A 268,985-nucleotide genomic window follows, 5' to 3' on the forward strand; every position below is an offset into this window, starting at 1 on the left:
TTGTTCATGAAAGAAGGAAAAGTTGATGTAGTAAGTCCTCATGTCCTCCGCAGAAGATACTGGAAAATGTGTTGCTTAAACTGAAGTTGTTACTAAAACTTAGAACATTTAATTCACATGTTTAAAATACTGGAGACAAACGTAGTAAGTTAACATTTCTTGTGCACATACAGTAAGACATGTTGGTTTTCTTAGCACACATTTTGGGATGACATGTTTTCTATTTAATTGGACAAACATCACTGGACAGCCCAGGATGTCCTCTGTTTTATTCTAGTAGTGTTTGAAATAAGGCTGAAATGTTGTTCGTATGGAAGGCAAAAGTGCATTACCGGGCCTCAGGAGGTTATGACATAAAATATCAAAGTTTACAGCTCATATCCAGTCTGTTACGCCAGTCTGTATTAGAAGTGAAAAAGTTTTTTTTTTAACTCCACGACAGGGCGTTTTCTTTAGTCGCCATTACAGCACCGACTAGCCCTTTAAATCTCTGACGTATACTTTTCCTCCACGTTGGCCGCACATGCGCAGAAGGCCCGATCACCTGCGTGAATAAGGAAGTCTAACAGCGAACACTTGATGTGAAAACAAAATACTTCATTCCGAGCGATCGTCCTCGTCTTCTCGTCCACTTTTAGCAACGACGACGAGACAAAATGTTCAAAAAGCTCAAACAGAAGATAAACGAGGAGCAATCACCGCAGAGGAACGCGCAGACTCCCCCACAGGCCCAGGTTAGTTGTTGTGTGCCTAGAGCAATCTAGCTAGGCTAACATCTGTTTACTAAACTGACTGGACGAACGCTAAAGTGTATTTGTGTATTTCCTTTCACTCCGTCGCTAAGCTCATTTGAATGAGCTCCCCATGTTGGCCTATTACTTACTTGTAAACGTTAGCAACATGCTAACTCTGAAGCTCATCTGACTTAGCAGTTCTGTAAGTTTGCTCTGCGCTTGCAGTAAAAACACTAACTGCACAGTCTAGTTGTTTTAAACAACTTGCAGTGAACAATAGGGGATAGGGGACTACAGTTGCAACCGGCGGTTCTGTGGGCGTGACTATACCGCTGCTATATTGCGACCTGCAAGTGGATTTCACATGGCAGCTTTATTTGACACACGCAAATCCCGTCGGTGCACGACAGCTGCCTACAGGTCAGAAGCAGACACGAAGACTAGTGAAGTGACTCTTATTGACACAACCAACAAGGCAGTAGACGGATGCTCAGGCACATATTGTCTGTATGCAGTGGGACTGTCGGAGCTCATTTCCTGTCTAGTCACTGTTGTAGACCTCACAATGGAACGTCGTGCCCTACAACCTGTGTTACAACCTCAAGTATATAATAATAATAATACATTTTATTTGTATAGCGCTTTTCAGAGTACTCAGACACTTTACAGTAGAGGAAAAAAAGAAATTAAAAAATAGAGTTGAGTAAAAACAGAGTAAACCATGCATTAAAATACAATATCCATACATTAATTATTTACATATTATGATTATACACCTGATAATACACCTATTAATCCACTTTTGTTGACAGGTACTTGGCAAATTCATTTAGTGCCATCGTGGGCTATTTGTTATAACTGAAAATGTAATTGTTTCTCATGAATGGAGGGGAAAATGTTCTCATTCAGGGGAAAAAAAGGGTCTCGTTATCATCTTGACTGAGACGATAATTAATCAATTAATAATTAATTAATTCTATAGAACAATGGCATGAACGGAGTGAACCCCTTTGTTAGTCACACAGTAATGAAAAGTCATGTAGTAGAAATAATTTAGTAGATTGCAATATATTGTTATACATTAAAAAAATATTGTCCTTGTACTTATTAAAAAAAAGTATTGTTAAAATCTTGTTCTTGTAGATCTCATGTAGCATCTCATAACATCACCTGCTAAACAGCAAAGAGCAATTGGAAGTGGGACAGGAGAGGCTGTTATTTCTGAAATTTACTCACTTACTTACAACAAATGTATTGCAACTTTAATAACAATATGAATGATAGGGATATGGAACATGGAGTTTTTCTAACACTTGTGGTTGTTTTTGAAATCAATGAAAAAGATAAAGCACACTTAATTTCATAAGGTGTTTATCCATTGAATGAGAAGGTTTAATATCTAGCATTAACAAGGTAATGCTTCTGCCTGTTACTTTTTAGTAAAGTGCAAAAAAAAACTAATTATTTTTAATTATAATTAATTCTATATTATAAACTCTTCTTTTGTCACCCCCCCCCCCCCCCCCCCAGTCGGGCTCTGTAGATCGACGGAGCAGCCAAACCCACCCATTCTCCCATGATGGTACTCCAACTCCCAGCGATAGAGAGGTGAGCCCTGACCACCTTTGTATAGTAAAGTGCAATCATTTTGTGAGAGCCCAATCTGTGGGCTCTCAATCTTGTTTTGCGCTGAGCTTACTCAATAACAACTGCCTACTCCCTACCCCCAAGCTACCCCCCAGCTAGTAAATGCACCCCTTTAGTCCTCAATATTTCAAGGATGATGCCATTGAGTTCTTTTACTTTTTCACCCAAATCATCAGATTTGATTTGTAATTTCTCCACTGTATGTTCCAAATCTATTACAAAACTAGTCTTAATATTTGTCATTATTTTCTGTCTAATACAACGCCCTCTGGGATTTTGCAAAGTTGCAGTCATGCCAATTCACACCATTTCCACCAATCCCTGCTTGGTCCAATCTACGCAACAAAATTGTCAAAGAGCAGTGCTCAAACACGCTCGTGTACTGTATAACTCATCAAATGTGTCACTGCATGCATCCACATCCTCGTTTCCTTGTTTACATTGACGGATATTCTGATGCGTGATTATCATTTCTCCCTGTCTTTCATTTACCAGCAAAAATCATAGCTATGTATCTCACTCAGCAGTTCCCCACTCTTGTCAATGAAAGTGGGGTCGAGTAAACTACAGTCATGCCCAAAATTATGCTATTATGCTACAATCATGCTATTTTTTTTGGCCATGCCTGTATGAAATACAGCAGGTGCAATGTGTTGGAACCTAAAATAAATATTGACAAGCACTTTGCAACTGCAAATGATTGCAATTTGTGGATGACAGAGTGGTTAATAAGGGAGTCTTTGGTGGTCTTTGTTTATATAATACAGTAAAATAATAATTGCTTCAAAGAATGTGCTTTTACTGCCATTTAGTTAAGTTGTGTTACTCTGTATGGCAATAAAACGAATGGAACATCACATGTTGTTTTCCACACTATGCCCACGTCTGTATGCAAATGGGGTATTTTAGTTGAAATACCATTTTTTGGGGTTAAGGTTCCATAGAACACTTACAATGTTGCTTAAACAAATGGATAATACCACAAGCAGATGCAATGTAATTGAAAAAATAAGCCTGCAACCAACTTTTCTGAAAAAGCTGCCGCATAATGAGACATTTTAGGTCGCAACAATCACAAAGAAAGCCTGCAAAATCCTGGAGGTACGGATAACACTTTCACTCCAACCATCATAATGATTTTCCACTACAACAGACCATGAATTAGAATGAAAAGCCAACACATCTAATAGAGATGGCCAAACATAATCAAATATGATTTAACCAAGCTTGCTAATATAAGTGAAATATGAGTATTTTTTCATTATACTACCAGATGAGAAGGTTTCTAATTTGGAAGCACGGGAACGGGCATCACAACAGATCATCTATAATGTGTAATATATGTATAATATGTGTATAAGAAGCAACCTCAAATGTTTTCTTTTCTTCCTAGCAGTCTCTTATTGCGGATGCGGAGAAGTCTGAGGTAGATGGATGAGGGATGTTGCTGCATCCTACCATAGGACTTTAGATGTTTAGAAGTATGTTACGTGCATTAGTACACAAACACTAGATTAGTGATGGTGCCCCTTAGAGTTGTGTTCCTCCTGCATTCACACATCTTTGGGAAGTGGCCGAGAGTGGCTGTATAATTTGGGTCCTCAAGCCTCCTACTTTGAGGTTTTTCATTATGGTGCTAGTCATTTTTCACCTCACAAATCTTTAAACACTTTGACATCTTTGGAAGTGTATTCTTATATTGATTGCTGAAGGAGAAATTGGGTTTTCTTTTACACCTCAAGTCCAATGTTATTATTAAATGTCATTTTTTTCCTGTCCAAGTCTCTGTTTCCTGCCTGGACAACTTAAATGACAAAACCCGCTCATGTTCAAGAACACACACTGGGACGTCAAACTGTTATTCGTGACATTAATGTTACTAAGTGTTTCACATTCCCATTATTCATGTTTTACTTGCGCTTTCATTCTTGGACACACGGTGGAACCTTTAAGGTCAAACACATTATCTTGTCCAAGCTGCTGGTTGACCTAAAATTTGTTCAGTTTTCTTGCTGGAGGGTGCTGGAGCCTATTCCAGCTGTCTTCGGGTGGGAGGCGGGGTACACCCTGGACCAGCCAATCCCAGGGCACACATCAAACAACCATTCACACTCACATTCATACCTATGGACAATTTGGAGTGGCTAATTAACCTAGCATGTTTTTGGAATGTGGGAGGAAACCGGAGTACCCGGAGAAAAGCCACGAATGCACGGGGAGAACATGCAAACTCCACACAGAGGTGGCCAAGGGTGGAGTTTGAACTCGGGTCTCCTAGTTGTGAGGTCTGCACGCTAACCGCTCGAGTGCCGTGCAGCCCTTCATTTATTAATTAATGTATGAAAAGCCACGGTAGAGTGAGCGGGAGATGTTTGAACTGGGATTGTAGCGAGATGACTGTAATCTGTTTTAAGGTCAAACTGTTGCCAAACTTTTATTAATAGCCATACAACTACAGTTAATATTAGTACATTTCTGTTGCAAATGTACATTGTACATTTCCCTTTTTCAAGTGTTAAAAGAAGTTAACCTCAGTAAAAAAAAAAATAACTTGAGGCTTGTCCCTCTTTTGTGTAAAGACAACACAACATTAATGAACTGAGGTCACATGAGGCACACTGGAAACTTGTGTGACATTATGCATGATGGCGGTTTTAGAAACATATTTTATCAGATTATCATCAAATTACACAACGTCAGGGGCATTTGACTTTAGAGGTTCCGCTGTAATTCCTCCCTCCATCCTAAACTTTCTTCTCTTTCTTGTCACACTCCCCACAGCGCTGTTCCACTCTCATTGTGTTTTGTTCTCATTGCTGTCTGTGTTCCTCTCCTCTCCCACCACCTTTCGGCCCGTTACTGCACTGACGGGGGTCAGGTGCTGGCCGGGATGATAGCAGAGCCCGCTTTTCTCTCTGAATATACTATCTTTGCTCTGGACCACTCAAAACGACCCAAAACGGCCCAGGTAGCCAGTGTGGTGAGTTTGTCCTCACGTCCTGCCTCTTCCTCCTCCGCATCTCTACTGCTCCTTCTCCTCCTCCTGCCCTGGTCCTTCCTCCTTACTCCTCCTTTGGGGAACCAGTAGCGGACTGTGGCCCACGTAGGGACAGCTTGTTCCCTGCTCTCCTGTCGCCCGTTTCCTTTTGGATGTAGCAACAAGAAGGCATCTCCTGTCAAGGCTAACTGCGTCTGATGGGAGTTATTGTTTACTTTGTGGTTTAGTAGCCTGTCTGCTTTCTGATGTATGTTTTACGCCCCTCTGTTATTACAACCTGTCACAAAATGTGCCCCCCTGTCTTTTCCCCTTATAGTTGCTTGCCTCTTCGACCCCCAACAACATCCTCTTTGGTTGCCTGTTGGTCCCCTCTTTTTAAAAGTCTCTTTATTTAGCCTGTGGAGTGAATACACAGTACATCACAGGCTTTGTTTTTGTTGGTCTGTTTATGCAGTTTGATTTTGTGCCAATTGTCAAAGTAAACAAATAGATAAGAGCACTTTTGTAAATGTGTTTGTGGCTTTAGTGGAAGCAACACTCACCAAACAGGTTAAATACACTTGTAAAGTCTTAATGAAGTGGTGTCCAGTACAGATTTCATCAGTATCATCAATTCTGCCTTTTACAGAGTCCCTCTCATGCAGCGAGGCAAAATAACAGAGTAGTGGTTCTGGGACTTCTTGGAGTCCGAGACGCCTTTAAGAACCTGATGAAAGCTCTCCAGAAATGTTCACATATACACACTTTACACATCCAATGTGTGTAATGTACGGTGTTTATCAAATGTTGTAGTCTCTTACATACGCTAAGTTTGAATAAACTAAAAAAGAAATGACATGTCATTTCATGGAAAAAGTTAGGGCATAATTATGAATCATGAAATTATCTTGGACCTCATAGGAAACCCAGGTTAAGAACCGTGGAACTGACTAGAGGGTCACTTTTTGTTCTTTCAAAATGAATTTTGCTGTTTGCAGTTATTTTATTTTACAGCTAATATAATTAGCTTATTACAAGCTTATTAGGGCTGTTTAGACATTGTCATGTTTAATTACCAATTTGACATTTGAGATTCAGTTTGCTGATAAAAATATGGTTATATTGTTGTTTGAAAGACTTTTTGGCTGATAGCAGGTTTGGTATATGTGTGGCAGGTTGTTTTTTACAGAACCGAGAAAAGCATGATATTGCTGCGCCGATGTGTGCTTTCACACAGTGACGCAGCATTTTAAAATCGGATAATTACAATATATAATAGTATGATGTGTAGAACACACCAAGAGTGAGTGTGAAACACGCCTGTCCCAGTATTACGCCACTCCCTTGTATAAAGGCAACACCTCTGCCATACTGTCAGTGATACTACCCCCAAAGGCGAAGTGTCCTCCAACAGACGACCAACAGACAAAAAGTGAAAAAAGGCCAGCTTTTCCAAAGAATGTTAAAGGGACTGCAGTCTCCTACGCTAATGACTTCCTGTGACAAGTTCCTCCACAAATTCATAACGCCGCTATCATGTTCCATTTCCATCATGTCACTAGGCTCACCCAAAGTCTTAATTTGCCAACTTGTGTTTTGAAATAAAGTGACAGCTATTTGCAGTAAATTCAGCACCAACTATTGAGAGTTCTGAATGCATTCATCATCGTATATTGTGTGAGGCGTGGAGAGGAGAGCGACACAAAGATGGGCTTTCCTGTCTAGACGTGACATGTTTTTTGAATACATGCAATGAACTAGTGAGTGAAATAAAAACATGAGCTTCATCAAAGTACTACTACTAAATTAGCTTCTGATGTTGCATTCATTTTGTAAAATAAAGTTGAGAGCAGATTTTGTCACAGCATTGGCACAAAAATCTATCATTTTTGGACACCTTAGTGTCTAATTAGAAAATAACCTAAAATGGTGTGGATGCCACCAGGATAAGGACTCTTGGAGCTGGACAAGTCAGGAGAGAATAATTTGCCTAACTCTTAAATCTGCTTTTAACCCGTTGACCAGCTGACCAGCTAAGCTGCTGATGTTCTACTTGGCCCAGTTATAACGCTCTTGTGCTCTCTTAATACAACAGCACTCAACACTACCAAGCATCTTTAATTCAAAAGCTGACTCTCCTACTTAATGAAACTGTTTGTCCATTCTGACCTCATGGCTGCTCAGTGGAGTTTTAACCCTTTTTGTTTGTGTTTTGTATAGATGCCTTCTTTTTATGTATTTAACCCCTCCAGTTTTTTCCACCCCGAGTTGCATGTGGGTGCCAATTGCCCCTGCATTGCTCCCAGCAATACTAATATTGCTCCCTCCGGAGTAATCAGGGAGTGCCATGCTGGGTGTGGATGGACTAATTGGCCCAGGACAGCAGTTCACCTGTCATAACCGCCCTCTCTAATAACAATTTATCTCTGCAGAGTACCTCTAAAGGGCCAAACAGGTCGCCCAGAGGAAGCATCAATGGGGATGGGAGCGCATCTCCACATGTGCGTGAACACCCACTCTGATCCATGTTGTTTATATTTTGTCATTTGAATACAATTATCAAGTTCCGTTTGTGTGTCATTTTGTCTGACTTTTCAACAGAGAGAAGAACCACAGTCTTTTGCTCAAAAACTACAACTCAAAGTTCCCTCAGTGGAGTCCTTAATCCGTGGTGGCGCCAGCCGCGCTGAACACCTCTTTCGCTCTCCTTCTAAAGAAAGCCTGGTTCGGAGTGCTTCTCGTGAGTCCTTGACACATTTGGGTGAAAACGAAGCGGCTGGCGCCCCCACATATGACCCACCTTCGGATATCGAGAGCGAGGCTGAGGAGTCACCAGGAAGTGCAGAGGCTCTCTCCAAAGAGCAGCTGCTGCATCGTTTGGTCCGAGTGGAGGCCAGCTTGGGAAAGTATCGCGGGAAGTACTCAGAGGTTAGTCAACTCTAGAATGATTGCATTGTCAACCTGTTGACTGGTTCATTTACCTAACCGTGCTTTTTTTTTTTTTTTAACCCTGTAGCTGGTCACGGCATACCGAACAGTGCAACGAGATAAAGAAAAAACACAGGTAACAAATATTAGATCTCATCTGTACATTCTCTCAGATGATGGAAGAGGTACCTGAACGTAATTATAAGTGCATGCCTACTTTCTTTGCCCAAGGCCATCCTCAGTCAAAGTCAAGATAAAGCTCTCCGCAGAATAGGAGAACTACGGGAGGTTAGGCCACAATGAGAACATAATTGCATTTGACGATCAATAGTTCATTTTTATTTTTTCGTGATTTCTGTCTGCCTTCATGAAGTTAAACCCTTGAATGTTTTTTTCAGGAGTTGCAAATGGACCAGCAGGCAAAGAAACACCTTCAGGATGAGTTTGATGCTGCACTGGAAGAGAAAGATCAGATGATTACCGTCCTCCAAACTCAGGTGATTGTCTCAACATGTGGAATGTAGTCTAGTACATTAGTCAGCAGCAGGACAGTGTTATCTTTTGTAAACCTCAGTTACAGTAGTTTCACCTTTTCCTTTTATTTTTTTTAAAACAAACAAGTTTTGAAGGTATGTTGGTAATGTATTCCAAAATGACCATACTTAATTTGCATACTTTGCAGTTTTAACAGTTATTGGTCACAGTTAAAATAAGTCTTCAAGAATTAAGCATTTTTTCACAGGTTGCTCTGCTGAAGAAACGAGTTACAGGAGTCTCTGACGGCACTGTGGCCCATGAGAGTGAGCAACCTGGTACTGAAGATGCTGACTCTGCATCATCCAGCCCGTTGAGGGACCAAGAAGTAGAGTCTGAAGTGCACGAAGGTGGACAAACGTTTCATCTTCCTAAAATACACGTTTTCAGTACATTTAAACCGTTTTTTATGGCGCAGTATTATTTTTGTACAGAAGAGGGCGTCAGTGATCCAACTAAAGTCACCGAGGCTCTGCAGAAGAGAGTGAAGAGGCAGGAAAACCTACTGCACAAGTACAAAGAAGTTATGCGCACATACAAGGAACGGAGCTCTCAGCTTGGTAGTGAGAATGAAACTCTGCAAGAGCAGCTGCAGGAGAGACTGCAAGACCTGGAAAGGATGAAGGTGGATTATGTGTTATTTTATATGCAGTATAACACTGACACTGTACTGTTTACCATAATATATATTTTATTATACTTGTATATAACACACACATCTAAACAGTGAATAATCCCCTTGTCAAGGATCTACTTGCGTCACTGCAAATAACACACTGAAACTTGTGGTTGTCCGTCAGTTACAAGCAAATTACTTCTTTCCCAGAATTTTTGGACATCTAGTGCAGGGATTTCCCGGGGGCAAAAAGAAAAAAAAAACAAAAAAAGGAATATCACGATGTCAGTGAATGCGCTTGCTTTCTTTTTTTCAGTGGTAAAATTTCTGCAATTTGAGTCACTGATAGTCATTGAGGGTGATGTTGGGTTCTGCAGCCAAAGCAGTTGAGAACCACTGATCGAGTGTATCTGATGAGATAATGCCAGTCATTGGAAATTGTGTTTAGAGTCATTAATCTTTTCTTTTAAAATATTGCCTGAGTCAATAAAAGCACTATGAGTCCATGTGACCCCATTATCTCGTTGACACGGTGCACTGCTGTATCACTCAGTCCGAACATCCTCAGTGTCTGGCTAAGTGCCAGCATGTTTTCAAATGGCATGTCAGTGTGACACATCTGCACCATTGTTTTCCTAATTTTCGTAACATTTAGCTTCAGTGGCATGATAGGATTCCCCGGCACGTCTCGAATGTTCCCATTTTCTGATAACAAACAGCAGATGGTCTGAAAACTGTGGCAAAGGGCAGGTTGACTGCACATTTTTAGTAATTTTAGATTTGTCTTGCACTTAAAACTTCAGGCTGGGAGTAAGTCTTCCTTCCGTGTGTGTAGTAGCCGCAGGTTACCCATCAGTGGTACAGCCGTACTGCTTCTGTTGCCACTAACACCAAACTGGGCTGTAATTTGGGTCGACTGTGTTGGTTTAACTGGGCCGGTGTGGAGGTTTGCCTTGTGCGTAAGGTTTTGTGAGTGGTGGAACTGAGGACACCTATGAAAACAACTTATGATTTATAGTCCGATATATTTCTTTTATTTGTAGGAATTGCACACAACAGAGAAGACAAAGCTGATCAATCAATTGCGAGATGTTAAGAACCAAAACGAGCAGCTGGAGCAGGACAAGGTTAGTTTGAAGTTGGTTACGCTTCAGTCACGTTTTCATTCATATGCAGATGATCCCGCACATTGTTTGTGAACGCGTCTCATTGGCCAAAAAGCAACCAATGTGTCAATATGTGATAGTACACACGATAAACTTTTATGTTATTTTCAATCATTGGGATTTCACACTTTTTGGTGTTCCATGAATGCACTATAGTTGTGTGCTGTGACTCCCATTGCATCTGTTCGTTGATCAATGTCTATTATCATTTATGAGTGGTGAGTCCTTGTGCATTTTATACTTTTAAATCGGTTTTAGCAAGTGTTTAAAGCTAACCTGGGTTGTATCATGAATGAACAATGGCGAGAGAGAAGGGGGGGTTATAGTAAACGGTAAACAATAATAATAATATCATTGCAAATGTTGATCCAAATTCTGAGGAGAACATCAATGTTAAGCTGGCAGGAGGGTTTGGGGAGGCGAGCCACATCATAAATAGACAATTTTATGGTCCCTGGTGGTACCGGATGATAACCCCCACGGACAGCGAGGATCTGCTGTATCTTGAATGTCTTTGATGAGATGTCTTCAACTCTGACTACAACGCTCATTGAAGGAGTACTAACTTGAATGGTTTATAGGGCATGGTGATTGCAGAAACAAAGCGCCAGATGCACGAGACCCTGGAAATGAAAGAGGAGGAGGTAGCACAGCTTCGATCCAGGCTCCAGTTGGCTAATTCCCAGAATGAAGAGCTGCAGGAACAGAAAGAAAAGGCTGAGAAATCAGGTGAGCGAAACAAGTTGCCGTGGGAAGTATTTTCTTATTTTTTGGTTCATGTATAATGTATTATTTATTGTAGCATTTGAAGAGCTTGAAAAGGCACTGAGTTCAGCGCAGAAGACAGAGGAAGCCCGAAAACAGCTGCAGGTCCAAATGGAGGACCAAATGAGGGAAGCGGAAAGAGTTAATGAAGAAGAGAGGAAGAGTTTGCAGCAGGAACTCACACGGGTCAAACAGGAGGTTGTCACAATCATGAAGGTCAGGATATAACATCTGCCCAATAGTCTATCTGTCTTTCTATCTAGCGAGCTGATTTCATGTATTTTGCAAATGAACTCCTTTTGCACATTGTCAATTCATAACATTAGAAATCATCAGAAGAGAGAATGGCCAACATGGAAAAAGCCCATAGTGAAGCTCTCAGTGCTAAAGAAGAGGAGCTAAGGGCCAGAATCAGTGCAGCTGTGGTAGGTCCTAATGATATTTTTCCACAATAAATCCAATGATTAACTGGCAATTGAAGCCAACACACCATGGCATTTCTGTTTTCAATATGTAGGAGCAGTGCAAAGCAGAGTTTGCTCAGCTCACCAAGGAGCGAGAGCAACAGGCTTCTTTGGCTCTGGAGGATGCAGAATTACAGAAGACAGCTCTAATAACTGAGGCTGACAATAACGTTAAAGAGCTGCAACAAGAGCTGGAAGCTGCAAGAACTGTGAGTTTTGCGTTTCCCAATTTTAGAGTAGTCACATGTTTGGGCTATGTTCACACTGCAGCGTATGATGCTCAATTGGGATTTTTTTTTTTAAATTAAAATCAGATTGCTGCAGTGTGTGTTTTCTTGGGGTACTGGGTAAAGTAAAATTCAGGCTGGAATTGGCGATACTGAGCCAATACTTTGTGCAAATCACCTAATGTGTCTGGTAGTAGTGTAGAGCATGTCAAATCATCGCATAAATAATCATAGTAATTTATTGTACCGGAAATGTACCGGAAACCTTGAAGTATATTAAAGTAGCAGGGTGGTTTACAATATAGAAAAAACAAAGGGCAAACTCATATGTGAAGTATCAAAAGTATTGATATTTTGATTTGACAATTATCTGAAGTATCGATATTTCAGTATCCATTCTCTGTTCCGAAGAGTGTGTGGGTGGCAGAAGTGGTGGGACATTGCTGTGAGCCACTTACTGACACTTTAGAAATCATTTTTGGAAGACAACGAGTCTTGCACGGTAACCACGCCTTTCGATGAGGACTTTTTGTGTAGGTCGGATATACTAGACGACCTGCTGCAGTAGATCGGACACATCGTGTTTATGTATATAAATAAGTCTGAGTCGCATTGGACAAAATTGAATTGTGCTGTTCACAATGACATGAAAAAAATCTGATCCAAGTCACATCCGAGCAAAAAATTTGAAATAGACCGAGCCCGGGTTGGCCCACAGAAACCCTGACCTTAACCATCTCAAACACGTCAGAGTTTCAGCTAGAACAGAGATCATGAGCCAGGCCCTGTTGTATCTGTATAGTAGTCTGAGAGTATATATATATATATATATATATACTGTAGAATGTCTTGAAAATAACAAGAAAATACCGTCTAATAGACAGATCACACACATAAAGCACATTCATTGTAAAATTGATTCTGCTTCTAATGTAACATCCACATGTTTGCAGAGAATAATGGAGCTGGAGAGTTCCTTAGAGAAGATCTCCCAAGATGGATCATCACTGTCCCACGAACACTCCACTCAGCTCGACCAGCTGGAGGATAAACACAATGAGCAAATGTCTGCTCTAAAGGAAGAGCACCAGGCACAGCTGGAAAAGCACAAGGACACCCTAACCCAGCAGCACATGGCTGCTCTGGAAGAGCTCAAGGAAAAACAGAGGGTTGAATTGGAGACATTTATGAAAGATAAAGACCTGCAGATTCAAATTCACACAGAGAAGGTGAACCAGAAGTTGGATGCAAAGCAAGCCGAGCAGGAAGCACTTTCAGCTGAGCTTTCTGAAGTTTTGAAGATGAAAGAGCTTCTGGAAGTGAAGTTGGTGGAAGTCCAAAATGAGCATTGTTTAGCTCTGCAGGATCAGGTGGCGAAGCACAGTGCAGAGATTGTAAATATAAAGCAGGAGTATGAGCAGTCTCTTGGAGGAATTGAGAAAACTCTGAAGGAGGAACTAAACGCTTTGAAAATCATTTTAAGAGAAAAGGAAAAGGAAATTGAAGCGCTCACTGAAGCAGAGAAAAGCCTAAAAGCGGAATCCCATTCCAATCTTCATGACCTAAATGACAAAGCAAAGCAACTGGAGGATTTGCAACAGTCTTTATCACAACTCCAGCTCGAAAATTCAAGCTTTAAGGAAGCGTCAAATAAAATCTCAGATGATCTTGTTCAGTCTGAGAAAGACTTGACAGATTTGCAGCATCAGTTGGAAGCAGCAAAGAATGACCTTCAACAGAAAGAATTATTGCTGCAAGAATTAGAGCAGCAGTTACAGCAGAGCAAAAAGGAACTCGCTGAGCAGGCGAAATCACACGCTACAGAACTCAACACCAAGCATGAAGAGCATACCCGCCTTCAGAAACAGTTGGAGGATGAAAAGCTTGCTCATGAGAAGAAGCTGAAAAACACGACAACGGACATGGAGGCTAAGCTGAAAACGCAGGAGACAAAGATGGACAAGTTTAGACAAAAGACCAAAGAAATGCAAGATAACTTTAAGAAAAAGCTTCAGCAGAAAGAAGAATCCATGAAAAAGGAGCTAGCAAAGAAGGATACAGAGCTTCAACAAAAAGAGCAACAAGTTCAAGAGAAAATATTAGAGATGGCCCAAACAAATTCCCAAGGCTTGAGCAATGCTGTATCAGAGCTGCAAGCCAACCATTTGGCAGAAGTGGAGAAACTACGTGATACCCATAGACGTGAAATCCTGGACCTGGAGTGTCGTTTCCAAGAGAAATTAGGACAGCAGGAAGAGGAATTGATGGAAAAACACTCTCAAACACTGCAAGAAAAGATACAAGAACTTGAAGAATGTTCCTTGAAACTTAGCAGGAGCACAGAGGAGAATGAGCACGTACTCGCTACAATGAAAAACCTGAAGGAGGAGCTTGTGCTTCAAGAAACCACAGCGCAAAAGCTGAAAGAAGAACTTGACAAAGCAGTGGTCAAGATTGAGAGTTTGTCAACGTGTGAAGTGGTGCTGAGAGAGCAAATGCAGTCCGTGGAGAGGAACCTCGGTCAGGCTATGAATGAGCGAGATTCCCTGCAGGACAAACTCAACCTGACAGAGGAAGAGAGCAGCGAGAAGTTAAAGACTCTATCAGACAAGATGAAGGAAACAGAGGAGCAGCTCCAAGCCCTTGAAGGTTCCAGGCGGGAGGATATGCAAAATAAGTCTGAGGAAGCTGCCATTCAGATAAAGGCCATGGAAGCTCAGTTCCAGCAGCAATTAAATATGATTAGCAACCAAATGCAGCATTACTGTAGGGACGTCCAAGCCAAAGTGGTGGACAGGACCTCTGAACTCTGTCAGACAGTTGAATCAAGAGTCTCTGAGCTAGCAGAAAGACTTCTTTGTAGTCAGAAAAAGATTTTGCACCTTAAAAATATTGTCTTTAGCAAAACAGATCAAGTTTGCACTTTAGAGGAGAATCTCCGCCAAAAGACTGAGGAGAATAACAATCTATGCATTTTGGTAGAACAGGTGACTGCTCAGGTAAATGCTCACATGGAGCAAATCAAAGCCTTAACACACGAGAATGAGAAGAATTCTCTGTCAATCAGTGAAAAAGCTCAGAAGATTGAGGAGTTGAGTGACTTGAATGGAGTCATATCCATAGGTTTGAAAGAAAACGAGTTGCAAGTGAATAACTTGGAAAGCATCATCAGTGACTTGAAACATCAACTAGAAGGTCATCTAAAAGACAAGGAGGAAGCCATACTTGGGCTGAAGCAGCAGCATGAAGAGGAGAGACAAAAGGCCTTAGCTCAAACAGGAGAGACCATTCAGAGGTTAAAGCAGGAGCGAGCAGCAGCTTCTGAGCAAGCAGATGCTCTTAGAGCCAGTCTGTCGGAGAATGTCAACATTGTAGCATCTCTGAAGACCAGACTGGCAGAGCTGGAGCGAGTTATCTCAGAGAAGAATGAAGCTTTGCAAAAGCTGACAACGAGTTTTGACAATCAGTCCATCAGCAAGTCTGAAATGGACCAAGTTTTGAGCGAGAAGGAGCAGAAGGTGAGCGGGTTGACCATGGAGCTTGAGGACTGCAACCGTCGGCTTGGTGAACTTCAAGAACAGTTGGACTGTAAGATTGAAGAGTGTGAACAACTTGCTCGTGACCTCAAGCAGCAGCACAGCATCCGAGAGAACGAGAGGAAGGAGTTGATTGAAAAGCTGCAGCAGAACGGCAACTCGGAGCAAGAGATGGTGAAAAGACTCCACCACCTTGAGGAGGACAACCAAAAGTGTAACATGCAACTTCAGAGTCGGCAAGAAGAATTTGTAAAGCTGAAAGATGAGATGATGAAGAGCAGAGAGGAGAGTTTGAAGGAAACAGAGAGGTTGACAGCAGAGAGTGCTCGGAAAGTCTCGGAGCTGAAGAAGAAAGCTGAACAGAAAATTGCTCAAATTAAGAAGCAACTGACATCACAGCTCGAGGAAAAAGACGAGATTATTACGACTCTAGAGGCTAACCAAGAGGAGCTCAAGAGGAATGAAACCTCCAGCAAAGAATGCATCCACACATTAGAGGAGAAAACTAACTCTCTCGAGGAGCTTCTTGTCAAGCTCAAAGGAGACCAGGCGAGCCAGCTGGAGAAGTCTTTAGATGAACTGAGGAGCACGTATGAAGAGAAGCTGGCTGAAATGTCGACAGATTCATTGCACCAAACAGAACTCAGACAAGCAGAAGCCTTTAAAGAGATTGAATCAAAGCTCAAAGAAGCGGAGAGGAAAAACGGGGAGCTTTTGGAAGAAATAAATACTCTAAAAGAAGAAATTAGACAGAAAGATGACCAGCGTAATCAACATCAAGCCGCCTTGATGCAGGTCCAAACGTCATTTGAGTCCGACAGGAAGATAGAGTGCAGCAGTCTTCAGCAGGCAAACAGCATGTTGGAAAATGAGGTGAAAAACCACTCGGCCGACCCGGATTCAGATACTTTTGATTCTCTCAAAAGCAAACTAAATCAGATGAAAAATGAGAAGGAGAAAATCCACAAAGATTTCACCAGGTTACAGAAGGACATCAGGTCAATGAGGAAAGAACACGAACAGGACCTTGTGTATGTGAAGAAACAGTTGTTGGAGGAGAGTGAGGAGAAACTCAGGTAAGTTTCATTAACATTGGATGTGTTTGCCATTATTCATAGCTGAATGGCGCTACAATGAACTGTACAATCGTGTCCATTCTCCTTTTTCATCCAACAGATTAGAATTGGAAGACATCGAAATGAAGCACAACTCGGCAATCAAGCAGTTAATGAGGGAGTTCAACACACAGCTGGCCGTGAAAGAGAGGGAGATTGACACGGCCGTGAAAGAAGCCATTGGTGAGATTATTCACCTGACAGCATGTCAGGGTCATGCAGGTCACGGCTCAAATGTGCATAACATGATCATTCCTGAATTTCATGTCTGGAATAATAGTGTACAGTAGTTAGCCTTTTACAGCAGGGGGAACTATTCATTCATTCATTTTCTACCGCCTATCCTCACGAGGGTCGCGGGGGTGCTGGAGCCTATCCCAGCTGTCTTTTGGGCGAGAGGCGGGGTCCACCCTGGAGTGGCTAATTAACCGAGCATGTCTTTGGAATGTGGGAGGAAACCGGAGTACCTGGAGAAAACCCACGCATGCACGGGGAGAACATGCAAACTCCGCACAGAGATGGCTGAGGGTGGGATCGAACTCGGTTCTCCTAGCTGTGTGGCCTGCGCGCTAACCGCTCTAAACTAAATGAACTGATTGATAACTGAGGATTATGAATGTGTTGTTAAATGTGCCATCTCTCTTACTTGGTGCAGCTAAGGCCCAAATTGTGGAGGCGGAGCTTATCAGTAGCCATCAAGAGGAAACCATCCAGCTGCAGAAGGCCGTTTCCCAAAGGGAGGAAGACTTGAACAAAACAGTTCAGAAATATGAGCATGTCATACAGGTACTCTTTGTCATTCACAACATCTGTTACCACCCTCGTGGTTCCAAATGTTTTCATTTGAAGTGATTGTCTCCAGAGGATGTGAGTTTTGAAATAAGGCGGTGAAGCGATGGACATATTTGAGTTGTGATGCTCTATTGATACATAGGAAATGACTCAGCCGTTGTCTTTCTGCAGAGTCGTGAGGAGGAGATGGGAACCCGAGTGTGGCAGGTCCAAAAGGAACTAGAGGAGCTGAAAGCGAGGAGCCACGGAACTTCAGAGGTACTTGACTTTGTGATCGACCGAGGTTTATGTGTTCAACCCTCTTGGATACCTTTCATAGTTAGGGTAACATAGTTATCAACATCTCGGGGACAATTGGCTCACATATTCAATCTGATCAGTCTCTCTGGCTTCAGTTGCATGGCTGCTCGCCAAGGCCTGCCGGAAGCTGCGGAGTTCATTTGAATTGCTCAGGAATGTTTTTTTTTCTCATTGCAAAGCCACCCTCTGTCCCTGCTCTTAATTATTAGTCTGTGAGGTGACTCAAGGCCTGGGCCTCATTCAGGAACACACTCATAGAAGAAAATGCACACTGGACGGCGGCCAGGTAGGACAAAGGCACCTCAGGGAGATGTTTGACCCAGGTGATGTCGTACTATGAGAGCCAAGTTTCGATTCTTCTATCTTTACTCATAATTTTTTTCTCTCTGTGGCATATTTCCCCAGTGAGGTAATAACTTATGGGTAGATTATATGGTTTCATGCTCAGGGAGGCCTTCCCCTGCAAAGGGCCTCACAAACCATTCGTCATTGAAACAGTGGGTCAGTGTGTCTTTCTACGGAAAAGCACAGCAGCACTCCAAAGTTACTTTTGAACAGGGTTCAGACAATGTGCCAGAGTGAGTGGAGAATGGTTCAGCCTTCATCACATACTCCAAGCCCACTGTCTTCTAAAGATGATCATCTTGAAAATTGATTATGACAGGAGGCGTGTAAAAACCTGCATATACTGTATCAAACCCAATGGCTTTTATGTGTGGCCTTGTCTGCAGTGGTGGTACTCGAGCAAGCACCATGGTGCATTTGGGAATGATTTCATTTGTAGGTTCGTATGCGTTCATGTATCATATCTGCCATAGCTAATGAAGAAGCCCATATTTCCAGAATTTTTGGAGATCTGTAAGTAACAAAAACTTCCGTTATGAATACACATATATGCATTATCATTGTATCTCAAACTAAAATGCTGAATTATACCCATCCAGACAAAATATCCAACATTTGAGTTCTATTAAACGAATCACCCTGTTGAAGCGGAGGAAAGTTTCTTGTTTTTTTTTTAATCTATATGTACGGTATAAGTGGAGCTTCCTGGCTAATAAGCAGAAACTTTAGACAATTTGCTGTTATTACTGATTTCCATTCCTTTCTAATTACCGAATCTTTCTTTCCCCTCCTCTCACTGGCACAGATGACCACCGAGGAACTGCAGGTATGTGTGTTTCACTGTACATAGTATATTTGTAGATCCCATTTACTCACTTGTTGAATCATCAAACTATACAAGGTGGTCATGCCTTTTATTAGACCACCTTCTCCAACCTACGACACACATTCTCTATGACTTTATAGCTGTCAGTATGTCACAAATGTGAGTACACGCCTCATTTCAGCGACCATTTGACCATCTTCCCAAGACACAATAATACATATATGAAATTAATAACAACCGAACACAACCGGACTGTTCAGGTTGTCTTAGAAAATGTTTCGCCTCTCATCCAAGCAGGTGCCATGTTCTTAAGACTAGATTGAACATCTCTAGTAATGAAGCCTGATCGGATGAGAGGCAAATCGTCTTCTCAAACAACCTGAACAGCCCATGTGTGATCGATTTAACTCCCTGAGAGCACAAAGAGATGGATCAATGGGAATATTCACAGCTGGAATAAACACTGGTGTACTCATTTTTGTAAGATGCTGCTTTGCATGTTTTCTAACCCGTTTCTATTTTGCCATAAAAGCATATTTTGTCCTGTCATCAGTGAACAACCAAGCTTGTAAGAACACACATAGTGGTGATTCCTGTTCCACAGTCATACTCACATCTTCTGCTCATCCATCTGCACGACAGGTTCAGCTTGCCGAGAAGACCACTCTGCTGAGTGAAGCTCGACTGAAGGAGCAGGGCTTTGTTGAGAGGGTGAGCAACTGGTCTGGCAATATGAACTTTTTGCAGGGACAGGTGAAGCACAAAGTGTGTTTCCCATATTTCTTTGGCCTCCTGCGGTATCATCTTAATTACACTGCACTTCTGTTTACATTTGATTTTAGTCCTATAAACAATCGGATGGTAACAACCTCCCGCAGTTTCTTTCCTATACATCACTTTTCCCACAAACTTCCGTTCAACAAAATGCTACTTGCTTGTCTCTCATTTATTAATAAGGCTCATGCAGTATAGCATATATCAACCTGCTGGGGTCGCGTAGTTTATTTAAATTAGGATTCTCTGCTTGTTTTTTTGTTTGTTTTTTTTAGATTCACTCGCTTGAGGACAAGATTAAATGCTTCCACCGGAACGCAGTCGTAACTCATCTCGGGAGCACACACAGAGGTAACTCTTTGAATCACTTAGTTCTGCTTCTGGACCCCATTTCCTTTTTTTTTCCTTGGCAACACAATTGGGTCTAAAATCCACCACAGCACCTAGAGCATGTGCTAATGAACTTAACTGCCACTATCCATGTATCCTCCACACATCAGAGGGGGCACAGGATGTGCAGAGGGGGTATGTGGGGGTGTTGTGGCATGTGGCCGTGTGTTCTGGTTTAGCAATGCTTTGGAGAACAATACGGCTGAGTGTGGTTTAGGCCTAGGATGAGCTCTGTGGTTTGTACTGGGCTTTGGTCAAGGAGAATGTAAGGTTTAAGGTTTGACATGTAAGAGCTGTGGCTTAACCCCGCGGGATTGTACGTCAGCGTCATATCTTCATGTATAAAGTATTATAAACCCATCATGGGATAAAGTGAATTATCCCCCCCTTTAAACTTTCCCTGCTGCTGCAGTAAAGTCAAGCTGCTGTCAGAAGGGAGGGGGTTGTCCGTGAAGCAGCCGTCCTTGGATCTAATGGCTTTTGCAGGTTTGGGGAGCTTAATGTGTGTCCCACACAGCACTCTTTAGTTCTCACATCCCCTATTTCATCATTATACATTACACTCACCAACCAATTTATTAGGTACACCGCCGTAATCTAATGTTTGTAATTGTAGCACTCTACAGGGATCGATATACTGTATGTCCTTCCACTGCCACAGCTGTGGTTTTTTTTTTTCAATGCAGAAGGGAGGTCAGATTGTTCACATTTTTTTGTACCATAGGTATCTCATATCATGGGCTGAAAAATTGTATCCGTATTGGTATGGTAAATACCATTAATACCGTAATAGTATTTACTTTTATGGCACATGTACACGGTGTCCTGAAAACAGCTGGTGGATGTCCGCTGGTCTGATGTGGTTATCTGTAATCAGATATTTGTGTAGACCTGCCCTCCATCTTACTAAGGTGTTTCTTGGATTTTGTTACTCAATGGGTAAGTACAATATTAGAAACTGTATAATACAACACAGGTAATCGTAACCTTTCATTCGATTCTACAGGTGTATCTAACACGACATGATGCTCCACACATTAGTCAGTGGTGTTTTCAGGTAGAAGATAACGGGGTTTATTGGTCAGCCATTACTGCGTGCCAGAGGAGCAAAGATTTGTTTGCTCTTGTCTGTCACCTTTTCCCTGTCCTTTAACCCAACTCTGTCTTTTGGGAACATTTGTAGCTGTCCCAGTGATTATTCCAAACAGGCACAGGGCTGTACTGATGGGCTAGCAAAATATACAAGTCTTAAGTGGATAGTAAAAAGTGTTGGTAGTCGTTGACATGTTATTACACTTTGTGTTCATTGATTTCCAAAGGTGTAATGCCCTTATACCTTTACGCTCATTCTGCCTGTTCACGCTGAGCTTGGACTTGCTAACCTGCACTTTTATTTAGTGTTTAATTGCAACTGCGCCTCTGTGCAAGGTGCCCCCATTAGGTCGTTAGTAGTGGAGGTGGAGTGGATATATTAACAAGCCAAATTTGTAACAGCTTCAGCCATGTCATTGGCTTATGAGCTCCAATCACGAACTGTTCACACTTCTAGATAGAGATATCTGGTTTCTTTTCACAGACGCTGTACTGAACAAACCTGATCCCCTCTCAGAGGCCACTGAGATGGAGTACTTGAGGAAGGTGCTGTTTGAGTACATGATGGGACGGGAAACAAAAGTATGTTTGTTTGGCTTTTTTGGGAATATCTCCACAGAACGGCAATACATGCAATACAGTGTTGAATGGCTTTTTCTGTTTGCCAGTTGCTGCTGTTTTTCCTTGTGGTGTGGTTTGTTATATTTTATGGCGCTATTAAAATATTTCAAATAATCCAAACCATTCATAACTATGGAAGTTTTAAAATGCCCTGCTGGGCCCATTTCATGCAAACCAAGTCTTCTGTTCGTTTTTTTTGTTTGTTTTTGCTGTGGTATGGAAAATCCACATCATGAGGAAAACTCTTATTTCCATTACTTATCCTAGGATATTGAAATAAAAGGGAATTTGACTGAATTAGAAACACTAATGCTATTTCTACATTTTGTTGATTTTGTTGCTTTAAAGCTGCTATCCTCATTGACTGGCTTAAAAAATCACTCTAATGAAATTCAATACAAATATGTATCAAATACATTTACATTACAGTATAGGCAGAATACACGATGTTCAACATGTGTACCTAATGTTGTCGACATTGACTGCCCAAACTACTTCATTGAACTCTACATCATGACCCCAGGGTGTCTAATGATGGCTGCCTGCTGCACAAAATATGTGGCCAATCCAAATGAACATGGATTTCCCTAATTTAACAGTGCTGTTGACATGCTCCTAAAGTCAGCAGGATTTTCCCAGCAGCTTCCCAACAGTCGATGTTAACAGCAACATGGCAGCCTTCCTCCATGAGCAGGACGTCCTGCAGGCAGACTGTGGAGCACATATGTGTTGCATGACGCACACATTTAAAGACATGCTGGCGTTGTTTATTGTTAGTTAAGCGGTGGGGTTTCTCTGTGTAGCAGCCCTGTTCCTGATTATCCCTGAGTTTATGGCTTAGTGCATGCACCCTGGCACATAGGCCTGCTGTTGATTATGCACATAATGGTTTTTCGCTTAATACTCTCATAGTGTCTCTTTTTGGTTGTGTGTGTGTGTGTGTGTGTGTGTGCATGCAGCATTTTTCTACACTACAAACTACCTTACAATAATAATAATAATAATGTATTTGTTGATTTCACTCACAGACAATGGCCAAAGTGATTACCTCCATGCTCAAGTTTCCTGCAGACCAAGCTCAAAAGGTTTTGGACAAAGAGGAGTCAAAAGTAATGGTAAAACCTTTCTGTTTTTACTTAATGAGCTCCATTGCTTGAAATTTGCATATAATATCAAATAAGTCAACTAGATGGTAAGCAATAGAGCACAAGGGTTCTACAAAAGAGTTTGATCATCCTGGTTTAAATTGCTGTTGCCATCATAAAACATGTATTAGCTGCATAGGCAATGTAACGCAACATCTTAACTTACTACTTGTCGTAACAAGTCAAAAGAGACGCTAACCACGCTAACCAATGATACAACTAAAATAAATGAAAGCAAAAACCCCTCACCTTTTGAGGATGCACAGGCAATGTGGTTTTTTTTAAAGTCAACCACTGTACAAACAAACTAACAAAAAGTAAAACGATTCACCCGCTGAAGATGTAAAATCCTCTGAATACGTACAGGCGATATTTTAAGTAACACTATAACTACCTGTTATGATTATAAAGCGCCGCTAACCTAATAATAAAACTAAAATAAAGTAGAAGTGCTCACTTCCTGTCCTAAGATAAGTGAACCAAATCATGTGATATTTAATTGGATTGCACTTATTGCACTGAGTACCCTTTCCTATGTCACGTTAGGATCTATTTCTGATTCTAAGGGTGCCATCACACTTTTTCCTGTGCCACCACAGATACCTTCATGCAACACTTGGGGCTGTACTGTAGACTATAAAACAAATTACGGTGAAGAATATAAAACTATTGAGCCTTTACCGTGTTCATGTTTGTCTCATTCAGCATTGGTTGAGTGTCTGAGCGAGTATTTGAGATGAAAACTACACTACTGCTGCTGCTGAAGGAGAAGACTGCCAAGGATTTAATCGAACCCTTCTCGCTGCATTACTTATGTTATATATATATATGTGTGTGATTGAAGGAACGTATGCATGTGTGGATTGCTACACTTGAAGTGTGCCGTGTGTATAGTGCGGAATGTGTGAATAAAGCTAAAAAGTATGAGGGACATATACCAGAAACGCATATCTTCCATGAGTCCGCATTTTACTTTAAGATGAACTTCTAATGTTTTAGCCCCCCGTGTCCTCCTTATTCTTGAATGTGTTCATACGGATTGGCGTGTGCAATAAATGATTCTGTTATCACATATCAGTGCTGATGGTTGCTTTATAGGTTTTCTTGTGTTGTGCTGTCATCTGGCCCCATTCCTTTGCAAAAACTGTAAATGACCCTTTAACTGTGTATTCACCACATATTAAGGTAGCGCCCCTTTTTCCTCCCCATGCATTATATTGTATTTCCAAAACCCACTGTAATTTGTATTAAAAATTGTACTATAGGGCTCTATATGACTTGCTATACGTTTTCGGTATAACAGATTAAATCTTATTTACAGAACATCTGCTGGCTGTCATTCTCTATCTTGTTTGTCTTTCGCAGGTTAAAGTATGATAGCAGTCTATCTGGAAATAGATACAGAACACCCATGTTGTCATGTGACTGAAAGGGCACATTTTCTACCTTAGTACACATGAGGAACGCATTTCATTATGCTGAATTAAGGACCGTCTTTGTTGCTCAATTTTGTCATTCAGAGAATTTGGCTCTGGTTCTTGGTTGCCTCTCTCTCTCTCTCTCTCGCTCACACACACACACACACACACACACATCGCAGGGAGCAAAATTACAGGTTATAAATATACACAAAGCTCTTATTGCAAGTGTGTTCTGTAAAGAATGAAACCCCAAACACCTGTATTCAATTAAACTGTACATGTTTCCAATGTTTATGCATGCATTTCATTAGAATACAGTGTTCAAGACTCTTAATATTAGTATCTGTTTATCACATTTAATCCTTAAGTGTTTGTAATCCTATAATTACTTTACCTTTTTTCATTTCATTGTTAGGCTGAAAAGAAAAAGGAGAGAAACGGTGGTTTCATCTAAATACCCCCTGAATATATTTTGTACGGGATTTTAAAATGTAATATGTATTGTAGAAAAATGTATAAGTAGAAAATTGTATTGTATTCATTTATTACATTTAATGTACGTATATGTTGTTAATGTTCAGTATTAGTGGGCCACCGTTAGAGGGCAGCAGTACTCCCTCAATTCATTAGACAACGATTAGCTTATTGCGTGAAATGTAACAAGTCCAAAATCCTATCATAGTAAAAGTCATACCTCAAACCCTGCTGCTTTCACGATCACCACCAACATGGGCTTTTATTTTGTCGTGCACTTAAGCGACTTCCCGTCCCGTCTCAGCGACATCCTGTGAGCTTGGCGTTGTCGACAACTGCACAGTTATCTCGGCGGCAAGCGGCAAGCGGCCAGAGTGCAAGCTAGCAGCTTTGACAGATGGACACACAGAATGGAGACGAGCTGACGGATTGTTAACTTTCTTCCTTCAGTGCTATCTACATACGACGATAGAGCGTGGGAGTTAGTTGTGGAACTTTTTGACCCAGTGACTTAGCACGTTGTTTTTTTCAGCAAGTTTGGACGTTGTTACTGCGTAATTACGCACGATGCGCAAAGTGATGGCTCCTCGTCGAAGACAAGAAACAGGAGTACAAGCGGTTTTATATGTGTGCCTTTTTATTTCAGTTTGTTTCTCTTACAATATAGACATAGAACACCCTGTAGTGTTCCGTGGACCTAATTCTAGTTTTTTTGGCTACTCCGTGCTGGAGCATTATCACGACAACACACGCTGGTGAGTCCCTGCTTGTCACTATACTCCATCCACTTTACATTCACGTTTCATGCATGTATTTGATGGCTTCACGGGGTCTCCCCTTTCCTGATGTGCGCAGGGTCATAGTAGGGGCACCCAGGGCCAACTCTACCTACAGTAGTTCTGTACACTCTCCTGGTGCTGTGTTCAAGTGTCGGCTTCACAGCAACCCTGAGCGTCGCTGCACAGAGATGGACATGGGACGAGGTCAGTTGGTCCTCCCCCAAACATCATTTTTTTTCATCTAAATAATAGAAACCTTCCCATTGTTTTTATTGGAGAACATGCAGCATTCGCATGAAAAAAGTGACTTCTGTGTGCAAAACTTACATTTTGATACATTTTATGTTTTCTGGCTGATATTTTTATGAAGAAGAGCCAAAAACTTGATGGATGAATGGTTTTAATATCAGACATGTGACGCCAAAAACATGTGAGACACGCTCTTTGATGATTTCCATCCTGCACAATCAACACCTTTTACTGTAGTCTAATCATCACTGCAGACGCTATGCCCATCCGCCTATCGACCTCAAGCCAACGTTTACCGGTAGCTGTACTGGGCCGGACGCCTCCCTGATGAGGTGTTCTGGGCATGCCCAACTGGGGGCAGAACCCGGGGCAGACCTAGGACATGCTGGAGGGATTATGTCTCACAGCTGACCTGGGAATGCCTTGGTGTCCCCCATGGACCGGCCCGTGTTCCCTCAAATCTCAGATGAACCAGGGAGGTGGGGGAGTTAGTCTATTATAGCGATATAATATGATATAACATGCTCTTTCATATAGAGGATCTTTGAGCAGGAAAAAAAACATTTTTTGTAGACAGGATCTTTTTGGCAGTACAATTTTTCTAGGTAGCAGAATGATCCTGTCATATAGAGGATCTTTGCCTCGAGTTTTTTTTGCAATAAGTCATTTCGAGCGCTGCTGCTGCACATACCGTATCTTTAAAAAGAAGTCTTCCAAAGTCTTTTCTTTGTATCAAGGTCCGAATAGCATTAGGTTCTTGTCATCTTTGACGATTGTAAACATGTTGCTTGTGTTTGAATTTATGACTACAGTATGTTTGCCATCTGGTGAGGTAAAAATATGAACGTATGACATGAAGACCTGTCATAATGCTTGAAGAAACATGTCAGAATCATTCATGCCCCTTGTCACCATAAAAGTGTGGTGCAGCTGTTTTGAAAGTGTCAGGAACCAAATAGTTGGACAATAGAAGACACCCCCCCCCCCCCCCCCCCCCCAAGGCGTCCTCTGTCTTGCAACTATGACATCTACAAACTGCTTTTATTGTCCATCAGGAAACAAGCCCAGAGAGTCCTGTGGGAAGACGTGCCAAGGGGACAGAGACGACGAGTGGATGGGAGTCAGCCTGGCCCGCCAGAACAGAGCCGACGGCAGAATACTGGTGAGCTGATTAATGAGAACTGGGTATGATTATAACATCATTGTTCCAAAAATACTACCATCATGTATCTCAACATCCCATCTGCGTCCTACACTGGCTGATTAGACGCCCGAGGCGCCTTCAGTTGTCTTCTATTTTATTTATACACCACCAATTTATGACTGAAGTTCTTTCAAGGCACTTCTCGTATGGAGCAGAAGAAGGACCACGGTCCTTATACGGTAAAAGGACAGAACAGTACTTCAATCCATCAGCACCGTGGAACTATGGATCATTATGTGGCAAAAAATATGGCAATATATATAATATAATATGGCCTTTATGTGCCTCAGAAATTTTTGAGCTCTTAGAACGTTCATGCTTGTCACATAAGTGTAAAAAGAAGTTAACCATTTCACTCTGGTATGCATCATGTATAAGAATATAAGAAGATAAGAAGATGAATCCATCGTAATGCAATCACAAGACTCTCCAGATCTCTGTCTATGGAAATGGCCTTGTATTGATCTTGTCACTTAGGGTTCGGGTTCGGGTTAGGGGTACAAGGCAAATTGTGCAATCATCCATGCATACATATACAACATACTATACAGTGAGACAAGGGATGGACAGGACAGGATGGTTGGGGGAGGAAGTGTGTTATGAAGTTAGTTACGCAATAACATCATCAAATCTTATCTTTATGCATTCTCTCATAGTGTCAGCATTTGGGACAAAACATGAGGTTATATTAAAACATAAGTCCAATATAATACCACCACCAATATATTCCTACAATGCATTATAAACTATTTTCATATTTCATCATTATTGTACTGTGCCTGGTACAAATCCGAAAGTTGTACTTCCTCATACTGAGATGTATGAGGTCTATTTCCACCCAAGGGTTTCCTGCTGAATAGAGAGCCTGAAACCGATTTGGAAACTGTTGTGTGTTTACATAATGGTGTGAAACGCTTCCAGTTTTTTTGCATGAATGGAGCGAGGACTGTCAAAAACCGATGCAAAAGAACTTCCTGTAATCTAGGTAAGCAGGTTTTTTGGTGTCCCTACCCTATCCCAACCACCGAACATCTTATAGTGGGGAGGTGGGCAAGGAAATGGAAGTTTCAAAATCTTTGTCAGTCACTCGGATTTACAGTAAACAGTCTGACTAACTTCCTGGAATTTCAGGAATTTCTTTCTGGAGATTTCCAGGTCCATTCGGGAGGCTGTTAAACCTGTATGATGTTTTTTATACACACTTGTGGAATCTATTGGCACTACTTTCAAACTATTAGCCCTGGCTCGAGCGAGCGACCACGGTTGTCAGGAATGTGAGTGAGAACTTGCACAACCTTTGGCTGCAACATGTCGCCGCTGTCTTAAAGGTATACCATGAAAAATAGGTGATGCTGCTTTTTTCAACGATTATTTTTTTCCTCATCATCAGGATGGGTTCACGTTACAGCACAACAGGGGGAAGAGTAGTGACTGCTTGGCAGATGTTCCTTCACTGAACACAAACATGACATTTGCAATGCTGTCTTTTTTATATCAGCTTCAGCTCATTTTATACTAGAGTATTGGCCTAGTTGTTCCCTTCAACCGCCTATCTCTCCCTCACAGGCGTCGGGTTTACACTCAGTTTGACCTGTTTCAGTCTAGTGAGCGTGAGGATGGTCAAATTCTTACACGCTGTTGCTTTAGGCTTTTCTATTTCTTAAATTGGACACAAGTCTCTTCACAACGCCGTCAGGGCTGCATTCGAGACATGCGCCCTGCAGAGTGTAGCCGTCCGCTCCTTAAAGATGGTCCCACATCCGCTGAGACGCACTGACTCCAGCCCAGTGAGGGAGCAGCCTTAAACAAATACGGTGCAGCCGAGGTCAGTCTGTATTGTGTGTACAGACTGAACAGAAGTTGTGCTTTTATTTCCCACAGGCATGCGCTCATCGCTGGAAAAACGTCTACTACGACTCGGAGCATATTCTCCCGCATGGGTACTGCTCCATCATCCAGCCAAATCTCCAGGGCAGGACGCGGCCCCTCATTCCTTGTTATGAAGGTACAGTGGAACCCTCTAGCCTTCATATGGGTGAATGGTGGTTTGTCTATATGTGCCCTGTGATTGGCTGGCCACCAGTCCAGGGTGGACCCCGCCTCTCGCCCCAAGACGGCGGTAAAGAATGAATGAATGTTTCTCATCTCTTAGCATAGAGAGCCCACAAGATCACATCATTATTCTACATTTTTTAAAGGCAAAAGCCAATGGGAGTTAAATAATATACCATGTTTTCATCTCCTCGTGCGTATATTGTTGTCATGTGATTTGGGTGTACGCAGCCATCATCTAACCACACGTTTTTTTCCAGCGCCTTTGAAAACAAGTAGAGTGAAGTGTGATCTCTCCTTCTCAAGTCCAACACAAGTACACGTACAAGGAGTATGTGTCAGTTTGGTCAGCCTAGGAGATTTGCCAACTACTTTAAAAAGATAAACACGTGATTTTTAGAAAGATCTGTGCTTTTTGCAAATCCACTGGGTTTATTTGACTTTTAAATGCAGCCTCATTTAGAAGGAGCATGTGATTGTGCAGTTGGGATGAGGATGCGTGTTACACCCATGTGACATGTGCCAAATATCTTAGTTTGCTGTTGCTATTGACTCTTGTTTGGTTTTCTTTGGTGGACGGGATGATTCAAGTCTCAGCAGAAAGAAAGCAGATATGATGTCACTTTTAACAACCAGGAGAGTCCTGTGGAAGAACCATACGCACCACCATCACCACCACCATCACCACCACCACCACCATCACCACCACCACCACCACCATCACCACCACCATCACCACCACCATCACCATCACCATCACCATCACCATCACCACCACCACCACCATCACCACCACCACCACCACCACCACCATCACCATCACCATCACCATCACCACCACCACCACCATCACCACCACCACCACCACCACCACCACCACCATCACCACCACCATCACCACCACCACCACCACCACCACCTGATGCTCATGTCTCAACCAGATGTTGTCACAAGTATGCCTAAATGGTTGTGCTGGTCACTCACAAATTCAGTTGGGTTGAGGGCAGGAATATTCCAAATCCTGGAAGTAGTGTCACCACTTGACACACCACTATGTGAGGTGAGCGTTCCCATGCGGGCATATGGGATTGCCACCCGGGATGCACTCATCCGCATAGCTGATACAATTCCCATACCAGAATGCCAAAAGAGTATCACCGAATGTTTATTGAAAATATTTATTGAATAATGGCTTTATATTGAATCATTTTAGGTCATTTGTTTAGGGCTGCATTTGCATTTGTAAGGTTGCTGGTTCAATTCTCTCTGTCTTCACCCGTCTTGCCCTCTGTGCTGCCCACACCGGTGTATGAATGTAAATAAATGTTTGGTGGTGGTCCGGGAGTGAATTGGCAGCCATGTTTACGTTAGTCTGCCCCAGTGACGTCACTGTGAAGTGCTTTGAGTATCTGGAAAGGCCATATATACAATCTATCCATCCATCCTTTTTCTATGCCGCTTATCCTCACTAGGGTCGCGGGTATGCTGGAGCCTATCCCAGCTGACTTTGGGCGAGAGGCGGGTCCACCCAGGACTGGTTGATGTAAAATCTAACCCATTATTATTGAGAGGACGGGGAATCCTGCTATACAATCTGTACATGGACTACTCTAAAGTGAAGTTGTATTTCTAGGTTATTGCCCTTTTGTAGATCAATTGTCCTGAATGGCTGCTGATGTGAGTTACCATTCATCAAATGTATTTGTACATCAAATGATGTTCATGTGTTCCATCCTTCCCTATCTGACAATACGTTGCCGGCAGTCAAGGAGTTGGGATCCATGATGCAAATTCATATCTGCTGTAACCTTTCCGCTTCTGCTCCCCCAGACTGGTCTTGGATGCGACGAGCTCTTTGACTATCTCCATATGGAATCAAAAGAGCGAAAAGTGCAGTAAATGCTGGATCAAGCACAGAGTGAAATAATTTGTGGTTTGTTTGGGTTTTTTGTGTCCAGATTATAAGCAGAAGTATGGGGAAGAGCACGGCTCCTGCCAAGCTGGGATTGCGGGAGTTTTTATGGAGGTCAGTAACAGGACTTGTTCATCTTCTTAATCTCTGAAATGATGTGTATTTCATTTTTCATTTATATACTTAATGTGAGTTACATTACCTCACATGATTGCTTAAACGTGTTTTATTTGAACGCTGCTGAATCCGTGTTTACTGTCCGACTGACTGTGGATTCATGGGAATATTTGGATTTTTAAGATATGGGAAAATGAACTTGCAACTGATAAAAGCTTGCTTATGTTTCCTTTGGCTGTAGCGGCCTCACTTCACCTCTGGGGTGGCTCCACCAGATAAAGCGATTAAGAAAACACACGTTTCCCTTTTCTCAATATAGCGGAGATGCACTTCTGACAGATGACATCATCTGCTGCAGCACAATAGCTTTTTGTGCAAATCTAGCCTTAAACAGCCTGAGTGAGGCTGAAGTGAGCAAAACAAATGGCACAGTTTTCTAGAAGATTCTAACTATTAATAATATCATTCTTTACCCATGGTGCTAAGGTAAGGAGCTCCCGAGGGGACATGGAGATAAAAAATAATTACACAGGTTCTCAGTTAACAGTTACACTCAATCCAGGATGATGATCTTATACAAAAGTATAATCTTAAATGACACTTTGTTTGTTATTCCCATGAGGAACAGAAACCATTCCATTTGTTGACATAACACCTTGCACATGTACAATTGTTCCATGTACAATTTGATTTTGTTACTTATTGTTAAAACCAAGCTGAAATGTGCAAAAACTCCATACATTTTTTCCATAAGGAGAGCCATAAGCCATGGGGACGCTGTTTTATTCTAACTTTGTTACAAACCTAACCTTACGCGGTGGATGGTTGGAGATGTATACTTGTGAACTTCAGGAGTGTTTTTTTTATCATACTTGAGGCACTTGCTACATTTTTTGGCCCCATGGTGCATTATATCGCAGCTGTACTCAATTTAAAAAAAAGGCACAGGTTGTCTACTCGCCTAATACTCAGAAATACGGATACAGGGGGGGGGGGGTGCTTGTGAATGCCTCATCTTCGCAGATGCTTTGTAGGGGGAAGAAAGGAGACAGAGTTGTTAATTGTTCTGTGTTCGTTGGATGAACAAATAAACCACACACACGCACATAATAAAGATGATTAAAGGATTCCCTGTCTGTAGTTTTCCAACTCCAAAAGAACCACAATCCATTCTTCCCAGAGACTGAGTCACCATGTGCTTTGTTTGGGCACTCGGTTCCGTGGAATGATACATGAGCAAACTGACCAATTTGTTAGGTGCACAGTTTGGCTGTATTATAACAAATATTTTTGGTGATCATTTTAATGAAAAAAATGGGGCGTATGAAATTGAGGTACCACGGTATGGTTGCATAGGAAGCAAACAACCATCCACACTCATTCATCAATTTACCCAACACAAATGTTTTTGGAATGTGGGAGGAAGCCAGAGTACCTGGAGAAAACCCACGCAGGCTTGGAGAGAACCCAGATCTTCAAGATTTCCTGCCCGTATGCTACACACCTGGCAGCCAAAACTGAAATATATTTCCTATACAGTATATTTTCTAATTAGTAAGCTTCCCATAACTCTTAAAATAATCTTTTGTTTGCAGGTTATGTTATTTATTTTAAATTATATAGCTCAGACATGACATTATTTCAAGTAAGCAAGTTGGTCTAAATAGTAAAAAAATATCTCTTGTTGGTCAAAAATATGTTGTCCTTGATTTGTGTTGGGGGCTGCACGCTGGATTAGTGGTTAGCACCCTCACAGCTAGGAGACCCGAGTTCAATCCCACCCTTGATCATCTCTGTGTGGAGTTTGCATGTTCTCCCTGTGCATGCGTGGCCACTCCAAATTGTCCATAGGTATGAATGTGAGTGTGAATGGTTGTTTGTCTATATGTGCCCTGGGATTGGCTGGCCACCAGTCCAGGGTGGACCCCGCCTCTCGCCTGAAGACAGCTGGGATAGGCTCCAGCACCCCCCGCAACCCTCGTGAGGATAAGCGGTAGAAAATGAATGAATGATTTGTGTTGTGTTCTAATTTTGTGTTCTAATTGCTACGTGAAGAGATACATAAATAACGATAAACTCATTATTTATTTTCCAAACAAAGACTCAAACCTTTTGAGTACATCGCAGGAGCATCTAAAAAAGGAGTCCGAAAAGATTCCACTAAATATAGTCAAGCTGTAGGTACATGTTATTTTAAAGAAAAGTGCATCAAACACTTCTACTGACAAAAGAATCACTGTTGATCTCTTGAACGCCCCCGCCCCCGCTTCTGCCCCCGCCCCCTCAAACAACCCCTCACCCCTAAAAGAATGTAAAGAATCTGTGGAAAAGATGTCCAACTGTTAAATCTTGATCCATGGGCTCACTGGCAGCCAGATGTTTGGCATCTGTGATGGATTGCCATGACGGACAAGTGGGCATGTGTTTGTGCAACCGGGCTACCATAACCATGCAAATCTGGTGTTGTAGGTGACGCCATAGGTCAGGATGCTTGCATGATTCTGCTGCAAATGACAGATCGGAGGTGAAATATATGCGACCTGTCGTAACTGCCGCTGGTCCCTGCCTTAATAGCATGAAAGCGTCCCAGAGAAAAGCCATGACAAAGTGAGTCATTCTACAGCTGTCAATTTTGGTTTTGCATTCCTCGCCACACTTCTTGGCATACGTCTGGGTGGTTTAGCGGTAGATAGCGCACAACCGTCTGTGGCCTTTGGTTAACCCAAATTTCACCCTGCAGCACGCCTGTGTTCAACTTCGGCAGCGCGGATGAAAGCTATGCAGTGAGAAATATAAGACTGAACTTGTGTATGCGATGGCGGGGTCATTTTCAGGAGCTGGTGGTGATGGGGGCTCCGGGGTCCTACTACTGGACAGGCACAATTAAGGTCTACAACCTGACATCTGACACCTTCTACAGTCCAAACCAAGATGACGTGAACTCCCACAGATACAGCTACCTTGGTGAGAGACTGTTCGGAAGAACGAGTGTGGAATATAAACGTCCAACAAATAAAAAGACATGCGACTATCTGTGTGTGCAGGCTATGCTGTGACGGCAGGACATTTCTCCTCTCCCAATGTAATCGACATCGCCGCAGGGGCCCCTCAGCACAACGGCAGCGGGAAGGTAGGCACCTCATCTTTTGTTCTGATCGCCCATGCACTGATCAACTTTTTCCTGTTCCACACAGGTTTATATTTTCAAAATAGACGGTGTGTCTTTGGTGAAGAGTTTTCAAGCCTCAGGGAAAATGGTATGACTTTTAAATACATTCACTCGCAGACCTGTTTCCAATTATTATAGGCTATACGTATAAGAGGCTACTGTCCCTTCTATAGTAACAGTAGAGGCCATGGATTTATGTGATGCTTGTTTAGATAATCTAATTTGAGTATAACCAATGCTTTCCATATAGGGAAACTAAAAGTCCGTTTTTTTATGTTTTATGTCTTGGGACCTTTTAGCTGGAAATCACACAATAAACTGATGAAATGATCAAATAAAAAAAATCTTGTTAATCATCATCTTATTGTACAATCTTGAGGAAATTCTATCTCTTTCACCATTCTAAAGTATCCACATAATGTGCAGGCCTTGAAGGGAAGTGCAGCAGCTTAAGAAAAACCAAGAAAGATACATTTTCCAAGGCAAAATGCATTGATTTGTAGCTTTTACAGTGAGCAAGTAAACAGAAAGCACTACACAATACGCTCCGCAAAATCCACTTTTCAGTGAGTATGGGGAGGCCCCGTCTGTATTATATTCTGTGTAGGCTCACTGTGCCACAGTTTGAAAACCCCTGAATAGATCGTCCTGATGGACTCTACATTGGATATTTCAACAATCATTTTGTACTAAATCTAAATTTCTTGTGTTTCCAGCTAAAATATACAGACTTCAAAATTTGTAGTTTGGGTATGAATCATTTCTGGATTGAGCTGAATTAAATCCAGAATTGTGTGGAGTTACATCAGACTTGAAGCAAATATTAGCTTTCTTGGCTTTGGTGAAAATGTCATCAGTCAGACTGTCTACATATGTCGGTGATATAAACAAGTGTCTGTGATCTGACCCAATGCTCTGTGTGGCTCGGCTTGGTTCCAGATGGGCTCTTACTTTGGCTCCTCATTGTGTGCAGTTGATCTGAACCAGGACGGCCTGTCAGACCTGCTGGTGGGGGCACCCATGCACAGCCAGCTGCGGGATGAGGGCCGGGTGTCTGTGTACCTCAGCAAGGGCAATGTAAGTGGGCATTTGTCGACACAGTCATACCGTCAGCTGCAGATTTTGTGTTTATTGGTTCTATGCATTTGAATTCAATAATAATCGAAATTTGTAAGACTAAGCCTAATATTAAAGCATTTGTGAAAAAAAGTCAAATATGTTTCATGGTATCATTGCTATGATATGCTGTAATGTACAGTGTTCTGATCTTTTGTTCCGACGGCTGCATAAAACTTGCAATTTTTTTCCAGGGCGTGATGGAGGAGCAGGCCATGTTAACGGGGGACAATGCTTACAATGCTCACTTTGGAGAGTCCATCTCCTCAATTGGAGACATCGATGACGATGGCTATCAAGGTCAGTGTAATGTAATAGCGTCCCGGTCCACTTACTGAGTGGCTCTCGTAAGGCCACAAGGGGCAGTCTGGCTCAGGTGGTAGAGTGGACATATGGTAATTGGTAGACTGCAGGTTTCATCTTCATCTCCTACAATGTTTCTTCGTGTGTTCCTGGTACACGTTTTAGAGTCGTGTTTTTCAAATTTGGTGAAAATTACTCAAACGTATAATATATTTCCAAAAAAGTCAGTATATAGTGAAAATAACAAAATAGTTAAAATAATTTGTTATAGCACATTCAATGTGGTTGGATTGATATTCAAAAATGAATATGAATTTTCGGATCATATCTGTATAGTTTTTGTTGCCTATAATGAAATCATGTGATTGAAATGCTCAGTATGTCTACGGTGTTTAGTTTCAACTTTGGAATGTTTTTATGCAATTTTCAATGACCGTAAAGTGTTTTGTTTGCCTTTTTGTGGTAGTGCTAACTACTAGAGAAGAATAGCTGTGAAACAATGTCAACATCAGAGTATTTTGTGGGGTTTTTTCCGTTTTTTTTTTTCAATATTTGAGACACTAATGAAATTGACACTCTTGACATTCCAATTCCAAAGTTAAATACTCTTGGGACAAGTTTATGGCTTTTGATATGGTGTGCTCACATTATCATGCCATATATATCATTACATTAATTAAAAATGGTCTCAAAATAATGCAGACAATAATATCATCTATAATATCGGCAATCATTTGTAGGACAATTATCATCCAGAAGATGGCTACTGGCTGTTATAAATCATTATTATCATTCTTGAATGGCAAAAAGAGCCAGACTGAGTCTATTATTTACAAATGAAGGGTTAAGGGTGAAGAAGTGTCACGATGTGGACGTCACCCTCTCGTACCAGCTCCTTTAGTTTCCTTCCTCTGTTCGTGCCCTTATTTTGGTACTACTTCCTTTCTGGTTCCCTTCTGCTCTCTCTGACTCATTTCACACACCTGTCTCTAATTTCCACTCTCCCTATTTAGTTCAGGTGTGTGCTCTTTCGTTTGTGGCTTCATTGTGTTTGTGTTGGGTTTGCCTGTAGTTGCTATCAACATTGCTTAAACGCCATTAAATCCCTTGTACCTACGTTTTTGGTCCTGCTCTCTGCATCCTGGGGTCGCATCGCTAAGCTCGCAACCCTGCTCGTGACAGAAGTGTTGTAAAAAGCAGAGTTTTTATTAAAAATAAATGCCATGTTCCGTCATAATTACTGATTTCTGCTTTGGTATGTGCTTGACCGCATTTAAACTTAAATGTAACTCTTTCTGAGGGAAGTGGATATGCTAATGTTGTTTCACAGCTCTTTCCAACACTTTATAGTCCTGTTTCCACTCGCTCTGGGGGCAACGTTTTATAGCCACTAACAACATTTCATTGTCTGTTAAGAGTCTTACTGTAGCTGCTTGTGTCTCAAATACTGTCCAGCAGAAAGTCAACACGCACTCAAGTCTCACATGTACTTCCCAAAAACACAGTGGGTCATCGTTATGCTGCATTTCATGGATGTGCTGTTGTTCTCCGTATTCCCTTGCAGACATAGCCATCGGAGCGCCCAAAGAGGATGACTATGGAGGAGCTGTTTATATCTACCACGGGGATGCCACAGGAATCATCAGCAAATACTCCATGGTAAAGCGTCATCATCGTGTGTATGATAAACGTATACAGTTGGAAGACATGGAAATCAAAACCATGTGGTCACCATTCATGCATGAGTGCTGAATAGCAAATCTTGGGGTGATGGAGAATTGCAAGTCCCCCAAAGTGCAATGCACTTCCACGCTCAAAATGGCGTGACCATTAATAGTTGAACTTTAATAATAATTAGTGGTGCATGAGAAATTGGAAAGGAAAATTGAGTCTTTGACCTCATGGTTACTTATTTACAAGAACAGTAATCCCTCGTGGTCAGTTGGTTCCAGACCCAACTGTGAATGTCTGCCAAGTATGATTCTTTTCATAGTTGGAGCATACATTTTAACATCATTAGATCTATACACTGTATCACACAAGATAGTACATAATAAGAGAAAATAAGACATTAATAAGACTCATGCTGCTCATGTATTGCTGTAATGTGGATGTGGAGGACAGGAAGTGATGTTGTGGGTTCAGAGTTGAGTTTTAGCTTGGTGTAAACCAGGGATTATTCTGCCTTTTGTGAGATAATTCATGCCTGCAATATAAAACTGTGTTTTCTGCAATCAAGTCTTGTGCGTCTCACCAAGTATTGCAGTATCATTACAGACTCCTTATGACCACCGTAGAATACTGCATATCATTCACTGCATCTTTGAATGCATCTTCTTAATGCCTCATATTTGTATTTTTTTTGCTGAAATGTGAATATATTTAACTATACTAAACAAGCAGCAGGATTTTTTAATTAATCTATTTTTGAAAAACTGTGGTTTTTTGTAGGACCCCCCCCCCTCCAAAAAAAAAAAAATGGCAAGAATAGTCACATTTTTCTACTAAATGGGTTTTTGTTTTACATCCTGTACTGAATTTGATCTGCCACCATTTTCTGGAAGAGTTACATTTACATAAAAGGCCACTTTAGGGACACTTCATTCCATATTTTGACATGTTTTGCTAATGATTCTTTATTCATGACTGCTCTTTGACTCGACCCCTAAATGGTTTTAAATCTGTCACAGTGGAAAAACAAACACAAAGCAAAGTGGAAGAGTCTCACACAGTGTTCTCTTTCGTTTTCATGTTAGCTTGAACTGTGCTTTCTACCGCGTGGTATCTTGTGTTACAGAAAATAACTGGGCGCGGTGTCAATCCTGGTCTCCAGATGTTTGGCCAGTCCATATCTGGCAGCGTGGACATGGACGGCAATGGATACACAGGTAGGGTTATATCAGATGGGATTGAGGCTTCATCAATTTTCCCAACCACATCATAAAATTACGGAAACAAAAAAACCCTCAACAAGGAAAACGGAAAAACTTTCAATATTTGTCTTCCGAAGTCATGAATTTTGACCCTCTTTGTCCGGCAATCGCAGCACTAAAGGCTCGTGACAGAGGCAGCTTGTTTACAACATTCCTGAGATGACATTCAATCTCAACTAGATTGACTCATAAGGATATTTAACAATTGCAGGTGCATAGAATAATGTCATATTTGATGAAGACATATTTCTATATGGCATGTTTTTCTGGCAGATGTCACAATTGGAGCTTTCATGGCAGACAGTGTGGTGCTACTGAGGTGAGTAACTGTGACTCTGCAAATTCTTCTACTGAATGACTAGGACTGTGTTCCCTGATCCACATTTTATTTCTATGCAATGTGGTGGAAGATCCCGGCCTGTCGTCACCGTGGATGTCTCCATCTTCTTGCCTGTGTCCATCAACATCTCTGTACCTCAGTGCCACGAGAACCTCCCGAACATAAACTGCTTCCATGTCACGGTCTGCATGCGCTTCCGTGGACGACAACTTCCTGGACAAATAGGTGAGCGTGACAAAAGCTGTGGATTCGTGATATATTATTATTTCTGCATTATTTATACAGTATCTCACGAAAGTGACTACACTTCTCATATCTCGGCAGACATTTTGTTATATCTTCTCAAGGGACAATACCACTATATAAAGTAAAGTTGGTAATGATATCACTGATGGAGCTGCTGGATGTTAGAAACCTTGTGGTTCTCCTCAATCAATTTGAGGTACTTCCATCATGTTCACCTTCAGCTTCCTTTGCAAGGTGTGCAATGTTGGAAAAACTGACATTCGGCGAGGGGATCATGCTCTGCTACAGAATGTCACAGTACATGTTGGAATTCATGTTTCCCTTGATGAACCGCAGCTCCTCAGTGCGGACAGCACTCGTGCAGTCCTACACCATGAGTCCTACACTCATGCAATCCTACACTCCGCTTCATAATGTCACAGTACATGTTGGATTTCATGTTTCCCTTGATGAACCGCAGCTCCTCAGTGCTGACAGCACTCATGCAGTCCTACACCATGAGTCCTACACTCATGCAATCCTACACTCCGCTTCATAATGTCACAGTACATGTTGGAATTCATGTTTCCCTTGATGAACCGCAGCTCCTCAGTGCCGACAGCACTCGTGCAGTCCTACACTCATGCAATCCTACACTCCGCTTCACAATGTCACATTACATGTTGGAATTCATGTTTCCCTTGATGAACCGCAGCTCCTCAGTGCCGACAGCACTCATGCAGTCCTACACCATGAGTCCTACACTCATGCAATCCTACACTCCGCTTCATAATGTCACAGTACATGTTGGAATTCATGTTTCCCTTGATGAACCGCAGCTCCTCAGTACGGACAGCCCTCATGCAGTCCTACACCATGAGTCCTACACTCATGCAATCCTACACTCCGCTTCATAATGTCACAGTACATGTTGGAATTCATGTTTCCCTTGATGAACCGCAACTCCTCAGTACGGACAGCACTCATGCAGTCCTACACCATGAGTCCTACACTCATGCAATCCTACACTCCGCTTCATAATGTCACAGTACATGTTGGAATTCATGTTTCCCTTGATGAACCGCAGCTCCTCAGTGCCGACAGCACTCATGCAGTCCTACACCATGAGTCCTACACTCATGCAATCCTACACTCCGCTTCATAATGTCACAGTACATGTTGGATTTCATGTTTCCCTTGATGAACCGCAGCTCCTCAGTACGGACAGCCCTCATGCAGTCCTACACCATGACGCTACCCCCAGCAGACACATTGACACTTGAGAAGATACACTGTAATAAAATTGGTTAAAATGTGAGGAGTTTATTCACTTTTGTGACACACGGTATGAAATTGGATGTTGCAGCGAGCGGTCACTACCACTGTGTTCTTCAATACAAGCCCAAAATGTCATTTGGCAATTGCGGGTGTTGTTGCTCAAGTGAAATTCTTACTTCCCAACCCTTTGCTACTCATTTGAACAAGGGGAATGTCTAAAACAGGAGTCACACTGAGCAATTCTGCCTGGACATAGAGACACACTGTGTGGTTAGCCTTTGGCCTGACCACAACACCGGCGGTGTTGAGCGCAGAGGTGTTGTCCTGTTCCTGTGTTTGGGTGTGGTCATCCTGCAACCCCCAGGGGAGCAAAGGCACGGTTACATAATGACTGCATCCCAGCTCTCAGGCATAAAGCTTCTTTATTTGACTGTCTGGAAAACCATGTGGAAAGTGGAGCACCATGTGCTTTGGTGACGTCCACAATGAAACCTTCCCTTGCCTCCTCCGTAATGATCTCATGCTCTGCGCTCTGCCTCTACAGTATGGAGGAAACAGTAGGGTTTGGTCTTTCAGGGGGTGTGTTCGCCACCCCTCCCCATGTTTTACCAGTGTAACACCCTCTTGAAGCAATTACTACAGACTGAGGCTGATTCATTCATGGTTCTGGAGTTTGAACGACAAGGAGTTTGTGTATAGTTTTCTCAGAAACACCGCTAACTTGACCTCACACTTATGATGATTTCTCTTCAAAATACTTGCTCATTTTCTCCATCACTAATGCCAAGGGTGGAACCAACAAGGCTGTTATGAAAACATGCTCTGCTTTACCAGCTGGAGGATTGGTTTCCTTTTACAAGGTTTTTCATCATCTTCTCACCTTAGGTTCCATTATTATTCCATGCTGTGTCGGTCATCTCTCACTCAAAATAGCTCCTGTTTATTAACCACCTAGGATTTCAGTCTATGGAGATGAGTAAGAGTCTCAAATCCCTTCTTGGGTTTTTTTTGCAGTTCGGTTATTGAACTTTCCGGAGGGGTGTGGTATAGACCAGGGAACATCTCATTTATGCTTTAAATTTTTTTCCCCAAAATGTGTTACCAGCAAGAGTACAATTGTGTATTTTTCTTAATTTTTGAGTACCATAATTTTTGAGTACCATAATTATTTGGACAGAATTTACGCAGCAGGTCTCCGTTTTACATGCTGCATGCATAAAAACTATGAATAAAGTAAAAATGCACTAAATAAGATGACAAAATGACATGTTTCACTTAGGTCTGGGCAAGGCAGATGTCTATCAAATATGATTATTTTTAAGTCAAACATTGGCTATACAGTAGAACCTGGATTAACATCACTAATTGGCTCCAGAAGGTCAGACTCTCACTGAATAAGTTTTCCCATAAGAAATAATATAAATCCAATATAGCCATTCCAGAAAGACAAAAATCTTAAAACACGTGTTTTTATAGATTTATAATTATACTTTTACCTGAAGTAAACAATTCTGAATACCTATAAATATATGTAGACAAATATATATAGACATGATTCTTGATGTGAGTGTTCCCAAAGACACCATGTAGCACCAAGACACCACACGGACACCACCTTCTTGTTTTGCCGTGAGTTATTTCTTGACTTGAATAGTGTTCCTCACTTCAATAGCCCAAAACGGAGCCAAGGAAAGTTTCAAGAGCCAGAATTGAATTCTCAGCTTGTTGCTGTGTGACGCACGGCATCATCACTGATAGGATTATACGATTATCGGCAGTAAAAATGATACCAACATGAACTTATTGTTATGTCAGTATTGGCCAATAACACTGGAGATAGGCCGATATTGGACAGCCCTACATTTAATGTCGCTTTTGACACAATGGTCCATGGCCTTCAGTTGACTCAGCGTGTATGTGTCTTTTTCAGAGCTGATGTACAACCTTACAGCTGATGTGGATAAAAGACAAAAGAGCCTTCCTTCCCGCGTCTACTTCATTCAGAGCGGCTCTCAGGTCAGCCAGAAGAGCCAACAGCTCAGCCTGGACATCAACAAGGAGGCGTGCCAGCGCTACACGGCCTACGTCAAAGTAAGTCTGGACTGTCTTGCTCCCTCCAATCGGCCCAAACCGGAAACACTCTCATTATGCAATGTCACATTAAGAAATATTTATCTTGGAAGTTTGTTTCTATTTTCTTTTGTTTATTTGGACTCTGGTCAGAGAGGCCAAGTGCATATTTTTCTAGTCGAGATGTTTATATTGTATCATCCAAACATCAAGGACGCAACATCATCTGCTGGACGGAAGCTATTGTGCCCCCCTCCCACCTCCAGTCAAGGAGGTTAACGTAACAGTCATGCGCTTGAAGGCTGGTGAAGTCATGCTGTACTAGGGGTGGGTGCTACGAGCCTCTAGTGTACATGTCTCAGAAAAAGACACAAACAAATTCCCCTTTGTCATCACATAGTCCCACTATTGTGTTCGCTGTGATCAAGCAGTGCATCCACAGGGAGGGTCCACGTCCTTAGGGCACCATGCATGCTTGCCTTTACTCTAACACAGAAGCCCACTGTGCAGGCTTGTAAAATTTCACTACCATTTTTTTTTTTTTTACTGAGCACTCCTGGCGCTTTCTCTGTGGGAGGCTGAACTACCTACTGGGGAGGAGGAGGGGTACCGAGGGTTCTCATTTCAACGGCATGCCTCTCCCCCGTCACCCACTTTTACAATAATGTATGCCTCATGCGTACACGTTAAAGCAACTGGCGCCCTCAGCAACTCAAATGAATGTACATTTGCTGGCTTAGCTTAGTAAGTCTGAATCATTGTTTTTCTTTATTTTTCTCAAGCTGCCTCACATTTTCTCATCTCAACAGCACAGCGTTGTCATCACACTTACAGCTTTGTATTTACAACACTGGCGATAATTTCCCCACTGAGGGACGAATAAAGGCATATCTTACTGGCGATACTGTACATTAGTGGTGTCACAAGATGGCAACATCTGTCTTGGTGACACTCGACCTGGGACGGTGATAAATCAATTCATCACACCAGAAGTGAAAATGAAGTCGACAATGTGTCCGGCCATGTGCATTCTAAAATGGTATTGGGCAATAGATAGTTGGACAGTTTAGTATATATGAACATGCACCCTCCTATTATAGCTAAGAAACAAACAAACAAACAATGGGCTTGTTTTTGCGATAGCTATGAGCTGCAGTCCCTTTAACAGAAAGAACTCAGAGTCGTTTGCCCGGTTAAGATTCACTTTAATCTTAATGTTGGACTGTTTAACCATACACTTCATTTCATGTTTTTTACTATTATTTTCTTTTTTCTTTTTTTCCCCCAAATCCAATCATCCACTCATCCATTCCGTCCATCATTTATTCAGTCGGTTTGTCCTACACAAGGCCATACCTCTCCCAGCTGACGATGGGCAGACCACCTCCATAATAACATGATTGAGTGCTAACATTGACGGATAATGTAGTGTGAAAAGAGAATTCTCATTGGTCATCATGAGCAACAGGCGTAGGGGAGGGATTCAACTGACTAAAATGTGTCCAATTTGAATTGGCACAGCCATAGCAGGAGCAATTCCTTTTTGGGTGGTGTCCAGTGTTGGTTGCTAGTACAGTATAGCAAGGTGAAACATATCACCAGAATCAGCATTATCAGAGGTGATCTATCTATTTGTTGCCCATTCTAAGAGTCTTCCTGACCAGGGGCGTCATTCATCTTTCTTGTGTGTCTTCCCACATCAACCAACCATGTCCTCCCGTTCCCCAGAAACAGTATCCTAATGGAAACCAGCCGGTTCCCCAGTTTTATCCTCATGTGTGGGTAGTTAGCCCCGCTTGGGAGTCCAAACATACTAGAAAGGCAGGAGCGAGGTGAGCATCTCAGCAGGGTGTCAACTCTTGTGTAAGCTGGTGGAATATCGGCACGTCATGGATGATTTTCCGAGCTGTGATGTGTGACAGCTATAGGGGATGTTCGCCTCAAGGTATCAAATTCAAAAAATGTATTATTTGCAGGTACTCTGATAAACTGTCAACTGTATTTGGTAACTGAATATATTGGGAGTAAAAAGTAATGATGACACAGTTTAAGTTGAATTCGTTCAGCATAATGCACAGGCCTGGAGCAGACATCATCAGTTTCTACCATCTGAGTTCCAAGTGAAGTCTAGACGTGCTGCTCAGTAAATCATCAGTTTTTTTTAAATATATAGCATATAACAGCAGGTATGCCGCATATAGACACTCTGAAATGATGCAAACCTTTCATGTTGACCATTTTCAACATGTTTTTATTGGCACTAACTTGTAGCATACCTGCCGTCCAGATGGATTGTGTTTGGCTATTTTGAAGAACATTAACCACACACTTGCCACAGATGACACTATAATGTGATGTGAACATTTAGGAAAAATGAGCAGAGGTGCTGTGCCAATTTGCATCATTTTGTCAGCAGTACCAGCAACTTAACACGGAAATTCTTCAGTGTGATTTGGAACAATTGACATACTTTTCTCATGTGTTGGGCTTTCAATGTGTTTTTCCAGAATAAACATTGGATGTGAAGTTGCTTGAGAGCTTGGCAGAAGAGGTCAGAAAATGTAGAGTGAAAATATTTTTAGGAAATGTATCGGACATGCAAAATGTTTTTCATCCGGTTTTCCTGGTTAGGATCACAAGAACCTGGAGCCTATTCCACTTGACTTTGGGTCAACTATTCCACTTGACTTTGGGTCAACTATTCCACTTGACTTTGAGAGTCAATACCCTGTCGTGGTCGCCAGTCACTCACAGTACATACAGACAAACATTTACAGTCACATTCACTCCTATGGACAATTTGGAGTCTGGATGGTATTCTAACATCCATGCTTTTGGGATGTGGGGTAGACAACCGTTAGCCACTGAGTAAGCATCGTGGCATACAGGGTGCACGCTGTCATGACAATGGTAGTGACATAGCTGACCACTGTAGGATGTTCTGTGCACCTAAACATGAAAAAATGGTATTGGGCAATAGATAGTTGGACAGTTTAGTATATATGAACATGCACCCTCCTATTATAGCTAAGAAACAAACAAACAAACAATGGGCTTGTTTTTGCGATAGCTATGAGCTGCATATTCAGTGGAGCAACAGGTGCAGTCTTATCATAACACAGTGATAAAGAGCCTGCCTCGGTGTAGCATAGTTACTATGTCAGCATGCACACGTACGTGCATAGCTTTGATACATTTCATTCATTGCTTGTCTCTGTAAACACACCCTTTTAGCTAATCCCTTATTCGGTGCGCTGCACTCCTCGCGAACTCTGATCGCATGTGTACATCCTTGGCAAATTGTCCGTCGTCATATGTGTGTTTGTATTCCAGCGCACGCATGTGTGCTTTGAAATCATGCCAGGAGCTATAAGAGTCCATTTGTGGGCATTGATGAGTGTTTTAGAGCTCAGTTGACGCATCCCGGTCTCCAAGGAGGAGCTAAAATAGGAAGCGAAAGCCGTGTGTGTAACAGTTGTCCGATTAATTTAGCTTGTCAAGTACACTGTATGCTACACCCCCAACACGTGCACTGTGCTCTGGCCCATATTCCACTCGCAATGTGGCCTATATCTCTTGTCCCACTCACATTTGCTTTGCAACACAGCAGTCCAGCAACATTGGCATGTTTGCAGAAGGGGGCGTGTCGGGAATATTTCATTCACTCTCATTGTTTTGCTTTACTATCAGCTTGTGAGCAAAACACAATTAGCCAATTGTGTGTAAATGTAAGCACAAGCGGTACAAGAACGGTATTCAGTTACTGGTTGTCGTTAGTCTTTGTAAAAGTCAGGGGTCTTGACCACTTTTTGGGGGAAAGCTGCAATATTAACTTCCTTTCCCCCCCAATTTGCTAGTAGATTATATTCCAACAGTCTCATGAGATGGCTGATAAGTGAGTTTTCTCTGTAGGGTGCCTGGTCTGGTTTGCTTCCCCATCACGCTGGCATCTATGGTATGTGACACACTGGGACATGCGTATTGTTCCATTTTTATTGTTCCAACAGCCGTATAACAAACTTGATTAATACCACAGCAGCCACTGCTTCTTGTCACTGCTCTGGCCTGCTGTTCCTTTTGGATAAACGATATCGATTGGTAACTTTAGGTTACCAATCATGGTAACTTTAGGTTACCAATCATGGTAACTTTAGGTTACCAATCATGGTAACTTTAGGTTACCAATCATGGTAACTTTAGGTTACCAATCATGGTAACTTTAGGTTACCAATCATGGTAACTTTAGGTTACCAATCATGGTAACTTTAGGTTACCAATCATGGTAACTTTAGGTTACCAATCATGGTAACTTTAGGTTACCAATCATGGTAACTTTAGGTTACCAATCATGGTAACTTAAGGTTACCAATCATGGTAACTTTAGGTTACCAATCATGGTAACTTTAGGTTACCAATCATGGTAACTTTAGGTTACCAATCATGGTAACTTTAGGTTACCAATCATGGTAACTTTAGGTTACCAATCATGGTAACTTTAGGTTATCAATCATGGTAACTTTAGGTTGAGATCCGTTGACTAATCCACGTACATCACTCAGCATATGTTGAATGATATCTGTAATACATTTGCAGCACAACCCCTAGGGGGCACCCCAAAGGGCATTCACAGTCATGTATATGTTTGGATTTTGAAACAAATTTCCCCATCGGAAATTAAAATGGAAATAATCTGTTCAAGAGTTTAGCATTTGTTATGGTCTTACAAGTGTAAAAATAAGAGAACCCCTGTCAGCAGTGTACCAGAGTTAATCCTCATTTCCCAAACTGAAGTCGGATTAGTGGTTAGTGCGTAGGCCAGCAACAGCTAGGAGACCTGGGTTCAATTCCACCCTCAGCCATCTCTGTGCAGAGTTTGCATGTTCTCCCCGTGCATGCGTGGGTTTTCTCCGGGTACTCCGGTTTCCTCCCACATTCCAAAAACATGCTAGGTTAATTAGCCACTCCAAATTGTCCATAGGTATGAATGTGAGTGTGAATGGTTGTTTGTCTATATGTGCCCTGTGATTGGCTGGCCACCAGTCCAGGGTGTACCCTGCCTCTCGCCCCAAGACAGGGCTGGGATAGGCTCCAGCATACCTGCGACCCTTGTGAGGATAAGCGGTAGAAAATGAATGGGAACAAAAGTCTCCAGCGGTTTGAACTCTCACTCCTGAACATTGTGGTTCAATTCTGAATTCTATGACTTCAAGGGTGTTTTCATTCATTCATTCATTCATTCATTTTCTACCGCTTATCCTCACGAGGGTCGCGGTGTATGATTTCTTTCTTTATTTTTTTTACATGATTTTAAAATGTTTTGCATTCTTTTACAATAGTATCCTTTTCGGTTTCGGTCGTTTGGGATTTGAAGAAACGCTCCATATCCACACAAATCACTAACCTGGATATATGCATTGTATATGCACTGGCATCGCCTTGATTAGTTTAATACGCACATTTCCAACCCAGTCCTTAAAGTGAGTTAAAACAAATGTTCCATGTCATTGGCACCTGGCAGCTTTCTTCTAACAGACAAACAGGAAACCCTGGCGAGAGAAAAGCAAACCAGGAGTTCTTCTAACAACCTCCCAAAGAGTCCCCACGCGGATAGAATCCCAGAAAGGGAATTGTGTGGCACGTGGAAGCCCAGAGCCAGGCCGGCTGTCACACAGCCTGCTTTGTTGGCCGCTTTATAGACAAAATACAGACTTGCCCCGAAACGTGCAGTTCCTCCTGATGCCGCCCCCTTGGTTTCACTTACCAAGAGAGCTGATACAGTCAAAGCTCATAGCGGGAAGGTAATCATATCCAGCTGTCTCCTGTCACACATGGCTGCACGTCAAGCATGGTTTCTAAAGAATATAATTAAAATGTCCTCTAACAATATCTAGAGTGGGGAATGGCAAAGGCAATCTCTAATAGTCGGTGCTTTGTCCTGAAATGTCGGCTGTTTACATCCCAAAGTAGTAAAGATGAATTATTCCAGTTAAATTTAGAACAGACTAATATTTTGGTCAGGATTTCCCTACATGGTCCTGCCAGAGGGAACGTGAGACAGGCTAGTTTTGGGAGTGCACAACAAGCAGACATCTTGACAGTAAAAAAGTTTGAAGTCGTTCTCATAAAAGTGCAATCAAGACATTAGTGAGGTGTTGTTTCTCGCCGTGGATCATTATTGTTGCTGTTGTCAATCCATCATCATACCACGACTGACCAAAGATTGTGCTGATTGGAGGATTTGTTGACTTTGGCAGCTTGGGATGCTGGGCAAAATGGTTCTGCTGGATTTTGGCAGTGTCGCTACAACATGATGCCACCGCAGGGAAACATGATGGGTGGCCAAGTCTGACCACAAAGAAGGGGATTCTCTAGCCATGCTTCCCTAACTTCCAGGGAGCAGAATGTTGTTATCCCATGGAAGGGGGAAGACAAAAGGCTGCCATTACTTCATCACTTGGCGTCTCCACAGCACTTCCCTGAGAGACATGGCCGTCATTGCCATGCTGTCATTTCCCACTTCTCTTTTCTTAATGCCTGTTGTTTTTTATGTCAACATGATCCTCTGCTTCCTGCATTAACAGTCAACGTCTCTCGTAAAGCAAAGGTGAAAATGTACACACTGCATATCTGTTTATGTCCAGCAGAGAGGTCTCTTCAAGGATGAATTCAGCACAATTGCGTTTGTGTGCTGCAGCTTCATCAGGGTGGGGCCTATAAACAATGTCTCCGATGACAATAGTGAGGCAGAAGTTGTTTCACGTTGAGTGACGAAATCAGCTGCAGGAAGCATCTGGACACTTCTTCCATCACCGGGATGGAACAGTCTCAAACACAAACACTGCACTTTTTAGCTGGCCCTCGCTCGCCATTTCGAAACATTTCAATTACATACTCATGAGACACATGCGGCAAGACATCTTAAAACGTCTTGTCAAGACATGTCTATTAAACGTGGTTATCGACACGGGTCTTAAGGTGTCTTGGGATGTCGTTGAAGTATTAAGATGACTTGAGTTATCTGAAGATGTCAAGATGTTTTAAGGTATCACTATTCCGTATTCCTCTCCTTATCAATAAACTGTCAAAATTAGGGTGACCAAACATCCTGTTTTCCCAGCACGTGTCCTGTTTTCAAGTGTAGCCTTGGCCGTGCTAGGTCAGTTTTAGAAAGTGATGAAAATTCAATGTTCTGAAGATATAAAAACAGATACAACGCGGCATCTAATTAATGCATGTAATGGGAAAAACCTCTCACGATTTTGTATAGGCACATTCATGATAACATACTTACTGTATTTTGGTCATTTGAAGCATCACCGGAACTTCCTTCAAGGGCGCATTGATTTCACAAAGGCAGCATACTGGAAGGCTACACTTAGCATTCACTTTTCCTAACTGTGTAATGTTACATTTCGGTAGTGGCCTGACGAGTTGGGAGGAAGTTTCTCTGACCAACTATTGGTGAAGCTGGTCGCTGGAGACCTGGAGACCTGGAGACCAGCATACCAGCACGAAAACACAACATATGGTGGTTGGGATATGCTTAAAATGCATATGTTTTGACTAAAAATGGCCGGTATTTAACCATGAACCAGCATCATTTATTCATATATTTGACGCCGCCAAATTGGAACCAGTAAGTGCAAATACAACAATTGAAGTCTGCATCTGGGTAGCTTTAACTGTTTGCACAAGTATGGAGATAATGAGCTTCCTGTTTATGGATGTCGAACGTTTATCACGGTGTTGGAGGAAGTTAATCTCTCAAAGCGAGGAAGTCTTCCAAGGGTTGTTTTTCTAAACAACAACATCGTTTTGGCTCACTCATTAATTATTTTACAATTAAACTGCCTGCTTGCATGCAAAAAAACCCAAATGAAAGTATTTATTTGGATAGAATTATTTAATTTCCTTTCTTTACGAGCTTTATGGGATACTTGTTGCAGTGGCTCTGTTTGATTACCCCGTTGTTACGAGCCCCATACTGCTTCCTTAAAAGGATCTCATCTGGATCCTGCTCCTTTTTTTGTTCAGCATGGGGATTTGTTTAGTTCATGCAGCAGTGCACGTGACTCCAGCTTCATCAGCCATGTAACTGTAGACATGAATGAAGGGTTTAAGGTGGGCTGCTGCTGCTGAAGATGGGTAGGATGGGTCAAAGATGTAGGGAATGTAGAGGCGCTGAGGGGGATCTTTTTGCTTCTGCTACTGTGCTGCAAAGGGGTCATTTCCACAATTAAATCCTGTGATCCTGAGAATAGAACAGAAGCAAATACCTCCTGGAAAATAAAACAATGTGGGAGGGTTGAGTGAGAAAGCTTTGAGGGACCACATCTGTGTATTTATAGGCAATTGGCAGGCTTTCACATTCAGATACTACATAACACAACTGTGGTCAGCACTGGCGTAGAATCAAGTAGTTGTTGATAGAATGTAGTAAAAATAACAACTCTGATGATTTTGGTATGTTTGAGGAGTAAACCTATTCCAGCAGCGAAGTGAGGTACCTTTCTCTCCTCTTTTATGAATCCCAGCTGTGCTTTTCACTGTCCAGGGGTCAAATGTTGAATGCCTTCTTCATGATGCATGCAAGGCTATAAAAGTTGAGGGTAGTTTGTGTTTACGTGAGCTGCATATTTGATACAGAAAATGTAGCTGTGTGTCTTGGGACCTCCCGCAACCTGGGGGTCTGTGCTGCGGGTCAGTTTTGTTCGAAATTTCATGCTGGGTGGAAGCTTATAAAATGAAACATTGATTTTTAATAGCACTAATAGTTAGCATGTTGCATGAAGAGAACCTTGCTGTTTATTAGACTCAAACAAACTCGTCAAACAGCTTTATGTGTGACGGTACAGAGCTCTGTCAGTCTCTGTTTCCTGCCCGTTAGGTGATGTTCATATGCTCTGCTTGCAAGGAGGAAATATACATTTGCTCATGGGACGCATTGGAACACACACAGCTTGCTAGGCTCGCTTTTGCAGAAGAGGTTAGGATTGGATTAGCGATGTATTTGTTTTACAGAACTCCAAAACATGCATCAAATTAAATTCAGATTTGTGTCAAATATTGCCGTTTTACGCAAATAAAGGCAAAAAAAGTCAACCAGCCAAAAAGATGATTAAAAAAAAAAAAAACTATTTGCCAAGGGACCGATACCACATAAATATAAAATGACTTTATTTGCTCGATATCACCTTAAATCACTTGTTTTTTGTCCGTTCAACAAACCCTTGGTTGCATTGTTTGTTCATAAATTAAACCCATAAAAAACAAATGACCTTGATTTGTTTCAAATATTCCATCTAAATCACAGAAGCTCCTCTTGCAACTAACAAATTGACATTATGCAAGGGGGCCAATGTGCAATAACCTCTGAAACACGCTGTTTGTTTGCTCTGTGTCAGGTTCACTGGTGTTTTGATGGACAACAGTTTGTGGAGGTTATCAGGTTAATGCCCAAAGCTGGACAAACATCTCTCTCCACCACGGCCACTAACATCAGACAGAACCGATGTTTGATCGCGTGTTGGATGTTTGTTGAAGTTTTTCAGAACACTCTACAGCCTACAATAGCCTACATCTGGCGTGAGCTGCTTCTTTCAATAACTAAATCCGAGTGCATACTTCTTGTCAAGCTTTTTTTTACATGTATGTACTTGAAGAATATAGGCGGTTCAGGCAGCAGGTGGCTAATAAACAGTCCTTTTACACAGCCAGGGATGAAAAGGCAAAGTTCTGGTGCCAGTTTGATAACTGGGACTGAAACTGATCAGACAGTCAATGAGAAAACCAAAAAGAACAAATACTGTACGAATTCATCCTTTCTACAAAATCCAAACACACACTACTAAGACAAACATACGTTTTAAGACAATTTAGTAGGATTTGTCACAAAATAATGTCATTTGGAGACCTGACCTTGGATACCTGAACTTTTTGGGGGTTGCTTTAAATGGTAACATGGATTTCTTTTGCCTTTTTTCCCCCTGTCCAGAGAGATAATCGACAAAAGCCGGTATCGTCTATGGTAAAAGGCTGGTCGTCCAGCACCATCATTTCCATGATGGAATCTTTCAAATGTTGCTGTGATAGGAACAAGCCCCAGACATCGTAGTGCTGCTGGCGTTTCAGCTGGCTCTTGAGAGAAGGATACACACCTAGAAAACTTTCCTAAGATGAGGAGTACAGTAAAGTCTCGTTATATCGATATCGGTTATAACGAATTACTACTTATTACTATACTAGTAATACTATTTTCATTTCCCGGCAAATTTCTAGTCTTTTATGATATAATTAGCTCCGTTAGTACGATACCCGGTTATTATGATAATCCGGTTACTAGGATGCCCTTTTCATCTCCCGCCAGCCAATTTGGTCTGCTTATATCGATACAAAAGCAGCTTAAATCAATCTTTGCTTAAGGATTTCAATACCAAAAAAGAACACGGCCAACGGCTGCTTCCAGTCAACTTTATTTTTCACACTTCCACCACCAGAGTGCAGCACACACACCGATTCCCGCACTTCCTGGTTCACAGGTCATGCTCAACCCGCCCCACATAGCTGGCCAAACACATGCCTGCAACAGAAGAACCAACTGACATAGCATACACACCTATTCCAACGAAGACACAAGCGTACAAATACATGTATTTAATTGTGTTGTATTCAGATATCTTTTTATCGCTTGCAATAATCACTGTTTTTCATATGTACATGCTGGCGTTCGTGGTTTCTCTCGTGTGTATAGATTCTATACACACGAGAGAAACCACGAACGCAGTTGGTTCTTCTGTTGGAGGCATGTGAAAAATAAAGTTGACTGGAAGCAGCCGTTCGCCGTGTTCTTTTTTGGTATTGAAATCCTTAAGCAAAGATTGATTTAAGCTGCTCGACATTGTTCTATACTATAGAACAATGTCGAGTTCTATGCACTCGACATTGTTCTATACTATAGAACAATGTCGAGTGCATTATTGCCCACTTTTAATGCAGTTCGGCGCAGGATCGGATATATGGATAGTCCGGTTATATCGGTATTTTTTCCGACTCCCGAGAATATCGATATAACGAGACTTTACTGTATTTCCATAGCTTCGTAAAAAAACTATATGATGACTGTTTCCTACTCCTACACATCAGTCCAGCCAAGACTTCTCACATCTTTAAATTGCATTCTGGTTCAGTTAGTGCAACTTCTATTTAGTTTGAGATCCTGGAAGCACCGGTCCGTCATCCAGTGTATGTACGTATATGCTGGAAGCATTCTTGCAAGTAATGCGCATCTCATTATACACGCTAACCTTCAACCGGCTGGATTCATTCATCACTTAATTCAAAAGGTTTTTCCATTCTGGCTAAGATTCCCTGGCGTTCAGCCCTCCAATGAAAGGGCCTCAAGCTGCAAGTCATCAAAACGTCTATTGTCCAAATAAGGAGTAGTGTGTGTGTGTTTCCCTTGCTAGTTAATAAAGACTTCCCATGAGCAGGCTCCAACCATATGCTTTTGAGGGTTTGGCTGAGAGAGAGGCGCTCTTGTGCATTTCAGGCAAGCATGAGGCGTTTAAAGATCAGAGCCCCTCGCAGTCTGACGTCACTCCTCCCATAGACCCACTGTGGTGGAACTGCACGGAGGAGTTGGTCGCTTGTTTTGTTGCCATTATGTTGATCTGATTAACATGTGAGCTTCTAGAGAAATAGGAAAGTGGAGTTGCAGAAGGATCCTGTCTAGTTTGATTGCAAACATACATGTTATGTATGTAATGCATGTAAGAACGAGCACATAAACAAAACACGTTGGCCCTGAGTGTGAACATAAACACCAAGAGTTGGCTCAAAGTTTGTACCCTGGCTGTTTTCTCTCATAACATGCTGAATGGCGAGCATGCTGTGACCTCATGAATAAATAGGAACGATCTGTATGGAGCGAGTCTTACAAAAAAAATACAACTGTGGTAACATGTAAATTTGTCATGTTATATTCGAGAATTTACAGTAGAGCAATAGCAGAGCGGAAAAGAAAATACTTCCTGCTGGGCTAAAAGTGCAACTTGATGCATTAATAAGTGAGGTGAGATGTTGAGAGGGGATTAGAGTGGCCATACATTTTTAATGTGCGATGTTTTGATCTGTGTAGATACAAGGCTGTCCATTTTTCATGCCACTTATCCTCCTTAGGGCTGGAGCCTATCCCAGCTGTCTTTGGGCGAGAGGCGGGGTACACCCTGGACTGGTGGCCAGCCAATCACAGGGCACATATAGACAAACAACCATTCACACTCACATTCATACCTATGGACAATTTGGAGTGGCTAATTAACCTAGCATGTTTTTGGAATGTGGGAGGAAACCGGAGTACCCGGAGAAAACCCACGCATGCACGGGGAGAACATGCAAACTCCACACAGAGATGCCCGAGTGGAGATTTGGAGCGAAGCGGATGTTGGCCTGTTGAAGACATTTTCAAAGTGGACTTTTTAATGGCGGTTCAACGGTGCCAGTGAAAAGCTAAAATGCTAAATTCCTGCATGAAGTTTAATTTTTGGCCATAGACTTACATAATTTACATATCCATAATGTTGAGTACATATTCACAATTACAACAATGAATCGATGACATTGATTTTGCCATCGAGCTTGGCGGGCCGGGTGTGGCCCTATATGTGGTTCTATAGCCGAACCGATTACTCCATGATCGCTTGTTGCAGCCCTAGTTGTGCCACTCATCAATGTTGCAGCTTCTGCTCAACAAGCCGTTCTGCCTGAAGCAATGGAAGCATCTTACTTCCTCGCTTGTCATGTTTACATGCTGCTGTGTCAGGTAGGGAGTAAATTGTCATCCTATTGGCCAAGGTCAAGAACCATGTCAGAGGCGACGGTAACAATAAAAGCCTAAAAAGTCTGACATTACGCTTCCTGACCTAAGATCCTTGTGAATATATCACCTAGCGTGTTGCTGCCAATACCAAGTATTACAAAGATGAACAATCAAACAAGTAGCATGGTTGGTTGTAACTTCCAGAATGTCGATATCTAATCCTGATGCCTGAGGTTGAATGAGGATTAACACAGCGGAAGCCTTTGAGGTAAGAATGGTGCGAGCAATCTGGTGTCAACTGTCCATAAACTGGTAGGGTGTCAGCAGTCAACGCTGGTGGGTATGCCTTTCAGTTGTTGCTCAGGAATTCTTCTGTTCCGTTGGGTGCAGGCCCAGGATCGGAGGGTGTGGTGGCAATTGGCAGCATTGATGGTTTGCTGAATGTTGGTGAACAGCCTCCAACACATATGGGAGTTAGCAGTCTCCCGTCTTGTGTTTCTGATGTCAAACCCTCTCTTCATCTGTAAAATAATGTTCTGTTGGAAATCCCTCCACGGTACAGTTTCATCAAATGATTACGCCATTTAGTGGTGCAAAAAGTCACTCAACATTTCAAGCTATTATGCCCCCCCCCCCCTAAACCCTCACTTCTCATGTGGCTTGAGAAAATGTGAGATAAGCACAAGGAGTTTAGGGGCTGCAGAAGCAAGCAGTGAACTCTCAGGGGGGTCAGTTCACTCAGGGGACAGCGGACAGGGGCCATTTGAAGCATTCTGCTTTAATGGCTACTGGGGTGGAGGCTTTTGCCGCCAAGTTTAACGCTGCGTCTCATGTGCTGAATCCCAGCACCGGTCATGTTACCATGTTACCATCCTCCAGCTGAGCAACAGCACAGACGGAACAACACACCCTCTGTAGGTCCAGTGAGACATGGATCACAGCCCGGTGATTGATGGCAGGCTGACCTCTGGTGTCTCTGGCCAGACCGCTTTACTACAGAGTGGTTGGTGTGTGGTTATTCCACTTGACGTAGAAATTAGTCAGGTTTTTATCAGTGGCTTTAATGTGGTAGCAATCCATCTATTGCTGGAGTAACCAAAGGGAACAGATCTGCACAGAAGCTGGGATTCAAACCCTCAACCTTCTTGTGGGGCAACCTTGATAACCACTCTGCAACCTTAATAATGCAATAGCATAAAGATTAAGGATAAAACTGGTCAAACTAACTAAAATACAAATGTAAGGCATTCAGAAGATGCATTCAAAGACCTTGTGACGACATGTAATGTTCTACACTGGTCATAAGGTGTCAGTAATGTTACTGTAATGTTCAGTGGGTCTTGATTATTGCAGATTTCAATAAGTGTATCTCACAACAGGCAACCCCCGACGTCGCTTCCTGCCCACCCCCTACTCAGCTCCACCAGCACCAGAACACATTTAACACACTCGAGCATAAATCTTATTTATGTCTTAAATGGCTTCTTTTCTTTTATGTCCACCGTTTTGGGTAATGAGAGAGTGAAGGGGACTATAGCAGCGTACAAATAATAATTCATATGAATTCATACTTGATAATGATGGAATATGGATGGAAGTATACGTATGCTATTTCTTCCTGAAAATTTAGATTGAACACCAAATTGGCTTTGGGGGGGTTCTATATATGTATTTATTAATCCTAACTATATGTGACGCTTTTTGTCACAATTAAGTGCTGCAGAGGCTGCATGGCGGGGCGAAGTGGTTAGCGCACAGTCCACACAGTTCGATTCCACTCTTGGCCATCTCTGTGTGGAGTTTGCATGTTCTCCCCGTGCATGCGTGGGTTTTCTCCGGGTACTCCGGTTTCCTCCTACATTCCAAAAACATGCTAGGTTAATTAGCCACTCCAAATTGTCCATAGGTATGAATGTGAGTGTGAATGGTTGTTTGTCTATATGTGCCCTGTGGTTCCAGTCCAGGGTGGACCCCGCCTCACCCAAAGACAGCTGAGATAGGCCACGGCACCCCCGCGACGGTAGAAAATGAATGAATAAGTGCTGCAGGCATCCATGCAATAAATTCACATCATCACTAGATTCAGTTTTTCTGTCTACGTGTTCCACGATTTCCCAAACCAGACTCAAATCTTCATTTTTTTTCACGTCATGTCCTGCACTAATGAGTGCTGCTTCCTGTTATAACTCCCTGGTGATGAGCTGGGTGGCTTCTCCACTCGTGATATATTAAAAGGGCCTGTCTGAGCCAAGAGGATGGGTGGTGTGTGGCCAATGGAAAATGTTGTGAAAATGGTTAAAAGTGAGCGTACGTGATGCCCGGAAACAAGGGGTGTCTTCATTGTGGTTTTTGGCTTCCATGTCATTAGATTACAGATGACGCTTGTGCGTGTTTATACTGTTGATTTTGAGACAGTGTGCTTTATATGTAACGGGCAGAAGAGATGAAAGAGCTTTTTTTGTGTTATTCTGTCGTCTCGTGAAGATATGAGGAGGATTTCATCTCATTTAGCTCTATTTTCCTTCTCCTTTCGTGTTTCCAAAGCCCATGCCAAATCAAACTGTTCTTTTTGTGGTCTCTGATTAAGCTGCCAGATACTTCTCAGAGGTTCCACCATCAGGTTAAAAAAATGCTGCGTGTGATCAGGTACTATCTAATTAAATGACTTGATGCTTGTGTAAATCATACTATAAAATCAGTAGGGATGGTCGTGTTTTGAGGGAATTTATTGCAATCACTGATGTGGATCGAGCTCTGTGATTAGAATGCAAAGAAGTAGACCGGATTCCATGATGTGATGTGCTTCAGATAAGTATGCTTGATTACAATTATCGCATTGTGTGTGCTTGTCTTATGTCCGGCGGAGTTGTGTGCAGAGCTTGTGTAAACCTTGAAATGTTACTATTACTATTAATTAGGGGTGTCAAAAACATGGTGGTGTTTTTTGTTTGGAGAAATGTTGTCTCACGGGAAGAGGCTCCAGCTTATTCCCGCGCCCCTAATGAGGATGGATGGATGGATGAATGGTAATTGTACACTTAATCAAAGTTACTTAAGATTTGTCAGATCAAAACACAATAGCTACATATGACTTCTATCAAAACAGGTGTTGGTGGAGTCTATTTTGGAAATGTACTACTCCCAATATCATGTATGCCTCATCTTGTGAGTCGAGTGTATTATTATTATTAGTAGTAGTAGTAGAAATAGTAGTACTAACATTAGTGGTTAAAATTACACTTACTCTGCAACAAATCAAAACAAATACATATCGGTCAAAGGTGACAGAATTTACAGCAACAGCCATTTATTCTCCCTACAGAAAGACGCAAAGGATGTGTTCAAAGCCATCACGTTCGAGGTGGCATACAGCTTAGGGAAGCATGTACTAACCGGACACCAGGAGCGAGACCTGCCCGCCCTCACCCCGGTGCTACGATGGAGGAAAGGACAGAAGATTGCCGTGAGAAATGAGGTAAAATGCACAGGAACTAACTGCTCCATTCTGTACTATATTTGCTGTGGTCAAACATATTTTTTTCTGGCTTCCATCAAGCTTTGGATGTGTGAATACATTTCCAGTTAAAGCATTTATAGATGATATCTGCAAATGTTGACACACTGATGCACGTTATTATTACATTTCCTTTCACTTTTGAACACACACACACAATAAAATTGAATTCCACCCACCAGCTGATAAATCACAGACAGGATTAAACGAAGGAGCACAAAATGAGGTTGAAATGATGTGGTGGTTACCAGCTTATTATTGTCTGTGTTAGCTTTTCTTGAGTGGAATCCAATAGACGGATTCATTTATTTTCATGTAACCACCTCTAACCTTGCCCACATGTGTACAAGGAAGGCTGCACTTCTTGAAAACGAAGGCATTTACATCTTTTAAGCACCTACAGAAGCCATGATTCTGAAATCCATCAATGGCATCAAACTTTGATCTACTTGACCAAATAAAGACTGTGAAGACAGAGAATAATGTTGACAGTTCTACATCAGCACCACACTGCCCCCTAGGTTGAGTAAGAGGCATTGTGCAATGAGTTGGGGGGCTCACATAAACCTTGTGTTTCCTCCGCAGACCTGGTTTGAGAAGAACTGCCTGTCAGACGACTGTGCTGCGGACTTGAGGCTCCATGGGAAGCTGTTACTCTCCGGGTAAAAAAAAAAAGTTCCTTCCTCATTGTTTGGGTCATTCTCTGTATTTGGACCTTTACAAAAAGAAGCCATCAGCCATGTGGGTGTGGGGCCATGACGCATGCTTGGAGGGTATCCATATGTTTTTCCATGCAGTGGGAGTTCCCGCTCTTTTCATGGCGTATTACTCAGAACACTCACTGATGGTCTTCTGGGTGAAAAAATAGTCATCTTTTTTGTTGATAAAGCTGCATCAAAAAGACTCTTTCTTTCTTTAAAACCACTAGGAGCATCAGTTGATTTTTGTAGACGGCTAAATTGTATTACAGATCGTTTTTTGTCACTTTTACTCCACCCTTTTCTGTAAAAACGAGTGGAAACCACCTGTTGGAATGGAAGAAAAATAATTCAACACCTCCATAACCTGCAGCATCCTGAATATACATTAAAAATAAACCCTGCTTGCTCTGACTTCAGTGATGCTAGTCTTAGTTTATGCAAAGTGTACTTTAGAGTATGAAATATATGCTCGATGCTTACTAGCTTCAAGATTAGTTACACAATGTCGCAGCTGCTCTGATTATAGCCTGGGGCCCTTTATGTACCTAAACCACAGAGGAAGAGGCGTTAATTGCAAGCAGGTTATAATTGGCGAGAGCATCTTATGTAACTTTCATAATGACTGAGTGAGGAGAAAGTGCAAAAGAAAACATACAACCACTTGGTCATTTATAATTATATTGCACAACACAGCAACAACAGGACCAATGTTGCAATACCGGTAAAACTGCTGAGCCAGCATTAACACCGGTGTTGAGTTCACTGTAGTAAGGCAAGTGTAACACTTTGACTTGAAATCCACACCAACAACCAGAGATCGATAAAGCTGCTGGATGCTATTCATGATCGTTCAAATGGAGCTAACGCCATCTTACCCAGCAACTACAGGAGAATTGGCAGTCCAATCTCGTCCATGACTCTTGTATTGGATGTCGTGAGAATGTGCAGGTCATCCTGATATACAGTAGAAGCCCATTATTTAAAAAGGAATTCTTCTTCCCGCTGACATTGCACAGATGTGTTAGGACAATTGTTTATTCACCGAGATACATTGTTGACATTTTATTCCCATCAGGGTGCATAGCAAGCCCCATTTGGCCCTGGGCGGGATAAGGAACGTCTCATTGAACCTGACCATCTCTAACGCTGGAGACGATGCCTACGACACCAACATCTATCTCAACTTCTCCAGAGAGGTTTTCTACATCAACTTCTGGCAGAAGGTCAGTTCCATGCCTGGCAGTTGTCCATATCGGTCATATCCTCTGTGACCCCCTTCCATTGTACTCAAAGGTTAAAAGACAGGCTCGGCAGTAAAACTCAGAGGGCGAGAGACTATATGCAGGTTTGCCATCAAATACTGATTACAGCTATATTCTTCATTGTGGAAAGTCCTTGTGATGTCTCTTCTAATATAAAACAACCCACTGCCATCTCCTGTGAAAGCTGGAGGAAAGATTTTCTCCACTGGAAATGGTTTTCACAGTAGCAATCTCTGCCTCCGCTCACGTCAGTTGGAAGAGGAAGCCATCATGCCCGAGAGAGACAGCCCATCACTTTGCTTTTCAGATACCAGACAGGACAACGTCCAGTTGGAAAGCTCACGTCAGCTGATGGATGAGACCTTCCCTACAAACCTAACAGCCTATAAAATAACTTCCTCCCATAAATGTGACATTTAATTCAAATAGAACCTGAGCGATGGGTTACTATTAGAAAAGCAGATCTTGAGCGCCACAGTTAATTTAATATCCCTTGTTGACGTCATTGATCAGGTTGCCAGCATCCACAGACCCTCTTTGGCCTCAAGAACCGGATTGTCAAGGTGGCCTGTCGACTGCATTCGTTATTTTACTATATAATCTATAGTAATATAAGCTATATATATATATATATATATATATATATATATATAATCTGTGCTCTGTGTCTGTACAAATGACACAAAGTTGAAAACAAACATGCCATTAAATGCACAGTATGTAAGATTACACCTACAAATCAGGTCTGTAGTTTCACAACTCTTCATGAAAGAACTTGCCAAATGCCTTCTAAAGAACATCAGATGAACCGCATCAAGCCAAATGTATACTAAGTGAGTTTAATTTGTTGAATAAGGGACAATACTTTTACATTTGCGTACACTTTAGAGCAGCCAATGTAGTCAATGAGTGTTTAGCAGTATGACAACACAAATGAGTACACCTGATAGTGAACATGTCTGAATGGAATAACAACTATACTCATATATATATATATATATATACATTTCATTTCTTTAGTATTGGTCCTTGAGAAGATTGAGAGGTGCACTACTTTTGGGGGATAGTGTTTACACATACTGTGAGACAACCAACCTTCCATCATTAGAAGTTTTGGATGACACTAAACAGGAGTAAACAGTTCCAGTGATGCTTAACTTGCCCTGATGTGTGTGTGTGTGTGTGTGTGTGTGTGTGTTAATGTGTGTGCGTGTTTTCATGGCAGACCAAAGTAAGCAAGCGACACAAAGTGAAGAAGTGCTGAACAAACAGACTGTCGCCGTTGTTCTCCCCGTGGAGGCACCCCACGCCATGTGGCCGCGCTCTGCTGTCGCTCACGCGCTGCCAGGTGGATGATGGGTAAACAGGCCGCCTTCCCCACTGTGCACTCTGCACAGCCCCACGGGATGGGCGGTGTCTGCTCACAGGAATACAGGAAATAGAGGAAATTCCATCATTGCCAGTTGTGCTTTGGTGCCTTCTCACCCCCACCATCCACTCTGGGGCATTAAAAAGGGGAAACGGGACTTGTTTAAATGGAGTTAATGAAAATGAGGCACATAGCCACACCCTGCTGAATCAGCAGAACCAAAGAAAGGACTGATAGAAAGGATAGTTGTCTTCTTGTTGAATATGTCACCAGAATTCTCTCTTGTAGTATTTCTGCAGGCTTGTTAAAACTTGGCAGCCACCCATGCATTTAGACATCCTCCATCGCTGACCCCCCTGCAGAATGTCTTTTTGCCCTCGTCCATGCTCCCACAACACAGCCTCCCAGTGAACTTTTGCTAAAAGAATCTTTACCGCTCGCAGGGTCGGGTTTGAATGTTTACACAGTGCAGCCGGTGGAGCTCCATATTGTTTAGACAAGCTTCCAAACACACAGCCTGGAGCTCGGCCAACTATGTGTGTGTGTGTGTGTGTGTGTGTGTGTGTGCCATCTCTGCTTCGTACAGCGCATAGGCAGGTATTGAACTCATCTCTGAATCAATCATCCAATTCCAGCACTACACAATTGTATGTGTCGTGGGAAGTGCCTTTTCGCTCCTCTGCCCCAGTGAACAACGCAGGTTTGAAGAGCCCTGAACTAAACCAGAGTGTGTCCCAATACTTCTGTATATTGTGTCACCAACATATTTCACCTGTACACTTACCATAGTCAGCATTTGGTCTGCAGCGTCTTCGCTTCTTTCACAACTTCCATGTCACCTCACCGACTCCTGTCCGTCTGTCTGTCCACCCTGATTAATCAGCTATCTCTCTTTTTGCAGGAAGAGAAGGGTATTTCCTGTGAACTTGTCGACTTGGACTTCCTCAAGTGCAGCGTGGGATTTCCTTTCATGAGAGCACAGACTAAGGTATACCTACACGCAAGCTGACTACCGCAGTACAAGGGTCTAATTTGCAGTAATCGTGTCTTTTCTAGTACCATTTTGCGGTCCTGTTTGACACCAGTCAACTTTCTGGGGAAAATGACACATTGCAGTTCTTGGTGCAAGCAAAGAGGTATGTTGTGGGGGGGGGGGGGGGGGGATGCCTTGCTGGCTAAGCTTTGCATTGACACCAGTCAACTTTCTGGGGAAAATGACACATTGCAGTTCTTGGTGCAAGCAAAGAGGTATGTTGTGGGGGGGGGGGGGGATGCCTTGCTGGCTAAGCTTTGCATTGACACCAGTCAACTTTCTGGGGAAAATGACACATTGCAGTTCTTGGTGCAAGCAAAGAGGTATGTTGTGGGGGGGGGGGGGGGGGGGGATGCCTTGCTGGCTAAGCTTTGCATTGACACCAGTCAACTTTCTGGGGAAAATGACACATTGCAGTTCTTGGTGCAAGCAAAGAGGTATGTTGTAGGGGGGGGGTGCCTTGCTGGCTAAGCTTTGCAGGGAATTCTTTACGTACGGAGAGACCAGATTGTCGGGTACAGAATAATTGAAGTATGCAGGGTTTTTTTTTTTTTACCCTTGGCCCTTTAAAACGAAGTTACATTTCATGTGGTATTACACCTAATTTTGAAGGTGTTCAGATGCAGACCATATTTAAATATTTGTTTTAGAATATCCCACTGGCCAATAATAACAAACCCACAGACCACAAAATGACCTCAGGCGACACGTTGGATACCCTTGGTTTACACCATGTAATCCAATACAAGAGCTGCCTTTACGAAGACGATAACGTGAAGTTTGGATTCATGTTTATTGTTTTAGGTCAGTGGTGTCCAAAATGCAGCTCAGGGGCCTTTTTGGGACTGAACTTTTTTTATTGGCTGATATTTATGAGATATTCATTCATTCATTTTCTACCGCTTATCCTCACAAGGGTGCTGGAGCCTATCCCAGCAGTCTTCTGGCAAGAGGCGGAATATTGGATATTTTGTCTTGTTTTTTTGCTTTGTCACCCATGAAAAACAAAACTAACAATAACGAATGCACAAAACGTATACAAGTGTATCCTTTAGAGTGTGTGTATGCTGACATGTATGACATGGCTGGATGTAAATATCAGAAACCCCTTTCATTACCACTCGGAAGTACAGATTACATGTGTGCCCCCGACGTGTCGACTTGTTGGTATGTTGACAGGAAGAATCAGCTTGAAGTTATTTAATGGAACGACTTCTTTATTTGTTGCAGCGCCAATCCTGAACACAAACTCTCTGACAACACTTTGGATGTCTCCATCCCTCTTGTTCACGAGACAGACACAACTATTACTGGGTAAGAACTTTAAAAACACACACGCACACACACATTCCAAGATACAGAAGTAGCCTAGAATGACCATGCGTGCGCATTGAGGGCCTGTCTGCTGGCTCTCGGGAGAGTCGTCACGCTGGAGGAGCGCATCAACATGAAAGGCCTTATCTCGGAATGGTTTATTGCAAAGCCAAAGGGAGAGAGATGTAAAACAGTCCAAATCCGCCAGAACCTTGACATGTGATAAGTCTGCTGTGTCTGTTGTCTGTAAATGGAAGGGAGGCATCACAGCACATCTGGCAACTACTGCAGGGGTGCTCATTTTGTCACTTTGGGTTAATAAATCACTAAATTGTTAAAAAAGTAACATCATTTGTGGTGTTCTCTGCAGTGTGGTGACACCGAGTTCATTTGTGTATGGAAACTCCATCGACTCCTCACGCTTCATCCAGATAGAAGACATGGAGTGCGACTTTCAGCCGCTCAATCTCACCTTCCAGGTAAAATCATCAGTGGCAACACACACACAGTTGTCAGTGTTAATTTGGCTCTTTCTGTACGTTCATACGTCTTCCTGCATCCGTGTTCCAGGTGATAAACAACGGGCCCAGTCGCCTGCCAGGGTCCACTGTGGACATCAGGATTCCAAACCAGCTGGCTGGCAATGGAGCCGACATGTTCCACATTGTGGAGACACAGGTGGAAGCCGACTGTGGGCTTTTCATTTGCAGGCATTTGTTTATTAAGTCACATCTTTAGTAGGCTGCATGGTGTCTGAGTGGTTAGCACACAGGCCACACAGCTAGGAGACCCAGGTTCGATTCCCTGCTTGTGTATGGAGAGCATGTTTTTTCCGGGTACTCCGGTTTCCAAAAACATGCTAGGTTAATTAGCCACTCCAAATTGTCCATCGGTATGAATGTGAGTGTGAATGGTTGTTTGTCTATATGTGCCCTGGGATTGGCTGGCCACCAGTCCAGCGTGCACCCCGCCCCTGCCAGAAGACACCTGGGATAGGCTCCAACATGCCCGCTAGCGAGGATAAGCGGCATAGAAAATGGATGGATCTGTAGTTGTCGAGCATCAGGCTTCTCGTGACGCATGAAGCAAAGCGTCCAAGTGTTGATGTTACTTCTGAATCCAGCCAACCATTTTATTTCACAACATTTTGCATTTAGATAAAGAAACACAATATTCCCAGTGGGTTTGGCTGTTTTCTTAACCCTTGAGTTGGCCCTTTCATTGAGGAAGATCATGGGGGAGCTCAAGCTGTTAATTGTATTTACTATGAATGGGCGGACGGGGTTGACTACATCCCACCCTCCTTGAGCCATCTGGAATCACTTTTAAGGGATCAGACAGTTTGCACGGAATGGGAAGGGGACACCTGTGGAGCAGGCTACTGCGCCACACCATCCCCAGCCTGGGAGCACATACGTATCTAAATGCCATGAAGTGCGCCAGACATTATTTTATGGTCATATCATTCCTATACATTCATTTGTTTACGTGTTCCAAACTCCTGCTCCATATGTTCCTAGTTGACTCGAGAAAAATCCCTCAATCTTGCTTATTTGACATGTGAATACTGTTTTCCTGGGGGGAATACACCAGGTTTAGGGTCCATGAATCATCAGAGCAGCAATGGCAGGATAAAGCCATGTAGTAAAAGTGTGTGGGCGGGCCGTCTGGGTGGCAACAGGAGGTTTGGAAAATGGACCAAAATTCATAGATGCGCCATTATTAGCATGATATTGCGCATCACATTCTACATAAAGTGGAAATCGACATTATGTTCAATATCTTTTGACACAAGCAGGCAATTTTCATGTTCTGTTGGCAGATTTATCCATTTTCTATGCTGCTTATCCTCATTAGGGTCGCAGGGGTGTGCTGGAGTCTATCCCAGCAGTCGGGGTCCACCCTGGACTGGTGGCCAGCCAATCCCAGGGCACATATAGACAAACAACCATTCACACTCACATTCATACCTATGGACAATTTGGAGTGGCTAATTAACCTAGCATGTTTTTGGAATGTGGGAGGAAACTCACACAAGCACGGGGAGGACTCAAACTATCTCTCCTAGCTGTGTGGCCTGTGCGCTAACCACTCGTCCACCGTGCTGCCTTGGCTAAATATTGTTAAGTGTAATTTGATTTTGTATATAGCTAATAACTGACATTATTTATTGATAAAGCGATATTGGTATCGGCAGTACCAAGCTCTGCTTTGTTTGGTGTAACATTGTTTTGCAAATGTAGCGTACCTCCCATCACGACTGGGAGTCTGGTACATTTATAAAAGTGCTTTCATTTCAAATGTACCCTATGACCCCCTGACCGGGACAGACTTCCACCTCCAGAGTTTCGGGTCAGACAGAAAAGAGGGGAAAGGAAAAGTATTCCCTTGAGCATGCTGAGCTGTAAACCGGCTACCGCTAAATCAATCCATATGAGAAATCTGTTGAGGAGGGGGGTGCAGAACCACCCAGAGCAATAATTGGGTTGGATCATTTAAGGTCACACAAACCATTGTTTCCATATTCCATGCATTAAAGCAATGGTTTGTGCACGTTACACACATAACGCTTCCACGTGATGTCCATTGAACACTCCTAACTTTCTTTGTGACTGTCTTGTTTCAGGTGGCAGACGGCCGAGGAAACTGCACCTCACACAGGAACCCAACACCGTGCACTGTCCCCCAGGACCGAGAGAGCATCTTCCACTCTATATTTGCCTTCTTCACCAAGTCTGGCCGCAAAGTCTTGGTAGTTATGCATCGAGCTCACATTGCGCTCATCACAACAACCCAAAGCTCACACTGACAGTCGTCTCTGTGAATGCTTCTCCTCACGTTCTCTCTCTACGACAGGACTGTGAAAGGCCGGGGAGAGCGTGTATGAGCATCTCCTGCAGCTTGGGACCGCAGCTCAAAGAAGAAGCTTTGAGTGTAGACACCAAACTTCTCATCAATACGGAAATTCTGAAAAGGGTAAGTGGCCGCGTTGAGAGTTTGCCCATCACATGTTGTTTTGAACTCCTGACTGAATCCAGTCGCAATTCTGCAGGACACCTCCTCCGTGATTCAGTTTGTGGCGCGAGGCCACGTACAGGTGAACGACAGGACTGTGGAGGTGCCGAAAGGCCTGCCAGAAGACATCTCTGTGAGTGCATCGTCTGTAGTAACCATGCAACTAGCTATCATTAGCATACAATCATCAATACACACTGGCTGTTATGTGTCTCCGTTAAACCATTCCCCCGGCAACCTGTGTTCTTTGCTTTGCTATTTTTTTTTTTTAAACACACCATATATTCATTAGCACTCGGAATTACACAGTGCAGTTGAAGGCCTCATCAGTGCAGGGTGTACGGTGCTTTTCATCATTCACTGTGTTGTCCATGAACAAATAAACCAGCCAGATGATTAAAGGAATCTGTTTATAGTGTCCCAACTCTAAAATAACCACTCCACTAGTTAGTTAGGTGCACTTTTTTGCCCTTACGATAACCAACATATATTTAGCAACAATTTTTGTAGAAAACCGAGGTTCTACTCTTTTGCTAAATCATCTAATCCTGTCCTAAAACTTTTGCACAGTACTATGTCAGAACATTTGAACGATGTGTTTAATGTTGAGTGTGTTTGTTCCAACTCCAATAAGATGTGCTCACAGTGAGGTAAGTGGCGTGAGTCTGTGGGGTGCACTGATCAAATTCAGTTTTTCTGCATGTTTAGATTTCTGTTACCCAAAACGTCCCTGAAATGGAAGTCTGCTGATAGATATACAGTATGGGGAGTCCTCTGCTCCTCTGTACCTCTGCTGCGTTCAAGGACAGACCCTCCCCCTCACACTGTTGGTTGCCGACTGATTGGATGGCTCAGCAGATCAGTTGTGATGATTAAATTGAGCATCCTCTAGGTAGCATCTCTCATGTGATTGACTTAGTGACGAAAAAGGTAGCCTTTCTGACCCTGCGTGTGACACACACATTCCTAAAGTCTGAGTTGTGGTCCCAGTTTGAGTATCAAGCTGTGTTTCTCATCATTCCGCCCATGTAAACACACCAACACAAATCCACTACGTCTGGGCTTTGCATTTCTCCAATGAACAGAGCGAAGAATGACCAGAGGAGCGTTCATCTCGCCGTACTCAGCAGCTGTTAAATTCCGGCGCTGCGAGCTGGTGAAGGTGTTAATGTGGGAAACTATTCAGCAGGGCGATTATCTTTATTTTGTGTTCGCCCACCGTCTCACGCCACATTTGTCATCAAAGCCCAGACAACGCCGTGTGCTATGACGCCATTCCTCTCGTATTTACACGTACTAATTGTGGAACATTTGCATTTGTCCAAGACCGTACCTTTCCCAAAGCCAATGAATGTTCTTGACTATATTGGAGGTCTGCTTTTTGACATAAACACATGGCTAGTATTACTGCACCTTTCAGTCAAGTGAGGCTAATTTCGTGTAAATCTGTTAAAGCAATCAGTGTTACAAAAGTATCAAATGGCTTGAGTTCGGAAGTCATTGCTAGATAATCCAGTGAAAATCAGAGCATATAGTATATTACATGCTAATGGGAGCCTTTGTGGTGCAACTGGACTTGACAGTGATGGACAACCAGTAGGTCAATAATGTGCTGGGAAGCAGACAAAAGAGAGGTTTCATATGTGTAGCCTCTAAATTTAAAAGGGGAGTAGATGATGAAGGATTCAGAGGCACCTCGTAAGATAAACGCTCGCTGCTAAGCACGTGATGCAAAACAATGATAAAAATATGAGGTCACTTTGAGGGAACTTACCAGAATTATATTTACATTTATCAGCAAAAGTGACATTCAGAGCAACACAGGTTCCTTTAGATCCTATTATCTTCTTGGTGCATTTTGACGCATTTTTATCACATTATTATTATTATTATTGTTTACATTTTATTACATGGGTTTGTATGAGGGTGAGCTGGAATGATAGACAACACAAGACGGGTCCTTGGCATGTTTGAAGAAATATATATTATTAGAAAGAGGAAAAACGTTATACCACATGATTGAAATAAAACAATCGTGGACAGTTTAGAAATGAAAATGATCAAAATAATGTCATCAAAATGAATGAAAAAATGACTGCAAATGACAGACCTCGAGGTGGCTATCCGGCTGTCTCTCATTGTCCAAAGAACACACACAGTCTCACTCTAATAATGGGAACATCCGGCAGCAACACAACAAATGTAGTGAACCAAGTCGACGCTCTACATCAAATAAGTGTTTGTTTACTCTATGTTGACCTGCACCATATTACCCTCATTACTACACAACACGGTGCCATTTGACCCCACAATCACGGTATTCTGTTTCCACATACCCCCTGCGGTTTGCTTGTGTACCACTAGGTGTATGCATACCCATGGTTGGGAAACAAATGGAAAAACAAGCCCAACAAAGTATAAGGAAGGGGTTTATACTAATACTACACTTTCTTTACTGTACAGTGCATTGTACAGCGTATCACTTCTTAGCATATCTACACGGCTCTACAAATGCTTAGCAGAACCTAATGTGTGTGTTTGTGTGTGTGTGTGTGTTGTATTCCAGCTGATCTTTGAGGCCCTCCACAGTCAGGAGCCCAGAGGTTACGTGGTGGGCTGGATCATCGCCATCAGTCTGCTGGTGGGGATCCTCATCTTTTTGCTCCTAGCTGTGCTGCTATGGAAGGTACAAATACGACCTTTTCTATGTTGTCAGTAGAAGTGGAGCGTAGCGATAGCTGGCTGCTGGGGAAGAGGACGAGTTCTCTCTGGGATCTTTAAGAGATGGAAAAAAACAGATTAGGAGGAGTTTACGCCTCACATAGAAATGACATTTATCAGAAATCATACTTGTGTTCTTTATAAGGGACGACTTCTAACTTTTGTCATTTTTGGCAGATGGGTTTCTTCCGTCGGCGGTACCGTGAGATCATCGAGGCTGAGCGGAACAGGAAGGACAGTGGGGAAAGCTGGGACTGGATGGAAAAGAACCACTGAGGCTGGTAGTGGTGATGGTGGGGATCCCCGTGGAGCCAGTGACATTTAGGGATTGGGTCAGGGGTGGACCCAATAGCTCAGGGCTCCTTTGCAGCCCCGGTGGCACCAGGCCCGCCAAGCCTTCCATATGTGGAAGAAGAAGAATATTCTCCATATTTTCTGGAGATTTGTTGTTTTTGTGGGATGCGGGGGTCCAGGAACTTATGAGGCGGCCTGCCACAGGACGTAGAACTCCGCTACCCTCCAGCTGGCAGCATGGAGCTCTCGCCTGAAGAATGTAGATACCGGTGGACGACAAAAACCTCAGGGCTGTTTATTTTTTTTATACACTTTAAGCCATATTGTTCAAAAGCGGGCTATGGAGGGTGAAGTCCACAGTAGGTTTTCCTAAAAGCACTGATGTCTGATGCTCCTCAATGCCTCATACACGGATCACAATGTTCTCACAAAATGAGTACATAACCTGACACAAATATTAGGTACACCTGCACATTCTAATGAGAGCTGTGTAGCATATAGTAAATATAATACGTGCGAAAATACATTTTTGACCCTACCCTAGTATATGGCAACAGGTTTAATTTCTGGTTCTATAGTTATATTCACAGTGATTTATCATCAAAATGCCAAAGAAAAAGCACAACACATTTGTGGAGTCAAGTTTTTAGTTGGTCACAACGCTTTTGTTTGATTGTCAGACATATTTTTTTCTCCCCTTTACATTTTACCTAAGAAAGACACAAGCATGCTACAACTGGGTCTTCTTAGATTGTGCAGGTCTCCCTAGTATTGTGTCTTGGTGGATGTAAATTCTCAATGAAATGTTTCTCTGAGATTCTAATTTACGTGTGAGCTGAGACTGAATGGCGGACAGCTGAGCGTATTCAGTTTTACTATGATGTTATTAGATGTTCAGTATGAAACCTGAGCTCAGCCAGATGTGTGTGTGTGTGTGTGTGTGTGTGTGTGTGTTAGAGAGAGACTGGATTCCCTCACAGCGGGGGGTTCTTTAGTGTGAGTAATACCCTAAAAATAGGCATACAGTACACATTAACAAGCTGTTTGGGGCTCGTTTTCAGTGCAACATGAGCAAACCTTACCAAGCTGAAAATGATTCGCCTGCATTAAAAGTGTTTAATGCCCCTTCCAACGTGTTGTGACTGGCGGGCTATTGACTTTATGTTGATCACAGTGAAAAGAAATGTATATAAACTCTCCCCTCAAAATGTAACTCAAAGTATTCCTTGCAAAATGACATTTTTGTTGTAACCCCATATTAATCTAATCCCGCCCCACCCACCCTTAAAGAATATACAGTGTGTTTGCATCAAATGGTTTAGGGAACTGAAATGTGCAATGCCAAAGAGCTATTTCTCGTAGACTGCAGCGTCCGGGCTCACGATGATTGTCAAACTTCCTGTTGTGTTTTATTGTTTATTGCCTATGGATTCCACTGGCATGACGGCATATACTGTATACCTTCACAGTCCATCATGCAATGCAGAGACAAGAGACACTTCATTTTGTATGGTGGAGTCAGTTTGAACTGTGATGGATGTATTTTTGGTGGTTTGCTGTCACCGTTAAGTCACGCTCTTTGGGTTTTTTTTTTTTTTGTTCTGAATATACTACTGTCACTGAATATCATACACATTATAGAGTGGATTTTTTTTAAGAAATGGAGTAAAGTTGTGTATTTATCTGATGATAAATTTTAGAGTGAAACCCATGATGATGCATGTTGCTGTTGTGGTGTTTGGCGCCCTCTGCTGGTTACTATGTTTGTACTTCCTGTATAGCCACCACTTACACAGAACATACACCAGAGCCATCCCTTTTTAAGTCAAAGGTTTATTAGTTTATTGTTTCTCCTCTGCAAGGCGACACTATAAAAATATTGTAGTTACTCACTAAGGACATTCAACAATAATCCAACTACAATAGTGCCACAATCACAAATTCAAAAGGAAAGTGTTGATAAGAATGATAATTTATTTCAACCTGCTCACTCTAAGCCCACTGATGTTGCAGCTGAGTGGTCATGTGATCTGTTGCTAAGAAACACTGTCATCAAACACGTTCTGTTTGCTGTCTTTGAATTTTGAAACGCACTATGCACGCTGCCGAGAACAGAGCCCACATACCGTAGTACATTCTGGCTTTTGTTGGGGCAGCTATAGAAGCTGTCTGAATTCTCTGAAATGTCTTCATTACTGGACCACGGCCTGATTAGGACAGTGGCAGTGGACCAGGTGGTCGCCCCGTTCGCGTGCCGCCTGTGTCACCTGGTACTGCTATGTGACAGCTTGGAGGACCCTAAGCACTTTAGCCAGCTGGAGGAGGCGGCTCGGTCTGTGGCTAAAACTACTGCCAATATGGCGGCAGTGGCCTCCAGGTATGTGTATGTGTAGGACTGTATTTGCACCATTTAACATACCCCACCGCAGTGGAACCTTGGTTAGCGTTATTAATTCAATACAAAAGGTCTGCCTCAGGCTAGCTAGCCCTATGTTTCCCATAAGAAAGCACGTACCATGCTAAAAACATCTGTTTAGACTTTTACACGCAGAAAACAAATTGAAATGCATATAAATACGTATAAATGATGAATGAAACAACTCGTGACAAAACAGGAAGACGGCATCTGTGGCGTCACATCCTATCTTTAGGAACAGTCAACATCTTCAATGAAGACAAAAGTAACCTTATATGTTCACTTAACCCATTCCTTCCTTATTTATATGCATTGAGAATTGTTTTATCCATTGAAAACTATTTTTAAAAACGTGTTTTATGTTAATATTTTTGACGTAACTGACTTCGGTTCTGGTTGCCATTATGTCAGCAAGATGAGCTGTTTTGTTACAGTCTAAAAAAATATATACTCAGACTCACGCAACATATGCAGAGGCAACATTTGGGCAGACTAAAAAACATGCTAATCAGGGCTGTATAATAACCAAAATACGGTATAATGAACACCTCGGTATGATGCAGTGCAGTTTTGCACCATCGCTAACAATGTCAATCAAAATGAATCCTTATTACATTTGTGTACCACTAAATGTTCCCCATTCTGTCTTATCTCCAGACAAGTTGCAGAGACTGACGACGATGTGCTACGTAAGGAAATGTCCTCTCTGCTGGAACCCGTCACAGTGTCGGGCCAACATGTGCTGCTGGCGGCCCAGAAGCTCAGCATCCAACCCGACTTGACTGAGCACAAAGAGGAACTCATCACTGCTGCACAAACGGTTTTCCTGGGAGTGGTCAAAGTAAGACTAGAAGAGTACACCCTGGACTAGTACATATCACAGTGGACAATTCAGAGTCTCTAACTAACCTAATATACATGTTTTGGGATGTGGGAGTCCAACATGTTGGTTCATGAATAGGATCCTACACGGTGAAGTGACCATGTCTGTTTTTCCTCCTCCAGGTTCTCTTAGTGGATGACAACTCCACAGTAAGAGAAGTCCTAGCAGCTGCAGATCAAGTGTCAGAGCATCTCTCTGACCTCGGCTCCAGCTCGGACATCCATTCCCTGCTCAAAGCCTTTCAAGTGTTTTCTGACTCCTTGCTTCATCTCAGCAGTCTAACCGCTGACAGAGCTGACTCCTTAAAGGATCCCCGACAGGCCAAAGAGCTTAGAAACTCCTTGGAGATCCTAAGAAGATGTATCCCTATGCTTCACACCGCTACCTGCACCACCATCAGGCACCCGACAAGCAAGGAGGCTCAAGCAGCTAAGAAGTTCATACTGGACAAGGTGCAGAGCACTGTGGACAACATGGTCAGCACTTTGAAAAGTGAATGTCAAAGAGGATCTCTGGGAACGTGTGGTTTTTACACCGAGAGGAGGATCCGTTTGTTGCAGCTGCTTGAGGGTTGGTCCAACATGTCAGGTCATGACTTGGACAGCCTGGTTCGAGATCTTGTCTTTCACTGCATGGCTGTGGCCAACTCTTCTCCAAGAGAGCTTCAGCAAAAACTGGTGCTGCACTGTCGACATGTTCTTCACTTGTGGTCCGATATGAAATACCTTTTGAGGTCCTCTGAGGATCATCAGCAGCATTTTCGGAACATCTTTGCTTCATTAGAGGAACTCCTTGAAGGTCTCGACAAAGCAATGATGGCTGCCGTTCTTCATCAACTCTTGGACACGTTTCCGGTGGCGTCTTCTGTCTTTGAGGAACTTTCCAATGTGGTGAGGGAAGCTCTGGTTGTGGGTTCCTCCACAGAGACTGATCTAAGCTTTCTTCAACCACCAGTTGAAGAGTTCATATCGTACTCTGATAGAATGATAGAAGTTGCTTGCTTTTTCTCCGCAGTAACCAAGGATGCAAAGAGCCTAGAGAACGTTGAGAACTCCAGAGTGTGTCTGACGAGACTGAGAGCCCAGATTTCTCCTCTGTCTCTGGAATTGACTGATAACTCGGTCCAAACTCTTGAGAAGCTTAATGAATGTTGTCAGAACTGGCAAGAAGGATGGAGACAGCTCCACGATGCTGTCAGCGACGTGATGGACATCAGAGCGTTTACAAATTTGGCTCTTACAGAGATGGCAAATGAGAGCAGTCGCTGCGATGATGCGTACAGGCAACAAAGCCACGAGCTGTTCCGTGTGCATGCGGCCAAGCTAATGTGTCATATGAAGCTGGTGATGCGGTCTGTCAGGAGGCATTTAGACCGGAGTGAAGACCCCATCTACAGGAATGGCCTCCTGGTCCTGCTCAAACAGGCTCACATTTGTCAAAGCAACGTGAGCCAGTCGGTCAGTGACATGCTTGCAGGACACAGCGTCAATGTGGACGCGTCTTCACCCTTTTCTGACAATGTCTCTGCTGCTATTCACCATTTTAAAGTCCTCAGGGAGGGACTGGATGGCCACCAGCATCCACATCTCCTTAGTCCTCTACGGGAGAGTGCCCGTCAGCCCCACGTCTCCGAACACAACTCCTGTGACTTAAGTGAGGATCATGGGCTGACAAGTTTGGATTCGTCGCTCCTGAGGATGATTGACACGGAACATGAGGAGGAGGTGTCAGATAGAGAAATCGTGGAAGTGGACTTGTCTCGTAAATTTGACGATGATTTAAGGATAGACGATAACTCAGAGGAGCCTAAACTGATCCAGATGCCTGTTGAATTTGACCTTTTACCCCTCCTACAAGAAGTCGTGAGCGTGACTAAAGGCAAAGACATTGCAGCCCTCAACCAGGTGTGTACCGGCGTTCTTGAGCTGTCCAACTGCTACTCCCAAGCGACAAGGGAAGCTTTAGCCATCATGGATGGCATCGACTGTAAGACTCTGGAAAGCTTCCGGGCTGAACTGGTGTCCCTGACACCTCTGCTGGTCCAGACTGCTCAAGAGTCGGCCATGAGCTCCTCACTGAGTACTGAGAGTGTCTTTCGACTCAGCACACAGTTTTCCGACCTCATCAACAACATCCGGAAGACTCTACTGCCGGGAACCGGACCCTGGTTTCACGTCGTTTATGCTGAGATGCGTCTCGCTCGACTGACGACGGCAGATGTGAAAAAACAGCTAAATGAAGTGATGACCTCGTGTGCCGACACCGTGCAGCTGCTGACGTTGTCACATGTAACTCCTCAAACGGATGAGACTTTGACTCTTCTGCACAACAAACTCAACAAAGCCCAGAACAGTACGAGGAATCTAATGGAGTTTAGGGGCTCACCTGAAGGGCAGGTTGATCAACTGGAGGGGCTCTGCATCCTCTGGGGTCTGTCTGTTCACATTTTCTTCAATTCTCTGGACAGGATTTTGGGAACGTCAAGAAACATCAACCAACACGGCCCTCAAAAGCTGCTCTCAGTCTTATCGGAGAGCTCACTGAGAATCCAGGAGGCTTTGAACCTCACCAGTCTAACCTGTAAAAGTGTTTTTAAGTCCAAAGAGTTAACAGTACTCCAGGATGAGTTGAAAACTCTGACTGAGCGGTACCTTCAAGCTGCGGGGGACCTCTGTGTGACCCCAAGTGTCATGCAACTCGCTCAGCCAGAGCTCCTTCAGAGAAATGTTATCATTAAGATGAAAGAGCTCTCTGGGCTTCTGAGCAAAGAAAATAACAGCTATGACACCGTGCTCCACAACCTGCTCAAAATGGCTTTTGTGGCGGAAGAAGCACAGCAAAGATTTGAACAATCAGCTTGTTTGCTTTTTGAAAACGTAAAAGCCGCCACCAAAAAAGTGGAAGAGAGCTTCAGCTACATGCGGGACAGCCGTACTCGTTCCACCCTGCGGTCCATCAACGACCATCTCTGTTTTCTGATGTCTGATATCATCAGTGAGATGTGCCTCGTCGTCCAGACTGGCTCTTTCTGCGACACATTTAACCTGGAGGTTAAGATTCAGTGCTGGTCAGCCAAAGCTCACTATGTGGTGGAGGAGATCAGTAAGCAGGATGGGATTCACCAAGAGGCAAAGGAGAAGATCAGAGCAGGTCTACAAGGCATGTTGCCAGATGGACATGTCCAGGCTGTTCCCATTGCATCTAACGTCAAAAGGCCTGAGATTCTCCCAAGAAGGAATAAAGATGCTGCAGAATCAAAGACGATAGCTACTATCAAACACAGAACCCCAAACACAGTAAGAAATCCAAGTATTTAGTTCAGGGGTGGGCAAACTACGGCCCGGGGGCCACGTCCGGCCCGCCAAGTGTTTGAATACGGCCCGCCCAATCTTTCCAAAGCATTTCATTTAAACTCAACATACAACCTGGCATCATGGCCTGAGCCAACCTTTTGATGGTTTTATCAATTTCCTTTTTTGACATGGTCTGTTGTTTACAAAGTGCTCCTGAAAAAAGGGACACAAGCACATAATAATAATAATTATTATTATTATTATTATTAGATTATTATAATTATTATTAGAACTTTTATGATGATTATAATTATTATATTAATGCTAATTATTATATTAATTACAGTGAAGAAAATAAGTATTTGAACACCCTGCTATTTTGCTATTTCTCCCACTTAGAAATCATGGAGGGGTCTGAAATTTTCATCGTAGGTGCATGTCCACTGTGAGAGAGATAAACTAAAAAGAAAAATCCAGAAATCACAATGCATGATTTTTTAACAATTTATTTGTGTGATACAGCTGCAAATAAGTATTTGAACACCTGTGTATCATCTAGAATTCTGACCCTGAAAGACCTGTTAGTCTGCCCATTAGAAGTCCACCTGCACTCCATGTATCATCCTGAATCAGATGCACCTGTTTGAGGTCGTTAGCTGCATAAAGACACCTGTCCACCCCATACAATCAGTAAGACTTTAACTTGTAACATGGCGAAGACCAAAGAGCTGTCCAAAGACACCAGAGACAAAATTGTACACCTCCACAAGGCTGGAAAGGGCTACGGAGCAATTACCAAGCAGCTTGGTGAAAAAAGGTCCACTGTTGGAGCTATCATTAGAAAATGGAAGAAGCTAAACATGACGGTCAATCTCAATCGGAGTGGAGCCCCATGCAAGATATCACCTCGTGGGGTCTCAATGATTCTAAGAAAGGTGAGGAATCAGCCCAGAACTACACGACAGGACTTGGTCAATGACCTGAAAAGAGCTGGGACCACCGTTTCCAAGGTTACTGTAGGTAATACACTAAGACGTCATGATGTGAAATCATGCATGGCACGAAAGGTTCCCCTGCTTAAACCAGCACATGTCAAGGCCCGTCTTAAGTTTGCATATGACCATTTGGATGATACAGAGGAGTCATGGGAGAAAGTTTTATGGTCAGATGAGACCAAAATAGAACTTTTTGGTCATAATTCCAATAAGCGTGTTTGGAGGAAGAAGAATGAAGAGTACAATCCGAAGAACACCATCCCTACTGTGAAGCATGGGGGTGGTAGCATCATGCTTTGGGGGTGTTTTTCTGCACATGGGACAGGACGAGTGCACTGCATTAAAGAGAGGATGACTGGGGCCGTGTATTGTGAGATTTTGGGGAACAACCTCCTTCCCTCTGTCAGAGCATTGAAGATGGGTCGTGGCTGGGTCTTCCAACACGACAACGACCCGAAGCACACAGCCAGGAAAACCAAGGAGTGGCTCCGTAAGAAGCATATCAAGGTTCTAGCATGGCCCAGCCAGTCTCCAGACCTGAACCCAATCGAAAATCTTTGGAGGGAGCTCAAACTCCGTGTTTCTCAGCGACAGCCCAGAAACCTGACTGATCTAGAGAAGATCTGTGTGGAGGAGTGGGCCAAGATCCCTCCTGCAGTGTGTGCAAACCTGGTGAAAAACTACAGGAAACGTTTGACCTCTGTAATAGCAAACAAAGGCTACTGTACCAAATATTAACATTCATTTTCTCAGGTGTTCAAATACTTATTTGCAGCCGTATCACACAAATAAATTGTTAAAAAATCATGCATTGTGATTTCTGGATTTTTCTTTTTAGTTTATCTCTCTCACAGTGGACATGCACCTACGATGAAAATTTCAGACCCCTCCATGATTTCTAAGTGGGAGAAATAGCAAAATAGCAGGGTGTTCAAATACTTATTTTCTTCACTGTATATATAATATTATTGTTATATTTGCATATTTTACATAATAATATAATAACTATATTTTAATTTAATTATTATAATATTTTATTTTAAAAAATATTTAAATATAAATATAAAATAATAAATAATAATAGCAGATTGCATGACAATTTTACAGATACAATAATACCAGGTGGACTGTTACGTGTAAAATATATAGTCTGCCCCCCCCCCCCCCCCCCCGTAAATTTTGTCATATCAATGCGGCCCGCGAGTCAAAAAGTTTGCCTACCCCTGATTTAGTTGTTTTAGTGGACGTTTCAAAATGTGACGGAAATTTACCACTCCCACAATCCACACTCCCCTGAAAGCAACGGGGAAAAGATATGTTTTTTTTTACACACACGAAAATTCTTCCTCAAGTGAGTCAGTTTTTCTTCCTGTCACTCGTATAAGAAGTTAACATTGATGCTCTTTTTGGAGTTCGACTCTATTGCAAAACGGTGCCACTATGTTGTAAATATTTTTGTGTTCTCACACAATATTATAATATACACAATATTTGTCCATATTTCTTTGTAGGTTGCTTCTCATTCCAAAGACGCTTTTTCACTGACCTCCACCTCCTTTTTTCTGAAGCAAGAGAGTGACAGCTGGGATCCCAAAGATAACAGAATAGTCCAGCAGACCAGAAAGATGGCGGAAACGTTGTACCACATGACTCAGTTTCTGAGGAACAGAGGTCCATTACTGGTAATGACCAGTAGAGAGCGCCTTGAGTTTTTCTGCTTTGTGCCTTGTCTTTGTGCTTTAGTGTTTATTTTTTCTTCAGAACAAAGAGGCGTTTGTCTGTGCAGCCAAAGATGTGATGTCAAACTGCCAATCAGTGACTGACTTCATTCAAGTCATAGCCAATCACTGCCTGGATGAACAGTGTGCACAGGAACTATCCCTCGTAGTGGAGCAGATTCTCACCATCACAAACCAGCTCAGCATCCTCTCCAGGTTAGAAGCAAAACACAAGCCGCAACAACACAAAAGGTAACTTCATGTATTGTAGTGTCAATGCTGTAACACCTGGCTGCAAATCATCTGATGAGATCCTGGTGAAGAACACGCAGAACCTTCTCCATACAGTCCTGCGAGGGGTTCACGCTGCAGAAACAGCCTGCATCACAGTAAATATACCAACGTACTCGGCTCTTTTTAGTATGACGCTACTTTAAAGGTTGAGGTAATGTTTCTGTGTTAGGGTTTAAAGCAGCCTGACCCAAACTCCGCTGAAGCCGAGGCCATGGCCTTGTGTTTCCAATGGAAGAGAAACCTGGAGATCCATCGAGCCCAGGAGACGTCCAACCCACAAACTGACGAGCTGGGTTTGAGGAAGATCTCATCGCACTCTCTCGCACCGAGTCTGGTGTCTCCGGTGCGAGATGGCTTCAAGTTATCGCTTCAAAAGAAAGGTGTTCTTTTTGTCTCCAAAAACTACTGATAAGTACACAATATACACAATATACTCACAGCTAGTGTAGTTGCAGCAACTTTTATTGACAATATAAGAGATAAGAATACTACTGTATATGGCTATTATTGTGGTTATAGTTTTCAATAGTGTAGTGGTTCATAGCTAACTGTAATGCAGCTGGTGCGATATCAATACCAACACATTGCTTACTTTGGTAGGATTGTGGTATAACATTTATTAACTGTTGTGATAAGTACAGTAAAGTCTCGTTATATCGATATTCTCGGGAGTCGGAAAAAATACCGATATAACCGGACTATCCATATATCCGATCCTGCGCCGAACTGCATTAAAAGGGGGCGGATCTTTGATATGGCATGTAATTTTCTCCTTGAGTTCATGGATTGCGTATCTAGCATGCTTTTGTACTACAATACATTTAGCACTACAGTAAATAAAAATAAACTTACGCTGTAGTGATTACCGGTTACCGGGACATAATTCACCCCGGAACTATCGATAGGGAAGGTGTTGCCACCCGGAGGGGTAGGCGCGAGGGACGGGTGTTTTCCGCTGTGTGTGCTGCACTCTGGTGGTGGAAGTGTGAAAAATAAAGTTGACTGGAAGCAGCCGTTCGCCGTGTTCTTTTTTGGTATTGAAATCCTTAAGCAAAGATTGATTTAAGCTGCTTTTGTATCGATATAAGCAGACCAAATTGGCTGGCGGGAGATGAAAAGGGCATCGTAGTAACCGGATTATCATAATAACCGTGTATCGTACTACTGGAACTAATTATATCATAAAAGACTAGAAATTTGCCGGGAAATGAAAATAGTATCGTAATAAGTAGTAATTCGTTTTAACCGATATCGATATAACGAGACTTTACTGTATATTGTTTTAAAAAATGTTGAAATGCAGAGAAATATCGTGATTATCAATGAACACACTTAAAAAACAATGTATTGGATGTACTTTTAAAAAATGCATTTTGATTTATAAGTCATGAAAACAAAACATCCACCAAAAAGCACGAATGGCTTAAATATCAATTACTCACTCATCACTCTTGCAATTTCTCAGAATTATTTCCAGGCCTAAAATATGAAAGTGAAAACATGTAAAACAATTTATTTTAAATTCGGTACGAGGTGCATTATTAAAAAAAAACAAAAAAAACTTTAAACTGTATTATAGAAAGCAGGAAGTGAACAAATGTTACAGTTAGTGATTGTAAAAGTACCAGATGGAGGGGTAGGATTTAATAAGCTTTGCTTCTTCCTACTCCTTTTGGACATGTGGAACTGGGAACTGATTATGGGATGCACTCAATTGGAATCTGATGCATGTTCAAATGAAATAAAACCATTACCACTGCCAAAATTGGATGCACGTGTTATTTATATTTATAGTGCCACTTACAAGCTATAAAATATCCCCCAGCTTCATGTCGACCCTATTCAACTGAAGATTCAATTCTATACACATTTTAAAATGAGACACTACAAGTAAAAGGTTGTTCCCACATTGTAAATTTCCCCACTGAGGGACGAATAAAGGCATATCTTAATCTTAATCTTAATCTTAAGCACAAGTTTTAAAAAAAACAACTATTTTGCACAATCAGATGAAATCATGTTTCTCTGTCATGTGGCAGAACAGGACATTAAAATCACAAAAATAGAAGAAATCCATCCAAGTGAACAGAAGTCTTAGCACTTTGTAGTAAAGAAATTGATGAAGCGTGAAAGTAAAAAGAGCCCAGTCCTGCTAATTTGGCTTGCCTAGGGTCACTGTACTGGGGTCGGATCAGCTCCGCCAGGGCCTGGACGGGCAAGTTATGCACTGCAGGGGGTGTAACAGCCGAGTCCAATGAAACTGTGGGTGGACTGACATGTGGGGACTGATCAGATGCTGAGTCTGTGTTTTTTTGTCCCTTCCAAAGAGACACGGCATTGACTTGAGGAGGTAGGTTGCGGTGGAGGAGTGTCATTCTTAACTGGATTTTTCCAAATACCCACTTTCTTGGGAGGATCTACCTGATCCTTCTGGACAGGCTCAGTTTGACTACGGAAGTCGTACAGACTAATGCCACCCAGGATTGTTGTGGGGCTTTCCAGGAGGCCTCCAGAAGAAGCCGGCCGAGGCGCATATGGTGGCAGCCTCTCAGACAGGATCCATCTGGACTATTTTGACCAGGCGTGGGGAGCAAGCCCACACTTGGGGGAGGCTTGGGAAGTGGGGAAATGCTTTGTTTCCTCAGGTCCTCCAGCTCCAACTCATCCTCACGGGCATTTTCGTCTTCAGTATTAATGATCTGATGATCTATACCGGAATATATATCCGGTATATTAGATGTGGTTTTGTTAGCTTTAGTAGAGTGCGTTTTGACTATGTCTCACATTATCAAGCACCTTTTTGGTCACATCAGTCAGAGCATCATGGGAAAATTTACAGTTGTCGCCTTGATAGCACACTGTAAAAAAATCCAAGTTGACTCAACTTAAAATAATTTGTAACCTCGCTGCCTTAAAATTTTGATTAAATCTAGCAAATGATTTTAGGTAATTTCAACTCACAACAAAGTTTCTCCAACTTAAAAGATCAAATTCAAGTACTTATTGCTTTGTTTCGGGAACTTTCTTTATTAGGTCAAATAAACAAATATTTTTGTTGTATCAACACTAGAACTCAAGTAATCTCACCTCACGTTTAATTTAGTCTAACTAATTAGCTCAAGTAAATTCAACTCACAATTAAATTGAAATTAATTGAAATAATTTGTTAACCTGATTTGAAAATGTGTTGAGATTACTGATTGTTGAGATTGTGGATACATCCAAAATATTTGGTTATTTGACCTAAAAAATGAAGTTCCCACAACAAATTAATAAGTCAGGTGAACTTGGTCTTTTAAGTTGGAGAAACTTAGTTGTGTATTGAAATTACCTGAAATAATTTGCTAGACTTAATCGAGATTTTAAGGCAGCGAGGTTACAAATGTTTTAAGTTGAGTCAACTTGGAATTTTTTACAGAATGTATCAGCTTCTTAAATGCAGTAGTCAGGTATGAGTCGCGGATGGTCTCATTTGAAAGCTCGGGGTGGAATTAGTATAGATGGAAGCGAGTTCTGTCTCGATACGAGCTTCCCTTGTGGAGTAATTGGCAAAAAACGCCTCCTCCATTGACTTTGCATGGTGGGAGCGGCAGAGCTGCAGTACATGCATCTGACCACCAGATAGCGATATAGTAATAGGGTTATGGTTAGGGGTTAGGGTTCGGGCTCGGGGTTAGGTTTGGGTTAGGGGATTAGAGTTAGGGCTAGTTAGGGTTAGGGTTAGGATTAGGATTAGGGTTAGGGTTAGGGTTAGGGCTAGGGTTAGAGGGCCAGCTTAAAGGGCCAGCTTAAAGGGCCATACTTAGAGGGCCATACTTAGAGGGCCAGCCTTAGAGGGTCAGCCTTAGAGGGTCAGCCTTAGAGGGTCAGCCTTAAAGCTCCAGCCTTAAAGGGCCAGCCTTAAAGGGCCAGCCTTAAAGGGCCAGCCTTAGAGGGCCATCTTAAAGGGCCAGCCTTAGAGGGCCAGCCTTAGAGGGCCAGCCTTAGAGGGCCAGCCTTAAAGGGCCAGCCTTAAAGGGCCAGCCTTAAAGGGCCAGCCTTAAAGGGCCAGCCTTAAAGGGCCAGCCTTAAAGGGCCATCCTTAAAGGGCCATCCTTAAAGGGCCAGCTTAAAGGGCCAGCCTTAAAGGGCCAGCTTAAAGGGCCAGCCTTAGACGGCCATCGTTAAAGGGCCATCCTTAAAGGGCCAGCTTAAAGGGCCAGCCTTAAAGGGCCAGCCTTAAAGGGCCATCCTTAAAGGGCCATCCTTAAAGGGCCATCCTTAAAGGGCCAGCTTAAAGGGCCAGCCTTAGAGGGCCAGCCTTAGAGTGCCAGCCTTAAAGGATGGCCCTTTAAGGCCAGCCCTTTAGGGTTTTGTATCTTTTGTCCCCTTTTAGTTCTCACGTCGGTTTTGTAATAAATCCATCAGTAAAAGACGAGAACTAGTAGCTGTCTGATCGTTGCACATCCGAGGGAGTTACACCTTCCTTTACATTTGCAGGAAATGATTCCAAATGTGGGAAAGTCCAAATCTGTAAATGTAATACCTTCCCACAAATGGAATATGAGACAAAATACTGATCTTTGTGGTTGTTGTTGTTGTCTATTTGTTTACTTATAAACCTGCCAATAGTGACTGAATGTTGACAAGCAACCCGCAGGTCAGAAAGTGACAGAGCAGTGTCCCAAGTTATTAATAACACACACACACACAGATCATGCTCATCATTTTAAGGGCTATGGCTACAAGCCTATGCTGGTGGCTTATGAGAGCCAATGTTTGAACCATTTCATGTCTGCATATCAAAAGCCAAAAACTTGAATAGATAGACAGTCCATTCTTTGAAGTAGGCCTAATGAAAACATTAGTCAAGATTTAAGACTGGCCTATGCTCTTTTTGATAGTCACATGGACCAAGACTGTCTGTGACAATTCAAGTATGACTGACAAATAAATCATGACTGTAACTTCAATGAATCTACCATTGTGAATGCAGGACAATGAGAATTGCCATGTAGGCTACCGTAAGTAACAGAACATTTCCCAGTGTTACTTTATGTTACATTATATTTCATCAACGGCCTTTCAATGAAGTGTGATGTCATTGTTGATGATTTGTTGCAGCAAATAAATGAATGTATGGGTATGCTCCACCACTCTGCCAATCAGAACAAAGAAGACGCACTGACAGGCTACAACTTTGGAAGAACTTTTCACTCATTTCCCGGTAAGTCAGCATGATGTATTTTGTATGGATGAATTCATTGAAATCTCAAGATATATGATGGTTTGGCAGTAGTTTTAAAGCTCAGTCCGCTATATTGTCAAAAGTGTCACTCTTGTATTTTTTTCCTCTTATACAGCATGATACTCCAAAACAATTAGCTGCACCACATACAGTTGAAATAAAAGTCTATGGTCACGTCGCGGTAAAACAGTTCAACTTTGCAACAACTTTTCACTCCTTTCCCGGTCAGCAAGCATGATGTATTTGGTGTCAATGGATTGGTTGAAATCTCAAGATTCATATAATACCACTGGTTTGGTGCTACCTTTGAGTCCGCTAGATTGTCAAACATGTCCATGTTGCATTTTTCTCTCTTATGCAGTACGCTAGGAGCCTCCAGCACGCTAGGCCTAATGTTTGTAAACATTGCCAATCATGAATTGTTATTAGTAAGGATCATTTGAGATGGTTATGTTTTAATGTGATGTTTTGCTTAATGTCTATAGCCTGTACTATTTACAGCATCATTTAGTTTGTTTTCACAAAATGCAATTTGATATTGTAATACTTTACATTACAGTTGTGGTGTACTGGCCACCGGTCCAGGGTGTACCCCGCCTCTCGCCCCCAAGTCAGCCGTACTATGTACTATGTACTATGACTGTTGTGGTCAGAGGTGTAAATGTTCAGAAATCCTATGTGTTTGATTGTAGGACCTTCTGGGCTGTGACCTGTCTGAGACTTCAGGACCATAGACAGCGATGGTCACAGACTGAGTGCTGTCAGTCTTAAAGGTACTATATGTAAGAAATGTGTAGATTGATTGATTTTTGAAAAAATGGGACATGGGAGATGATAGCCGTATGGCTAATTTGCACTTCCCATTGGCAGCTTGGTTTTGAACATATAAATCACATTATTCATAAAACATGCAAGGTTATGTGTTTCATGCGTATTATATTGCAACTTGCCCAAGTGCACACTAGATATAAAGTGCTATTTTCATTTCACAATTCTCAAAACATTTTACAATCATGAAATACCAACAATGGTCATTTTATAATACTGAGAGAACTAGAACAGAAATATAAAGTGCTTGTTGAATTGCACGTTGCTCTCCTGCCTAAGAATAAAAGATAAGTGATGACAGAATTACAGACTTATGACATACTACAATAATGAATTAGCAGTTATAATTTGTGGCTACCCAACTATGTAAAAATGCAACATTATAACATACAATAGATAATAACACACAACAAATCAGCAGCAGTGGACAAGTTAAAAATGATCACAATCAGTGGCAACGGGTTTGATTTTCCAAAGTTGAAGATGCTTGGAAAATGAAGCAATAGTGGGTAGATCAGGCACTTGGTGCGGAGTTCCAAGAATTTGTCGCTCCGTAGGAAAAAGTTGCTTGACCAAAAGTCCTTCTCCTTAAAAGAACAGTGGGTTAGCAAAGCAAATCAGAGACCTTTTCTCCAAAAATAACAGGTGGACGAGAGCTTGGATGACTCTGACCTATCTCGCTTATGGGCGGTACAAAGTCAAAGTCTTCTTTTGGAAGCCTCAGTCCTCCTGTGGGCGTCTCTTTCCCGAGTGAATGGTCTTATATGGTAGAAGCACATGCATGCAGAAGCCAACTTTTAACATACACTTGCATACTTGCACTTAAGTGCGTTCACACTGTGTACAAGCAAATACACACAAATGTCAGTACCCGGCTGGATGTGTGTAGTGAGTGTGCATAATATACAGTAATATACAGTATTACAGTATTGTAAGTTTTTTATGTACACTTAGTGGCTTTTAGCCGTTGTTGCCCCCTAGAGGCCTTTTGACTTACTTACACACTTATAATGTACTACTATTAGTTACTTTCCCCCCAATATAGTAGTCATGGAATTACTCCCTTATAAATACAATTAGTTCTTCCCCTCTTATTTTCTAACCGCACTACAGAGGCTCAACAAGCATTTTATGACAAAAACGTTATTGGCCCCAAACATAACGATGCGAGAGGGTACGGCCCCACTGCAAGCGCTGCATGCAGAACAGAGACACCTGGTGCCAAAAACGCAGAACTACAGCACACATCTTTCTTAAAGGGCCACGCTTGGCCTGAAACATGACGCACTTTCCGGAAACAGATGAAGCACGGACGGCCGGAAGCCCCGCCCGGCACGCTATCGAGAGGTTTCAAATAAAAGAGGGACGGCCTGAGGGCAACCTGCTTCTTACGCACCTGCACTCACACGCAATAAAGTGTGAGTAGTAAGTATGCAAACTCTCTGTACTCTTTGTACACGCTATTAAAACATTATAATTGTGAAAAGGCTTTAAGTGACCTTTAAACGGCATACATTGAGCTAGCTTAAGTAGCACATGGCCTTCAACGTCAGAGGCTCATATTCAAAAAACTAAAGCAGACAGCAGGCTGAATTCTATATAGTTTGAAAGCATATTGACTGCGCTTTCCCTCCTTTTTTTGTTTTACAGAACTCCCTTCTCTGGCAGGAGGCTGGTCTACCGGTCACACCTGTAATTGATTGCAGCAGCTACTAACAGTGGCCATTCTGCGCATGCGTCAGAGGATCGTTTGAGCTCAGACTTCCCAAGACGAAGTTCGAGGGCGCCATGTTTTCACGGGAAGACGATGGAAGACGACGTGGACAGTCGTTTAACAAGGAAATTCATCGATGTGGAGCCATATGGGTAGGTCATATGCTTATCTGACTTGTTTTCTGTCACCTTTCCTGTTCCTGTTCAATGTTTACGTCAGTGTCATAATGTGACATACGCGACGTTAGCATTAGCTTACCTTTAGCCTGCTAGCTAGCTAAGCTGTTAGCCAGCTAGCTGCCAGCTGTTCTGCCAGCCAGCTAGCCGGTTGCAGAACAGGAGATTTTTATGTTTATTAAATGTGTAAGGATTCGTCCCTTTTATATATGTTATGTTATTATTTTGGCAGCAGCAGTGTCCTCTAAGCCATGGGAACCGCGTGTAGCGCAAACATTTGTTGAAGTATGCTAGCGACCTGAGTCTTGTGGATACCGTCGGGGAGCGGGAGTTTTTGTTTGTGACAAGTATTCCATGGAAGTGAATTTTGGAACTTTAATTTCACCTATACACATACACCATCTCTAGACACCTGGGGTGAAGGACGCGCCACAGAGAGGCCGCCGCCGGGGTCAAGGTGGCCAACCCCTACAGAAGGTAACGTTACAATATGTATGTATATGGTTATTTGAATCTGGAAATGGCAGTTTAGCCTTTTAAGTTTTATTGATTTAATGAGTTGGATAATGGAGTTCCTCAACGATATCCCGTTGTGAGGAAACAAAGAGTTTTGTTTAGGTTAGGTTTCAAGACACAGATGAAAAATTTGTATTAACCCATAGATGCATAAGTGGGTCAAAAATGACCCAGTCAGGTTGTTTTCTTGAAATATCTTCATAATGATTTTTTTTATCATTTCATATTCCAGTTATTCCGAAAAAAACATGTTTTTAATATAATACCATTCAAATTTTTAACTTACCTTTTATACATTTCAAGAAAGATGGACTCTTATGGAAGAGTGTCGGGTCCAGTCACTCATGCATCTTAGGGTTAAGAACTAAGTTGATTTTGAGTGTTTTGTTTAAAAAAACAAAACAAAAAAAAACCCAACAAATATTGTCAAGCAGCTTTGTCGTTTGGACTACTAACCATTGTGATGATTTTAGATTTTGTAGTTGCCATAATTGAAATGATTTCTCCATCCATTTAACAGAATACTGAAGGATGTTGACGCTCAAGAATTTGGTCCCAACAGCTTAGACAAGGTAAGATTACAGTACAGCTGTTGAATGACACCAACATGGTTTAGTTATTCATTCATTTTCTATGTCTCTTATCCTCACTAGGGTGGGGGTATGCTGGAGCCTGATTTGGGGCGAGAGGCGGGGTACACCCTGGACCGGGGGCCAGCCAATCCCAGGGCACATACAGTGCATCCGGAAAGTATTCACAGCGCTTCACTTTTTCCACATTTTGTCATGTTACAGCCTCATTCCAAATTGTATTAATTTAATCTCTTACCTCAAAATACTCCATTATGACAATGTGAAAAAGTTTTTTTTTGAATTTATTAAAAATAGAAAACAAAAAAATCACATTTACATAAGTATTCACAGCCTTTGCCATGAAGCTCAAAATTGAGCTCAGGAGAACTGTCTGTAGACCTGCGAGACAGGATTGTCTTGAGGCACAAATCTGGGGAAGGATACAGAAACATTTCTGCTGCTTTGAAGGTCTCAATGAGCACAGTGGCCTCCATCCCTACAGTGAAGCATGGTGGTGGCAGCATCATGCTGTGGGGATGTTTTTCAGCAGCAGGAACTGGCAGACTAGTCAGGATAGAAGGAAAAATGAATGCAACAATATATAGAGATATCCTGGATGAAAATATTGCTGCATTCATTTTTCCTTCTATCCTGACTAGTCGAATAATGGGGGCCACTGTGCTCATTGGGACCTTCAAAGCAGCAGAAATGTTTCTGTATCCTTCCCCAGATTTGTGCCTCAAGACAATCCTGTCTCGCAGGTCTACAGACAGTTCTTTTGACTTCATGCTTGGTGTTTGTGCTCTGACATGCACAGTCAACTGTGGGACCTTATATAGACAGTTATTGTATTTCCAAATCATGTCCAATCAACAGAATTTACTGCAGGTGGACTCCAATTGAGTGTATAGTAGACACCAAACGTCCAGAAGGAGGCGACTGGCACACTAGTGTGGGAAGTCCATACCTGCATGAGGAAAGTGGAAGTCAAAAAATAATCATTCTAACAATACGATTCCCAATTAAGGGAATAAAATCCCAGGTCTTTGGTTTAGTTATGAAATGTTGAATTAATTTCACAGGTGCCTCAACCTGTGGCTGTGTTGTGTTTTTGTGCACCGTCATCTGGAAGTAAATACAGCTTTAGTACAAATGCAGTGAAGCTGTTCTGGTTTGAAATAATGTTTTGTAGAAGATGTGTTAAGATCATTTCATTCAAAGAAGGCCATCTTAAAAAAATACTACACAATCATATTAGAAAAGTGGTGTAGGTGGTAGCTTAAATCATGTAATTACTTATAAATTGCTCCAAATAAAGTCAGGGAAAACTAGTTAAACAATCCTGAAAAGCGAGTACATTTATATGGATTTTGAAGTAGATTCAAAGGTAGTTTGGGGTCAAATTTACTAGCAAAGAGTACCTTTTTCATTCAAAAAAAGTAAATTTGACCAGAGTATTTCCCAAGGAAAAGTTGCTTGGGAATTGTGCGTGCAAATTGTTACCTAGCTTTTCTCAAGTAAATGGCACTCCAAATTTTTTTTCAGTGTACTGCCCAGTGGACCGCGACCTCCTCCAGCTGATTTTGGGAGTTCTTTTGTCTCTGGACTGCTCCATGGTATGCCTTCTGCCCCCATCGCCTTGCTTTTCCTTTTTTGGACTGCACTAATGAATACAGATATTCTGGCTGCCACATGAATTACATGTGCAGCATTCTCCATCCATTTAACAGAATACTGAAGGATGTTGACGCTCAAGAATTTGGTCCCAACAGCTTAGACAAGGTAAGATTACAGTACAGCTGTTGAATGACACCAACATGGTTTAGGTTATTCTATGCTTTACAGTGTCAAAACCTTTTTTCAAGTCGAAGATTGGTTTGAAATTGGAAACGGACAAGGATCTACGTTCTTATATATTGAATGACAGCTGATGCCTTCCATACACAAGGAAAAACTGCCGCAGAAATTGAGAGAGTGAGATTTGTGGTTACAGGAGTTATTGATGTACAATTGAGTTCTTTCAACATAAAAGTATCAATGCCCAATCTGCATATTTTGTTTTAGAATATTTAATCCTTAATCCATTTGTAGAAAGCTTGCTGGCCACAGTAAAGTAGCAACTCGTCACATTATGAATACATGTACCAGATGATAAATGATGAGTTTTGTTGCTCCATCAGGTTACATCTGGAGGTGTTTGATAAAGACATGGACATGAAGGATGACTTTATGGGAAGGTACTGCTTCCAGTACACATTAGTAGTGTTGTTATTATCGATACTGTCACATACTGCAACTGCTTGATAATACTGCTTACTACCTCCAGCGCAGCGATGCCAGTATTGAGAAGAGCACCGCCATCCTCCTTTATCTACACTTTATTGTCCGATTCACAAGAAAAATTATGTCACACACTTACAGTATATTAAAGACAGGTTGTAGAATTTGATATGGTTGGAATCATTTAGAACATTCATGTAGAACGCAAATGATATTAAATATATATGTATAAATATCAAATATTGCAGTGTAAATAAATAAAAATAAACATGAATTAGAGAAAAGAAATCCATTCCATTATCAAGTGGTTGAAATAATTGTCATGTTTCTCAACATGCAGGCTGAAGGTCAAACTGAAGGACATAATTGATTCTCAGTACACGGATCAGGTATGGAAACGGCTTATATTATTGTCATTGAATTGTTCAAGCATTCAAAGGATTGTGTGTGTTTTATGTATCAGTGTATCAGTACACGCTCAGTGATGTCAAGTCAGGTCGCGTTCACCTGATCCTGGAATGGCTTCCAACAGCCTCGGAGGCAGACCAACTGGATAAGGGGGGTGCTTCCAGAAGAAGAAAAAGCGTACTAATGCTTCATTCAACTATAAAAAATACTAATATCGAACCATTCTCTTCAGATTCTCAAGTTCTACTCCAGGCAGTCCTACCAGAACAAAGCCGTTCCATCTGTGGGACTTTTGTTTGTCTTCATCGAACAAGCAGATGGTTTACCAGTAAGTGAGTCGAGGAGGTACTGAGGAGGCATGATCTGTGTTTTATTATGACCCATGTGGCGTGTCAACAGGTGAAAAAGAGTGGAAAAGAGCCAAAAGTGGGAGCGGATATGCTTCTTGGAAAAACATCCCACAAAACTACTGTGAGACTACTAAGCGTGGCAACTAGCCAAATAATAACCAGGGTATTGGCATCCGGGACTAACACGTCCATCTTTGCTGTAGGTGTGTGATCGCACGACATCACCTCAGTGGAATGAGGCGTTCTGCTTCCTGGTTCATGACCCTAGAGAAGAGAATGTTGTTGTCAAGGTAAGTTAACAATATTATTTTTAGTATTTCCACCATGTGATATCAACAAACTTGACTTGTATTACTACCTTTACACTTTGTTTCTCCAGCTCTCTCACAGCTGGACGTTGCCCATGGGTTCCTTAGTCGTCCCAATCAGAGAGCTGCTCTCGGAACCAGAATTGGTCCTGGATCAGTGGTTCCATCTGGATGGCGCCTCCCCAGAGAGTCAGATTCTTCTTCGAGCTGAACTCAAGGTAGGCGATCTCTCATTCTAGTCTTAACTCGCACCAGACTTCACATGCAATTGTTGCAGATGCTGATTCCGAGCAAATGTCCTCGTGGTGATCATGAGGCTAAATTCACTTCCAAAGACTCCGACCGCTCGACTGAGCAGCAGAAACGGGAGGCAGATGTGATGCAAAAGTGAGCGCTGCGTATATCCAAGCACACTAGTCTCAGGTCTTATTTGGTTTTCATGCTACATTGGGTTCTTAGGTCAAGTTTGGTGGACACTCCGGTAGAAACTCTTTTCTATGTCTTATCCTCACTAGGGTTGGGGTATGCTGGAGCCTGATTTGGGGCGAGAGGCGGGGTACACCCTGGACCGGTGGCCAGCCAATCCCAGGGCACATACAGTGCATCCGGAAAGTATTCACAGCGCTTCACTTTTTCCACATTTTGTCAAGTTACAGCCTCATTCCAAATTGTATTAATTTAATCTCTTACCTCAAAATACTCCACTCCACTAATGAACTGCACTAATGAATACAGATATTCTTGCTGCCACATGAATTACATGTGCAGCATTTTTGGTAGGTTGAGCGTTGTTGCGCTTCCACCTGAATTGGCATCAGCTGTTGGGGCTCGATTGCGAGGCGGTGCCAGGGTTATTGATGGGTCTTGGCGTCACCGGGGCGCTCATTGTTCCTTGCTGTTCACCTGTCGAGGCTGTGTTGGCGCGCTCCGGTGGCGGGCTCTGGTCTGTCGTGCCATCAGCAGCGTATGTGAAAGGTAGGCATAAAATTACTGGGCGTGTACCGGTGACGGTGCATCATGTGACCGCAGCCATGGTTGTTTTAATTTGCAGCGGGGTTGGTTGTTGAGGACCTGGCGTGCATTTTGGAGGGCTTGCAGGAAGTGCAGTGTCAGCCTCTTGAGGCTAGGATTGCACTGGCTGTGTGTTAAGCTACCTTTGCTCCGGTAAGCTGCCGATGCTTTAAACAAGCAGAAAGCTAACTTTAGCACCACATGTTGTCTGTCTCAAAGTTAAATGATCTGGTTAGATAATTATTTTTCTTTTTTGTGGTTAGCACAGAGAGGTTGTCACGTTCCGGCTTGGGAGCTTTACGGCACGACCCCAGGATGCAGAGATGAGGACCCAATAGCAGGTAAAAAGGCATTTATTGTTGATACTATGCAGCAGACCAACGCACTAGCATGTTCAACAGAGAAAACAACATCAATGACCCAACAAAGAAAGGAGCGCGCACCTGAACCAAATAGGCATCACAAATAATGAGAAACGGGTGCGGGAGATAATGGACATCAACTGAAAACACAGCAGAGCAACACAGGAAGGAAATACAAAACAAGGGCATGAACGAGGAACTGAGGAAAACTAAGAGCTGTCACAAGGGGGTGACAGACGTTAAACTATTTGTTGGCAAATTCAGGTTCAACATTCAGTGTGTGTGTAAAATGTTGCAGATTGAATAGTTTAACAGGCTAACACACATAATATTGTTTGAAGCAATGTCGGTGTGTTCTGTTGTACTTTGCTAGCTCTGACAGAGGTTTAAACTTCAAAAGTGGTGCCCTGTCTAATATTTTGTGTATGTGTTTTCAGGTTGCTGCAACGAACGTGACTCGGCACTGTAAGTTCTGTTCAGCTTTTTTTTTTACCACTAGAACATCTATTTAAACACTGTAGATTGCAGCACAACCACTTTTCAAAATTGAGCCCCCTCCCATGCCTCCATGATGATTGCATGTGCACATTTCAGACACTTGGTGCGCTGAGTAGTCACCTGTCAAGATATCATACTTAATTGTGACTTTTTAGTGTCCTTTATGCACATCTGAGCAACCATTTTCAGTCTGTACTCCTCAGTCACATAAGATCACACTTAAAAAAGAACGAGACAGAGGTATAGTATATAAAATAATTATCTAACCAGATCATTTAACTTTTAAATAGACACAACACATGGTGCTAGAGTTAGCACAAATGTCTACTCTTCATTGAACGCCATAAAAGTAGAGTGCACCAAGGGAGTCTTGCATCAGACTTTTCTAGTGACATTGTCTTTGAGCATACTCACAATCAACATGCTTTCGGCTGGCTATATTTTCCTAATAACACGGTATCTATAGACATTAACTGTAGATACTGTACAAGGTGAGCTGATCCAAGAGCAGCCCCAGTCCTGTTTATGTGAATGATTATATTTTGTTGTTGTTGACATGTGCTGGCAATTTGCTCCTCATGTGCTGGAATGTTGTTGACAAATGGTATGACGTTATTGTACATTTTTAGCGCGCGCGCTTTTATTTTGAATTTCTTTCAAACCCCGCCGACGGCAGCAGTGCGCTTTCGTCACTGGTGAGTAGCATGTCTTTATCTCTATCATGTAATATTCTCGTATTAAACCAACATTACCACAGACGTATTGTGAGCTAAGCCAATGGTAAATTTGCAAAAGTGCCTGTTTGAACTGTGCTAATGTTCTAGCTAACAAGTGTTTTGGCTAACCTTCTAGCTAACAAATGGTTTAGCTAACGTTTATAGTTAGTTAAACCTGGTTTAGTTAGTTAAATAAACAAAGGTGCAGTAGTACTATGGTGCCAGATATTGACCCCAGTCATTTAAGTAGGGACATTTTTTTGGTCTTGTTTATGATAGTGTTACTCAACAGCTTGATGTGTTGCTTTCAGGGATTCAATGAGTTTAATTATCATCTCATCAGTTGATGTGTGTGAGTGCATATGTCATAACTTAGAAGAGAGTTAGGAGTCTTAGGAGAGGAAAAAGTCACCCATTGTTGAACATCTATGCTGGCTGTACAGTCATAGCTAGTATATAGTTTGTGCTAAAATTGTGAATTTGACCTGAAATTGTATTTTACAGTTGGTGGGTGAATGTTGACCACAAAGCATTTACCTGTGCAAAAACAATAATTATAGGAAGTGTCCCTTGTTAACTTCTCTCAACCATTGTCTTCCTGTCCCATTTAGAATTGTCCAGATCACACTGCCAGAAAGTGTTCTTTGCCACGCGAGTCATTGAAATGTATTAGTTTGCCACATTTGCACAATGTACATGTTGTCAGTTTGTGCTCATCTGTCATTTTCAGTTCTGATATTACTGCACTTGCAAGCTCAAATTGTAGTAGGCCATGTGACGTGCATGATGACCACTAGTTGGCGGTACATACCAAGTAGAAACAGCAGTAGATTACAGTGACCCCTATTTTTGTATTTATATATCTATAAATATATAATATAATTATATATATTTTTGTATTAACCACAAGTGATGATCCCCCGTTGACAACCAGGGTTAGGGTCCGGGGTTGGAGTCAGGGGTTAGGATGAACTGAAGTGTTTGTGCTGTCTTCTACAGGCTGGATGAAGGCCAGCCTTGCTAGCGCTCTCCACTCACACCAGGCCTGTGGGGCAAAAACAGTATCTGCAGCTTCAACTCTGGGTTCTTCTCCCCGTCTTAACCAATGGAAGGGTTAGGATGCACTGAAATGTTCATGCTGTCTTCTCCTGACAATAGTCACAAGTTGGCAAAGGTGGGGTGTTTGTGCTTCCAGGTTCTTCTGTTGATCCCGAAGGACAACACCAGTTTTTCCACCTTTGTGGGAACGATTGCGTTGGCAAGAAGATCCTTGGCATTCCTGAAGGTGTCCCCCGGAAAGCTGTCCACCTGCAGGTCTGGGAAGTCATTTGGTGGAAACTGGAATCTCCCAGGATGACGAATCTCTTCCGCACGGCAAGTTGCCAATCAACCATTTTCCTGGTGGTGTGCCGATGACGCTGGACCAGTTGCTTTTGGCTCCCGCCGATTGAGCCGGACATAGAGCTGTCGAAGCTGATGTCCGCCAGTATATCTTCCCATTGGCCTTTTTCCGCAGGTGACTCCCTTGGTGGCGTAAGTAGTGGGGCGTCGTCAAGCAAATTCTGACTCCCAACAGCAAAGGGCCTATGTGGTCCGAGTTGGTAGGGGACCGGGGGGTAACCGATTCCCCTCGCGCCATCTGATCCAAGAGCAGGGACAGCTGGTCACCGTAATCGTCGGATTCCTCTCCCGGTGGCTGACCTTGGTCGAGGTTTTTCTCTTTCCTCGTGCGTTTGCGCTGGGTGCTGACCCAGGGGGTAGCGCTGGAGTCTCAGGGGTTTTGTCCTTCGGCGGTAAGGATGTTTTGCAGGTCTTGCAGGTCTTGGGATGAGGATACCTCTGGTTCTGTTTGGATACCGGCATCCAGGCAGGCCCCGGCAACTGTTGGATCGAGCCGAGAACGAAGAGAAGTGGTTGGGATGGGTGGCCTTCCGGCGTCCCAGAGGTGGAGGGTTCCCAGAGGTGGAGGGTTCCTCCAAATCTTGTTCCAATCCTTGGATGTCAGGGTTTGTCGGTGGCGGATCTTCGTTTTGTGCGGGTGGTTTTACAGGTTCATATTCCTGGATTCTATTTTTCAATTTCTCTAGGGTTCTCAACGGAAAGCGAATTCTGACTCCCAATGCCGAAGGGCCTCTGTGGCCTGGGTTGGTGGGGGAGTGGGGGGAACCGATTCCCCTCGCGCCATCAGATCCAAGAGCAGGGACAGCTGGTCACCGTAATCGTCGGATTCCTCTCCCGGTGGCTGACCTTGGTCGAGGTTTTTCTCTTTCCTCGTGCGGTAGCGCTGGAGTCTCAGGGGTTTTGTCCTTCGGCGGTAAGGATGTTTTGCAGGTCTTGGGATGAGGATTTACAGGTTTTACAGGTTTTACAGGGTTCACAGGGTTCATATTCCTGGATTCTATTTTTCAATTTCTTAGGGTTCTCAACGGAAAGCGAATTCTGACTCCCAACGCCGAAGGGCCTCTGTGGCCTGGGTTGGTGGGGGAGTGGGGGGAACCGATTCCCCTCGCGCCATCAGATCCAAGAGCAGGGACAGCTGGTCACCGTAATCGTCGGATTCCTCTCCCGGTGGCTGACCTTGGTCGAGGTTTTTCTCTTTACTCGTGCGGTAGCGCTGGAGTCTCAGGGGTTTTGTCCTTCGGCGGTAAGGATGTTTTGCAGGTCTTGGGATAAGGATTTACAGGTTTTACAGGTTTTACAGGTTTTACAGGTTTTACAGGTTTTACAGGTTTCACAGGTTTCACAGGTTTCAATTTCTTAGGGTTCTCAACGGAAAGCGAATTCTGACTCCCAACGCCGAAGGGCCTCTGTGGCCCGGGTTGGTGGGGGAGTGGGGGGAACCAATTCCCCTCGCGCCATCAGATCCAAGAGCAGGGACAGCTGGTCACCGTAATGGTCGGATTCCTCTCCCGGTGGCTGACCTTGGTCGAGGTTTTTCTCTTTACTCGTGCGGTAGCGCTGGAGTCTCAGGGGTTTTGTCCTTCGGCGGTAAGCATGTTTTGCAGGTCTTGGGATGAGGTTTTACAGGTTTTACAGGTTCATATTCCTGGATTCTATTTTTCAATTTCTTAGGGTTCTCAACAGAAAGCGAATTCTGACTCCCAACGCCGAAGGGCCTCTGTGGCCCGGGTTGGTGGGGGAGTGGGGGGAACCGATTCCCCTCGCGCCATCAGATCCAAGAGCAGGGACAGCTGGTCACCGTAATCGCCGGATTCCTCTCCCGGTGGCTGACCTTGGTCAAGGTTTTTCTCTTTCCTCGTGCGTTTGCGCTGGGTGCTGACCCAGGGGGTAGCGCTGGAGTCTCAGGGGTTTTGTCCTTTGGCGGTAAGGATGTTTTGCAGGTCTTGGGATGGAATGAGGGCACCCAAGTTTGTTTGGCTTGGGGGTCTCAACGGAAAGCTTGCAGCTGAATTTGTGTAGGCAGAAGTCGGTTCTATGTTTATACGACCTTTCGTTGGGGAGTTACTGGCGAAAAACGTCGCCCATTGAGATTGCATTGTTGGAAGCAGCAGTCCATTAAAGTGACCACGAGATGGTGGTATTTACCGAGTAGAATAGCATTACTTTAAAGTGACCCCTAGTTGGCAGTACATAGCAAGTAGAAATAGCAGCCTCCCCCCTCCCTCACCCCCTGCCTTCCTCATTTGGGCCCAGCCTTCCACACCCCAGTCCCCGAGCCCCCCAGCCTTCTACATTTAGGCCCAGCCTCCCCCGTCCCACACCCCAGCCCCCCCAGCCTTCTTACACTTGTGCCCAACCTGTGGAGGGCAGTAATACGCCTTGGAGCGTTGAAACAAAAGAGGAAGAAGACAGACTGGCAGAGAATGGTGGTATCAACGGACCAGCTAACCGAAGGAAACATGAGTAGTCTGCGCTGCGCCGTTGGGTAAGTAGTCAACATAGATCTCGTTTGAATGTTTGGGTTAGGGTTTTAGGGCTATGGTTGGAGGAGGGTTTTAGGGCCGAGTTAGGGCTGGCTAGGGCGAGTTGGGGCCAGGGCTCTTTAGGGCTGGCTAGGGCGAGTTAGGGCGAGTTGGGGCCAGGGCTGGCTAGGGCGAGTTGGGGCCAGGGCTGGCTAGGGCGAGTTGGGGCCAGGGCTGGCTAGGGCGAGTTGGGGCCAGGGCTCTTTAGGGCTGGCTAGGGCTCGTTAGGGCCAGATATAAATTTGACCATCCATTTAACAGAATACTGAAGGATGTTGACGCTCAAGAATTTGGTCCCAACAGCTTAGACAAGGTAAGATTACAGTACAGCTGTTGAATGACACCAACATGGTTTAGTTATTCATTCATTTTCTATGTCTCTTATCCTCACTAGGGTGGGGGTATGCTGGAGCCTGATTTGGGGCGAGAGGCGGGGTACACCCTGGACCGGTGGCCAGCCAATCCCAGGGCACATACAGCGCATCCGGAAAGTATTCACAGCGCTTCACTTTTTCCACATTTTGTCAAGTTACAGCCTCATTCCAAATTGTATTAATTTAATCTCTTACCTCAAAATACTCCATTATGACAATGTGAAAAAGGTTATTATATTTCCAAATCATGTCCAATCAACTGAATTTACTGCAGGTGGACTCCAATTGAGTGTATAGTAGACACCAAAAGTCCAGAAGGAGGCGACTGGCACACTAGTGTGGGAAGTCCATACCTGCATGAGGAAAGTGGAAGTCAAAAAATAATCATTCTAATAATACGATTCCCAATTAAGGGAATAAATCCCAGGTCTTTGGTTTAGTTATGAAATGTTGAATTAATTTCACAGGTACCTCAACCTGTGGCTGTGTTGCGTTTTTGTGCACCGTCATCTGGAAGTAAATACAGCTTTAGTACAAATGCAGTGAAGCTGTTCTGGTTTGAAATAATGTTTTGTAGAAGATGTGTTAAGATCATTTCATTCAAAGAAGGCCATCTTAAAAAATACTACACAATCATATTAGAAAAGTGGTGTAGGTGGTAGCTTAAATCATGTAAATATTACTTATAAATTGCTCCAAATAAAGTCAGGGAAAACTAGTTAAACAATCCTGAAAAGCGAGTACATTTATATGGATTTTGAAGTAGATTCAAAGGTAGTTTGGGGTCAAATTTACTAGCAAAGAGTACCTCTTTCATTCAAAAAAAGTAAATTTGACCAGAGTATTTCCCAAGGAAAAGTTGCTTGGGAATTGTGCGTGCAAATTGTTACCTAGCTTTGCTCAAGTAAATGGCACTCCAAATTTTTTTTCAGTGTACTGCCCAGTGGACCGCGACCTCCTCCAGCTGTTTTTGGGAGTTCTTTTGTCTCTGGACTGCTCCATGGTATGCCTTCTGCCCCCATCGCCTTGCTTTTCCTTTTTTGGACTGCACTAATGAATACAGATATTCTGGCTGCCACATGAATTACATGTGCAGCATTCTCCATCCATTTAACAGAATACTGAAGGATGTTGACGCTCAAGAATTTGGTCCCAACAGCTTAGACAAGGTAAGATTACAGTACAGCTGTTGAATGACACCAACATGGTTTAGTTATTCATTCATTTTCTATGTCTCTTATCCTCACTAGGGTGGGGGTATGCTGGAGCCTGATTTGGGGCGAGAGGCGGGGTACACCCTGGACCGGTGGCCAGCCAATCCCAGGGCACATACAGTGCATCCGGAAAGTATTCACAGCGCTTCACTTTTTCCACATTTTGTCAAGTTACAGCCTCATTCCAAATTGTATTAATTTAATCTCTTACCTCAAAATTCTACACAAAATACTCCATTATGACAATGTGAAAACGTTTTTTTTTTACTTTTTTGAATTTATTAAAAATAGAAAACAAAAAAATCATATTTACATAAGTATTCACAGCCTTTGCCATGAAGCTCAAAATTGAGCTCAGGTGCATCTTTTTTCCACTGATCATCCCTGAGATCTTTCTACAGCGTAATTGGAGTCCACCTGCAGTAAATTCAGTTGATTGGACATGATTTGGAAATATAATAACTGTCTATATAAGGTCCCACAGTTGACTGTGCATGTCGGAGCACAAACGGCAAGCATGAAGTCAAAAGAACTGTCTGTAGACCTGCGAGACAGGATTGTCTTGAGGCACAAATCTGGGGAAGGATACAGAAACATTTCTGCTGCTTTGAAGGTCCCAATGAGCACAGTGGTCCCCATTATTCGACTAGCCAGGATAGAAGGAAAAATGAATGCAGCAATATTTTCATCCAGGATATCTCTATATATTGCTGCATTCATTTTTCCTTCTATCCTGACTAGTCTGCCAGTTCCTGCTGCTGAAAAACATCCCCACAGCATGATGCTGCCACCACCATGCTTCACTGTAGGGATGGAGGCCACTGTGCTCATTGAGACCTTCAAAGCAGCAGAAATGTTTCTGTATCCTTCCCCAGATTTGTGCCTCAAGACAATCCTGTCTCGCAGGTCTACAGACAGTTCTTTTGACTTCATGCTTGGCGTTTGTGCTCTGACATGCACAGTCAACTGTGGGACCTTATATAGACAGTTATTGTATTTCCAAATCATGTCCAATCAACAGAATTTACTGCAGGTGGACTCCAATTGAGTGTATAGTAGACACCAAACGTCCAGAAGGAGGCGACTGGCACACTAGTGTGGGAAGTCCATACCTGCATGAGGAAAGTGGAAGTCAAAAAATAATCATTCTAATAATACGATTCCCAATTAAGGGAATAAATCCCAGGTCTTTGGTTTAGTTATGAAATGTTGAATTGATTTCACAGGTGCCTCAACCTGTGGCTGTGTTGTGTTTTTGTGCACCGCCATCTGGAAGTAAATGCAGTGAAGCTGTTCTGGTTTGAAATGTTTTGTAGAAGATGTGTTAAGATCATTTCATTCAAAGAAGGCCATCTTAAAAAATACTACACAATCATATTAGAAAAGTGGTGTAGGTGGTAGCTTAAATCATGTAATTACTTATAAATTGCTCCAAATAAAGTCAGGGAAAACTAGTTAAACAATCCTGAAAAGCGAGTACATTTATATGGATTTTGAAGTAGATTCAAAGGTAGTTTGGGGTCAAATTTACTAGCAAAGAGTACCTCTTTCATTCAAAAAAAGTAAATTTGACCAGAGTATTTCCCAAGGAAAAGTTGCTTGGGAATTGTGCGTGCAAATTGTTACCTAGCTTTTCTCAAGTAAATGGCACTCCAAATTTTTTTTCAGAGTACTGCCCAGTGGACCGCGACCTCCTCCAGCTGTTTTTGGGAGTTCTTTTGTCTCTGGACTGCTCCATGGTATGCCTTCGCCCCCATCGCCTTGCTTTTCCTTTTTTGGACTGCACTAATGAATACAGATATTCTGGCTGCCACATGAATTACATGTGCAGCATTCTCCATCCATTTAACAGAATACTGAAGGATGTTGACGCTCAAGAATTTGGTCCCAACAGCTTAGACAAGGTAAGATTACAGTACAGCTGTTGAATGACACCAACATGGTTTAGGTTATTCTATGCTTTACAGTGTCAAAACCTTTTTTCAAGTCGAAGATTGGTTTGAAATTGGAAACGGACAAGGATCTACGTTCTTATATATTGAATGACAGCTGATGCCTTCCATACACAAGGAAAAACTGCCGCAGAAATTGAGAGAGTGAGATTTGTGGTTACAGGAGTTATTGATGTACAATTGAGTTCTTTCAACATAAAAGTATCAATGCCCAATCTGCATCTTTTGTTTTAGAATATTTAATCCTTAATCCATTTGTAGAAAGCTTGCTGGCCACAGTAAAGTAGCAACTCGTCACATTATGAATACATGTACCAGATGATAAATGATGAGTTTTGTTGCTCCATCAGGTTACATCTGGAGGTGTTTGATAAAGACATGGACATGAAGGATGACTTTATGGGAAGGTACTGCTTCCAGTACACATTAGTAGTGTTGTTATTATCGATACTGTCACATACTGCAACTGCTTGATAATACTGCTTACTACCTCCAGCGCAGCGATGCCAGTATTGAGAAGAGCACCGCCATCCTCCTTTATCTACACTTTATTGTCCGATTCACAAGAAAAATTATGTCACACACTTACAGTATATTAAAGACAGGTTGTAGAATTTGATATGGTTGGAATCATTTAGAACATTCATGTAGAACGCAAATGATATTAAATATATATGTATAAATATCAAATATTGCAGTGTAAATAAATAAAAATAAACATGAATTAGAGAAAAGAAATCCATTCCATTATCAAGTGGTTGAAATAATTGTCATGTTTCTCAACATGCAGGCTGAAGGTCAAACTGAAGGACATAATTGATTCTCAGTACACGGATCAGGTATGGAAACGGCTTATATTATTGTCATTGAATTGTTCAAGCATTCAAAGGATTGTGTGTGTTTTATGTATCAGTGTATCAGTACACGCTCAGTGATGTCAAGTCAGGTCGCGTTCACCTGATCCTGGAATGGCTTCCAACAGCCTCGGAGGCAGACCAACTGGATAAGGGGGGTGCTTCCAGAAGAAGAAAAAGCGTACTAATGCTTCATTCAACTATAAAAAATACTAATATCGAACCATTCTCTTCAGATTCTCAAGTTCTACTCCAGGCAGTCCTACCAGAACAAAGCCGTTCCATCTGTGGGACTTTTGTTTGTCTTCATCGAACAAGCAGATGGTTTACCAGTAAGTGAGTCGAGGAGGTACTGAGGAGGCATGATCTGTGTTTTATTATGACCCATGTGGCGTGTCAACAGGTGAAAAAGAGTGGAAAAGAGCCAAAAGTGGGAGCGGATATGCTTCTTGGAAAAACATCCCACAAAACTACTGTGAGACTACTAAGCGTGGCAACTAGCCAAATAATAACCAGGGTATTGGCATCCGGGACTAACACGTCCATCTTTGCTGTAGGTGTGTGATCGCACGACATCACCTCAGTGGAATGAGGCGTTCTGCTTCCTGGTTCATGACCCTAGAGAAGAGAATGTTGTTGTCAAGGTAAGTTAACAATATTATTTTTAGTATTTCCACCATGTGATATCAACAAACTTGACTTGTATTACTACCTTTACACTTTGTTTCTCCAGCTCTCTCACAGCTGGACGTTGCCCATGGGTTCCTTAGTCGTCCCAATCAGAGAGCTGCTCTCGGAACCAGAATTGGTCCTGGATCAGTGGTTCCATCTGGATGGCGCCTCCCCAGAGAGTCAGATTCTTCTTCGAGCTGAACTCAAGGTAGGCGATCTCTCATTCTAGTCTTAACTCGCACCAGACTTCACATGCAATTGTTGCAGATGCTGATTCCGAGCAAATGTCCTCGTGGTGATCATGAGGCTAAATTCACTTCCAAAGACTCCGACCGCTCGACTGAGCAGCAGAAACGGGAGGCAGATGTGATGCAAAAGTGAGCGCTGCGTATATCCAAGCACACTAGTCTCAGGTCTTATTTGGTTTTCATGCTACATTGGGTTCTTAGGTCAAGTTTGGTGGACACTCCGGTAGAAACTCTTTTCTATGTCTTATCCTCACTAGGGTTGGGGTATGCTGGAGCCTGATTTGGGGCGAGAGGCGGGGTACACCCTGGACCGGTGGCCAGCCAATCCCAGGGCACATACAGTGCATCCGGAAAGTATTCACAGCGCTTCACTTTTTCCACATAGTTGGCGGTACATACCAAGTAGAAACAGCAGTAGATTACAGTGACCCCTATTTTTGTATTTATATATCTATAAATATATAATATAATTATATATATTTTTGTATTAACCACAAGTGATGATCCCCCGTTGACAACCAGGGTTAGGGTCCGGGGTTGGAGTCAGGGGTTAGGATGAACTGAAGTGTTTGTGCTGTCTTCTACAGGCTGGATGAAGGCCAGCCTTGCTAGCGCTCTCCACTCACACCAGGCCTGTGGGGCAAAAACAGTATCTGCAGCTTCAACTCTGGGTTCTTCTCCCCGTCTTAACCAATGGAAGGGTTAGGATGCACTGAAATGTTCATGCTGTCTTCTCCTGACAATAGTCACAAGTTGGCAAAGGTGGGGTGTTTGTGCTTCCAGGTTCTTCTGTTGATCCCGAAGGACAACACCAGTTTTTCCACCTTTGTGGGAACGATTGCGTTGGCAAGAAGATCCTTGGCATTCCTGAAGGTGTCCCCCGGAAAGCTGTCCACCTGCAGGTCTGGGAAGTCATTTGGTGGAAACTGGAATCTCCCAGGATGACGAATCTCTTCCGCACGGCAAGTTGCCAATCAACCATTTTCCTGGTGGTGTGCCGATGACGCTGGACCAGTTGCTTTTGGCTCCCGCCGATTGAGCCGGACATAGAGCTGTCGAAGCTGATGTCCGCCAGTATATCTTCCCATTGGCCTTTTTCCGCAGGTGACTCCCTTGGTGGCGTAAGTAGTGGGGCGTCGTCAAGCAAATTCTGACTCCCAACAGCAAAGGGCCTATGTGGTCCGAGTTGGTAGGGGACCGGGGGGTAACCGATTCCCCTCGCGCCATCTGATCCAAGAGCAGGGACAGCTGGTCACCGTAATCGTCGGATTCCTCTCCCGGTGGCTGACCTTGGTCGAGGTTTTTCTCTTTCCTCGTGCGTTTGCGCTGGGTGCTGACCCAGGGGGTAGCGCTGGAGTCTCAGGGGTTTTGTCCTTCGGCGGTAAGGATGTTTTGCAGGTCTTGCAGGTCTTGGGATGAGGATACCTCTGGTTCTGTTTGGATACCGGCATCCAGGCAGGCCCCGGCAACTGTTGGATCGAGCCGAGAACGAAGAGAAGTGGTTGGGATGGGTGGCCTTCCGGCGTCCCAGAGGTGGAGGGTTCCCAGAGGTGGAGGGTTCCTCCAAATCTTGTTCCAATCCTTGGATGTCAGGGTTTGTCGGTGGCGGATCTTCGTTTTGTGCGGGTGGTTTTACAGGTTCATATTCCTGGATTCTATTTTTCAATTTCTCTAGGGTTCTCAACGGAAAGCGAATTCTGACTCCCAATGCCGAAGGGCCTCTGTGGCCTGGGTTGGTGGGGGAGTGGGGGGAACCGATTCCCCTCGCGCCATCAGATCCAAGAGCAGGGACAGCTGGTCACCGTAATCGTCGGATTCCTCTCCCGGTGGCTGACCTTGGTCGAGGTTTTTCTCTTTCCTCGTGCGGTAGCGCTGGAGTCTCAGGGGTTTTGTCCTTCGGCGGTAAGGATGTTTTGCAGGTCTTGGGATGAGGATTTACAGGTTTTACAGGTTTTACAGGGTTCACAGGGTTCACAGGGTTCATATTCCTGGATTCTATTTTTCAATTTCTTAGGGTTCTCAACGGAAAGCAAATTCTGACTCCCAACGCCGAAGGGCCTCTGTGGCCTGGGTTGGTGGGGGAGTGGGGGGAACCGATTCCCCTCGCGCCATCAGATCCAAGAGCAGGGACAGCTGGTCACCGTAATCGTCGGATTCCTCTCCCGGTGGCTGACCTTGGTCGAGGTTTTTCTCTTTACTCGTGCGGTAGCGCTGGAGTCTCAGGGGTTTTGTCCTTCGGCGGTAAGGATGTTTTGCAGGTCTTGGGATAAGGATTTACAGGTTTTACAGGTTTTACAGGTTTCACAGGTTTTACAGGTTTCACAGGTTTTACAGGTTTTACAGGTTTCACAGGTTTCACAGGTTTCACTTTCTTAGGGTTCTCAACGGAAAGCGAATTCTGACTCCCAACGCCGAAGGGCCTCTGTGGCCCGGGTTGGTGGGGGAGTGGGGGGAACCGATTCCCCTCGCGCCATCAGATCCAAGAGCAGGGACAGCTGGTCACCGTAATGGTCGGATTCCTCTCCCGGTGGCTGACCTTGGTCGAGGTTTTTCTCTTTACTCGTGCGGTAGCGCTGGAGTCTCAGGGGTTTTGTCCTTCGGCGGTAAGGATGTTTTGCAGGTCTTGGGATAAGGATTTACAGGTTTTACAGGTTTTACAGGTTTTACAGGTTTTACAGGTTTTACAGGTTTCACAGGTTTTACAGGTTTTACAGGTTTTACAGGTTTTACAGGTTTCACAGGTTTCACAGGTTTCACAGGTTTCACAGGTTTCACAGGTTTCACTTTCTTAGGGTTCTCAACGGAAAGCGAATTCTGACTCCCAACGCCGAAGGGCCTCTGTGGCCCGGGTTGGTGGGGGAGTGGGGGGAACCGATTCCCCTCGCGCCATCAGATCCAAGAGCAGGGACAGCTGGTCACCGTAATGGTCGGATTCCTCTCCCGGTGGCTGACCTTGGTCGAGGTTTTTCTCTTTACTCGTGCGGTAGCGCTGGAGTCTCAGGGGTTTTGTCCTTCGGCGGTAAGCATGTTTTGCAGGTCTTGGGATGAGGTTTTACAGGTTTTACAGGTTCATATTCCTGGATTCTATTTTTCAATTTCTTAGGGTTCTCAACAGAAAGCGAATTCTGACTCCCAACGCCGAAGGGCCTCTGTGGCCCGGGTTGGTGGGGGAGTGGGGGGAACCGATTCCCCTCGCGCCATCAGATCCAAGAGCAGGGACAGCTGGTCACCGTAATCGCCGGATTCCTCTCCCGGTGGCTGACCTTGGTCAAGGTTTTTCTCTTTCCTCATGCGTTTGCGCTGGGTGCTGACCCAGGGGGTAGCGCTGGAGTCTCAGGGGTTTTGTCCTTTGGCGGTAAGGATGTTTTGCAGGTCTTGGGATGGAATGAGGGCACCCAAGTTTGTTTGGCTTGGGGGTCTCAACGGAAAGCTTGCAGCTGAATTTGTGTAGGCAGAAGTCGGTTCTATGTTTATACGACCTTTCGTTGGGGAGTTACTGGCGAAAAACGTCGCCCATTGAGATTGCATTGTTGGAAGCAGCAGTCCATTAAAGTGACCACGAGATGGTGGTATTTACCGAGTAGAATAGCATTACTTTAAAGTGACCCCTAGTTGGCAGTACATAGCAAGTAGAAATAGCAGCCTCCCCCCTCCCTCACCCCCTGCCTTCCTCATTTGGGCCCAGCCTTCCACACCCCAGTCCCCGAGCCCCCCAGCCTTCTACATTTAGGCCCAGCCTCCCCCGTCCCACACCCCAGCCCCCCACTCCCTCGCCCCAGCCCCCCCAGCCTTCTTACACTTGTGCCCAACCTGTGGAGGGCAGTAATACGCCTTGGAGCGTTGAAACAAAAGAGGAAGAAGACAGACTGGCAGAGAATGGTGGTATCAACGGACCAGCTAACCGAAGGAAACATGAGTAGTCTGCGCTGCGCCGTTGGGTAAGTAGTCAACATAGATCTCGTTTGAATGTTTGGGTTAGGGTTTTAGGGCTATGGTTGGAGGAGGGTTTTAGGGCCGAGTTAGGGCTGGCTAGGGCGAGTTGGGGCCAGGGCTCTTTAGGGCTGGCTAGGGCGAGTTAGGGCGAGTTGGGGCCAGGGCTGGCTAGGGCGAGTTGGGGCTAGGGCGAGTTGGGGCCAGGGCTGGCTAGGGCGAGTTGGGGCCAGGGCTCTTTAGGGCTGGCTAGGGCTCGTTAGGGCCAGATATAAATTTGACCATCCATTTAACAGAATACTGAAGGATGTTGACGCTCAAGAATTTGGTCCCAACAGCTTAGACAAGGTAAGATTACAGTACAGCTGTTGAATGACACCAACATGGTTTAGTTATTCATTCATTTTCTATGTCTCTTATCCTCACTAGGGTGGGGGTATGCTGGAGCCTGATTTGGGGCGAGAGGCGGGGTACACCCTGGACCGGTGGCCAGCCAATCCCAGGGCACATACAGCGCATCCGGAAAGTATTCACAGCGCTTCACTTTTTCCACATTTTGTCAAGTTACAGCCTCATTCCAAATTGTATTAATTTAATCTCTTACCTCAAAATACTCCATTATGACAATGTGAAAAAGGTTATATTTCCAAATCATGTCCAATCAACTGAATTTACTGCAGGTGGACTCCAATTGAGTGTATAGTAGACACCAAAAGTCCAGAAGGAGGCGACTGGCACACTAGTGTGGGAAGTCCATACCTGCATGAGGAAAGTGGAAGTCAAAAAATAATCATTCTAATAATACGATTCCCAATTAAGGGAATAAATCCCAGGTCTTTGGTTTAGTTATGAAATGTTGAATTGATTTCACAGGTACCTCAACCTGTGGCTGTGTTGCGTTTTTGTGCACCGTCATCTGGAAGTAAATACAGCTTTAGTACAAATGCAGTGAAGCTGTTCTGGTTTGAAATAATGTTTTGTAGAAGATGTGTTAAGATCATTTCATTCAAAGAAGGCCATCTTAAAAAATACTACACAATCATATTCAAATAGTCAGGGAAAACTAGTTAAACAATCCTGAAAAGCGAGTACATTTATATGGATTTTGAAGTAGATTCAAAGGTAGTTTGGGGTCAAATTTACTAGCAAAGAGTACCTTTTTCATTCAAAAAAAGTAAATTTGACCAGAGTATTTCCCAAGGAAAAGTTGCTTGGGAATTGTGCGTGCAAATTGTTACCTAGCTTTGCTCAAGTAAATGGCACTCCAAATTTTTTTTCAGTGTACTGCCCAGTGGACCGCGACCTCCTCCAGCTGATTTTGGGAGTTCTTTTGTCTCTGGACTGCTCCATGGTATGCCTTCTGCCCCCATCGCCTTGCTTTTCCTTTTTTGGACTGCACTAATGAATACAGATATTCTGGCTGCCACATGAATTACATGTGCAGCATTCTCCATCCATTTAACAGAATACTGAAGGATGTTGACGCTCAAGAATTTGGTCCCAACAGCTTAGACAAGGTAAGATTACAGTACAGCTGTTGAATGACACCAACATGGTTTAGTTATTCATTCATTTTCTATGTCTCTTATCCTCACTAGGGTGGGGGTATGCTGGAGCCTGATTTGGGGCGAGAGGCGGGGTACACCCTGGACCGGTGGCCAGCCAATCCCAGGGCACATACAGCGCATCCGGAAAGTATTCACAGCGCTTCACTTTTTCCACATTTTGTCAAGTTACAGCCTCATTCCAAATTGTATTAATTTAATCTCTTACCTCAAAATACTCCATTATGACAATGTGAAAAAGGTTATTATATTTCCAAATCATGTCCAATCAACTGAATTTACTGCAGGTGGACTCCAATTGAGCTGTAGAAAGATCTGTGAATACTTATGTAAATGTGATTTTTTTGGTTTTCTATTTTTAATATATTCAAAACATGAATGTAACATGACAAAATGTAGAAAAAGTGAAGCGCTGTGAATACTTTCCGGATGCACTGTACCTTCATGGAGACAAACGTGTGTTGACGTCTCATGTAAGGTTAGTTGTTGTGACCTTTGACCCGTACTGTGCACTTTGCTTCCTCTGTCTTTCTTGTGGTTGGTTCAGGACTGAGCGATGACATCCTAGAGACTCATTTGGATCTCGACGTGGACCCCATGCTGTACGACTCTGCTGCAAACTCAGACGAGGATGTCGTGTACTCCAGCAGCCCTTTCACTGACTCTCAACTGTTGGACGTATCTTTGCTGCCGCCCGCTCTCTGACATCCCTGCTTTGGACATGGAGGATTGTCCTTGTCTTCAATTGCTGCTTGGAACCCCAGCCAAGCCCGCCTCACCCATGTGTGTGATGAAATGGCATTGTGTATATTATGCAATAAAAAATAAGTCAACTAAAGAGACCCACTCCAAAGGGCTGGCCTCTATGTGGTTTATATACGGTATGAATATATGGGTTGGTCAAGTAGTTCAAGGTGGAGGACAGCTGGGCTATGGTGGGTCCCGTGCCTGTATCTAGTGCGGTTAAAATAGAAGGGTGACCGAGCCAGAACCATGCCGAGGGCAAAGGAGTAGCCCCAAGGAAACCCCTCACCCCCTCCACACCCAATTGTAGACCAGCCCCCAAGGTTCCTAACGCAGCAGGGAGGATACTTAATAGGTATCATAGCTACATGACAACCTTCCCTCAATCGTTGGAACAAAGTGACAATTTGAAATCACTGCAGTACTGCCATAACGCCACTAGGTGACAGCATTGCTCCGCTAACACCCTCATAACTCCGAGTTAACTCCCAAGACCCAAAGTTTCCACCGTTTTGGGAAATGTGGTGCGTAAATCCGTGTAAAAATTGGCCATGAAGCTCAAGCATGCGACGAAACGATGAACATGCACACTGTAAGAAGGCGAATAGATGTTACACGCATTATTTTCATGATTTCTGCTTTTCCATCAACTATTTGTTTTTAGTAGAGATGGTGAAATGAGCCCGAAGCCTCGAAGTGTGTCAAGTCTTCCTGAGTCACACTGCTTCCAAATGGTGACCATTTCATCACGTGACCGCTGACGTCATGAGCATCTTATGTCACAGCGCGCATTGAAACGGACTGGTTATTTTGGCGCTAACTTGTGCATATAATGACCACCAAGCAATTGAACTGTTAATGACATGAACTAATTAAAGCATTTTTGTTTGTAATGGCGATCTGTCTTTCACTCGTTGTAGCGAGATTGCTTTGCCTTCCTTCTTCCACCAGATGTCGCTAATATTGCCTTTGACGGAGACAACGCTCCCAATGTGTTCCGGGACAATGTGAAGGACAACGAAGCACAAGTTTTCATCTTCCGAGTACACTCGGACGTTAGGAACACACCATTTCCAGCACATGCATATTTCAACTGCTAAACACATTGCTAGACAGTAGAGTGGGATGAATGCCAATAGTGAACTTTTACTGCAACTATGAAGGATGGCCATCTTGAATTGGATGTATAAGTGTTGGATTATTTACCGGTAAATTTTGTAAAGTGGACTGACATGTTGCTACATGTTTCTGGCCTGAAAGGGCCAGCCTTAGAGGGCCAGCCTTAAAGGGCCAGCCTTAGAGGGCCAGCCTTAAAGGCCCAGCTTAAAGGGCCAGCCTTAAAGGGCCAGCCTTAGAGGGCCAGCCTTAAAGGCCCAGCTTAAAGGGCCAGCCTTAAAGGGCCAGCCTTAAAGGGCCAGCCTTAAAGGGCCAGCCTTAAAGGGCCAGCCTTAAAGGGCCAGCCTTAGAGGGCCAGCCTTAAAGGGCCAGCCTTAGAGGGCCAGCCTTAAAGGCCCAGCTTAAAGGGCCAGCCTTAAAGGGCCAGCTTAAAAGGCCAGCTTTAAGGGCCAGCCTAAAAGGCCAGCCTTAGAGGGCCAGCCTTAAAGGGCCAGCCTTAGAGGGCCAGCCTTAGAGGGCCAGCCTTAAAGGGCCAGCCTTAGAGGGCCAGCCTTAGAGGGCCAGCCTTAGAGGGCCAGCCTTAAAGGGCCAGCCTTAAAGGGCCAGCCTTAGAGGGCCAGCCTTAAAGGGCCAGCTTTAAGGGCCAGCTTAAAAGGCCAGCTTTAAGGGCCAGCCTAAAAGGCCAGCCTTAGAGGGCCAGCCTTAAAGGGCCAGCCTTAGAAGGCCAGCCTTAAAGGGCCAGCCTTAGAGGGCCAGCCTTAGAGGGCCAGCCTTAAAGAGCTGGCCCCTTAAGGCTGGCCCTCTAAGGCTGGCCCTTTAAGCTGGCCCTTTAAGGCTGGCCCTTTAAGCTGGCCCTCTAAGGCTGGCCCTTTAAGCTGGCCCCTTAAGGCTGGCCCTCTAAGGCTGGCCCTTTAAGCTGGCCCTTTAAGGCTGGCCCTTTAAGCTGGCCCTTTAAGGCTGGCCCTTTAAGGCTGGCCATTCAAGCTGGCCCTTTAAGGCTGGCCCTCTAAGGCTGGCCCTTTAAGCTGGCCCTTTAAGGCTGGCCCTTTAAGCTGGCCCTTTAAGGCTGGCCCTTTAAGGCTGGCCATTCAAGCTGGCCCTTTAAGCTGGCCCCTTAAGGCTGGCCCTCTAAGGCTGGCCCTTTAAGCTGGCTCTTTAAGGCTGGCCCTTTAAGCTGGCCCTTTAAGGCTGGCCCTTTAAGCTGGCCCTTTAAGGCTGGCCCTTTAAGGCTGGCCCTTTAAGGCTGGCCCTTTAAGCTGGCCCCTTAAGGCTGGCCCTTTAAGGCTGGCCCTTTAAGCTGGCCCCTTAAGGCTGACCCTTTAAGCTGGCCCTCTAAGGCTGGCCCTTTAAGGCTGGCCCTTTAAGGCTTGCCCTTTAAGGCTTGCCCTTTAAGGCTGGCCCTTTAAGCTGGCCCTTTAAGGCTGGCCCTTTAAGCTGGCCCTATAAGGCTGGCCCTTTAAGGCTGGCCCTTTAAGCTGGCCCTCTAAGGCTGGCCCTTTAAGCTGGCCCCTTAAGGCTGGCCCTTTAAGCTGGCCCTTTAAGCTGGCCCTTTACGCTGGCCCTTTAAGGCTGTCCCTTTAAGGCTGGCCCTTTAAGGCTGGCCCTTTAAGGCTGGCCCTTTAAGGCTGGCCCTCTAAGGCTGGCCCTCTAAGGCTGGCCTTTTAAGCTGGCCCTTTAAGGCTGGCCATCTAAGGCTGGCCCTTTAAGGCTGGCCATCTAAGTCTGGCCCTTTAAGCTGGCCGTTTAAGGCTGGGCCTCTAAGGCTGGACCTCTAAGGCTGGCCCTTTAAGCTGGCCCTTTAAGGCTGGCCCTCTAAGGCTGGCCCTTTAAGACTGGCCCTTTAAGGCTGGCCCTTTAAGCTGGCCCTCTAAGGCTGGCCCTTTAAGCTGGCCCTCTAAGACTGGCCCTTTAAGGCTGGCCCTTTAAGGCTTGCCCTTTAAGGCTGGCCCTTTAAGGCTGGCCATTCAAGCTGGCCCTTTAAGGCTGTCCCTTTAAGACTGGCCCTTTAAGGCTGGCCCTTTAAGGCTTGCCCTTTAAGGCTGGCCCTTTAAGGCTGGCCATTCAAGCTGGCCCTTTAAGGCTGTCCCTTTAAGGCTGGCCCTTTAAGCTGGCCCTTTAAGGCTGGCCCTTTAAGGCTGGCCCTTTAAGCTGGCCCTTTAAGGCTGGCCCTTTAAGGCTGGCCCTTTAAGGCTTGCCCTTTAAGGCTGGCCCTTTAAGCTGGCCCCTTAAGGCTGGCCCTTTAAGCTGGCCCTTTAAGGCTGGCCCTTTAAGGCTGGCCCTTTAAGGCTGGCCCTTTAAGGCTGGCCCTTTAAGGCTGGCCCTTTAAGCTGGCCCCTTAAGGCTGGCCATCTAAGGCTGGCCCTTTAAGCTGGCCCTTTAAGGCTGGCCCTTTAAGCTGGCCCTTTAAGGCTGGCCCTTTAAGCTGGCCCTTTAAGGCTGGCCCTCTAAGGCTGGCCCTTTAAGACTGGCCCTTTAAGGCTGGCCCTTTAAGGCTGGCCCTTTAAGCTGGCCCCTTAAGGCTGGCCCTTTAAGCTGGCCCTCTAAGGCTGGCCCTTTAAGCTGGCCCTCTAAGGCTGGCCCTTTAAGGCTGGCCCTTTAAGGCTTGCCCTTTAAGGCTGGCCCTTTAAGCTGGCCCTTTAAGGCTGGCCCTTTAAGCTGGCCCTTTAAGGCTGGCCATCTAAGGCTGGCCCTTTAAGCTGGCCCTTTAAGGCTGGCCCTTTAAGGCTGGCCCTTTAAGGCTGGCCCTTTAAGCTGGCCCCTTAAGGCTGGCCCTTTAAGCAGGCCCTCTAAGGCTGGCCCTTTAAGCTGGCCCTCTAAGGCTGGCCCTTTAAGGCTTGCCCTTTAAGGCTGGCCCTTTAAGCTGGCCCCTTAAGGCTGGCCCTTTAAGCTGGCCCTTTAAGGCTGGCCCTTTAAGGCTGGCCCTTTAAGCTGGCCCTTTAAAGCTGGCCCTTTAAGGCTGGCCCTTTAAGGCTGGCCCTTTAAGCTGGCCCCTTAAGGCTGGCCCTTTAAGCTGGCCCTCTAAGGCTGGCCCTTTAAGCTGGCCCTCTAAGGCTGGCCCTTTAAGGCTTGCCCTTTAAGGCTGGCCCTTTAAGCTGGCCCCTTAAGGCTGGCCCTTTAAGGCTGGCCCTTTAAGTCTGGCCCTTTAAGGCTGGCCCTTTAAGGCTGGTCCTTTAAGCTGGCCCCTTAAGGCTGGCCATCTAAGGCTGGCCCTTTAAGCTGGCCCTTTAAGGCTGGCCCTTTAAGCTGGCCCTGTAAAGCTGGCCCTCTAAGGCTGGCCTTTTAAGCTGGCCCTTTAAGGCTGGCCCTTTAAGCTGGCCCTCTAAGGCTGGCCCTTTAAGGCTGGCCCTTTAAGGCTGGCCCTTTAAGCTGGCCCCTTAGGGCTGGCCCTCTAAGGCTGGCCCTTTAAGCTGGCCCTTTAAGGCTGGCCCTTTAAGCTGGCCCTTTAAGGCTGGCCCTTTTAAGCTGGCCCTTTAAGGCTGGCCCTTTAAGGCTGGCCCTTTAAGCTGGCCCCTTAAGGCTGGCCATCTAAGGCTGGCCCTTTAAGCTGGCCCTTTAAGGCTGGCCCTTTAAGCTGGCCCTTTAAGGCTGGCCCTCTAAGGCTGGCCCTTTAAGACTGGCCCTTTAAGGCTGGCCCTTTAAGGCTGGCCCTTTAAGCTGGCCCCTTAAGGCTGGCCCTTTAAGCTGGCCCTCTAAGGCTGGCCCTTTAAGCTGGCCCTCTAAGGCTGGCCCTTTAAGCTGGCCATCTAAGGCTGGCCCTTTAAGGCTGGCCCTTTAAGGCTGGCCCTTTAAGGCTGGCCCTTTAAGCTGGCCCCTTAAGGCTGGCCCTCTAAGGCTGGCCCTTTAAGCTGGCCCTTTAAGGCTGGCCCCTTAAGGCTGGCCCTCTAAGGCTGGCCCTTTAAGCTGGCCCTTTAAGGCTGGCCCTTTAAGCTGGCCCTTTAAAGCTGGCCCTTTAAGGCTGGCCCTTTAAGGCTGGCCCTTTAAGCTGGCCCCTTAAGGCTGGCCATCTAAGGCTGGCCCTTTAAGCTGGCCCTTTAAGGCTGGCCCTTTAAGCTGGCCCTTTAAGGCTGGCCCTCTAAGGCTGGCCCTTTAAGGCTGGCCCTTTAAGGCTGGCCCTTTAAGCTGGCCCTTTAAGGCTGGCCCTTTAAGCTGGCCCTTTAAGGCTGGCCCTTTAAGGCTGGCCCTTTAAGCTGGCCCTCTAAGGCTGGCCCTTTAAGGCTGGCCCTTTAAGCTGGCCCTTTAAGGCTGGCCCTTTAAGGCTGGCCCTTTAAGCTGGCCCTTTAAGGCTGGCCCTTTAAGGCTGGCCCTTTAAGCTGGCCCCTTAAGGCTGGCCCTTTAAGCTGGCCCTCTAAGGCTGGCCCTTTAAGCTGGCCCCTTAAGGCTGGCCCTTTAAGCTGGCCCTTTAAGGCTGGCCCTTTAAGGCTGGCCCTTTAAGGCTGGCCCTTTAAGGCTGGCCCTTTAAGCTGGCCCCTTAAGGCTGGCCATCTAAGGCTGGCCCTTTAAGCTGGCCCTTTAAGGCTGGCCCTTTAAGCTGGCCCTTTAAGGCTGGCCCTTTAAGCTGGCCCTTTAAGGCTGGCCCTCTAAGGCTGGCCCTTTAAGACTGGCCCTTTAAGGCTGGCCCTTTAAGGCTGGCCCTTTAAGCTGGCCCCTTAAGGCTGGCCCTTTAAGCTGGCCCTCTAAGGCTGGCCCTTTAAGCTGGCCCTCTAAGGCTGGCCCTTTAAGGCTGGCCCTTTAAGGCTTGCCCTTTAAGGCTGGCCCTTTAAGCTGGCCCTTTAAGGCTGGCCCTTTAAGCTGGCCCTTTAAGGCTGGCCATCTAAGGCTGGCCCTTTAAGCTGGCCCTTTAAGGCTGGCCCTTTAAGGCTGGCCCTTTAAGGCTGGCCCTTTAAGCTGGCCCCTTAAGGCTGGCCCTTTAAGCAGGCCCTCTAAGGCTGGCCCTTTAAGCTGGCCCTCTAAGGCTTGCCCTTTAAGGCTGGCCCTTTAAGGCTGGCCCTTTAAGCTGGCCCTTTAAAGCTGGCCCTTTAAGGCTGGCCCTTTAAGGCTGGCCCTTTAAGCTGGCCCCTTAAGGCTGGCCCTTTAAGCTGGCCCTCTAAGGCTGGCCCTTTAAGCTGGCCCTCTAAGGCTGGCCCTTTAAGGCTTGCCCTTTAAGGCTGGCCCTTTAAGCTGGCCCCTTAAGGCTGGCCCTTTAAGGCTGGCCCTTTAAGGCTGGCCCTTTAAGGCTGGCCCTTTAAGGCTGGCCCTTTAAGGCTGGCCCTTTAAGGCTGGTCCTTTAAGCTGGCCCCTTAAGGCTGGCCATCTAAGGCTGGCCATCTAAGGCTGGCCCTTTAAGCTGGCCCTTTAAGGCTGGCCCTTTAAGCTGGCCCTGTAAAGCTGGCCCTCTAAGGCTGGCCTTTTAAGCTGGCCCTTTAAGGCTGGCCCTTTAAGCTGGCCCTCTAAGGCTGGCCCTTTAAGCTGGCCCTCTAAGGCTGGCCCTTTAAGGCTGGCCCTTTAAGGCTGGCCCTTTAAGCTGGCCCCTTAGGGCTGGCCCTCTAAGGCTGGCCCTTTAAGCTGGCCCTTTAAGGCTGGCCCTTTAAGCTGGCCCTTTAAGGCTGGCCCTTTAAGCTGGCCCTTTAAAGCTGGCCCTTTAAGGCTGGCCCTTTAAGGCTGGCCCTTTAAGCTGGCCCCTTAAGGCTGGCCATCTAAGGCTGGCCCTTTAAGCTGGCCCTTTAAGGCTGGCCCTTTAAGCTGGCCCTTTAAGGCTGGCCCTCTAAGACTGGCCCTTTAAGGCTGGCCCTTTAAGGCTGGCCCTTTAAGCTGGCCCCTTAAGGCTGGCCCTTTAAGCTGGCCCTCTAAGGCTGGCCCTTTAAGCTGGCCCTCTAAGGCTGGCCCTTTAAGCTGGCCATCTAAGGCTGGCCCTTTAAGGCTGGCCCTTTAAGGCTGGCCCTTTAAGGCTGGCCCTTTAAGCTGGCCCCTTAAGGCTGGCCCTCTAAGGCTGGCCCTTTAAGCTGGCCCTTTAAGGCTGGCCCCTTAAGGCTGGCCCTCTAAGGCTGGCCCTTTAAGCTGGCCCTTTAAGGCTGGCCCTTTAAGCTGGCCCTTTAAGGCTGGCCCTTTAAGCTGGCCCTTTAAAGCTGGCCCTTTAAGGCTGTCCCTTTAAGGCTGGCCCTTTAAGCTGGCCCCTTAAGGCTGGCCATCTAAGGCTGGCCCTTTAAGCTGGCCCTTTAAGGCTGGCCCTTTAAGCTGGCCCTTTAAGGCTGGCCCTTTAAAGCTGGCCCTTTAAGCTGGCCCTCTAAGGCTGGCCCTTTAAGGCTGGCCCTTTAAGCTGGCCCTTTAAGGCTGGCCCTTTAAGGCTGGCCCTTTAAGCTGGCCCTTTAAGGCTGGCCCTTTAAGGCTGGCCCTTTAAGCTGGCCCCTTAAGGCTGGCCCTTTAAGCTGGCCCTCTAAGGCTGGCCCTTTAAGCTGGCCCTCTAAGGCTGGCCCTTTAAGGCTTGCCCTTTAAGGCTGGCCCTTTAAGCTGGCCCCTTGAGGCTGGCCCTTTAAGCTGGCCCTTTAAGGCTGGCCCTTTAAGGCTGGCCCTTTAAGATGGCCCCTTAAGGCTGGCCATCTAAAGCTGGCCCTTTAAGCTGGCCCTTTAAGGCTGGCCCTTTAAGCTGGCCCTTTAAGGCTGGCCCTTTAAGGCTGGCCCTTTAAGGCTTGCCCTTTAAGGTTGGCCCTTTAAGCTGGCCCCTTAAGGCTGGCCCTTTAAGCTGGCCCTTTAAGGCTGGCCCTTTAAGGCTGGCCCTTTAAGGCTGGCCCTTTAAAGCTGGCCCTTTAAGCTGGCCCCTTAAGGCTGGCCATCTAAGGCTGGCCCTTTAAGCTGGCCCTTTAAGGCTGGCCCTTTAAGCTGGCCCTTTAAGGCTGGCCCTCTAAGGCTGGCCCTTTAAGACTGGCCCTTTAAGGCTGGCCCTTTAAGGCTGGCCCTTTAAGCTGGCCCCTTAAGGCTGGCCCTTTAAGCTGGACCTCTAAGGCTGGCCCTTTAAGCTGGCCCTCTAAGGCTGGCCCTTTAAGGCTGGCCCTTTAAGGCTTGCCCTTTAAGGCTGGCCCTTTAAGCTGGCCCTTTAAGGCTGGCCCTTTAAGCTGGCCCTTTAAGGCTGGCCATCTAAGGCTGGCCCTTTAAGCTGGCCCTTTAAGGCTGGCCCTTTAAGGCTGGCCCTTTAAGCTGGCCCTTTAAGGCTGGCCCTTTAAGGCTGGCCCTTTAAGGCTGGCCCTTTAAGCTGGCCCCTTAAGGCTGGCCCTTTAAGCTGGCCCTCTAAGGCTGGCCCTTTAAGCTGGCCCTCTAAGGCTGGCCCTTTAAGGCTTGCCCTTTAAGGCTGGCCCTTTAAGCTGGCCCCTTAAGGCTGGCCCTTTAAGCTGGCCCTTTAAGGCTGGCCCTTTAAGGCTGGCCCTTTAAGGCTGGCCCTTTAAGCTGGCCTCTTAAGGCTGGCCATCTAAGGCTGGCCCTTTAAGCTGGCCCTTTAAGGCTGGCCCTTTAAGCTGGCCCTTTAAGGCTGGCCCTCTAAGGCTGGCCCTTTAAGACTGGCCCTTTAAGGCTGGCCCTTTAAGCTGGCCCCTTAAGGCTGGCCCTTTAAGCTGGCCCTCTAAGGCTGGCCCTTTAAGGCTGGCCCTTTAAGGCTGGCCCTTTAAGGCTGGCCCTTTAAGCTGGCCCCTTAAGGCTGGCCATCTAAGGCTGGCCCTTTAAACTGGCCCTTTAAGGCTGGCCCTTTAAGCTGGCCCTTTAAGGCTGGCCCTTTAAGCTGGCCCTTTAAGGCTGGCCCTCTAAGGCTGGCCCTTTAAGACTGGCCCTTTAAGGCTGGCCCTTTAAAGCTGGCCCTTTAAGCTGGCCCCTTAAGGCTGGCCCTTTAAGCTGGCCCTCTAAGGCTGGCCCTTTAAGCTGGCCCTCTAAGGCTGGCCCTTTAAGGCTGGCCCTTTAAGGCTGGCCCTTTAAGCTGGCCCTCTAAGGCTGGCCCTTTAAGGCTTGCCCTTTAAGGCTGGCCCTTTAAGCTGGCCCCTTAAGGCTGGCCCTTTAAGCTGGCCCTTTAAGGCTGGCCCTTTAAGGCTGGCCCTTTAAGGCTGGCCCTTTAAGGCTGGCCCTTTAAGCTGGCCCCTTAAGGCTGGCCATCTAAGGCTGGCCCTTTAAGCTGGCCATCTAAGGCTGGCCCTTTAAGCTGGCCCTGTAAAGCTGGCCCTCTAAAGCTGGCCTTTTAAGCTGGCCCTTTAAGGCTGGCCCTTTAAGCTGGCCCCTTAAGGCTGGCCCTCTAAGGCTGGCCATTTAAGCTGGCCCTTTAAGGCTGGCCCTTTAAGCTGGCCCTTTAAGGCTGGCCCTTTAAGGCTGGCCCTTTAAGCTGGCCCTTTAAGGCTGGTCCTTTAAGGCTGGCCCTTTAAGGCTGGCCCTTTAAGCTGGCCCTTTAAGGCTGGTCCTTTAAGCTGGCCCTTTAAGGCTGGCCCTTTAAGGCTGGCCCTTTAAGGCTGGCCCTTTAAAGCTGGCCCTTTAAGCTGGCCCTCTAAGGCTGGCCCTTTAAGGCTGGCCCTTTAAGCTGGCCCTTTAAGGCTGGCCCTTTAAGGCTGGCCCTTTAAGCTGGCCCTTTAAGGCTGGCCCTTTAAGGCTGGCCCTTTAAGGCTGGCCCTTTAAGCTGGCCCCTTAAGGCTGGCCCTTTAAGCTGGCCCTCTAAGGCTGGCCCTTTAAGCTGGCCCTCTAAGGCTGGCCCTTTAAGGCTTGCCCTTTAAGGCTGGCCCTTTAAGCTGGCCCCTTAAGGCTGGCCCTTTAAGGCTGTCCCTTTAAGGCTGGCCCTTTAAGCTGGCCCCTTAAGGCTGGCCTTCTAAGGCTGGCCCTTTAAGCTGGCCCTTTAAGGCTGGCCCTTTAAGCTGGCCCTTTAAGGCTGGCCATCTAAGGCTGGCCCTTTAAGCTGGCCCTTTAAGGCTGGCCCTTTAAGCTGGCCCTTTAAGGCTGGCCCTTTAAAGCTGGCCCTTTAAGCTGGCCCTCTAAGGCTGGCCCTTTAAGGCTGGCCCTTTAAGCTGGCCCTTTAAGGCTGGCCCTTTAAGGCTGGCCCTTTAAGCTGGCCCTTTAAGGCTGGCCCTTTAAGGCTGGCCCTTTAAGCTGGCCCCTTAAGGCTGGCCCTTTAAGCTGGCCCTCTAAGGCTGGCCCTTTAAGCTGGCCCTCTAAGGCTGGCCCTTTAAGGCTTGCCCTTTAAGGCTGGCCCTTTAAGCTGGCCCCTTAAGGCTGGCCCTTTAAGCTGGCCCTTTAAGGCTGGCCCTTTAAGGCTGGCCCTTTAAGATGGCCCCTTAAGGCTGGCCATCTAAAGCTGGCCCTTTAAGCTGGCCCTTTAAGGCTGGCCCTTTAAGCTGGCCCTTTAAGGCTGGCCCTTTAAGCTGGCCCTTTAAGGCTGGCCCTTTAAGGCTGGCCCTTTAAGGCTTGCCCTTTAAGGTTGGCCCTTTAAGCTGGCCCCTTAAGGCTGGCCCTTTAAGCTGGCCCTTTAAGGCTGGCCCTTTAAGGCTGGCCCTTTAAGGCTGGCCCTTTAAGGCTGGCCCTTTAAAGCTGGCCCTTTAAGCTGGCCCCTTAAGGCTGGCCATCTAAGGCTGGCCCTTTAAGCTGGCCATCTAAGGCTGGCCCTTTAAGCTGGCCCTTTAAGGCTGGCCCTTTAAGCTGGCCCTTTAAGGCTGGCCCTCTAAGGCTGGCCCTTTAAGACTGGCCCTTTAAGGCTGGCCCTTTAAGGCTGGCTCTTTAAGCTGGCCCCTTAAGGCTGGCCCTTTAAGCTGGCCCTCTAAGGCTGGCCCTTTAAGCTGGCCCTCTAAGGCTGGCCCTTTAAGGCTGGCCCTTTAAGGCTTGCCCTTTAAGGCTGGCCCTTTAAGCTGGCCCTTTAAGGCTGGCCCTTTAAGCTGGCCCTTTAAGGCTGGCCATCTAAGGCTGGCCCTTTAAGCTGGCCCTTTAAGGCTGGCCCTTTAAGGCTGGCCCTTTAAGGCTGGCCCTTTAAGCTGGCCCCTTAAGGCTGGCCCTTTAAGCAGGCCCTCTAAGGCTGGCCCTTTAAGCTGGCCCTCTAAGGCTGGCCCTTTAAGGCTTGCCCTTTAAGGCTGGCCCTTTAAGCTGGCCCCTTAAGGCTGGCCCTTTAAGCTGGCCCTTTAAGGCTGGCCCTTTAAGGCTGGCCCTTTAAGCTGGCCCTTTAAAGCTGGCCCTTTAAGGCTGGCCCTTTAAGGCTGGCCCTTTAAGCTGGCCCCTTAAGGCTGGCCCTTTAAGCTGGCCCTCTAAGGCTGGCCCTTTAAGCTGGCCCTCTAAGGCTGGCCCTTTAAGGCTTGCCCTTTAAGGCTGGCCCTTTAAGCTGGCCCCTTAAGGCTGGCCCTTTAAGCTGGCCCTTTAAGGCTGGCCCTTTAAGGCTGGCCCTTTAAGCTGGCCCTTTAAGGCTGGCCCTTTAAGCTGGCCCTGTAAAGCTGGCCCTCTAAGGCTGGCCTTTTAAGCTGGCCCTTTAAGGCTGGCCCTTTAAGCTGGCCCTCTAAGGCTGGCCCTTTAAGGCTGGCCCTTTAAGGCTGGCCCTTTAAGCTGGCCCCTTAGGGCTGGCCCTCTAAGGCTGGCCCTTTAAGCTGGCCCTTTAAGCTGGCCCTTTAAGGCTGGCCCTTTAAGCTGGTCCTTTAAAGCTGGCCCTTTAAGGCTGGCCCTTTAAGGCTTGCCCTTTAAGGCTGGCCCTTTAAGCTGGCCCCTTAAGGCTGGCCCTTTAAGGCTGGCCCTTTAAGCTGGCCCTTTAAGGCTGGCCCTCTAAGGCTGGCCCTTTAAGACTGGCCCTTTAAGGCTGGCCCTTTAAGCTGGCCCCTTAAGGCTGGCCCTTTAAGCTGGCCCTCTAAGGCTGGCCCTTTAAGGCTGGCCCTTTAAGGCTGGCCCTTTAAGGCTGGCCCTTTAAGCTGGCCCCTTAAGGCTGGCCATCTAAGGCTGGCCCTTTAAACTGGCCCTTTAAGGCTGGCCCTTTAAGCTGGCCCTTTAAGGCTGGCCCTTTAAGCTGGCCCTTTAAGGCTGGCCCTCTAAGGCTGGCCCTTTAAGACTGGCCCTTTAAGGCTGGCCCTTTAAGGCTGGCCCTTTAAGCTGGCCCCTTAAGGCTGGCCCTTTAAGCTGGCCCTCTAAGGCTGGCCCTTTAAGGCTGGCCCTTTAAGGCTGGCCCTTTAAGCTGGCCCTCTAAGGCTGGCCCTTTAAGGCTTGCCCTTTAAGGCTGGCCCTTTAAGCTGGCCCCTTAAGGCTGGCCCTTTAAGCTGGCCCTTTAAGGCTGGCCCTTTAAGGCTGGCCCTTTAAGGCTGGCCCTTTAAGGCTGGCCCTTTAAGCTGGCCCCTTAAGGCTGGCCATCTAAGGCTGGCCCTTTAAGCTGGCCATCTAAGGCTGGCCCTTTAAGCTGGCCCTGTAAAGCTGGCCCTCTAAAGCTGGCCTTTTAAGCTGGCCCTTTAAGGCTGGCCCTTTAAGCTGGCCCCTTAAGGCTGGCCCTCTAAGGCTGGCCATTTAAGCTGGCCCTTTAAGGCTGGCCCTTTAAGCTGGCCCTTTAAGGCTGGCCCTTTAAGGCCGGCCCTTTAAGCTGGCCCTTTAAGGCTGGTCCTTTAAGGCTGGCCCTTTAAGGCTGGCCCTTTAAGCTGGCCCTTTAAGGCTGGTCCTTTAAGCTGGCCCTTTAAGGCTGGCCCTTTAAGGCTGGCCCTTTAAGGCTGGCCCTTTAAAGCTGGCCCTTTAAGCTGGCCCTCTAAGGCTGGCCCTTTAAGGCTGGCCCTTTAAGCTGGCCCTTTAAGGCTGGCCCTTTAAGGCTGGCCCTTTAAGCTGGCCCTTTAAGGCTGGCCCTTTAAGGCTGGCCCTTTAAGGCTGGCCCTTTAAGCTGGCCCCTTAAGGCTGGCCCTTTAAGCTGGCCCTCTAAGGCTGGCCCTTTAAGCTGGCCCTCTAAGGCTGGCCCTTTAAGGCTTGCCCTTTAAGGCTGGCCCTTTAAGCTGGCCCCTTAAGGCTGGCCCTTTAAGCTGGCCCTTTAAGGCTGGCCCTTTAAGCTGGCCCTTTAAAGCTGGCCCTTTAAGGCTGTCCCTTTAAGGCTGGCCCTTTAAGCTGGCCCCTTAAGGCTGGCCATCTAAGGCTGGCCCTTTAAGCTGGCCCTTTAAGGCTGGCCCTTTAAGCTGGCCCTTTAAGGCTGGCCCTTTAAAGCTGGCCCTTTAAGCTGGCCCTCTAAGGCTGGCCCTTTAAGGCTGGCCCTTTAAGCTGGCCCTTTAAGGCTGGCCCTTTAAGGCTGGCCCTTTAAGCTGGCCCTTTAAGGCTGGCCCTTTAAGGCTGGCCCTTTAAGCTGGCCCCTTAAGGCTGGCCCTTTAAGCTGGCCCTCTAAGGCTGGCCCTTTAAGCTGGCCCTCTAAGGCTGGCCCTTTAAGGCTTGCCCTTTAAGGCTGGCCCTTTAAGCTGGCCCCTTAAGGCTGGCCCTTTAAGCTGGCCCTTTAAGGCTGGCCCTTTAAGGCTGGCCCTTTAAGATGGCCCCTTAAGGCTGGCCATCTAAAGCTGGCCCTTTAAGCTGGCCCTTTAAGGCTGGCCCTTTAAGCTGGCCCTTTAAGGCTGGCCCTTTAAGCTGGCCCTTTAAGGCTGGCCCTTTAAGGCTGGCCCTTTAAGGCTTGCCCTTTAAGGTTGGCCCTTTAAGCTGGCCCCTTAAGGCTGGCCCTTTAAGCTGGCCCTTTAAGGCTGGCCCTTTAAGGCTGGCCCTTTAAGGCTGGCCCTTTAAGGCTGGCCCTTTAAAGCTGGCCCTTTAAGCTGGCCCCTTAAGGCTGGCCATCTAAGGCTGGCCCTTTAAGCTGGCCATCTAAGGCTGGCCCTTTAAGCTGGCCCTTTAAGGCTGGCCCTTTAAGCTGGCCCTTTAAGGCTGGCCCTCTAAGGCTGGCCCTTTAAGACTGGCCCTTTAAGGCTGGCCCTTTAAGGCTGGCCCTTTAAGCTGGCCCCTTAAGGCTGGCCCTTTAAGCTGGCCCTCTAAGGCTGGCCCTTTAAGCTGGCCCTCTAAGGCTGGCCCTTTAAGGCTGGCCCTTTAAGGCTTGCCCTTTAAGGCTGGCCCTTTAAGCTGGCCCTTTAAGGCTGGCCCTTTAAGCTGGCCCTTTAAGGCTGGCCATCTAAGGCTGGCCCTTTAAGCTGGCCCTTTAAGGCTGGCCCTTTAAGGCTGGCCCTTTAAGGCTGGCCCTTTAAGCTGGCCCCTTAAGGCTGGCCCTTTAAGCAGGCCCTCTAAGGCTGGCCCTTTAAGCTGGCCCTCTAAGGCTGGCCCTTTAAGGCTTGCCCTTTAAGGCTGGCCCTTTAAGCTGGCCCCTTAAGGCTGGCCCTTTAAGCTGGCCCTTTAAGGCTGGCCCTTTAAGGCTGGCCCTTTAAGCTGGCCCTTTAAAGCTGGCCCTTTAAGGCTGGCCCTTTAAGGCTGGCCCTTTAAGCTGGCCCCTTAAGGCTGGCCCTTTAAGCTGGCCCTCTAAGGCTGGCCCTTTAAGCTGGCCCTCTAAGGCTGGCCCTTTAAGGCTTGCCCTTTAAGGCTGGCCCTTTAAGCTGGCCCCTTAAGGCTGGCCCTTTAAGCTGGCCCTTTAAGGCTGGCCCTTTAAGGCTGGCCCTTCAAGGCTGGCCCTTTAAGGCTGGCCCTTTAAGGCTGGCCCTTTAAGGCTGGCCCTTTAAGCTGGCCCCTTAAGGCTGGCCATCTAAGGCTGGCCCTTTAAGCTGGCCCTTTAAGGCTGGCCCTTTAAGCTGGCCCTGTAAAGCTGGCCCTCTAAGGCTGGCCTTTTAAGCTGGCCCTTTAAGGCTGGCCCTTTAAGCTGGCCCTCTAAGGCTGGCCCTTTAAGGCTGGCCCTTTAAGGCTGGCCCTTTAAGCTGGCCCCTTAGGGCTGGCCCTCTAAGGCTGGCCCTTTAAGCTGGCCCTTTAAGCTGGCCCTTTAAGGCTGGCCCTTTAAGCTGGTCCTTTAAAGCTGGCCCTTTAAGGCTGGCCCTTTAAGGCTTGCCCTTTAAGGCTGGCCCTTTAAGCTGGCCCCTTAAGGCTGGCCCTTTAAGCTGGCCCTTTAAGGCTGGCCCTTTAAGGCTGGCCCTTTAAGCTGGCCCTTTAAGGCTGGCCCTTTAAGGCTGGCCCTTTAAGGCTGGCCCTTTAAGCTGGCCCCTTAAGGCTGGCCCTTTAAGCTGGCCCTCTAAGGCTGGCCCTTTAAGCTGGCCCTCTAAGGCTGGCCCTTTAAGGCTTGCCCTTTAAGGCTGGCCCTTTAAGCTGGCCCCTTAAGGCTGGCCCTTTAAGCTGGCCCTTTAAGGCTGGCCCTTTAAGGCTGGCCCTTTAAGGCTGGCCCTTTAAGCTGGCCTCTTAAGGCTGGCCATCTAAGGCTGGCCTTTTAAGCTGGCCCTTTAAGGCTGGCCCTTTAAGCTGGCCCTGTAAAGCTGGCCCTCTAAGGCTGGCCTTTTAAGCTGGCCCTTTAAGGCTGGCCCTTTAAGCTGGCCCTCTAAGGCTGGCCCTTTAAGGCTGGCCCTTTAAGGCTGGCCCTTTAAGCTGGCCCCTTAGGGCTGGCCCTCTAAGGCTGGCCCTTTAAGCTGGCCCTTTAAGGCTGGCCCTTTAAGCTGGCCCTTTAAGGCTGGCCCTTTAAGCTGGCCCTTTAAGGCTGGCCCTTTAAGCTGGCCCTGTAAAGCTGGCCCTCTAAGGCTGGCCTTTTAAGCTGGCCCTTTAAGGCTGGCCCTTTAAGCTGGCCCTCTAAGGCTGGCCCTTTAAGGCTGGCCCTTTAAGGCTGGCCCTTTAAGCTGGCCCCTTAGGGCTGGCCCTCTAAGGCTGGCCCTTTAAGCTGGCCCTTTAAGGCTGGCCCTTTAAGCTGGCCCTTTAAGGCTGGCCCTTTAAGATGGCCCTTTAAAGCTGGCCCTTTAAGGCTGGCCCTTTAAGGCTGGCCCTTTAAGCTGGCCCCTTAAGGCTGGCCATCTAAGGCTGGCCCTTTAAGCTGGCCCTTTAAGGCTGGCCCTTTAAGCTGGCCCTTTAAGGCTGGCCCTCTAAGGCTGGCCCTTTAAGACTGGCCCTTTAAGGCTGGCCCTTTAAGCTGGCCCCTTAAGGCTGGCCCTTTAAGCTGGCCCTCTAAGGCTGGCCCTTTAAGCTGGCCCTCTAAGGCTGGCCCTTTAAGCTGGCCCTTTAAGGCTGGCCCTTTAAGCTGGCCCCTTAAGGCTGGCCCTTTAAGCTGGCCCCTTAAGGCTGGCCCTTTAAGCTGGCCCTTTAAGGCTGGCCCTTTAAGCTGGCCCTCTAAGGCTGGCCCTTTAAGGCTGGCCCTTTAAGGCTGGCCCTTTAAGCTGGCCCCTTAAGGCTGGCCCTCTAAGGCTGGCCATTTAAGCTGGCCCTTTAAGGCTGGCCCTTTAAGCTGGCCCTTTAAGGCTGGCCCTTTAAGGCCGGCCCTTTAAACTGGCCCTTTAAGGCTGGCCCTTTAAGGCTGGCCCTTTAAGGCTGGCCCTTTAAGCTGGCCCTTTAAGGCTGGTCCTTTAAGCTGGCCCTTTAAGGCTGGCCCTTTAAGGCTGGCCCTTTAAGGCTGGCCCTTTAAAGCTGGCCCTTTAAGCTGGCCCTCTAAGGCTGGCCCTTTAAGGCTGGCCCTTTAAGCTGGCCCTTTAAGGCTGGCCCTTTAAGGCTGGCCCTTTAAGCTGGCCCTTTAAGGCTGGCCCTTTAAGGCTGGCCCTTTAAGGCTGGCCCTTTAAGCTGGCCCCTTAAGGCTGGCCCTTTAAGCTGGCCCTCTAAGGCTGGCCCTTTAAGCTGGCCCTCTAAGGCTGGCCCTTTAAGGCTTGCCCTTTAAGGCTGGCCCTTTAAGCTGGCCCCTTAAGGCTGGCCCTTTAAGCTGGCCCTTTAAGGCTGGCCCTTTAAGCTGGCCCTTTAAGGCTGGCCCTTTAAGGCTGGCCCTTTAAGGCTTGCCCTTTAAGGCTGGCCCTTTAAGCTGGCCCCTTAAGGCTGGCCCTTTAAGCTGGCCCTTTAAGGCTGGCCCTTTAAGGCTGGCCCTTTAAGGCTGGCCCTTTAAGGCTGGCCCTTTAAGCTGGCCCCTTAAGGCTGGCCATCTAAGGCTGGCCCCTTAAGGCTGGCCCTTTACGGCTGGCCCTTTAAGCTGGCCCTTTAAGGCTGGCCCTTTAAGCTGGCCCTTTAAGGCTGGCCCTCTAAGGCTGGCCCTTTAAGACTGGCCCTTTAAGGCTGGCCCTTTAAGGCTGGCCCTTTAAGCTGGCCCCTTAAGGCTGGCCCTTTAAGCTGGCCCTCTAAGGCTGGCCCTTTAAGCTGGCCCTCTAAGGCTGGCCCTTTAAGGCTGGCCCTTTAAGGCTTGCCCTTTAAGGCTGGCCCTTTAAGCTGGCCCTCTAAGGCTGGCCCTTTAAGGCTTGCCCTTTAAGGCTGGCCCTTTAAGCTGGCCCCTTAAGGCTGGCCCTTTAAGCTGGCCCTTTAAGGCTGGCCCTTTAAGGCTGGCCCTTTAAGGCTGGCCCTTTAAGGCTGGCCCTTTAAGCTGGCCCCTTAAGGCTGGCCATCTAAGGCTGGCCCTTTAAGCTGGCCCTTTAAGGCTGGCCCTTTAAGCTGGCCCTGTAAAGCTGGCCCTCTAAGGCTGGCCTTTTAAGCTGGCCCTTTAAGGCTGGCCCTTTAAGCTGGCCCCTTAAGGCTGGCCCTCTAAGGCTGGCCATTTAAGCTGGCCCTTTAAGGCTGGCCCTTTAAGCTGGCCCTTTAAGGCTGGCCCTTTAAGGCCGGCCCTTTAAGCTGGCCCTTTAAGGCTGGTCCTTTAAGGCTGGCCCTTTAAGGCTGGCCCTTTAAGCTGGCCCTTTAAGGCTGGTCCTTTAAGCTGGCCCTTTAAGGCTGGCCCTTTAAGGCTGGCCCTTTAAGGCTGGCCCTTTAAAGCTGGCCCTTTAAGCTGGCCCTCTAAGGCTGGCCCTTTAAGGCTGGCCCTTTAAGCTGGCCCTTTAAGGCTGGCCCTTTAAGGCTGGCCCTTTAAGCTGGCCCTTTAAGGCTGGCCCTTTAAGGCTGGCCCTTTAAGGCTGGCCCTTTAAGCTGGCCCCTTAAGGCTGGCCCTTTAAGCTGGCCCTCTAAGGCTGGCCCTTTAAGCTGGCCCTCTAAGGCTGGCCCTTTAAGGCTTGCCCTTTAAGGCTGGCCCTTTAAGCTGGCCCCTTAAGGCTGGCCCTTTAAGCTGGCCCTTTAAGGCTGGCCCTTTAAGCTGGCCCTTTAAGGCTGGCCCTTTAAGGCTGGCCCTTTAAGGCTTGCCCTTTAAGGCTGGCCCTTTAAGCTGGCCCCTTAAGGCTGGCCCTTTAAGCTGGCCCTTTAAGGCTGGCCCTTTAAGGCTGGCCCTTTAAGGCTGGCCCTTTAAGGCTGGCCCTTTAAGCTGGCCCCTTAAGGCTGGCCATCTAAGGCTGGCCCTTTAAGCTGGCCCTTTAAGGCTGGCCCTTTAAGGCTGGCCCTTTAAGGCTGGCCCTTTAAGCTGGCCCCTTAAGGCTGGCCCTTTAAGCTGGCCCTCTAAGGTTGGCCCTTTAAGCTGGCCCTCTAAGGCTGGCCCTTTAAGGCTTGCCCTTTAAGGCTGGCCCTTTAAGCTGGCCCCTTAAGGCTGGCCCTTTAAGCTGGCCCTTTAAGGCTGGCCCTTTAAGCTGGCCCTTTAAGGCTGGCCCTTTAAGGCTTGCCCTTTAAGGCTGGCCCTTTAAGCTGGCCCCTTAAGGCTGGCCCTTTAAGCTGGCCCTTTAAGGCTGGCCCTTTAAGGCTGGCCCTTTAAGGCTGGCCCTTTAAGGCTGGCCCTTTAAGCTGGCCCCTTAAGGCTGGCCATCTAAGGCTGGCCCTTTAAGCTGGCCCTTTAAGGCTGGCCCTTTAAGCTGGCCCTTTAAGGCTGGCCCTTTAAGCTGGCCCTTTAAGGCTGGCCCTCTAAGGCTGGCCCTTTAAGACTGGCCCTTTAAGGCTGGCCCTTTAAGGCTGGCCCTTTAAGCTGGCCCCTTAAGGCTGGCCCTTTAAGCTGGCCCTCTAAGGCTGGCCCTTTAAGCTGGCCCTCTAAGGCTGGCCCTTTAAGGCTGGCCCTTTAAGGCTTGCCCTTTAAGGCTGGCCCTTTAAGCTGGCCCTCTAAGGCTGGCCCTTTAAGGCTTGCCCTTTAAGGCTGGCCCTTTAAGCTGGCCCCTTAAGGCTGGCCCTTTAAGCTGGCCCTTTAAGGCTGGCCCTTTAAGGCTGGCCCTTTAAGGCTGGCCCTTTAAGGCTGGCCCTTTAAGCTGGCCCCTTAAGGCTGGCCATCTAAGGCTGGCCCTTTAAGCTGGCCCTTTAAGGCTGGCCCTTTAAGCTGGCCCTGTAAAGCTGGCCCTCTAAGGCTGGCCTTTTAAGCTGGCCCTTTAAGGCTGGCCCTTTAAGCTGGCCCCTTAAGGCTGGCCCTCTAAGGCTGGCCATTTAAGCTGGCCCTTTAAGGCTGGCCCTTTAAGCTGGCCCTTTAAGGCTGGCCCTTTAAGGCCGGCCCTTTAAGCTGGCCCTTTAAGGCTGGTCCTTTAAGGCTGGCCCTTTAAGGCTGGCCCTTTAAGCTGGCCCTTTAAGGCTGGTCCTTTAAGCTGGCCCTTTAAGGCTGGCCCTTTAAGGCTGGCCCTTTAAGGCTGGCCCTTTAAGCTGGCCCTTTAAGGCTGGCCCTTTAAGCTGGCCCTTTAAGGCTGGCCCTTTAAGGCTGGCCCTTTAAGGCTTGCCCTTTAAGGCTGGCCCTTTAAGCTGGCCCCTTAAGGCTGGCCCTTTAAGCTGGCCCTTTAAGGCTGGCCCTTTAAGGCTGGCCCTTTAAGGCTGGCCCTTTAAGGCTGGCCCTTTAAGCTGGCCCCTTAAGGCTGGCCATCTAAGGCTGGCCCTTTAAGCTGGCCCTTTAAGGCTGGCCCTTTAAGGCTGGCCCTTTAAGGCTGGCCCTTTAAGCTGGCCCCTTAAGGCTGGGCCTTTAAGCTGGCCCTCTAAGGTTGGCCCTTTAAGCTGGCCCTCTAAGGCTGGCCCTTTAAGGCTTGCCCTTTAAGGCTGGCCCTTTAAGCTGGCCCCTTAAGGCTGGCCCTTTAAGCTGGCCCTTTAAGGCTGGCCCTTTAAGCTGGCCCTTTAAGGCTGGCCCTTTAAGGCTGGCCCTTTAAGGCTTGCCCTTTAAGGCTGGCCCTTTAAGCTGGCCCCTTAAGGCTGGCCCTTTAAGCTGGCCCTTTAAGGCTGGCCCTTTAAGGCTGGCCCTTTAAGGCTGGCCCTTTAAGGCTGGCCCTTTAAGCTGGCCCCTTAAGGCTGGCCATCTAAGGCTGGCCCTTTAAGCTGGCCCTTTAAGGCTGGCCCTTTAAGCTGGCCCTTTAAGGCTGGCCCTTTAAGCTGGCCCTTTAAGGCTGGCCCTCTAAGGCTGGCCCTTTAAGACTGGCCCTTTAAGGCTGGCCCTTTAAGGCTGGCCCTTTAAGGCTGGCCCTTTAAGCTGGCCCTCTAAGGCTGGCCCTTTAAGCTGGCCCTCTAAGGCTGGCCCTTTAAGGCTGGCCCTTTAAGGCTGGCCCTTTAAGGCTGGCCCTTTAAGCTGGCCCTCTAAGGCTGGCCCTTTAAGGCTTGCCCTTTAAGGCTGGCCCTTTAAGCTGGCCCCTTAAGGCTGGCCCTTTAAGCTGGCCCTTTAAGGCTGGCCCTTTAAGGCTGGCCCTTTAAGGCTGGCCCTTTAAGGCTGGCCCTTTAAGCTGGCCCCTTAAGGCTGGCCATCTAAGGCTGGCCCTTTAAGCTGGCCCTTTAAGGCTGGCCCTTTAAGCTGGCCCTGTAAAGCTGGCCCTCTAAGGCTGGCCTTTTAAGCTGGCCCTTTAAGGCTGGCCCTTTAAGCTGGCCCCTTAAGGCTGGCCCTCTAAGGCTGGCCATTTAAGCTGGCCCTTTAAGGCTGGCCCTTTAAGCTGGCCCTTTAAGGCTGGCCCTTTAAGGCCGGCCCTTTAAGCTGGCCCTTTAAGGCTGGTCCTTTAAGGCTGGCCCTTTAAGGCTGGCCCTTTAAGCTGGCCCTTTAAGGCTGGTCCTTTAAGCTGGCCCTTTAAGGCTGGCCCTTTAAGGCTGGCCCTTTAAGGCTGGCCCTTTAAAGCTGGCCCTTTAAGCTGGCCCTCTAAGGCTGGCCCTTTAAGGCTGGCCCTTTAAGCTGGCCCTTTAAGGCTGGCCCTTTAAGGCTGGCCCTTTAAGCTGGCCCTTTAAGGCTGGCCCTTTAAGGCTGGCCCTTTAAGGCTGGCCCTTTAAGCTGGCCCCTTAAGGCTGGCCCTTTAAGCTGGCCCTCTAAGGCTGGCCCTTTAAGCTGGCCCTCTAAGGCTGGCCCTTTAAGGCTTGCCCTTTAAGGCTGGTCCTTTAAGCTGGCCCCTTAAGGCTGGCCCTTTAAGCTGGCCCTTTAAGGCTGGCCCTTTAAGCTGGCCCTTTAAGGCTGGCCCTTTAAGGCTGGCCCTTTAAGGCTTGCCCTTTAAGGCTGGCCCTTTAAGCTGGCCCCTTAAGGCTGGCCCTTTAAGCTGGCCCTTTAAGGCTGGCCCTTTAAGGCTGGCCCTTTAAGGCTGGCCCTTTAAGGCTGGCCCTTTAAGCTGGCCCCTTAAGGCTGGCCATCTAAGGCTGGCCCTTTAAGCTGGCCCTTTAAGGCTGGCCCTTTAAGCTGGCCCTTTAAGGCTGGCCCTTTAAGCTGGCCCTTTAAGGCTGGCCCTCTAAGGCTGGCCCTTTAAGACTGGCCCTTTAAGGCTGGCCCTTTAAGGCTGGCCCTTTAAGCTGGCCCCTTAAGGCTGGCCCTTTAAGCTGGCCCTCTAAGGCTGGCCCTTTAAGCTGGCCCTCTAAGGCTGGCCCTTTAAGCTGGCCCTTTAAGGCTGGCCCTTTAAGCTGGCCCTTTAAGGCTGGCCCTCTAAGGCTGGCCCTTTAAGACTGGCCCTTTAAGGCTGGCCCTTTAAGGCTGGCCCTTTAAGGCTGGCCCTTTAAGCTGGCCCTCTAAGGCTGGCCCTTTAAGCTGGCCCTCTAAGGCTGGCCCTTTAAGGCTGGCCCTTTAAGGCTGGCCCTTTAAGGCTGGCCCTTTAAGCTGGCCCTCTAAGGCTGGCCCTTTAAGGCTTGCCCTTTAAGGCTGGCCCTTTAAGCTGGCCCCTTAAGGCTGGCCCTTTAAGCTGGCCCTTTAAGGCTGGCCCTTTAAGGCTGGCCCTTTAAGGCTGGCCCTTTAAGGCTGGCCCTTTAAGCTGGCCCCTTAAGGCTGGCCATCTAAGGCTGGCCCTTTAAGCTGGCCCTTTAAGGCTGGCCCTTTAAGCTGGCCCTGTAAAGCTGGCCCTCTAAGGCTGGCCTTTTAAGCTGGCCCTTTAAGGCTGGCCCTTTAAGCTGGCCCCTTAAGGCTGGCCCTCTAGGCTGGCCATTTAAGCTGGCCCTTTAAGGCTGGCCCTTTAAGCTGGCCCTTTAAGGCTGGCCCTTTAAGGCCGGCCCTTTAAGCTGGCCCTTTAAGGCTGGTCCTTTAAGGCTGGCCCTTTAAGGCTGGCCCTTTAAGCTGGCCCTTTAAGGCTGGTCCTTTAAGCTGGCCCTTTAAGGCTGGCCCTTTAAGGCTGGCCCTTTAAGGCTGGCCCTTTAAAGCTGGCCCTTTAAGCTGGCCCTCTAAGGCTGGCCCTTTAAGGCTGGCCCTTTAAGCTGGCCCTTTAAGGCTGGCCCTTTAAGGCTGGCCCTTTAAGCTGGCCCTTTAAGGCTGGCCCTTTAAGGCTGGCCCTTTAAGGCTGGCCCTTTAAGCTGGCCCCTTAAGGCTGGCCCTTTAAGCTGGCCCTCTAAGGCTGGCCCTTTAAGCTGGCCCTCTAAGGCTGGCCCTTTAAGGCTTGCCCTTTAAGGCTGGTCCTTTAAGCTGGCCCCTTAAGGCTGGCCCTTTAAGCTGGCCCTTTAAGGCTGGCCCTTTAAGCTGGCCCTTTAAGGCTGGCCCTTTAAGGCTGGCCCTTTAAGGCTTGCCCTTTAAGGCTGGCCCTTTAAGCTGGCCCCTTAAGGCTGGCCCTTTAAGCTGGCCCTTTAAGGCTGGCCCTTTAAGGCTGGCCCTTTAAGGCTGGCCCTTTAAGGCTGGCCCTTTAAGCTGGCCCCTTAAGGCTGGCCATCTAAGGCTGGCCCTTTAAGCTGGCCCTTTAAGGCTGGCCCTTTAAGCTGGCCCTTTAAGGCTGGCCCTTTAAGCTGGCCCTTTAAGGCTGGCCCTCTAAGGCTGGCCCTTTAAGACTGGCCCTTTAAGGCTGGCCCTTTAAGGCTGGCCCTTTAAGCTGGCCCCTTAAGGCTGGCCCTTTAAGCTGGCCCTCTAAGGCTGGCCCTTTAAGCTGGCCCTCTAAGGCTGGCCCTTTAAGGCTGGCCCTTTAAGGCTTGCCCTTTAAGGCTGGCCCTTTAAGCTGGCCCTCTAAGGCTGGCCCTTTAAGGCTTGCCCTTTAAGGCTGGCCCTTTAAGCTGGCCCCTTAAGGCTGGCCCTTTAAGCTGGCAATTTAAGGCTGGCCCTTTAAGGCTGGCCCTTTAAGGCTGGCCCTTTAAGGCTGGCCCTTTAAGCTGGCCCCTTAAGGCTGGCCATCTAAGGCTGGCCCTTTAAGCTGGCCCTTTAAGGCTGGCCCTTTAAGCTGGCCCTGTAAAGCTGGCCCTCTAAGGCTGGCCTTTTAAGCTGGCCCTTTAAGGCTGGCCCTTTAAGCTGGCCCTCTAAGGCTGGCCCTTTAAGGCTGGCCCTTTAAGGCTGGCCCTTTAAGCTGGCCCCTTAGGACTGGCCCTCTAAGGCTGGCCCTTTAAGCTGGCCCTTTAAGGCTGGCCCTTTAAGCTGGCCCTTTAAGGCTGGCCCTTTAAGCTGGCCCTTTAAAGCTGGCCCTTTAAGGCTGGCCCTTTAAGGCTGGCCCTTTAAGCTGGCCCCTTAAGGCTGGCCATCTAAGGCTGGCCCTTTAAGCTGGCCCTTTAAGGCTGGCCCTCTAAGGCTGGCCCTTTAAGACTGGCCCTTTAAGGCTGGCCCTTTAAGCTGGCCCCTTAAGGCTGGCCCTTTAAGCTGGCCCTCTAAGGCTGGCCCTTTAAGCTGGCCCTCTAAGGCTGGCCCTTTAAGCTGGCCATCTAAGGCTGGCCCTTTAAGGCTGGCCCTTTAAGGCTGGCCCTTTAAGGCTGGCCCTTTAAGCTGGCCCCTTAAGGCTGGCCCTCTAAGGCTGGCCCTCTAAGGCTGGCCCTTTAAGCTGGCCCTTTAAGGCTGGCCCTTTAAGCTGGCCCTCTAAGGCTGGCCCTTTAAGGCTGGCCCTTTAAGGCTGGCCCTTTAAGCTGGCCCCTTAAGGCTGGCCCTCTAAGGCTGGCCCTTTAAGCTGGCCCTTTAAGGCTGGCCCTTTAAGCTGGCCCTTTAAGGCTGGCCCTTTAAGGCCGGCCCTTTAAACTGGCCCTTTAAGGCTGGCCCTTTAAGGCTGGCCCTTTAAGCTGGCCCTTTAAGGCTGGTCCTTTAAGCTGGCCCTTTAAGGCTGGCCCTTTAAGGCTGGCCCTTTAAGGCTGGCCCTTTAAAGCTGGCCCTTTAAGCTGGCCCTCTAAGGCTGGCCCTTTAAGGCTGGCCCTTTAAGCTGGCCCTTTAAGGCTGGCCCTTTAAGGCTGGCCCTTTAAGCTGGCCCTTTAAGGCTGGCCCTTTAAGGCTGGCCCTTTAAGGCTGGCCCTTTAAGCTGGCCCCTTAAGGCTGGCCCTTTAAGCTGGCCCTCTAAGGCTGGCCCTTTAAGCTGGCCCTCTAAGGCTGGCCCCTTAAGGCTTGCCCTTTAAGGCTGGCCCTTTAAGCTGGCCCCTTAAGGCTGGCCCTTTAAGCTGGCCCCTTAAGGCTGGCCCTCTAAGGCTGGCCCTTTAAGCTGGCCCTTTAAGGCTGGCCCTTTAAGGCTGGCCCTTTAAGGCTGGCCCTTTAAGGCTGGCCCTTTAAGCTGGCCCCTTAAGGCTGGCCCTCTAAGGCTGGCCCTCTAAGGCTGGCCCTTTAAGCTGGCCCTTTAAGGCTGGCCCTTTAAGCTGGCCCTCTAAGGCTGGCCCTTTAAGGCTGGCCCTTTAAGGCTGGCCCTTTAAGCTGGCCCCTTAAGGCTGGCCCTCTAAGGCTGGCCCTTTAAGCTGGCCCTTTAAGGCTGGCCCTTTAAGCTGGCCCTTTAAGGCTGGCCCTTTAAGGCCGGCCCTTTAAACTGGCCCTTTAAGGCTGGCCCTTTAAGGCTGGCCCTTTAAGCTGGCCCTTTAAGGCTGGTCCTTTAAGCTGGCCCTTTAAGGCTGGCCCTTTAAGGCTGGCCCTTTAAGGCTGGCCCTTTAAAGCTGGCCCTTTAAGCTGGCCCTCTAAGGCTGGCCCTTTAAGGCTGGCCCTTTAAGCTGGCCCTTTAAGGCTGGCCCTTTAAGGCTGGCCCTTTAAGCTGGCCCTTTAAGGCTGGCCCTTTAAGGCTGGCCCTTTAAGGCTGGCCCTTTAAGCTGGCCCCTTAAGGCTGGCCCTTTAAGCTGGCCCTCTAAGGCTGGCCCTTTAAGCTGGCCCTCTAAGGCTGGCCCCTTAAGGCTTGCCCTTTAAGGCTGGCCCTTTAAGCTGGCCCCTTAAGGCTGGCCCTTTAAGCTGGCCCTTTAAGGCTGGCCCTTTAAGCTGGCCCTTTAAGGCTGGCCATTTAAGGCTGGCCCTTTAAGGCTGGCCTTTTAAGGCTGGCCCTTTAAGCTGGCCCCTTAAGGCTGGCCATCTAAGGCTGGCCCTTTAAGCTGGCCCTTTAAGGCTGGCCCTTTAAGCTGGCCCTGTAAAGCTGGCCCTCTAAGGCTGGCCTTTTAAGCTGGCCCTTTAAGGCTGGCCCTTTAAGCTGGCCCTCTAAGGCTGGCCCTTTAAGGCTGGCCCTTTAAGGCTGGCCCTTTAAGCTGGCCCCTTAGGGCTGGCCCCTTAAGGCTGGCCCTTTAAGCTGGCCCTTTAAGGCTGGCCCTTTAAGCTGGCCCTTTAAGGCTGGCCCTTTAAGCTGGCCCTTTAAAGCTGGCCCTTTAAGGCTGGCCCTTTAAGGCTGGCCCTTTAAGCTGGCCCCTTAAGGCTGGCCATCTAAGGCTGGCCCTTTAAGCTGGCCCTTTAAGGCTGGCCCTTTAAGCTGGCCCTTTAAGGCTGGCCCTCTAAGGCTGGCCCTTTAAGACTGGCCCTTTAAGGCTGGCCCTTTAAGCTGGCCCCTTAAGGCTGGCCCTTTAAGCTGGCCCTCTAAGGCTGGCCCTTTAAGCTGGCCCTGTAAGGCTGGCCCTTTAAGCTGGCCATCTAAGGCTGGCCCTTTAAGGCTGGCCCTTTAAGGCTGGCCCTTTAAGGCTGGCCCTTTAAGCTGGCCCCTTAAGGCTGGCCCTCTAAGGCTGGCCCTCTAAGGCTGGCCCTTTAAGCTGGCCCTTTAAGGCTGGCCCTTTAAGCTGGCCCTCTAAGGCTGGCCCTTTAAGGCTGGCCCTTTAAGGCTGGCCCTTTAAGCTGGCCCCTTAAGGCTGGCCCTCTAAGGCTGGCCATTTAAGCTGGCCCTTTAAGGCTGGCCCTTTAAGCTGGCCCTTTAAGGCTGGCCCTTTAAGGCCGGCCCTTTAAACTGGCCCTTTAAGGCTGGCCCTTTAAGGCTGGCCCTTTAAGCTGGCCCTTTAAGGCTGGTCCTTTAAGCTGGCCCTTTAAGGCTGGCCCTTTAAGGCTGGCCCTTTAAGGCTGGCCCTTTAAAGCTGGCCCTTTAAGCTGGCCCTCTAAGGCTGGCCCTTTAAGGCTGGCCCTTTAAGCTGGCCCTTTAAGGCTGGCCCTTTAAGGCTGGCCCTTTAAGCTGGCCCTTTAAGGCTGGCCCTTTAAGGCTGGCCCTTTAAGCTGGCCCCTTAAGGCTGGCCCTTTAAGCTGGCCCTCTAAGGCTGGCCCTTTAAGCTGGCCCTCTAAGGCTGGCCCCTTAAGGCTTGCCCTTTAAGGCTGGCCCTTTAAGCTGGCCCCTTAAGGCTGGCCCTTTAAGCTGGCCCTTTAAGGCTGGCCCTTTAAGCTGGCCCTTTAAGGCTGGCCATTTAAGGCTGGCCCTTTAAGGCTTGCCCTTTAAGGCTGGCCCTTTAAGCTGGCCCCTTAAGGCTGGCCCTTTAAGCTGGCCCTTTAAGGCTGGCCCTTTAAGGCTGGCCCTTTAAGGCTGGCCCTTTAAGCTGGCCCCTTAAGGCTGGCCATCTAAGGCTGGCCCTTTAAGCTGGCCCTTTAAGGCTGGCCCTTTAAGCTGGCCCTTTAAGGCTGGCCCTTTAAGCTGGCCCTTTAAGGCTGGCCCTCTAAGGCTGGCCCTTTAAGACTGGCCCTTTAAGGCTGGCCCTTTAAGGCTGGCCCTTTAAGCTGGCCCCTTAAGGCTGGCCCTTTAAGCTGGCCCTCTAAGGCTGGCCCTTTAAGCTGGCCCTCTAAGGCTGGCCCTTTAAGGCTGGCCCTTTAAGGCTTGCCCTTTAAGGCTGGCCCTTTAAGCTGGCCCTTTAAGGCTGGCCCTTTAAGCTGGCCCTTTAAGGCTGGCCATCTAAGGCTGGCCCTTTAAGCTGGCCCTTTAAGGCTGGCCCTTTAAGGCTGGCCCTTTAAGGCTGGCCCTTTAAGGCTGGCCCTTTAAGCTGGCCCCTTAAGGCTGGCCCTTTAAGCAGGCCCTTTAAGGCTGGCCCTTTAAGCTGGCCCCTTAAGGCTGGCCCTTTAAGCTGGCCCTTTAAGGCTGGCCCTTTAAGGCTGGCCCTTTAAGGCTGGCCCTTTAAGGCTGGCCCTTTAAGGCTGGCCCTTTAAAGCTGGCCCTTTAAGCTGGCCCTCTAAGGCTGGCCCTTTAAGGCTGGCCCTTTAAGCTGGCCCTTTAAGGCTGGCCCTTTAAGGCTGGCCCTTTAAGCTGGCCCTTTAAGGCTGGCCCTTTAAGGCTGGCCCTTTAAGGCTGGCCCTTTAAGCTGGCCCCTTAAGGCTGGCCCTTTAAGCTGGCCCTCTAAGGCTGGCCCTTTAAGCTGGCCCTCTAAGGCTGGCCCCTTAAGGCTTGCCCTTTAAGGCTGGCCCTTTAAGCTGGCCCCTTAAGGCTGGCCCTTTAAGCTGGCCCTTTAAGGCTGGCCATTTAAGGCTGGCCCTTTAAGGCTTGCCCTTTAAGGCTGGCCCTTTAAGCTGGCCCCTTAAGGCTGGCCCTTTAAGCTGGCCCTTTAAGGCTGGCCCTTTAAGGCTGGCCCTTTAAGGCTGGCCCTTTAAGGCTGGCCCTTTAAGCTGGCCCCTTAAGGCTGGCCATCTAAGGCTGGCCCTTTAAGCTGGCCCTTTAAGGCTGGCCCTTTAAGCTGGCCCTTTAAGGCTGGCCCTTTAAGCTGGCCCTTTAAGGCTGGCCCTTTAAGCTGGCCCTTTAAGGCTGGCCCTCTAAGGCTGGCCCTTTAAGACTGGCCCTTTAAGGCTGGCCCTTTAAGGCTGGCCCTTTAAGCTGGCCCCTTAAGGCTGGCCCTTTAAGCTGGCCCTCTAAGGCTGGCCCTTTAAGCTGGCCCTCTAAGGCTGGCCCTTTAAGGCTGGCCCTTTAAGGCTTGCCCTTTAAGGCTGGCCCTTTAAGCTGGCCCTTTAAGGCTGGCCCTTTAAGCTGGCCCTTTAAGGCTGGCCATCTAAGGCTGGCCCTTTAAGCTGGCCCTTTAAGGCTGGCCCTTTAAGGCTGGCCCTTTAAGGCTGGCCCTTTAAGGCTGGCCCTTTAAGCTGGCCCCTTAAGGCTGGCCCTTTAAGCAGGCCCTCTAAGGCTGGCCCTTTAAGCTGGCCCTCTAAGGCTGGCCCTTTAAGGCTTGCCCTTTAAGGCTGGCCCTTTAAGCTGGCCCCTTAAGGCTGGCCCTTTAAGCTGGCCCTTTAAGGCTGGCCCTTTAAGCTGGCCCCTTAAGGCTGGCCATCTAAGGCTGGCCCTTTAAGCTGGCCCTTTAAGGCTGGCCCTTTAAGCTGGCCCTGTAAAGCTGGCCCTCTAAGGCTGGCCTTTTAAGCTGGCCCTTTAAGGCTGGCCCTTTAAGCTGGCCCTCTAAGGCTGGCCCTTTAAGGCTGGCCCTTTAAGGCTGGCCCTTTAAGCTGGCCCCTTAGGGCTGGCCCTCTAAGGCTGGCCCTTTAAGCTGGCCCTTTAAGGCTGGCCCTTTAAGCTGGCCCTTTAAGGCTGGCCCTTTAAGCTGGCCCTTTAAAGCTGGCCCTTTAAGGCTGGCCCTTTAAGGCTGGCCCTTTAAGCTGGCCCCTTAAGGCTGGCCATCTAAGGCTGGCCCTTTAAGCTGGCCCTTTAAGGCTGGCCCTTTAAGCTGGCCCTTTAAGGCTGGCCCTCTAAGGCTGGCCCTTTAAGACTGGCCCTTTAAGGCTGGCCCTTTAAGCTGGCCCCTTAAGGCTGGCCCTTTAAGCTGGCCCTCTAAGGCTGGCCCTTTAAGCTGGCCCTCTAAGGCTGGCCCTTTAAGCTGGCCCTTTAAGGCTGGCCCTTTAAGGCTGGCCCTTTAAGGCTGGCCCTTTAAGGCTGGCCCTTTAAGCTGGCCCCTTAAGGCTGGCCCTCTAAGGCTGGCCCTCTAAGGCTGGCCCTTTAAGCTGGCCCTTTAAGGCTGGCCCTTTAAGCTGGCCCTCTAAGGCTGGCCCTTTAAGGCTGGCCCTTTAAGGCTGGCCCTTTAAGCTGGCCCCTTAAGGCTGGCCCTCTAAGGCTGGCCATTTAAGCTGGCCCTTTAAGGCTGGCCCTTTAAGCTGGCCCTTTAAGGCTGGCCCTTTAAGGCCGGCCCTTTAAACTGGCCCTTTAAGGCTGGCCCTTTAAGGCTGGCCCTTTAAGCTGGCCCTTTAAGGCTGGCCCTTTAAGCTGGCCCTTTAAGGCTGGCCCTTTAAGGCTGGCCCTTTAAGGCTGGCCCTTTAAGCTGGCCCCTTAAGGCTGGCCCTTTAAGCTGGCCCTCTAAGGCTGGCCCTTTAAGCTGGCCCTCTAAGGCTGGCCCTTTAAGGCTTGCCCTTTAAGGCTGGCCCTTTAAGCTGGCCCCTTAAGGCTGGCCCTTTAAGCTGGCCCTTTAAGGCTGGCCCTTTAAGCTGGCCCTTTAAGGCTGGCCCTTTAAGGCTGGCCCTTTAAGGCTTGCCCTTTAAGGCTGGCCCTTTAAGCTGGCCCCTTAAGGCTGGCCCTTTAAGCTGGCCCTTTAAGGCTGGCCCTTTAAGGCTGGCCCTTTAAGGCTGGCCCTTTAAGGCTGGCCCTTTAAGGCTGGCCCTTTAAGCTGGCCCCTTAAGGCTGGCCATCTAAGGCTGGCCCTTTAAGCTGGCCCTTTAAGGCTGGCCCTTTAAGCTGGCCCTTTAAGGCTGGCCCTTTAAGCTGGCCCTTTAAGGCTGGCCCTCTAAGGCTGGCCCTTTAAGACTGGCCCTTTAAGGCTGGCCCTTTAAGGCTGGCCCTTTAAGCTGGCCCCTTAAGGCTGGCCCTTTAAGCTGGCCCTCTAAGGCTGGCCCTTTAAGCTGGCCCTCTAAGGCTGGCCCTTTAAGCTGGCCCTCTAAGGCTGGCCCTTTAAGGCTGGCCCTTTAAGGCTGGCCCTTTAAGGCTGGCCCTTTAAGCTGGCCCTTTAAGGCTGGCCATCTAAGGCTGGCCCTTTAAGCTGGCCCTTTAAGGCTGGCCCTTTAAGGCTGGCCCTTTAAGGCTGGCCCTTTAAGCTGGCCCCTTAAGGCTGGCCCTTTAAGCAGGCCCCTAAGGCTGGCCCTTTAAGCTGGCCCTCTAAGGCTGGCCCTTTAAGGCTTGCCCTTTAAGGCTGGCCCTTTAAGCTGGCCCCTTAAGGCTGGCCCTTTAAGCTGGCCCTTTAAGGCTGGCCCTTTAAGGCTGGCCCTTTAAGCTGGCCCTTTAAGGCTGGCCTTTTAAGGCTGGCCCTTTAAGCTGGCCCCTTAAGGCTGGCCCTTTAAGCTGGCCCTCTAAGGCTGGCCCTTTAAGCTGGCCCTCTAAGGCTGGCCCTTTAAGGCTTGCCCTTTAAGGCTGGCCCTTTAAGCTGGCCCCTTAAGGCTGGCCCTTTAAGGCTGGCCCTTTAAGGCTGGCCCTTTAAGCTGGCCCCTTAAGGCTGGCCCTTTAAGCTGGCCCTCTAAGGCTGGCCCTTTAAGCTGGCCCTCTAAGGCTGGCCCTTTAAGCTGGCCCTTTAAGGCTGGCCCTTTAAGGCTGGCCCTTTAAGGCTGGCCCTTTAAGGCTGGCCCTTTAAGCTGGCCCCTTAAGGCTGGCCCTCTAAGGCTGGCCCTCTAAGGCTGGCCCTTTAAGCTGGCCCTTTAAGGCTGGCCCTTTAAGCTGGCCCTCTAAGGCTGGCCCTTTAAGGCTGGCCCTTTAAGGCTGGCCCTTTAAGCTGGCCCCTTAAGGCTGGCCCTCTAAGGCTGGCCATTTAAGCTGGCCCTTTAAGGCTGGCCCTTTAAGCTGGCCCTTTAAGGCTGGCCCTTTAAGGCCGGCCCTTTAAACTGGCCCTTTAAGGCTGGCCCTTTAAGGCTGGCCCTTTAAGCTGGCCCTTTAAGGCTGGCCCTTTAAGCTGGCCCTTTAAGGCTGGCCCTTTAAGGCTGGCCCTTTAAGGCTGGCCCTTTAAGCTGGCCCCTTAAGGCTGGCCCTTTAAGCTGGCCCTCTAAGGCTGGCCCTTTAAGCTGGCCCTCTAAGGCTGGCCCTTTAAGGCTTGCCCTTTAAGGCTGGCCCTTTAAGCTGGCCCCTTAAGGCTGGCCCTTTAAGCTGGCCCTTTAAGGCTGGCCCTTTAAGCTGGCCCTTTAAGGCTGGCCCTTTAAGGCTGGCCCTTTAAGGCTTGCCCTTTAAGGCTGGCCCTTTAAGCTGGCCCCTTAAGGCTGGCCCTTTAAGCTGGCCCTTTAAGGCTGGCCCTTTAAGGCTGGCCCTTTAAGGCTGGCCCTTTAAGGCTGGCCCTTTAAGGCTGGCCCTTTAAGCTGGCCCCTTAAGGCTGGCCATCTAAGGCTGGCCCTTTAAGCTGGCCCTTTAAGGCTGGCCCTTTAAGCTGGCCCTTTAAGGCTGGCCCTTTAAGCTGGCCCTTTAAGGCTGGCCCTCTAAGGCTGGCCCTTTAAGACTGGCCCTTTAAGGCTGGCCCTTTAAGGCTGGCCCTTTAAGCTGGCCCCTTAAGGCTGGCCCTTTAAGCTGGCCCTCTAAGGCTGGCCCTTTAAGCTGGCCCTCTAAGGCTGGCCCTTTAAGCTGGCCCTCTAAGGCTGGCCCTTTAAGGCTGGCCCTTTAAGGCTGGCCCTTTAAGGCTGGCCCTTTAAGCTGGCCCTTTAAGGCTGGCCATCTAAGGCTGGCCCTTTAAGCTGGCCCTTTAAGGCTGGCCCTTTAAGGCTGGCCCTTTAAGGCTGGCCCTTTAAGCTGGCCCCTTAAGGCTGGCCCTTTAAGCAGGCCCCTAAGGCTGGCCCTTTAAGCTGGCCCTCTAAGGCTGGCCCTTTAAGGCTTGCCCTTTAAGGCTGGCCCTTTAAGCTGGCCCCTTAAGGCTGGCCCTTTAAGCTGGCCCTTTAAGGCTGGCCCTTTAAGGCTGGCCCTTTAAGCTGGCCCTTTAAGGCTGGCCCTTTAAGGCTGGACCTTTAAGGCTGGCCCTTTAAGGCTGGCCCTTTAAGCTGGCCCCTTAAGGCTGGCCATCTAAAGCTGGCCCTTTAAGCTGGCCCTTTAAGGCTGGCCCTTTAAGCTGGCCCTTTAAGGCTGGCCCTTTAAGCTGGCCCTCTAAGGCTGGCCCTTTAAGCTGGCCATCTAAGGCTGGCCCTTTAAGGCTGGCCCTTTAAGGCTGGCCCTTTAAGGCTGGCCCTTTAAGCTGGCCCTCTAAGGCTGGCCCTTTAAGCTGGCCCTCTAAGGCTGGCCCTTTAAGGCTTGCCCTTTAAGGCTGGCCCTTTAAGCTGGCCCCTTAAGGCTGGCCCTTTAAGGCTGGCCCTTTAAGGCTGGCCCTTTAAGGCTGGCCCTTTAAGGCTGGCCCTTTAAGGCTGGTCCTTTAAGCTGGCCCCTTAAGGCTGGCCATCTAAGGCTGGCCCTTTAAGCTGGCCCTTTAAGGCTGGCCCTTTAAGCTGGCCCTGTAAAGCTGGCCCTCTAAGGCTGGCCTTTTAAGCTGGCCCTTTAAGGCTGGCCCTTTAAGCTGGCCCTCTAAGGCTGGCCCTTTAAGGCTGGCCCTTTAAGGCTGGCCCTTTAAGCTGGCCCCTTAGGGCTGGCCCTCTAAGGCTGGCCCTTTAAGCTGGCCCTTTAAGGCTGGCCCTTTAAGCTGGCCCTTTAAGGCTGGCCCTTTAAGCTGGCCCTTTAAAGCTGGCCCTTTAAGGCTGGCCCTTTAAGGCTGGCCCTTTAAGCTGGCCCCTTAAGGCTGGCCATCTAAGGCTGGCCCTTTAAGCTGGCCCTTTAAGGCTGGCCCTTTAAGCTGGCCCTTTAAGGCTGGCCCTCTAAGGCTGCCCCTTTAAGACTGGCCCTTTAAGGCTGGCCCTTTAAGGCTGGCCCTTTAAGCTGGCCCCTTAAGGCTGGCCCTTTAAGCTGGCCCTCTAAGGCTGGCCCTTTAAGCTGGCCCTCTAAGGCTGGCCCTTTAAGCTGGCCATCTAAGGCTGGCCCTTTAAGGCTGGCCCTTTAAGGCTGGCCCTTTAAGGCTGGCCCTTTAAGCTGGCCCCTTAAGGCTGGCCCTCTAAGGCTGGCCCTTTAAGCTGGCCCTTTAAGGCTGGACCTTTAAGGCTGGCCCTTTAAGGCTGGCCCTTTAAGCTGGCCCCTTAAGGCTGGCCATCTAAAGCTGGCCCTTTAAGCTGGCCCTTTAAGGCTGGCCCTTTAAGCTGGCCCTTTAAGGCTGGCCCTTTAAGCTGGCCCTTTAAGGCTGGCCCTTTAAGGCTGGCCCTTTAAGGCTTGCCCTTTAAGGCTGGCCCTTTAAGCTGGCCCCTTAAGGCTGGCCCTTTAAGCTGGACCTTTAAGGCTGGCCCTTTAAGGCTGGCCCTTTAAGGCTGGCCCTTTAAGGCTGGCCCTTTAAGGCTGGCCCTTTAAAGCTGGCCCTTTAAGCTGGCCCCTTAAGGCTGGCCCTTTAGGCTGGCCCTTTAAGCTGGCCCTTTAAAGCTGGCCCTTTAAGGCTGGCCCTTTAAGCTGGCCCCTTAAGGCTGGCCCTTTAAGCTGGCCCTCTAAGGCTGGCCCTTTAAGCTGGCCCTCTAAGGCTGGCCCTTTAAGGCTTGCCCTTTAAGCTGGCCCTCTAAGGCTGGCCCTTTAAGCTGGCCCTCTAAGGCTGGCCCTTTAAGCTGGCCATCTAAGGCTGGCCCTTTAAGGCTGGCCCTTTAAGGCTGGCCCTTTAAGGCTGGCCCTTTAAGCTGGCCCCTTAAGGCTGGCCCTCTAAGGCTGGCCCTTTAAGCTGGCCCCTTAAGGCTGGCCCTTTACGCTGGCCCTTTAAGGCTGGACCTTTAAGGCTGGCCCTTTAAGGCTGGCCCTTTAAGCTGGCCCCTTAAGGCTGGCCATCTAAAGCTGGCCCTTTAAGCTGGCCCTTTAAGGCTGGCCCTTTAAGCTGGCCCTTTAAGGCTGGCCCTTTAAGCTGGCCCTTTAAGGCTGGCCCTTTAAGGCTGGCCCTTTAAGGCTTGCCCTTTAAGGCTGGCCCTTTAAGCTGGCCCCTTAAGGCTGGCCCTTTAAGCTGGCCCTTTAAGGCTGGCCCTTTAAGCTGGCCCTTTAAGGCTGGCCCTTTAAGGCTGGCCCTTTAAGGCTGGCCCTTTAAGGCTGGCCCTTTAAGGCTGGCCCTTTAAGCTGGCCCCTTAAGGCTGGCCATCTAAGGCTGGCCCTTTAAGCTGGCCCTTTAAGGCTGGCCCTTTAAGCTGGCCCTTTAAGGCTGGCCCTTTAAGCTGGCCCTTTAAGGCTGGCCCTCTAAGGCTGGCCCTTTAAGACTGGCCCTTTAAGGCTGGCCCTTTAAGGCTGGCCCTTTAAGCTGGCCCCTTAAGGCTGGCCCTTTAAGCTGGCCCTCTAAGGCTGGCCCTTTAAGCTGGCCCTCTAAGGCTGGCCCTTTAAGCTGGCCCTCTAAGGCTGGCCCTTTAAGGCTGGCCCTTTAAGGCTGGCCCTTTAAGGCTGGCCCTTTAAGCTGGCCCTTTAAGGCTGGCCATCTAAGGCTGGCCCTTTAAGCTGGCCCTTTAAGGCTGGCCCTTTAAGGCTGGCCCTTTAAGCTGGCCCCTTAAGGCTGGCCCTTTAAGCAGGCCCCTAAGGCTGGCCCTTTAAGCTGGCCCTCTAAGGCTGGCCCTTTAAGGCTTGCCCTTTAAGGCTGGCCCTTTAAGCTGGCCCCTTAAGGCTGGCCCTTTAAGCTGGCCCTTTAAGGCTGGCCCTTTAAGCTGGCCCTTTAAGGCTGGCCCTTTAAGGCTGGACCTTTAAGGCTGGCCCTTTAAGGCTGGCCCTTTAAGCTGGCCCCTTAAGGCTGGCCATCTAAAGCTGGCCCTTTAAGCTGGCCCTTTAAGGCTGGCCCTTTAAGCTGGCCCTTTAAGGCTGGCCCTTTAAGCTGGCCCTCTAAGGCTGGCCCTTTAAGCTGGCCATCTAAGGCTGGCCCTTTAAGGCTGGCCCTTTAAGGCTGGCCCTTTAAGGCTGGCCCTTTAAGCTGGCCCTCTAAGGCTGGCCCTTTAAGCTGGCCCTCTAAGGCTGGCCCTTTAAGGCTTGCCCTTTAAGGCTGGCCCTTTAAGCTGGCCCCTTAAGGCTGGCCCTTTAAGGCTGGCCCTTTAAGGCTGGCCCTTTAAGGCTGGCCCTTTAAGGCTGGCCCTTTAAGGCTGGTCCTTTAAGCTGGCCCCTTAAGGCTGGCCATCTAAGGCTGGCCCTTTAAGCTGGCCCTTTAAGGCTGGCCCTTTAAGCTGGCCCTGTAAAGCTGGCCCTCTAAGGCTGGCCTTTTAAGCTGGCCCTTTAAGGCTGGCCCTTTAAGCTGGCCCTCTAAGGCTGGCCCTTTAAGGCTGGCCCTTTAAGGCTGGCCCTTTAAGCTGGCCCCTTAGGGCTGGCCCTCTAAGGCTGGCCCTTTAAGCTGGCCCTTTAAGGCTGGCCCTTTAAGCTGGCCCTTTAAGGCTGGCCCTTTAAGCTGGCCCTTTAAAGCTGGCCCTTTAAGGCTGGCCCTTTAAGGCTGGCCCTTTAAGCTGGCCCCTTAAGGCTGGCCATCTAAGGCTGGCCCTTTAAGCTGGCCCTTTAAGGCTGGCCCTTTAAGCTGGCCCTCTAAGGCTGCCCCTTTAAGACTGGCCCTTTAAGGCTGGCCCTTTAAGGCTGGCCCTTTAAGCTGGCCCCTTAAGGCTGGCCCTTTAAGCTGGCCCTCTAAGGCTGGCCCTTTAAGCTGGCCCTCTAAGGCTGGCCCTTTAAGCTGGCCATCTAAGGCTGGCCCTTTAAGGCTGGCCCTTTAAGGCTGGCCCTTTAAGGCTGGCCCTTTAAGCTGGCCCCTTAAGGCTGGCCCTCTAAGGCTGGCCCTTTAAGCTGGCCCTTTAAGGCTGGACCTTTAAGGCTGGCCCTTTAAGGCTGGCCCTTTAAGCTGGCCCCTTAAGGCTGGCCATCTAAAGCTGGCCCTTTAAGCTGGCCCTTTAAGGCTGGCCCTTTAAGCTGGCCCTTTAAGGCTGGCCCTTTAAGCTGGCCCTTTAAGGCTGGCCCTTTAAGGCTGGCCCTTTAAGGCTTGCCCTTTAAGGCTGGCCCTTTAAGCTGGCCCCTTAAGGCTGGCCCTTTAAGCTGGACCTTTAAGGCTGGCCCTTTAAGGCTGGCCCTTTAAGGCTGGCCCTTTAAGGCTGGCCCTTTAAGGCTGGCCCTTTAAAGCTGGCCCTTTAAGCTGGCCCCTTAAGGCTGGCCCTTTAGGCTGGCCCTTTAAGCTGGCCCTTTAAAGCTGGCCCTTTAAGGCTGGCCCTTTAAGCTGGCCCCTTAAGGCTGGCCCTTTAAGCTGGCCCTCTAAGGCTGGCCCTTTAAGCTGGCCCTCTAAGGCTGGCCCTTTAAGGCTTGCCCTTTAAGCTGGCCCTCTAAGGCTGGCCCTTTAAGCTGGCCCTCTAAGGCTGGCCCTTTAAGCTGGCCATCTAAGGCTGGCCCTTTAAGGCTGGCCCTTTAAGGCTGGCCCTTTAAGGCTGGCCCTTTAAGCTGGCCCCTTAAGGCTGGCCCTCTAAGGCTGGCCCTTTAAGCTGGCCCCTTAAGGCTGGCCCTTTAAGCTGGCCCTTTAAGGCTGGACCTTTAAGGCTGGCCCTTTAAGGCTGGCCCTTTAAGCTGGCCCCTTAAGGCTGGCCATCTAAAGCTGGCCCTTTAAGCTGGCCCTTTAAGGCTGGCCCTTTAAGCTGGCCCTTTAAGGCTGGCCCTTTAAGCTGGCCCTTTAAGGCTGGCCCTTTAAGGCTGGCCCTTTAAGGCTTGCCCTTTAAGGCTGGCCCTTTAAGCTGGCCCCTTAAGGCTGGCCCTTTAAGCTGGCCCTTTAAGGCTGGCCCTTTAAGGCTGGCCCTTTAAGGCTGGCCCTTTAAGGCTGGCCCTTTAAAGCTGGCCCTTTAAGCTGGCCCCTTAAGGCTGGCCATCTAAGGCTGGCCCTTTAAGCTGGCCCTTTAAGGCTGGCCCTTTAAGCTGGCCCTTTAAGGCTGGCCCTCTAAGGCTGGCCCTTTAAGACTGGCCCTTTAAGGCTGGCCCTTTAAGGCTGGCCCTTTAAGCTGGCCCCTTAAGGCTGGCCCTTTAAGCTGGCCCTCTAAGGCTGGCCCTTTAAGCTGGCCCTCTAAGGCTGGCCCTTTAAGGCTGGCCCTTTAAGGCTTGCCCTTTAAGGCTGGCCCTTTAAGCTGGCCCTTTAAGGCTGGCCCTTTAAGCTGGCCCTTTAAGGCTGGCCATCTAAGGCTGGCCCTTTAAGCTGGCCCTTTAAGGCTGGCCCTTTAAGGCTGGCCCTTTAAGGCTGGCCCTTTAAGCTGGCCCCTTAAGGCTGGCCCTTTAAGCAGGCCCTCTAAGGCTGGCCCTTTAAGCTGGCCCTCTAAGGCTGGCCCTTTAAGGCTTGCCCTTTAAGGCTGGCCCTTTAAGCTGGCCCCTTAAGGCTGGCCCTTTAAGCTGGCCCTTTAAGGCTGGCCCTTTAAGGCTGGCCCTTTAAGCTGGCCCTTTAAAGCTGGCCCTTTAAGGCTGGCCCTTTAAGGCTGGCCCTTTAAGCTGGCCCCTTAAGGCTGGCCCTTTAAGCTGGCCCTCTAAGGCTGGCCCTTTAAGCTGGCCCTCTAAGGCTGGCCCTTTAAGGCTTGCCCTTTAAGGCTGGCCCTTTAAGCTGGCCCCTTAAGGCTGGCCCTTTAAGCTGGCCCTTTAAGGCTGGCCCTTTAAGCTGGCCCTTTAAGGCTGGCCCTCTAAGGCTGCCCCTTTAAGACTGGCCCTTTAAGGCTGGCCCTTTAAGGCTGGCCCTTTAAGCTGGCCCCTTAAGGCTGGCCCTTTAAGCTGGCCCTCTAAGGCTGGCCCTTTAAGCTGGCCCTCTAAGGCTGGCCCTTTAAGCTGGCCATCTAAGGCTGGCCCTTTAAGGCTGGCCCTTTAAGGCTGGCCCTTTAAGGCTGGCCCTTTAAGCTGGCCCCTTAAGGCTGGCCCTCTAAGGCTGGCCCTTTAAGCTGGCCCTTTAAGGCTGGACCTTTAAGGCTGGCCCTTTAAGGCTGGCCCTTTAAGCTGGCCCCTTAAGGCTGGCCATCTAAAGCTGGCCCTTTAAGCTGGCCCTTTAAGGCTGGCCCTTTAAGCTGGCCCTTTAAGGCTGGCCCTTTAAGCTGGCCCTTTAAGGCTGGCCCTTTAAGGCTGGCCCTTTAAGGCTTGCCCTTTAAGGCTGGCCCTTTAAGCTGGCCCCTTAAGGCTGGCCCTTTAAGCTGGACCTTTAAGGCTGGCCCTTTAAGGCTGGCCCTTTAAGGCTGGCCCTTTAAGGCTGGCCCTTTAAGGCTGGCCCTTTAAAGCTGGCCCTTTAAGCTGGCCCCTTAAGGCTGGCCCTTTAGGCTGGCCCTTTAAGCTGGCCCTTTAAAGCTGGCCCTTTAAGGCTGGCCCTTTAAGCTGGCCCCTTAAGGCTGGCCCTTTAAGCTGGCCCTCTAAGGCTGGCCCTTTAAGCTGGCCCTCTAAGGCTGGCCCTTTAAGGCTTGCCCTTTAAGCTGGCCCTCTAAGGCTGGCCCTTTAAGGCTGGCCCTTTAAGGCTGGCCCTTTAAGGCTGGCCCTTTAAGCTGGCCCTCTAAGGCTGGCCCTTTAAGCTGGCCCTCTAAGGCTGGCCCTTTAAGGCTTGCCCTTTAAGGCTGGCCCTTTAAGCTGGCCCCTTAAGGCTGGCCCTTTAAGGCTGGCCCTTTAAGGCTGGCCCTTTAAGGCTGGCCCTTTAAGGCTGGCCCTTTAAGGCTGGTCCTTTAAGCTGGCCCCTTAAGGCTGGCCATCTAAGGCTGGCCCTTTAAGCTGGCCCTTTAAGGCTGGCCCTTTAAGCTGGCCCTGTAAAGCTGGCCCTCTAAGGCTGGCCTTTTAAGCTGGCCCTTTAAGGCTGGCCCTTTAAGCTGGCCCTCTAAGGCTGGCCCTTTAAGGCTGGCCCTTTAAGGCTGGCCCTTTAAGCTGGCCCCTTAGGGCTGGCCCTCTAAGGCTGGCCCTTTAAGCTGGCCCTTTAAGGCTGGCCCTTTAAGCTGGCCCTTTAAGGCTGGCCCTTTAAGCTGGCCCTTTAAAGCTGGCCCTTTAAGGCTGGCCCTTTAAGGCTGGCCCTTTAAGCTGGCCCCTTAAGGCTGGCCATCTAAGGCTGGCCCTTTAAGCTGGCCCTTTAAGGCTGGCCCTTTAAGCTGGCCCTCTAAGGCTGCCCCTTTAAGACTGGCCCTTTAAGGCTGGCCCTTTAAGGCTGGCCCTTTAAGCTGGCCCCTTAAGGCTGGCCCTTTAAGCTGGCCCTCTAAGGCTGGCCCTTTAAGCTGGCCCTCTAAGGCTGGCCCTTTAAGCTGGCCATCTAAGGCTGGCCCTTTAAGGCTGGCCCTTTAAGGCTGGCCCTTTAAGGCTGGCCCTTTAAGCTGGCCCCTTAAGGCTGGCCCTCTAAGGCTGGCCCTTTAAGCTGGCCCTTTAAGGCTGGACCTTTAAGGCTGGCCCTTTAAGGCTGGCCCTTTAAGCTGGCCCCTTAAGGCTGGCCATCTAAAGCTGGCCCTTTAAGCTGGCCCTTTAAGGCTGGCCCTTTAAGCTGGCCCTTTAAGGCTGGCCCTTTAAGCTGGCCCTTTAAGGCTGGCCCTTTAAGGCTGGCCCTTTAAGGCTTGCCCTTTAAGGCTGGCCCTTTAAGCTGGCCCCTTAAGGCTGGCCCTTTAAGCTGGACCTTTAAGGCTGGCCCTTTAAGGCTGGCCCTTTAAGGCTGGCCCTTTAAGGCTGGCCCTTTAAGGCTGGCCCTTTAAAGCTGGCCCTTTAAGCTGGCCCCTTAAGGCTGGCCCTTTAGGCTGGCCCTTTAAGCTGGCCCTTTAAAGCTGGCCCTTTAAGGCTGGCCCTTTAAGCTGGCCCCTTAAGGCTGGCCCTTTAAGCTGGCCCTCTAAGGCTGGCCCTTTAAGCTGGCCCTCTAAGGCTGGCCCTTTAAGGCTTGCCCTTTAAGCTGGCCCTCTAAGGCTGGCCCTTTAAGCTGGCCCTCTAAGGCTGGCCCTTTAAGCTGGCCATCTAAGGCTGGCCCTTTAAGGCTGGCCCTTTAAGGCTGGCCCTTTAAGGCTGGCCCTTTAAGCTGGCCCCTTAAGGCTGGCCCTCTAAGGCTGGCCCTTTAAGCTGGCCCCTTAAGGCTGGCCCTTTAAGCTGGCCCTTTAAGGCTGGACCTTTAAGGCTGGCCCTTTAAGGCTGGCCCTTTAAGCTGGCCCCTTAAGGCTGGCCATCTAAAGCTGGCCCTTTAAGCTGGCCCTTTAAGGCTGGCCCTTTAAGCTGGCCCTTTAAGGCTGGCCCTTTAAGCTGGCCCTTTAAGGCTGGCCCTTTAAGGCTGGCCCTTTAAGGCTTGCCCTTTAAGGCTGGCCCTTTAAGCTGGCCCCTTAAGGCTGGCCCTTTAAGCTGGCCCTTTAAGGCTGGCCCTTTAAGGCTGGCCCTTTAAGGCTGGCCCTTTAAGGCTGGCCCTTTAAAGCTGGCCCTTTAAGCTGGCCCCTTAAGGCTGGCCATCTAAGGCTGGCCCTTTAAGCTGGCCCTTTAAGGCTGGCCCTTTAAGCTGGCCCTTTAAGGCTGGCCCTCTAAGGCTGGCCCTTTAAGACTGGCCCTTTAAGGCTGGCCCTTTAAGGCTGGCCCTTTAAGCTGGCCCCTTAAGGCTGGCCCTTTAAGCTGGCCCTCTAAGGCTGGCCCTTTAAGCTGGCCCTCTAAGGCTGGCCCTTTAAGGCTGGCCCTTTAAGGCTTGCCCTTTAAGGCTGGCCCTTTAAGCTGGCCCTTTAAGGCTGGCCCTTTAAGCTGGCCCTTTAAGGCTGGCCATCTAAGGCTGGCCCTTTAAGCTGGCCCTTTAAGGCTGGCCCTTTAAGGCTGGCCCTTTAAGGCTGGCCCTTTAAGCTGGCCCCTTAAGGCTGGCCCTTTAAGCAGGCCCTCTAAGGCTGGCCCTTTAAGCTGGCCCTCTAAGGCTGGCCCTTTAAGGCTTGCCCTTTAAGGCTGGCCCTTTAAGCTGGCCCCTTAAGGCTGGCCCTTTAAGCTGGCCCTTTAAGGCTGGCCCTTTAAGGCTGGCCCTTTAAGCTGGCCCTTTAAAGCTGGCCCTTTAAGGCTGGCCCTTTAAGGCTGGCCCTTTAAGCTGGCCCCTTAAGGCTGGCCCTTTAAGCTGGCCCTCTAAGGCTGGCCCTTTAAGCTGGCCCTCTAAGGCTGGCCCTTTAAGGCTTGCCCTTTAAGGCTGGCCCTTTAAGCTGGCCCCTTAAGGCTGGCCCTTTAAGCTGGCCCTTTAAGGCTGGCCCTTTAAGGCTGGCCCTTTAAGGCTGGCCCTTTAAGGCTGGCCCTTTAAGGCTGGCCCTTTAAGGCTGGCCCTTTAAGCTGGCCCCTTAAGGCTGGCCATCTAAGGCTGGCCCTTTAAGCTGGCCCTTTAAGGCTGGCCCTTTAAGCTGGCCCTGTAAAGCTGGCCCTCTAAGGCTGGCCTTTTAAGATGGCCCTTTAAGGCTGGCCCTTTAAGCTGGCCCTCTAAGGCTGGCCCTTTAAGGCTGGCCCTTTAAGGCTGGCCCTTTAAGCTGGCCCCTTAGGGCTGGCCCTCTAAGGCTGGCCCTTTAAGGCTGGCCCTTTAAGGCTGGCCCTTTAAACTGGCCCTTTAAGGCTGGCCCTTTAAGCTGGCCCTTTAAAGCTGGCCCTTTAAGGCTGGCCCTTTAAGGCTGGCCCTTTAAGCTGGCCCCTTAAGGCTGGCCATCTAAGGCTGGCCCTTTAAGCTGGCCCTTTAAGGCTGGCCCTTTAAGCTGGCCCTTTAAGGCTGGCCCTCTAAGGCTGGCCCTTTAAGACTGGCCCTTTAAGGCTGGCCCTTTAAGGCTGGCCCTTTAAGCTGGCCCCTTAAGGCTGGCCCTTTAAGCTGGCCCTCTAAGGCTGGCCCTTTAAGCTGGCCCTCTAAGGCTGGCCCTTTAAGCTGGCCCTCTAAGGCTGGCCCTTTAAGCTGGCCCTCTAAGGCTGGCCCTTTAAGCTGGCCATCTAAGGCTGGCCCTTTAAGGCTGGCCCTTTAAGGCTGGCCCTTTAAGGCTGGCCCTTTAAGCTGGCCCTTTAAGGCTGGCCCTTTAAGGCTGGCCCTTTAAGGCTGGCCCTTTAAGCTGGCCCCTTAAGGCTGGCCCTTTAAGCTGGCCCTCTAAGGCTGGCCCTTTAAGCTGGCCCTCTAAGGCTGGCCCTTTAAGGCTTGCCCTTTAAGGCTGGCCCTTTAAGCTGGCCCCTTAAGGCTGGCCCTTTAAGCTGGCCCTTTAAGGCTGGCCCTTTAAGCTGGCCCTTTAAGGCTGGCCCTTTAAGGCTGGCCCTTTAAGGCTGGCCCTTTAAGGCTGGCCCTTTAAGCTGGCCCTTTAAGGCTGGCCCTTTAAGCTGGCCCTTTAAGGCTGGCCCTTTAAGGCTGGCCCTTTAAGCTGGCCCTCTAAGGCTGGCCCTTTAAGGCTGGCCCTTTAAGCTGGCCCTTTAAGGCTGGCCCTTTAAGGCTGGCCCTTTAAGCTGGCCCTTTAAGGCTGGCCCTTTAAGCTGGCCCTTTAAGGCTGGCCCTTTAAGCTGGCCCTTTAAGGCTGGCCCTCTAAGGCTGGCCCTTTAAGACTGGCCCTTTAAGGCTGGCCCTTTAAGGCTGGCCCTTTAAGCTGGCCCCTTAAGGCTGGCCCTTTAAGCTGGCCCTTTAAGGCTGGCCCTTTAAGCTGGCCCTTTAAGGCTGGCCCTTTAAGCTGGCCCTTTAAGGCTGGCCATCTAAGGCTGGCCCTTTAAGCTGGCCCTTTAAGGCTGGCCCTTTAAGGCTGGCCCTTTAAGGCTGGCCCTTTAAGCTGGCCCCTTAAGGCTGGCCCTTTAAGCAGGCCCTCTAAGGCTGGCCCTTTAAGCTGGCCCCTTAAGGCTGGCCCTTTAAGCAGGCCCTCTAAGGCTGGCCCTTTAAGCTGGCCCTCTAAGGCTGGCCCTTTAAGGCTTGCCCTTTAAGGCTGGCCCTTTAAGCTGGCCCCTTAAGGCTGGCCCTTTAAGCTGGCCCTTTAAGGCTGGCCCTTTAAGGCTGGCCCTTTAAGCTGGCCCTTTAAAGCTGGCCCTTTAAGGCTGGCCCTTTAAGGCTGGCCCTTTAAGCTGGCCCCTTAAGGCTGGCCCTTTAAGCTGGCCCTCTAAGGCTGGCCCTTTAAGCTGGCCCTCTAAGGCTGGCCCTTTAAGGCTTGCCCTTTAAGGCTGGCCCTTTAAGCTGGCCCCTTAAGGCTGGCCCTTTAAGGCTGGCCCTTTAAGGCTGGCCCTTTAAGGCTGGCCCTTTAAGGCTGGCCCTTTAAGGCTGGCCCTTTAAGGCTGGCCCTTTAAGGCTGGTCCTTTAAGCTGGCCCCTTAAGGCTGGCCATCTAAGGCTGGCCCTTTAAGCTGGCCCTTTAAGGCTGGCCCTTTAAGCTGGCCCTGTAAAGCTGGCCCTCTAAGGCTGGCCTTTTAAGATGGCCCTTTAAGGCTGGCCCTTTAAGCTGGCCCTCTAAGGCTGGCCCTTTAAGGCTGGCCCTTTAAGGCTGGCCCTTTAAGCTGGCCCCTTAGGGCTGGCCCTCTAAGGCTGGCCCTTTAAGCTGGCCCTTTAAGGCTGGCCCTTTAAGCTGGCCCTTTAAGGCTGGCCCTTTAAGCTGGCCCTTTAAAGCTGGCCCTTTAAGGCTGGCCCTTTAAGGCTGGCCCTTTAAGCTGGCCCCTTAAGGCTGGCCATCTAAGGCTGGCCCTTTAAGCTGGCCCTTTAAGGCTGGCCCTTTAAGCTGGCCCTTTAAGGCTGGCCCTCTAAGGCTGGCCCTTTAAGACTGGCCCTTTAAGGCTGGCCCTTTAAGGCTGGCCCTTTAAGCTGGCCCCTTAAGGCTGGCCCTTTAAGCTGGCCCTCTAAGGCTGGCCCTTTAAGCTGGCCCTCTAAGGCTGGCCCTTTAAGCTGGCCATCTAAGGCTGGCCCTTTAAGGCTGGCCCTTTAAGGCTGGCCCTTTAAGGCTGGCCCTTTAAGCTGGCCCCTTAAGGCTGGCCCTCTAAGGCTGGCCCTTTAAGCTGGCCCTTTAAGGCTGGCCCCTTAAGGCTGGCCCTCTAAGGCTGGCCCTTTAAGCTGGCCCTTTAAGGCTGGCCCTTTAAGCTGGCCCTTTAAGGCTGGCCCTTTAAGCTGGCCCTTTAAAGCTGGCTCTTTAAGGCTGGCCCTTTAAGGCTGGCCCTTTAAGCTGGCCCCTTAAGGCTGGCCATCTAAGGCTGGCCCTTTAAGCTGGCCCTTTAAGGCTGGCCCTTTAAGCTGGCCCTTTAAGGCTGGCCCTTTAAAGCTGGCCCTTTAAGCTGGCCCTCTAAGGCTGGCCCTTTAAGGCTGGCCCTTTAAGCTGGCCCTTTAAGGCTGGCCCTTTAAGGCTGGCCCTTTAAGCTGGCCCTTTAAGGCTGGCCCTTTAAGGCTGGCCCTTTAAGCTGGCCCCTTAAGGCTGGCCCTTTAAGCTGGCCCTCTAAAGCTGGCCCTTTAAGCTGGCCCTCTAAGGCTGGCCCTTTAAGGCTTGCCCTTTAAGGCTGGCCCTTTAAGCTGGCCCCTTAAGGCTGGCCCTTTAAGCTGGCCCTTTAAGGCTGGCCCTTTAAGGCTGGCCCTTTAAGCTGGCCCCTTAAGGCTGGCCATCTAAAGCTGGCCCTTTAAGCTGGCCCTTTAAGGCTGGCCCTTTAAGCTGGCCCTTTAAGGCTGGCCCTTTAAGCTGGCCCTTTAAGGCTGGCCCTTTAAGGCTGGCCCTTTAAGGCTGGCCCTCTAAGGCTGGCCCTTTAAGACTGGCCCTTTAAGGCTGGCCCTTCAAGGCTGGCCCTTTAAGCTGGCCCCTTAAGGCTGGCCCTTTAAGCTGGCCCTCTAAGGCTGGCCCTTTAAGCTGGCCCTCTAAGGCTGGCCCTTTAAGGCTGGCCCTTTAAGGCTTGCCCTTTAAGGCTGGCCCTTTAAGCTGGCCCTTTAAGGCTGGCCCTTTAAGCTGGCCCTTTAAGGCTGGCCATCTAAGGCTGGCCCTTTAAGCTGGCCCTTTAAGGCTGGCCCTTTAAGGCTGGCCCTTTAAGGCTGGCCCTTTAAGCTGGCCCCTTAAGGCTGGCCCTTTAAGCAGGCCCTCTAAGGCTGGCCCTTTAAGCTGGCCCTCTAAGGCTGGCCCTTTAAGGCTTGCCCTTTAAGGCTGGCCCTTTAAGCTGGCCCCTTAAGGCTGGCCCTTTAAGCTGGCCCTTTAAGGCTGGCCCTTTAAGGCTGGCCCTTTAAGCTGGCCCTTTAAAGCTGGCCCTTTAAGGCTGGCCCTTTAAGGCTGGCCCTTTAAGCTGGCCCCTTAAGGCTGGCCCTTTGAGCTGGCCCTCTAAGGCTGGCCCTTTAAGCTGGCCCTCTAAGGCTGGCCCTTTAAGGCTTGCCCTTTAAGGCTGGCCCTTTAAGCTGGCCCCTTAAGGCTGGCCCTTTAAGCTGGCCCTTTAAGGCTGGCCCTTTAAGGCTGGCCCTTCAAGGCTGGCCCTTTAAGGCTGGCCCTTTAAGGCTGGCCCTTTAAGGCTGGCCCTTTAAGCTGGCCCCTTAAGGCTGGCCATCTAAGGCTGGCCCTTTAAGCTGGCCCTTTAAGGCTGGCCCTTTAAGCTGGCCCTGTAAAGCTGGCCCTCTAAGGCTGGCCTTTTAAGCTGGCCCTTTAAGGCTGGCCCTTTAAGCTGGCCCTCTAAGGCTGGCCCTTTAAGGCTGGCCCTTTAAGGCTGGCCCTTTAAGCTGGCCCCTTAGGGCTGGCCCTCTAAGGCTGGCCCTTTAAGCTGGCCCTTTAAGGCTGGCCCTTTAAGCTGGCCCTTTAAGGCTGGCCCTTTAAAGCTGGCCCTTTAAGGCTGGCCCTTTAAGGCTGGCCCTTTAAGCTGGCCCCTTAAGGCTGGCCATCTAAGGCTGGCCCTTTAAGCTGGCCCTTTAAGGCTGGCCCTTTAAGCTGGCCCTTTAAGGCTGGCCCTCTAAAGCTGGCCCTTTAAGACTGGCCCTTTAAGGCTGGCCCTTTAAGGCTGGCCCTTTAAGCTGGCCCCTTAAGGCTGGCCCTTTAAGCTGGCCCTCTAAGGCTGGCCCTTTAAGCTGGCCCTCTAAGGCTGGCCCTTTAAGCTGGCCATCTAAGGCTGGCCCTTTAAGGCTGGCCCTTTAAGGCTGGCCCTTTAAGCTGGCCCCTTAAGGCTGGCCCTCTAAGGCTGGCCCTTTAAGCTGGCCCTTTAAGGCTGGCCCTTTAAGCTGGCCCTCTAAGGCTGGCCCTTTAAGGCTGGCCCTTTAAGGCTGGCCCTTTAAGCTGGCCCTCTAAGGCTGGCCCTTTAAGGCTGGCCCTTTAAGGCTGGCCCTTTAAGGCTGGCCCTTTAAGCTGGCCCCTTAAGGCTGGCCCTCTAAGGCTGGCCCTTTAAGCTGGCCCTTTAAGGCTGGCCCTCTAAGGCTGGCCCTTTAAGGCTGGCCCTTTAAGGCTGGCCCTTTAAGGCTGGCCCTTTAAGCTGCCCCCTTAAGGCTGGCCCTCTAAGGCTGGCCCTTTAAGCTGGCCCTTTAAGGCTGGCCCTTTAAGGCTGGCCCTTTAAGGCTGGCCCTTTAAGGCCGGCCCTTTAAACTGGCCCTTTAAGGCTGGCCCTTTAAGGCTGGCCCTTTAAGCTGGCCCTTTAAGGCTGGCCCTTTAAGCTGGCCCTTTAAGGCTGGCCCTTTAAGGCTGGCCCTTTAAAGCTGGCCCTTTAAGCTGGCCCTCTAAGGCTGGCCCTTTAAGGCTGGCCCTTTAAGCTGGCCCTTTAAGGCTGGCCCTTTAAGGCTGGCCCTTTAAGCTGGCCCTTTAAGGCTGGCCCTTTAAGGCTGGCCCTTTAAGGCTGGCCCTTTAAGCTGGCCCCTTAAGGCTGGCCATCTAAAGCTGGCCCTTTAAGCTGGCCCTTTAAGGCTGGCCCTTTAAGCTGGCCCTTTAAGCTGGCCCTTTAAGGCTGGCCCTTTAAGCTGGCCCTTTAAGGCTGGCCCTTTAAGGCTGGCCCTTTAAGGCTGGCCCTTTAAGCTGGCCCCTTAAGGCTGGCCCTTTAAGCTGGCCCTCTAAGGCTGGCCCTTTAAGCTGGCCCTCTAAGGCTGGCCCTTTAAGGCTTGCCCTTTAAGGCTGGCCCTTTAAGCTGGCCCCTTAAGGCTGGCCCTTTAAGCTGGCCCTTTGAGGCTGGCCCTTTAAGGCTGGCCCTTTAAGGCTGGCCCTTTAAGGCTGGCCCTTTAAGGCTGGCCCTTTAAGGCTGGCCCTTTAAGCTGGCCCTTTAAGGCTGGCCCTTTAAGGCTGGCCCTTTAAGCTGGCCCCTTAAGGCTGGCCATCTAAGGCTGGCCCTTTAAGCTGGCCCTTTAAGGCTGGCCCTTTAAGCTGGCCCTGTAAAGCTGGCCCTCTAAGGCTGGCCTTTCAAGCTGGCCCTTTAAGGCTGGCCCTTTAAGCTGGCCCTCTAAGGCTGGCCCTTTAAGGCTGGCCCTTTAAGGCTGGCCCTTTAAGCTGGCCCCTTAGGGCTGGCCCTCTAAGGCTGGCCCTTTAAGCTGGCCCTTTAAGGCTGGCCCTTTAAGCTGGCCCTTTAAGGCTGGCCCTTTAAAGCTGGCCCTTTAAGCTGGCCCTCTAAGGCTGGCCCTTTAAGGCTGGCCCTTTAAGCTGGCCCTTTAAGGCTGGCCCTTTAAGGCTGGCCCTTTAAGCTGGCCCTTTAAGGCTGGCCCTTTAAGGCTGGCCCTTTAAGGCTGGCCCTTTAAGCTGGCCCCTTAAGGCTGGCCATCTAAAGCTGGCCCTTTAAGCTGGCCCTTTAAGGCTGGCCCTTTAAGCTGGCCCTTTAAGCTGGCCCTTTAAGGCTGGCCCTTTAAGCTGGCCCTTTAAGGCTGGCCCTTTAAGGCTGGCCCTTTAAGGCTGGCCCTTTAAGCTGGCCCCTTAAGGCTGGCCCTTTAAGCTGGCCCTCTAAGGCTGGCCCTTTAAGCTGGCCCTCTAAGGCTGGCCCTTTAAGGCTTGCCCTTTAAGGCTGGCCCTTTAAGCTGGCCCCTTAAGGCTGGCCCTTTAAGCTGGCCCTTTGAGGCTGGCCCTTTAAGGCTGGCCCTTTAAGGCTGGCCCTTTAAGGCTGGCCCTTTAAGGCTGGCCCTTTAAGGCTGGCCCTTTAAGCTGGCCCTTTAAGGCTGGCCCTTTAAGGCTGGCCCTTTAAGCTGGCCCCTTAAGGCTGGCCATCTAAGGCTGGCCCTTTAAGCTGGCCCTTTAAGGCTGGCCCTTTAAGCTGGCCCTGTAAAGCTGGCCCTCTAAGGCTGGCCTTTTAAGCTGGCCCTTTAAGGCTGGCCCTTTAAGCTGGCCCTCTAAGGCTGGCCCTTTAAGGCTGGCCCTTTAAGCTGGCCCCTTAGGGCTGGCCCTCTAAGGCTGGCCCTTTAAGCTGGCCCTTTAAGGCTGGCCCTTTAAGCTGGCCCTTTAAGGCTGGCCCTTTAAGCTGGCCCTTTAAAGCTGGCCCTTTAAGGCTGGCCCTTTAAGGCTGGCCCTTTAAGCTGGCCCCTTAAGGCTGGCCATCTAAGGCTGGCCCTTTAAGCTGGCCCTTTAAGGCTGGCCCTTTAAGCTGGCCCTTTAAGGCTGGCCCTCTAAGGCTGGCCCTTTAAGACTGGCCCTTTAAGGCTGGCCCTTTAAGGCTGGCCCTTTAAGCTGGCCCCTTAAGGCTGGCCCTTTAAGCTGGCCCTCTAAGGCTGGCCCTTTAAGCTGGCCCTCTAAGGCTGGCCCTTTAAGCTGGCCATCTAAGGCTGGCCCTTTAAGGCTGGCCCTTTAAGGCTGGCCCTTTAAGGCTGGCCCTTTAAGCTGGCCCCTTAAGGCTGGCCCTCTAAGGCTGGCCCTTTAAGCTGGCCCTTTAAGGCTGGCCCCTTAAGGCTGGCCCTCTAAGGCTGGCCCTTTAAGCTGGCCCTTTAAGGCTGGCCCTTTAAGCTGGCCCTTTAAGGCTGGCCCTTTAAGCTGGCCCTTTAAAGCTGGCCCTTTAAGGCTGGCCCTTTAAGGCTGGCCCTTTAAGCTGGCCCCTTAAGGCTGGCCATCTAAGGCTGGCCCTTTAAGCTGGCCCTTTAAGGCTGGCCCTTTAAGCTGGCCCTTTAAGGCTGGCCCTTTAAAGCTGGCCCTTTAAGCTGGCCCTCTAAGGCTGGCCCTTTAAGGCTGGCCCTTTAAGCTGGCCCTTTAAGGCTGGCCCTTTAAGGCTGGCCCTTTAAGCTGGCCCTTTAAGGCTGGCCCTTTAAGGCTGGCCCTTTAAGCTGGCCCCTTAAGGCTGGCCCTTTAAGCTGGCCCTCTAAAGCTGGCCCTTTAAGCTGGCCCTCTAAGGCTGGCCCTTTAAGGCTTGCCCTTTAAGGCTGGCCCTTTAAGCTGGCCCCTTAAGGCTGGCCCTTTAAGCTGGCCCTTTAAGGCTGGCCCTTTAAGGCTGGCCCTTTAAGCTGGCCCCTTAAGGCTGGCCATCTAAAGCTGGCCCTTTAAGCTGGCCCTTTAAGGCTGGCCCATTAAGCTGGCCCTTTAAGGCTGGCCCTTTAAGCTGGCCCTTTAAGGCTGGCCCTTTAAGGCTGGCCCTTTAAGGCTTGCCCTTTAAGGCTGGCCCTTTAAGCTGGCCCCTTAAGGCTGGCCCTTTAAGCTGGCCCTTTAAGGCTGGCCCTTTAAGGCTGGCCCTTTAAGGCTGGCCCTTTAAGGCTGGCCCTTTAAAGCTGGCCCTTTAAGCTGGCCCCTTAAGGCTGGCCATCTAAGGCTGGCCCTTTAAGCTGGCCCTTTAAGGTTGGCCCTTTAAGCTGGCCCTTTAAGGCTGGCCCTTTAAGCTGGCCCTTTAAGGCTGGCCCTCTAAGGCTGGCCCTTTAAGACTGGCCCTTTAAGGCTGGCCCTTTAAGGCTGGCCCTTTAAGCTGGCCCCTTAAGGCTGGCCCTTTAAGCTGGCCCTCTAAGGCTGGCCCTTTAAGCTGGCCCTCTAAGGCTGGCCCTTTAAGGCTGGCCCTTTAAGGCTTGCCCTTTAAGGCTGGCCCTTTAAGCTGGCCCTTTAAGGCTGGCCCTTTAAGCTGGCCCTTTAAGGCTGGCCATCTAAGGCTGGCCCTTTAAGCTGGCCCTTTAAGGCTGGCCCTTTAAGGCTGGCCCTTTAAGCTGGCCCCTTAAGGCTGGCCCTTTAAGCAGGCCCTCTAAGGCTGGCCCTTTAAGCTGGCCCTCTAAGGCTGGCCCTTTAAGGCTTGCCCTTTAAGGCTGGCCCTTTAAGCTGGCCCCTTAAGGCTGGCCCTTTAAGCTGGCCCTTAAAGGCTGGCCCTTTAAGGCTGGCCCTTTAAGCTGGCCCTTTAAAGCTGGCCCTTTAAGGCTGGCCCTTTAAGGCTGGCCCTTTAAGCTGGCCCCTTAAGGCTGGCCCTTTGAGCTGGCCCTCTAAGGCTGGCCCTTTAAGCTGGCCCTCTAAGGCTGGCCCTTTAAGGCTTGCCCTTTAAGGCTGGCCCTTTAAGCTGGCCCCTTAAGGCTGGCCCTTTAAGCTGGCCCTTTAAGGCTGGCCCTTTAAGGCTGGCCCTTCAAGGCTGGCCCTTTAAGGCTGGCCCTTTAAGGCTGGCCCTTTAAGGCTGGCCCTTTAAGCTGGCCCCTTAAGGCTGGCCATCTAAGGCTGGCCCTTTAAGCTGGCCCTTTAAGGCTGGCCCTTTAAGCTGGCCCTGTAAAGCTGGCCCTCTAAGGCTGGCCTTTTAAGCTGGCCCTTTAAGGCTGGCCCTTTAAGCTGGCCCTCTAAGGCTGGCCCTTTAAGGCTGGCCCTTTAAGGCTGGCCCTTTAAGCTGGCCCCTTAGGGCTGGCCCTCTAAGGCTGGCCCTTTAAGCTGGCCCTTTAAGGCTGGCCCTTTAAGCTGGCCCTTTAAGGCTGGCCCTTTAAGCTGGCCCTTTAAAGCTGGCCCTTTAAGGCTGGCCCTTTAAGGCTGGCCCTTTAAGCTGGCCCCTTAAGGCTGGCCATCTAAGGCTGGCCCTTTAAGCTGGCCCTTTAAGGCTGGCCCTTTAAGCTGGCCCTTTAAGGCTGGCCCTCTAAAGCTGGCCCTTTAAGACTGGCCCTTTAAGGCTGGCCCTTTAAGGCTGGCCCTTTAAGCTGGCCCCTTAAGGCTGGCCCTTTAAGCTGGCCCTCTAAGGCTGGCCCTTTCAGCTGGCCCTCTAAGGCTGGCCCTTTAAGCTGGCCATCTAAGGCTGGCCCTTTAAGGCTGGCCCTTTAAGGCTGGCCCTTTAAGCTGGCCCCTTAAGGCTGGCCCTCTAAGGCTGGCCCTTTAAGCTGGCCCTTTAAGGCTGGCCCTTTAAGCTGGCCCTCTAAGGCTGGCCCTTTAAGGCTGGCCCTTTAAGGCTGGCCCTTTAAGCTGGCCCTCTAAGGCTGGCCCTTTAAGGCTGGCCCTTTAAGGCTGGCCCTTTAAGGCTGGCCCTTTAAGCTGGCCCCTTAAGGCTGGCCCTCTAAGGCTGGCCCTTTAAGCTGGCCCTTTAAGGCTGGCCCTCTAAGGCTGGCCCTTTAAGGCTGGCCCTTTAAGGCTGGCCCTTTAAGGCTGGCCCTTTAAGCTGCCCCCTTAAGGCTGGCCCTCTAAGGCTGGCCCTTTAAGCTGGCCCTTTAAGGCTGGCCCTTTAAGGCTGGCCCTTTAAGGCTGGCCCTTTAAGGCCGGCCCTTTAAACTGGCCCTTTAAGGCTGGCCCTTTAAGGCTGGCCCTTTAAGCTGGCCCTTTAAGGCTGGCCCTTTAAGCTGGCCCTTTAAGGCTGGCCCTTTAAGGCTGGCCCTTTAAAGCTGGCCCTTTAAGCTGGCCCTCTAAGGCTGGCCCTTTAAGGCTGGCCCTTTAAGCTGGCCCTTTAAGGCTGGCCCTTTAAGGCTGGCCCTTTAAGCTGGCCCTTTAAGGCTGGCCCTTTAAGGCTGGCCCTTTAAGGCTGGCCCTTTAAGCTGGCCCCTTAAGGCTGGCCATCTAAAGCTGGCCCTTTAAGCTGGCCCTTTAAGGCTGGCCCTTTAAGCTGGCCCTTTAAGCTGGCCCTTTAAGGCTGGCCCTTTAAGCTGGCCCTTTAAGGCTGGCCCTTTAAGGCTGGCCCTTTAAGGCTGGCCCTTTAAGCTGGCCCCTTAAGGCTGGCCCTTTAAGCTGGCCCTCTAAGGCTGGCCCTTTAAGCTGGCCCTCTAAGGCTGGCCCTTTAAGGCTTGCCCTTTAAGGCTGGCCCTTTAAGCTGGCCCCTTAAGGCTGGCCCTTTAAGCTGGCCCTTTGAGGCTGGCCCTTTAAGGCTGGCCCTTTAAGGCTGGCCCTTTAAGGCTGGCCCTTTAAGGCTGGCCCTTTAAGCTGGCCCTTTAAGGCTGGCCCTTTAAGGCTGGCCCTTTAAGCTGGCCCCTTAAGGCTGGCCATCTAAGGCTGGCCCTTTAAGCTGGCCCTTTAAGGCTGGCCCTTTAAGCTGGCCCTGTAAAGCTGGCCCTCTAAGGCTGGCCTTTTAAGCTGGCCCTTTAAGGCTGGCCCTTTAAGCTGGCCCTCTAAGGCTGGCCCTTTAAGGCTGGCCCTTTAAGGCTGGCCCTTTAAGCTGGCCCCTTAGGGCTGGCCCTCTAAGGCTGGCCCTTTAAGCTGGCCCTTTAAGGCTGGCCCTTTAAGCTGGCCCTTTAAGGCTGGCCCTTTAAGCTGGCCCTTTAAAGCTGGCCCTTTAAGGCTGGCCCTTTAAGGCTGGCCCTTTAAGCTGGCCCCTTAAGGCTGGCCCTTTAAGCTGGCCCTTTAAGGCTGGCCCTTTAAGGCTGGCCCTTTAAGCTGGCCCTTTAAAGCTGGCCCTTTAAGGCTGGCCCTTTAAGGCTGGCCCTTTAAGCTGGCCCCTTAAGGCTGGCCCTTTAAGCTGGCCCTCTAAGGCTGGCCCTTTAAGCTGGCCCTCTAAGGCTGGCCCTTTAAGGCTTGCCCTTTAAGGCTGGCCCTTTAAGCTGGCCCCTTAAGGCTGGCCCTTTAAGCTGGCCCTTTAAGGCTGGCCCTTTAAGGCTGGCCCTTTAAGGCTGGCCCTTTAAGGCTGGCCCTTTAAGGCTGGCCCTTTAAGGCTGGCCCTTTAAGCTGGCCCCTTAAGGCTGGCCATCTAAGGCTGGCCCTTTAAGCTGGCCCTTTAAGGCTGGCCCTTTAAGGCTGGCCCTTTAAGCTGCCCCCTTAAGGCTGGCCCTCTAAGGCTGGCCCTTTAAGCTGGCCCTTTAAGGCTGGCCCTTTAAGGCTGGCCCTTTAAGGCTGGCCCTTTAAGGCCGGCCCTTTAAACTGGCCCTTTAAGGCTGGCCCTTTAAGCTGGCCCTTTAAGGCTGGCCCTTTAAGCTGGCCCTTTAAGGCTGGCCCTTTAAGGCTGGCCCTTTAAAGCTGGCCCTTTAAGCTGGCCCTCTAAGGCTGGCCCTTTAAGGCTGGCCCTTTAAGCTGGCCCTTTAAGGCTGGCCCTTTAAGGCTGGCCCTTTAAGCTGGCCCTTTAAGGCTGGCCCTTTAAGGCTGGCCCTTTAAGGCTGGCCCTTTAAGCTGGCCCCTTAAGGCTGGCCATCTAAAGCTGGCCCTTTAAGCTGGCCCTTTAAGGCTGGCCCTTTAAGCTGGCCCTTTAAGCTGGCCCTTTAAGGCTGGCCCTTTAAGCTGGCCCTTTAAGGCTGGCCCTTTAAGGCTGGCCCTTTAAGGCTGGCCCTTTAAGCTGGCCCCTTAAGGCTGGCCCTTTAAGCTGGCCCTCTAAGGCTGGCCCTTTAAGCTGGCCCTCTAAGGCTGGCCCTTTAAGGCTTGCCCTTTAAGGCTGGCCCTTTAAGCTGGCCCCTTAAGGCTGGCCCTTTAAGCTGGCCCTTTAAGGCTGGCCCTTTAAGGCTGGCCCTTTAAGGCTGGCCCTTTAAGGCTGGCCCTTTAAGGCTGGCCCTTTAAGCTGGCCCCTTAAGGCTGGCCATCTAAGGCTGGCCCTTTAAGCTGGCCCTTTAAGGCTGGCCCTTTAAGCTGGCCCTGTAAAGCTGGCCCTCTAAGGCTGGCCTTTTAAGCTGGCCCTTTAAGGCTGGCCCTTTAAGCTGGCCCTCTAAGGCTGGCCCTTTAAGGCTGGCCCTTTAAGGCTGGCCCTTTAAGCTGGCCCCTTAGGGCTGGCCCTCTAAGGCTGGCCCTTTAAGCTGGCCCTTTAAGGCTGGCCCTTTAAGCTGGCCCTTTAAGGCTGGCCCTTTAAGCTGGCCCTTTAAAGCTGGCCCTTTAAGGCTGGCCCTTTAAGGCTGGCCCTTTAAGCTGGCCCCTTAAGGCTGGCCCTTTAAGCAGGCCCTCTAAGGCTGGCCCTTTAAGCTGGCCCTCTAAGGCTGGCCCTTTAAGGCTTGCCCTTTAAGGCTGGCCCTTTAAGCTGGCCCCTTAAGGCTGGCCCTTTAAGCTGGCCCTTTAAGGCTGGCCCTTTAAGGCTGGCCCTTTAAGCTGGCCCTTTAAAGCTGGCCCTTTAAGGCTGGCCCTTTAAGGCTGGCCCTTTAAGCTGGCCCCTTAAGGCTGGCCCTTTATGCTGGCCCTCTAAGGCTGGCCCTTTAAGCTGGCCCTCTAAGGCTGGCCCTTTAAGGCTTGCCCTTTAAGGCTGGCCCTTTAAGCTGGCCCCTTAAGGCTGGCCCTTTAAGCTGGCCCTTTAAGGCTGGCCCTTTAAGGCTGGCCCTTCAAGGCTGGCCCTTTAAGGCTGGCCCTTTAAGGCTGGCCCTTTAAGGCTGGCCCTTTAAGCTGGCCCCTTAAGGCTGGCCATCTAAGGCTGGCCCTTTAAGCTGGCCCTTTAAGGCTGGCCCTTTAAGCTGGCCCTGTAAAGCTGGCCCTCTAAGGCTGGCCTTTTAAGCTGGCCCTTTAAGGCTGGCCCTTTAAGCTGGCCCTCTAAGGCTGGCCCTTTAAGGCTGGCCCTTTAAGGCTGGCCCTTTAAGCTGGCCCCTTAGGGCTGGCCCTCTAAGGCTGGCCCTTTAAGCTGGCCCTTTAAGGCTGGCCCTTTAAGCTGGCCCTTTAAGGCTGGCCCTTTAAGCTGGCCCTTTAAAGCTGGCCCTTTAAGGCTGGCCCTTTAAGGCTGGCCCTTTAAGCTGGCCCCTTAAGGCTGGCCATCTAAGGCTGGCCCTTTAAGCTGGCCCTTTAAGGCTGGCCCTTTAAGCTGGCCCTTTAAGGCTGGCCCTCTAAAGCTGGCCCTTTAAGACTGGCCCTTTAAGGCTGGCCCTTTAAGGCTGGCCCTTTAAGCTGGCCCCTTAAGGCTGGCCCTTTAAGCTGGCCCTCTAAGGCTGGCCCTTTAAGCTGGCCCTCTAAGGCTGGCCCTTTAAGCTGGCCATCTAAGGCTGGCCCTTTAAGGCTGGCCCTTTAAGGCTGGCCCTTTAAGCTGGCCCCTTAAGGCTGGCCCTCTAAGGCTGGCCCTTTAAGCTGGCCCTTTAAGGCTGGCCCTTTAAGCTGGCCCTCTAAGGCTGGCCCTTTAAGGCTGGCCCTTTAAGGCTGGCCCTTTAAGCTGGCCCTCTAAGGCTGGCCCTTTAAGGCTGGCCCTTTAAGGCTGGCCCTTTAAGGCTGGCCCTTTAAGCTGGCCCCTTAAGGCTGGCCCTCTAAGGCTGGCCCTTTAAGCTGGCCCTTTAAGGCTGGCCCTCTAAGGCTGGCCCTTTAAGGCTGGCCCTTTAAGGCTGGCCCTTTAAGGCTGGCCCTTTAAGCTGCCCCCTTAAGGCTGGCCCTCTAAGGCTGGCCCTTTAAGCTGGCCCTTTAAGGCTGGCCCTTTAAGGCTGGCCCTTTAAGGCTGGCCCTTTAAGGCCGGCCCTTTAAACTGGCCCTTTAAGGCTGGCCCTTTAAGGCTGGCCCTTTAAGCTGGCCCTTTAAGGCTGGCCCTTTAAGCTGGCCCTTTAAGGCTGGCCCTTTAAGGCTGGCCCTTTAAAGCTGGCCCTTTAAGCTGGCCCTCTAAGGCTGGCCCTTTAAGGCTGGCCCTTTAAGCTGGCCCTTTAAGGCTGGCCCTTTAAGGCTGGCCCTTTAAGCTGGCCCTTTAAGGCTGGCCCTTTAAGGCTGGCCCTTTAAGGCTGGCCCTTTAAGCTGGCCCCTTAAGGCTGGCCATCTAAAGCTGGCCCTTTAAGCTGGCCCTTTAAGGCTGGCCCTTTAAGCTGGCCCTTTAAGCTGGCCCTTTAAGGCTGGCCCTTTAAGCTGGCCCTTTAAGGCTGGCCCTTTAAGGCTGGCCCTTTAAGGCTGGCCCTTTAAGCTGGCCCCTTAAGGCTGGCCCTTTAAGCTGGCCCTCTAAGGCTGGCCCTTTAAGCTGGCCCTCTAAGGCTGGCCCTTTAAGGCTTGCCCTTTAAGGCTGGCCCTTTAAGCTGGCCCCTTAAGGCTGGCCCTTTAAGCTGGCCCTTTAAGGCTGGCCCTTTAAGGCTGGCCCTTTAAGGCTGGCCCTTTAAGGCTGGCCCTTTAAGGCTGGCCCTTTAAGGCTGGCCCTTTAAGCTGGCCCTTTAAGGCTGGCCCTTTAAGGCTGGCCCTTTAAGCTGGCCCCTTAAGGCTGGCCATCTAAGGCTGGCCCTTTAAGCTGGCCCTTTAAGGCTGGCCCTTTAAGCTGGCCCTGTAAAGCTGGCCCTCTAAGGCTGGCCTTTTAAGCTGGCCCTTTAAGGCTGGCCCTTTAAGCTGGCCCTCTAAGGCTGGCCCTTTAAGGCTGGCCTTTTAAGGCTGGCCCTTTAAGCTGGCCCCTTAGGGCTGGCCCTCTAAGGCTGGCCCTTTAAGCTGGCCCTTTAAGGCTGGCCCTTTAAGCTGGCCCTTTAAGGCTGGCCCTTTAAGCTGGCCCTTTAAAGCTGGCCCTTTAAGGCTGGCCCTTTAAGGCTGGCCCTTTAAGCTGGCCCCTTAAGGCTGGCCCTTTAAGCTGGCCCTTTAAGGCTGGCCCTTTAAGGCTGGCCCTTTAAGCTGGCCATTTAAAGCTGGCCCTTTAAGGCTGGCCCTTTAAGGCTGGCCCTTTAAGCTGGCCCCTTAAGGCTGGCCCTTTAAGCTGGCCCTCTAAGGCTGGCCCTTTAAGCTGGCCCTCTAAGGCTGGCCCTTTAAGGCTTGCCCTTTAAGGCTGGCCCTTTAAGCTGGCCCCTTAAGGCTGGCCCTTTAAGCTGGCCCTTTAAGGCTGGCCCTTTAAGGCTGGCCCTTTAAGGCTGGCCCTTTAAGGCTGGCCCTTTAAGGCTGGCCCTTTAAGCTGGCCCCTTAAGGCTGGCCATCTAAGGCTGGCCCTTTAAGCTGGCCCTTTAAGGCTGGCCCTTTAAGGTTGGCCCTTTAAGCTGCCCCCTTAAGGCTGGCCCTCTAAGGCTGGCCCTTTAAGCTGGCCCTTTAAGGCTGGCCCTTTAAGGCTGGCCCTTTAAGGCTGGCCCTTTAAGGCTGGCCCTTTAAGGCCGGCCCTTTAAACTGGCCCTTTAAGGCTGGCCCTTTAAGCTGGCCCTTTAAGGCTGGCCCTTTAAGCTGGCCCTTTAAGGCTGGCCCTTTAAGGCTGGCCCTTTAAAGCTGGCCCTTTAAGCTGGCCCTCTAAGGCTGGCCCTTTAAGGCTGGCCCTTTAAGCTGGCCCTTTAAGGCTGGCCCTTTAAGGCTGGCCCTTTAAGCTGGCCCTTTAAGGCTGGCCCTTTAAGGCTGGCCCTTTAAGGCTGGCCCTTTAAGCTGGCCCCTTAAGGCTGGCCATCTAAAGCTGGCCCTTTAAGCTGGCCCTTTAAGGCTGGCCCTTTAAGCTGGCCCTTTAAGCTGGCCCTTTAAGGCTGGCCCTTTAAGCTGGCCCTTTAAGGCTGGCCCTTTAAGGCTGGCCCTTTAAGCTGGCCCCTTAAGGCTGGCCCTTTAAGCTGGCCCTCTAAGGCTGGCCCTTTAAGCTGGCCCTCTAAGGCTGGCCCTTTAAGGCTTGCCCTTTAAGGCTGGCCCTTTAAGCTGGCCCCTTAAGGCTGGCCCTTTAAGCTGGCCCTTTAAGGCTGGCCCTTTAAGGCTGGCCCTTTAAGGCTGGCCCTTTAAGGCTGGCCCTTTAAGGCTGGCCCTTTAAGGCTGGCCCTTTAAGCTGGCCCTTTAAGGCTGGCCCTTTAAGGCTGGCCCTTTAAGCTGGCCCCTTAAGGCTGGCCATCTAAGGCTGGCCCTTTAAGCTGGCCCTTTAAGGCTGGCCCTTTAAGCTGGCCCTGTAAAGCTGGCCCTCTAAGGCTGGCCTTTTAAGCTGGCCCTTTAAGGCTGGCCCTTTAAGCTGGCCCTCTAAGGCTGGCCCTTTAAGGCTGGCCCTTTAAGGCTGGCCCTTTAAGCTGGCCCCTTAGGGCTGGCCCTCTAAGGCTGGCCCTTTAAGCTGGCCCTTTAAGGCTGGCCCTTTAAGCTGGCCCTTTAAGGCTGGCCCTTTAAGCTGGCCCTTTAAAGCTGGCCCTTTAAGGCTGGCCCTTTAAGGCTGGCCCTTTAAGCTGGCCCCTTAAGGCTGGCCATCTAAGGCTGGCCCTTTAAGCTGGCCCTTTAAGGCTGGCCCTTTAAGGCTTGCCCTTTAAGGCTGGCCCTTTAAGCTGGCCCCTTAAGGCTGGCCCTTTAAGCTGGCCCTTTAAGGCTGGCCCTTTAAGGCTGGCCCTTTAAGCTGGCCCTTTAAAGCTGGCCCTTTAAGGCTGGCCCTTTAAGGCTGGCCCTTTAAGCTGGCCCCTTAAGGCTGGCCCTTTAAGCTGGCCCTCTAAGGCTGGCCCTTTAAGCTGGCCCTCTAAGGCTGGCCCTTTAAGGCTTGCCCTTTAAGGCTGGCCCTTTAAGCTGGCCCCTTAAGGCTGGCCCTTTAAGCTGGCCCTTTAAGGCTGGCCCTTTAAGGCTGGCCCTTTAAGGCTGGCCCTTTAAGGCTGGCCCTTTAAGGCTGGCCCTTTAAGGCTGGCCCTTTAAGCTGGCCCCATAAGGCTGGCCATCTAAGGCTGGCCCTTTAAGCTGGCCCTTTAAGGCTGGCCCTTTAAGCTGGCCCTGTAAAGCTGGCCCTCTAAGGCTGGCCTTTTAAGCTGGCCCTTTAAGGCTGGCCCTTTAAGCTGGCCCTCTAAGGCTGGCCCTTTAAGGCTGGCCCTTTAAGGCTGGCCCTTTAAGCTGGCCCCTTAGGGCTGGCCCTCTAAGGCTGGCCCTTTAAGCTGGCCCTTTAAGGCTGGCCCTTTAAGCTGGCCCTTTAAGGCTGGCCCTTTAAGCTGGCCCTTTAAAGCTGGCCCTTTAAGGCTGGCCCTTTAAGGCTGGCCCTTTAAGCTGGCCCCTTAAGGCTGGCCATCTAAGGCTGGCCCTTTAAGCTGGCCCTTTAAGGCTGGCCCTTTAAGCTGGCCCTTTAAGGCTGGCCCTCTAAGGCTGGCCCTTTAAGACTGGCCCTTTAAGGCTGGCCCTTTAAGGCTGGCCCTTTAAGCTGGCCCCTTAAGGCTGGCCCTTTAAGCTGGCCCTCTAAGGCTGGCCCTTTAAGCTGGCCCTCTAAGGCTGGCCCTTTAAGCTGGCCATCTAAGGCTGGCCCTTTAAGGCTGGCCCTTTAAGGCTGGCCCTTTAAGGCTGGCCCTTTAAGGCTGGCCCTTTAAGCTGGCCCCTTAAGGCTGGCCCTCTAAGGCTGGCCCTTTAAGCTGGCCCTTTAAGGCTGGCCCTTTAAGCTGGCCCTCTAAGGCTGGCCCTTTAAGGCTGGCCCTTTAAGGCTGGCCCTTTAAGCTGGCCCCTTAAGGCTGGCCCTCTAAGGCTGGCCCTTTAAGCTGGCCCTTTAAGGCTGGCCCTTTAAGCTGGCCCTTTAAGGCTGGCCCTTTAAGGCCGGCCCTTTAAACTGGCCCTTTAAGGCTGGCCCTTTAAGGCTGGCCCTTTAAGCTGGCCCTTTAAGGCTGGCCCTTTAAGCTGGCCCTTTAAGGCTGGCCCTTTAAGGCTGGCCCTTTAAGGCTGGCCCTTTAAAGCTGGCCCTTTAAGCTGGCCCTCTAAGGCTGGCCCTTTAAGGCTGGCCCTTTAAGCTGGCCCTTTAAGGCTGGCCCTTTAAGGCTGGCCCTTTAAGCTGGCCCTTTAAGGCTGGCCCTTTAAGGCTGGCCCTTTAAGGCTGGCCCTTTAAGCTGGCCCCTTAAGGCTGGCCCTTTAAGCTGGCCCTCTAAGGCTGGCCCTTTAAGCTGGCCCTCTAAGGCTGGCCCTTTAAGGCTTGCCCTTTAAGGCTGGCCCTTTAAGCTGGCCCTTTAAGGCTGGCCCTTTAAGCTGGCCCTTTAAGGCTGGCCCTTTAAGGCTGGCCCTTTAAGGCTGGCCCTTTAAGCTGGCCCCTTAAGGCTGGCCATCTAAAGCTGGCCCTTTAAGCTGGCCCTTTAAGGCTGGCCCTTTAAGCTGGCCCTTTAAGGCTGGCCCTTTAAGCTGGCCCTTTAAGGCTGGCCCTTTAAGGCTGGCCCTTTAAGGCTTGCCCTTTAAGGCTGGCCCTTTAAGCTGGCCCCTTAAGGCTGGCCCTTTAAGCTGGCCCTTTAAGGCTGGCCCTTTAAGGCTGGCCCTTTAAGGCTGGCCCTTTAAGGCTGGCCCTTTAAAGCTGGCCCTTTAAGCTGGCCCCTTAAGGCTGGCCATCTAAGGCTGGCCCTTTAAGCTGGCCCTTTAAGGCTGGCCCTTTAAGCTGGCCCTTTAAGGCTGGCCCTTTAAGCTGGCCCTTTAAGGCTGGCCCTCTAAGGCTGGCCCTTTAAGACTGGCCCTTTAAGGCTGGCCCTTTAAGGCTGGCCCTTTAAGCTGGCCCCTTAAGGCTGGCCCTTTAAGCTGGCCCTCTAAGGCTGGCCCTTTAAGCTGGCCCTCTAAGGCTGGCCCTTTAAGGCTGGCCCTTTAAGGCTTGCCCTTTAAGGCTGGCCCTTTAAGCTGGCCCTTTAAGGCTGGCCCTTTAAGCTGTCCCTTTAAGGCTGGCCATCTAAGGCTGGCCCTTTAAGCTGGCCCTTTAAGGCTGGCCCTTTAAGGCTGGCCCTTTAAGGCTGGCCCTTTAAGCTGGCCCCTTAAGGCTGGCCCTTTAAGCAGGCCCTCTAAGGCTGGCCCTTTAAGCTGGCCCTCTAAGGCTGGCCCTTTAAGGCTTGCCCTTTAAGGCTGGCCCTTTAAGCTGGCCCCTTAAGGCTGGCCCTTTAAGCTGGCCCTTTAAGGCTGGCCCTTTAAGCTGGCCCTTTAAAGCTGGCCCTTTAAGGCTGGCCCTTTAAGGCTGGCCCTTTAAGCTGGCCCCTTAAGGCTGGCCCTTTAAGCAGGCCCTCTAAGGCTGGCCCTTTAAGCTGGCCCTCTAAGGCTGGCCCTTTAAGGCTTGCCCTTTAAGGCTGGCCCTTTAAGCTGGCCCCTTAAGGCTGGCCCTTTAAGCTGGCCCTCTAAGGCTGGCCCTTTAAGCTGGCCCTCTAAGGCTGGCCCTTTAAGGCTTGCCCTTTAAGGCTGGCCCTTTAAGCTGGCCCCTTAAGGCTGGCCCTTTAAGCTGGCCCTTTAAGGCTGGCCCTTTAAGGCTGGCCCTTCAAGGCTGGCCCTTTAAGGCTGGCCCTTTAAGGCTGGCCCTTTAAGGCTGGCCCTTTAAGCTGGCCCCTTAAGGCTGGCCATCTAAGGCTGGCCCTTTAAGCTGGCCCTTTAAGGCTGGCCCTTTAAGCTGGCCCTGTAAAGCTGGCCCTCTAAGGCTGGCCTTTTAAGCTGGCCCTTTAAGGCTGGCCCTTTAAGCTGGCCCTCTAAGGCTGGCCCTTTAAGGCTGGCCCTTTAAGGCTGGCCCTTTAAGCTGGCCCCTTAGGGCTGGCCCTCTAAGGCTGGCCCTTTAAGCTGGCCCTTTAAGGCTGGCCCTTTAAGCTGGCCCTTTAAGGCTGGCCCTTTAAGCTGGCCCTTTAAAGCTGGCCCTTTAAGGCTGGCCCTTTAAGGCTGGCCCTTTAAGCTGGCCCCTTAAGGCTGGCCATCTAAGGCTGGCCCTTTAAGCTGGCCCTTTAAGGCTGGCCCTTTAAGCTGGCCCTTTAAGGCTGGCCCTCTAAGGCTGGCCCTTTAAGACTGGCCCTTTAAGGCTGGCCCTTTAAGGCTGGCCCTTTAAGCTGGCCCCTTAAGGCTGGCCCTTTAAGCTGGCCCTCTAAGGCTGGCCCTTTAAGCTGGCCCTCTAAGGCTGGCCCTTTAAGCTGGCCATCTAAGGCTGGCCCTTTAAGGCTGGCCCTTTAAGGCTGGCCCTTTAAGGCTGGCCCTTTAAGCTGGCCCCTTAAGGCTGGCCCTCTAAGGCTGGCCCTTTAAGCTGGCCCTTTAAGGCTGGCCCTTTAAGCTGGCCCTCTAAGGCTGGCCCTTTAAGGCTGGCCCTTTAAGGCTGGCCCTTTAAGGCTGGCCCTTTAAGCTGGCCCCTTAAGGCTGGCCCTCTAAGGCTGGCCCTTTAAGCTGGCCCTTTAAGGCTGGCCCTTTAAGCTGGCCCTCTAAGGCTGGCCCTTTAAGGCTGGCCCTTTAAGGCTGGCCCTTTAAGCTGGCCCCTTAAGGCTGGCCCTCTAAGGCTGGCCCTTTAAGCTGGCCCTTTAAGGCTGGCCCTTTAAGGCTGGCCCTTTAAGGCTGGCCCTTTAAGGCCGGCCCTTTAAACTGGCCCTTTAAGGCTGGCCCTTTAAGGCTGGCCCTTTAAGCTGGCCCTTTAAGGCTGGCCCTTTAAGCTGGCCCTTTAAGGCTGGCCCTTTAAGGCTGGCCCTTTAAGGCTGGCCCTTTAAAGCTGGCCCTTTAAGCTGGCCCTCTAAGGCTGGCCCTTTAAGGCTGGCCCTTTAAGCTGGCCCTTTAAGGCTGGCCCTTTAAGGCTGGCCCTTTAAGCTGGCCCTTTAAGGCTGGCCCTTTAAGGCTGGCCCTTTAAGGCTGGCCCTTTAAGCTGGCCCCTTAAGGCTGGCCATCTAAAGCTGGCCCTTTAAGCTGGCCCTTTAAGGCTGGCCCTTTAAGCTGGCCCTTTAAGGCTGGCCCTTTAAGCTGGCCCTTTAAGGCTGGCCCTTTAAGGCTGGCCCTTTAAGGCTGGCCCTTTAAGCTGGCCCCTTAAGGCTGGCCCTTTAAGCTGGCCCTCTAAGGCTGGCCCTTTAAGCTGGCCCTCTAAGGCTGGCCCTTTAAGGCTTGCCCTTTAAGGCTGGCCCTTTAAGCTGGCCCCTTAAGGCTGGCCCTTTAAGCTGGCCCTTTAAGGCTGGCCCTTTAAGGCTGGCCCTTTAAGGCTGGCCCTTTAAGGCTGGCCCTTTAAGGCTGGCCCTTTAAGGCTGGCCCTTTAAGCTGGCCCCTTAAGGCTGGCCATCTAAGGCTGGCCCTTTAAGCTGGCCCTTTAAGGCTGGCCCTTTAAGCTGGCCCTGTAAAGCTGGCCCTCTAAGGCTGGCCTTTTAAGCTGGCCCTTTAAGGCTGGCCCTTTAAGCTGGCCCTCTAAGGCTGGCCCTTTAAGGCTGGCCCTTTAAGGCTGGCCCTTTAAGCTGGCCCCTTAGGGCTGGCCCTCTAAGGCTGGCCCTTTAAGCTGGCCCTTTAAGGCTGGCCCTTTAAGCTGGCCCTTTAAGGCTGGCCCTTTAAGCTGGCCCTTTAAAGCTGGCCCTTTAAGGCTGGCCCTTTAAGGCTGGCCCTTTAAGCTGGCCCCTTAAGGCTGGCCATCTAAGGCTGGCCCTTTAAGCTGGCCCTTTAAGGCTGGCCCTTTAAGGCTTGCCCTTTAAGGCTGGCCCTTTAAGCTGGCCCCTTAAGGCTGGCCCTTTAAGCTGGCCCTTTAAGGCTGGCCCTTTAAGGCTGGCCCTTTAAGCTGGCCCTTTAAAGCTGGCCCTTTAAGGCTGGCCCTTTAAGGCTGGCCCTTTAAGCTGGCCCCTTAAGGCTGGCCCTTTAAGCTGGCCCTCTAAGGCTGGCCCTTTAAGCTGGCCCTCTAAGGCTGGCCCTTTAAGGCTTGCCCTTTAAGGCTGGCCTTTTAAGCTGGCCCCTTAAGGCTGGCCCTTTAAGCTGGCCCTTTAAGGCTGGCCCTTTAAGGCTGGCCCTTTAAGGCTGGCCCTTTAAGGCTGGCCCTTTAAGGCTGGCCCTTTAAGCTGGCCCCTTAAGGCTGGCCATCTAAGGCTGGCCCTTTAAGCTGGCCCTTTAAGGCTGGCCCTTTAAGCTGGCCCTGTAAAGCTGGCCCTCTAAGGCTGGCCTTTTAAGCTGGCCCTTTAAGGCTGGCCCTTTAAGCTGGCCCTCTAAGGCTGGCCCTTTAAGGCTGGCCCTTTAAGGCTGGCCCTTTAAGCTGGGCCCTTAGGGCTGGCCCTCTAAGGCTGGCCCTTTAAGCTGGCCCTTTAAGGCTGGCCCTTTAAGCTGGCCCTTTAAGGCTGGCCCTTTAAGCTGGCCCTTTAAAGCTGGCCCTTTAAGGCTGGCCCTTTAAGGCTGGCCCTTTAAGCTGGCCCCTTAAGGCTGGCCATCTAAGGCTGGCCCTTTAAGCTGTCCCTTTAAGGCTGGCCCTTTAAGCTGGCCCTTTAAGGCTGGCCCTCTAAGGCTGGCCCTTTAAGACTGGCCCTTTAAGGCTGGCCCTTTAAGGCTGGCCCTTTAAGCTGGCCCCTTAAGGCTGGCCCTTTAAGCTGGCCCTCTAAGGCTGGCCCTTTAAGCTGGCCCTCTAAGGCTGGCCCTTTAAGCTGGCCATCTAAGGCTGGCCCTTTAAGGCTGGCCCTTTAAGGCTGGCCCTTTAAGGCTGGCCCCTTAAGGCTGGCCCTCTAAGGCTGGCCCTTTAAGCTGGCCCTTTAAGGCTGGCCCTTTAAGCTGGCCCTCTAAGGCTGGCCCTTTAAGGCTGGCCCTTTAAGGCTGGCCCTTTAAGCTGGCCCCTTAAGGCTGGCCCTCTAAGGCTGGCCATTTAAGCTGGCCCTTTAAGGCTGGCCCTTTAAGGCTGGCCCTTTAAGCTGGCCCCTTAAGGCTGGCCATCTAAGGCTGGCCCTTTAAGCTGGCCCTTTAAGGCTGGCCCTTTAAGCTGGCCCTTTAAGGCTGGCCCTCTAAGGCTGGCCCTTTAAGACTGGCCCTTTAAGGCTGGCCCTTTAAGGCTGGCCCTTTAAGCTGGCCCCTTAAGGCTGGCCCTTTAAGCTGGCCCTCTAAGGCTGGCCCTTTAAGCTGGCCCTCTAAGGCTGGCCCTTTAAGCTGGCCATCTAAGGCTGGCCCTTTAAGGCTGGCCCTTTAAGGCTGGCCCTTTAAGGCTGGCCCTTTAAGCTGGCCCCTTAAGGCTGGCCCTCTAAGGCTGGCCCTTTAAGCTGGCCCTTTAAGGCTGGCCCTTTAAGCTGGCCCTCTAAGGCTGGCCCTTTAAGGCTGGCCCTTTAAGGCTGGCCCTTTAAGCTGGCCCCTTAAGGCTGGCCCTCTAAGGCTGGCCCTTTAAGCTGGCCCTTTAAGGCTGGCCCTTTAAGCTGGCCCTTTAAGGCTGGCCCTTTAAGGCCGGCCCTTTAAACTGGCCCTTTAAGGCTGGCCCTTTAAGGCTGGCCCTTTAAACTGGCCCTTTAAGGCTGGCCCTTTAAGCTGGCCCTTTAAGGCTGGCCCTTTAAGGCTGGCCCTTTAAGGCTGGCCCTTTAAAGCTGGCCCTTTAAGCTGGCCCTCTAAGGCTGGCCCTTTAAGGCTGGCCCTTTAAGCTGGCCCTTTAAGGCTGGCCCTTTAAGGCTGGCCCTTTAAGGCTGGCCCTTTAAGCTGGCCCTTTAAGGCTGGCCCTTTAAGGCTGGCCCTTTAAGGCTGGCCCTTTAAGCTGGCCACTTAAGGCTGGCCCTTTAAGCTGGCCCTCTAAGGCTGGCCCTTTAAGCTGGCCCTCTAAGGCTGGCCCTTTAAGGCTTGCCCTTTAAGGCTGGCCCTTTAAGCTGGCCCCTTATGGCTGGCCCTTTAAGCTGGCCCTTTAAGGCTGGCCCTTTAAGGCTGGCCCTTTAAGGCTGGCCCTTTAAGCTGGCCCCTTAAGGCTGGCCATCTAAAGCTGGCCCTTTAAGCTGGCCCTTTAAGGCTGGCCCTTTAAGCTGGCCCTTTAAGGCTGGCCCTTTAAGCTGGCCCTTTAAGGCTGGCCCTTTAAGGCTGGCCCTTTAAGGCTGGCCCTTTAAGCTGGCCCCTTAAGGCTGGCCCTTTAAGCTGGCCCCTTAAGGCTGGCCATCTAAGGCTGGCCCTTTAAGCTGGCCCTTTAAGGCTGGCCCTTTAAGCTGGTCCTTTAAGGCTGGCCCTTTAAGCTGGCCCTTTAAGGCTGGCCCTCTAAGGCTGGCCCTTTAAGACTGGCCCTTTAAGGCTGGCCCTTTAAGGCTGGCCCTTTAAGCTGGCCCCTTAAGGCTGGCCCTTTAAGCTGGCCCTCTAAGGCTGGCCCTTTAAGCTGGCCCTCTAAGGCTGGCCCTTTAAGGCTGGCCCTTTAAGGCTTGCCCTTTAAGGCTGGCCCTTTAAGCTGGCCCTTTAAGGCTGGCCCTTTAAGCTGGCCCTTTAAGGCTGGCCATCTAAGGCTGGCCCTTTAAGCTGGCCCTTTAAGGCTGGCCCTTTAAGGCTGGCCCTTTAAGCTGGCCCCTTAAGGCTGGCCCTTTAAGCAGGCCCTCTAAGGCTGGCCCTTTAAGCTGGCCCTCTAAGGCTGGCCCTTTAAGGCTTGCCCTTTAAGGCTGGCCCTTTAAGCTGGCCCCTTAAGGCTGGCCCTTTAAGCTGGCCCTTTAAGGCTGGCCCTTTAAGGCTGGCCCTTTAAGCTGGCCCTTTAAAGCTGGCCCTTTAAGGCTGGCCCTTTAAGGCTGGCCCTTTAAGCTGGCCCCTTAAGGCTGGCCCTTTAAGCTGGCCCTCTAAGGCTGGCCCTTTAAGCTGGCCCTCTAAGGCTGGCCCTTTAAGGCTTGCCCTTTAAGGCTGGCCCTTTAAGCTGGCCCCTTAAGGCTGGCCCTTTAAGCTGGCCCTTTAAGGCTGGCCCTTTAAGGCTGGCCCTTTAAGGCTGGCCCTTTAAGGCTGGCCCTTTAAGGCTGGCCCTTTAAGGCTGGCCATCTAAGGCTGGCCCTTTAAGCTGGCCCTTTAAGGCTGGCCCTTTAAGCTGGCCCTGTAAAGCTGGCCCTCTAAGGCTGGCCTTTTAAGCTGGCCCTTTAAGGCTGGCCCTTTAAGCTGGCCCTCTAAGGCTGGCCCTTTAAGGCTGGCCCTTTAAGGCTGGCCCTTTAAGCTGGCCCCTTAGGGCTGGCCCTCTAAGGCTGGCCCTTTAAGCTGGCCCTTTAAGGCTGGCCCTTTAAGGCTGGCCCTTTAAGGCTGGCCCTTTAAAGCTGGCCCTTTAAGCTGGCCCTCTAAGGCTGGCCCTTTAAGGCTGGCCCTTTAAGCTGGCCCTTTAAGGCTGGCCCTTTAAGGCTGGCCCTTTAAGCTGGCCCTTTAAGGCTGGCCCTTTAAGGCTGGCCCTTTAAGGCTGGCCCTTTAAGCTGGCCCCTTAAGGCTGGCCATCTAAAGCTGGCCCTTTAAGCTGGCCCTTTAAGGCTGGCCCTTTAAGCTGGCCCTTTAAGCTGGCCCTTTAAGGCTGGCCCTTTAAGCTGGCCCTTTAAGGCTGGCCCTTTAAGCTGGCCCTTTAAGGCTGGCCCTTTAAGGCTGGCCCTTTAAGGCTGGCCCTTTAAGCTGGCCCCTTAAGGCTGGCCCTTTAAGCTGGCCCTCTAAGGCTGGCCCTTTAAGCTGGCCCTCTAAGGCTGGCCCTTTAAGGCTTGCCCTTTAAGGCTGGCCCTTTAAGCTGGCCCCTTAAGGCTGGCCCTTTAAGCTGGCCCTTTAAGGCTGGCCCTTTAAGGCTGGCCCTTTAAGGCTGGCCCTTTAAGGCTGGCCCTTTAAGGCTGGCCCTTTAAGCTGGCCCCTTAAGGCTGGCCATCTAAGGCTGGCCCTTTAAGCTGGCCCTGTAAGGCTGGCCCTTTAAGCTGGCCCTGTAAAGCTGGCCCTCTAAGGCTGGCCTTTTAAGCTGGCCCTTTAAGGCTGGCCCTTTAAGCTGGCCCTCTAAGGCTGGCCCTTTAAGGCTGGCCCTTTAAGGCTGGCCCTTTAAGCTGGCCCCTTAGGGCTGGCCCTCTAAGGCTGGCCCTTTAAGCTGGCCCTTTAAGGCTGGCCCTTTAAGCTGGCCCTTTAAGGCTGGCCCTTTAAGCTGGCCCTTTAAAGCTGGCCCTTTAAGGCTGGCCCTTTAAGGCTGGCCCTTTAAGCTGGCCCCTTAAGGCTGGCCATCTAAGGCTGGCCCTTTAAGCTGGCCCTTTAAGGCTGGCCCTTTAAGGCTTGCCCTTTAAGGCTGGCCCTTTAAGCTGGCCCCTTAAGGCTGGCCCTTTAAGCTGGCCCTTTAAGGCTGGCCCTTTAAGGCTGGCCCTTTAAGCTGGCCCTTTAAAGCTGGCCCTTTAAGGCTGGCCCTTTAAGGCTGGCCCTTTAAGCTGGCCCCTTAAGGCTGGCCCTTTAAGCTGGCCCTCTAAGGCTGGCCCTTTAAGCTGGCCCTCTAAGGCTGGCCCTTTAAGGCTTGCCCTTTAAGGCTGGCCCTTTAAGCTGGCCCCTTAAGGCTGGCCCTTTAAGCTGGCCCTTTAAGGCTGGCCCTTTAAGGCTGGCCCTTTAAGGCTGGCCCTTTAAGGCTGGCCCTTTAAGGCTGGCCCTTTAAGGCTGGCCCTTTAAGGCTGGCCCTTTAAGCTGGCCCCTTAAGGCTGGCCATCTAAGGCTGGCCCTTTAAGCTGGCCCTTTAAGGCTGGCCCTTTAAGCTGGCCCTGTAAAGCTGGCCCTCTAAGGCTGGCCTTTTAAGCTGGCCCTTTAAGGCTGGCCCTTTAAGCTGGCCCTCTAAGGCTGGCCCTTTAAGGCTGGCCCTTTAAGGCTGGCCCTTTAAGCTGGGCCCTTAGGGCTGGCCCTCTAAGGCTGGCCCTTTAAGCTGGCCCTTTAAGGCTGGCCCTTTAAGCTGGCCCTTTAAGGCTGGCCCTTTAAGCTGGCCCTTTAAAGCTGGCCCTTTAAGGCTGGCCCTTTAAGGCTGGCCCTTTAAGCTGGCCCCTTAAGGCTGGCCCTTTAAGCTGTCCCTTTAAGGCTGGCCCTTTAAGCTGGCCCTTTAAGGCTGGCCCTCTAAGGCTGGCCCTTTAAGACTGGCCCTTTAAGGCTGGCCCTTTAAGCTGGCCCCTTAAGGCTGGCCCTTTAAGCTGGCCCTCTAAGGCTGGCCCTTTAAGCTGGCCCTCTAAGGCTGGCCCTTTAAGCTGGCCATCTAAGGCTGGCCCTTTAAGGCTGGCCCTTTAAGGCTGGCCCTTTAAGGCTGGCCCCTTAAGGCTGGCCCTCTAAGGCTGGCCCTTTAAGCTGGCCCTTTAAGGCTGGCCCTTTAAGCTGGCCCTCTAAGGCTGGCCCTTTAAGGCTGGCCCTTTAAGGCTGGCCCTTTAAGCTGGCCCCTTAAGGCTGGCCCTCTAAGGCTGGCCATTTAAGCTGGCCCTTTAAGGCTGGCCCTTTAAGGCTGGCCCTTTAAGCTGGCCCCTTAAGGCTGGCCATCTAAGGCTGGCCCTTTAAGCTGGCCCTTTAAGGCTGGCCCTTTAAGCTGGCCCTTTAAGGCTGGCCCTCTAAGGCTGGCCCTTTAAGACTGGCCCTTTAAGGCTGGCCCTTTAAGGCTGGCCCTTTAAGCTGGCCCCTTAAGGCTGGCCCTTTAAGCTGGCCCTCTAAGGCTGGCCCTTTAAGCTGGCCCTCTAAGGCTGGCCCTTTAAGCTGGCCATCTAAGGCTGGCCCTTTAAGGCTGGCCCTTTAAGGCTGGCCCTTTAAGGCTGGCCCTTTAAGCTGGCCCCTTAAGGCTGGCCCTCTAAGGCTGGCCCTTTAAGCTGGCCCTTTAAGGCTGGCCCTTTAAGCTGGCCCTCTAAGGCTGGCCCTTTAAGGCTGGCCCTTTAAGGCTGGCCCTTTAAGCTGGCCCCTTAAGGCTGGCCCTCTAAGGCTGGCCCTTTAAGCTGGCCCTTTAAGGCTGGCCCTTTAAGCTGGCCCTTTAAGGCTGGCCCTTTAAGGCCGGCCCTTTAAACTGGCCCTTTAAGGCTGGCCCTTTAAGGCTGGCCCTTTAAACTGGCCCTTTAAGGCTGGCCCTTTAAGCTGGCCCTTTAAGGCTGGCCCTTTAAGGCTGGCCCTTTAAGGCTGGCCCTTTAAAGCTGGCCCTTTAAGCTGGCCCTCTAAGGCTGGCCCTTTAAGGCTGGCCCTTTAAGCTGGCCCTTTAAGGCTGGCCCTTTAAGGCTGGCCCTTTAAGGCTGGCCCTTTAAGCTGGCCCTTTAAGGCTGGCCCTTTAAGGCTGGCCCTTTAAGGCTGGCCCTTTAAGCTGGCCCCTTAAGGCTGGCCCTTTAAGCTGGCCCTCTAAGGCTGGCCCTTTAAGCTGGCCCTCTAAGGCTGGCCCTTTAAGGCTTGCCCTTTAAGGCTGGCCCTTTAAGCTGGCCCCTTAAGGCTGGCCCTTTAAGCTGGCCCTTTAAGGCTGGCCCTTTAAGGCTGGCCCTTTAAGGCTGGCCCTTTAAGCTGGCCCCTTAAGGCTGGCCATCTAAAGCTGGCCCTTTAAGCTGGCCCTTTAAGGCTGGCCCTTTAAGCTGGCCCTTTAAGGCTGGCCCTTTAAGCTGGCCCTTTAAGGCTGGCCCTTTAAGGCTGGCCCTTTAAGGCTGGCCTTTTAAGCTGGCCCCTTAAGGCTGGCCCTTTAAGCTGGCCCCTTAAGGCTGGCCATCTAAGGCTGGCCCTTTAAGCTGGCCCTTTAAGGCTGGCCCTTTAAGCTGGTCCTTTAAGGCTGGCCCTTTAAGCTGGCCCTTTAAGGCTGGCCCTCTAAGGCTGGCCCTTTAAGACTGGCCCTTTAAGGCTGGCCCTTTAAGGCTGGCCCTTTAAGCTGGCCCCTTAAGGCTGGCCCTTTAAGCTGGCCCTCTAAGGCTGGCCCTTTAAGCTGGCCCTCTAAGGCTGGCCCTTTAAGGCTGGCCCTTTAAGGCTTGCCCTTTAAGGCTGGCCCTTTAAGCTGGCCCTTTAAGGCTGGCCCTTTAAGCTGGCCCTTTAAGGCTGGCCATCTAAGGCTGGCCCTTTAAGCTGGCCCTTTAAGGCTGGCCCTCTAAGGCTGGCCCTTTAAGCTGGCCCCTTAAGGCTGGCCCTTTAAGCAGGCCCTCTAAGGCTGGCCCTTTAAGCTGGCCCTCTAAGGCTGGCCCTTTAAGGCTTGCCCTTTAAGGCTGGCCCTTTAAGCTGGCCCCTTAAGGCTGGCCCTTTAAGCTGGCCCTTTAAGGCTGGCCCTTTAAGGCTGGCCCTTTAAGCTGGCCCTTTAAAGCTGGCCCTTTAAGGCTGGCCCTTTAAGGCTGGCCCTTTAAGCTGGCCCCTTAAGGCTGGCCCTTTAAGCTGGCCCTCTAAGGCTGGCCCTTTAAGCTGGCCCTCTAAGGCTGGCCCTTTAAGGCTTGCCCTTTAAGGCTGGCCCTTTAAGCTGGCCCCTTAAGGCTGGCCCTTTAAGCTGGCCCTTTAAGGCTGGCCCTTTAAGGCTGGCCCTTTAAGGCTGGCCCTTTAAGGCTGGCCCTTTAAGCTGGCCCCTTAAGGCTGGCCATCTAAGGCTGGCCCTTTAAGCTGGCCCTTTAAGGCTGGCCCTTTAAGCTGGCCCCTTAGGGCTGGCCCTCTAAGGCTGGCCCTTTAAGCTGGCCCTTTAAGGCTGGCCCTTTAAGCTGGCCCTTTAAGGCTGGCCCTTTAAGCTGGCCCTTTAAAGGTGGCCCTTTAAGGCTGGCCCTTTAAGCTGGCCCCTTAAGGCTGGCCATCTAAGGCTGGCCCTTTAAGCTGGCCCTTTAAGGCTGGCCCTTTAAGCTGGCCCTTTAAGGCTGGCCCTCTAAGGCTGGCCCTTTAAGACTGGCCCTTTAAGGCTGGCCCTTTAAGTCTGGCCCTTTAAGCTGGCCCCTTAAGGCTGGCCCTTTAAGCTGGCCCTCTAAGGCTGGCCCTTTAAGCTGGCCCTCTAAGGCTGGCCCTTTAAGCTGGCCATCTAAGGCTGGCCCTTTAAGGCTGGCCCTTTAAGGCTGGCCCTTTAAGGCTGGCCCTTTAAGGCTGGCCCTTTAAGGCTGGCCCTTTAAGCTGGCCCCTTAAGGCTGGCCCTCTAAGGCTGGCCCTTTAAGCTGGCCCTTTAAGGCTGGCCCTTTAAGCTGGCCCTCTAAGGCTGGCCCTTTAAGGCTGGCCCTTTAAGGCTGGCCCTTTAAGCTGGCCCCTTAAGGCTGGCCCTCTAAGGCTGGCCATTTAAGCTGGCCCTTTAAGGCTGGCCCTTTAAGCTGGCCCTTTAAGGCTGGCCCTTTAAGGCCGGCCCTTTAAACTGGCCCTTTAAGGCTGGCCCTTTAAGGCTGGCCCTTTAAGCTGGCCCTTTAAGGCTGGCCCTTTAAGCTGGCCCTTTAAGGCTGGCCCTTTAAGGCTGGCCCTTTAAGGCTGGCCCTTTAAAGCTGGCCCTTTAAGCTGGCCCTCTAAGGCTGGCCCTTTAAGGCTTGCCCTTTAAGGCTGGCCCTTTAAGCTGGCCCCTTAAGGCTGGCCCCTTAAGCTGGCCCTTTAAGGCTGGCCCTTTAAGCTGGCCCTTTAAGGCTTGCCCTTTAAGGCTGGCCCTTTAAGCTGGCCCCTTAAGGCTGGCCCTTTAAGCTGGCCCTTTAAGGCTGGCCCTTTAAGGCTGGCCCTTTAAGGCTGGCCCTTTAAGGCTGGCCCTTTAAGCTGGCCCCTTAAGGCTGGCCCTTTAAGCTGGCCCTTTAAGGCTGGCCCTTTAAGCTGGCCCTTTAAGGCTTGCCCTTTAAGGCTGGCCCTTTAAGCTGGCCCCTTAAGGCTGGCCATCTAAGGCTGGCCCTTTAAGCTGGCCCTTTAAGGCTGGCCCTTTAAGCTGGCCCTTTAAGGCTGGCCCTTTAAGCTGGCCCTTTAAGGCTGGCCCTCTAAGGCTGGCCCTTTAAGACTGGCCCTTTAAGGCTGGCCCTTTAAGGCTGGCCCTTTAAGCTGGCCCCTTAAGGCTGGCCCTTTAAGCTGGCCCTCTAAGGCTGGCCCTTTAAGCTGGCCCTCTAAGGCTGGCCCTTTAAGGCTGGCCCTTTAAGGCTTGCCCTTTAAGGCTGGCCCTTTAAGCTGGCCCTTTAAGGCTGGCCCTTTAAGCTGGCCCTTTAAGGCTGGCCATCTAAGGCTGGCCCTTTAAGCTGGCCCTTTAAGGCTGGCCCTTTAAGGCTGGCCCTTTAAGGCTGGCCCTTTAAGCTGGCCCCTTAAGGCTGGCCCTTTAAGCTGGCCCTCTAAGGCTGGCCCTTTAAGCTGGCCCTCTAAGGCTGGCCCTTTAAGGCTTGCCCTTTAAGGCTGGCCCTTTAAGCTGGCCCCTTAAGGCTGGCCCTTTAAGCTGGCCCTTTAAGGCTGGCCCTTTAAGGCTGGCCCTTTAAGCTGGCCCTTTAAAGCTGGCCCTTTAAGGCTGGCCCTTTAAGGCTGGCCCTTTAAGCTGGCCCCTTAAGGCTGGCCCTTTAAGCTGGCCCTCTAAGGCTGGCCCTTTAAGCTGGCCCTCTAAGGCTGGCCCTTTAAGGCTGGCCCTCTAAGGCTGGCCCTTTAAGCTGGCCCTTTAAGGCTGGCCCTTTAAGGCTGGCCCTTTAAGGCTGGCCCTTTAAACTGGCCCTTTAAGGCTGGCCCTTTAAGCTGGCCCTTTAAGGCTGGCCCTTTAAGGCTGGCCCTTTAAGGCTGGCCCTTTAAAGCTGGCCCTTTAAGCTGGCCCTCTAAGGCTGGCCCTTTAAGGCTGGCCCTTTAAGCTGGCCCTTTAAGGCTGGCCCTTTAAGGCTGGCCCTTTAAGGCTGGCCCTTTAAGCTGGCCCTTTAAGGCTGGCCCTTTAAGGCTGGCCCTTTAAGGCTGGCCCTTTAAGCTGGCCCCTTAAGGCTGGCCCTTTAAGCTGGCCCTCTAAGGCTGGCCCTTTAAGCTGGCCCTCTAAGGCTGGCCCTTTAAGGCTTGCCCTTTAAGGCTGGCCCTTTAAGCTGGCCCCTTAAGGCTGGCCCTTTAAGCTGGCCCTTTAAGGCTGGCCCTTTAAGGCTGGCCCTTTAAGGCTGGCCCTTTAAGCTGGCCCCTTAAGGCTGGCCATCTAAAGCTGGCCCTTTAAGCTGGCCCTTTAAGGCTGGCCCTTTAAGCTGGCCCTTTAAGGCTGGCCCTTTAAGCTGGCCCTTTAAGGCTGGCCCTTTAAGGCTGGCCCTTTAAGGCTGGCCTTTTAAGCTGGCCCCTTAAGGCTGGCCCTTTAAGCTGGCCCCTTAAGGCTGGCCATCTAAGGCTGGCCCTTTAAGCTGGCCCTTTAAGGCTGGCCCTTTAAGCTGGTCCTTTAAGGCTGGCCCTTTAAGCTGGCCCTTTAAGGCTGGCCCTCTAAGGCTGGCCCTTTAAGACTGGCCCTTTAAGGCTGGCCCTTTAAGGCTGGCCCTTTAAGCTGGCCCCTTAAGGCTGGCCCTTTAAGCTGGCCCTCTAAGGCTGGCCCTTTAAGCTGGCCCTCTAAGGCTGGCCCTTTAAGGCTGGCCCTTTAAGGCTTGCCCTTTAAGGCTGGCCCTTTAAGCTGGCCCTTTAAGGCTGGCCCTTTAAGCTGGCCCTTTAAGGCTGGCCATCTAAGGCTGGCCCTTTAAGCTGGCCCTTTAAGGCTGGCCCTCTAAGGCTGGCCCTTTAAGCTGGCCCCTTAAGGCTGGCCCTTTAAGCAGGCCCTCTAAGGCTGGCCCTTTAAGCTGGCCCTCTAAGGCTGGCCCTTTAAGGCTTGCCCTTTAAGGCTGGCCCTTTAAGCTGGCCCCTTAAGGCTGGCCCTTTAAGCTGGCCCTTTAAGGCTGGCCCTTTAAGGCTGGCCCTTTAAGCTGGCCCTTTAAAGCTGGCCCTTTAAGGCTGGCCCTTTAAGGCTGGCCCTTTAAGCTGGCCCCTTAAGGCTGGCCCTTTAAGCTGGCCCTCTAAGGCTGGCCCTTTAAGCTGGCCCTCTAAGGCTGGCCCTTTAAGGCTTGCCCTTTAAGGCTGGCCCTTTAAGCTGGCCCCTTAAGGCTGGCCCTTTAAGCTGGCCCTTTAAGGCTGGCCCTTTAAGGCTGGCCCTTTAAGGCTGGCCCTTTAAGGCTGGCCCTTTAAGCTGGCCCCTTAAGGCTGGCCATCTAAGGCTGGCCCTTTAAGCTGGCCCTTTAAGGCTGGCCCTTTAAGCTGGCCCCTTAGGGCTGGCCCTCTAAGGCTGGCCCTTTAAGCTGGCCCTTTAAGGCTGGCCCTTTAAGCTGGCCCTTTAAGGCTGGCCCTTTAAGCTGGCCCTTTAAAGGTGGCCCTTTAAGGCTGGCCCTTTAAGCTGGCCCCTTAAGGCTGGCCATCTAAGGCTGGCCCTTTAAGCTGGCCCTTTAAGGCTGGCCCTTTAAGCTGGCCCTTTAAGGCTGGCCCTCTAAGGCTGGCCCTTTAAGACTGGCCCTTTAAGGCTGGCCCTTTAAGTCTGGCCCTTTAAGCTGGCCCCTTAAGGCTGGCCCTTTAAGCTGGCCCTCTAAGGCTGGCCCTTTAAGCTGGCCCTCTAAGGCTGGCCCTTTAAGCTGGCCATCTAAGGCTGGCCCTTTAAGGCTGGCCCTTTAAGGCTGGCCCTTTAAGGCTGGCCCTTTAAGGCTGGCCCTTTAAGCTGGCCCCTTAAGGCTGGCCCTCTAAGGCTGGCCCTTTAAGCTGGCCCTTTAAGGCTGGCCCTTTAAGCTGGCCCTCTAAGGCTGGCCCTTTAAGGCTGGCCCTTTAAGGCTGGCCCTTTAAGCTGGCCCCTTAAGGCTGGCCCTCTAAGGCTGGCCATTTAAGCTGGCCCTTTAAGGCTGGCCCTTTAAGCTGGCCCTTTAAGGCTGGCCCTTTAAGGCCGGCCCTTTAAACTGGCCCTTTAAGGCTGGCCCTTTAAGGCTGGCCCTTTAAGCTGGCCCTTTAAGGCTGGCCCTTTAAGCTGGCCCTTTAAGGCTGGCCCTTTAAGGCTGGCCCTTTAAGGCTGGCCCTTTAAAGCTGGCCCTTTAAGCTGGCCCTCTAAGGCTGGCCCTTTAAGGCTTGCCCTTTAAGGCTGGCCCTTTAAGCTGGCCCCTTAAGGCTGGCCCCTTAAGCTGGCCCTTTAAGGCTGGCCCTTTAAGCTGGCCCTTTAAGGCTTGCCCTTTAAGGCTGGCCCTTTAAGCTGGCCCCTTAAGGCTGGCCCTTTAAGCTGGCCCTTTAAGGCTGGCCCTTTAAGGCTGGCCCTTTAAGGCTGGCCCTTTAAGGCTGGCCCTTTAAGCTGGCCCCTTAAGGCTGGCCCTTTAAGCTGGCCCTTTAAGGCTGGCCCTTTAAGCTGGCCCTTTAAGGCTTGCCCTTTAAGGCTGGCCCTTTAAGCTGGCCCCTTAAGGCTGGCCATCTAAGGCTGGCCCTTTAAGCTGGCCCTTTAAGGCTGGCCCTTTAAGCTGGCCCTTTAAGGCTGGCCCTTTAAGCTGGCCCTTTAAGGCTGGCCCTCTAAGGCTGGCCCTTTAAGACTGGCCCTTTAAGGCTGGCCCTTTAAGGCTGGCCCTTTAAGCTGGCCCCTTAAGGCTGGCCCTTTAAGCTGGCCCTCTAAGGCTGGCCCTTTAAGCTGGCCCTCTAAGGCTGGCCCTTTAAGGCTGGCCCTTTAAGGCTTGCCCTTTAAGGCTGGCCCTTTAAGCTGGCCCTTTAAGGCTGGCCCTTTAAGCTGGCCCTTTAAGGCTGGCCATCTAAGGCTGGCCCTTTAAGCTGGCCCTTTAAGGCTGGCCCTTTAAGGCTGGCCCTTTAAGGCTGGCCCTTTAAGCTGGCCCCTTAAGGCTGGCCCTTTAAGCTGGCCCTCTAAGGCTGGCCCTTTAAGCTGGCCCTCTAAGGCTGGCCCTTTAAGGCTTGCCCTTTAAGGCTGGCCCTTTAAGCTGGCCCCTTAAGGCTGGCCCTTTAAGCTGGCCCTTTAAGGCTGGCCCTTTAAGGCTGGCCCTTTAAGCTGGCCCTTTAAAGCTGGCCCTTTAAGGCTGGCCCTTTAAGGCTGGCCCTTTAAGCTGGCCCCTTAAGGCTGGCCCTTTAAGCTGGCCCTCTAAGGCTGGCCCTTTAAGCTGGCCCTCTAAGGCTGGCCCTTTAAGGCTGGCCCTCTAAGGCTGGCCCTTTAAGCTGGCCCTCTAAGGCTGGCCCTTTAAGGCTGGCCCTTTAAGGCTGGCCCTTTAAGGCTGGTCCTTTAAGCTGGCCCATTAAGGCTGGCCATCTAAGGCTGGCCCTTTAAGCTGGCCCTTTAAGGCTGGCCCTTTAAGCTGGCCCTGTAAAGCTGGCCCTCTAAGGCTGGCCTTTGAAGCTGGCCCTTTAAGGCTGGCCCTTTAAGCTGGCCCTCTAAGGCTGGCCCTTTAAGGCTGGCCCTTTAAGGCTGGCCCTTTAAGCTGGCCCCTTAGGGCTGGCCCTCTAAGGCTGGCCCTTTAAGCTGGCCCTTTAAGGCTGGCCCTTTAAGCTGGCCCTTTAAGGCTGGCCCTTTAAGCTGGCCCTTTAAAGCTGGCCCTTTAAGGCTGGCCCTTTAAGGCTGGCCCTTTAAGCTGGCCCCTTAAGGCTGGCCATCTAAGGCTGGCCCTTTAAGACTGGCCCTTTAAGGCTGGCCCTTTAAGGCTGGCCCTTTAAGCTGGCCCCTTAAGGCTGGCCCTTTAAGCTGGCCCTCTAAGGCTGGCCCTTTAAGCTGGCCCTCTAAGGCTGGCCCTTTAAGCTGGCCATCTAAGGCTGGCCCTTTAAGCTGGCCCCTTAAGGCTGGCCCTCTAAGGCTGGCCCTTTAAGCTGGCCCTTTAAGGCTGGCCCTTTAAGCTGGCCCTCTAAGGCTGGCCCTTTAAGGCTGGCCCTTTAAGGCTGGCTCTTTAAGCTGGCCCCTTAAGGCTGGCCCTCTAAGTCTGGCCCTTTAAGCTGGCCCTTTAAGGCTGGCCCTTTAAGCTGGCCCTTTAAGGCTGGCCCTTTAAGGCCGGCCCTTTAAACTGGCCCTTTAAGGCTGGCCCTTTAAGGCTGGCCCTTTAAGCTGGCCCTTTAAGGCTGGCCCTTTAAGCTGGCCCCTTAAGGCTGGCCATCTAAGGCTGGCCCTTTAAGCTGGCCCTTTAAGGCTGGCCCTTTAAGCTGGCCCTGTAAAGCTGGCCCTCTAAGGCTGGCCTTTTAAGCTGGCCCTTTAAGGCTGGCCCTTTAAGCTGGCCCTCTAAGGCTGGCCCTTTAAGGCTGGCCCTTTAAGGCTGGCCCTTTAAGCTGGCCCCTTAGGGCTGGCCCTCTAAGGCTGGCCCTTTAAGCTGGCCCTTTAAGGCTGGCCCTTTAAGCTGGCCCTTTAAGGCTGGCCCTTTAAGCTGGCCCTTTAAAGCTGGCCCTTTAAGGCTGGCCCTTTAAGGCTGGCCCTTTAAGCTGGCCCTTTAAGGCTGGCCATCTAAGGCTGGCCCTTTAAGCTGGCCCTTTAAGGCTGGCCCTTTAAGCTGGCCCTTTAAGGCTGGCCCTCTAAGGCTGGCCCTTTAAGACTGGCCCTTTAAGGCTGGCCCTTTAAGGCTGGCCCTTTAAGCTGGCCCCTTAAGGCTGGCCCTTTAAGCTGGCCCTCTAAGGCTGGCCCTTTAAGCTGGCCCTCTAAGGCTGGCCCTTTAAGCTGGCCATCTAAGGCTGGCCCTTTAAGGCTGGCCCTTTAAGGCTGGCCCTTTAAGGCTGGCCCTTTAAGCTGGCCCCTTAAGGCTGGCCCTCTAAGGCTGGCCCTTTAAGCTGGCCCTTTAAGGCTGGCCTTTTAAGCTGGCCCTCTAAGGCTGGCCCTTTAAGGCTGGCCCTTTAAGGCTGGCCCTTTAAGCTGGCCCCTTAAGGCTGGCCCTCTAAGGCTAGCCCTTTAAGCTGGCCCTTTAAGGCTGGCCCTTTAAGCTGGCCCTTTAAGGCTGGCCCTTTAAGGCCGGCCCTTTAAACTGGCCCTTTAAGGCTGGCCCTTTAAGGCTGGCCCTTTAAGCTGGTCCTTTAAGGCTGGCCCTTTAAGCTGGCCCTTTAAGGCTGGCCCTTTAAAGCTGGCCCTTTAAGCTGGCCCTCTAAGGCTGGCCCTTTAAGGCTGGCCCTTTAAGCTGGCCCTTTAAGGCTGGCCCTTTAAGGCTGGCCCTTTAAGCTGGCCCTTTAAGGCTGGCCCTTTAAGGCTGGCCCTTTCAGCTGGCCCCTTAAGGCTGGCCCTTTAAGCTGGCCCCTTAGGGCTGGCCCTCTAAGGCTGGCCCTTTAAGCTGGCCCTTTAAGGCTGGCCCTTTAAGCTGGCCCTTTAAGGCCTGCCCTTTAAGCTGGCCCTTTAAGCTGGCCCTTTAAGGCTGGCCCTGTAAAGCTGGCCCTCTAAGGCTGGCCTTTTAAGCTGGCCCTTTAAGGCTGGCCATCTAAGGCTGGCCCTTTAAGCTGGCCCTTTAAGGCTGGCCCTTTAAGCTGGCCCTTTAAGGCTGGCCCTTTAAGCTGGCCCTTTAAGGCTGGCCCTCTAAGGCTGGCCCTTTAAGACTGGCCCTTTAAGGCTGGCCCTTTAAGGCTGGCCCTTTAAGCTGGCCCCTTAAGGCTGGCCCTTTAAGCTGGCCCTCTAAGGCTGGCCCTTTAAGCTGGCCCTCTAAGGCTGGCCCTTTAAGGCTGGCCCTTTAAGGCTTGCCCTTTAAGGCTGGCCCTTTAAGCTGGCCCTTTAAGGCTGGCCCTTTAAGCTGGCCCTTTAAGGCTGGCCATCTAAGGCTGGCCCTTTAAGCTGGCCCTTTAAGGCTGGCCCTTTAAGGCTGGCCCTTTAAGGCTGGCCCTTTAAGCTGGCCCCTTAAGGCTGGCCCTTTAAGCTGGCCCTCTAAGGCTGGCCCTTTAAGCTGGCCCTCTAAGGCTGGCCCTTTAAGGCTTGCCCTTTAAGGCTGGCCCTTTAAGCTGGCCCCTTAAGGCTGGCCCTTTAAGCTGGCCCTTTAAGGCTGGCCCTTTAAGGCTGGCCCTTTAAGCTGGCCCTTTAAAGCTGGCCCTTTAAGGCTGGCCCTTTAAGGCTGGCCCTTTAAGCTGGCCCCTTAAGGCTGGCCCTTTAAGCTGGCCCTCTAAGGCTGGCCCTTTAAGCTGGCCCTCTAAGGCTGGCCCTTTAAGGCTGGCCCTCTAAGGCTGGCCCTTTAAGCTGGCCCTCTAAGGCTGGCCCTTTAAGGCTGGCCCTTTAAGGCTGGCCCTTTAAGGCTGGTCCTTTAAGCTGGCCCATTAAGGCTGGCCATCTAAGGCTGGCCCTTTAAGCTGGCCCTTTAAGGCTGGCCCTTTAAGCTGGCCCTGTAAAGCTGGCCCTCTAAGGCTGGCCTTTGAAGCTGGCCCTTTAAGGCTGGCCCTTTAAGCTGGCCCTCTAAGGCTGGCCCTTTAAGGCTGGCCCTTTAAGGCTGGCCCTTTAAGCTGGCCCCTTAGGGCTGGCCCTCTAAGGCTGGCCCTTTAAGCTGGCCCTTTAAGGCTGGCCCTTTAAGCTGGCCCTTTAAGGCTGGCCCTTTAAGCTGGCCCTTTAAAGCTGGCCCTTTAAGGCTGGCCCTTTAAGGCTGGCCCTTTAAGCTGGCCCCTTAAGGCTGGCCATCTAAGGCTGGCCCTTTAAGACTGGCCCTTTAAGGCTGGCCCTTTAAGGCTGGCCCTTTAAGCTGGCCCCTTAAGGCTGGCCCTTTAAGCTGGCCCTCTAAGGCTGGCCCTTTAAGCTGGCCCTCTAAGGCTGGCCCTTTAAGCTGGCCATCTAAGGCTGGCCCTTTAAGCTGGCCCCTTAAGGCTGGCCCTCTAAGGCTGGCCCTTTAAGCTGGCCCTTTAAGGCTGGCCCTTTAAGCTGGCCCTCTAAGGCTGGCCCTTTAAGGCTGGCCCTTTAAGGCTGGCTCTTTAAGCTGGCCCCTTAAGGCTGGCCCTCTAAGTCTGGCCCTTTAAGCTGGCCCTTTAAGGCTGGCCCTTTAAGCTGGCCCTTTAAGGCTGGCCCTTTAAGGCCGGCCCTTTAAACTGGCCCTTTAAGGCTGGCCCTTTAAGGCTGGCCCTTTAAGCTGGCCCTTTAAGGCTGGCCCTTTAAGCTGGCCCCTTAAGGCTGGCCATCTAAGGCTGGCCCTTTAAGCTGGCCCTTTAAGGCTGGCCCTTTAAGCTGGCCCTGTAAAGCTGGCCCTCTAAGGCTGGCCTTTTAAGCTGGCCCTTTAAGGCTGGCCCTTTAAGCTGGCCCTCTAAGGCTGGCCCTTTAAGGCTGGCCCTTTAAGGCTGGCCCTTTAAGCTGGCCCCTTAGGGCTGGCCCTCTAAGGCTGGCCCTTTAAGCTGGCCCTTTAAGGCTGGCCCTTTAAGCTGGCCCTTTAAGGCTGGCCCTTTAAGCTGGCCCTTTAAAGCTGGCCCTTTAAGGCTGGCCCTTTAAGGCTGGCCCTTTAAGCTGGCCCTTTAAGGCTGGCCATCTAAGGCTGGCCCTTTAAGCTGGCCCTTTAAGGCTGGCCCTTTAAGCTGGCCCTTTAAGGCTGGCCCTCTAAGGCTGGCCCTTTAAGACTGGCCCTTTAAGGCTGGCCCTTTAAGGCTGGCCCTTTAAGCTGGCCCCTTAAGGCTGGCCCTTTAAGCTGGCCCTCTAAGGCTGGCCCTTTAAGCTGGCCCTCTAAGGCTGGCCCTTTAAGCTGGCCATCTAAGGCTGGCCCTTTAAGGCTGGCCCTTTAAGGCTGGCCCTTTAAGGCTGGCCCTTTAAGCTGGCCCCTTAAGGCTGGCCCTCTAAGGCTGGCCCTTTAAGCTGGCCCTTTAAGGCTGGCCTTTTAAGCTGGCCCTCTAAGGCTGGCCCTTTAAGGCTGGCCCTTTAAGGCTGGCCCTTTAAGCTGGCCCCTTAAGGCTGGCCCTCTAAGGCTAGCCCTTTAAGCTGGCCCTTTAAGGCTGGCCCTTTAAGCTGGCCCTTTAAGGCTGGCCCTTTAAGGCCGGCCCTTTAAACTGGCCCTTTAAGGCTGGCCCTTTAAGGCTGGCCCTTTAAGCTGGTCCTTTAAGGCTGGCCCTTTAAGCTGGCCCTTTAAGGCTGGCCCTTTAAAGCTGGCCCTTTAAGCTGGCCCTCTAAGGCTGGCCCTTTAAGGCTGGCCCTTTAAGCTGGCCCTTTAAGGCTGGCCCTTTAAGGCTGGCCCTTTAAGCTGGCCCTTTAAGGCTGGCCCTTTAAGGCTGGCCCTTTAAGGCTGGCCCTTTCAGCTGGCCCCTTAAGGCTGGCCCTTTAAGCTGGCCCCTTAGGGCTGGCCCTCTAAGGCTGGCCCTTTAAGCTGGCCCTTTAAGGCTGGCCCTTTAAGCTGGCCCTTTAATGCCTGCCCTTTAAGCTGGCCCTTTAAGCTGGCCCTTTAAGGCTGGCCCTGTAAAGCTGGCCCTCTAAGGCTGGCCTTTTAAGCTGGCCCTTTAAGGCTGGCCCTTTAAGCTGGCCCTCTAAGGCTGGCCCTTTAAGGCTGGCCCTTTAAGGCTGGCCCTTTAAGCTGGCCCCTTAGGGCTGGCCCTCTAAGGCTGGCCCTTTAAGCTGGCCCTTTAAGGCTGGCCCTTTAAGCTGGCCCTTTAAGGCTGGCCCTTTAAGCTGGCCCTTTAAAGCTGGCCCTTTAAGGCTGGCCCTTTAAGGCTGGCCCTTTAAGCTGGCCCCTTAAGGCTGGCCATCTAAGGCTGGCCCTTTAAGCTGGCCCTTTAAGGCTGGCCCTTTAAGCTGGCCCTTTAAGGCTGGCCCTCTAAGGCTGGCCCTTTAAGACTGGCCCTTTAAGGCTGGCCCTTTAAGCTGGCCCCTTAAGGCTGGCCTTTTAAGCTGGCCCTCTAAGGCTGGCCCTTTAAGCTGGCCCTCTAAGGCTGGCCCTTTAAGCTGGCCATCTAAGGCTGGCCCTTTAAGGCTGGCCCTTTAAGGCTGGCCCTTTAAGGCTGGCCCTTTAAGCTGGCCCCTTAAGGCTGGCCCTCTAAGGCTGGCCCTTTAAGCTGGCCCTTTAAGGCTGGCCCTTTAAGCTGGCCCTCTAAGGCTGGCCCTTTAAGGCTGGCCCTTTAAGGCTGGCCCTTTAAGCTGGTCCTTTAAGGCTGGCCCTTTAAGCTGGCCCTTTAAGGCTGGCCCTTTAAAGCTGGCCCTTTAAGCTGGCCCTCTAAGGCTGGCCCTTTAAGGCTGGCCCTTTAAGCTGGCCCTTTAAGGCTGGCCCTTTAAGGCTGGCCCTTTAAGCTGGCCCTTTAAGACTGGCCCTTTAAGGCTGGCCCTTTAAGGCTGGCCCTTTCAGCTGGCCCCTTAAGGCTGGCCCTTTAAGCTGGCCCCTTAGGGCTGGCCCTCTAAGGCTGGCCCTTTAAGCTGGCCCTTTAAGGCTGGCCCTTTAAGCTGGCCCTTTAAGGCTGGCCCTTTAAGCTGGCCCTTTAAGGCTGGCCCTTTAAGCTGGCCCTTTAAGGCTGGCCCTTTAAGCTGGCCCTTTAAGCTGGCCCTTTAAGGCTGGCCCTTTAAGGCTGGCCCTTTAAGCTGGCCCCTTAAGGCTGGCCATCTAAGGCTGGCCCTTTAAGCTGGCCCTTTAAGGCTGGCCCTTTAAGCTGGCCCTTTAAGGCTGGCCCTCTAAGGCTGGCCCTTTAAGACTGGCCCTTTAAGGCTGGCCCCTTAAGGCTGGCCCTTTAAGCAGGCCCTCTAAGGCTGGCCCTTTAAGCTGGCCCTCTAAGGCTGGCCCTTTAAGGCTTGCCCTTTAAGGCTGGCCCTTTAAGCTGGCCCCTTAAGGCTGGCCCTCTAAGGCTGGCCCTTTAAGCTGGCCCTTTAAGGCTGGCCCTTTAAGCTGGCCCTTTAAAGCTGGCCCTTTAAGGCTGGCCCTTTAAGGCTGGCCCTTTAAGCTGGCCCCTTAAGGCTGGCCCTTTAAGCTGGCCCTCTAAGGCTGGCCCTTTAAGCTGGCCCTCTAAGGCTGGCCCTTTAAGGCTTGCCCTTTAAGGCTGCCCCTTTAAGCTGGCCCCTTAAGGCTGGCCCTTTAAGCTGGCTCTTTAAGGCTGGCCCTTTAAGGCTGGCCCTTTAAGGCTGGCCCTTTAAGGCTTGCCCTTTAAGGCTGGCCCTTTAAGCTGGCCCCTTAAGGCTGGCCCTTTAAGCTGGCCCTCTAAGGCTGGCCCTTTAAGCTGGCCCTCTAAGGCTGGCCCTTTAAGGCTTGCCCTTTAAGGCTGGCCCTTTAAGGCTGGCCCTTTAAGCTGGCCCTTTAAGGCTGGCCCTTTAAGTCTGGCCCTTTAAGCTGGCCCCTTAAGGCTGGCCCTTTAAGCTGGCCCTCTAAGGCTGGCCCTTTAAGCTGGCCCTCTAAGGCTGGCCCTTTAAGCTGGCCATCTAAGGCTGGCCCTTTAAGGCTGGCCCTTTAAGGCTGGCCCTTTAAGGCTGGCCCTTTAAAGCTGGCCCTTTAAGCTGGCCCTCTAAGGCTGGCCCTTTAAGGCTTGCCCTTTAAGGCTGGCCCTTTAAGCTGGCCCCTTAAGGCTGGCCCTTTAAGCTGGCCCTTTAAGGCTGGCCCTTTAAGCTGGCCCTTTAAGGCTTGCCCTTTAAGGCTGGCCCTTTAAGCTGGCCCCTTAAGGCTGGCCCTTTAAGCTGGCCCTTTAAGGCTGGCCCTTTAAGGCTGGCCCTTTAAGGCTGGCCCTTTAAGGCTGGCCCTTTAAGCTGGCCCCTTAAGGCTGGCCCTTTAAGGCTGGCCCTTTAAGCTGGCCCCTTAAGGCTGGCCCTTTAAGCTGGCCCTTTAAGGCTGGCCCTTTAAGCTGGCCCTTTAAGGCTTGCCCTTTAAGGCTGGCCCTTTAAGCTGGCCCCTTAAGGCTGGCCATCTAAGGCTGGCCCTTTAAGCTGGCCCTTTAAGGCTGGCCCTTTAAGCTGGCCCTTTAAGGCTGGCCCTTTAAGCTGGCCCTTTAAGGCTGGCCCTCTAAGGCTGGCCCTTTAAGACTGGCCCTTTAAGGCTGGCCCTTTAAGGCTGGCCCTTTAAGCTGGCCCCTTAAGGCTGGCCCTTTAAGCTGGCCCTCTAAGGCTGGCCCTTTAAGCTGGCCCTCTAAGGCTGGCCCTTTAAGGCTGGCCCTTTAAGGCTTGCCCTTTAAGGCTGGCCCTTTAAGCTGGCCCTTTAAGGCTGGCCCTTTAAGCTGGCCCTTTAAGGCTGGCCATCTAAGGCTGGCCCTTTAAGCTGGCCCTTTAAGGCTGGCCCTTTAAGGCTGGCCCTTTAAGGCTGGCCCTTTAAGCTGGCCCCTTAAGGCTGGCCCTTTAAGCTGGCCCTCTAAGGCTGGCCCTTTAAGCTGGCCCTCTAAGGCTGGCCCTTTAAGGCTTGCCCTTTAAGGCTGGCCCTTTAAGCTGGCCCCTTAAGGCTGGCCCTTTAAGCTGGCCCTTTAAGGCTGGCCCTTTAAGGCTGGCCCTTTAAGCTGGCCCTTTAAAGCTGGCCCTTTAAGGCTGGCCCTTTAAGGCTGGCCCTTTAAGCTGGCCCCTTAAGGCTGGCCCTTTAAGCTGGCCCTCTAAGGCTGGCCCTTTAAGCTGGCCCTCTAAGGCTGGCCCTTTAAGGCTGGCCCTCTAAGGCTGGCCCTTTAAGCTGGCCCTCTAAGGCTGGCCCTTTAAGGCTGGCCCTTTAAGGCTGGCCCTTTAAGGCTGGTCCTTTAAGCTGGCCCATTAAGGCTGGCCATCTAAGGCTGGCCCTTTAAGCTGGCCCTTTAAGGCTGGCCCTTTAAGCTGGCCCTGTAAAGCTGGCCCTCTAAGGCTGGCCTTTGAAGCTGGCCCTTTAAGGCTGGCCCTTTAAGCTGGCCCTCTAAGGCTGGCCCTTTAAGGCTGGCCCTTTAAGGCTGGCCCTTTAAGCTGGCCCCTTAGGGCTGGCCCTCTAAGGCTGGCCCTTTAAGCTGGCCCTTTAAGGCTGGCCCTTTAAGCTGGCCCTTTAAGGCTGGCCCTTTAAGCTGGCCCTTTAAAGCTGGCCCTTTAAGGCTGGCCCTTTAAGGCTGGCCCTTTAAGCTGGCCCCTTAAGGCTGGCCATCTAAGGCTGGCCCTTTAAGCTGGCCCTTTAAGGCTGGCCCTTTAAGCTGGCCCTTTAAGGCTGGCCCTCTAAGGCTGGCCCTTTAAGACTGGCCCTTTAAGGCTGGCCCTTTAAGGCTGGCCCTTTAAGCTGGCCCCTTAAGGCTGGCCCTTTAAGCTGGCCCTCTAAGGCTGGCCCTTTAAGCTGGCCCTCTAAGGCTGGCCCTTTAAGCTGGCCATCTAAGGCTGGCCCTTTAAGCTGGCCCCTTAAGGCTGGCCCTCTAAGGCTGGCCCTTTAAGCTGGCCCTTTAAGGCTGGCCCTTTAAGCTGGCCCTCTAAGGCTGGCCCTTTAAGGCTGGCCCTTTAAGGCTGGCTCTTTAAGCTGGCCCCTTAAGGCTGGCCCTCTAAGTCTGGCCCTTTAAGCTGGCCCTTTAAGGCTGGCCCTTTAAGCTGGCCCTTTAAGGCTGGCCCTTTAAGGCCGGCCCTTTAAACTGGCCCTTTAAGGCTGGCCCTTTAAGGCTGGCCCTTTAAGCTGGCCCTTTAAGGCTGGCCCTTTAAGCTGGCCCCTTAAGGCTGGCCATCTAAGGCTGGCCCTTTAAGCTGGCCCTTTAAGGCTGGCCCTTTAAGCTGGCCCTGTAAAGCTGGCCCTCTAAGGCTGGCCTTTTAAGCTGGCCCTTTAAGGCTGGCCCTTTAAGCTGGCCCTCTAAGGCTGGCCCTTTAAGGCTGGCCCTTTAAGGCTGGCCCTTTAAGGCTGGCCCTTTAAGCTGGCCCCTTAGGGCTGGCCCTCTAAGGCTGGCCCTTTAAGCTGGCCCTTTAAGGCTGGCCCTTTAAGCTGGCCCTTTAAGGCTGGCCCTTTAAGCTGGCCCTTTAAAGCTGGCCCTTTAAGGCTGGCCCTTTAAGGCTGGCCCTTTAAGCTGGCCCTTTAAGGCTGGCCATCTAAGGCTGGCCCTTTAAGCTGGCCCTTTAAGGCTGGCCCTTTAAGCTGGCCCTTTAAGGCTGGCCCTCTAAGGCTGGCCCTTTAAGACTGGCCCTTTAAGGCTGGCCCTTTAAGGCTGGCCCTTTAAGCTGGCCCCTTAAGGCTGGCCCTTTAAGCTGGCCCTCTAAGGCTGGCCCTTTAAGCTGGCCCTCTAAGGCTGGCCCTTTAAGCTGGCCATCTAAGGCTGGCCCTTTAAGGCTGGCCCTTTAAGGCTGGCCCTTTAAGGCTGGCCCTTTAAGCTGGCCCCTTAAGGCTGGCCCTCTAAGGCTGGCCCTTTAAGCTGGCCCTTTAAGGCTGGCCTTTTAAGCTGGCCCTCTAAGGCTGGCCCTTTAAGGCTGGCCCTTTAAGGCTGGCCCTTTAAGCTGGCCCCTTAAGGCTGGCCCTCTAAGGCTAGCCCTTTAAGCTGGCCCTTTAAGGCTGGCCCTTTAAGCTGGCCCTTTAAGGCTGGCCCTTTAAGGCCGGCCCTTTAAACTGGCCCTTTAAGGCTGGCCCTTTAAGGCTGGCCCTTTAAGCTGGTCCTTTAAGGCTGGCCCTTTAAGCTGGCCCTTTAAGGCTGGCCCTTTAAAGCTGGCCCTTTAAGCTGGCCCTCTAAGGCTGGCCCTTTAAGGCTGGCCCTTTAAGCTGGCCCTTTAAGGCTGGCCCTTTAAGGCTGGCCCTTTAAGCTGGCCCTTTAAGGCTGGCCCTTTAAGGCTGGCCCTTTAAGGCTGGCCCTTTCAGCTGGCCCCTTAAGGCTGGCCCTTTAAGCTGGCCCCTTAGGGCTGGCCCTCTAAGGCTGGCCCTTTAAGCTGGCCCTTTAAGGCTGGCCCTTTAAGCTGGCCCTTTAAGGCTGGCCCTTTAAGCTGGCCCTTTAAGCTGGCCCTTTAAGGCTGGCCCTGTAAAGCTGGCCCTCTAAGGCTGGCCTTTTAAGCTGGCCCTTTAAGGCTGGCCCTTTAAGCTGGCCCTCTAAGGCTGGCCCTTTAAGGCTGGCCCTTTAAGGCTGGCCCTTTAAGCTGGCCCCTTAGGGCTGGCCCTCTAAGGCTGGCCCTTTAAGCTGGCCCTTTAAGGCTGGCCCTTTAAGCTGGCCCTTTAAGGCTGGCCCTTTAAGCTGGCCCTTTAAAGCTGGCCCTTTAAGGCTGGCCCTTTAAGGCTGGCCCTTTAAGCTGGCCCCTTAAGGCTGGCCATCTAAGGCTGGCCCTTTAAGCTGGCCCTTTAAGGCTGGCCCTTTAAGCTGGCCCTTTAAGGCTGGCCCTCTAAGGCTGGCCCTTTAAGACTGGCCCTTTAAGGCTGGCCCTTTAAGCTGGCCCCTTAAGGCTGGCCTTTTAAGCTGGCCCTCTAAGGCTGGCCCTTTAAGCTGGCCCTCTAAGGCTGGCCCTTTAAGCTGGCCATCTAAGGCTGGCCCTTTAAGGCTGGCCCTTTAAGGCTGGCCCTTTAAGGCTGGCCCTTTAAGCTGGCCCCTTAAGGCTGGCCCTCTAAGGCTGGCCCTTTAAGCTGGCCCTTTAAGGCTGGCCCTTTAAGCTGGCCCTCTAAGGCTGGCCCTTTAAGGCTGGCCCTTTAAGGCTGGCCCTTTAAGCTGGTCCTTTAAGGCTGGCCCTTTAAGCTGGCCCTTTAAGGCTGGCCCTTTAAAGCTGGCCCTTTAAGCTGGCCCTCTAAGGCTGGCCCTTTAAGGCTGGCCCTTTAAGCTGGCCCTTTAAGGCTGGCCCTTTAAGGCTGGCCCTTTAAGCTGGCCCTTTAAGACTGGCCCTTTAAGGCTGGCCCTTTAAGGCTGGCCCTTTCAGCTGGCCCCTTAAGGCTGGCCCTTTAAGCTGGCCCCTTAGGGCTGGCCCTCTAAGGCTGGCCCTTTAAGCTGGCCCTTTAAGGCTGGCCCTTTAAGCTGGCCCTTTAAGGCTGGCCCTTTAAGCTGGCCCTTTAAGGCTGGCCCTTTAAGCTGGCCCTTTAAGGCTGGCCCTTTAAGCTGGCCCTTTAAGCTGGCCCTTTAAGGCTGGCCCTTTAAGGCTGGCCCTTTAAGCTGGCCCCTTAAGGCTGGCCATCTAAGGCTGGCCCTTTAAGCTGGCCCTTTAAGGCTGGCCCTTTAAGCTGGCCCTTTAAGGCTGGCCCTCTAAGGCTGGCCCTTTAAGACTGGCCCTTTAAGGCTGGCCCCTTAAGGCTGGCCCTTTAAGCAGGCCCTCTAAGGCTGGCCCTTTAAGCTGGCCCTCTAAGGCTGGCCCTTTAAGGCTTGCCCTTTAAGGCTGGCCCTTTAAGCTGGCCCCTTAAGGCTGGCCCTCTAAGGCTGGCCCTTTAAGCTGGCCCTTTAAGGCTGGCCCTTTAAGCTGGCCCTTTAAAGCTGGCCCTTTAAGGCTGGCCCTTTAAGGCTGGCCCTTTAAGCTGGCCCCTTAAGGCTGGCCCTTTAAGCTGGCCCTCTAAGGCTGGCCCTTTAAGCTGGCCCTCTAAGGCTGGCCCTTTAAGGCTTGCCCTTTAAGGCTGCCCCTTTAAGCTGGCCCCTTAAGGCTGGCCCTTTAAGCTGGCTCTTTAAGGCTGGCCCTTTAAGGCTGGCCCTTTAAGGCTGGCCCTTTAAGGCTTGCCCTTTAAGGCTGGCCCTTTAAGCTGGCCCCTTAAGGCTGGCCCTTTAAGCTGGCCCTCTAAGGCTGGCCCTTTAAGCTGGCCCTCTAAGGCTGGCCCTTTAAGGCTTGCCCTTTAAGGCTGGCCCTTTAAGGCTGGCCCTTTAAGCTGGCCCTTTAAGGCTGGCCCTTTAAGGCTGGCCCTTTAAGGCTGGCCCTGTAAAGCTGGCCCTCTAAGGCTGGCCTTTTAAGCTGGCCCTTTAAGGCTGGCCCTTTAAGCTGGCCCTCTAAGGCTGGCCCTTTAAGGCTGGCCCTTTAAGGCTGGCCCTTTAAGCTGGCCCCTTAGGGCTGGCCCTCTAAGGCTGGCCCTTTAAGCTGGCCCTTTAAGGCTGGCCCTTTAAGCTGGCCCTTTAAGGCTGGCCCTTTAAGCTGGCCCTTTAAAGCTGGCCCTTTAAGGCTGGCCCTTTAAGGCTGGCCCTTTAAGCTGGCCCCTTAAGGCTGGCCATCTAAGGCTGGCCCTTTAAGCTGGCCCTTTAAGGCTGGCCCTTTAAGCTGGCCCTTTAAGGCTGGCCCTCTAAGGCTGGCCCTTTAAGACTGGCCCTTTAAGGCTGGCCCTTTAAGGCTGGCCCTTTAAGCTGGCCCCTTAAGGCTGGCCTTTTAAGCTGGCCCTCTAAGGCTGGCCATCTAAGGCTGGCCCTCTAAGGCTGGCCCTTTAAGCTGGCCATCTAAGGCTGGCCCTTTAAGGCTGGCCCTTTAAGGCTGGCCCTTTAAGGCTGGCCCTTTAAGCTGGCCCCTTAAGGCTGGCCCTCTAAGGCTGGCCCTTTAAGCTGGCCCTTTAAGGCTGGCCCTTTAAGCTGGCCCTCTAAGGCTGGCCCTTTAAGGCTGGCCCTTTAAGGCTGGCCCTTTAAGCTGGTCCTTTAAGGCTGGCCCTTTAAGCTGGCCCTTTAAGGCTGGCCCTTTAAAGCTGGCCCTTTAAGCTGGCCCTCTAAGGCTGGCCCTTTAAGGCTGGCCCTTTAAGCTGGCCCTTTAAGGCTGGCCCTTTAAGGCTGGCCCTTTAAGCTGGCCCTTTAAGACTGGCCCTTTAAGGCTGGCCCTTTAAGCTGGCCCTCTAAGGCTGGCCCTTTAAGGCTGGCCCTTTAAGGCTGGCCCTTTAAGCTGGCCCCTTAGGGCTGGCCCTCTAAGGCTGGCCCTTTAAGCTGGCCCTTTAAGGCTGGCCCTTTAAGCTGGCCCTTTAAGGCTGGCCCTTTAAGCTGGCCCTTTAAAGCTGGCCCTTTAAGGCTGGCCCTTTAAGGCTGGCCCTTTAAGCTGGCCCTTTAAGGCTGGCCATCTAAGGCTGGCCCTTTAAGCTGGCCCTTTAAGGCTGGCCCTTTAAGCTGGCCCTTTAAGGCTGGCCCTCTAAGGCTGGCCCTTTAAGACTGGCCCTTTAAGGCTGGCCCTTTAAGGCTGGCCCTTTAAGCTGGCCCCTTAAGGCTGGCCCTTTAAGCTGGCCCTCTAAGGCTGGCCCTTTAAGCTGGCCCTCTAAGGCTGGCCCTTTAAGCTGGCCATCTAAGGCTGGCCCTTTAAGGCTGGCCCTTTAAGGCTGGCCCTTTAAGGCTGGCCCTTTAAGCTGGCCCCTTAAGGCTGGCCCTCTAAGGCTGGCCCTTTAAGCTGGCCCTTTAAGGCTGGCCTTTTAAGCTGGCCCTCTAAGGCTGGCCCTTTAAGGCTGGCCCTTTAAGGCTGGCCCTTTAAGCTGGCCCCTTAAGGCTGGCCCTCTAAGGCTAGCCCTTTAAGCTGGCCCTTTAAGGCTGGCCCTTTAAGCTGGCCCTTTAAGGCTGGCCCTTTAAGGCCGGCCCTTTAAACTGGCCCTTTAAGGCTGGCCCTTTAAGGCTGGCCCTTTAAGCTGGTCCTTTAAGGCTGGCCCTTTAAGCTGGCCCTTTAAGGCTGGCCCTTTAAAGCTGGCCCTTTAAGCTGGCCCTCTAAGGCTGGCCCTTTAAGGCTGGCCCTTTAAGCTGGCCCTTTAAGGCTGGCCCTTTAAGGCTGGCCCTTTAAGCTGGCCCTTTAAGGCTGGCCCTTTAAGGCTGGCCCTTTAAGGCTGGCCCTTTCAGCTGGCCCCTTAAGGCTGGCCCTTTAAGCTGGCCCCTTAGGGCTGGCCCTCTAAGGCTGGCCCTTTAAGCTGGCCCTTTAAGGCTGGCCCTTTAAGCTGGCCCTTTAAGGCTGGCCCTTTAAGCTGGCCCTTTAAGCTGGCCCTTTAAGGCTGGCCCTGTAAAGCTGGCCCTCTAAGGCTGGCCTTTTAAGCTGGCCCTTTAAGGCTGGCCCTTTAAGCTGGCCCTCTAAGGCTGGCCCTTTAAGGCTGGCCCTTTAAGGCTGGCCCTTTAAGCTGGCCCCTTAGGGCTGGCCCTCTAAGGCTGGCCCTTTAAGCTGGCCCTTTAAGGCTGGCCCTTTAAGCTGGCCCTTTAAGGCTGGCCCTTTAAGCTGGCCCTTTAAAGCTGGCCCTTTAAGGCTGGCCCTTTAAGGCTGGCCCTTTAAGCTGGCCCCTTAAGGCTGGCCATCTAAGGCTGGCCCTTTAAGCTGGCCCTTTAAGGCTGGCCCTTTAAGCTGGCCCTTTAAGGCTGGCCCTCTAAGGCTGGCCCTTTAAGACTGGCCCTTTAAGGCTGGCCCTTTAAGGCTGGCCCTTTAAGCTGGCCCCTTAAGGCTGGCCTTTTAAGCTGGCCCTCTAAGGCTGGCCCTTTAAGCTGGCCCTCTAAGGCTGGCCCTTTAAGCTGGCCATCTAAGGCTGGCCCTTTAAGGCTGGCCCTTTAAGGCTGGCCCTTTAAGGCTGGCCCTTTAAGCTGGCCCCTTAAGGCTGGCCCTCTAAGGCTGGCCCTTTAAGCTGGCCCTTTAAGGCTGGCCCTTTAAGCTGGCCCTCTAAGGCTGGCCCTTTAAGGCTGGCCCTTTAAGGCTGGCCCTTTAAGCTGGTCCTTTAAGGCTGGCCCTTTAAGCTGGCCCTTTAAGGCTGGCCCTTTAAAGCTGGCCCTTTAAGCTGGCCCTCTAAGGCTGGCCCTTTAAGGCTGGCCCTTTAAGCTGGCCCTTTAAGGCTGGCCCTTTAAGGCTGGCCCTTTAAGGCTGGCCCTTTAAGCTGGCCCTTTAAGGCTGGCCCTTTAAGGCTGGCCCTTTAAGGCTGGCCCTTTCAGCTGGCCCCTTAAGGCTGGCCCTTTAAGCTGGCCCCTTAGGGCTGGCCCTCTAAGGCTGGCCCTTTAAGCTGGCCCTTTAAGGCTGGCCCTTTAAGCTGGCCCTTTAAGGCTGGCCCTTTAAGCTGGCCCTTTAAGCTGGCCCTTTAAGGCTGGCCCTTTAAGGCTGGCCCTTTAAGCTGGCCCCTTAAGGCTGGCCATCTAAGGCTGGCCCTTTAAGCTGGCCCTTTAAGGCTGGCCCTTTAAGCTGGCCCTTTAAGGCTGGCCCTCTAAGGCTGGCCCTTTAAGACTGGCCCTTTAAGGCTGGCCCCTTAAGGCTGGCCCTTTAAGCAGGCCCTCTAAGGCTGGCCCTTTAAGCTGGCCCTCTAAGGCTGGCCCTTTAAGGCTTGCCCTTTAAGGCTGGCCCTTTAAGCTGGCCCCTTAAGGCTGGCCCTCTAAGGCTGGCCCTTTAAGCTGGCCCTTTAAGGCTGGCCCTTTAAGCTGGCCCTTTAAAGCTGGCCCTTTAAGGCTGGCCCTTTAAGGCTGGCCCTTTAAGCTGGCCCCTTAAGGCTGGCCCTTTAAGCTGGCCCTCTAAGGCTGGCCCTTTAAGCTGGCCCTCTAAGGCTGGCCCTTTAAGGCTTGCCCTTTAAGGCTGCCCCTTTAAGCTGGCCCCTTAAGGCTGGCCCTTTAAGCTGGCTCTTTAAGGCTGGCCCTTTAAGGCTGGCCCTTTAAGGCTGGCCCTTTAAGGCTTGCCCTTTAAGGCTGGCCCTTTAAGCTGGCCCCTTAAGGCTGGCCCTTTAAGCTGGCCCTCTAAGGCTGGCCCTTTAAGCTGGCCCTCTAAGGCTGGCCCTTTAAGGCTTGCCCTTTAAGGCTGGCCCTTTAAGGCTGGCCCTTTAAGCTGGCCCTTTAAGGCTGGCCCTTTAAGGCTGGCCCTTTAAGGCTGGCCCTGTAAAGCTGGCCCTCTAAGGCTGGCCTTTTAAGCTGGCCCTTTAAGGCTGGCCCTTTAAGCTGGCCCTCTAAGGCTGGCCCTTTAAGGCTGGCCCTTTAAGGCTGGCCCTTTAAGCTGGCCCCTTAGGGCTGGCCCTCTAAGGCTGGCCCTTTAAGCTGGCCCTTTAAGGCTGGCCCTTTAAGCTGGCCCTTTAAGGCTGGCCCTTTAAGCTGGCCCTTTAAAGCTGGCCCTTTAAGGCTGGCCCTTTAAGGCTGGCCCTTTAAGCTGGCCCCTTAAGGCTGGCCATCTAAGGCTGGCCCTTTAAGCTGGCCCTTTAAGGCTGGCCCTTTAAGCTGGCCCTTTAAGGCTGGCCCTCTAAGGCTGGCCCTTTAAGACTGGCCCTTTAAGGCTGGCCCTTTAAGGCTGGCCCTTTAAGCTGGCCCCTTAAGGCTGGCCTTTTAAGCTGGCCCTCTAAGGCTGGCCCTTTAAGCTGGCCCTCTAAGGCTGGCCCTTTAAGCTGGCCATCTAAGGCTGGCCCTTTAAGGCTGGCCCTTTAAGGCTGGCCCTTTAAGGCTGGCCCTTTAAGCTGGCCCCTTAAGGCTGGCCCTCTAAGGCTGGCCCTTTAAGCTGGCCCTTTAAGGCTGGCCCTTTAAGCTGGCCCTCTAAGGCTGGCCCTTTAAGGCTGGCCCTTTAAGGCTGGCCCTTTAAGCTGGTCCTTTAAGGCTGGCCCTTTAAGCTGGCCCTTTAAGGCTGGCCCTTTAAAGCTGGCCCTTTAAGCTGGCCCTCTAAGGCTGGCCCTTTAAGGCTGGCCCTTTAAGCTGGCCCTTTAAGGCTGGCCCTTTAAGGCTGGCCCTTTAAGCTGGCCCTTTAAGACTGGCCCTTTAAGGCTGGCCCTTTAAGGCTGGCCCTTTCAGCTGGCCCCTTAAGGCTGGCCCTTTAAGCTGGCCCCTTAGGGCTGGCCCTCTAAGGCTGGCCCTTTAAGCTGGCCCTTTAAGGCTGGCCCTTTAAGCTGGCCCTTTAAGGCTGGCCCTTTAAGCTGGCCCTTTAAGCTGGCCCTTTAAGGCTGGCCCTTTAAGGCTGGCCCTTTAAGCTGGCCCCTTAAGGCTGGCCATCTAAGGCTGGCCCTTTAAGCTGGCCCTTTAAGGCTGGCCCTTTAAGCTGGCCCTTTAAGGCTGGCCCTCTAAGGCTGGCCCTTTAAGACTGGCCCTTTAAGGCTGGCCCCTTAAGGCTGGCCCTTTAAGCAGGCCCTCTAAGGCTGGCCCTTTAAGCTGGCCCTCTAAGGCTGGCCCTTTAAGGCTTGCCCTTTAAGGCTGGCCCTTTAAGCTGGCCCCTTAAGGCTGGCCCTCTAAGGCTGGCCCTTTAAGCTGGCCCTTTAAGGCTGGCCCTTTAAGCTGGCCCTTTAAAGCTGGCCCTTTAAGGCTGGCCCTTTAAGGCTGGCCCTTTAAGCTGGCCCCTTAAGGCTGGCCCTTTAAGCTGGCCCTCTAAGGCTGGCCCTTTAAGCTGGCCCTCTAAGGCTGGCCCTTTAAGGCTTGCCCTTTAAGGCTGCCCCTTTAAGCTGGCCCCTTAAGGCTGGCCCTTTAAGCTGGCTCTTTAAGGCTGGCCCTTTAAGGCTGGCCCTTTAAGGCTGGCCCTTTAAGGCTTGCCCTTTAAGGCTGGCCCTTTAAGCTGGCCCCTTAAGGCTGGCCCTTTAAGCTGGCCCTCTAAGGCTGGCCCTTTAAGCTGGCCCTCTAAGGCTGGCCCTTAAAGGCTTGCCCTTTAAGGCTGGCCCTTTAAGGCTGGCCCTTTAAGCTGGCCCTTTAAGGCTGGCCCTTTAAGGCTGGCCCTTTAAGGCTGGCCCTTTAAGGCTGGCCCTTTAAGCTGGCCCCTTAAGGCTGGCCATCTAAAGCTGGCCCTTTAAGCTGGCCCTTTAAGGCTGGCCCTTTAAGCTGGCCCTTTAAGGCTGGCCCTTTAAGCTGGCCCTTTAAGGCTGGCCCTTTAAGCTGGCCCTTTAAGGCTGGCCCTTTAAGGCTGGCCCTTTAAGGCTTGCCCTTTAAGGCTGGCCCTTTAAGCTGGCCCCTTAAGGCTGGCCCTTTAAGCTGGCCCTTTAAGGCTGGCCCTTTAAGGCTGGCCCTTTAAGCTGGCCCTTTAAGGCTGGCCCTTTAAGGCTGGCCCTTTAAGCTGGCCCCTTAAGGCTGGCCCTTTAAGCTGGCCCTCTAAGGCTGGCCCTTTAAGCTGGCCCTCTAAGGCTGGCCCCTTAAGGCTGGCCCTTTAAGCTCGCCCCCTAAGGCTGGCCCTTTAAGCTGGCCCTCTAAGGCTGGCCCTTTAAGCTGGCCCTTTAAGGCTGGCCCTTTAAGCTGACCCTGTAAAGCTGGCCCTCTAAGGCTGGCCCTTTAAGACTGGCCCTTTAAGGCTGGCCCTTTAAGGCTGGCCCTTTAAGCTGGCCCCTTAAGGCTGGCCCTTTAAGCTCGCCCCCTAAGGCTGGCCTTTTAAGCTGGCCCTCTAAGGCTGGCCCTTTAAGCTGGCCCTTTAAGGCTGGCCCTTTAAGCTGACCCTGTAAAGCTGGCCCTCTAAGGCTGGCCCTTTAAGACTGGCCCTTTAAGGCTGGCCCTTTAAGGCTGGCCCTTTAAGCTGGCCCCTTAAGGCTGGCCCTTTAAGCTGGCCCTGTAAAGCTGGCCCTCTAAGGCTGGCCCTTTAAGCTGGCCCTTTAAGGCTGGCCCTTTAAGCTGGCCCTCTAAGGCTGGCCCTTTAAGGCTGGCCCTTTAAGGCTGGCCCTTTAAGCTGGCCCCTTAAGGCTGGCCCTTTAAGCTGGCCCTCTAAGGCTGGCCCTTTAAGCTGGCCATCTAAGGCTGGCCCTTTAAGGCTGGCCCTTTAAGCTGGCCCCTTAAGGCTGGCCCTCTAAGGCTGGCCCTTTAAGCTGGCCCTTTAAGGCTGGCCCTTTAAGCTGGCCCTCTAAGGCTGGCCCTCTAAGGCTGGCCCTTTAAGCTGGCCCCTTAAGGCTGGCCCTCTAAGGCTGGCCCTTTAATCTGGCCCTTTAAGGCTGGCCCTTTAAGCTGGCCCTTTAAGGCTGGCCCTTTAAGGCCGGCCCTTTAAGCTGGCCCTTTAAGGCTGGCCCTTTAAGCTGGCCCTTTAAGGCTGGCCCTCTAAGGCTGGCCCTTTAAGACTGGCCCTTTAAGGCTGGCCCTTTAAGGCTGGCCCTTTAAGCTGGCACCTTAAGGCTGGCCCTTTAAGCTGGCCCTCTAAGGCTGGCCCTTTAAGCTGGCCCTTTAAGGCTGGCCCTTTAAGCTGACCCTGTAAAGCTGGCCCTCTAAGGCTGGCCCTTTAAGACTGGCCCTTTAAGGCTGGCCCTTTAAGGCTGGCCCTGTAAAGCTGGCCCTCTAAGGCTGGCCCTTTAAGCTGGCCCTTTAAGGCTGGCCCTTTAAGCTGGCCCTCTAAGGCTGGCCCTTTAAGGCTTGCCCTTTAAGGCTGGCCCTTTAAGCTGGCCCCTTAAGGCTGGCCCTTTAAGCTAGCCCTCTAAGGCTGGCCCTTTAAGCTGGCCCTTTAAGGCTGGCCCTTTAAGCTGGCCCTTTAAAGCTGGCCCTCTAAGGCTGGCCCTTTAAGACTGGCCCTTTAAGGCTGGCCCTTTAAGGCTGGCCCTTTAAGCTGGCCCATTAAGGCTGGCCCTCTAAGGCTGGCCCTTTAAGCTGGCCCTTTAAGGCTGGCCCTTTAAGCTGGCCCTCTAAGGCTGGCCCTTTAAGGCTGGCCCTTTAAGCTGGCCCCTTAAGGCTGGCCCTCTAAGGCTGGCCCTTTAAGCTGGCCCTTTAAGGCTGGCCCTTTAAGCTGGCCCTTTAAGGCTGGCCCTTTAAGGCCGGCCCTTTAAGCTGGCCTTTTAAGGCTGGCCCTTTAAGCTGGCCCTTTAAGGCTGGCCCTCTAAGGCTGGCCCTTTAAGACTGGCCCTTTAAAGCTGGCCCTTTAAGGCTGGCCCTTTAAGCTGGCCCTTTAAGGCTGGCCCTCTAAGGTTGGCCCTTTAAGGCTGGCCCTTTAAGGCTTGCCCTTTAAGCTGGCCCCTTAAGGCTGGCCCTTTAAGTTGGCCCTCTAAGGCTGGCCCTTTAAGCTGGCCCTCTAAGGCTGGCCCTTTAAGCCTGGCCCTTTAAGCTGACCCTGTAAAGCTGGCCCTCTAAGGCTGGCCCTTTAAGACTGGCCCTTTAAGGCTGGCCCTTTAAGGCTGGCCCTTTAAGCTGGCCCCTTAAGGCTGGCCCTTTAAACTGGCCCTGTAAAGCTGGCCCTCTAAGGCTGGCCCTTTAAGCTGGCCCTTTAAGGCTGACCCTTTAAGCTGGCCCTCTAAGGCTGGCCCATTAAGGCTGGCCCTTTAAGCTGGCCCCTTAAGGCTGGCCCTCTAAGGCTGGCCCTTTAAGCTGGCCCTTTAAGGCTGGCCCTTTAAGCTGGCCCTTTAAGGCTGGCCCTTTAAGGCTGGCCCTTTAAGCTGGCCCTTTAAGGCTGGCCCTTTAAGCTGGCCCTTTAAGGCTGGCCCTTTAAGCTGGCCCTTTAAGGCTGGCCCTTTAAGCTGGCCCTTTAAGGCTGGCCCTTTAAGGCTGGCCCTTTAAGGCTGGCCATTTAAGCTGGCCCCTTAAGGCTGGCCCTTTAAGCTGGCCCTCTAAGGCTGGCCCTTTAAGCTGGCCCTCTAAGGCTGGCCCTTTAAGCTGGCCCCTTAAGGCTGGCCCTTTAAGCTGGCCCTCTAAGGCTGGCCCTTTAAGGCTGGCCCTTTAAGGCTGGCCCTTTAAGGCTGGCCCTCTAAGGCTGGCCCTTTAAGGCTGGCCCTTTAAGCTGGCCCCTTAAGGCTGGCCATCTAAGGCTGGCCCTTTTAGCTGGCCCTTTAAGGCTGGCCCTTTAAGCTGGCCCTTTAAGGCTGGCCCTTTAAGATGGCCCTCTAAGGCTGGCCCTTTAAGGCTGGCCCTTTAAGGCTGGCCCTTTAAGCTGGCCCCTTAGGGCTGGCCCTCTAAGGCTGGCCCTTTAAGCTGGCAATTTAAGGCTGGCCCTGTAAGCTGGCCCTTTAAGGCTGGCCCTTTAAGGCCGGCCCTTTAAGCTGGCCCTTTAAGGATGGCCCTTTAAGCTGGCCCTTTAAGGCTGGCCCTTTAAGGCTGGCCCTTTAAGGCCGGCCCTTTAGGCTGGCCCTTTAAGGCTGGCCCTTTAAGCTGGCCCTTTAAGGCTGGCCCTTTAAGCTGGCCCTTTAAGGCTGGCCCTTTAAGGCTGGCCCTTTAAGGCTGGCCCTTTAAGCTGGCCCCTTAAGGCTGGCCCTTTAAGCTGGCCCTCTAAGGCTGGCCCTTTAAGCTGGCCCTCTAAGGTTGGCCCTTTAAGGCTTGCCCTTTAAGGCTGGCCCTTTAAGCTGGCCCCTTAAGGCTGGCCCTTTAAGCTGGCCCTCTAAGGCTGGCCCTTTAAGGCTGGCCCTTTAAGGCTTGCCCTCTAAGGCTGGCCCTTTAAGGCTGGCCCTCTAAGGCTGGCCCTTTAAGCTGGCCCCTTAAGGCTGGCCATCTAAGGCTGGCCCTTTAAGCTGGCCCTTTAAGGCTGGCCCTTTAAGGCTGGCCCTTTAAGCTGGCCCTGTAAAGCTGGCCCTCTAAGGCTGGCCCTTTAAGCTGGCCCTTTAAGGCTGGCCCTTTAAGCTGGCCCTCTAAGGCTGGCCCTTTAAGGCTGGCCCTTTAAGGCTGGCCCTTTAAGCTGGCCCCTTAAGGCTGGCCCTCTAAGGCTGGCCCTTTAAGCTGGCCCTTTAAGGCTGGCCCTTTAAGCTGGCCCTTTAAGGCTGGCCCTTTAAGGCCGGCCCTTTAAGCTGGCCCTTTAAGGCTGGCCCTTTAAGCTGGCCCTTTAAGGTTGGCCCTTTAAACTGGCCCTGTAAAGCTGGCCCTCTAAGGCTGGCCCTTTAAGCTGGCCCTTTAAGGCTGGCCCTTTAAGCTGGCCCTCTAAGGCTGGCCCTTTAAGGCTGGCCCTTTAAGGCTGGCCCTTTAAGCTGGCCCCTTAAGGCTGGCCCCTTAAGGCTGGCCCTTTAAGCTGGCCCATTAAGGCTGGCCCTTTAAGCTGGCCCTTTAAGGCTGGCCCTTTAAGGCCGGCCCTTTAAGATGGCCCTTTAAGGCTGGCCCTTTAAGCTGGCCCTTTAAGGCTGGCCCTTTAAGCTGGCCCTTTAAGGCTGGCCCTTTAAGGCTGGCCCTTTAAGCTGGCCCCTTAAGGCTGGCCCTTTAAGCAGGCCCTCTAAGGCTGGCCCTTTAAGCTGGCCCTCTAAGGCTGGCCCTTTAAGGCTTGCCCTTTAAGGCTGGCCCTTTAAGCTGGCCCCTTAAGGCTGGCCCTTTAAGCTGGCCCTCAAAGGCTGGCCCTTTAAGCTGGCCCTTTAAGGCTGGCCCTTTAAGCTGGCCCTTTAAAGCTGGCCCTCTAAGGTAGGCCCTTTAAGACTGGCCCTTTAAGGCTGGCCCTTTAAGGCTGGCCCTTTAAGCTGGCCCCTTAAGGCTGGCCCTTTAAGCAGGCCCTCTAAGGCTGGCCCTTTAAGCTGGCCCTCTAAGGCTGGCCCTTTAAGGCTTGCCCTTTAAGGCTGGCCCTTTAAGCTGGCCCTTTAAGGCTTGCCCTTTAAGGCTGGCCCTTTAAGCTGGCCCCTTAAGGCTGGCCCTTTAAGCTGGCCCTCAAAGGCTGGCCCTTTAAGCTGGCCCTTTAAGGCTGGCCCTTTAAGCTGGCCCTTTAAAGCTGGCCCTCTAAGGCTGGCCCTTTAAGACTGGCCCTTTAAGGCTGGCCCTTTAAGGCTGGCCCTTTAAGCTGGCCCTCTAAGGCTGGCCCTTTAAGGCTGGCCCTTTAAGCTGGCCCCTTAAGACTGGCCCTCTAAGGCTGGCCCTTTAAGCTGGCCCTTTAAGGCTGGCCCTTTAAGCTGGCCCTTTAAGGCTGGCCCTTTAAGGCCGGCCCTTTAAGCTGGCCTTTTAAGGCTGGCCCTTTAAGCTGGCCCTTTAAGGCTGGCCCTCTAAGGCTGGCCCTTTAAGACTGGCCCTTTAAAGCTGGCCCTTTAAGGCTTGCCCTTTAAGCTGGCCCTTTAAGCTGGCCCTTTAAGGCTGGCCCTCTAAGGTTGGCCCTTTAAGGCTGGCCCTTTAAGGCTTGCCCTTTAAGCTGGCCCCTTAAGGCTGGCCCTTTAAGCTGGCCCTCGAAGGCTGGCCCTTTAAGCTGGCCCTCTAAGGCTGGCCCTTTAAGATGGCCCTTTAAGCCTGGCCCTTTAAGCTGACCCTGTAAAGCTGGCCCTCTAAGGCTGGCCCTTTAAGACTGGCCCTTTAAGGCTGGCCCTTTAAGGCTGGCCCTTTAAGCTGGCCCCTTAAGGCTGGCCCTTTAAGCTGGCCCTGTAAAGCTGGCCCTCTAAGGCTGGCCCTTTAAGCTGGCCCTTTAAGGCTGACCCTTTAAGCTGGCCCTCTAAGGCTGGCCCTTTAAGGCTGGCCCTTTAAGCTGGCCCCTTAAGGCTGGCCCTCTAAGGCTGGCCCTTTAAGCTGGCCCTTTAAGGCTGGCCCTTTAAGCTGGCCCTTTAAGGCTGGCCCTTTAAGGCCGGCCCTTTAAGCTGGCCCTTTAAGGCTGGCCCTTTAAGGCTGGCCCTTTAAGCTGGCCCTTTAAGGCTGGCCCTTTAAGCTGGCCCTTTAAGGCTGGCCCTTTAAGCTGGCCCTTTAAGGCTGGCCCTTTAAGGCTTGCCCTTTAAGCTGGCCCCTTAAGGCTGGCCCTTTAAGCTGGCCCTCTAAGGCTGGCCCTTTAAGCTGGCCCTCTAAGGCTGGCCCTTTAAGGCTTGCCCTTTAAGGCTGGCCCTTTTAGCTGGCCCCTTAAGGCTGGCCCTTTAGGCTGGCCCTTTAAGGCTGGCCCTTTAAGGCTGGCCCTTTAAGGCTGGCCCTCTAAGGCTGGCCCTTTAAGGCTGGCCATCTAAGGCTGGCCCTTTAAGCTGGCCCTTTAAGGCTGGCCCTTTAAGCTGGCCCTTTAAGCTGGCCCTTTAAGGCTGGCCCTTTAAGCTGGCCCTCTAAGGCTGGCCCTTTAAGGCTGGCCCTTTAAGGCTGGCCCTTTAAGCTGGCCCCTTAGGGCTGGCCCTCTAAGGCTGGCCCTTTAAGCTGGCCCTTTAAGGCTGGCCCTGTAAGCTGGCCCTTTAAGGCTGGCCCTTTAAGGCCGGCCCTTTAAGGCCGGCCCTTTAGGCTGGCCCTTTAAGGCTGGCCCTTTAAGCTGGCCCTTTAAGGCTGGCCCTTTAAGCTGGCCCTTTAAGGCTGGCCCTTTAAGGCTGGCCCTTTAAGGCTGGCCCTTTAAGCTGGCCCCTTAAGGCTGGCCCTTTAAGCTGGCCCTCTAAGGCTGGCCCTTTAAGCTGGCCCTCTAAGGTTGGCCCTTTAAGGCTTGCCCTTTAAGGCTGGCCCTTTAAGCTGGCCCCTTAAGGCTGGCCCTTTAAGCTGGCCCTCTAAGGCTGGCCCTTTAAGGCTGGCCCTTTAAGGCTTGCCCTCTAAGGCTGGCCCTTTAAGGCTGGCCCTCTAAGGCTGGCCCTTTAAGCTGGCCCCTTAAGGCTGGCCATCTAAGGCTGGCCCTTTAAGCTGGCCCTTTAAGGCTGGCCCTTTAAGGCTGGCCCTTTAAGCTGGCCCTGTAAAGCTGGCCCTCTAAGGCTGGCCCTTTAAGCTGGCCCTTTAAGGCTGGCCCTTTAAGCTGGCCCTCTAAGGCTGGCCCTTTAAGGCTGGCCCTTTAAGGCTGGCCCTTTAAGCTGGCCCCTTAAGGCTGGCCCTCTAAGGCTGGCCCTTTAAGCTGGCCCTTTAAGGCTGGCCCTTTAAGCTGGCCCTTTAAGGCTGGCCCTTTAAGGCCGGCCCTTTAAGCTGGCCCTTTAAGGCTGGCCCTTTAAGCTGGCCCTTTAAGGTTGGCCCTTTAAACTGGCCCTGTAAAGCTGGCCCTCTAAGGCTGGCCCTTTAAGCTGGCCCTTTAAGGCTGGCCCTTTAAGCTGGCCCTCTAAGGCTGGCCCTTTAAGGCTGGCCCTTTAAGGCTGGCCCTTTAAGCTGGCCCCTTAAGGCTGGCCCCTTAAGGCTGGCCCTTTAAGCTGGCCCATTAAGGCTGGCCCTTTAAGCTGGCCCTTTAAGGCTGGCCCTTTAAGGCCGGCCCTTTAAGATGGCCCTTTAAGGCTGGCCCTTTAAGCTGGCCCTTTAAGGCTGGCCCTTTAAGCTGGCCCTTTAAGGCTGGCCCTTTAAGGCTGGCCCTTTAAGCTGGCCCCTTAAGGCTGGCCCTTTAAGCAGGCCCTCTAAGGCTGGCCCTTTAAGCTGGCCCTCTAAGGCTGGCCCTTTAAGGCTTGCCCTTTAAGGCTGGCCCTTTAAGCTGGCCCCTTAAGGCTGGCCCTTTAAGCTGGCCCTCAAAGGCTGGCCCTTTAAGCTGGCCCTTTAAGGCTGGCCCTTTAAGCTGGCCCTTTAAAGCTGGCCCTCTAAGGTAGGCCCTTTAAGACTGGCCCTTTAAGGCTGGCCCTTTAAGGCTGGCCCTTTAAGCTGGCCCCTTAAGGCTGGCCCTTTAAGCAGGCCCTCTAAGGCTGGCCCTTTAAGCTGGCCCTCTAAGGCTGGCCCTTTAAGGCTTGCCCTTTAAGGCTGGCCCTTTAAGCTGGCCCTTTAAGGCTTGCCCTTTAAGGCTGGCCCTTTAAGCTGGCCCCTTAAGGCTGGCCCTTTAAGCTGGCCCTCAAAGGCTGGCCCTTTAAGCTGGCCCTTTAAGGCTGGCCCTTTAAGCTGGCCCTTTAAAGCTGGCCCTCTAAGGCTGGCCCTTTAAGACTGGCCCTTTAAGGCTGGCCCTTTAAGGCTGGCCCTTTAAGCTGGCCCTCTAAGGCTGGCCCTTTAAGGCTGGCCCTTTAAGCTGGCCCCTTAAGACTGGCCCTCTAAGGCTGGCCCTTTAAGCTGGCCCTTTAAGGCTGGCCCTTTAAGCTGGCCCTTTAAGGCTGGCCCTTTAAGGCCGGCCCTTTAAGCTGGCCTTTTAAGGCTGGCCCTTTAAGCTGGCCCTTTAAGGCTGGCCCTCTAAGGCTGGCCCTTTAAGACTGGCCCTTTAAAGCTGGCCCTTTAAGGCTTGCCCTTTAAGCTGGCCCTTTAAGCTGGCCCTTTAAGGCTGGCCCTCTAAGGTTGGCCCTTTAAGGCTGGCCCTTTAAGGCTTGCCCTTTAAGCTGGCCCCTTAAGGCTGGCCCTTTAAGCTGGCCCTCGAAGGCTGGCCCTTTAAGCTGGCCCTCTAAGGCTGGCCCTTTAAGATGGCCCTTTAAGCCTGGCCCTTTAAGCTGACCCTGTAAAGCTGGCCCTCTAAGGCTGGCCCTTTAAGACTGGCCCTTTAAGGCTGGCCCTTTAAGGCTGGCCCTTTAAGCTGGCCCCTTAAGGCTGGCCCTTTAAGCTGGCCCTGTAAAGCTGGCCCTCTAAGGCTGGCCCTTTAAGCTGGCCCTTTAAGGCTGACCCTTTAAGCTGGCCCTCTAAGGCTGGCCCTTTAAGGCTGGCCCTTTAAGCTGGCCCCTTAAGGCTGGCCCTCTAAGGCTGGCCCTTTAAGCTGGCCCTTTAAGGCTGGCCCTTTAAGCTGGCCCTTTAAGGCTGGCCCTTTAAGGCCGGCCCTTTAAGCTGGCCCTTTAAGGCTGGCCCTTTAAGGCTGGCCCTTTAAGCTGGCCCTTTAAGGCTGGCCCTTTAAGCTGGCCCTTTAAGGCTGGCCCTTTAAGCTGGCCCTTTAAGGCTGGCCCTTTAAGGCTTGCCCTTTAAGCTGGCCCCTTAAGGCTGGCCCTTTAAGCTGGCCCTCTAAGGCTGGCCCTTTAAGGCTGGCCCTCTAAGGCTGGCCCTTTAAGCTGGCCCTCTAAGGTTGGCCCTTTAAGGCTTGCCCTTTAAGGCTGGCCCTTTAAGCTGGCCCCTTAAGGCTGGCCCTTTAAGCTGGCCCTCTAAGGCTGGCCCTTTAAGCTGCCCCCTTAAGGCTGGCCATCTAAGGCTGGCCCTTTAAGACTGGCCCTTTAAGGCTGGCCCTTTAAGGCTGGCCCTTTAAGCTGGCCCCTTAAGGCTGGCCATCTAAGGCTGGCCCTTTAAGCTGGCCCTTTAAGGCTGGCCCTTTAAGCTGGCCCTTTAAGGCTGGCCCTCTAAGGCTGGCCCTTTAAGACTGGCCCTTTAAGGCTGGCTCTTTAAGACTGGCCCTTTAAGCTGGCCCCTTAAGGCTGGCCCTTTAAGCTGGCCCTTTAAGGCTGGCCCTTTAAGCTGGCCCTCTAAGGCTGGCCCTTTAAGGCTGGCCCTTTAAGGCTTGCCCTTTAAGGCTGGCCCTTTAAGCTGGCCCTTTAAGCTGGCCCTTTAAGGCTGGCCCTTTAAGGCTGGCCCTTTAAGCTGGCCCTTTAAGGCTGGCCCTTTAAGGCTGGCCTTTTAAGCTGGCCCTTTAAAGCTGGCCCTTTAGGCTGGCCCTTTAAGGCTGGCCCTTTAAGCTGGCCCCTTAAGGCTGGCCCTCTAAGGCTGGCCCTTTAAGCTGGCCCTTTAAGGCTGGCCCTTTAAGCTGGCCCTTTAAGGCTGGCCCTTTAAGGCCGGCCCTTTAAGCTGGCCCTTTAAGGCTGGCCCTTTAAGCTGGCCCTTTAAGGTTGGCCCTTTAAACTGGCCCTGTAAAGCTGGCCCTCTAAGGCTGGCCCTTTAAGCTGGCCCTTTAAGGCTGGCCCTTTAAGCTGGCCCTCTAAGGCTGGCCCTTTAAGGCTGGCCCTTTAAGGCTGGCCCTTTAAGCTGGCCCCTTAAGGCTGGCCCCTTAAGGCTGGCCCTTTAAGCTGGCCCATTAAGGCTGGCCCTTTAAGCTGGCCCTTTAAGGCTGGCCCTTTAAGGCCGGCCCTTTAAGATGGCCCTTTAAGGCTGGCCCTTTAAGCTGGCCCTTTAAGGCTGGCCCTTTAAGCTGGCCCTTTAAGGCTGGCCCTTTAAGGCTGGCCCTTTAAGCTGGCCCCTTAAGGCTGGCCCTTTAAGCAGGCCCTCTAAGGCTGGCCCTTTAAGCTGGCCCTCTAAGGCTGGCCCTTTAAGGCTTGCCCTTTAAGGCTGGCCCTTTAAGCTGGCCCCTTAAGGCTGGCCCTTTAAGCTGGCCCTCAAAGGCTGGCCCTTTAAGCTGGCCCTTTAAGGCTGGCCCTTTAAGCTGGCCCTTTAAAGCTGGCCCTCTAAGGTAGGCCCTTTAAGACTGGCCCTTTAAGGCTGGCCCTTTAAGGCTGGCCCTTTAAGCTGGCCCCTTAAGGCTGGCCCTTTAAGCAGGCCCTCTAAGGCTGGCCCTTTAAGCTGGCCCTCTAAGGCTGGCCCTTTAAGGCTTGCCCTTTAAGGCTGGCCCTTTAAGCTGGCCCTTTAAGGCTTGCCCTTTAAGGCTGGCCCTTTAAGCTGGCCCCTTAAGGCTGGCCCTTTAAGCTGGCCCTCAAAGGCTGGCCCTTTAAGCTGGCCCTTTAAGGCTGGCCCTTTAAGCTGGCCCTTTAAAGCTGGCCCTCTAAGGCTGGCCCTTTAAGACTGGCCCTTTAAGGCTGGCCCTTTAAGGCTGGCCCTTTAAGCTGGCCCTCTAAGGCTGGCCCTTTAAGGCTGGCCCTTTAAGCTGGCCCCTTAAGACTGGCCCTCTAAGGCTGGCCCTTTAAGCTGGCCCTTTAAGGCTGGCCCTTTAAGCTGGCCCTTTAAGGCTGGCCCTTTAAGGCCGGCCCTTTAAGCTGGCCTTTTAAGGCTGGCCCTTTAAGCTGGCCCTTTAAGGCTGGCCCTCTAAGGCTGGCCCTTTAAGACTGGCCCTTTAAAGCTGGCCCTTTAAGGCTTGCCCTTTAAGCTGGCCCTTTAAGCTGGCCCTTTAAGGCTGGCCCTCTAAGGTTGGCCCTTTAAGGCTGGCCCTTTAAGGCTTGCCCTTTAAGCTGGCCCTCGAAGGCTGGCCCTTTAAGCTGGCCCTCTAAGGCTGGCCCTTTAAGATGGCCCTTTAAGCCTGGCCCTTTAAGCTGACCCTGTAAAGCTGGCCCTCTAAGGCTGGCCCTTTAAGACTGGCCCTTTAAGGCTGGCCCTTTAAGGCTGGCCCTTTAAGCTGGCCCCTTAAGGCTGGCCCTTTAAGCTGGCCCTGTAAAGCTGGCCCTCTAAGGCTGGCCCTTTAAGCTGGCCCTTTAAGGCTGACCCTTTAAGCTGGCCCTCTAAGGCTGGCCCTTTAAGGCTGGCCCTTTAAGCTGGCCCCTTAAGGCTGGCCCTCTAAGGCTGGCCCTTTAAGCTGGCCCTTTAAGGCTGGCCCTTTAAGCTGGCCCTTTAAGGCTGGCCCTTTAAGGCCGGCCCTTTAAGCTGGCCCTTTAAGGCTGGCCCTTTAAGGCTGGCCCTTTAAGCTGGCCCTTTAAGGCTGGCCCTTTAAGCTGGCCCTTTAAGGCTGGCCCTTTAAGCTGGCCCTTTAAGGCTGGCCCTTTAAGGCTTGCCCTTTAAGCTGGCCCCTTAAGGCTGGCCCTTTAAGCTGGCCCTCTAAGGCTGGCCCTTTAAGCTGGCCCTCTAAGGCTGGCCCTTTAAGGCTTGCCCTTTAAGGCTGGCCCTTTTAGCTGGCCCCTTAAGGCTGGCCCTTTAGGCTGGCCCTTTAAGGCTGGCCCTTTAAGGCTGGCCCTTTAAGGCTGGCCCTCTAAGGCTGGCCCTTTAAGGCTGGCCATCTAAGGCTGGCCCTTTAAGCTGGCCCTTTAAGGCTGGCCCTTTAAGCTGGCCCTTTAAGCTGGCCCTTTAAGGCTGGCCCTTTAAGCTGGCCCTCTAAGGCTGGCCCTTTAAGGCTGGCCCTTTAAGGCTGGCCCTTTAAGCTGGCCCCTTAGGGCTGGCCCTCTAAGGCTGGCCCTTTAAGCTGGCCCTTTAAGGCTGGCCCTGTAAGCTGGCCCTTTAAGGCTGGCCCTTTAAGGCCGGCCCTTTAAGCTGGCCCTTTAAGGCTGGCCCTTTAAGCTGGCCCTTTAAGGCTGGCCCTTTAAGCTGGCCCTTTAAGGCTGGCCCTTTAAGGCTGGCCCTCTAAGGCTGGCCCTTTAAGCTGGCCCTCTAAGGTTGGCCCTTTAAGGCTTGCCCTTTAAGGCTGGCCCTTTAAGCTGGCCCCTTAAGGCTGGCCCTTTAAGCTGGCCCTCTAAGGCTGGCCCTTTAAGGCTGGCCCTTTAAGGCTTGCCCTCTAAGGCTGGCCCTTTAAGGCTGGCCCTCTAAGGCTGGCCCTTTAAGCTGCCCCCTTAAGGCTGGCCATCTAAGGCTGGCCCTTTAAGACTGGCCCTTTAAGGCTGGCCCTTTAAGGCTGGCCCTTTAAGCTGGCCCCTTAAGGCTGGCCATCTAAGGCTGGCCCTTTAAGCTGGCCCTTTAAGGCTGGCCCTTTAAGCTGGCCCTTTAAGGCTGGCCCTCTAAGGCTGGCCCTTTAAGACTGGCCCTTTAAGGCTGGCTCTTTAAGACTGGCCCTTTAAGCTGGCCCCTTAAGGCTGGCCCTTTAAGCTGGCCCTTTAAGGCTGGCCCTTTAAGCTGGCCCTCTAAGGCTGGCCCTTTAAGGCTGGCCCTTTAAGGCTTGCCCTTTAAGGCTGGCCCTTTAAGCTGGCCCTTTAAGCTGGCCCTTTAAGGCTGGCCCTTTAAGGCTGGCCCTTTAAGCTGGCCCTTTAAGGCTGGCCCTTTAAGGCTGGCCTTTTAAGCTGGCCCTTTAAAGCTGGCCCTTTAGGCTGGCCCTTTAAGGCTGGCCTTCTAAGGCTGGCCCTTTAAGGCTGGCCCTTTAAGCTGGCCCTTTAAAGCTGGCCCTCTAAGGCTGGCCCTTTAAGACTGGCCCTTTAAGGCTGGCCCTTTAAGGCTGGCCCTTTAAGCTGGCCCCTTAAGGCTTGCCCTTTAAGCTGGCCCTCTAAGGCTGGCCCTCTAAGGTTGGCCCTTTAAGGCTGGCCCTTTAAGGCTTGCCCTTTAAGCTGGCCCCGTAAGGCTGGCCCTTTAAGCTGGCCCTCTAAGGCTGGCCCTTTAAGCTGGCCCTTTAAGCCTGGCCCTTTAAGCTGACCCTGTAAAGCTGGCCCTTTAAGCCTGGCCAGCCTTAAAGGGCCAGCCTTAAAGGGCCAGTCTTAAAGGGCCAGCCTTAGATGGCCAGCCTTAAGGGGCCAGCTTAAAGGGCCAGCCTTAGAGGGCCAGCCTTAAAGGGCCAGCCTTAGAGGGCAAGCCTTAAAGGGCCAGCCTTAAAGGGCCAGCCTTAAAGGGCCAGCCTTAGAGGGCCAGCTTAAAGGGCCAGCCTTAAGGGGCCAGCTTAAAGGGCCAGCCTTAAAGGGCAAGCCTTAAAGGGCCAACCTTAGAGGGCCAGCTTAAAGGGCCAGCCTTAGAGGGCCAGCTTAAAGGGCCAGCCTTAAGGGGCCAGCTTAAAGGGCCAGCCTTAAAGGGCCAGCCTTAAAGGGCCAGCCTTAAAGGGCCAGCTTAAAGGGCCAGCCTTAAAGGGCCAGCTTAAAGGGCCAGCCTTAAAGGGCCAGCCTTAAAGGGCCAGCTTACAGGGCCAGCCTTAAAGGGCCAGCTTAAAGGGCCAGCCTTAGAGGGCCAGCCTAAAGGGCCAGCCTTAAAGGGCCAGCCTTAAAGGGCCAGCTTAAAGGGCCGGCCTTAAAGGGCCAGCCTTAAAGGGCCAGCTTAAAGGGCCAGCCTTAAAGGGCCAGCTTAAAGGGCCAGCCTTAAAGGGCCAGCCTTAAGGGGCCCTTTAAGCTGGCCCTTTAAGCCTGGCCCTTTAAGCTGACCCTGTAAAGCTGGCCCTCTAAGGCTGGCCCTTTAAGACTGGCCCTTTAAGGCTGGCCCTTTAAGGCTGGCCCTTTAAGCTGGCCCCTTAAGGCTGGCCCTTTAAGCTGGCCCTGTAAACCTGGCCCTCTAAGGCTGGCCCTTTAAGCTGGCCCTTTAAGGCTGACCCTTTAAGCTGGCCCTCTAAGGCTGGCCCTTTAAGGCTGGCCCTTTAAGCTGGCCCCTTAAGGCTGGCCCTTTAAGGCTGGCCCTTTAAGCTGGCCCTTTAAGGCTGGCCCTTTAAGCTGGCCCTTTAAGGCTGGCCCTTTAAGGCCGGCCCTTTAAGCTGGCCCTTTAAGGCTGGCCCTTTAAGGCTGGCCCTTTAGGCTGGCCCTTTAAGCTGGCCCTTTAAGGCTGGCCCTTTAAGGCTTGCCCTTTAAGGCTGGCCCTTTAAGCTGGCCCCTTAAGACTGGCCCTTTAAGCTGGCCCTCTAAGGCTGGCCCTTTAAGGCTGGCCCTTTAAGGCTGGCCCTTTAAGGCTGGCCCTCTAAGGCTGGCCCTTTAAGGCTGGCCCTTTAAGCTGGCCCTTTAAGGCTGGCCCTTTAAGCTGGCCCTTTAAGGCTGGCCCTTTAAGCTGGCCCTTTAAGGCTGGCCCTTTAAGCTGGCCCCTTAGGGCTGGCCCTCTAAGGCTGGCCCTTTAAGCTGGCCCTTTAAGGCTGGCCCTGTAAGCTGGCCCTTTAAGGCTGGCCCTTTAAGGCTGGCCCTTTAAGCTGGCCCTTTAAGGCTGGCCCTTTAAGCTGGCCCTTTAAGGCTGGCCCTTTAAGGCTGGCCCTTTAAGGCTGGCCCTTTAAGCTGGCCCCTTAAGGCTGGCCCTTTAAGCTGGCCCTCTAAGGCTGGCCCTTTAAGCTGGCCCTCTAAGGTTGGCCCTTTAAGGCTTGCCCTTTAAGGCTGGCCCTTTAAGCTGGCCCCTTAAGGCTGGCCCTTTAAGCTGGCCCTCTAAGGCTGGCCCTTTAAGGCTGGCCCTTTAAGGCTGGCCCTTTAAGGCTTGCCCTCTAAGGCTGGCCCTTTAAGGCTGGCCCTCTAAGGCTGGCCCTTTAAGCTGGCCCCTTAAGGCTTGCCATCTAAGGCTGGCCCTTTAAGACTGGCCCTTTAAGGCTGGCCCTTTAAGGCTGGCCCTTTAAGCTGGCCCCTTAAGGCTGGCCATCTAAGGCTGGCCCTTTAAGCTGGCCCTTTAAGGCTGGCCCTTTAAGCTGGCCCTTTAAGGCTGGCCCTCTAAGGCTGGCCCTTTAAGACTGGCCCTTTAAGCTGGCCCCTTAAGGCTGGCCCTTTAAGCTGGCCCCTTAAGGCTGGCCCTTTAAGCTGGCCCTTTAAGGCTGGCCCTTTAAGCTGGCCCTCTAAGGCTGGCCCTCTAAGGCTGGCCCTTTAAGGCTTGCCCTTTAAGGCTGGCCCTTTAAGCTGGCCCTTTAAGCTGGCCCTTTAAGGCTGGCCCTTTAAGGCTGGCCCTTTAAGCTGGCCCTTTAAGGCTGGCCCTTTAAGCTGGCCCTTTAAGGCTGGCCCTTTAAGGCTGGCCCTTTAAGCTGGCCCCTTAAGGCTGGCCCTTTAAGCTGGCCCTCTAAGGCTGGCCCTTTAAGCTGGCCCTTTAAGGCTGGCCCTTTAAGCTGGCCCTTTAAGGCTGGCCCTTTAAGCTGACCCTGTAAAGCTGGCCCTCTAAGGCTGGCCCTTTAAGACTGGCCCTTTAAGGCTGGCCCTTTAAGCTGGCCCCTTAAGGCTGGCCCTTTAAGCTGGCCCTCTAAGGCTGGCCCTTTAAGGCCGGCCCTTTAAGCTGGCCCTTTAAGGCTGGCCCTTTAAGCTGGCCCATTAAGGCTGGCCCTTTAAGCTGGCCCTTTAAGGCTGGCCCTTTAAGGCTGGCCCTCTAAGGCTGGCCCTTTAAGCTGGCCCTCTAAGGTTGGCCCTTTAAGGCTTGCCCTTTAAGGCTGGCCCATTAAGCTGGCCCCTTAAGGCTGGCCCTTTAAGCTGGCCCTCTAAGGCTGGCCCTTTAAGGCTGGCCCTTTAAGGCTGGCCCTTTAAGGCTTGCCCTCTAAGGCTGGCCCTTTAAGGCTGGCCCTCTAAGGCTGGCCCTTTAAGCTGCCCTCTAAGGCTGGCCCTTTAAGGCTGGCCCTTTAAGGCTGGCCCTTTAAGCTGGCCCTTTAAGGCTGGCCCTCTAAGGCTGGCCCTTTAAGACTGGCCCTTTAAGGCTGGCCCTTTAAGGCTGGCTCTTTAAGACTGGCCCTTTAAGCTGGCCCCTTAAGGCTGGCCCTTTAAGGCTGGCCCTTTAAGCTGGCCCCTTAAGGCTGGCCCTTTAAGCTGGCCCTCTAAGGCTGGCCCTTTAAGCTGGCCCTTTAAGGCTGGCCCTTTAAGCTGGCCCTTTAAGGCTGGCCCTTTAAGCTGACCCTGTAAAGCTGGCCCTCTAAGGCTGGCCCTTTAAGACTGGCCCTTTAAGGCTGGCCCTTTAAGCTGGCCCCTTAAGGCTGGCCCTTTAAGCTGGCCCTCTAAGGCTGGCCCTTTAAGGCCGGCCCTTTAAGCTGGCCCTTTAAGGCTGGCCCTTTAAGCTGGCCCATTAAGGCTGGCCCTTTAAGCTGGCCCTTTAAGGCTGGCCCTTTAAGGCTGGCCTTCTAAGGCTGGCCCTTTAAGGCTGGCCCTTTAAGGCTGGCCCTTTAAGGCTGGCCCTTTAAGCTGGCCCCTTAAGGCTGGCCCTTTAAGCTGGCCCTGTAAAGCTGGCCCTTTAAGGCTGGCCCTTTAAGGCTGGCCCTTTAAGGCTGGCCCTTTAAGCTGGCCCCTTAAGGCTGGACCTTTAAGCTGGCCCTCTAAGGCTGGCCCTTTAAGCTGGCCCTCTAAGGTTGGCCCTTTAAGGCTTGCCCTTTAAGGCTGGCCCTTTAAGCTGGCCCCTTAAGGCTGGCCCTTTAAGCTGGCCCTCTAAGGCTGGCCCTTTAAGGCTGGCCCTTTAAGGCTGGCCCTTTAAGGCTTGCCCTCTAAGGCTGGCCCTTTAAGGCTGGCCCTCTAAGGCTGGCCCTTTAAGCTGGCCCCTTAAGGCTGGCCATCTAAGGCTGGCCCTTTAAGACTGGCCCTTTAAGGCTGGCCCTTTAAGGCTGGCCCTTTAAGCTGGCCCCTTAAGGCTGGCCATCTAAGGCTGGCCCTTTAAGCTGGCCCTTTAAGGCTGGCCCTTTAAGCTGGCCCTTTAAGGCTGGCCCTCTAAGGCTGGCCCTTTAAGACTGGCCCTTTAAGCTGGCCCCTTAAGGCTGGCCCTTTAAGCTGGCCCCTTAAGGCTGGCCCTTTAAGCTGGCCCTTTAAGGCTGGCCCTTTAAGCTGGCCCTCTAAGGCTGGCCCTTTAAGGCTGGCCCTCTAAGGCTGGCCCTTTAAGGCTGGCCCTTTAAGGCTGGCCCTTTAAGGCTTGCCCTCTAAGGCTGGCCCTTTAAGGCTGGCCCTCTAAGGCTGGCCCTTTAAGCTGGCCCCTTAAGGCTGGCCATCTAAGGCTGGCCCTTTAAGACTGGCCCTTTAAGGCTGGCCCTTTAAGGCTGGCCCTTTAAGCTGGCCCCTTAAGGCTGGCCATCTAAGGCTGGCCCTTTAAGCTGGCCCTTTAAGGCTGGCCCTTTAAGCTGGCCCTTTAAGGCTGGCCCTCTAAGGCTGGCCCTTTAAGACTGGCCCTTTAAGCTGGCCCCTTAAGGCTGGCCCTTTAAGCTGGCCCCTTAAGGCTGGCCCTTTAAGCTGGCCCTTTAAGGCTGGCCCTTTAAGCTGGCCCTCTAAGGCTGGCCCTTTAAGGCTGGCCCTTTAAGGCTTGCCCTTTAAGGCTGGCCCTTTAAGCTGGCCCTTTAAGCTGGCCCTTTAAGGCTGGCCCTTTAAGGCTGGCCCTTTAAGCTGGCCCTTTAAGGCTGGCCCTTTAAGCTGGCCCTTTAAGGCTGGCCCTTTAAGGCTGGCCCTTTAAGCTGGCCCCTTAAGGCTGGCCCTTTAAGCTGGCCCTCTAAGGCTGGCCCTTTAAGCTGGCCCTTTAAGGCTGGCCCTTTAAGCTGGCCCTTTAAGGCTGGCCCTTTAAGCTGACCCTGTAAAGCTGGCCCTCTAAGGCTGGCCCTTTAAGACTGGCCCTTTAAGGCTGGCCCTTTAAGCTGGCCCCTTAAGGCTGGCCCTTTAAGCTGGCCCTCTAAGGCTGGCCCTTTAAGGCCGGCCCTTTAAGCTGGCCCTTTAAGGCTGGCCCTTTAAGCTGGCCCTTTAAGGCTGGCCCTTTAAGGCTGGCCCTTTAAGGCTTGCCCTCTAAGGCTGGCCCTTTAAGGCTGGCCCTCTAAGGCTGGCCCTTTAAGCTGCCCCCTTAAGGCTGGCCATCTAAGGCTGGCCCTTTAAGGCTGGCCCTTTAAGGCTGGCCCTTTAAGCTGGCCCCTTAAGGCTGGCCATCTAAGGCTGGCCCTTTAAGCTGGCCCTTTAAGGCTGGCCCTTTAAGCTGGCCCTTTAAGGCTGGCCCTCTAAGGCTGGCCCTTTAAGGCTGGCCCTTTAAGCTGGCCCCTTAAGGCTGGCCATCTAAGGCTGGCCCTTTAAGCTGGCCCTTTAAGGCTGGCCCTTTAAGCTGGCCCTTTAAGGCTGGCCCTCTAAGGCTGGCCCTTTAAGACTGGCCCTTTAAGGCTGGCCCTTTAAGGCTGGCTCTTTAAGACTGGCCCTTTAAGCTGGCCCCTTAAGGCTGGCCCTTTAAGCTGGCCCTTTAAGGCTGGCCCTTTAAGCTGGCCCTCTAAGGCTGGCCCTTTAAGGCTGGCCCTTTAAGGCTTGCCCTTTAAGGCTGGCCCTTTAAGCTGGCCCTTTAAAGCTGGCCCTTTAGGCTGGCCCTTTAAGGCTGGCCTTTTAAGCTGGCCCTTTAAAGCTGGCCCTTTAGGCTGGCCCTTTAAGGCTGGCCTTCTAAGGCTGGCCCTTTAAGGCTGGCCCTTTAAGGCTGGCCCTTTAAGCTGGCCCTTTAAAGCTGGCCCTCTAAGGCTGGCCCTTTAAGACTGGCCCTTTAAGGCTGGCCCTTTAAGGCTGGCCCTTTAAGCTGGCCCCTTAAGGCTTGCCCTTTAAGCTGGCCCTCTAAGGCTGGCCCTTTAAGCTGGCCATCTAAGGCTGGCCCTTTAAGGCTGGCCCTTTAAGGCTCGCCCTTTAAGCTGGCCCCTTAAGGCTGGCCCTCTAAGGCTGGCCCTTTAAGCTGGCCCTTTAAGGCTGGCCCTTTAAGCTGGCCCTCTAAGGCTGGCCCTTTAAGGCTGGCCCTTTAAGCTGGCCCCTTAAGGCTGGCCCTCTAAGGCTGGCCCTTTAAGGCTGGCCCTTTAAGCTGGCCCTTTAAGGCTGGCCCTTTAAGGCCGGCCCTTTAAGCTGGCCTTTTAAGGCTGGCCCTTTAAGCTGGCCCTCTAAGGCTGGCCCTCTAAGGCTGGCCCTTTAAGACTGGCCCTTTAAAGCTGGCCCTTTAAGGCTGGCCCTTTAAGCTGGCCCTTTAAGGCTGGCCCTCTAAGGTTGGCCCTTTAAGGCTGGCCCTTTAAGGCTTGCCCTTTAAGCTGGCCCCGTAAGGCTGGCCCTTTAAGCTGGCCCTCTAAGGCTGGCCCTTTAAGCTGGCCCTCTAAGGCTGGCCCTTTAAGCTGGCCCTTTAAGCCTGGCCCTTTAAGCTGACCCTGTAAAGCTGGCCCTCTAAGGCTGGCCCTTTAAGACTGGCCCTTTAAGGCTGGCCCTTTAAGGCTGGCCCTTTAAGCTTTCCCCTTAAGGCTGGCCCTTTAAGCTGGCCCTGTAAAGCTGGCCCTCTAAGGCTGGCCCTTTAAGCTGGCCCTTTAAGGCTGACCCTTTAAGCTGGCCCTCTAAGGCTGGCCCTTTAAGGCTGGCCCTTTAAGCTGGCCCCTTAAGGCTGGCCCTTTAAGGCTGGCCCTTTAAGCTGGCCCTTTAAGGCTGGCCCTTTAAGCTGGCCCTTTAAGGCTGGCCCTTTAAGGCCGGCCCTTTAAGCTGGCCCTTTAAGGCTGGCCCTTTAAGGCTGGCCCTTTAAGCTGGCCCTTTAAGGCTGGAACTTTAAGCTGGCCCTTTAAGGCTGGCCCTTTAAGGCTTGCCCTTTAAGGCTGGCCCTTTAAGCTGGCCCCTTAAGACTGGCCCTTTAAGCTGGCCCTCTAAGGCTGGCCCTTTAAGGCTGGCCCTTTAAGGCTGGCCCTTTAAGGCTGGCCCTCTAAGGCTGGCCCTTTAAGGCTGGCCCTTTAAGCTGGCCCTTTAAGGCTGGCCCTTTAAGCTGGCCCTTTAAGGCTGGCCCTTTAAGCTGGCCCTCTAAGGCTGGCCCTTTAAGGCTGGCCCTTTAAGGCTGGCCCTTTAAGCTGGCCCCTTAAGGCTGGCCCTTTAAGCTGGCCCCTTAAGGCTGGCCCTTTAAGCTGGCCCTTTAAGGCTGGCCCTTTAAGCTGGCCCTCTAAGGCTGGCCCTTTAAGGCTGGCCCTTTAAGGCTTGCCCTTTAAGGCTGGCCCTTTAAGGCTGGCTCTTTAAGACTGGCCCTTTAAGCTGGCCCCTTAAGGCTGGCCCTTTAAGCTGGCCCTTTAAGGCTGGCCCTTTAAGCTGGCCCTCTAAGGCTGGCCCTTTAAGGCTGGCCTTCTAAGGCTGGCCCTTTAAGGCTGGCCCTTTAAGGCTGGCCCTTTAAGGCTGGCCCTTTAAGCTGGCCCCTTAAGGCTGGCCCTTTAAGCTGGCCCTGTAAAGCTGGCCCTTTAAGGCTGGCCCTTTAAGGCTGGCCCTTTAAGGCTGGCCCTTTAAGCTGGCCCCTTAAGGCTGGACCTTTAAGCTGGCCCTCTAAGGCTGGCCCTTTAAGCTGGCCCTCTAAGGTTGGCCCTTTAAGGCTTGCCCTTTAAGGCTGGCCCTTTAAGCTGGCCCCTTAAGGCTGGCCCTTTAAGCTGGCCCTCTAAGGCTGGCCCTTTAAGGCTGGCCCTCTAAGGCTGGCCCTTTAAGCTGGCCCCTTAAGGCTGGCCATCTAAGGCTGGCCCTTTAAGACTGGCCCTTTAAGGCTGGCCCTTTAAGGCTGGCCCTTTAAGCTGGCCCCTTAAGGCTGGCCATCTAAGGCTGGCCCTTTAAGCTGGCCCTTTAAGGCTGGCCCTTTAAGCTGGCCCTTTAAGGCTGGCCCTCTAAGGCTGGCCCTTTAAGACTGGCCCTTTAAGCTGGCCCCTTAAGGCTGGCCCTTTAAGCTGGCCCCTTAAGGCTGGCCCTTTAAGCTGGCCCTTTAAGGCTGGCCCTTTAAGCTGGCCCTCTAAGGCTGGCCCTTTAAGGCTGGCCCTCTAAGGCTGGCCCTTTAAGGCTGGCCCTTTAAGGCTGGCCCTTTAAGGCTTGCCCTCTAAGGCTGGCCCTTTAAGGCTGGCCCTCTAAGGCTGGCCCTTTAAGCTGGCCCCTTAAGGCTGGCCATCTAAGGCTGGCCCTTTAAGACTGGCCCTTTAAGGCTGGCCCTTTAAGGCTGGCCCTTTAAGCTGGCCCCTTAAGGCTGGCCATCTAAGGCTGGCCCTTTAAGCTGGCCCTTTAAGGCTGGCCCTTTAAGCTGGCCCTTTAAGGCTGGCCCTCTAAGGCTGGCCCTTTAAGACTGGCCCTTTAAGCTGGCCCCTTAAGGCTGGCCCTTTAAGCTGGCCCCTTAAGGCTGGCCCTTTAAGCTGGCCCTTTAAGGCTGGCCCTTTAAGCTGGCCCTCTAAGGCTGGCCCTTTAAGCTGGCCCTCTAAGGCTGGCCCTTTAAGGCCGGCCCTTTAAGCTGGCCCTTTAAGGCTGGCCCTTTAAGCTGGCCCTTTAAGGCTGGCCCTTTAAGGCTGGCCCTTTAAGGCTTGCCCTCTAAGGCTGGCCCTTTAAGGCTGGCCCTCTAAGGCTGGCCCTTTAAGCTGCCCCCTTAAGGCTGGCCATCTAAGGCTGGCCCTTTAAGGCTGGCCCTTTAAGGCTGGCCCTTTAAGCTGGCCCCTTAAGGCTGGCCATCTAAGGCTGGCCCTTTAAGCTGGCCCTTTAAGGCTGGCCCTTTAAGCTGGCCCTTTAAGGCTGGCCCTCTAAGGCTGGCCCTTTAAGGCTGGCCCTTTAAGCTGGCCCCTTAAGGCTGGCCATCTAAGGCTGGCCCTTTAAGCTGGCCCTTTAAGGCTGGCCCTTTAAGCTGGCCCTTTAAGGCTGGCCCTCTAAGGCTGGCCCTTTAAGACTGGCCCTTTAAGGCTGGCCCTTTAAGGCTGGCTCTTTAAGACTGGCCCTTTAAGCTGGCCCCTTAAGGCTGGCCCTTTAAGCTGGCCCTTTAAGGCTGGCCCTTTAAGCTGGCCCTCTAAGGCTGGCCCTTTAAGGCTGGCCCTTTAAGGCTTGCCCTTTAAGGCTGGCCCTTTAAGCTGGCCCTTTAAAGCTGGCCCTTTAGGCTGGCCCTTTAAGGCTGGCCTTTTAAGCTGGCCCTTTAAAGCTGGCCCTTTAGGCTGGCCCTTTAAGGCTGGCCTTCTAAGGCTGGCCCTTTAAGGCTGGCCCTTTAAGGCTGGCCCTTTAAGCTGGCCCTTTAAAGCTGGCCCTCTAAGGCTGGCCCTTTAAGACTGGCCCTTTAAGGCTGGCCCTTTAAGGCTGGCCCTTTAAGCTGGCCCCTTAAGGCTTGCCCTTTAAGCTGGCCCTCTAAGGCTGGCCCTTTAAGCTGGCCATCTAAGGCTGGCCCTTTAAGGCTGGCCCTTTAAGGCTCGCCCTTTAAGCTGGCCCCTTAAGGCTGGCCCTCTAAGGCTGGCCCTTTAAGCTGGCCCTTTAAGGCTGGCCCTTTAAGCTGGCCCTCTAAGGCTGGCCCTTTAAGGCTGGCCCTTTAAGCTGGCCCCTTAAGGCTGGCCCTCTAAGGCTGGCCCTTTAAGGCTGGCCCTTTAAGCTGGCCCTTTAAGGCTGGCCCTTTAAGGCCGGCCCTTTAAGCTGGCCTTTTAAGGCTGGCCCTTTAAGCTGGCCCTCTAAGGCTGGCCCTCTAAGGCTGGCCCTTTAAGACTGGCCCTTTAAAGCTGGCCCTTTAAGGCTGGCCCTTTAAGCTGGCCCTTTAAGGCTGGCCCTCTAAGGTTGGCCCTTTAAGGCTGGCCCTTTAAGGCTTGCCCTTTAAGCTGGCCCCGTAAGGCTGGCCCTTTAAGCTGGCCCTCTAAGGCTGGCCCTTTAAGCTGGCCCTCTAAGGCTGGCCCTTTAAGCTGGCCCTTTAAGCCTGGCCCTTTAAGCTGACCCTGTAAAGCTGGCCCTCTAAGGCTGGCCCTTTAAGACTGGCCCTTTAAGGCTGGCCCTTTAAGGCTGGCCCTTTAAGCTTTCCCCTTAAGGCTGGCCCTTTAAGCTGGCCCTGTAAAGCTGGCCCTCTAAGGCTGGCCCTTTAAGCTGGCCCTTTAAGGCTGACCCTTTAAGCTGGCCCTCTAAGGCTGGCCCTTTAAGGCTGGCCCTTTAAGCTGGCCCCTTAAGGCTGGCCCTTTAAGGCTGGCCCTTTAAGCTGGCCCTTTAAGGCTGGCCCTTTAAGCTGGCCCTTTAAGGCTGGCCCTTTAAGGCCGGCCCTTTAAGCTGGCCCTTTAAGGCTGGCCCTTTAAGGCTGGCCCTTTAAGCTGGCCCTTTAAGGCTGGAACTTTAAGCTGGCCCTTTAAGGCTGGCCCTTTAAGGCTTGCCCTTTAAGGCTGGCCCTTTAAGCTGGCCCCTTAAGACTGGCCCTTTAAGCTGGCCCTCTAAGGCTGGCCCTTTAAGGCTGGCCCTTTAAGGCTGGCCCTTTAAGGCTGGCCCTCTAAGGCTGGCCCTTTAAGGCTGGCCCTTTAAGCTGGCCCTTTAAGGCTGGCCCTTTAAGCTGGCCCTTTAAGGCTGGCCCTTTAAGCTGGCCCTCTAAGGCTGGCCCTTTAAGGCTGGCCCTTTAAGGCTGGCCCTTTAAGCTGGCCCCTTAAGGCTGGCCCTTTAAGCTGGCCCCTTAAGGCTGGCCCTTTAAGCTGGCCCTTTAAGGCTGGCCCTTTAAGCTGGCCCTCTAAGGCTGGCCCTTTAAGGCTGGCCCTTTAAGGCTTGCCCTTTAAGGCTGGCCCTTTAAGCTGGCCCTTTAAGCTGGCCCTTTAAGGCTGGCCCTTTAAGGCTGGCCCTTTAAGCTGGCCCTTTAAGGCTGGCCCTTTAAGCTGGCCCTTTAAGGCTGGCCCTTTAAGGCTGGCCCTTTAAGCTGGCCCCTTAAGGCTGGCCCTTTAAGCTGGCCCTCTAAGGCTGGCCCTTTAAGCTGGCCCTTTAAGGCTGGCCCTTTAAGCTGGCCCTTTAAGGCTGGCCCTTTAAGCTGACCCTGTAAAGCTGGCCCTCTAAGGCTGGCCCTTTAAGACTGGCCCTTTAAGGCTGGCCCTTTAAGCTGGCCCCTTAAGGCTGGCCCTTTAAGCTGGCCCTCTAAGGCTGGCCCTTTAAGGCCGGCCCTTTAACCTGGCCCTTTAAGGCTGGCCCTTTAAGCTGGCCCTTTAAGGCTGGCCCTTTAAGCTGGCCCTTTAAGGCTGGCCCTCTAAGGCTGGCCCTTTAAGCTGGCCCTCTAAGGTTGGCCCTTTAAGGCTTGCCCTGTAAGGCTGGCCCTTTAAGCTGGCCCCTTAAGGCTGGCCCTTTAAGCTGGCCCTCTAAGGCTGGCCCTTTAAGGCTGGCCCTTTAAGGCTGGCCCTTTAAGGCTTGCCCTCTAAGGCTGGCCCTTTAAGGCTGGCCCTCTAAGGCTGGCCCTTTAAGCTGCCCCCTTAAGGCTGGCCATCTAAGGCTGGCCCTTTAAGGCTGGCCCTTTAAGCTGGCCCCTTAAGGCTGGCCCTTTAAGGCTGGCCCTTTAAGCTGGCCCTTTAAGGCTGGCCCTTTAAGCTGGCCCTTTAAGGCTGGCCCTTTAAGGCCGGCCCTTTAAGCTGGCCCTTTAAGGCTGGCCCTTTAAGGCTGGCCCTTTAGGCTGGCCCTTTAAGCTGGCCCTTTAAGGCTGGCCCTTTAAGGCTTGCCCTTTAAGGCTGGCCCTTTAAGCTGGCCCCTTAAGACTGGCCCTTTAAGCTGGCCCTCTAAGGCTGGCCCTTTAAGGCTGGCCCTTTAAGGCTGGCCCTTTAAGGCTGGCCCTCTAAGGCTGGCCCTTTAAGGCTGGCCCTTTAAGCTGGCCCTTTAAGGCTGGCCCTTTAAGCTGGCCCTTTAAGGCTGGCCCTTTAAGCTGGCCCTCTAAGGCTGGCCCTTTAAGGCTGGCCCTTTAAGGCTGGCCCTTTAAGCTGGCCCCTTAGGGCTGGCCCTCTAAGGCTGGCCCTTTAAGCTGGCCCTTTAAGGCTGGCCCTGTAAGCTGGCCCTTTAAGGCTGGCCCTTTAAGCTGGCCCTTTAAGGCTGGCCCTTTAAGCTGGCCCTTTAAGGCTGGCCCTTTAAGCTGGCCCTCTAAGGCTGGCCCTTTAAGGCTGGCCCTTTAAGGCTGGCCCTTTAAGCTGGCCCCTTAGGGCTGGCCCTCTAAGGCTGGCCCTTTAAGCTGGCCCTTTAAGGCTGGCCCTGTAAGCTGGCCCTTTAAGGCTGGCCCTTTAAGGCTGGCCCTTTAAGCTGGCCCTTTAAGGCTGGCCCTTTAAGCTGGCCCTTTAAGGCTGGCCCTTTAAGGCTGGCCCTTTAAGGCTGGCCCTTTAAGCTGGCCCCTTAAGGCTGGCCCTTTAAGCTGGCCCTCTAAGGCTGGCCCTTTAAGCTGGCCCTCTAAGGTTGGCCCTTTAAGGCTTGCCCTTTAAGGCTGGCCCTTTAAGCTGGCCCCTTAAGGCTGGCCCTTTAAGCTGGCCCTCTAAGGCTGGCCCTTTAAGGCTGGCCCTTTAAGGCTGGCCCTTTAAGGCTTGCCCTCTAAGGCTGGCCCTTTAAGGCTGGCCCTCTAAGGCTGGCCCTTTAAGCTGGCCCCTTAAGGCTTGCCATCTAAGGCTGGCCCTTTAAGACTGGCCCTTTAAGGCTGGCCCTTTAAGGCTGGCCCTTTAAGCTGGCCCCTTAAGGCTGGCCATCTAAGGCTGGCCCTTTAAGCTGGCCCTTTAAGGCTGGCCCTTTAAGCTGGCCCTTTAAGGCTGGCCCTCTAAGGCTGGCCCTTTAAGACTGGCCCTTTAAGGTGGCCCCTTAAGGCTGGCCCTTTAAGCTGGCCCCTTAAGGCTGGCCCTTTAAGCTGGCCCTTTAAGGCTGGCCCTTTAAGCTGGCCCTCTAAGGCTGGCCCTCTAAGGCTGGCCCTTTAAGGCTTGCCCTTTAAGGCTGGCCCTTTAAGCTGGCCCTTTAAGCTGGCCCTTTAAGGCTGGCCCTTTAAGGCTGGCCCTTTAAGCTGGCCCTTTAAGGCTGGCCCTTTAAGCTGGCCCTTTAAGGCTGGCCCTTTAAGGCTGGCCCTTTAAGCTGGCCCCTTAAGGCTGGCCCTTTAAGCTGGCCCTCTAAGGCTGGCCCTTTAAGCTGGCCCTTTAAGGCTGGCCCTTTAAGCTGGCCCTTTAAGGCTGGCCCTTTAAGCTGACCCTGTAAAGCTGGCCCTCTAAGGCTGGCCCTTTAAGACTGGCCCTTTAAGGCTGGCCCTTTAAGCTGGCCCCTTAAGGCTGGCCCTTTAAGCTGGCCCTCTAAGGCTGGCCCTTTAAGGCCGGCCCTTTAAGCTGGCCCTTTAAGGCTGGCCCTTTAAGCTGGCCCATTAAGGCTGGCCCTTTAAGCTGGCCCTTTAAGGCTGGCCCTTTAAGGCTGGCCCTCTAAGGCTGGCCCTTTAAGCTGGCCCTCTAAGGTTGGCCCTTTAAGGCTTGCCCTTTAAGGCTGGCCCATTAAGCTGGCCCCTTAAGGCTGGCCCTTTAAGCTGGCCCTCTAAGGCTGGCCCTTTAAGGCTGGCCCTTTAAGGCTGGCCCTTTAAGGCTTGCCCTCTAAGGCTGGCCCTTTAAGGCTGGCCCTCTAAGGCTGGCCCTTTAAGCTGCCCCCTTAAGGCTGGCCATCTAAGGCTGGCCCTTTAAGACTGGCCCTTTAAGGCTGGCCCTTTAAGGCTGGCCCTTTAAGCTGGCCCCTTAAGGCTGGCCATCTAAGGCTGGCCCTTTAAGCTGGCCCTTTAAGGCTGGCCCTTTAAGCTGGCCCTTTAAGGCTGGCCCTCTAAGGCTGGCCCTTTAAGACTGGCCCTTTAAGGCTGGCCCTTTAAGGCTGGCTCTTTAAGACTGGCCCTTTAAGCTGGCCCCTTAAGGCTGGCCCTTTAAGGCTGGCCCTTTAAGCTGGCCCCTTAAGGCTGGCCCTTTAAGCTGGCCCTCTAAGGCTGGCCCTTTAAGCTGGCCCTTTAAGGCTGGCCCTTTAAGCTGGCCCTTTAAGGCTGGCCCTTTAAGCTGACCCTGTAAAGCTGGCCCTCTAAGGCTGGCCCTTTAAGACTGGCCCTTTAAGGCTGGCCCTTTAAGCTGGCCCCTTAAGGCTGGCCCTTTAAGCTGGCCCTCTAAGGCTGGCCCTTTAAGGCCGGCCCTTTAAGCTGGCCCTTTAAGGCTGGCCCTTTAAGCTGGCCCATTAAGGCTGGCCCTTTAAGCTGGCCCTTTAAGGCTGGCCCTTTAAGGCTGGCCCTCTAAGGCTGGCCCTTTAAGCTGGCCCTCTAAGGTTGGCCCTTTAAGGCTTGCCCTTTAAGGCTGGCCCTTTAAGCTGGCCCCTTAAGGCTGGCCCTTTAAGCTGGCCCTCTAAGGCTGGCCCTTTAAGGCTGGCCCTTTAAGGCTGGCCCTTTAAGGCTTGCCCTCTAAGGCTGGCCCTTTAAGGCTGGCCCTCTAAGGCTGGCCCTTTAAGCTGCCCCCTTAAGGCTGGCCATCTAAGGCTGGCCCTTTAAGACTGGCCCTTTAAGGCTGGCCCTTTAAGGCTGGCCCTTTAAGCTGGCCCCTTAAGGCTGGCCATCTAAGGCTGGCCCTTTAAGCTGGCCCTTTAAGGCTGGCCCTTTAAGCTGGCCCTTTAAGGCTGGCCCTCTAAGGCTGGCCCTTTAAGACTGGCCCTTTAAGGCTGGCCCTTTAAGGCTGGCTCTTTAAGACTGGCCCTTTAAGCTGGCCCCTTAAGGCTGGCCCTTTAAGCTGGCCCTTTAAGGCTGGCCCTTTAAGCTGGCCCTCTAAGGCTGGCCCTTTAAGGCTGGCCTTCTAAGGCTGGCCCTTTAAGGCTGGCCCTTTAAGGCTGGCCCTTTAAGGCTGGCCCTTTAAGCTGGCCCCTTAAGGCTGGCCCTTTAAGCTGGCCCTGTAAAGCTGGCCCTTTAAGGCTGGCCCTTTAAGGCTGGCCCTTTAAGGCTGGCCCTTTAAGCTGGCCCCTTAAGGCTGGACCTTTAAGCTGGCCCTCTAAGGCTGGCCCTTTAAGCTGGCCCTCTAAGGTTGGCCCTTTAAGGCTTGCCCTTTAAGGCTGGCCCTTTAAGCTGGCCCCTTAAGGCTGGCCCTTTAAGCTGGCCCTCTAAGGCTGGCCCTTTAAGGCTGGCCCTTTAAGGCTGGCCCTTTAAGGCTTGCCCTCTAAGGCTGGCCCTTTAAGGCTGGCCCTCTAAGGCTGGCCCTTTAAGCTGGCCCCTTAAGGCTGGCCATCTAAGGCTGGCCCTTTAAGACTGGCCCTTTAAGGCTGGCCCTTTAAGGCTGGCCCTTTAAGCTGGCCCCTTAAGGCTGGCCATCTAAGGCTGGCCCTTTAAGCTGGCCCTTTAAGGCTGGCCCTTTAAGCTGGCCCTTTAAGGCTGGCCCTCTAAGGCTGGCCCTTTAAGACTGGCCCTTTAAGCTGGCCCCTTAAGGCTGGCCCTTTAAGCTGGCCCCTTAAGGCTGGCCCTTTAAGCTGGCCCTTTAAGGCTGGCCCTTTAAGCTGGCCCTCTAAGGCTGGCCCTTTAAGGCTGGCCCTCTAAGGCTGGCCCTTTAAGGCTGGCCCTTTAAGGCTGGCCCTTTAAGGCTTGCCCTCTAAGGCTGGCCCTTTAAGGCTGGCCCTCTAAGGCTGGCCCTTTAAGCTGGCCCCTTAAGGCTGGCCATCTAAGGCTGGCCCTTTAAGACTGGCCCTTTAAGGCTGGCCCTTTAAGGCTGGCCCTTTAAGCTGGCCCCTTAAGGCTGGCCATCTAAGGCTGGCCCTTTAAGCTGGCCCTTTAAGGCTGGCCCTTTAAGCTGGCCCTTTAAGGCTGGCCCTCTAAGGCTGGCCCTTTAAGACTGGCCCTTTAAGCTGGCCCCTTAAGGCTGGCCCTTTAAGCTGGCCCCTTAAGGCTGGCCCTTTAAGCTGGCCCTTTAAGGCTGGCCCTTTAAGCTGGCCCTCTAAGGCTGGCCCTTTAAGGCTGGCCCTTTAAGGCTTGCCCTTTAAGGCTGGCCCTTTAAGCTGGCCCTTTAAGCTGGCCCTTTAAGGCTGGCCCTTTAAGGCTGGCCCTTTAAGCTGGCCCTTTAAGGCTGGCCCTTTAAGCTGGCCCTTTAAGGCTGGCCCTTTAAGGCTGGCCCTTTAAGCTGGCCCCTTAAGGCTGGCCCTTTAAGCTGGCCCTCTAAGGCTGGCCCTTTAAGCTGGCCCTTTAAGGCTGGCCCTTTAAGCTGGCCCTTTAAGGCTGGCCCTTTAAGCTGACCCTGTAAAGCTGGCCCTCTAAGGCTGGCCCTTTAAGACTGGCCCTTTAAGGCTGGCCCTTTAAGCTGGCCCCTTAAGGCTGGCCCTTTAAGCTGGCCCTCTAAGGCTGGCCCTTTAAGGCCGGCCCTTTAAGCTGGCCCTTTAAGGCTGGCCCTTTAAGCTGGCCCTTTAAGGCTGGCCCTTTAAGGCTGGCCCTTTAAGGCTTGCCCTCTAAGGCTGGCCCTTTAAGGCTGGCCCTCTAAGGCTGGCCCTTTAAGCTGCCCCCTTAAGGCTGGCCATCTAAGGCTGGCCCTTTAAGGCTGGCCCTTTAAGGCTGGCCCTTTAAGCTGGCCCCTTAAGGCTGGCCATCTAAGGCTGGCCCTTTAAGCTGGCCCTTTAAGGCTGGCCCTTTAAGCTGGCCCTTTAAGGCTGGCCCTCTAAGGCTGGCCCTTTAAGGCTGGCCCTTTAAGCTGGCCCCTTAAGGCTGGCCATCTAAGGCTGGCCCTTTAAGCTGGCCCTTTAAGGCTGGCCCTTTAAGCTGGCCCTTTAAGGCTGGCCCTCTAAGGCTGGCCCTTTAAGACTGGCCCTTTAAGGCTGGCCCTTTAAGGCTGGCTCTTTAAGACTGGCCCTTTAAGCTGGCCCCTTAAGGCTGGCCCTTTAAGCTGGCCCTTTAAGGCTGGCCCTTTAAGCTGGCCCTCTAAGGCTGGCCCTTTAAGGCTGGCCCTTTAAGGCTTGCCCTTTAAGGCTGGCCCTTTAAGCTGGCCCTTTAAAGCTGGCCCTTTAGGCTGGCCCTTTAAGGCTGGCCTTTTAAGCTGGCCCTTTAAAGCTGGCCCTTTAGGCTGGCCCTTTAAGGCTGGCCTTCTAAGGCTGGCCCTTTAAGGCTGGCCCTTTAAGGCTGGCCCTTTAAGCTGGCCCTTTAAAGCTGGCCCTCTAAGGCTGGCCCTTTAAGACTGGCCCTTTAAGGCTGGCCCTTTAAGGCTGGCCCTTTAAGCTGGCCCCTTAAGGCTTGCCCTTTAAGCTGGCCCTCTAAGGCTGGCCCTTTAAGCTGGCCATCTAAGGCTGGCCCTTTAAGGCTGGCCCTTTAAGGCTCGCCCTTTAAGCTGGCCCCTTAAGGCTGGCCCTCTAAGGCTGGCCCTTTAAGCTGGCCCTTTAAGGCTGGCCCTTTAAGCTGGCCCTCTAAGGCTGGCCCTTTAAGGCTGGCCCTTTAAGCTGGCCCCTTAAGGCTGGCCCTCTAAGGCTGGCCCTTTAAGGCTGGCCCTTTAAGCTGGCCCTTTAAGGCTGGCCCTTTAAGGCCGGCCCTTTAAGCTGGCCTTTTAAGGCTGGCCCTTTAAGCTGGCCCTCTAAGGCTGGCCCTCTAAGGCTGGCCCTTTAAGACTGGCCCTTTAAAGCTGGCCCTTTAAGGCTGGCCCTTTAAGCTGGCCCTTTAAGGCTGGCCCTCTAAGGTTGGCCCTTTAAGGCTGGCCCTTTAAGGCTTGCCCTTTAAGCTGGCCCCGTAAGGCTGGCCCTTTAAGCTGGCCCTCTAAGGCTGGCCCTTTAAGCTGGCCCTCTAAGGCTGGCCCTTTAAGCTGGCCCTTTAAGCCTGGCCCTTTAAGCTGACCCTGTAAAGCTGGCCCTCTAAGGCTGGCCCTTTAAGACTGGCCCTTTAAGGCTGGCCCTTTAAGGCTGGCCCTTTAAGCTTTCCCCTTAAGGCTGGCCCTTTAAGCTGGCCCTGTAAAGCTGGCCCTCTAAGGCTGGCCCTTTAAGCTGGCCCTTTAAGGCTGACCCTTTAAGCTGGCCCTCTAAGGCTGGCCCTTTAAGGCTGGCCCTTTAAGCTGGCCCCTTAAGGCTGGCCCTTTAAGGCTGGCCCTTTAAGCTGGCCCTTTAAGGCTGGCCCTTTAAGCTGGCCCTTTAAGGCTGGCCCTTTAAGGCCGGCCCTTTAAGCTGGCCCTTTAAGGCTGTCCCTTTAAGGCTGGCCCTTTAAGCTGGCCCTTTAAGGCTGGAACTTTAAGCTGGCCCTTTAAGGCTGGCCCTTTAAGGCTTGCCCTTTAAGGCTGGCCCTTTAAGCTGGCCCCTTAAGACTGGCCCTTTAAGCTGGCCCTCTAAGGCTGGCCCTTTAAGGCTGGCCCTTTAAGGCTGGCCCTTTAAGGCTGGCCCTCTAAGGCTGGCCCTTTAAGGCTGGCCCTTTAAGCTGGCCCTTTAAGGCTGGCCCTTTAAGCTGGCCCTTTAAGGCTGGCCCTTTAAGCTGGCCCTCTAAGGCTGGCCCTTTAAGGCTGGCCCTTTAAGGCTGGCCCTTTAAGCTGGCCCCTTAAGGCTGGCCCTTTAAGCTGGCCCCTTAAGGCTGGCCCTTTAAGCTGGCCCTTTAAGGCTGGCCCTTTAAGCTGGCCCTCTAAGGCTGGCCCTTTAAGGCTGGCCCTTTAAGGCTTGCCCTTTAAGGCTGGCCCTTTAAGCTGGCCCTTTAAGCTGGCCCTTTAAGGCTGGCCCTTTAAGGCTGGCCCTTTAAGCTGGCCCTTTAAGGCTGGCCCTTTAAGCTGGCCCTTTAAGGCTGGCCCTTTAAGGCTGGCCCTTTAAGCTGGCCCCTTAAGGCTGGCCCTTTAAGCTGGCCCTCTAAGGCTGGCCCTTTAAGCTGGCCCTTTAAGGCTGGCCCTTTAAGCTGGCCCTTTAAGGCTGGCCCTTTAAGCTGACCCTGTAAAGCTGGCCCTCTAAGGCTGGCCCTTTAAGACTGGCCCTTTAAGGCTGGCCCTTTAAGCTGGCCCCTTAAGGCTGGCCCTTTAAGCTGGCCCTCTAAGGCTGGCCCTTTAAGGCCGGCCCTTTAACCTGGCCCTTTAAGGCTGGCCCTTTAAGCTGGCCCTTTAAGGCTGGCCCTTTAAGCTGGCCCTTTAAGGCTGGCCCTCTAAGGCTGGCCCTTTAAGCTGGCCCTCTAAGGTTGGCCCTTTAAGGCTTGCCCTTTAAGGCTGGCCCTTTAAGCTGGCCCCTTAAGGCTGGCCCTTTAAGCTGGCCCTCTAAGGCTGGCCCTTTAAGGCTGGCCCTTTAAGGCTGGCCCTTTAAGGCTTGCCCTCTAAGGCTGGCCCTTTAAGGCTGGCCCTCTAAGGCTGGCCCTTTAAGCTGCCCCCTTAAGGCTGGCCATCTAAGGCTGGCCCTTTAAGGCTGGCCCTTTAAGCTGGCCCCTTAAGGCTGGCCATCTAAGGCTGGCCCTTTAAGCTGGCCCTTTAAGGCTGGCCCTTTAAGCTGGCCCTTTAAGGCTGGCCCTCTAAGGCTGGCCCTTTAAGGCTGGCCCTTTAAGCTGGCCCCTTAAGGCTGGCCATCTAAGGCTGGCCCTTTAAGCTGGCCCTTTAAGGCTGGCCCTTTAAGCTGGCCCTTTAAGGCTGGCCCTCTAAGGCTGGCCCTTTAAGACTGGCCCTTTAAGGCTGGCCCTTTAAGCTGGCCCTTTAAAGCTGGCCCTCTAAGGCTGGCCCTTTAAGACTGGCCCTTTAAGGCTGGCCCTTTAAGGCTGGCCCTTTAAGCTGGCCCCTTAAGGCTTGCCCTTTAAGCTGGCCCTCTAAGGCTGGCCCTTTAAGCTGGCCATCTAAGGCTGGCCCTTTAAGGCTGGCCCTTTAAGGCTCGCCCTTTAAGCTGGCCCCTTAAGGCTGGCCCTCTAAGGCTGGCCCTTTAAGCTGGCCCTTTAAGGCTGGCCCTTTAAGCTGGCCCTCTAAGGCTGGCCCTTTAAGGCTGGCCCTTTAAGCTGGCCCCTTAAGGCTGGCCCTCTAAGGCTGGCCCTTTAAGCTGGCCCTTTAAGGCTGGCCCTTTAAGCTGGCCCTTTAAGGCTGGCCCTTTAAGGCCGGCCCTTTAAGCTGGCCTTTTAAGGCTGGCCCTTTAAGCTGGCCCTCTAAGGCTGGCCCTCTAAGGCTGGCCCTTTAAGACTGGCCCTTTAAAGCTGGCCCTTTAAGGCTGGCCCTTTAAGCTGGCCCTTTAAGGCTGGCCCTCTAAGGTTGGCCCTTTAAGGCTGGCCCTTTAAGGCTTGCCCTTTAAGCTGGCCCCGTAAGGCTGGCCCTTTAAGCTGGCCCTCTAAAGCTGGCCCTTTAAGCTGGCCCTCTAAGGCTGGCCCTTTAAGCTGGCCCTGTAAGCCTGGCCCTTTAAGCTGACCCTGTAAAGCTGGCCCTCTAAGGCTGGCCCTTTAAGCCTGGCCCTTTAAGCTGACCCTGTAAAGCTGGCCCTCTAAGGCTGGCCCTTTAAGACTGGCCCTTTAAGGCTGGCCCTTTAAGGCTGGCCCTTTAAGCTTTCCCCTTAAGGCTGGCCCTTTAAGCTGGCCCTTTAAGCTGGCCCTTTAAGGCTGGCCCTTTAAGCTGGCCCTTTAAGGCTGGCCCTCTAAGGCTGGCCCTTTAAGCTGGCCCTCTAAGGTTGGCCCTTTAAGGCTTGCCCTTTAAGGCTGGCCCTTTAAGCTGGCCCCTTAAGGCTGGCCCTTTAAGCTGGCCCTCTAAGGCTGGCCCTTTAAGGCTGGCCCTTTAAGGCTGGCCCTTTAAGGCTTGCCCTCTAAGGCTGGCCCTTTAAGGCTGGCCCTCTAAGGCTGGCCCTTTAAGCTGCCCCCTTAAGGCTGGCCATCTAAGGCTGGCCCTTTAAGGCTGGCCCTTTAAAGCTGGCCCTTTAAGGCTGGCCCTTTAAGCTGGCCCTTTAAGGCTGGCCCTCTAAGGTTGGCCCTTTAAGGCTGGCCCTTTAAGGCTTGCCCTTTAAGCTGGCCCCGTAAGGCTGGCCCTTTAAGCTGGCCCTCTAAAGCTGGCCCTTTAAGCTGGCCCTCTAAGGCTGGCCCTTTAAGCTGGCCCTTTAAGCCTGGCCCTTTAAGCTGACCCTGTAAAGCTGGCCCTCTAAGGCTGGCCCTTTAAGACTGGCCCTTTAAGGCTGGCCCTTTAAGGCTGGCCCTTTAAGCTTTCCCCTTAAGGCTGGCCCTTTAAGCTGGCCCTGTAAAGCTGGCCCTCTAAGGCTGGCCCTTTAAGCTGGCCCTTTAAGGCTGACCCTTTAAGCTGGCCCTCTAAGGCTGGCCCTTTAAGGCTGGCCCTTTAAGCTGGCCCCTTAAGGCTGGCCCTTTAAGGCTGGCCCTTTAAGCTGGCCCTTTAAGGCTGGCCCTTTAAGCTGGCCCTTTAAGGCTGGCCCTTTAAGGCCGGCCCTTTAAGCTGGCCCTTTAAGGCTGGCCCTTTAAGGCTGGCCCTTTAAGCTGGCCCTTTAAGGCTGGCCCTTTAAGCTGGCCCTTTAAGGCTGGCCCTTTAAGGCTTGCCCTTTAAGGCTGGCCCTTTAAGCTGGCCCCTTAAGACTGGCCCTTTAAGCTGGCCCTCTAAGGCTGGCCCTTTAAGGCTGGCCCTTTAAGGCTGGCCCTTTAAGGCTGGCCCTCTAAGGCTGGCCCTTTAAGGCTGGCCCTTTAAGCTGGCCCTTTAAGGCTGGCCCTTTAAGCTGGCCCTTTAAGGCTGGCCCTTTAAGCTGGCCCTCTAAGGCTGGCCCTTTAAGGCTGGCCCTTTAAGGCTGGCCCTTTAAGCTGGCCCCTTAGGGCTGGCCCTCTAAGGCTGGCCCTTTAAGCTGGCCCTTTAAGGCTGGCCCTGTAAGCTGGCCCTTTAAGGCTGGCCCTTTAAGGCCGGCCCTTTAAGCTGGCCCTTTAAGGCTGGCCCTTTAAGCTGGCCCTTTAAGGCTGGCCCTTTAAGCTGGCCCTTTAAGGCTGGCCCTTTAAGGCTGGCCCTTTAAGGCTGGCCCTTTAAGACTGGCCCTTTAAGGCTGGCCCTTTAAGGCTGGCCCTTTAAGCTTTCCCCTTAAGGCTGGCCCTTTAAGCTGGCCCTGTAAAGCTGGCCCTCTAAGGCTGGCCCTTTAAGCTGGCCCTTTAAGGCTGACCCTTTAAGCTGGCCCTCTAAGGCTGGCCCTTTAAGGCTGGCCCTTTAAGCTGGCCCCTTAAGGCTGGCCCTTTAAGGCTGGCCCTTTAAGCTGGCCCTTTAAGGCTGGCCCTTTAAGCTGGCCCTTTAAGGCTGGCCCTTTAAGGCCGGCCCTTTAAGCTGGCCCTTTAAGGCTGGCCCTTTAAGGCTGGCCCTTTAAGCTGGCCCTTTAAGGCTGGCCCTTTAAGCTGGCCCTTTAAGGCTGGCCCTTTAAGGCTTGCCCTTTAAGGCTGGCCCTTTAAGCTGGCCCCTTAAGACTGGCCCTTTAAGCTGGCCCTCTAAGGCTGGCCCTTTAAGGCTGGCCCTTTAAGGCTGGCCCTTTAAGGCTGGCCCTCTAAGGCTGGCCCTTTAAGGCTGGCCCTTTAAGCTGGCCCTTTAAGGCTGGCCCTTTAAGCTGGCCCTTTAAGGCTGGCCCTTTAAGCTGGCCCTCTAAGGCTGGCCCTTTAAGGCTGGCCCTTTAAGGCTGGCCCTTTAAGCTGGCCCCTTAGGGCTGGCCCTCTAAGGCTGGCCCTTTAAGCTGGCCCTTTAAGGCTGGCCCTGTAAGCTGGCCCTTTAAGGCTGGCCCTTTAAGGCCGGCCCTTTAAGCTGGCCCTTTAAGGCTGGCCCTTTAAGCTGGCCCTTTAAGGCTGGCCCTTTAAGCTGGCCCTTTAAGGCTGGCCCTTTAAGGCTGGCCCTTTAAGGCTGGCCCTTTAAGCTGGCCCCTTAAGGCTGGCCCTTTAAGCTGGCCCTCTAAGGCTGGCCCTTTAAGCTGGCCCTCTAAGGTTGGCCCTTTAAGGCTTGCACTTTAAGGTTGGCCCTTTAAGCTGGTCCCTTAAGGCTGGCCCTTTAAGCTGGCCTCTAAGGCTGGCCCTTTAAGGCTGGCCCTTTAAGGCTGGCCCTTTAAGGCTTGCCCTCTAAGGCTGGCCCTTTAAGGCTGGCCCTCTAAGGCTGGCCCTTTAAGCTGGCCCCTTAAGGCTGGCCATCTAAGGCTGGCCCTTTAAGACTGGCCCTTTAAGGCTGGCCCTTTAAGGCTGGCCCTTTAAGATGGCCCCTTAAGGCTGGCCATCTAAGGCTGGCCCTTTAAGCTGGCCCCTTAAGGCTGGCCCTTTAAGCTGGCCCCTTAAGGCTGGCCCTTTAAGCTGGCCCTTTAAGGCTGGCCCTTTAAGCTGGCCCTCTAAGGCTGGCCCTTTAAGGCTGGCCCTTTAAGGCTTGCCCTTTAAGGCTGGCCCTTTAAGCTGGCCCTTTAAGCTGGCCCTTTAAGGCTGGCCCTTTAAGGCTGGCCCTTTAAGCTGGCCCTTTAAGCTGGCCCTTTAAGGCTGGCCCTTTAAGGCTGGCCCTTTAAGCTGGCCCCTTAAGGCTGGCCCTTTAAGCTGGCCCTCTAAGGCTGGCCCTTTAAGCTGGCCCTTTAAGGCTGGCCCTTTAAGCTGGCCCTTTAAGGCTGGCCCTTTAAGCTGACCCTGTAAAGCTGGCCCTCTAAGGCTGGCCCTTTAAGACTGGCCCTTTAAGGCTGGCCCTTTAAGCTGGCCCCTTAAGGCTGGCCCTTTAAGCTGGCCCCTTAAGGCTGGCCCTTTAAGCTGGCCCTCTAAGGCTGGCCCTTTAAGCTGGCCCTTTAAGGCTTGCCCTTTAAGGCTGGCCCTTTAAGCTGGCCCTTTAAGCTGGCCCTTTAAGCTGGCCCTTTAAGGCTGGCCCTTTAAGGCTGGCCCTTTAAGCTGGCCCTTTAAGGCTGGCCCTTTAAGCTGGCCCTTTAAGGCTGGCCCTTTAAGGCTGGCCCTTTAAGCTGGCCCCTTAAGGCTGGCCCTTTAAGCTGGCCCTCTAAGGCTGGCCCTTTAAGCTGGCCCTTTAAGGCTGGCCCTTTAAGCTGGCCCTTTAAGGCTGGCCCTTTAAGCTGACCCTGTAAAGCTGGCCCTCTAAGGCTGGCCCTTTAAGACTGGCCCTTTAAGGCTGGCCCTTTAAGCTGGCCCCTTAAGGCTGGCCCTTTAAGCTGGCCCTCTAAGGCTGGCCCTTTAAGGCCGGCCCTTTAACCTGGCCCTTTAAGGCTGGCCCTTTAAGCTGGCCCTTTAAGGCTGGCCCTTTAAGCTGGCCCTTTAAGGCTGGCCCTCTAAGGCTGGCCCTTTAAGCTGGCCCTCTAAGGTTGGCCCTTTAAGGCTTGCCCTTTAAGGCTGGCCCTTTAAGCTGGCCCCTTAAGGCTGGCCCTTTAAGCTGGCCCTCTAAGGCTGGCCCTTTAAGGCTGGCCCTTTAAGGCTGGCCCTTTAAGGCTTGCCCTCTAAGGCTGGCCCTTTAAGGCTGGCCCTCTAAGGCTGGCCCTTTAAGCTGCCCCCTTAAGGCTGGCCATCTAAGGCTGGCCCTTTAAGGCTGGCCCTTTAAGGCTGGCCCTTTAAGCTGGCCCCTTAAGGCTGGCCATCTAAGGCTGGCCCTTTAAGCTGGCCCTTTAAGGCTGGCCCTTTAAGCTGGCCCTTTAAGGCTGGCCCTCTAAGGCTGGCCCTTTAAGGCTGGCCCTTTAAGCTGGCCCCTTAAGGCTGGCCATCTAAGGCTGGCCCTTTAAGCTGGCCCTTTAAGGCTGGCCCTTTAAGCTGGCCCTTTAAGGCTGGCCCTCTAAGGCTGGCCCTTTAAGACTGGCCCTTTAAGGCTGGCCCTTTAAGCTGGCCCTTTAAAGCTGGCCCTCTAAGGCTGGCCCTTTAAGACTGGCCCTTTAAGGCTGGCCCTTTAAGGCTGGCCCTTTAAGCTGGCCCCTTAAGGCTTGCCCTTTAAGCTGGCCCTCTAAGGCTGGCCCTTTAAGCTGGCCATCTAAGGCTGGCCCTTTAAGGCTGGCCCTTTAAGGCTCGCCCTTTAAGCTGGCCCCTTAAGGCTGGCCCTCTAAGGCTGGCCCTTTAAGCTGGCCCTTTAAGGCTGGCCCTTTAAGCTGGCCCCTTAAGGCTGGCCCTCTAAGGCTGGCCCTTTAAGCTGGCCCTTTAAGGCTGGCCCTTTAAGCTGGCCCTTTAAGGCTGGCCCTTTAAGGCTGGCCCTTTAAGCTGGCCCTTTAAGCTGGCCCTTTAAGCTGGCCCTTTAAGGCTGGCCCTTTAAGGCTGGCCCTTTAAGCTGGCCCTTTAAGGCTGGCCCTTTAAGCTGGCCCTTTAAGGCTGGCCCTTTAAGGCTGGCCCTTTAAGCTGGCCCCTTAAGGCTGGCCCTTTAAGCTGGCCCTCTAAGGCTGGCCCTTTAAGCTGGCCCTTTAAGGCTGGCCCTTTAAGCTGGCCCTTTAAGGCTGGCCCTTTAAGCTGACCCTGTAAAGCTGGCCCTCTAAGGCTGGCCCTTTAAGACTGGCCCTTTAAGGCTGGCCCTTTAAGCTGGCCCCTTAAGGCTGGCCCTTTAAGCTGGCCCTCTAAGGCTGGCCCTTTAAGGCCGGCCCTTTAACCTGGCCCTTTAAGGCTGGCCCTTTAAGCTGGCCCTTTAAGGCTGGCCCTTTAAGCTGGCCCTTTAAGGCTGGCCCTCTAAGGCTGGCCCTTTAAGCTGGCCCTCTAAGGTTGGCCCTTTAAGGCTTGCCCTTTAAGGCTGGCCCTTTAAGCTGGCCCCTTAAGGCTGGCCCTTTAAGCTGGCCCTCTAAGGCTGGCCCTTTAAGGCTGGCCCTTTAAGGCTGGCCCTTTAAGGCTTGCCCTCTAAGGCTGGCCCTTTAAGGCTGGCCCTCTAAGGCTGGCCCTTTAAGCTGCCCCCTTAAGGCTGGCCATCTAAGGCTGGCCCTTTAAGGCTGGCCCTTTAAGGCTGGCCCTTTAAGCTGGCCCCTTAAGGCTGGCCATCTAAGGCTGGCCCTTTAAGCTGGCCCTTTAAGGCTGGCCCTTTAAGCTGGCCCTTTAAGGCTGGCCCTCTAAGGCTGGCCCTTTAAGGCTGGCCCTTTAAGCTGGCCCCTTAAGGCTGGCCATCTAAGGCTGGCCCTTTAAGCTGGCCCTTTAAGGCTGGCCCTTTAAGCTGGCCCTTTAAGGCTGGCCCTCTAAGGCTGGCCCTTTAAGACTGGCCCTTTAAGGCTGGCCCTTTAAGCTGGCCCTTTAAAGCTGGCCCTCTAAGGCTGGCCCTTTAAGACTGGCCCTTTAAGGCTGGCCCTTTAAGGCTGGCCCTTTAAGCTGGCCCCTTAAGGCTTGCCCTTTAAGCTGGCCCTCTAAGGCTGGCCCTTTAAGCTGGCCATCTAAGGCTGGCCCTTTAAGGCTGGCCCTTTAAGGCTCGCCCTTTAAGCTGGCCCCTTAAGGCTGGCCCTCTAAGGCTGGCCCTTTAAGCTGGCCCTTTAAGGCTGGCCCTTTAAGCTGGCCCCTTAAGGCTGGCCCTCTAAGGCTGGCCCTTTAAGCTGGCCCTTTAAGGCTGGCCCTTTAAGCTGGCCCTTTAAGGCTGGCCCTTTAAGGCCGGCCCTTTAAGCTGGCCTTTTAAGGCTGGCCCTTTAAGCTGGCCCTCTAAGGCTGGCCCTCTAAGGCTGGCCCTTTAAGACTGGCCCTTTAAAGCTGGCCCTTTAAGGCTGGCCCTTTAAGCTGGCCCTTTAAGGCTGGCCCTCTAAGGTTGGCCCTTTAAGGCTGGCCCTTTAAGGCTTGCCCTTTAAGCTGGCCCCGTAAGGCTGGCCCTTTAAGCTGGCCCTCTAAAGCTGGCCCTTTAAGCTGGCCCTCTAAGGCTGGCCCTTTAAGCTGGCCCTTTAAGCCTGGCCCTTTAAGCTGACCCTGTAAAGCTGGCCCTCTAAGGCTGGCCCTTTAAGACTGGCCCTTTAAGGCTGGCCCTTTAAGGCTGGCCCTTTAAGCTTTCCCCTTAAGGCTGGCCCTTTAAGCTGGCCCTTTAAGCTGGCCCTTTAAGGCTGGCCCTTTAAGCTGGCCCTTTAAGGCTGGCCCTCTAAGGCTGGCCCTTTAAGCTGGCCCTCTAAGGTTGGCCCTTTAAGGCTTGCCCTTTAAGGCTGGCCCTTTAAGCTGGCCCCTTAAGGCTGGCCCTTTAAGCTGGCCCTCTAAGGCTGGCCCTTTAAGGCTGGCCCTTTAAGGCTGGCCCTTTAAGGCTTGCCCTCTAAGGCTGGCCCTTTAAGGCTGGCCCTCTAAGGCTGGCCCTTTAAGCTGCCCCCTTAAGGCTGGCCATCTAAGGCTGGCCCTTTAAGGCTGGCCCTTTAAGGCTGGCCCTTTAAGCTGGCCCCTTAAGGCTGGCCATCTAAGGCTGGCCCTTTAAGCTGGCCCTTTAAGGCTGGCCCTTTAAGCTGGCCCTTTAAGGCTGGCCCTCTAAGGCTGGCCCTTTAAGGCTGGCCCTTTAAGCTGGCCCCTTAAGGCTGGCCATCTAAGGCTGGCCCTTTAAGCTGGCCCTTTAAGGCTGGCCCTTTAAGGCTGGCCCTCTAAGGCTGGCCCTTTAAGACTGGCCCTTTAAGCTGGCCCTTTAAAGCTGGCCCTTTAGGCTGGCCCTTTAAGGCTGGCCTTTTAAGCTGGCCCTTTAAAGCTGGCCCTTTAGGCTGGCCCTTTAAGGCTGGCCTTCTAAGGCTGGCCCTTTAAGGCTGGCCCTTTAAGGCTGGCCCTTTAAGCTGGCCCTTTAAAGCTGGCCCTCTAAGGCTGGCCCTTTAAGACTGGCCCTTTAAGGCTGGCCCTTTAAGGCTGGCCCTTTAAGCTGGCCCCTTAAGGCTTGCCCTTTAAGCTGGCCCTCTAAGGCTGGCCCTTTAAGCTGGCCATCTAAGGCTGGCCCTTTAAGGCTGGCCCTTTAAGGCTCGCCCTTTAAGCTGGCCCCTTAAGGCTGGCCCTCTAAGGCTGGCCCTTTAAGCTGGCCCTTTAAGGCTGGCCCTTTAAGCTGGCCCTCTAAGGCTGGCCCTTTAAGGCTGGCCCTTTAAGCTGGCCCCTTAAGGCTGGCCCTCTAAGGCTGGCCCTTTAAGCTGGCCCTTTAAGGCTGGCCCTTTAAGCTGGCCCTTTAAGGCTGGCCCTTTAAGGCCGGCCCTTTAAGCTGGCCTTTTAAGGCTGGCCCTTTAAGCTGGCCCTCTAAGGCTGGCCCTCTAAGGCTGGCCCTTTAAGACTGGCCCTTTAAAGCTGGCCCTTTAAGGCTGGCCCTTTAAGCTGGCCCTTTAAGGCTGGCCCTCTAAGGTTGGCCCTTTAAGGCTGGCCCTTTAAGGCTTGCCCTTTAAGCTGGCCCCGTAAGGCTGGCCCTTTAAGCTGGCCCTCTAAAGCTGGCCCTTTAAGCTGGCCCTCTAAGGCTGGCCCTTTAAGCTGGCCCTTTAAGCCTGGCCCTTTAAGCTGACCCTGTAAAGCTGGCCCTCTAAGGCTGGCCCTTTAAGACTGGCCCTTTAAGGCTGGCCCTTTAAGGCTGGCCCTTTAAGCTTTCCCCTTAAGGCTGGCCCTTTAAGCTGGCCCTGTAAAGCTGGCCCTCTAAGGCTGGCCCTTTAAGCTGGCCCTTTAAGGCTGACCCTTTAAGCTGGCCCTCTAAGGCTGGCCCTTTAAGGCTGGCCCTTTAAGCTGGCCCCTTAAGGCTGGCCCTTTAAGGCTGGCCCTTTAAGCTGGCCCTTTAAGGCTGGCCCTTTAAGCTGGCCCTTTAAGGCTGGCCCTTTAAGGCCGGCCCTTTAAGCTGGCCCTTTAAGGCTGGCCCTTTAAGGCTGGCCCTTTAAGCTGGCCCTTTAAGACTGGCCCTTTAAGCTGGCCCTTTAAGGCTGGCCCTTTAAGGCTTGCCCTTTAAGGCTGGCCCTTTAAGCTGGCCCCTTAAGACTGGCCCTTTAAGCTGGCCCTCTAAGGCTGGCCCTTTAAGGCTGGCCCTTTAAGGCTGGCCCTTTAAGGCTGGCCCTCTAAGGCTGGCCCTTTAAGGCTGGCCCTTTAAGCTGGCCCTTTAAGGCTGGCCCTTTAAGCTGGCCCTTTAAGGCTGGCCCTTTAAGCTGGCCCTCTAAGGCTGGCCCTTTAAGGCTGGCCCTTTAAGGCTGGCCCTTTAAGCTGGCCCCTTAGGGCTGGCCCTCTAAGGCTGGCCCTTTAAGCTGGCCCTTTAAGGCTGGCCCTGTAAGCTGGCCCTTTAAGGCTGGCCCTTTAAGGCCGGCCCTTTAAGCTGGCCCTTTAAGGCTGGCCCTTTAAGCTGGCCCTTTAAGGCTGGCCCTTTAAGCTGGCCCTTTAAGGCTGGCCCTTTAAGGCCGGCCCTTTAAGCTGGCCCTTTAAGGCTGGCCCTTTAAGGCTGGCCCTTTAAGCTGGCCCTTTAAGACTGGCCCTTTAAGCTGGCCCTTTAAGGCTGGCCCTTTAAGGCTTGCCCTTTAAGGCTGGCCCTTTAAGCTGGCCCCTTAAGACTGGCCCTTTAAGCTGGCCCTCTAAGGCTGGCCCTTTAAGGCTGGCCCTTTAAGGCTGGCCCTTTAAGGCTGGCCCTCTAAGGCTGGCCCTTTAAGGCTGGCCCTTTAAGCTGGCCCTTTAAGGCTGGCCCTTTAAGCTGGCCCTTTAAGGCTGGCCCTTTAAGCTGGCCCTCTAAGGCTGGCCCTTTAAGGCTGGCCCTTTAAGGCTGGCCCTTTAAGCTGGCCCCTTAGGGCTGGCCCTCTAAGGCTGGCCCTTTAAGCTGGCCCTTTAAGGCTGGCCCTGTAAGCTGGCCCTTTAAGGCTGGCCCTTTAAGGCCGGCCCTTTAAGCTGGCCCTTTAAGGCTGGCCCTTTAAGCTGGCCCTTTAAGGCTGGCCCTTTAAGCTGGCCCTTTAAGGCTGGCCCTTTAAGGCTGGCCCTTTAAGCTGGCCCCTTAAGGCTGGCCCTTTAAGCTGGCCCTCTAAGGCTGGCCCTTTAAGCTGGCCCTCTAAGGTTGGCCCTTTAAGGCTTGCCCTTTAAGGTTGGCCCTTTAAGCTGGCCCCTTAAGGCTGGCCCTTTAAGCTGGCCCTCTAAGGCTGGCCCTTTAAGGCTGGCCCTTTAAGGCTGGCCCTTTAAGGCTTGCCCTCTAAGGCTGGCCCTTTAAGGCTGGCCCTCTAAGGCTGGCCCTTTAAGCTGGCCCCTTAAGGCTGGCCATCTAAGGCTGGCCCTTTAAGACTGGCCCTTTAAGGCTGGCCCTTTAAGGCTGGCCCTTTAAGCTGGCCCCTTAAGGCTGGCCATCTAAGGCTGGCCCTTTAAGCTGGCCCCTTAAGGCTGGCCCTTTAAGCTGGCCCCTTAAGGCTGGCCCTTTAAGCTGGCCCTTTAAGGCTGGCCCTTTAAGCTGGCCCTCTAAGGCTGGCCCTTTAAGGCTGGCCCTTTAAGGCTTGCCCTTTAAGGCTGGCCCTTTAAGCTGGCCCTTTAAGGCTGGCCCTTTAAGGCTGGCCCTTTAAGGCTGGCCCTTTAAGCTGGCCCTTTAAGGCTGGCCCTTTAAGCTGGCCCTTTAAGGCTGGCCCTTTAAGGCTGGCCCTTTAAGCTGGCCCCTTAAGGCTGGCCCTTTAAGCTGGCCCTCTAAGGCTGGCCCTTTAAGCTGGCCCTTTAAGGCTGGCCCTTTAAGCTGGCCCTTTAAGGCTGGCCCTTTAAGCTGACCCTGTAAAGCTGGCCCTCTAAGGCTGGCCCTTTAAGACTGGCCCTTTAAGGCTGGCCCTTTAAGCTGGCCCCTTAAGGCTGGCCCTTTAAGCTGGCCCCTTAAGGCTGGCCCTTTAAGCTGGCCCTCTAAGGCTGGCCCTTTAAGCTGGCCCTTTAAGGCTTGCCCTTTAAGGCTGGCCCTTTAAGCTGGCCCTTTAAGGCTGGCCCTTTAAGCTGGCCCTTTAAGGCTGGCCCTCTAAGGCTGGCCTTTTAAGCTGGCCCTTTAAGCTGGCCATCTAAGGCTGGCCCTTTAAGCTGGCCCTTTAAGCCTGGCCCTTTAAGATGGCCCTTTAAGTCTGGCCCTCTAAGGCTGGCCCTTTAAGGCTGGCCCTTTAAGCTGGCCCTTTAAGGCTGGCCCTTTAAGGCTGGCCCTTTAAGCTGGCCCTTTAAAGCTGGCCCTTTAGGCTGGCCCTTTAAGGCTGGCCTTCTAAGGCTGGCCCTTTAAGGCTGGCCCTTTAAGGCTGGCCCTTTAAGCTGGCCCCTTAAGGCTGGCCCTCTAAGGCTGGCCCTTTAAGACTGGCCCTTTAAAGCTTGCCCCTTAAGGCTGGCCCTTTAAGCTGGCCCTCTAAGGCTGGCCCTTTAAGCTGGCCCTCTAAGGCTGGCCCTTTAAGGCTGGCCCTTTAAGGCTGGCCCTTTAAGGCTTGCCCTTTAAGGCTGGCCCTTTAAGCTGGCCCTTTAAGGCTGGCCCTTTAAGCTGGCCCTTTAAGGCTGTGCCTTTAAGGCTGGCCCTTTAAGCTGGCCCTCTAAGGCTGGCCCTTTAAGTCTGGCCCTTTAAGGCTTGCCCTTTAAGGCTGGCCCTTTAAGCTGGCCCCTTAAGGCTGGCCCTTTAAGCTGGCCCCTTAAAGCTGGCCCCTTAAGGCTGGCCCTTTAAGCTGGCCCTCTAAGGCTGGCCCTTTAAGCTGGCCCCTTAAGGCTGGCCCTTTAAGCTGGCCCTGTAAAGCTGGCCCTCTAAGGCTGGCCCTTTAAGCTGGCCCTTTAAGGCTGACCCTTTAAGCTGGCCCTCTAAGGCTGGCCCTTTAAGGCTGGCCCTTTAAGCTGGCCCCTTAAGCCTGGCCCTCTAAGGCTGGCCCTTTAAGCTGGCCCTTTAAGGCTGGCCCTTTAAGCTGGCCCTTTAAGATGGCCCTTTAAGTCTGGCCCTCTAAGGCTGGCCCTTTAAGGCTGGCCCTTTAAGCTGGCCCTTTAAGGCTGGCCCTTTAAGGCTGGCCCTTTAAGCTGGCCCTTTAAAGCTGGCCCTTTAGGCTGGCCCTTTAAGGCTGGCCTTCTAAGGCTGGCCCTTTAAGGCTGGCCCTTTAAGGCTGGCCCTTTAAGGCTGGCCCTTTAAGGCTGGCCCTTTAAGCTGGCCCCTTAAGGCTGGCCCTCTAAGGCTGGCCCTTTAAGACTGGCCCTTTAAAGCTTGCCCCTTAAGGCTGGCCCTTTAAGCTGGCCCTCTAAGGCTGGCCCTTTAAGCTGGCCCTCTAAGGCTGGCCCTTTAAGGCTGGCCCTTTAAGGCTGGCCCTTTAAGGCTTGCCCTTTAAGGCTGGCCCTTTAAGCTGGCCCTTTAAGGCTGGCCCTTTAAGCTGGCCCTTTAAGGCTGTGCCTTTAAGGCTGGCCCTTTAAGCTGGCCCTCTAAGGCTGGCCCTTTAAGGCTGGCCCTTTAAGGCTTGCCCTTTAAGGCTGGCCCTTTAAGCTGGCCCCTTAAGGCTGGCCCTTTAAGCTGGCCCCTTAAAGCTGGCCCCTTAAGGCTGGCCCTTTAAGCTGGCCCTCTAAGGCTGGCCCTTTAAGCTGGCCCCTTAAGGCTGGCCCTTTAAGCTGGCCCTGTAAAGCTGGCCCTCTAAGGCTGGCCCTTTAAGCTGGCCCTTTAAGGCTGACCCTTTAAGCTGGCCCTCTAAGGCTGGCCCTTTAAGGCTGGCCCTTTAAGCTGGCCCCTTAAGCCTGGCCCTCTAAGGCTGGCCCTTTAAGCTGGCTCTTTAAGGCTGGCCCTTTAAGCTGGCCCTTTAAGGCTGGCCCTTTAAGGCAGGCCCTTTAAGCTGGCCCTTTAAGGCTGGCCCTTTAAGCTGGCCCTTTAAGGCTGGCCCTTTAAGCTGGCCCTTTAAGGCTGGCCCTTTAAGGCTGGCCCTTTAAGGCTGGCCCTTTAAGCTGGCCCCTTAAGGCTGGCCCTTTAAGCTGGCCCTCTAAGGCTGGCCCTTTAAGCTGGCCCTCTAAGGCTGGCCCTTTAAGGCTTGCCCTTTAAGGCTGGCCCTTTTAGCTGGCCCCTTAAGGCTGGCCCTTTAAGCTGGCCCTCTAAGGCTGGCCCTTTAAGGCTGGCCCTTTAAGGCTGGCCCTCTAAGGCTGGCCCTTTAAGGCTGGCCCTTTAAGCTGGCCCCTTAAGGCTGGCCATCTAAGGCTGGCCCTTTAAGCTGGCCCTCTAAGGCTGGCCCTCTAAGGCTGGCCCTTTAAGGCTTGCCCTTTAAGGCTGGCCCTTTAAGCTGGCCCCTTAAGGCTGGCCCTTTAAGCTGGCCCTTTAAGCTGGCCCTTTAAGGCTGGCCCTTTAAGCTGGCCCTGTAAAGCTGGCCCTCTAAGGCTGGCCCTTTAAGCTGGCCCTTTAAGGCTGGCCCTATAAGCTGGCCCTTTAAGGCTGGCCCTTTAAGGCCGGCCCTTTAAGCTGGCCCTTTAAGGCTGAGCCTTTAAGCTGGCCCTTTAAGGCTGGCCCTTTAAGCTGGCCCTTTAAGGCTGGCCCTTTAAGGCTGGCCCTTTAAGCTGGCCCCTTAAGGCTGGCCCTTTAAGCTGGCCCTTTAAGGCTGGCCCTTTAAGGCTGGCCCTTTAAGCTGGCCCCTTAAGACTGGCCCTTTAAGCTGGCCCTCTAAGGCTGGCCCTTTAAGGCTGGCCCTTTAAGGCTGGCCCTTTAAGGCTGGCCCTCTAAGGCTGGCCCTCTAAGGCTGGCCCTTTAAGGCTGGCCCTTTAAGGCTGGCCCTTTAAGGCTGGCCCTCTAAGGCTGGCCCTTTAAGGCTGGCCCTTTAAGCTGGCCCTTTAAGGCTGGCCCTTTAAGCTGGCCCTTTAAGGCTGGCCCTTTAAGCTGGCCCTCTAAGGCTGGCCCTTTAAGGCTGGCCCTTTAAGGCTGGCCCTTTAAGCTGGCCCCTTAGGGCTGGCCCTCTAAGGCTGGCCCTTTAAGCTGGCCCTTTAAGGCTGGCCCTGTAAGCTGGCCCTTTAAGGCTGGCCCTTTAAGGCCGGCCCTTTAAGCTGGCCCTTTAAGGCCGGCCCTTTAAGCTGGCCCTTTAAGGCTGGCCCTTTAAGCTGGCCCTTTAAGGCTGGCCCTTTAAGGCTGGCCCTTTAAGGCTGGCCCTTTAAGCTGGCCCCTTAAGGCTGGCCCTTTAAGCTGGCCCTCTAAGGCTGGCCCTTTAAGCTGGCCCTCTAAGGTTGGCCCTTTAAGGCTTGCCCTTTAAGGCTGGCCCTTTAAGCTGGCCCCTTAAGGCTGGCCCTTTAAGCTGGCCCTCTAAGGCTGGCCCTTTAAGGCTGGCCCTTTAAGGCTGGCCCTTTAAGGCTTGCCCTCTAAGGCTGGCCCTTTAAGGCTGGCCCTCTAAGGCTGGCCCTTTAAGCTGGCCCCTTAAGGCTGGCCATCTAAGGCTGGCCCTTTAAGACTGGCCCTTTAAGGCTGGCCCTTTAAGGCTGGCCCTTTAAGCTGGCCCCTTAAGGCTGGCCATCTAAGGCTGGCCCTTTAAGCTGGCCCTTTAAGGCTGGCCCTTTAAGCTGGCCCTTTAAGGCTGGCCCTCTAAGGCTGGCCCTTTAAGCTGGCCCCTTAAGGCTGGCCCTTTAAGCTGGCCCCTTAAGGCTGGCCCTTTAAGCTGGCCCTTTAAGGCTGGCCCTTTAAGCTGGCCCTCTAAGGCTGGCCCTTTAAGGCTGGCCCTTTAAGGCTTGCCCTTTAAGGCTGGCCCTTTAAGCTGGCCCTTTAAGCTGGCCCTTTAAGGCTGGCCCTTTAAGGCTGGCCCTTTAAGCTGGCCCTTTAAGGCTGGCCCTTTAAGCTGGCCCTTTAAGGCTGGCCCTTTAAGGCTGGCCCTTTAAGCTGGCCCCTTAAGGCTGGCCCTTTAAGCTGGCCCTCTAAGGCTGGCCCTTTAAGCTGGCCCTTTAAGGCTGGCCCTTTAAGCTGGCCCTTTAAGGCTGGCCCTTTAAGCTGACCCTGTAAAGCTGGCCCTCTAAGGCTGGCCCTTTAAGACTGGCCCTTTAAGGCTGGCCCTTTAAGCTGGCCTCTTAAGGCTGGCCCTTTAAGCTGGCCCTCTAAGGCTGGCCCTTTAAGGCCGGCCCTTTAAGCTGGCCCTTTAAGGCTGGCCCTTTAAGCTGGCCCTTTAAGGCTGGCCCTTTAAGCTGGCCCTTTAAGGCTGGCCCTTTAAGGCTGGCCCTCTAAGGCTGGCCCTTTAAGCTGGCCCTCTAAGGTTGGCCCTTTAAGGCTTGCCCTTTAAGGCTGGCCCTTTAAGCTGGCCCCTTAAGGCTGGCCCTTTAAGCTGGCCCTCTAAGGCTGGCCCTTTAAGGCTGGCCCTTTAAGGCTGGCCCTTTAAGGCTTGCCCTCTAAGGCTGGCCCTTTAAGGCTGGCCCTCTAAGGCTGGCCCTTTAAGCTGCCCCCTTAAGGCTGGCCATCTAAGGCTGGCCCTTTAAGGCTGGCCCTTTAAGGCTGGCCCTTTAAGCTGGCCCCTTAAGGCTGGCCATCTAAGGCTGGCCCTTTAAGCTGGCCCTTTAAGGCTGGCCCTTTAAGCTGGCCCTTTAAGGCTGGCCCTCTAAGGCTGGCCCTTTAAGACTGGCCCTTTAAGGCTGGCCCTTTAAGGCTGGCTCTTTAAGACTGGCCCTTTAAGCTGGCCCCTTAAGGCTGGCCCTTTAAGCTGGCCCTTTAAGGCTGGCCCTTTAAGCTGGCCCTCTAAGGCTGGCCCTTTAAGGCTGGCCCTTTAAGGCTTGCCCTTTAAGGCTGGCCCTTTAAGCTGGCCCTTTAAGCTGGCCCTTTAAGGCTGGCCCTTTAAGGCTGGCCCTTTAAGCTGGCCCTTTAAGGCTGGCCCTTTAAGGCTGGCCTTTTAAGCTGGCCCTTTAAAGCTGGCCCTTTAGGCTGGCCCTTTAAGGCTGGCCTTCTAAGGCTGGCCCTTTAAGGCTGGCCCTTTAAGGCTGGCCCTTTAAGCTGGCCCTTTAAAGCTGGCCCTCTAAGGCTGGCCCTTTAAGACTGGCCCTTTAAGGCTGGCCCTTTAAGGCTGGCCCTTTAAGCTGGCCCCTTAAGGCTTGCCCTTTAAGCTGGCCCTCTAAGGCTGGCCCTTTAAGCTGGCCATCTAAGGCTGGCCCTTTAAGGCTCGCCCTTTAAGCTGGCCCCTTAAGGCTGGCCCTCTAAGGCTGGCCCTTTAAGCTGGCCCTTTAAGGCTGGCCCTTTAAGCTGGCCCTCTAAGGCTGGCCCTTTAAGGCTGGCCCTTTAAGCTGGCCCTCTAAGGCTGGCCCTCTAAGGCTGGCCCTTTAAGACTGGCCCTTTAAAGCTGGCCCTTTAAGGCTGGCCCTTTAAGCTGGCCCTTTAAGGCTGGCCCTCTAAGGTTGGCCCTTTAAGGCTGGCCCTTTAAGGCTTGCCCTTTAAGCTGGCCCCGTAAGGCTGGCCCTTTAAGCTGGCCCTCTAAGGCTGGCCCTTTAAGCTGGCCCTCTAAGGCTGGCCCTTTAAGCTGGCCCTTTAAGCCTGGCCCTTTAAGCTGACCCTGTAAAGCTGGCCCTCTAAGGCTGGCCCTTTAAGACTGGCCCTTTAAGGCTGGCCCTTTAAGGCTGGCCCTTTAAGCTTTCCCCTTAAGGCTGGCCCTTTAAGCTGGCCCTGTAAAGCTGGCCCTCTAAGGCTGGCCCTTTAAGCTGGCCCTTTAAGGCTGACCCTTTAAGCTGGCCCTCTAAGGCTGGCCCTTTAAGGCTGGCCCTTTAAGCTGGTCCCTTAAGGCTGGCCCTTTAAGGCTGGCCCTTTAAGCTGGCCCTTTAAGGCTGGCCCTTTAAGCTGGCCCTTTAAGGCTGGCCCTTTAAGGCCGGCCCTTTAAGCTGGCCCTTTAAGGCTGGCCCTTTAAGGCTGGCCCTTTAAGCTGGCCCTTTAAGGCTGGCCCTTTAAGCTGGCCCTTTAAGGCTGGCCCTTTAAGGCTTGCCCTTTAAGGCTGGCCCTTTAAGCTGGCCCCTTAAGACTGGCCCTTTAAGCTGGCCCTCTAAGGCTGGCCCTTTAAGGCTTGCCCTTTAAGGCTGGCCCTTTAAGGCTGGCCCTCTAAGGCTGGCCCTTTAAGGCTGGCCCTTTAAGCTGGCCCTTTAAGGCTGGCCCTTTAAGCTGGCCCTTTAAGGCTGGCCCTTTAAGCTGGCCCTCTAAGGCTGGCCCTTTAAGGCTGGCCCTTTAAGGCTGGCCCTTTAAGCTGGCCCCTTAGGGCTGGCCCTCTAAGGCTGGCCCTTTAAGCTGGCCCTTTAAGGCTGGCCCTGTAAGCTGGCCCTTTAAGGCTGGCCCTTTAAGGCCGGCCCTTTAAGCTGGCCCTTTAAGGCTGGCCCTTTAAGCTGGCCCTTTAAGGCTGGCCCTTTAAGGCTGGCCCTTTAAGGCTGGCCCTTTAAGCTGGCCCCTTAAGGCTGGCCCTTTAAGGCTGGCCCTCTAAGGCTGGCCCTTTAAGCTGGCCCTCTAAGGTTGGCCCTTTAAGGCTTGCCCTTTAAGGTTGGCCCTTTAAGCTGGCCCCTTAAGGCTGGCCCTTTAAGCTGGCCCTCTAAGGCTGGCCCTTTAAGGCTGGCCCTTTAAGCTGGCCCCTTAAGGCTGGCCATCTAAGGCTGGCCCTTTAAGCTGGCCCTTTAAGGCTGGCCCTTTAAGCTGGCCCTTTAAGGCTGGCCCTCTAAGGCTGGCCCTTTAAGACTGGCCCTTTAAGGCTGGCTCTTTAAGACTGGCCCTTTAAGCTGGCCCCTTAAGGCTGGCCCTTTAAGCTGGCCCTTTAAGGCTGGCCCTTTAAGCTGGCCCTCTAAGGCTGGCCCTTTAAGGCTGGCCCTTTAAGGCTTGCCCTTTAAGGCTGGCCCTTTAAGCTGGCCCTTTAAGCTGGCCCTTTAAGGCTGGCCCTTTAAGGCTGGCCCTTTAAGCTGGCCCTTTAAGGCTGGCCCTTTAAGCTGGCCCTTTAAGGCTGGCCCTTTAAGGCTGGCCCTTTAAGCTGGCCCCTTAAGGCTGGCCCTTTAAGCTGGCCCTCTAAGGCTGGCCCTTTAAGCTGGCCCTTTAAGGCTGGCCCTTTAAGCTGGCCCTCTAAGGCTGGCCCTTTAAGCTGACCCTGTAAAGCTGGCCCTCTAAGGCTGGCCCTTTAAGACTGGCCCTTTAAGGCTGGCCCTTTAAGCTGGCCCCTTAAGGCTGGCCCTTTAAGCTGGCCCTCTAAGGCTGGCCCTTTAAGCTGGCCATCTAAGGCTGGCCCTTTAAGGCTGGCCCTTTAAGGCTTGCCCTTTAAGGCTGGCCCTTTAAGCTGGCCCTTTAAGGCTGGCCCTTTAAGCTGGCCCTTTAAGGCTGGCCCTCTAAGGCTGGCCTTTTAAGCTGGCCCTTTAAGCTGGCCATCTAAGGCTGGCCCTTTAAGGCTGGCCCTTTAAGGCTGGCCCTTTAAGCTGGCCCCTTAGGGCTGGCCCTCTAAGGCTGGCCCTTTAAGCTGGCCCTTTAAGGCTGGCCCTTTAAGGCTGGCCCTTTAAGGCTTGCCCTCTAAGGCTGGCCCTTTAAGGCTGGCCCTCTAAGGCTGGCCCTTTAAGCTGGCCCCTTAAGGCTGGCCATCTAAGGCTGGCCCTTTAAGACTGGCCCTTTAAGGCTGGCCCTTTAAGGCTGGCCCTTTAAGCTGGCCCCTTAAGGCTGGCCATCTAAGGCTGGCCCTTTAAGCTGGCCCTTTAAGGCTGGCCCTTTAAGCTGGCCCTTTAAGGCTGGCCCTCTAAGGCTGGCCCTTTAAGACTGGCCCTTTAAGGCTGGCTCTTTAAGACTGGCCCTTTAAGCTGGCCCCTTAAGGCTGGCCCTTTAAGCTGGCCCTTTAAGGCTGGCCCTTTAAGCTGGCCCTCTAAGGCTGGCCCTTTAAGGCTGGCCCTTTAAGGCTTGCCCTTTAAGGCTGGCCCTTTAAGCTGGCCCTTTAAGCTGGCCCTTTAAGGCTGGCCCTTTAAGGCTGGCCCTTTAAGCTGGCCCTTTAAGGCTGGCCCTTTAAGCTGGCCCTTTAAGGCTGGCCCTTTAAGGCTGGCCCTTTAAGCTGGCCCCTTAAGGCTGGCCCTTTAAGCTGGCCCTCTAAGGCTGGCCCTTTAAGCTGGCCCTTTAAGGCTGGCCCTTTAAGCTGGCCCTTTAAGGCTGGCCCTTTAAGCTGACCCTGTAAAGCTGGCCCTCTAAGGCTGGCCCTTTAAGACTGGCCCTTTAAGGCTGGCCCTTTAAGCTGGCCCCTTAAGGCTGGCCCTTTAAGCTGGCCCTCTAAGGCTGGCCCTTTAAGCTGGCCATCTAAGGCTGGCCCTTTAAGGCTGGCCCTTTAAGGCTTGCCCTTTAAGGCTGGCCCTTTAAGCTGGCCCTTTAAGGCTGGCCCTTTAAGCTGGCCCTTTAAGGCTGGCCCTCTAAGGCTGGCCTTTTAAGCTGGCCCTTTAAGCTGGCCATCTAAGGCTGGCCCTTTAAGCTGGCCCTTTAAGCCTGGCCCTTTAAGATGGCCCTTTAAGTCTGGCCCTCTAAGGCTGGCCCTTTAAGGCTGGCCCTTTAAGCTGGCCCTTTAAGGCTGGCCCTTTAAGGCTGGCCCTTTAAGCTGGCCCTTTAAAGCTGGCCCTTTAGGCTGGCCCTTTAAGGCTGGCCTTCTAAGGCTGGCCCTTTAAGGCTGGCCCTTTAAGGCTGGCCCTTTAAGGCTGGCCCTTTAAGCTGGCCCCTTAAGGCTGGCCCTCTAAGGCTGGCCCTTTAAGACTGGCCCTTTAAAGCTTGCCCCTTAAGGCTGGCCCTTTAAGCTGGCCCTCTAAGGCTGGCCCTTTAAGCTGGCCCTCTAAGGCTGGCCCTTTAAGGCTGGCCCTTTAAGGCTGGCCCTTTAAGCTGGCCCTTTAAGGCTGGCCCTTTAAGCTGGCCCTTTAAGGCTGTCCCTTTAAGGCTGGCCCTTTAAGCTGGCCCTCTAAGGCTGGCCCTTTAAGGCTGGCCCTTTAAGGCTTGCCCTTTAAGGCTGGCCCTTTAAGCTGGCCCCTTAAGGCTGGCCCTTTAAGCTGGCCCCTTAAAGCTGGCCCCTTAAGGCTGGCCCTTTAAGCTGGCCCTCTAAGGCTGGCCCTTTAAGATGGCCCCTTAAGGCTGGCCCTTTAAGCTGGCCCTGTAAAGCTGGCCCTCTAAGGCTGGCCCTTTAAGCTGGCCCCTTAAGGCTGACCCTTTAAGCTGGCCCTCTAAGGCTGGCCCTTTAAGGCTGGCCCTTTAAGCTGGCCCCTTAAGGCTGGCCCTCTAAGGCTGGCCCTTTAAGCTGGCCCTTTAAGGCTGGCCCTTTAAGCTGGCCCTTTAAGGCTGGCCCTCTAAGGCTGGCCCTTTAAGCTGGCCCTCTAAGGTTGGCCCTTTAAGGCTTGCCCTTTAAGGCTGGCCCTTTAAGCTGGCCCCTTAAGGCTGGCCCTTTAAGCTGGCCCTCTAAGGCTGGCCCTTTAAGGCTGGCCCTTTAAGGCTGGCCCTTTAAGGCTGGCCCTTTAAGGCTGGCCCTTTAAGGCTTGCCCTCTAAGGCTGGCCCTTTAAGGCTGGCCCTCTAAGGCTGGCCTTTTAAGCTGCCCCCTTAAGGCTGGCCATCTAAGGCTGGCCCTTTAAGACTGGCCCTTTAAGGCTGGCCCTTTAAGGCTGGCCCTTTAAGCTGGCCCCTTAAGGCTGGCCATCTAAGGCTGGCCCTTTAAGCTGGCCCTTTAAGGCTGGCCCTTTAAGCTGGCCCTTTAAGGCTGGCCCTCTAAGGCTGGCCCTTTAAGACTGGCCCTTTAAGGCTGGCCCTTTAAGGCTGGCTCTTTAAGACTGGCCCTTTAAGTTGGCCCCTTAAGGCTGGCCCTTTAAGCTGGCCCTTTAAGGCTGGCCCTTTAAGCTGGCCCTCTAAGGCTGGCCCTTTAAGGCTGGCCCTTTAAGGCTTGCCCTTTAAGGCTGGCCCTTTAAGCTGGCCCTTTAAGGCTGGCCCTTTAAGGCTGGCCCTTTAAGCTGGCCCTTTAAGGCTGGCCCTTTAAGGCGGGCCTTTTAAGCTGGCCCTTTAAGGCTGGCCCTTTAAGGCTGGCCCTTTAAGCCTGGCCCTTTAAGCTGACCCTGTAAAGCTGGCCCTCTAAGGCTGGCCCTTTAAGACTGGCCCTTTAAGGCTGGCCCTTTAAGGCTGGCCCTTTAAGCTGGCCCCTTAAGGCTGGCCCTTTAAGCTGGCCCTGTAAAGCTGGCCCTCTAAGGCTGGCCCTTTAAGCTGGCCCTTTAAGGCTGACCCTTTAAGCTGGCCCTCTAAGGCTGGCCCTTTAAGGCTGGCCCTTTAAGCTGGCCCCTTAAGGCTGGCCCTTTAAGGCTGGCCCTTTAAGCTGGCCCTTTAAGGCTGGCCCTTTAAGCTGGCCCTTTAAGGCTGGCCCTTTAAGGCCGGCCCTTTAAGCTGGCCCTTTAAGGCTGGCCCTTTAAGGCTGGCCCTTTAAGCTGGCCCTTTAAGGCTGGCCCTTTAAGCTGGCCCTTTAAGGCTGGCCCTTTAAGGCTTGCCCTTTAAGGCTGGCCCTTTAAGCTGGCCCCTTAAGGCTGGCCCTTTAAGCTGGCCCTCTAAGGCTGGCCCTTTAAGGCTGGCCCTTTAAGGCTGGCCCTCTAAGGCTGGCCCTCTAAGGCTGGCCCTTTAAGGCTGGCCCTTTAAGGCTGGCCCTTTAAGGCTGGCCCTCTAAGGCTGGCCCTTTAAGGCTGGCCCTTTAAGCTGGCCCTTTAAGGCTGGCCCTTTAAGCTGGCCCTTTAAGGCTGGCCCTTTAAGCTGGCCCTCTAAGGCTGGCCCTTTAAGGCTGGCCCTTTAAGGCTGGCCCTTTAAGCTGGCCCCTTAGGGCTGGCCCTCTAAGGCTGGCCCTTTAAGCTGGCCCTTTAAGGCTGGCCCTGTAAGCTGGCCCTTTAAGGCTGGCCCTTTAAGGCCGGCCCTTTAAGCTGGCCCTTTAAGGCTGGCCCTTTAAGCTGGCCCTTTAAGGCTGGCCCTTTAAGCTGGCCCTTTAAGGCTGGCCCTTTAAGGCTGGCCCTTTAAGGCTGGCCCTTTAAGCTGGCCCCTTAAGGCTGGCCCTTTAAGCTGGCCCTCTAAGGCTGGCCCTTTAAGCTGGCCCTCTAAGGTTGGCCCTTTAAGGCTTGCCCTTTAAGGCTGGCCCTTTAAGCTGGCCCTCTAAGGCTGGCCCTTTAAGGCTGGCCCTTTAAGACTGGCCCTTTAAGCTGGCCCCTTAAGGCTGGCCCTTTAAGCTGGCCCCTTAAGGCTGGCCCTTTAAGGCTGGCCCTTTAAGCTGGCCCTCTAAGGCTGGCCCTTTAAGGCTGGCCCTTTAAGACTGGCCCTTTAAGCTGGCCCTTTAAGGCTGGCCCTCTAAGGCTGGCCCTTTAAGACTGGCCCTTTAAGCTGGCCCCTTAAGGCTGGCCCTTTAAGCTGGCCCCTTAAGGCTGGCCCTTTAAGCTGGCCCTTTAAGGCTGGCCCTTTAAGCTGGCCCTCTAAGGCTGGCCCTTTAAGGCTGGCCCTTTAAGGCTTGCCCTTTAAGGCTGGCCCTTTAAGCTGGCCCTTTAAGCTGGCCCTTTAAGGCTGGCCCTTTAAGGCTGGCCCCTTAAGGCTGGCCCTTTAAGGCTGGCCCTTTAAGCTGGCCCTCTAAGGCTGGCCCTTTAAGGCTGGCCCTTTAAGACTGGCCCTTTAAGCTGGCCCCTTAAGGCTGGCCCTTTAAGCTGGCCCCTTAAGGCTGGCCCTTTAAGGCTGGCCCTTTAAGGCTGGCCCTTTAAGGCTGGCCCTTTAAGGCTTTCCCTCTAAGGCTGGCCCTTTAAGGCTGGCCCTCTAAGGCTGGCCCTTTAAGCTGGCCCCTTAAGGCTGGCCATCTAAGGCTGGCCCTTTAAGCTGGCCCTTTAAGGCTGGCCCTTTAAGCTGGCCCTTTAAGGCTGGCCCTCTAAGGCTGGCCCTTTAAGACTGGCCCTTTAAGCTGGCCCCTTAAGGCTGGCCCTTTAAGCTGGCCCCTTAAGGCTGGCCCTTTAAGCTGGCCCTTTAAGGCTGGCCCTTTAAGCTGGCCCTCTAAGGCTGGCCCTTTAAGGCTGGCCCTTTAAGGCTTGCCCTTTAAGGCTGGCCCTTTAAGCTGGCCCTTTAAGCTGGCCCTTTAAGGCTGGCCCTTTAAGGCTGGCCCTCTAAGGCTGGCCCTTTAAGACTGGCCCTTTAAGCTGGCCCCTTAAGGCTGGCCCTTTAAGCTGGCCCCTTAAGGCTGGCCCTTTAAGCTGGCCCTTTAAGGCTGGCCCTTTAAGCTGGCCCTCTAAGGCTGGCCCTTTAAGGCTGGCCCTTTAAGGCTTGCCCTTTAAGGCTGGCCCTTTAAGGCTGGCCCTTTAAGCTGGCCCTTTAAGGCTGGCCCTTTAAGCTGGCCCTTTAAGGCTGGCCCTTTAAGCTGGCCCCTTAAGGCTGGCCCTTTAAGCTGGCCCTCTAAGGCTGGCCCTTTAAGCTGGCCCTTTAAGGCTGGCCCTTTAAGCTGGCCCTTTAAGGCTGGCCCTTTAAGCTGACCCTGTAAAGCTGGCCCTCTAAGGCTGGCCCTTTAAGACTGGCCCTTTAAGGCTGGCCCTTTAAGCTGGCCCCTTAAGGCTGGCCCTTTAAGCTGGCCCTCTAAGGCTGGCCCTTTAAGGCCGGCCCTTTAAGCTGGCCCTTTAAGGCTGGCCCTTTAAGCTGGCCCTTTAAGGCTGGCCCTTTAAGCTGGCCCTTTAAGGCTGGCCCTTTAAGGCTGGCCCTCTAAGGCTGGCCCTTTAAGCTGGCCCTCTAAGGTTGGCCCTTTAAGGCTTGCCCTTTAAGGCTGGCCCTTTAAGCTGGCCCCTTAAGGCTGGCCCTTTAAGCTGGCCCTCTAAGGCTGGCCCTTTAAGGCTGGCCCTTTAAGGCTGGCCCTTTAAGGCTTGCCCTCTAAGGCTGGCCCTTTAAGGCTGGCCCTCTAAGGCTGGCCCTTTAAGCTGCCCCCTTAAGGCTGGCCATCTAAGGCTGGCCCTTTAAGACTGGCCCTTTAAGGCTGGCCCTTTAAGGCTGGCCCTTTAAGCTGGCCCCTTAAGGCTGGCCATCTAAGGCTGGCCCTTTAAGCTGGCCCTTTAAGGCTGGCCCTTTAAGCTGGCCCTTTAAGGCTGGCCCTCTAAGGCTGGCCCTTTAAGACTGGCCCTTTAAGGCTGGCCCTTTAAGGCTGGCTTTTTAAGACTGGCCCTTTAAGCTGGCCCCTTAAGGCTGGCCCTTTAAGCTGGCCCTTTAAGGCTGGCCCTTTAAGCTGGCCCTCTAAGGCTGGCCCTTTAAGGCTGGCCCTTTAAGGCTTGCCCTTTAAGGCTGGCCCTCTAAGGCTGGCCCTTTAAGACTGGCCCTTTAAAGCTTGCCCCTTAAGGCTGGCCCTTTAAGCTGGCCCTCTAAGGCTGGCCCTTTAAGCTGGCCCTCTAAGGCTGGCCCTTTAAGGCTGGCCCTTTAAGGCTTGCCCTTTAAGGCTGGCCCTTTAAGCTGGCCCTTTAAGGCTGGCCCTTTAAGCTGGCCCTTTAAGGCTGTCCCTTTAAGGCTGGCCCTTTAAGCTGGCCCTCTAAGGCTGGCCCTTTAAGGCTGGCCCTTTAAGGCTTGCCCTTTAAGGCTGGCCCTTTAAGCTGGCCCCTTAAGGCTGGCCCTTTAAGCTGGCCCCTTAAAGCTGGCCCCTTAAGGCTGGCCCTTTAAGCTGGCCCTCTAAGGCTGGCCCTTTAAGCTGGCCCTTTAAGGCTGGCCCTTTAAGCTGGCCCTTTAAGGCTGGCCCTTTAAGCTGACCCTGTAAAGCTGGCCCTCTAAGGCTGGCCCTTTAAGACTGGCCCTTTAAGGCTGGCCCTTTAAGCTGGCCCCTTAAGGCTGGCCCTTTAAGCTGGCCCTCTAAGGCTGGCCCTTTAAGCTGGCCATCTAAGGCTGGCCCTTTAAGGCTGGCCCTTTAAGGCTTGCCCTTTAAGGCTGGCCCTTTAAGCTGGCCCTTTAAGGCTGGCCCTTTAAGCTGGCCCTTTAAGGCTGGCCCTCTAAGGCTGGCCTTTTAAGCTGGCCCTTTAAGCTGGCCATCTAAGGCTGGCCCTTTAAGCTGGCCCTTTAAGCCTGGCCCTTTAAGATGGCCCTTTAAGTCTGGCCCTCTAAGGCTGGCCCTTTAAGGCTGGCCCTTTAAGGCTGACCCTTTAAGCTGGCCCTCTAAGGCTGGCCCTTTAAGGCTGGCCCTTTAAGCTGGCCCCTTAAGGCTGGCCCTTTAAGGCTGGCCCTTTAAGCTGGCCCTTTAAGGCTGGCCCTTTAAGCTGGCCCTTTAAGGCTGGCCCTTTAAGGCCGGCCCTTTAAGCTGGCCCTTTAAGGCTGGCCCTTTAAGGCTGGCCCTTTAAGCTGGCCCTTTAAGGCTGGCCCTTTAAGCTGGCCCTTTAAGGCTGGCCCTTTAAGGCTTGCCCTTTAAGGCTGGCCCTTTAAGCTGGCCCCTTAAGACTGGCCCTTTAAGCTGGCCCTCTAAGGCTGGCCCTTTAAGGCTGGCCCTCTAAGGCTGGCCCTCTAAGGCTGGCCCTTTAAGGCTGGCCCTTTAAGGCTGGCCCTTTAAGGCTGGCCCTCTAAGGCTGGCCCTTTAAGGCTGGCCCTTTAAGCTGGCCCTTTAAGGCTGGCCCTTTAAGCTGGCCCTTTAAGGCTGGCCCTTTAAGCTGGCCCTCTAAGGCTGGCCCTTTAAGGCTGGCCCTTTAAGGCTGGCCCTTTAAGGCTGGCCCTTTAAGCTGGCCCCTTAGGGCTGGCCCTCTAAGGCTGGCCCTTTAAGCTGGCCCTTTAAGGCTGGCCCTGTAAGCTGGCCCTTTAAGGCTGGCCCTTTAAGGCCGGCCCTTTAAGCTGGCCCTTTAAGGCTGGCCCTTTAAGCTGGCCCTTTAAGGCTGGCCCTTTAAGCTGGCCCTTTAAGGCTGGCCCTTTAAGGCTGGCCCTTTAAGGCTGGCCCTTTAAGCTGGCCCCTTAAGGCTGGCCCTTTAAGCTGGCCCTCTAAGGCTGGCCCTTTAAGCTGGCCCTCTAAGGTTGGCCCTTTAAGGCTTGCCCTTTAAGGCTGGCCCTTTAAGCTGGCCCCTTAAGGCTGGCCCTTTAAGCTGGCCCTCTAAGGCTGGCCCTTTAAGGCTGGCCCTTTAAGGCTGGCCCTTTAAGGCTTTCCCTCTAAGGCTGGCCCTTTAAGGCTGGCCCTCTAAGGCTGGCCCTTTAAGCTGGCCCCTTAAGGCTGGCCATCTAAGGCTGGCCCTTTAAGACTGGCCCTTTAAGGCTGGCCCTTTAAGGCTGGCCCTTTAAGCTGGCCCTTTAAGGCTGGCCCTTTAAGCTGGCCCTTTAAGGCTGGCCCTTTAAGGCTGGCCCTCTAAGGCTGGCCCTTTAAGCTGGCCCTCTAAGGTTGGCCCTTTAAGGCTTGCCCTTTAAGGCTGGCCCTTTAAGCTGGCCCCTTAAGGCTGGCCCTTTAAGCTGGCCCTCTAAGGCTGGCCCTTTAAGGCTGGCCCTTTAAGGCTGGCCCTTTAAGGCTTGCCCTCTAAGGCTGGCCCTTTAAGGCTGGCCCTCTAAGGCTGGCCCTTTAAGCTGCCCCCTTAAGGCTGGCCATCTAAGGCTGGCCCTTTAAGACTGGCCCTTTAAGGCTGGCCCTTTAAGGCTGGCCCTTTAAGCTGGCCCCTTAAGGCTGGCCATCTAAGGCTGGCCCTTTAAGCTGGCCCTTTAAGGCTGGCCCTTTAAGCTGGCCCTTTAAGGCTGGCCCTCTAAGGCTGGCCCTTTAAGACTGGCCCTTTAAGGCTGGCCCTTTAAGGCTGGCTTTTTAAGACTGGCCCTTTAAGCTGGCCCCTTAAGGCTGGCCCTTTAAGCTGGCCCTTTAAGGCTGGCCCTTTAAGCTGGCCCTCTAAGGCTGGCCCTTTAAGGCTGGCCCTTTAAGGCTTGCCCTTTAAGGCTGGCCCTCTAAGGCTGGCCCTTTAAGACTGGCCCTTTAAAGCTTGCCCCTTAAGGCTGGCCCTTTAAGCTGGCCCTCTAAGGCTGGCCCTTTAAGCTGGCCCTCTAAGGCTGGCCCTTTAAGGCTGGCCCTTTAAGGCTTGCCCTTTAAGGCTGGCCCTTTAAGCTGGCCCTTTAAGGCTGGCCCTTTAAGCTGGCCCTTTAAGGCTGTCCCTTTAAGGCTGGCCCTTTAAGCTGGCCCTCTAAGGCTGGCCCTTTAAGGCTGGCCCTTTAAGGCTTGCCCTTTAAGGCTGGCCCTTTAAGCTGGCCCCTTAAGGCTGGCCCTTTAAGCTGGCCCCTTAAAGCTGGCCCCTTAAGGCTGGCCCTTTAAGCTGGCCCTCTAAGGCTGGCCCTTTAAGCTGGCCCTTTAAGGCTGGCCCTTTAAGCTGGCCCTTTAAGGCTGGCCCTTTAAGCTGACCCTGTAAAGCTGGCCCTCTAAGGCTGGCCCTTTAAGACTGGCCCTTTAAGGCTGGCCCTTTAAGCTGGCCCCTTAAGGCTGGCCCTTTAAGCTGGCCCTCTAAGGCTGGCCCTTTAAGCTGGCCATCTAAGGCTGGCCCTTTAAGGCTGGCCCTTTAAGGCTTGCCCTTTAAGGCTGGCCCTTTAAGCTGGCCCTTTAAGGCTGGCCCTTTAAGCTGGCCCTTTAAGGCTGGCCCTCTAAGGCTGGCCTTTTAAGCTGGCCCTTTAAGCTGGCCATCTAAGGCTGGCCCTTTAAGCTGGCCCTTTAAGCCTGGCCCTTTAAGATGGCCCTTTAAGTCTGGCCCTCTAAGGCTGGCCCTTTAAGGCTGGCCCTTTAAGCTGGCCCTTTAAGGCTGGCCCTTTAAGGCTGGCCCTTTAAGCTGGCCCTTTAAAGCTGGCCCTTTAGGCTGGCCCTTTAAGGCTGGCCTTCTAAGGCTGGCCCTTTAAGGCTGGCCCTTTAAGGCTGGCCCTTTAAGCTGGCCCCTTAAGGCTGGCCCTCTAAGGCTGGCCCTTTAAGACTGGCCCTTTAAAGCTTGCCCCTTAAGGCTGGCCCTTTAAGCTGGCCCTCTAAGGCTGGCCCTTTAAGCTGGCCCTCTAAGGCTGGCCCTTTAAGGCTGGCCCTTTAAGGCTGGCCCTTTAAGCTGGCCCTTTAAGGCTGGCCCTTTAAGCTGGCCCTTTAAGGCTGTCCCTTTAAGGCTGGCCCTTTAAGCTGGCCCTCTAAGGCTGGCCCTTTAAGGCTGGCCCTTTAAGGCTTGCCCTTTAAGGCTGGCCCTTTAAGCTGGCCCCTTAAGGCTGGCCCTTTAAGCTGGCCCCTTAAAGCTGGCCCCTTAAGGCTGGCCCTTTAAGCTGGCCCTCTAAGGCTGGCCCTTTAAGATGGCCCCTTAAGGCTGGCCCTTTAAGCTGGCCCTGTAAAGCTGGCCCTCTAAGGCTGGCCCTTTAAGCTGGCCCCTTAAGGCTGACCCTTTAAGCTGGCCCTCTAAGGCTGGCCCTTTAAGGCTGGCCCTTTAAGCTGGCCCCTTAAGGCTGGCCCTCTAAGGCTGGCCCTTTAAGCTGGCCCTTTAAGGCTGGCCCTTTAAGCTGGCCCTTTAAGGCTGGCCCTCTAAGGCTGGCCCTTTAAGCTGGCCCTCTAAGGTTGGCCCTTTAAGGCTTGCCCTTTAAGGCTGGCCCTTTAAGCTGGCCCCTTAAGGCTGGCCCTTTAAGCTGGCCCTCTAAGGCTGGCCCTTTAAGGCTGGCCCTTTAAGGCTGGCCCTTTAAGGCTTGCCCTCTAAGGCTGGCCCTTTAAGGCTGGCCCTCTAAGGCTGGCCCTTTAAGCTGCCCCCTTAAGGCTGGCCATCTAAGGCTGGCCCTTTAAGACTGGCCCTTTAAGGCTGGCCCTTTAAGGCTGGCCCTTTAAGCTGGCCCCTTAAGGCTGGCCATCTAAGGCTGGCCCTTTAAGCTGGCCCTTTAAGGCTGGCCCTTTAAGCTGGCCCTTTAAGGCTGGCCCTCTAAGGCTGGCCCTTTAAGACTGGCCCTTTAAGGCTGGCCCTTTAAGGCTGGCTCTTTAAGACTGGCCCTTTAAGTTGGCCCCTTAAGGCTGGCCCTTTAAGCTGGCCCTTTAAGGCTGGCCCTTTAAGCTGGCCCTCTAAGGCTGGCCCTTTAAGGCTGGCCCTTTAAGGCTTGCCCTTTAAGGCTGGCCCTTTAAGCTGGCCCTCTAAGGCTGGCCCTTTAAGCTGGCCCTTTAAGGCTGGCCCTTTAAGCTGGCCCTTTAAGGCTGGCCCTTTAAGCTGACCCTGTAAAGCTGGCCCTCTAAGGCTGGCCCTTTAAGACTGGCCCTTTAAGGCTGGCCCTTTAAGCTGGCCCCTTAAGGCTGGCCCTTTAAGCTGGCCCTCTAAGGCTGGCCCTTTAAGCTGGCCATCTAAGGCTGGCCCTTTAAGGCTGGCCCTTTAAGGCTTGCCCTTTAAGGCTGGCCCTTTAAGCTGGCCCTTTAAGGCTGGCCCTTTAAGCTGGCCCTTTAAGGCTGGCCCTCTAAGGCTGGCCTTTTAAGCTGGCCCTTTAAGCTGGCCATCTAAGGCTGGCCCTTTAAGCTGGCCCTTTAAGCCTGGCCCTTTAAGATGGCCCTTTAAGTCTGGCCCTCTAAGGCTGGCCCTTTAAGGCTGGCCCTTTAAGGCTGACCCTTTAAGCTGGCCCTCTAAGGCTGGCCCTTTAAGGCTGGCCCTTTAAGCTGGCCCCTTAAGGCTGGCCCTTTAAGGCTGGCCCTTTAAGCTGGCCCTTTAAGGCTGGCCCTTTAAGCTGGCCCTTTAAGGCTGGCCCTTTAAGGCCGGCCCTTTAAGCTGGCCCTTTAAGGCTGGCCCTTTAAGGCTGGCCCTTTAAGCTGGCCCTTTAAGGCTGGCCCTTTAAGCTGGCCCTTTAAGGCTGGCCCTTTAAGGCTTGCCCTTTAAGGCTGGCCCTTTAAGCTGGCCCCTTAAGACTGGCCCTTTAAGCTGGCCCTCTAAGGCTGGCCCTTTAAGGCTGGCCCTCTAAGGCTGGCCCTCTAAGGCTGGCCCTTTAAGGCTGGCCCTTTAAGGCTGGCCCTTTAAGGCTGGCCCTCTAAGGCTGGCCCTTTAAGGCTGGCCCTTTAAGCTGGCCCTTTAAGGCTGGCCCTTTAAGCTGGCCCTTTAAGGCTGGCCCTTTAAGCTGGCCCTCTAAGGCTGGCCCTTTAAGGCTGGCCCTTTAAGGCTGGCCCTTTAAGGCTGGCCCTTTAAGCTGGCCCCTTAGGGCTGGCCCTCTAAGGCTGGCCCTTTAAGCTGGCCCTTTAAGGCTGGCCCTGTAAGCTGGCCCTTTAAGGCTGGCCCTTTAAGGCCGGCCCTTTAAGCTGGCCCTTTAAGGCTGGCCCTTTAAGCTGGCCCTTTAAGGCTGGCCCTTTAAGCTGGCCCTTTAAGGCTGGCCCTTTAAGGCTGGCCCTTTAAGGCTGGCCCTTTAAGCTGGCCCCTTAAGGCTGGCCCTTTAAGCTGGCCCTCTAAGGCTGGCCCTTTAAGCTGGCCCTCTAAGGTTGGCCCTTTAAGGCTTGCCCTTTAAGGCTGGCCCTTTAAGCTGGCCCCTTAAGGCTGGCCCTTTAAGCTGGCCCTCTAAGGCTGGCCCTTTAAGGCTGGCCCTTTAAGGCTGGCCCTTTAAGGCTTTCCCTCTAAGGCTGGCCCTTTAAGGCTGGCCCTCTAAGGCTGGCCCTTTAAGCTGGCCCCTTAAGGCTGGCCATCTAAGGCTGGCCCTTTAAGACTGGCCCTTTAAGGCTGGCCCTTTAAGGCTGGCCCTTTAAGCTGGCCCTTTAAGGCTGGCCCTTTAAGCTGGCCCTTTAAGGCTGGCCCTTTAAGGCTGGCCCTCTAAGGCTGGCCCTTTAAGCTGGCCCTCTAAGGTTGGCCCTTTAAGGCTTGCCCTTTAAGGCTGG

At 51.2% G+C, this 268,985-nt stretch overlaps 4 protein-coding genes and 1 long non-coding RNA gene across 14 annotated transcripts; all 5 read left to right on the forward strand.

The window, feature by feature from the left end:
• Nucleotides 1–507: 507 nt before the first annotated feature.
• golga4 (golgin A4) lies at nucleotides 508–24,341 on the forward strand. Of its 10 annotated transcripts, none has more exons than XM_058058481.2 (26): nucleotides 509–734; nucleotides 2,265–2,342; nucleotides 3,775–3,807; nucleotides 5,260–5,361; nucleotides 7,791–7,859; nucleotides 7,960–8,286; nucleotides 8,375–8,422; nucleotides 8,518–8,574; nucleotides 8,685–8,783; nucleotides 9,029–9,170; nucleotides 9,255–9,445; nucleotides 10,480–10,563; nucleotides 11,184–11,331; nucleotides 11,405–11,583; nucleotides 11,694–11,792; nucleotides 11,885–12,040; nucleotides 13,012–16,670; nucleotides 16,771–16,892; nucleotides 17,365–17,495; nucleotides 17,673–17,759; nucleotides 18,952–18,972; nucleotides 19,615–19,683; nucleotides 20,022–20,097; nucleotides 21,713–21,810; nucleotides 22,878–22,964; nucleotides 23,700–24,341. In XM_058058481.2, exons 1-26 carry the CDS (start codon nucleotides 657–659, stop codon nucleotides 23,715–23,717), a joined length of 6,258 nt encoding a protein of 2,085 aa, XP_057914464.2. In that variant the 5' UTR covers nucleotides 509–656; the 3' UTR covers nucleotides 23,718–24,341. The 10 variants fall into 10 exon arrangements, 9 of the variants coding, with proteins under 9 accessions (XP_057914464.2, XP_057914466.2, XP_057914467.2 ...); XM_058058483.2 differs by having other exon boundaries at nucleotides 22,878–22,958; XM_058058484.2 differs by having other exon boundaries at nucleotides 11,405–11,565.
• An 896-nt stretch (nucleotides 24,342–25,237) lies between these two features.
• Nucleotides 25,238–71,960, forward strand: itga9 (integrin, alpha 9). Its single transcript, XM_058058166.2, has 28 exons — nucleotides 25,238–25,644; nucleotides 25,745–25,872; nucleotides 26,973–27,079; nucleotides 29,003–29,126; nucleotides 31,132–31,199; nucleotides 34,037–34,166; nucleotides 34,247–34,332; nucleotides 34,397–34,459; nucleotides 35,311–35,448; nucleotides 35,682–35,787; nucleotides 37,355–37,449; nucleotides 38,588–38,678; nucleotides 38,997–39,042; nucleotides 39,134–39,288; nucleotides 42,497–42,657; nucleotides 58,776–58,928; nucleotides 59,553–59,629; nucleotides 60,744–60,891; nucleotides 63,201–63,287; nucleotides 63,356–63,435; nucleotides 64,563–64,646; nucleotides 65,017–65,125; nucleotides 65,217–65,324; nucleotides 67,273–67,398; nucleotides 67,503–67,622; nucleotides 67,699–67,794; nucleotides 70,228–70,347; nucleotides 70,560–71,960. The coding sequence occupies exons 1-28, from the start codon at nucleotides 25,457–25,459 to the stop codon at nucleotides 70,656–70,658; spliced, it is 3,093 nt and encodes a 1,030-aa protein (XP_057914149.2). The 5' UTR covers nucleotides 25,238–25,456; the 3' UTR covers nucleotides 70,659–71,960.
• An 899-nt stretch (nucleotides 71,961–72,859) lies between these two features.
• On the forward strand, nucleotides 72,860–82,184 carry LOC131107814 (uncharacterized). Its single transcript, XM_078787432.1, has 7 exons — nucleotides 72,860–73,053; nucleotides 73,750–73,933; nucleotides 74,098–77,271; nucleotides 79,775–79,945; nucleotides 80,025–80,197; nucleotides 80,253–80,370; nucleotides 80,445–82,184. The coding sequence occupies exons 1-7, from the start codon at nucleotides 72,860–72,862 to the stop codon at nucleotides 80,682–80,684; spliced, it is 4,254 nt and encodes a 1,417-aa protein (XP_078643558.1). The 3' UTR covers nucleotides 80,685–82,184.
• An 8,651-nt stretch (nucleotides 82,185–90,835) lies between these two features.
• LOC144902156 (uncharacterized) lies at nucleotides 90,836–104,829 on the forward strand. Its single transcript, XM_078799393.1, has 23 exons — nucleotides 90,836–90,924; nucleotides 91,018–91,090; nucleotides 91,489–91,545; nucleotides 91,929–91,977; nucleotides 92,052–92,324; nucleotides 92,396–92,467; nucleotides 92,550–92,636; nucleotides 92,726–92,872; nucleotides 92,932–93,041; nucleotides 93,170–93,266; nucleotides 100,471–100,541; nucleotides 100,635–100,707; nucleotides 100,789–100,885; nucleotides 102,421–102,491; nucleotides 102,605–102,656; nucleotides 103,055–103,111; nucleotides 103,495–103,543; nucleotides 103,618–103,890; nucleotides 103,962–104,033; nucleotides 104,116–104,202; nucleotides 104,292–104,438; nucleotides 104,498–104,607; nucleotides 104,736–104,829. Exons 6-15 carry the CDS (start codon nucleotides 92,435–92,437, stop codon nucleotides 102,620–102,622), a joined length of 804 nt encoding a protein of 267 aa, XP_078655519.1. The 5' UTR covers nucleotides 90,836–90,924; nucleotides 91,018–91,090; nucleotides 91,489–91,545; nucleotides 91,929–91,977; nucleotides 92,052–92,324; nucleotides 92,396–92,434; the 3' UTR covers nucleotides 102,623–102,656; nucleotides 103,055–103,111; nucleotides 103,495–103,543; nucleotides 103,618–103,890; nucleotides 103,962–104,033; nucleotides 104,116–104,202; nucleotides 104,292–104,438; nucleotides 104,498–104,607; nucleotides 104,736–104,829.
• A 5,396-nt stretch (nucleotides 104,830–110,225) lies between these two features.
• On the forward strand, nucleotides 110,226–111,610 carry LOC144894468 (uncharacterized). Its single transcript, XR_013625079.1, has 2 exons — nucleotides 110,226–110,451; nucleotides 110,521–111,610. It is a non-coding gene; the product is annotated as an uncharacterized LOC144894468 (long non-coding RNA).
• The last annotated feature ends 157,375 nt before the right edge of the window (nucleotides 111,611–268,985 follow it).

Source organism: Doryrhamphus excisus, linkage group LG20, assembly GCF_037039965.1.
Source record: "Doryrhamphus excisus strain RoL-2023G ecotype Guam linkage group LG20, RoL_Dexc_Guam_v1.1, whole genome shotgun sequence".
Classification (NCBI taxonomy): Eukaryota; Metazoa; Chordata; class Actinopteri; order Syngnathiformes; family Syngnathidae; genus Doryrhamphus; species Doryrhamphus excisus.

Coding starts and splice junctions, on each gene's coding strand:
- LOC144902156 (XM_078799393.1), top strand. CDS start 92,435: ATGCTTCTTGGAAAAACATCCCACAAAACTACT. Junction 93,267..100,470: donor ACATACAGTGCATCCGGAAA/GTATTCACAGCG, acceptor ATTTTTTTTCAG/TGTACTGCCCAGTGGACCGC. Junction 100,708..100,788: donor GTCCCAACAGCTTAGACAAG/GTAAGATTACAG, acceptor TATCCTCACTAG/GGTGGGGGTATGCTGGAGCC.
- LOC131107814 (XM_078787432.1), top strand. CDS start 72,860: ATGTCTTCATTACTGGACCACGGCCTGATTAGGACAGTGGCAGTGGAC. Junction 73,054..73,749: donor ATGGCGGCAGTGGCCTCCAG/GTATGTGTATGT, acceptor TCTTATCTCCAG/ACAAGTTGCAGAGACTGACG. Junction 73,934..74,097: donor TTTTCCTGGGAGTGGTCAAA/GTAAGACTAGAA, acceptor TTCCTCCTCCAG/GTTCTCTTAGTGGATGACAA.
- itga9 (XM_058058166.2), top strand. CDS start 25,457: ATGCGCAAAGTGATGGCTCCTCGTCGAAGACAAGAAACAGGAGTACAA. Junction 59,630..60,743: donor GGGAAGCTGTTACTCTCCGG/GTAAAAAAAAAA, acceptor TATTCCCATCAG/GGTGCATAGCAAGCCCCATT. Junction 64,647..65,016: donor ACAGACACAACTATTACTGG/GTAAGAACTTTA, acceptor TGTTCTCTGCAG/TGTGGTGACACCGAGTTCAT.
- golga4 (XM_058058481.2), top strand. CDS start 657: ATGTTCAAAAAGCTCAAACAGAAGATAAACGAGGAGCAATCACCGCAG. Junction 8,423..8,517: donor GAGATAAAGAAAAAACACAG/GTAACAAATATT, acceptor TCTTTGCCCAAG/GCCATCCTCAGTCAAAGTCA. Junction 18,973..19,614: donor TGACCACCGAGGAACTGCAG/GTATGTGTGTTT, acceptor TCTGCACGACAG/GTTCAGCTTGCCGAGAAGAC.